Here is a 224,945-nt window from a genome sequence, read left to right as displayed (position 1 = left end):
CAATACTGCTGGAATACAGGCAGCTGGCTCTCAATCTATTTGCTGCTATCTTATAAATGTCTACAAATACATTACGGAGTCTGTGAAACCCCTGATGTTTTTATCTCCTTTTTTTTTTAATTATTATGTCAATATTTCTGAGAATACAGCAGATGAGATCCACTATGTATCTCTGAGAAAACTGCACACCTCTTGCTAATAATGACAGTTTCACATACTGATTGAATAGTAGAGGAAATGTAGTTTTTGCCCTCAAATAGAGTGCCAAGCAGAGAGGTATTTTTATCACAACACCATCACCATCAACTGGTAGTGTGTCATAAGAATTAAGCAAATTATTTGCATTGTTGAAGTATACAGTGTTGACTACTTTGGAGTTAAATGAAATCATCAGTCCTCATGCTTGCCTTGGAACATATCCCAGAATAGGAAGGCTAGCACTTATCTACTAATCTGCTCAGAACAAGCTTAGAAGGCTTTGACACTGCTCAAATGTCAGCTTGAATATCTCCCATTTGTTTATTACATCTAGTTAGTGGGGTCAATGTGGTATGGTCAAAAGAAAGTTATTTAAATTTCCTGCTCAAAAGAAAATCCCAGGAGACTGGAATTTAGATTTCTATTTTCTAATATGATTAGGTTGCTTTCTTCCCTGAACTTGCAATGTTTCTGAAGGAATTCTTAATTACTACTTAATCTTCAACAGTCAGATTCTCCTCTGGCATATAGAATGAAGGACAGCAGCAGAGTAAAACAGGACGGAAATGTTAACACCTTGCTTAGGAATTTTCTGACTAAACTCAATGCAGGTTAATGATTCTGCAGGTTAATTGCAAATGTTCTCTGTCTCTTTGACATCTAGGGCTTTCATGGCATTCATAGTAGCTCTGGCAGTTATTAAAATTACCTGGAATATTAACAGATACATAGATAGGTTAATGCTAAATTTAATTATTTCAGTAAATTCTCCCTACAGTTTCTAACCTTTGTATTCAGTTACAGAAGATGTTAAGGAAAACAGCTGTGCAGCACACATGCCCTGCAGAGGAAAATTCAGCAGCAGTGCAGCTTGCTGATAGCAGCTTGCATAAGGACAGGAGGCAGAGACTCACGCTACTGAAAGCAGACTGATTTGACCTGTACCTTTCCAAAATTAGTGAATTTCTCTCACTCCTTCAGAAGTGAACAAGACTTTGTACTGCAGCAGACCTCCTGTCCTTTTAAGGTCTAGTGTGATCATTTTATTACATAGTTTTGGGGGTTTTTACTGGAGCTAGAAGATACAGAATGTTTTCTAGCTCAGTTCTTTCCATGTAGAGCTGATAGGCATATAGTTAATAAGGGGCAATGGAGTGGCTGAAGGGATATTGGGCTTTGTTTGTTATTTTTACAATTGATTTTGCATCACACTTTTATAAAAAATTTAGAATACTCAAATATGTTCCATTAGTTTAGGTGCTAGCTATGAGATTTTTTGCAAAACTTAAAATGCCATGATAAACCTGAATACAAAACTTAAAATGCCATATTAAGCCTGAATGGCACGTCGGTGTCTGGTAACACGAATACGAGCAGCTATTGCTTCAGTAGCTCAAACACATCACTGTCTTGTTTTCCAGCTGGACCCCCTGAATGGCAGGCAATGACAGTGCAGTAACAGTTTAAGGTACTGGCTTATCTGGAGCTGAGCCACGTGCACTTTTACACTGCAGGTCTTAACCATCACTTCCCTTTTAACCATCAGTCATGTGGCCCCAAGCACTGGCAGCAAATGCACCCAGATTTTGGCATCTCTGTGTTCAAGGTGCAGCACCAAGCACTTGATCAGCAGCTTGGTCTCTAAGTACTCATAAAACACTGCCTAAAGGTACTTAAATTCCATGTCACATTTATTTTCAATAAATTTATTTCAATAAAGGTTGAGATCCTGTGAAAAACAAGAACATATGGCAGGCATAACCAGGAACCAGATCCTAATGCAAACATATTGGGAAAGCAAGGTTAAGATAGAATATTAAAAACTCAGATTAAAATCAACAATTAAGAAGCATCAGAATCAATCTGCCTATGCTCATGTTTTATTTCACTTAGATGAGACTTCTTGTGAGAATTAAAAATGCACTGGTCTGGCTGCCCTTGTTTAAGCAGCTGTCACTGCATTTTAGATCACTCATTTGAAGGCCATTAATTTACTGCAAAGTAAATTGTGAAACATAGTAAGCATTAGCAAAATGATAATGTTTAAGCATAGTGCTCAGAAGACCCAATTAAGGAATCCATTAGGAAGGCAAATAATTATGTATAGCATTGCATAACATGATGTACTTTGCATATCTGTGTTCTCTGATGCATACAAGAGATCAAGCACTAGTCATCTATTTCAGACTGAATTTCTGTCAAAGAGTACCTTTGAGATCTGGAGCATATGCTAAATTACCCAAGATAAGTATCAGTGATAGCAAAAACACTAGAGCCTTTAAGATGCAGAAAATTATTTGCATAGTTCCACACAGGTACGACTGTGCTGAAATTGCCTATTCTGAAAATCAGATGTTAGAAGATATTTATGAAGTTTTTAAAGGCCTTCCTTATCTCTGATAGCTACCCATATTTCTCTGTTTCTCAGATATCCTCATCCTCTTGCTTCACATCCATATTGCAGTGCTATCTGTGTATCTCCACACAGTGCAAAGTTTATTAATCACCTGTGTTTACACTTGGAGGCAAATCTGTGTTTAAGGGAATACCTGATGAGCCACATCATGATGTTATCAGGCCTGTAGCATAACACTGCTAAGAGATTAAAAGAACCAATAAAGCTTTAAGCAGTTCTCATTATCTCATTTGTATTTGAGTTAAGTTTGAACATGAAGGAATAATATTGTCTTTTTTTCACCTAATTACTGAAACCAGAAGTTTGTCTTCGTATAATTTTATTGAAATACAATGATCTCTCAGAAGACCTTGCAAAAGAATAGAGGATATTCATCCCAGCAATATACTTGCACAATATTTGCAATAGAAATACGTACACCTACAGGAAATAAGCACTCCCAGGTTTTCTTTTCTCCTCCATAAATGTTGATAATGGCAAAGTTAGTTGTCAAAAAGCTTTAGCATACAAATGTGTAAAATTTTGCCCAGCTGTGTCCTTTAAATAGCTATCAGAAAACCAAACTGCTTTTCATTATCAGAAAGAACTACTGTAAAAACAATCAGTGTATTCATATATAATGTTTAGGTATAGTAGGGCTATTAAAATCACAGAGAATCTACAGTTTATTACAATTATTCTTGATTCTTTGCTGTAGTCTTTCCAGTGTGGACCATTATCTGTTTGCTGCTACAGACATTGTAATGCTAGGTAGACTTCTAAAACTGAAGATTGGATCTAGTCAGAGACTGAAATATAAAACTCATTAAATGCAAACATTGGCATTCTTGCTGCATAATTGCCTTCTCTGCACATAGGAAGCATTTCTTGCTTTACTTGCTGAACACAATTTAATATACTTAGTACATTTCTAAAATACCTAGAGTGCTTTATAAATTGGGGTACTATAAAATTCTCTGGTTGTGGGGCTAGTTGTAGTAGAAATCACCAACAGTGGCAAAGAAATCTTTCTTGGTATGATGAGTCAGCTGCCGTTCTGGGCTCTTCCTCACCTCACCCAGGAGGTGGGACAGTGTCACTCTCCGGTCAGCTGGCACCACAGTGAGAGCACTTTGCCACTGAACTCCCAGGACAAGCTTGACTGGGGTGTTAAACCAGAGAAACAATTCGTGTCACCACAATTTTCAAAGTAAACCCCAAAATGCCTGGATGATGAAGCTTCCAGGGGACCTTCCCACATGGCCTTCAGCCTGGACAGACCAGCCTGGGCTGCCCTCGCTGCTCCAGGGTGGCTCCTCTAAGCAAATGCAGCTGCACTGAGGAAAAATGAAACAGCAATTGGGAATTCATTGCAAGAGGAGGAACTGGAAGGCCCTATTTGAGGAGTATTTTCCTTGAGTATTTTAATATTTTCTATTTTACATGTGTTGGAGCTCTTGCCACAGACTCCTCTGGGAGCACAGGCAGTGTTGGGTAGCTGGAGCCCAGACATGTCCTCCTGGCTCATATATTGATCTGGCAGTTGTGCTAAAGGTTGAGGCCATTTTTGGCCCTTAAGAAATAGTAATGAAATACTAAATCTGCTCATACTAAAGCTCAAGTTTATTGCTTTGTTCCTACAGTCAACTAAGCTAGCAAACTTTTCAAGTGGGAGAAAAATAAACCAGCAAAGTCAATACACTTCTTTATACATACCAGGCATGCATTCACTGCAGCATTTGCTCCTTAGATATGTATTTGTTCTCTGAGTATTTATACTAATAACTATGTATTTTCCACATAAGTCATGTTACACAGGTGACAAGAAAGGGTTAGTACACATACTTCATGAGTACTGGATGGGACACTGCTGTTGATTAATTTTGTGTGTGAAAGTAAATTGTAAAGAAAGTTTTCTTAGCCATTTTCCTATCATTTTGATTCCAAATTTCACAGCAGTTAGTCTTTCCACAACAGCATGGTTGAAGTCTCAATAAAAATTGATTTGAACTTATTGTGCAGTCAATATGAGTAAGAGCTGATATGTTTGTGTATAAAGGAGAAGCAGCTTTTCAGCTGAATTCAGCATCAATGATTTGGCTGGTGACATGTACATTTGGGGGCAAAAATTAACCATTTGTATCCTAGGCTGCCTCACACAAACCCCAGATATTTTGCTTGCTTGTAAGTTAATTGCTTTCTTCTGAAGGTCCTTGTGTAGCTGGACAACATGCCCAGGAAAAGCACCAATGTGGGGCTTAAGTATCTGCGTTTGATGCAACACTTGAGATGCGTCAGTACATTTTGCTGTAAAACAGGAAAGAAAAAAAAAAAAGGCAACAAAAAAAGAGCATGTCAGCCCCCCAGGTGATTTACGGCCTGATTCACAGTGCCCTGAATTCATCAGCCAGAAGCATGCTATGTTTTCAGCAGACTTTGGCTCAGATGGGTGCACTTTAAACTTGCAAACCGCAGACAGTGCAGCAGCAAGCTGGGGCAGATGGAAAGTGGCCGTCACGGGCGGGATGATTCAGGGAGCAGATGGGCTCTGCCGCGCTCCGCCGTCCTGCCGAGCGGGGAGCGGCGGGACACGGAGCTGGCATCCACCGGGAGGCCGCCTGTGCTCCGCATGGATGGATGGCCGTGGCATGAATGGAGATGCTGAGGCCAGAACAAAAAGAGAGAGAGGAAGGGAGCGGTCCGGGAGGAAGGCTGGGTGGAATGTGCGGAATTAGCACAGGGTGGAGCAAGAGACAGGAGAAAAAAACAGAGGCACGCTTGGGGTTATGCAATTGGGCAGGTCTTAACCCCTGACACAGGCGGAGGAGGAATCCATAAAAAGCTCCGAGGAGGGGAAGTGGTAGGGGGATTGACAGGAAAGGTAACACCAATAGCATGGAGCCCATGGTCTGTGCAGGGTGGCACGATGACTTAAAACAAGAGAAAGAAAAGATGAAAAAGGAAATGAGATAAAGGAAAATACTAAAAGCAACATTACTGAATTATGTTGAAGAACTCTGGTTGCTTTGAATGTGGTATCCACTGTGTCTCCTTCTTTTGTGTGAGTTCATGCAACAAAAGGATTTTCTGAGCTGCACTAACTAGGGTGTTCTGTATTCCGAGTAACTTCATATTCCACATAAGGTACAAAGAAGTGCAAAAAATGCCTTTCCTGTGTAAAATGCAAATATCATAGGACTTTGTGAGCATGGGTGTAGGCAACACCCAGCAAAACCCTCTAAATAATGTGCAGGTAAGTAACTTTTCTTGGAGAGTACTTGCCAATAAATGTTTCATGTGCATGCACACAGAACTACAGTACACACAATCCATAATCTGTGAGCTAAAGTAGGTGCTGGGAGGCTGCAAAAGAGATCAGGGTACTTCTCCAGCAAAAACCCCCACAGTTTAAAAAGTAATTTTGTCTACTGTTGGTACTTCTGTAATAGAAAACACTTAATGAAAACCTGGGCTGATCAGTGACTATGTCATAGTAATGGCACATGCTAAAAAGCCCTATCAGCAGCTTCAGCCTATGAGAATGAGCCCCTCCCTGATATGAGCAGAAAACGGGACAAGATCTCATTGTGGTACATTAGAAAAAAAATCCTAATATAATTTAAAACTCGATTTTATAGACTTTGAACTGAAATTTGATGACTCACTGGTGTTTGATTACTACTAGCGCTCTTAAGGAAGTTTCAAGGTTCTTTGCAAGTAAGAGGCAAATACTTTCTAAATCCAGAGAGCATGAAACTTGGCTTCTCCCTTCTCTGAAAGAAGCACAAGGAAGAAAATCAGTAAGTGGATCACTTAATTCAAGTGACATTGTGCAACCAGCTATGGTAAGAATGTGGGGTGGGGCCTGAGAAACACTATTGACGTGGAAAATTGGAAAAGGTGTGTGTGTCTTTCATCATGTATTAGATTTCTTCATTTTGTCTTGCTGATACAGTAACAACAAAGATGATCTTCTCAGACATAGCCATAATTAAAAAGACATTGGCCTGGATTCAAGATAAGACTGTTTCAGACTTTGAGAACAGAACTGAGATCCAAAGGGGTAGTAGATCAGTCTCTGCAGAATTAAGAACTTCAAGAATTTAATTAGAGTGTGGAGAAAAAATCATATAGACTTTCACAGGGGGTAGAGGTAAAGGTGGAGTATTTTCTCTTTCCTGGATTGTCACATTTAAGAGGTAAGCTGAATTAATGAAAATAACCAGACAACATTGACAAAATCCAGGTTCTAATATTGTCTTGGCTAAACCACAGCAATTGTGGTCCCTCTGTCAGCACCCCGGCTGGCATTCCCACAGATCTGAGGAATGAAAGAGAATTGATTAGATTTACAAATAACAATTTAACCAAGGAAAAAAAAAAGTAAGTATGTTTAAAGGGAACTCTAGATTTTGGCCTATTTGAGAAGATGATTAAACAACAGATGTTCCTGTCTCCTACAAAGCTTTATTGACCAATACCCCTGCCCCCTTAAATCACAGTTTACAAATTAGCGTCTTGGTTTTTATTCACAGTATGATAACAAAATGGGATAGCCTGACTGATAAATCAGTTCTAGGCCTGGGAATCTTTGCCAACAGCTTGCATAATCAAACTGTCTTCAGACCCAACAGGGATTATTTAATCTCTTTCCTGCTGTGACAGTTCTCATAATTTGACTAATTGGTTCTGCATATTCTCACTGCCCAAACATGAGGGAGCAGGCTGCTGATATGGCTGTGTCATAGTTTCTTTGCACAGGTACCTGGTCTTTCAATCAGCAGTGCTGCTCTATGGCAACAGGGAACTCTCATTAAACTGTGTGGGCTTGAAAGAATGAAAATAGAGGTGTGACCTCAGATGCTTATACCACTTTAGCACACATAAATTTATGGGGCTGGATGGGATCCACCCGAGGGCACCGAGGAATTTGCTGGAACTTGTCACCAAGCCATTTTCCACCATTTACCAGCAGCCCTGGCTCACTGGAGAGGTCCTGGTAAACTGAAAGTCAGCAAATGGGATGCCCTAATTACAAAATGTGACACCTACCTGCAAGAAGGGCTGGAAGCAGGAGCTGGGGAGCTACAGGCCTGACCTCAGTGCTGGGGAAGGTCATGGAACAGTTCATCCTGAATGCTGTCATGGGCTATTACATAATTAATATTACTGTTCTCCCTTGCAACCCTGCAGCAGGTTGTTACAGTCTCTCTGGTGATGGCTGCCAGCACCACAGCACAGCTGGTAGAACAAACATGCAGGTTGGCTATTAGGAAAATTTTCTCCACAGAAAGGGTTGTCAGGCATTGGAACAGGCTACCAAGGGAAGTGGCTGAGTCACCATCCCTGGAGGTATTTAAAAGACAGGTAGATGTGGCACTTAGGGATGTGGTTTAGAGGTGGACGTGGCAGTGCTGGGTTAATGATTGGACTCAAGGATCTTAAAGCTTTTATTCAACTTGAACCATTCTATGATTCTATGATTCCATGATTCTATGGTCAATGACTTAAGTGCCAGGGGCCAAATGCCTCATCCACTCTCCTCCCATGTCAAGTGACTTTTTTCCAAGACTTCCTGTGTGGAAACTCTTGTGCAATAGCTATGAGACATAATTAGAGTTTAATTATTATTTAATATCTGCCCTCTGCATAGACTTTCCTATTTTACAAGAAAAGCTGTCTTGAGGTTTAACATAATCTAACACAGAATAACTTTTGCACACAGAACACCAGCAAGAGACTCAGTACTATCACTTGTTGCACTTGTACTAGCATCTTTCTAGCACTTGTTGTTTCAGGTTTTTCCTTCATGTAAACACATTTAAAGAATTTGTCATAACTTGTGCTCACCAACCAAGAAGATGCTGGGAACAAAGCAGTGGTGGTAAAGAGGCTGCTCTCCAGCCCAAGTTTACAAGTGGAAATCAAATGTGGGACTAAAGTGCTCACTCACCCAGTCCATCATGACCTCCATCAATACCACCTCCAAGAGAAGCATCACCCTGCACAGGAGTCAAACACTGTGGTGCTGTCCTGCTCAGCTATTTCATGTCTTACACCACATGATCCATGAATATAGTACTCAGATGGGATTATTTCTGCATCCTGGTTCAACATCTTGGATGGTTACATGAGAATTTCTCCTTGTCTGTTAGCCCCATGACTAGGTTATGTGCTGATTATAGTTCCTTCCTTTTCAGTTTTGGCTGTCCCTTGTGTAGACAAGTACTCAAGGATTAGGCAAAGGTAAAGGTTAAATTCTCCTCTCATGTTAATTTGATTTTAGATTTTGTTTTGATACGTGTATGCATATACACACACACACACACATATATGTATACATATACACATGCATATATTTTGCTCATCGCAGCTTTCAGCCCTGAAGCATAGAAATATTTGTTTGGAGGACATGTAAGAACAAGCTGGTAGCAGAATGTGTTTCAGTACCCGCCTTTGCCATTCTGCCTCAGCACTGCAAAATGGAAAAGCAGCCCAGATGTATTACAGCATCCCTTTATTATGAGATTTAGTACCTTCTGTGATCTTCTTTTATGTGAAATCCAGATATTTTCAGAGAATTCCTGCTTTTATGTTTCCAAAGGAAAGGTTTTTGAGGCCTTGACATTACAAAAGAAAAATTTAAAAAATGTGATTCAAGTTTGGCCGAGAGATTCAGAAAGAAAACACCAAAGCTAATAAAAGGCACTTTATTATCTCTGGAGGCTTACTCATGTGTTTTGGAAAGTGCAATTAGCAGTATTTTGTAGGGTCACCTCCGCCCTACTTCACCTATGCAAACAATTGTACCAAAAATAATAATTATAAAGCATTACTACTCTTATTTTGTAAAAGTAACAATGCTCTCTCACTCAGACCAGCTATGCAAAGCATAGAGCAATGATTCTGTTTTGTTCTATTGAAATTCTTGGGCAAAGTGATAGTGATGTTAAAACATAGCTAACTGACAGCTCTTCTTTGGGGAGATCAGAAGGAGTCAGAAGCAGCAGACCAGAAAATTATTAATTATAAGAAATTAATTGTGTCTGTGTACATTAAAAATAGCCTATGTATGCAAAAACTCTGTGCTCAGACTCTATGTTCAGTACTCTATGTATTTGGGGCAACATCATCTTGCCATTGTGTTGGTGTGCACAGCTGACATCCTGCTTTCTGTGTGCCCCTTCTTAAATGGAGACAGAGAGGCAAGAACTCTCCAGAAACAATGAAGGTCCCCACAGGGGCTGTGCACTTAAGAGCTGAACTCAAGGATCCTTCGGGATCCTTTCCAACTCAGAATATTCTATAATTCTTTCTGCGATTCTGTGAAGCAATTCTGTTTGGATAAAATGTCCAAAGGATGAGATACTTTTAAAACAAACCCACCAGCCTCACAGGACAAAATACTTCATGGCTGGAACAGAGAGCAGAAATGTTCAGTGACATGGAAAATGAAACATAACAACAAATTTAATGAAATTGGCCAACAATTTCTTAGTGTTTAGGCAAGATTTCTTTCAAAGCAGCCATTCTCTCCCCACCTGTCAAAATGAATTTCAGAGTTGAAAGTGTCATATATTTGATGTAGATCATTAGATGGATTTAAAAAATCTAGCTCCATCCATTCATTGCCTTAAACCAAAATCACTTTATTGCAGTTGAGGATTTGCCCTCTCCCTCCTCCAAAACTGAGAAAAGATATAGCTTCCTCTTATCACTTTATACAAAAACCATCTCACTTACAAAATGTGTGAGTTTTTTTAACTGTGTTAAAGTTCATTTTGTTTAGGCATGCAAATCTCTTTCCTAAACAATATGTGCAGCTATAATTTTCCTTGCAACTAATTCACCCTCAGAGTTGTGGGTGATTAAGTGTCTTTACCACATTTGATTGGCAGAGAAATAAGCACTTTCAAATATATTGTAATTGGGCTTTGGTTTTTTTTTTTTTTGTCTAGCCTTGTTAAAAGCGTAGTTACCTCTCTTGGAACTGGCTTCATGCACACACTAACTAAATACTTCTCCAAGTTGTTTTGTGAAGCACAGCTAATTAATGCAGTGAAGTACAATTGAGTTAAGTAGGAGAATCACAGCTCATAAATAAAGATAAGAAAATTATAAGAGGTATGACTGATATGCATGTAATTACCTGCTTGGGAGGCAGCCTGATCTGGAAGAACCTGAAGAGATTTGGGAGGCAGGAAATCCTGTCTCAGCATCCTCATTCCACCCATGACTTGTGCTGCCACAGGCAAGTTGCTCTGCCTCTCCCTCCCCACAGGTTTGTCACTCAGTGACAGTCACGTAAGGGTTCATTAATGAAATAGACAAAGCACCTGAAACCCTCAAAGTGTGATTTTGGTATTTGTGCATACTAGAATCATAGAATAGTTTGGGTTGGAAGTGACCTTAAAGATCATTGAGTTCCAATCCCTTGACAAGAGCAGGGATACATTTTGCTAGACCAGGTTGCTTGGAGTCCCATCCAGTCTGACCCTGAATACTCCCAGGAACAGGGTATCCACAATGTCTCTGGGCAACCTGTTCCAGTGCCTTACCAGCCTCAGAAAGAAGAATTTCATTCTCAAATCTAATCTAAATCTACTCTCCTCCTCCAGTTTAAAGCCATTCACCTTTGTCCTCTAACTATAGGCCCTTGTAAGAAGCCCCTCTCCAGCTCTCTCGCACCCCTTTGAGGTACTGGAAGGCCACTACATGGTCTCTCCAGAGCCTTTTGTCCTCCAGGCTGAGCAGCCCCAACTGTCTCAGCCTGTCTTCATAGAAGAGGTGCTCGAGCCATTTGATCATATTTGTCATACTCCTCTGTCCTTGCTCCAACACCCTTCTTGCCTTGGGGACCCAGAGCTGGATGCAGCATTCCAGCATCACCATCCCTCCTGCTGGCAGCCATGCTGCTTTTGATGCAGCCCAGGATGTGGCTGGCATTCTGGACTACAAGTACACATTGCCCATGTGGAGATTGTCATTCATTAGCACCCCCAAGTCCTTCTTCTCCTGCCTGTTCCATATTAAAGGAGCTGCTCCAAATTTTCTTTCACCATTCTCCATATCTCTCGAAAGGAGGAAACAGAAACTCATAACTTCTCCAGTGGCTGCTCCTTGAATGTCAAACAATTCTGACTTCTATTATTCTAATGAATCATGGATCAGGTTGCAAAAAAGGAATATTGATGGTAAGGTGCATGATCCTGAAGAGAGTGCTGCCAAAGAGCTGTCAATAGCACAGAATCAAGATCTTATATGTCTTTCAACCATGAACAACAAATCAGTGTCAATCCTCAAAAAAAAATTTTTTCATGTCTCAGTTATTGCCAGCTAATAATTAATAAAACTGATTTTAATAATTTTATAATAATTTTATAATGCTATGTTAATCCATAGTTTTACTCAAAGGCAATGTTTATTTTTATATGTCAATGCCTGTTTTGTAACATTTCACTCCTACAATAGACAGAGGAAACAAAATCCGAAGATGGGGAAATCTGAGAGGAAGTAAACTGGAGGTTGAGTCAACACTGTAACCTTGCAGTCAAAGGGAAGGTGTAAAATCCTGAAATGCACACACTGCTTCTATGAACCCTGCTGATCCCAATCCACATGCATTTCGACAGATGAGGGAGATTCCAGTCATTTCTGCAGCACTATTCAGGCCTTGCTGTGTACGAGATGTTTTAAAAACACAGCTGGAACCTCTGTGTTTTCCCATGTTACAAAGCAACTACCAAGTTTTAATACTGTTAATATTGTCTAATTTAGTAACACTTATAGTCTGAAAACATCACCTTTCTAATCTATTAGGGTTTAGTATGGACCTGGTGAGAAAATTCCTGTGTGAGCTCCTTCCAGGAGTCAGTGCACAGGTTTTAGGGCAGAAGAGGAGGAGAAAAACCTTTTTAGGTTCCTGGCAGCACAGTCTGTCTGTAAATTATTTCTCATTTCAGTGTATTTAATTCAGGGAAGATTTTTACTTCCACTCAATTAATCTAATTTATTTAGCTTATGCAAGTCACCTTGCATGTGTGCCAGACTATGGCACAGTGGCTTCTCTTGCCGCTATAACTTCCATTCACAAAGTCTTGAATTTCCTGTTGGGGTGGATAACTGCACCTTTAGGAGGCTGGGAAACAAATAGGTTTACCTCTTTCATAGTTTTCTGTTCTGAGTCATCACTGAGCAAACAAACACTGTAGTGAAGAGAAGAAACCAAGAAAATGACTGAGCAGGACAGGGAAGCTGCATATTGGTCCCTAAATGCTGAAAATATCAGGAAATGTAGAGGATGAGAGGAGAAATCAGAGAGGTATTTGTAAAAAAGTCAGGTTAATGCAAGGTATTTTACCTTTCTTGTTACAAAATTTTTCTCACCCAGGTACTTGAAAGATAATGACTGTAACAATATTACAGATGCAGCAAAATGGAAACCGGCCAGGTCCTGGCTTTGTTTCTGGCAAGAGCTGAAGCACTTTGTACCTTTGATACTGTTCCATGAAACCAAGGGGATGAATCATGAAAGGGAATTACAGAATGTAAAAATGCAGGAGTTAAACATTTTAAAAACCCTCTTTTCATCAGGAGGTAAGTAAAGAGGGTAAAAGATAGGAGAAGGTTGACTGATCTCAGCCTGACTGTTTTGAACAGTTGACTCAAACAAAACAAGGCTATTTGGATCAGGAACATAAGACTGGGAGGCTGGAAGACTTGGGTTAAATGCTAACAAAACAACTAGAATTTGTGAAAGAGAGGAAATTACCTAGCCCAGCTGGAGCATACAAGAGGAAGGACAAGAGCCTTCCACAATGCCAGACACAGAGATTTCAGAGGTCTCCAACAGAAAAACCAAGAACCAGAAAGACAAACAGGGATCAAATTTCAAATCCTTTGGGGGAAAAAAAAATTCAGGAGCCATACACATTGTAACAAACAACAGGAGCCAACACAATATCTGGCATCAGGATGGTGGCGTAAGATCTGCCCAGGATTACATCACTGAGCAAGAGCGTGCCAGCAGTAGCAGGTTGCTCTCAGCAAGCTCTGAGGGATGACAGCAGCCCTGCTGGCTCACAGGAATGCTTTGTGCTGTACAGCATGCCAGGGGAATGAATGAGTGAGCAGAGCAAGGGAGGAAAGAAGGAAGCTTTGTTCAGAGAACAAATGGGATATTTGCACTCAGGTGTGTGAGCCAGGGTGATACCAAAGGCCACTGCTACTCGGGAACATCTCCAGCAGTAAAAGGGAAAAAAAATCTGCTCACACCCTGGCTAGCTGGTCATCAATAGGAGGGATGCACTGCCTTGAGGAGAGTGGCCTGGCAGAGACTCAGCCAGGATTATATCATGGTAGTAGCAAACCCAAGTCCCTCTCCTTGCAACAAGGATTGCAACACTGAAAGGCCTTAAGCAGGAGACTAGTGGTGTGTCTATTGATTTTTGCTGTTTACTCTCTCTTTAGATGAATTGGGAGCCAGGCTAGTTGAACAGAAATGTTCAATAACCGGGGTAAGACTGACCACAGATTCCTGGAGGGAATTTCCCTACATGCTGCTGATGGCTCTGCAAGCATCTTCAAAGCTGGGGGTGGGCAAGAGGGCTGGCATCCAGGGACTGACTCCAAAATTGGAAAACCACAGGATTATTTCTGGCAAAAGGGAAATGCATAAAATGCCTGCCACAAGAAAGGTGCTTTTATCAAGGTTGGTGAGATTACAGTAACATTGGCAGGCCCAAGCCCTCAGTGATATTACTCAGCCAGGGCTAGGAACCCTGCAGACTTCACAGGATCTCTGGCATTTCTCTGTGCAAGATGTGGCATTTCCTGTATTTCATAGCAGCTGGCAGCTCCTGGGGACTGTCAGTAAGCAGCTTCTGCACCTAAGTGGATAAAGTGCACAAGTCATACCTGCAATTCAGCCAGCCATGTGTTGTGCACTGTGTACCTGACCTGTGCAGGCCCTGTAGCCTTGTAGCCATCCAGACTGGCTCTGCATCCCAGGGCACTCAGCTGGCCAGGCTCAGTCTTCATTCATGCTGAGTAGACAATCCACACACATCCTACAAGGCAGAGAGGATAAACATGGCCTTTGTGACTCACTGTGCATCCCAAGAATGGAATCTGTGGAGAGCTTTTCAAAGACTCACAGTTATTGCAAGAAGAGCAAAATAACACTTTTGGATTTTTTTTTTCTGACCTCATCTGGATGTGGATGTGACCAGCCCTGGCTTCTGTCCAATGTTGCCTGAAACAAAACTATTTGTCCCAAGAAGCCCTGTCTAAACTCATGCTATCACAAGTATGACAGCAAACATTACATTCATTTCTTTGACATACCCTTGGACTCTGTTGTATCAACTGCTGACAGAGTCAAGGACCTGACACCTGTCTGGGGGTGGCCTTCCTTGCTTTTTTTTTTCTTTTCTATTTTTACTATTTTAGCCACCTACTAATATCAGAGCTGCTAACCAAAGCAGATGGGATTGTCTCAGCTGTCACTAGGATGGAAGTGGCATTGTAAATAACAGGATCCAGACCACATAGCACTTTAAAGATCCGATTGCAACCAGCCAATATACAAGTGGTGACAAATAGGAAGCCATTGCAGCCCTTTAGGCATCAAAGCAGAGCTTTCACGAGGACTGTCACCATTGTCAGCTGTTTCATTCATACCTCTGAGTACCATCTTACACGGAGTGTGCTGCAACAGCTCCTTCTCAAAGCTGCACATTCAGCTTTAATGAGAAAAGGAAATAGGCAGGCAGAAACAAAGTAATTGAACTGCCACAGTTATGGCAGCCCTAAGAGCAGCTGAATCAATGAGAAGGGGGAAAGTGTATGGAGGGAAATGAAGACTTTCAAAAGGAAGAATGTCACTGAGAAGGAGAAGGTTAGAAAAGCATCATTAAAGCTAAATATAAGGGTATAAGCAAAGGCTTGGTAGGCCTGAAGGAAATTATCTTCACAGAATTAAGCATATATTTAATTTGACTTCTAAACCAACTTACACTTAACCAGTTTTCAATGTACAAATAGTAGCTGTTCTTATCACAGCACATATCTCCTGAAATTTTGTGTCAATGTCCACTGTATGCCAGCCAACTTGTCTACAGAAAACAGTTACTTTAACAAAATCATTATGCTTTTAACATCTAGAGAATTTAAATAGAATATGTATTTTGCATATCTTTATATATTTATTGGTGACTGATGTCAGTGTCAGTGCATCATCTGTTGGTAAGAGAGTGTTTGAACAGCTAATTTATTTTATATTTGGACAAAAAATGTTTACTCAAGTCTGGTTCTGCTAGCAATTTTAATACCCAAACTTTGCAGTTTTTAGGATTCCTACCATATTTTCCTACAAAAATTTTCATTTGAAGAGGGCTTTTCAGAAGCACTATGCTTTTTATGGCAAGTAAAACTGGCAATACTCTTAAGATAGACTTTAACAGTAATCAAATAACTGATTTTTTCTAGATGTCAGTGAACATTATATGACCTTTCATTAATTTATGTAATAACTTACAGTTTATTTTTGCATGTTATGTTAAAACTGTAAATTGAAGTGCTGTAAAGTTTTTTATGTATTAGAATCAGACCCAGTTCTGAGTAAAGTCATTATTTGACACTTGTGTTAAAAGCTTATTGACAACAAACTGTATTATATGAAGTCGTTTCATTTTACCAGTCAAATAATTGAAGTACAAGTAAAATACTTTAGACTCTAATGTTATTGAACTGTACAAAATATGTCAACAATCCACAGCATTCTATTAATTCAAATACTAGCTTGAGTGCATTTTTTTCTTTCCCCTTCCTTTCTAAAAGTGTATGAAATCCAGGCCTGATCTAAGGACTCCCAAAGACTACATGACAAGGGTGTGATGTTCATGTGTATTTCTGCATATAAAACAGAAGTTTATTCCATTGTGCATCTCCAAATTAAATGTACAGAAAAAAAAAGTTTGAAGTACCAAAGGAAATTACTACACAGGAGGAGTTCAGGTCACAATCCTATGTTTGTTTTCTAAGGAGCACGGGTTACATGCACTGTCCTGACTCCATTGGCACAATTTTATTAAGAAAAAGAGCTACCGTGTGATTTTAAAATTAATTTTGGTTTTATGGTGTAAGCACGTCCTATCAGTGTCCCTGACAAGGTTTCAGTTTCACACTTTTGTCCTCCTCAGGCTACAGCTTGGGAGGGAATCTCACATAGGAGAGTGGAGGGGGGGAAAGTTAGGTATCTAAAAGATGGATGTCCATATCTATAGCAGTTGCATTTGGCTTCCTTTAGCACTGATGGTCAGAAAGGGACACCTGCAGAGAGCAGCTCATGTCCAAGGTGCACAGCTGAAGTAGATCCAACAAAGTGCCCTCTGGAAACACTTGTTGCTGCCTTTTAACTACATGGTGGGGTTTAGGCAGCTGTTTAGATGGTGAATTGTATGTACCCCAACTTCAGTGTCTGTGTTGTTTTGAAAACAGAACTATGGCATCTAATCTACTTTTCCCCAATGGAAGTGACATGCAAAGCCTATGGTGGGATCCCAAAGTTGCTGGAAATTTGCAGCTTCCTCAAGAATGCCGATGTAGCTCTCCAGGACTCAGCATAAACCCAAAGAAGCTCACACCCCTTCTAGCATACCCCTGCCTATTGCCATAGTCTCTGACTGTGCTGCTCTCAGGGAACCCTGATGGGGCATGACAAGGGCATTCTGCCAACTCTTTGCCACCTGAAAGCAGTTTTATGACAATAAAAATCACAGCTTTAACAGGCTTTGTTTCCCATTTGTATGAAGACAACTCACCTAGGCCGTGGTAGAAGCCGTGTCTGAAGTTGAGATTTTACAGCATCCAACCACCACAATAGTTTCTCCTTAACATTTTTCACAGTACACCATGTCTGGCACAACCCAGTGCCTTTTCCATGGGGTGCTGCACACCTAACTGACTTCTCCACACTAGAGTTTACCCAGACATTGCCACACCTGAAGATCAGCCTGTGGAAAGGCTGCTGGAGAGCTGTCTGGGAATGACATGCTGTGGTGGCACCTGGGGGCCATGTATTGCAGGGGGGAAGGATGTTGTGGGACTGTCTGGGAGCAATGCTCACATCCCACTAGGTTTCATCAGCTCCTCTGGCTGCTGGAGCAAAATATTCTCCTGTGTGGAAAGGCACAGCCTGTTTTCTAGGACATTCAGTCTGCTCTTTAAATCAAAGTTATTCACTCTTTCCAGTCTAAACCAATAAAGAGTTGTGGACAAGGGAAGAATTAATTTTCAAAGCAGAGGTGATACAGGGCATGAGTACTATAACCATTTGCCTTGATTCACTGGAGCTTTATAATATGCATTGTGATGTGGTATTATAAAAAAATGGACTAAATTCAGATTTCAAGTTCATTTTAACAGCAAGTAAAATGTTTGGCTGGCAAAACTTGCCTCTCCGTAGGCTGAATGTGCTTCCGTGCTAGGAGCTTCCAGGAAACTCTTAGGTTACAATTACAAGAAGTTAAAACTGCAGCAGCAGGATTCTTAACTGGAAGTCAGAATTTCCTTTACACCATTCCTCTTATGCTTAGTCCTACGGCTAGCTTAAATACTTTGTTTCTTTTCCTTTTCTGTTACATTGTTTTGGTCTATTTGCTACTTGGTTATTGTTTCATTTTCTCGATCTGGTCCTAACCTCAGACTGTTCTTTGGACTTTCTTTCACTTTACGCTGGATTATCTACCTAAAGCAGCATTTCCCAACAATCCTTTCAGGTTATGGCACCTTCTCTTTTAAATTTATTGTGAATATGTCCAATTCTGGAAATTGAAATTATTAGGTAAACAAATATTTTGTACTCTCTTCCAGGTTTCCTAATTACATGGCCAGTAATACAAAAAACAAGAATGTAAGCAGGAAAGACAGTGATAAGAACAATAAAAATAGCATTTGTTCTGAGGAATGGAACTGAAATACATTTAATAAACTAAAGGAAGAGAAGAAAATAATGGAGGGATTCAATTGAAAGATACAGGAATTTTTCTTAAAATGGTATTTTAGACAACTAAAAATGATGAGTGAAGATAACTAGAGCATAATATAAAATCTAAAGAAAGTGAGGCATGATGTAAAAAGTCTCCCAAACATGGAATCTAGGGATGATGCTTCAGGACAGATGGTATCCCAAACAGATCTGTGCTCTGCAAACTTACATGACCCCTTTTCTTTAAATTAAGATGCAAGGAGATGACCCTGAGAAAGTAAGAAAGTGAGAAAGTGAGAAAGGGCAGAGTTGGAATGCTGAGTGACTGAGCCACAGGGACAGAGGACAGTTTGCTTGATCCTCTCTGTTTGCTGTTTGAACATAGATCTGAAAGATGATAAGGGCTGAAGACACTGTCCAACACATTAGAGGTTTTTCTGAAAATAAATGCAAAGCTTGTTGAAAGCAGGAGCATTTTTATTTAGTGGAATTTTACTCACTGTTATAGGATTGAGCAACAATGCTGAGAAATGGAGACAAAATTAGTGTCAGAACAAACACAAGGCTTTATGTTTTCTTACTTATTATATATGTAAAATATAAAAATAGCATATTTGTTTATATGGTTGCTTGCATCACAAATGTGAGTTTTACAGATGATTTATCACTGCTGCAGCCCCTGGAACGTGCCAGTAAATCTGTGGCCCTGTGTCTCCTTACAGCTGCTTTTGTATTTGGAATATAAGCCATGTTAACTCCTGAAGGATTTACCAGTTCAGAGGACAGCTGCGAAGTGTTTAGGAGAGAACCTAAGGACAACATGGCCCCAAAATAAATCTGGGTTTGGCTGCTCCATCCTCTGACACGTGAGACTTCCCTACAGAGAAAAAGACTTCCGATGGAGGCGACAGAGCCTTCCAGGGAGCTCCAGCAATTACTTCCCCACTCTGCACCACAGGCTCTGAAGGCTTTTTTCTGTGAATTTCTCTTGTCTAACAAAAGAAAACAACATAGTATATTGGTGGATGAATGGATGGAGTATATGTTATTAAAGAGCCAAAACATTCCAGCAGATGCACATTTTTCCATTAGTAAAAAAAAAAAAAAAACCAAAACCAAACCCAAACAAAAATGTATTACTCACATTGCTTAATAGGTTTCTGGAAGGCTCTTAGGCTTTATGGTTGCTACAGATACTACTACACATAACAAGACAGCTGTAGCTTTCAAACAGACAGTTTGAACCCAGTCACATTTTTGACAATTAATTGTGAACACATGTGATTAAAATTAAATACAAGGCCTGTTTGGTAGTTCTTGGGGTACAGGGAAGTGACATCTAAGTGATGTAAGTCCTATATAGCAAGCAAGATCAGTTTTAAATGTAAATTTCTCTTCTGTTTGTTTGTTTGTTTTCTTGCTTTTTTGAAACAACATAAATACATCTGAAACAGTATGTCAGGAAAATCTAAGAAATCAAACCTAAAATGACCTTTTTTTTTTGTCCTTGCAAAGGAAGGCTGACAAATGTTCATGAGCTTCCATTCATCATGTTTCATAGGAAAATAGGAGACAGTGGAATCTGATTCATTCACTCACAGGGATCCTCCTCCAAGACCAACGTGCTTAACAGCTAAACAAATTTCAACTCTCCTTCTAAGAAATCTGATTTTTATCCTAAGTCACATTGATCACTGGTCACATTTGAAAGGTGTCAAATAAAGATTTGAATTATTATTTTGATTAGGATATGTTGTTCTTAGGTAGTATTGCACCAGGTTATAAATTTAGTCTGTCATATAGTCCAGGATTGATTATGAAGTATTTAACTTCCTTAGTATTTATATTTCTTAGAAAGATGTCTGACTTTTCCCCTTGTGTTCTGTACGAGTCACAAAAATTCCAGCATTCTATTTTACAATTTTCTTATTTACACCACATCCACAAATTCATTCTTGCAGCTGTTCCTCATGTGATTATTTCTAGTAGTGTCATTGTGGTTCCCCATGTGAATAAGGCTTATTGTTGTGGTATACCATCATATACTACAAATATGCAAAAATTATAAAGGAACAGGAAACTTTCAAACCCTTTACATATTTTCTTTTGGTTTTGGATATGTACTGTTTTTCAAGTTTGCTTGTTTTTTTTTTTTTTGTTTAATTTTGTTTTAATTTTGTTTTGTTTAATTTTAAGATTGCCCTGCAGCTATTTAAAAGTTGCTTTAAAAAGTTTAAAAACTGATTCCACAGGGTTACTTTATGTAAGCTAACCAAAGCAAGCAGTTAGCAAGCAGTTTTAAAATCTGCCAAACCAACCCCCTAGCCAATAAAAATTAGCAATTGTGCAGTTGTTTATAATGGTTGTATGTTGTATTAAAATATAAATATTTACAAGAAAATATTCTATAATAATTTTATTTTATGGCAGTGTACTGCATTTGTGACACTTGTGACAGTGTTTTTTATTGTGACTGTGTTTATTATAGATGACAGCCAGAATTGGCAAGGAAGAAAGCACAGGAACCAAATCCTAGCATTTTAGAGTATATATTTATTTTAGAGTATATATTTATACCAGAGAAACAAGCTCCTAAATACACTACTTGAACAGATACTAGACAAGCATGCAATAAACAGAAAAAAAAAAGTTTTCTTTTTCTTGTGAACAACATATGGTGAAAGCTGATCCCTGGTGCCAGCGAGGATCTCTGCTGCATCAGTTCCTGTGCCATGGAGGTAAGAATTGTGAGCTTTAGGACTCACCTATGGTGTAAACAATCACTGCTCAGTCACTTTGCTGAATACAGATCATGCCCTATTACTTATTTCTCAGATCATGTCTTGGAACTGTATCTAAACTGACCTTGAAACAAGGAACACTTACCCAAATTCTTTGAGTAGGAAGAAGTTACCTACTCAGAATGGAAGAAATGTGAGCTATGTCAAACTCAGGGAATGAGCAGGCAAGTCAATAATGGAGGATTTGTGCTCACACAGACTACTTTGAATTACAGCGTCTGCAGGAGGCCTTGCCAGTACTTTTATGTGTTAAGAGGTTATCAGCCATCTCCTCTATGCTGCTCTGAGTTTAAAGTGGGTAGGGAATCCCAAACATTAACACTGCAAGAAATGTATTCCTGATTTATGTAGTAAGGGATGTAGTATCATAATAGTAAATACTGCACGTGAACACTGATGAAGTGTCAGAATTATTCTGCAGTTTTAGTGGAAACATCTTTGACAACATCAAAGAAAGACTGATTACAGATAAGAAATCTGGGAATCAGCATATGGTCTGGCTTAGCTGGAAATCTCCATCCCCACTGAGAAGAGAAATCCTCTTCTAAAGGCTTCAACAATCCTTATGCTGATGATAAAAGAAAGATGTATCCCATGGTAGGCTCTTAAGCAGCTTCTGGTGGTCACGGCATGACACGGAGCATCGCTTAAAAGTACACAGCAATCCTAAACAGCAGTTCACAGAAAACTGTGAAGGTAAATAAACATTTTAAATTGTAGAAGTCAAACTGTAAATAATTTAAAAATATGAGTTTATTGGTACAAAACATGACACATCTATTTTTAGTTTTGTTAAGTGTAGGCTTTTTAAACTTGGTCCAACAAAAACTATCTAAACTGTGTTTAGACAAACCAAAATAAACTAAAACAAAATCAGAGCAGCCACTCAGAAATCTTGCATCGATTTTCTATCAGGTTTAAAATCACACAGTTGTCACCCTCCATTGGATATAGAAGAGAATTATGTGGAACTCAGTTCATCTTGCATGACTAACTCTCCAAAAGATGTCAGCAATACTCATGGGTAGGGTCTTACAACTAATGCTGAAGAAGGAATACTATGCCAGAAGCCTGAATGAAACTGATTGACTGATAAACTGAACATAATTGTCTTAGGAGTCAGTAGGAAAGACAGAAAGTGAATTATTTTGTATCCTTGTGAACTTGCATAGGAATATATTTACATAGAACTACAGTTATCCTGGTTGGAGCACAGCCAGGTCATGGGAGGTAATATCACCTCTGCTTTTCAGAAAAAAAGAAGGTACATTTATGCTGTGCATCAGTGCAGAGAAATTTTGTTTGCTTATATTAATTCTGTAATATCTCTGCTGAACAGGAGAAATACAATTGGAAAAATGAGCTTTTAAAATTGTACATGAATGGGTAGGAAGATCATGTAATACTTACTTGGTCCTTCTTCAAGTTTCTATTGGCAGGGTTACAAGAACTAAGCCTAAAACATAGAGTTTCACTGAAATTAATTACATCATTCTGCAGAGCAGGCAATGGATGTAGTCTTATAAACAGTAACATGCTGGAAATTACAGAGAAATTTCCACTAAATGCTCCTTCCTTTCACCTCATGATATAGCCAGATTTCCAGGTAGGGAATAAGCTAAATTAATTTTTGCATTTCCATTTATGAGCAGCAGAAACATGTGTTTGCTCTTTTTTACTAATATAACTGAAGGAAATAACCTCAAAGTAATTTATGGTGTATCTCCTCAGTGGAAATACATATTTATTCTACCTTACACTAATCAGGTATTTGCGTTTAGGATGAACTTTGTAGACCTGGGGACACTATCTGATACGAAAAAAAAAAGGTGTTCTCTTAAGACATACTATGGATGTCATAGACACTGGGGGAGAAGAGCCCAGTGTTGAATAATCAAAGTAGTTTTTAAATGCTTGTACCTTTCTGTGCACAAATCTTTGGCATGCTCTTTCGTTCCACTGGGGGCGGTGGGGAAGAACTAAATGCTGCTATTCAGAAATATCTGTGTGCACTGCTTGTATAATATTTGGAAGGGTAGATTAGCTGTATCTGGGACAAAGTCAGTCTTAGCCAGATGCAGCAAAAACACTCAATTATTCTTTTCAGGCTTTGGGAGAATTTTAAAAAGGAGCTCAAATGAACCTACTCCAGCACATCATTGAATGGGTTAGTATGTTTGAAGATGCTAAAAAATCTACCTATCAGCAGTATTGTTTTAATTTAACTTTCACAGGTATAGAAAACTAGTAAATATTTTTACATTACTGATAAAATGCTATAAAAATGTAGCTTTTTATGTTGATGCCTTTCAGACCACCCAAACAAAAAAACCCCAAAAAACCACCCAGAAAACTCCTTACATCTTCTCTGGATTTTAAAATTCATTTTTAAGTTGTTTATTATTTGTAAAACCTCCAGACTGTCTGCTTAGCTAACATTTAGTGAGTACACCCTTGCTTCCTCTGATCTTTTAGCACCTACTCTGGCCATATCATAGAATAAGCTGAGCTGGAAGGGACCCACAAGGATCATCCATCCAACTCCTGGCCTTGCACAGGACATCCCAAGAGTCACACCATGTGCCTGAGAGCATTGTCCAAATACTTCTTGAGCTCTGTCAGGCTGGTGCTGTGAGCAGTGCCCTGGGGAGCTGGTCCAGGGCCCAAACACCCTCTGAGTGAAGAAACTTTTCCCTGATATCCAACCTAAACCTCTCCTGGCTGTTTCCTCAGGTCCTGTAACTGGTCACAAGAGTGAAGAGATTGGTACTTTCAGTGACCTTGAGCTCAACAGCTCTTTCCCAACTGGAAGGATTTTCAGACCAGAAAGGTTATGATCATTTTGACCACCACAGCAACAAAAGCCAAGAAATTTTATAATGTGAGCTTTGCTTTGAGTCCGTACCTTGAGGGATGACTTAGATCACAGCTTTTAGAAAAGCCATTGAATCTTAATTTAGAAATTGGGAAATAGAGCTTAGTGGGTCCTTAGGGATAATACCAAATAACGCCTCTTGTGGCTAAAAGAGAAGGATGTTACTCTACATGAGTATAATTTCACCTGCCATTTATTGGTTCTCACTGTCATCTTAGCTGACAGATTAAAGGGACTTTTAATATTTGAAATTCTCTTATAAATCCTAGTATATTATGATCAAGGTTTTGTATAAGCTAGACAGATGCTTCTTCATTCCCTCACTGCAAGGCAGATTTTCCTGGCCTTTCCAGTTTGTCAATCATTTGTGTTAAAGTGCAATAACACTATTTCAGTAAAAATTTGATGAATGCCATATATAACATCATCATTACTTCTTAATTTTCCTTCACTTTTAAATCCAAAGTTTGTACCACAAGCATGAATCTTTTTGAGTTGTTCATAACCACACTATAACACTTCTATAATTTGACTTTTAAATATTCTTTGTACTTAGATGCCTTTCTTTCCTGTAAATATTTATATCTGCATCTACTTTTTTTCTCAGATAAAGCTATGCTGCAAGTTTTGTATAAATACATTTTTGAATAGAATATTAGCATTCAATAGAATATAATTAACACCTTCACAGAAACCCATAATTATACAGTGACCCTTGCCAGGTAAAATACTAATCCCATTAAGGAACAGGCCTAAATTTCAGCAAATCATATTGATATTAGAAACTCGATAATTCTTTAATTCCATGTAATTCTTACTTTTGACTTTCAAGATTTTGCCAAAGAGTGTCATCATGTTATTTTAGCTCCAAAACCTCTTTGCTTTATACTTCTAATGGACACCAAATCAGTTTCTCTTCTTAATTTCTGGAAAAAAACACAGGTCAATTATTACCATGAATGATTTAGAATCCCATAAAATTCTGTGCTATGACTTAGTTGGTCTTGAAAGTTTAAATGTTCTAACCTTTACTGGTTGCTCTTTAGCATCCTTACTAAGTACTGATTGAACAAGCATTTGCAATTACATCCATGAAGTATTACTGCATTACTCAGGTTTCTATTAAAAAACAAATGCTTTTATGCATTGGCATTGTTACTCAAAGTTGTGTATTTCAAAGTAGCAAGGAACCATGCCATTGTCTAGATTTTTTTCTTTCTTTATCCTTATATTTTAAAAAAATTATTCCCCTTGCCCTTTAGGCAATGATCCAAGACTTTTCATTCCTATATTTAGCTACTATTAGTCACTCTCATTGTTTCACAACTGTAATTTACCATTTCTGTTTATCAGCTTTCATATTTTCCTTTTGTTTTATACACAGAATTGTCACTGTCTTTTTCTTTCTTTAACTAAATGGATTTAGTTTTAAAGAAACTCTGATGATTGTCATAACCTAATTTTTTGGGTATCCTGTATGGTTTTCTTAAGTAAACTATCATTTACCAATTTTCCTACATATCTCTTCCTATACAGGTGTCATTCAGAGTTTTTTCAGACTTGGAACACTGTCTTTTTTACCAGGAAAATACATAATATACATGAGAATTATTTATAGAAAACAAACACAGTTAATTATGCAAACACAGTTAATTATGCCATTTTACATTCAAGCAATGGTTAAAATCTCTAGATTAAACTGGTTTTATATTGGTCAGAATTGTTAGAATTTAACCTGAGAACCTGAGAGCTCTGAAAATATCAAATTATTTAATTTTAGAAAATAATCATCTATTATTTATATAAAATCTAGGGCATGTTTACTTGTGGAGGTTGGAGATCTAGACATATCCTACAGATTGGGATACAAAAATTAAAAAGATGATCATAAGATAACTCATTCTAGCTAAATGTTTACATAACTGCTCATTCAGATAATCTCTCTCACCAGTATGCAATTTTCTGATTTATCAGCCTAAACATTGACTCATAAACACACCAGGTCTTGGACTTGTGAAAACAGAAACTCAGTGATCTTCACTGAGCCTGGCAAGTCCCACTCTCTGCACATTATGTCTTTCTTAAGGTATAAACTAGTTGGAACACTCAAGTTGTGACAGACATCCTACTAAAAAATCCCAGTTTGTGCATTTGAATAAATGAGCTTTTGATGCAGGTCTGCAGAGCATCTGTAGGAAAGATCCTTCAAGGACAAGAACTCTGTGTAAGATACACATTTGTGTGTTTGAACATTTTTTATCCTCTGTCTTTCTGAAGGAATTACCTCAATTACTTGGAATCTTATTAGTTACAGATGTATCTCTGAAGCAGCCAAAAAAGTAGGCCCTTTATCCAGCAGTGTGTGCACTCTCATACACAAACACTTTGTGCTATTTTTTGTCCACCTGAAAGCCCCCTTACCCCTTGTCCACAGCACTCAGTCCCTCTGTCCCTCCCTCCCTCAGTGGTGAGCTGTATATTCAGTGTAGAGAAGTGCTGTTAGTTTATATAAAAAGGTGCTTAAGAAGATAAAGGTGCACAAGCTCTAATGCTCTCAAATGCTCCAGGCATTTAAATGTGTCTGATGCCTGCATATCTTCCAGCACTGCTGCCAGCCAGGCTCTCAGCAGGAACTCCTGGTAATTAAACATGCTACAGGCATCCACATTTCTACAGAACCACAGAATCAAATTCTTAGGGGTGGAAAGGACTTGTGGAGATCACCTAATCCAACCCCCCTGCCAAGGCAGGGTCACCGGGAGCAGGTGATCTCCCTTGGCAGCCTGTTCCAGTGATCTGCCACCCTCAATGGAAAGAAGTTCTCCCTCATCTTGAGGTGGAAATTCTTGTCTTTGTGGCCATTGCTCCTCATTCTGTCACTGGGCACCATGAAGTGTCTGGCACTAGCCTTTTGAGACCTGCATTTGAGACATTTATATGCATTAATGCAATTTATATGCAGTCTTCTCTTCAGACCAAGCTCCCTCATTCTCTCCTCCTGAGAAATGCTCCAGAGCCCTCATCACCTTTGCAGCCCTTACTTAAATAAGGACACGTGCAACTTTACCTACAAACAGATACAATTTGTGAGGGCAAAAAAGTAAAAAGGAAAGCCTCAGAGAAAAAGCTGGATTCATGAGCAGCACACATGCTCATACCACAAAATATTTCCCAAAGTTTTGGACTCTTTCACTTATACAGCTCCATGTGCGCATGTGTCTACAGGTACAGAATCACGTAATGGACAAGGTTGGAAGGGACAAGGTTGGAAAGGACCACAGTGGGATGTCTGGTCCAACCTCTCCGCTCAAGCAGGGTCATCCCGAGCACAGGGCTGTGTCCAGGAGGTTCTTGAATCTCCTGTGAATGAGAATCTTTAGTCTCTCAGGGCAACCTTTTCCAGGGCTCGGTCACTCGCACAGTAAAGAAGTTATTCCTTATATTCAGGTGGAATTTCCCGTTGCCTCCTGTGCTGCTGCTCAGCACTACCGAGCACAGCCTGGCTCCATCCTTTGCCACCCTCCCTTCAACACTGATAGACGTTCATGATGTCCCGTCTCAGTCTTCTGTTCTCGCGGCTGAACAGGCCCAGCTCCCTCAGCCTGTTCTCACACGAGAGATGCTCCAGTCCCTCTCATCTTTGCTCCCCTCCGCTGGACCCGCTCCAGGACTCCCCGGCACCGTACTGGACACAGCACTGCACCAGGGCTGAGTAGCGGGCAGGATGCCTCGCTCCCCCGGGCAGGTACAACCAGCAGCAGCGGCGGCGGCAGCGCGGGCAGCAGCCCCGGCCGAGGCACCGCCACAGAGGAGCCGCCACCGCCGCTCCCGCCGGGGCGGGGCCGCTCGCAGGCGGCAACTTCCGGCTCGGCCCGGCCCCGCCCCGCCGCAGCCCCGGCTCCGCGCCGGGCCAATGGGGGCGCGGAGCCGCAGCCGGGCAGGTAACCCGGCGGCCAATCAGAAGGGCGCTGCGGGAACAGGTGGGCACGGCGAGGCCCCGCCCCCCGCCCCGCTGGCGGCCGCGCCAATCGGGGCAGGGAGGGAAGCGGGGAGGGAGGGGCTGCCCGCGGCTCCCGGCGGCGGCGGGGCTGCGCTCCCTGCCCGCCCTGCCCGCCCCCCGACGGCCAGCCCCGGCTGTCCGGCTGCCCGTCCGTCCGTCCGTCCGGCGGCCGCGCCGGGAGGGCTGCGGCGGCCTCGCGCCGAGGGAGGGAGGGAGCGCGGAGGCAGCAGCCATGGCACTCGTGGCTCCGGAGACTCGGAAGTTCACGCGGGCGCTGAGCAAGCCCGGCACGGCGGCCGAGCTGCGGCAGAGCGTCTCCGAGGTGGTGCGCGGCTCCGTCCTCCTGGTGAGTGCGGCGGCGGCCCGGGCGGGGCTCCGGGCCGGGCCTGGCGGGGCTGCGGCGGCGGCCCCCGGGAGCGGACGGGCCCTTTGATCCCCGGCGGGCTGTCACGGCGGCGGGCGGGCTCTGATCCCTCTGCGGCGGGCCGAGGTGCGGGGCGGGCGCTGCCGGCCGCGGGGGATGCGGCTCCCGGCGGGCACGGCCGGGCGCTCCCGCCGCTCCCCGCAAACTTCACCTGTGGAGCGGGCGGCTGGCGCCCGGCCTGACGGGACACGGCCGCTTTCGCGTGTGTCGAAATTGCGGCGCGAAAGTCATCTTTCATCTCGCTGCTCTCTTTACTACTAAGATGCAGCTTTTCGTTGTGTCGTGCGGAATGGAAGATGAGCGCTGGCAAGTGCAGCAGGGATGTTTTGGTGTGTTGTTTATCCCGCTGTCCTGTACCCTGCTCGCACATGGTTGCTGCTCTCTCCAGTGCACAGTTGGGCGCGTTCATTTAATTGAAACTGCTGAAAGTAAATTTGTGTAAATAGTTGTCTAAACCAGGCGTTTTAGTTTAAAGAAGGCTGAGAGGGCATCTCACCTGTGCATATAAATATCTCAAAGGCAGGTGTTAAGAGAATGGTGCCAAACTGTTTTCAGTGGTGCCCAGTAAAAGGACAAGGAGCAATGGCCATAAACACGAGAATTTCCACCTCAAGATGAGGGAGAACTTCTTTCCATTGAGGATGGCAGACCACTGGAACAGGCTTCCCAGGGAGCTCATGGAGTTTCCCTCTCTGGAGACATTTGAAACCCACTTGGGTGTGTTGCTGTGTCACCTCCTGCAGGTGACATGCCTTGGCAGGGGGTTTGGACTAGATGATCTCCAGGAGCCCTTTCCAATCCTAAGAATTTAATTCTGTCCAATGCTGTACTGAGGCTGCAGGTGATGACATCTTAAACAGCCTCAGTAAGACTTTCCAGGGTTTCTCTCCTGGGACTCTTATTCATGGTATGCATTTGTTTTCTTTGCGGTTTTGTTATCTCCAAGGGGAATGTTTCAGTAAGCATTTAACTCTGCGTAAGTGAAGAAGTTTTGGTGCTGGCATTCCTGATACTGGAAGCTGATCTGTCCTTTCTTCTTTGCTCTTGCTAAGTATGATCTTGTCTTTTTTTAAACCTCCTGTTGGGACAGTGTCTTGTCATAGGCGTGTGTTTTGAGAGTAACAAATGCTGTAGCTGTGATTTAAAAAGACAGTGGCTCTAAAACTAAATTGCCCTTTACTCATCTATGCATCACAGAATTTTTAAAACATGCAGGGTTCAGAGTCTTCCTGGATACTGACAGCTTTCCACAAGGTGCTAGCACATCTACATGGAGTGAACATCCAAATATGTTAACACTTCTCCAGGGACCAAGTACTTACAGGGATCTGTGGAAAAAGAGTATACGTATTTTAAAATACTTTTAGTTTTGGGGGAGCACAAAGGAGATTTGGGTATTGTCATGACATAAATGGGTTTTTTGCAGTAGTCTGCAAACCTGCCATTCCCTCCTCTGCCTTTAGAAGGTTTAACCTTCGGTCACTCATGACTATTGTCAGTGAGTTGGAAAATATTTATGTGCATCTTTAATTAATTCAGGTTGACCATAATAATGGCGAACCTGGATTAATTAAATTATTAAGTACGTAATAGGGTGATAGGCACTAATATCCCAGGTGTTTTTATGCTGTCACAGCAGCGTGTTCTGCAGAATTTTATGGAGATTAAAGAATTGATGGTGTGGAGTGATGTGCTGAGCTTATCCTGGATAAGTTCTTCATCAGCATTTTAGAGAGCAGAAGGGGTGACTTGCCATTCATGGTGACTTAACATTCATGTCAGGTTTTTGATCCTTTTATGTTAACTTGATGCATGAAGCTGAATCCCCATCTCCCTCACTTAGTCTTGTGCTGAAGTTCACCTTCTTGTTTCAGCTGTATTTTACCCAGGCTGCTGTGTCTCTCTTACTATCAGTGCTGTTCTTTTTATCACTGAACTCCAATGTTCTTGTGCACACACTGTTTAAATAATGAAATAAAAGGCTAGTAATTGCAAGTTTACATTTGCATTTTCTTCCTCATGTTAATATACTGTAACTCTTTTTGTTGAACATTGACATTTAGAATGAAATAGTACTTTTTTTAAAGGAGAAATTTCGGTGGGATAGTATTGTTTTATAGTCTGCTATAGGAGACTTAACAAAAAATATTTGCATCTCTAAGTTTGACAGGTTAACCTGTTTCTTATCTGTTGGAGGTTCTGGGCTTTGTTATCTGAACAATCTCGTAGGCTGACCTGGTGAAAATACAAGTCTTACCAGTGTTAGAGTAGTTGTGGAATGCTCTGTTCAGATGTCGGACTTTAAAGTAAAGGAGACCCACTTTCCTTCCCAAGCTGCCTCTCACAGCTCTTTGATATAGCACTTTCCCAGGATTTTTTCAACTGAGTTGTCAACAAATTGTCATGCTTAAAACATAGTCCAGCACTGGTTACTAAAGGGATCTTACTGTCATCACTTGCCCATAAGCAAGTGCTGAGGATTTCCAGTACTGAAACACTGCTGTTGGCCATTGACTAGTGGTGCTGTGTAGAATCTGGAGGTAGGAAGGAATTAATTCCAACTAGCAGTTCATGGTGGATGGTCTGTCCAGATCTTTACAACCAGCTATTGCTTTGGACTGTACATCTCTGCAGCAGGATGTACTGAGCAGTGATGCAAAACATGCAGTCATTACTTGCAGTAGCAGATAAATGGGAACTACGAATCTCTCTGAGCTTGAGTAGATTCTGTGAGTTGCTATTGTGGCTACTGTTTAACAGTTCCATCCATTTTTACAATCAACAATGTGTGGCTAGATTAAAAAGGGAAAAGAAAAGCTTTGCCCATATTTAATGAGGTTTATTAGATCACATTACTAAAATATGCTTATTTTTTTCCATTTTATTAATGTCCTTGAGATTATATTGATGAAAGAGAACTGAAAACCACATGTCAGCAGGATAGTGTGGTATATCTTAAATTTTCAGATAGCTCTTCATTGGATCTGAAAGTCAGAGACTTTCAGCCAGTTGACAGACTAAATAACTTGACTGTGTAGTAAAAAACATGAAGCAGATGTGGTTTGCCAAGCTAGTTTTCATCACAGAATGAAGCAAGCTGTCTTGTCAGCATTTGACATCTCATACATTCTCTCTGTTGGATATAGTTTGCTGAACCAACAAGTACAGTTTGGTTGGCTGAAAGGAAATCTTGTTATTTGGCAATCAGCTTTTCACTGTGTTCTAAGGCCCATAATGCATTTCTTGATTATTTGGATTCAGTTTTTATATTTTCTGCTTGACAGTAGCATCCCTGCTGAATATCCTCTTGTGCATTGTTGATGTTGTTTTGACTTCAGACTTGTCATGTGACTTAATTTGATGCCTCTGGCCACCCAAATACATTTATGTCTGAGAGGGAAGATTATGGGAATGACAAGTGTGTCTCTTAAACCAGCAATCTTGCCAAGAGCAGTTTTCAATGCAGTTTTAGTATTATGCATAATTGAAAGTGATGTCTTTAAGTGATGATGAGTTACTCAAAGCATGTTGCATACAGATCAGTGTCTTGTTCAGTAGTATGTTAATGATAACTCATCTCAGTGACAAAATTACTCTACATTAGGGTTATTTGTAATAATATACCTATATTAGAGCTGACATTTAAGGATAATAAGCAATTAAGATAATGTTTGGCCTGTGAAATTTGATCTGCTTTAGCCTAGCTGTAAATAAAATGCCTTTGTTGAATGTGCAGATAATGAAAATGATAAAATATGCCAAATAATGCAGCAAAAGTTGTTTTCCCCATGTCAAAATTAATATTATACAGAAGAAATTTGCGATATGGGAAATAAGATGAAATCTGAGAGATTCCCAAATTGCTCTATACATTTCTTCTTTTTGATTTGGATATGTAAAATATATTTTAATTATTTAAAGGCTAGGACTGTATCTTAAGACAATCTTGGGCTTCATACATTAAGTTCAGATACCTGATGGAGCTCTTGAGTTCTAAAACTCTTTCAGAAATTCAGCTTTTCAGACATGGTAGAAAATCAGTATATCACAAAGGAAATGGTTGCATCTCCTACTAAGCTTTTGATCTCGAATTCATTGGTATTCTTTCTTTTCTTTGTAAGAAGACTTATGTCAACTTGGTCCTTCCAATCCTGATCTCTGCTTCCTGTGAATCTCAACTCCATAAGAAAGGATGGTGAGGTGCACTCTATGCTGTGTTATTGCCAAGTTTTTAATACAATGTTTCCCCAAAAATACTGGGAGGATTATGTAGTATTTATTTTGGGGTTGGCATTTTCCTTTCTGATTCCTGTATCATTTCATATGCTGTGTGCACAGAGTGCTTCTCTCCACAGCAGCTTTTCTGTATGTGATGAGCAGAGTATTTGGATCCTCATTAAGTGCCAGATTTCAGTTGTAGTGTGTCTACAAAAGAGGGTTGACGGCTTCCTTTAGCCAAGTAGGAATTAAAAGTGGTATGTAAAGGGATGAGGAAGGACTGGGATCTTTTAGAGTTGATGGGTACAGAAAAGCAGGAAACAAAGATGAAGCTTGAGCTGTCTGTACATGGAATGTGAAATTGTATACATAAGGAATTTGGAAGCAGCAAATTGTTATGAATGGATGAATAAAAGCAGGGAGATGTGAACTGACACTCAAGATTTTAAAGGAAAAATTGTTGCTGGCAATGAACATCACCATAACATATTTCATCTTGTAGGAACGTGCTAAAAATGGTGATGCTAATTCAGTCACTCTGAACTGCTGAACTTTCTTTACCTGGGGGAAAAAGCTTAGTCCTTGACCCTAAGAAGTTATTTTAGTTTATGGTATGTACTGCTTACCTTTTGTAAAGGAAATAAAAATACTCAGAGAATAAGATATTTTTAATAAAGGTGCTAATTTTATTTCTGCAAAGTGCAATATATAAACCTTTTGGATTTGGTACAAGATGGTAGAACACTTCTGGAAAGTCGATACTGCAAAGAGGACTCACTGGGTGTGATAGATGTTTCTGTGATTGTAAAGATTCAGAGGCTGGACTACAGTACTAAAGTTTCTATTAAGAAATACCATTAAACTTATTTGAATATTAAAATTCTTGCTCAGGAAGGCAATTTTAAAAACAAAATACAGGACAGTTGAGTTTCTATGTGAACAGGTAGACGTTTAAACTTTCAACAACATTAGATCATTCTTGTAAGGTGCAATTTCTTTTTTTATTATTTTCTGGATTTTTTTTTCTTTCCTGCTAAACAAGGATAATTATGTTTAAGATAGAAGAATAAGTACTTTATATAAGTAGTTTTCTATTGCAGCAAATGTCAGATATACCTGATGCTGTTTTGGGTTTTCCATCTTACTCAATATGGGATACCACAGCATACCTTATCTTTCCTCTCTTCCTCCTACTCATGCCCTTTAATCCTCAATCAGGATGTTTCTATCTCATTGGAAGTAGAACTCATTACACCTACATTTAAACTTGGGACTTTCACAACTCAGTGATTATTTTTTAAGACCTTGTGCAATTAACTTAAAAGCATGTATCTGACTTAAAGTCATTGGTTGTGCTACATTATGCTTCAATGCAAATGCTTCCAAAAGGTTTGTAACCACTCATCTTGAAAACTAGTGTAAACTGTCTTTTCTGTTGCATAGATGTGAATGCTCAAGTCATTTTTAAGCCTGTGTGGTCACTGGGCTCTCTTGTGAGTAGTGTGTACCTGAGATTAGATGACCATCAGAGATATCAATGTGTATGCAAGATGAACCATTTGTGAACTAGTTAATTTTGCCAGATATTTGTATTTTTGAGGTAACTTGGAGATTCTGACAAATTCATGTTGGTCTGCTCTAAAAATAATGAGAAGTTATTAATAAGTTATTGAAGCAAACAAGGGGAGGTCAGTTTTCAAGATAGCAAGCAGCTTGATTGTGGCCTCCTGAAAAATGTATGGCCTATATTGCTTTAATTTAAGAATTTTTGTAATTGTTAGAGGTGGTTTGATGCCATGGTTCTTTATGGAGATAAAAGGTGCAGTAACATCTTCTGTGTTGGTGTTCAGGGAGCTTTCATTTAGACCTGAAGTTTCTGATGGTGGCTGAAGACCTTACCATTGCAATGACTATAAAAATAATATGTATTAAAATAATATATATGTAAAACTTCTTTCCTTAGCTCGTGTTTATTTTTTATTTTGAAATTGTACAGTCTCAAGTACTTCATTGAGCTTGGGTACTCCATCATTTTACGAGAGTAAAGACAAATCCATTTTCCCTTGCCCCTCCTTTGATTGTCTGTGTCCATGGAGAGGATTAATTATGCAAGGCAGAAAAGTTGCAGGAGTAGTCCATGAATGACACAACACTTTTCTCATTGAAGTATTTTTGAAATAACTTATTTCTAAAGACAAGAAGATACTCCAATAATTCTGGTCAGGTAGCTTATTCAAGACCTTAATTTAGAAGATGGATGGATAGATGGATAGATTGATTGATTTGTGAAAGGTGGCTTGCATTCTGTCTTAGTCCAGAGGCACTGATGTCTTTGATCTCTTAAATTTAATAATCTATGAGGTAGTGGTAGCTATTGCATCTTGAGAAAGGTACAGGTTTGGTTTTTTAAAATTTTATTTTATTGTAAGTAAAGTTCTTTTTGTGAGAATGAAAGTAAACATGTATTATCTCAAAATAGAGATTTCTTCTGGCACTAAAAGTGCAATAAATTAACACACATTGAAACCTAACCCTTTTAACATTAAGGACTAGATTTCTTATATTAAGCAAGGGCTAGAATTCCATTGGTGGAATTGACTCTGCTTTAGGAAAAAGTGTGCTAGGTTATCTGAAGGGCTTCAGAAAGTTGATCAGAAACTCTGAATGGGGTTTTATGAAGAAAGCTCTTGTGGACCAAAAAGGTTTGGTCAGAGAAATTCAACATGTGTTGCTGGTGTTGTCTTCTAGTTACACTCCCATTGTGACCATTTGGGAGAAATAGCAGCTTTGCTGCAGATACATTAAGAAAATAAAAAGTCTTAATCTGACTGCAAAGAGTGAGGGATGGGATTCCCTGTTAGTGTAAGGATGGATGGCTGCATCTGTTACAGCAGTTTGTCATCTCCCCATCTGTGCCAATGAATCAGGTGTAAGGGGAGGAATGGGGAATCCAGGCACTGTCTTCTGTGTTCTCCTGCTGGGTCCAGAGATTCCTAGCAGTTCAAGTGAGGGGAAAAGTGAGGAAGAAGAAACCAAAAGCCTTTGTTAAAAAGTCTGGATCTGGCACCTCAAGCTGGTGAAACTAACCATTCCATTCTGTGACTAGGCAGTGTTACCTTAGGCCTAGTGGTGAATATCCATAATATTAAAAAAAAAAAAAAAAAAAAAAAAAGCAGCAGATAACTTCTCTCCAAGGGATGCAAAGGAGTGCCGTGGTTCTGTCTCACAGTCCCAGGCTGCCTGAGCCTGGAAGGGACCTTTGGAGGTCAATTGGTCCAACTCTCTCCCTCAAGCAGTGTCACTTAGAGCCAGTTGCCAAGGCTGTGTCCAGGGAGCTTTTGAGGATCTCCAAGGATGGAGACTCCACAACTTCTCTGGGCAGCCTGTGCCAGTGCTTGGTCACCTTCACAGTGAAAAAGTGTTCCCTCATGTTGAGAGGCAGCTCTTGTGTTTCAGGCTGTGCCCGTTGCCTCGAGCCCTGTCACTGAGCATCCCTGAGCTGAGCCTGGCTCTGTCCTCTTTGCACCCTCCTTGCAGGTGTTTATACACATTGAGGGGATCCCCTGAGCCTTCTCCAGGCTGAACAGTGCCAGCAGTGTGATTGTCCTCATGGGAGGGTGCTCCAGTTCCTTAATCACCTTTATGGCCCGTTGCTGTGCTCTCTCCAGTACATCCGTGGCTCAAGCAGACTGCAGGCTCTTTCAGACTGGAGTACTTGTTGGTGGCAATGTTAATGGAGGCTTTTCCTGCAATTCTAGTTTTAAACCTCTCGGTCCAGGCCAAGTTTTGGGTTGGGGCCTCTCTGAATAGAAAGGCCCATTTCACTAGAGAACCAGCTAGAATTTTTCTTCAGCTCAGTAGCTGATGAAAAGAATGCCAGGTACCTTTAGAACAACATTTGTAATTCAACCCCTGCAAGCAACTGTGTCAAAACAACAACAACAAAAAAGAACATGAAAGTTCTAGATCATTTTTCAATCTGGAGACTGGAAAGAGGAAGAAATAAGTCAGCTGAGGCTGCACATTGCCTAAAAAATCAGATTCACAGTATTTCTGTGGAAAAGTTAAATGCAAATGCAGACCTTGTTTTGTGCAACATTCTCAGTAACGATAGTTCAGAAAGAAAGTGTCAACCTTATAATTCTGAGCAAGTCAAGGAAATGTGATTTAGACTGGCTTTTTTTCTCCTAACTGTATTTATTGTACTCATGGAAAATTTCTTCTAGTAACAATTCTAGGAAAGAATACTGAAAAATAAAAAATGTAGGACACCAACTCTACAAAAGTAGTCACTTTTCAAAATGATACCTTCCTCTTCTAAACTTGTTTAAAGTTTTCAGGGAAGAATGAACAGTGTTAGTCCTTACAAGTCAAAATTAAATAGTCTTTCTGAAGTTTGTTCTGCTAAGAACCATATTTTTTTTTCATGCAGTGGAAATATCAAGTGACCTCACATAAAATTAGCTAAGCTACCTAAATACGCTTTAAAACACAACTTTTCCCAAAACCCAAATAAAACAAGAGAAACAATGCCAAACCGCCCAAAATGAAAAAAAAAAACCAAGGGAGATGAACTCATAAATGTAGTCACAACAAACCTGAGAAGGAGTAATGCTGATCCATAGCTGCTAGGGTTCAGAGAAGCCTGTAATATAGATCCATCAGTGTAAATAAATAATCCTTAGCTGCTGCTTTGTGTACTTCTGTGTGTTTTTTGATACTCAGGTGGAGCTATTGACTTAAGAAGAAATGGCACGTTGACAGACACTGATCTGGGTTTGGAAATTTGAAGCATAGATGGAACTGTTTTTAGTACTTCCAGGTTCTCTGTGGGTGGGGAGGAGTTGCTTGTTGAATTCAGAGATAAGACAGGAGCTTATATTTTGACTACTATAAAATTATTCTCCCAACAAAGAGTGGGAGAATTGAAATTAGAATAGATAAAGCTTGCATAAGTTGAAGTAGAGAAAGCATTTAAAGATCAAGTTACATGAGTGCAGGATGTAATACATTTTACTTGTTATAACACCCAAATTGTAAAGTAGTTAATTTCAGGAGCCTGGAATTCGACGTGACTGAGTTTATAGACATAAAATTTGGTTTCAGCCTGCAAATCCAGAGCCTCCACTGCCTTTGGATGCTTTAGTTTTGATATGGAGATACATGATCTTGCTACCTTACTGGTTACCCAATACACAGCTGCCCTTCATGGGCTGGAGGGAGTGCTGAAACATACATGAATGAGAAGGTGGGTGCTCCACAGAAAGAGCTGGGTTTCCCATGGAGAAGTGAATGTCAGTAAGATAGTTCTTGTTCTCATTTTAACAGGTTTGTCAAGAAATCAAAAGTCAAATGGAAATGCTGTGGGTGTCAACATACAGAAAATAGGCTTGAGTTTTAAGGTGATGGAAGGGTTGTCATCCATTTCCTAGTTTGATCACATTGACAATACTATTTGTCAATCACACTCTGTTCTTTAATGTTGCATAATGGTCTTTATATCCTTGGTTTCAGGAGTCTTGTCCTTCACCAGGGTGCTGATTCTGACAGAGAATCTGCTTGCCCTTCACTTCATGCCTTTCTGGGCTTGTTTGTAGCCATGTTGGTAAGGGACTACCAGGCAGCTGAATGATACAGAAGGGAAGCTTTGTGGAAATAAGATAGAAAGTGATCTCACCTAGCCCATGTCTCATTTTTCCCAGTACAGTGATGTTGTCAAGTGGCATTTCAGATGTCTTTCTGCCAGGCATATCTGCACCCACTTGCACTGGCACTTATATGTGCAGTGTCATGTCATCTCATCTGGTAGGTGGTTTACCTGAAAATTGTAGTAGTATGTTTGTCTTTAAGGCATGTTCAAGGAGGCCACACTGTCACTGTTTGCTTATCCAAAAGGGATTTTAAATCTGTGTTGGTCCTCAAACGTCAGTGAGTTTAAAAAGAGCATTCAGGTTAATGAATAGATGACACACATCATAATTATTTGAAGGATGCTATTCTAGTTTCCTGCAGAAATTGTCCTGGGATTCTTGCTTGCCAGGCTTGTTATCACTTTGGAGTTATTTGCCTGGTATTGTATATAGCTTAATGTGGTTGTTATATTAATTTCTTCCCAGCCAGAGCATACAACATGATCCAGTAAGTTTTTCCTCACATTAAATATAAGGTTCCTATTAGGAAAGAAAGATCCACTAATCCTGCTGTATGCAGTCTTGCTGATAAAGTTCAAGGGACAATACACCCAGCATAATATTTTGGCAGCAATTCATCTCCTGTTGGGGAAGTTGGAACTTGTTCCTGGCATAGCTCGGAACAAAGGAAAGGAGAAAGACCTGAACCTGAATGACCTTCTTAGACAAACTGAAAGTAAAAAAAGGATGTTTGAGCCTGAAGTTTCTGCTGCTCTTACCTGAATACAGTAAGCTTGATTAAAAAATGGATTTTTTTTTCCCTAGTCTGCTGTATTGTTGACCATTATTTATTCCATCATAGTTTCATAATAAAATAATATCCTGTAATTACTGTCTTGGTTTGTAGCTCTCTGATGGAAATAATATTCTGTTATGGTTATTGTATCAGCTACTTAAAATCTCAGAATAATCACTTTAAGTTCGGGAAGCTGAAAGTTACGTGACCACTAGATGGAGTCCACTGAGCATATTTCAATATCAGAAATCCTGTGTTATGGCTTGCAGAGTTAAAAGGGGTTGGTGTTTTGTGTCTCATGCTTGGCAATAAATGCTCATTTATTCAGTTTAGATCAGCTTGGTCAACTTCCCAGGGTTCTTTGGGTTGTTCTTGGTATGTCTATCCTCAAGGTATATTTAAGTTTGAACTTAAGGCACAGAACTGGCAGATGCCATTGCTCATCTGTGGATCAAAGTGTACTACTCATGTAAGAATGGACCTGTGAGAAGATTGAGCTTTCTGCAGCTCTCAAATATGGAACTTAAAACTATTAGCTAAGATATTTAGCGATTTGCAGCTAGCAGGGCTATAAATCTGTGTGCATCTCTCCATCAGTGCCTATATAATACCAGTCATATGTGTATGTAAGGTTTGAAATAGCATTTCTGAGATTGCTTCATTTATGCCTCCTCGCTTCTCTAAATATATAAAAGGCATAATAGACACAAAAAATACCTTATACAGGTAGGACAGATTAAATATTCCTCCAATTTTCATAAGCATTTCCATTTACTTTTGATCTTTGACATTTGTGGCATCTTGTATGAATGGTAAACTGCCTCTGGTCTTCAGCCTGGTGCTATACTCAGTATGTCTATTGTCATGGTAGCTTTTTGTTTCTGTTGGATGAAAATCTCTTCTTAGGGTCTTGCTGATTGCTCAGATGCTCAGTCAAAATTACTGGGAATTTAACCATGCTGTTCTCGAGACTACTGCTCGAGTAACTACACTGGCTTTCTTCTGAAGGATGAAATTCTTTTGGAGCTTTTGTCTTTCTGTTTCAGTGGTTATTGTGTGGCTATCCAGTTTACCACCACAGAACCATGGAAATACACTTCCTGAAATGCAGATATCTAGAAGTCACCTAGTGCAATCCCCTGCTCAAAACAGATCTGGTAAGAGCAGGTTGTTCAGAGACTGTGACAACCTGGTTGTAATACCCACAAAGATGGAAATACTTTAACCCCAGTAGCTTCATGGTTAAAGAGAAAGTAAATAAATCCTTTTGTGCAAATGGAATATTCTGTTTCTGTTTCCTCTTGTTCTGTGACTGTATCTTCAAGAAGAATCAGGCTCTTCTCTCTAGCTTCCCATTAGGTTTTGCAACAGCAATAAGATTTCCTTTTAGCCTTCACTTAAGGCTGAACTATGCAAGATCCCTTAGATTTTTCTCATATGTGAAACACTATGATGGCTCTCCATTAGACTCAGTCCAATATATCAATATCTTTCTTGTCCAGAGGAGCCTGCTCAGCATGTTCAACTCCCTGTTCAGCAGGATGTCATCCTTATCCCCTCATCCATCCTTATCCACTCATCCAGACCACATCTGGCTAATTGGGCTACGAGGATGCTATGGGAAACTGCCCAAAGCATTCTTTCACTAACAGTATTCAGTGTCCAATGCTGTCTCCTAGTCCACAGAGCCAACCATCACATCACAGAAGACAAACAGGCTGGTCAGGCATAATTTGTTCTGAGTAAATCCATGTGGTCTGCTTGGAACTGATATACATCTCTTACTCTCTATATGTCAAGAAAAGGCTTCCAGGAGGGTTTGCATCATAATTTTCCTGGAGATTGGAGTCGATCTGACCAGCTTGTAGTTTTCCATATTCTCCTTACCATTTTGGAGAGCAACTATGAGGATAACTAAGGATAATCCATATTGAAACACATCTTCTGCACTAGTTTTGACAAATCAAGTGCTTAAGAATTTTAAGACAAAACTCACTGTTGTGGCCACAAAGAAACTTTCAGCATAGTTTCTTCTCTCTGAAGAAACCTTACTTCTTGAAGATAATTACCTGGTAAAACTCTTCTATGAAATCTCCATGCAGCAGTCATTGCAGAAACAGTATTTGCAAAAGGAACTGACATCTGAACTTTTGGTCCTCTGTGAGCACTCCTATTAAGTATGAAGTGTTTGATATACACTTCTTTTTACTCTTGCAGGGCTATTGGAGCTTCAAGTCTTTTCTGCAGCACAGCTTTTTCAGGCAGAAGTGAGTGTGTTGCCTTTGAAATACTGTCATTGGCTGGTTAAGGCACTCCAAAAATGTCAAGTGATGTTGGTTTTCACCTCTGGACTGAGGAGGCTTTAGGGCCCCATCTCTGATGTTCTGAGCCAGTGTACAGGCAGCTGCCAGATGAGAGGTGGTGCTTCTCCGCCTACAGATGCTGTCATGTTTTGTGAAAAGTGGAATTCAGTCAGAATGTGTAAGATCTCTGAGGAACCAGACGTTCAGTCATGTCAAGATGGCATTAGTTTGGGCATTTAAATTGTCATGGGCAACTTTGTAGGTAAAAATACAAGTACCTGCTGCTAATGTTTCAAGAGGTTAAGGATGTTCTTGTGGCTCTTATGCTGGCATTTAGGTGCTTGAATCCTCCCTGAAGTATGCTCTCTTGCAGATAGGGGGCTGTGTCTCTATGAAGTATTTTCCTTTAGTCGAGGCTTTTCTGAAGACAGAAACATGTTTTGTAGTAACCCAGTCAATTGGAAGATCTCCCTAGTTTGACCTCTACCCTCTTAACTGTTTAATTTCTGTCTAGGAGTCTCCAAGTTCTCATTTTGATACTGAGAACTTTATAGGATGAGCTGAAGATTTTATATCAACCGAGGTTGATTCCCTAACCTTCGTATGCATTAAACTTTGTCAAATGGAAACTTGTAAACATTGTTTAGAACTGATTGCTAACACACATTTAATTTGTACCTGTGTCATTATGCTTTCTTGGAACTCATTTGGTTGGCAAAGGATTGCTTTACATGTTGATTTGAAATCCTCCAGTTCCCAAATGCAAAGTGATTATTAGTAATTTACTGTAATCAGAGGAGTGGTTAGGCCCTTAAAGCAATTTTGGTTTTTGGGTGGAAACTAGAACTTCTTTATTACTTTTCCAAAAGAACGTTTCTCAAAAATACATGATCCTGAACAATCTGGAGCTAACACAGCTAAATAATTTTTTTGTCCTCCTGGTGCAGTCAGTGCAGATTGAATATAGTCTATAGCAGGGAGGAGCTTGTTGTTCCCCATATAAATGAGTGGTTTGGCTTAGGGGTGTAATGTTTGCAATTATACTAACACAAATAGCTCGTAAGTCTGCATGCTTTCTGGTGTAGGCCCTTTTGCATAAACCAGAAGAAAGCAGGCATTAGTGTTGTCTCCTCTCTGTAGCCTTGCATTCCTCCCCTCCACTCCCTGCCTTATGGAAAAAAAACCTTTCCGTAACCCAGGCTCAGCTAAAGGCAGTTTGCAATGTGTAGTTTGCTGCTCATATGTACAGTCCAGGCTTGTTCATATATTGATTTGTTCTGCTTTGGTATTTTTACCATTGGATTAAGACTTTTACCTACCTTGAGCTGTCTTTTAGCTCTTTTCAGTGGGCAAAGTGTAAGAATTTTTCCAGCCTCCTGTTTGTCCTGGTTCTGGCCAGGACAGGGTTAATATTTGCAGTAACCAGGAGGGGCATGGCTTTTTCCCAGAGGTTACTCTCTACCACCTTACCTCATTTTCTGGGGACAGGGGAAGGGGTCTGTTGCAGTGGGGATAGTGTGATGATGGTTCTGGTGTAACCAGGGGCGTGTGGTGATCAATTTGTGAACCATTCACCTCATTCTTGTACACTCTTACTAGTATTGCTGCTGTTGCTGTGTTTTCTTATTTAATTGCTGTTTCCAGCAAATTGTTCCTATCTCAGCCTGTGATCTTTGTGCCTCCAGTTCTCCAGCCACCCACATTGTGGAAGAGCAGGGGACAATGAATGAGGAGTGTTTCAATGGCAATGGTTTGGAATGTTTCAGTGGGGACACTAAATTGGGGAATATCTTTACTGAGCCATGACACCATTTCACTTTGAGATGTGAAACTGAAGTGAATAATATTGCATTGTGTCACATTGCTGCCTGGATGTTTGTGCAGTGTGGTTGCTGATTACAATTCAAGGAATCTCCTTAATGAAGGTGGAAACTTCAACTTTGCACCAAATGAATAAAAAATCTGCTTGTTGGCCGACTTCTTTGCATTGTATACTATTCAGGTTTCTCCCACTCCCTGTGGTTTCTTCCTACCCCACATCCCCATAATTATTTCCCTTTCAAGCTCTATTTGGAATCACAGAATCTAAGCTGAGTTGAATGGGACCCACAAGGATCATTGAGTCTGACTCCTGGCCCTGCCCTGGACCATTCCCAAGGATCACACCATGTGCCTGAGAGCATTGTCCAAAAGCTTCTTGAGCTCTGTCAGGCTGGTGCTGTGAGCACTGCCCTGGGGAGCTGTTCCAGGGCCCAAACACCCTCTGGGGGCAGAACCTTTTTCTAATACCCAACCCAAACCTCCCCTGACACAGCTCCAGGCCATTCCCTCACTCCTGTCACTGGTCACCACAGAGAAGAGATCAGTGTCTGCCCCTCCTCTTCCCCTCATGAGGAAGTTCTAGACTGATGAGGATGCTTTTCATGGTGGTGTTACCATTGTGTTGATCCATGTCAGTGTCAGTTGCTGTTTCTAAAATACTGTAGAAACCTGATGCTAAATTTATTCAAGATATAGTTGGAATTAAATTTTCTCCTAATTGGTTTTGAATTAGAACACTTCCCAGGGTCATTTCCAACCTGAGTTAGATTATGGTGTTTGTATTTTCAAATTACATTTTTTGTCTTCTCCATAACCTAGCTAGTATTTTACAAGTAAGGTAATTTTCTAGACATGTGGAAGAACTGTCTAGTGCATGATAACTTGTTGTTAACTGACCTGTTTTTCTCATACTCTCTTAAGGTGTTAGCTACTTTTTCCTTTCTTTTTTTTTTTTTTTTGCTAGAGGCATTTGCTATTACAAAGTCTTTGAAATTGCATGGAAAACCCTCTAATCAGTGCTTCCTTTTAATGATCTCTTAACTTTTGATACCATGTTTGTAACCTGAACTTTGTCAGGTCTCTGTAATCCTACATTTCAGATGGGAACAAAGTGGGCTTCTGCACTAGAAACAGTTAACTTGAATGTATTTTTGGGGAATGCCTTCGGTGGTAATTCCCATGGCTGTTTTCCCTTTCATGTTTGTAAGGATGTCGTTATCTAGCCTTAGTGAATGGAGCACTGCATTTCCCTCACTGACCTACTTCTTCTTTTCAAAGAGGGTAAGATAGGTAGGGAGATGTTGCTGTGCAAGCTTCTTGGTTATGTATGAAGTATCTCTGTCCTTCATAGTAGAATTTATGCCAAATTCTTCACCATGACCTTCTTTGTTCTCCCTTATGGTAAAGCTGCTCATTATCAGCAGAACTGCCTTAAAACAATTGGTATTTCTCCCAGTATGAGAAGTGGTCTAACTTCTGCCTTTCTGAATATGGGACTGACAGGAACTACTTGGATCACTATCTAGTATTGTTGGGTTTTTGGGGTTTTTTATTGATGTGTCTGCATGTTACTGTGTTTTATCTAGATTAGAAATGTAATGAGAAGCATATTGACATGTATTAGCTAGGCAGATGTTAGGGAAAAATGGTATTAAGTCTGAAATATTTATTGAGAAGTATTATTATAGCTTGCAAATATTTCCTTGAGAAGAAAATTTCATGGGGACAAATCTGTAGCTGACATCTTGAATCTGTTTATTCCCTCCCTCCCTCCCTGCTTTTAGTTTAGCTTGTTTTAACTGCACTGCAACAATTGTGGTGCTGTAAGTTCACTTTTTCCAATTTGGTAAGTAAATAAGTGCTTTCAGTTTAGCAGAAATATAAAACTCACCAGCACTCTCTGACAGGGTGACACAGCACTCTTTGTGATGTGGATTGGAACAGTTATTTTTTGCAAATTGTTTACCTTTAAAAGTACTTTTAAAAATTTGACATTTCTTCTCAATGTCAGTTAAAGATATTTATGTGCTTCTACAACAGATACTGTTGCAGCATGTGAACTAGTAGCCTGTAGTGATAAATTCAGTCAGTACAGGTGTGAGTCACTATAAAACCAAGAAATATATGATTTTAATTTTCATTCTATATTTTTGTTTTAGAGGTGGATGTTGATCTGAACTGAAAAACAAACTATCTGTTTGTTTTTCCTTTTCTTTTGTGGTTAAGAAAATTGCAATTATTGCAATTGCAACTGATTATTTGCAGTCAAGGACTGGTAAATTCAGCTTTTGGCAGGTGGGAACTGACAGATCACTTTGCACGTAAGAAAGAAAGGGGAAAGTGAAGACAGTCTTCAGCTCCCTTGTGGTTTGCCTGAACTGATAATAGCATGCTCGGATGTACAGGTTTGATTGAAAGAAGTGTACATAGCATGCTGTTTTCTTTGCAAAGCAGCAGTGATTTAGTATTTCCCCCTCATATTTCCAGTGTTTTATATTGAAGCTTTTTGTTTCAGACATTAAAAAGCACATGTAGGTCAAGTAAAGAAGTGTTTGCCAGTACGAACTCTGTGCTAAGCATTCTGGGAGCCTGCTTTCTTGCAGCAGATGAGGATTCTTTGTGGCTGGCAGCAGAAACTGCAGCAGTATCTTTGCAGTTTCCTTTCATCTTTGATTATGTTCTGAGGATCTCTGAATACAGGAGCTCTTTCCATAACCCCTTGGAATATCTTTTCATCTCTCTGGTGGAGTGCAGCACATGCTGAAAGCCTCCTGTCTTCTGCAGCTGAGGTATCCTCTGCTTTTCGTCGCCCTCTGATTTTTTGTCTTCAGCTGCTGGATTTTTGGCAGTATTTGGCTTAAGCAAATAGGATTACATTTCAGTAGCTGATGGTTTCTAGTCGAGGAACATACTAAATGTGGGACATAATGAGGATTGTACAAAGAAATATTTCTGCAAAGCACAGGAAAATTACTCGAGTCGAGCAACGGAAGAAGACATTCTGCAAAGGCAATCAGGGCTGCTAGAAATGCAAAATTCAACAGATTGGGAATGGGTTGCACGACAAGTGTGATTCTGTTTAAAGGCATTCGTACAGTTTTTGAGAGAAACTGTGGTTATATATGCAAACAGCAAGGGGAAAACAATGCCCTTGAATACACAGCATTCAGCTTGCCAGATGAAGATTCAGAAATATTGATTCATTCATTCCTGGTAAATAAAAACTTGTTTCATTAATAATTTTATCTGCTAATTGAAAGCTAAACTAAAACCAGAATAGCATGTTTATTTAACATCTGCTATGTACAGACATGGATATGTATCTTGTCCTGATATTGTAGGATGTTAGTGCATGTATGTGGCATGTTATGTATGTGTGCATGCAGCTGTAATGTTAAAGCTTAAGATTCATATTCCTTGTATCATTTAGGTACAAGGAATATGAATCTTAAGCTTTAAAGAGTTTCCACTCTGTAATTGTTGTAGAAGACTGTCTGCTCTTAGGTCTTTCTAAACATACTCTTGGAATGTATTTGGCACTTGGACTGAGGAACAACTGCTGGTTATGTTATTTGAAAAAACTGAGGAAGGCATTGTTGCGGAAACAATAACCCAGCATTTAAGGTTTATTTTTTTCTTATGGATTTGAGTGTATTTTTTTTCTCTGAAATGGTTTAACTGTTCTATTTCTGTTTAACTTCCTGAAAGGGATACAGGAGCATTCTAGAAGGAAAAAAAATGGTTAAAGGTAGCAATAACTGTTTCCTGAACCTGCTTTGCTCTGAAAGGCTTTCTAGGTGTTTCCTGATGTAAAGAAACCAGGCTTTAAAGTGAGACTGTGGTCTTTGTACCCCCCAGGTTTGTGACGTGGTCCTGCGTCAGGTGTATTACATTTAGCAAGAGCTAACTAATGTGCATAACTTGCTTCACAATTGGGCTAGTTAAGGATTTTAATATTAATTCAAACCAATTTGAGTTTACTTGCTAATTGCTTTGTCACTGGCTCGGTAGTTGGGATGAGAGGGGCGTGGTACACTGAAATAGCTGGACAGATTTTGAGCTTGTTATCTTGCTGGCATAACCATGCTGTGCAACTGCAGCTATGGAAAGTCTTTTGAAATTTCATAAAGCTTTTGTTGCCTTTGTGCTGTTCAGGTCCTTTTTTTTTTTTCTGCACTGAAATTTAAGGGAAAAAACAGGTGTGTGGTTGCACATATGTGTGAATCTGTCTACTTACACATATGTATATGTATGCACACATGTATATTTATATTCATGGATACACACACAAGCTTCTAGGAAAGAACACAGAATAATCTGAGCTGTCTTCAGATGCTTTAAATAACTTATAGTATGTGTATTACCCTTCATGATAGCATTGCATTTGCTTAATATAGTTTGATATTACAAATAAAATGGCTTCCTCTGGGTATTAGAAGCCTTTTTACACTGTTAGCCATTTTTAAGTTAGCCTCATACAGAATATTGTTAGAAATTTGTTAAATTCTATGTAATGAGTACTTTCAATTACTTTGGTAACCCATTGAATTTAAGACCTAACACCCTTACTGGCCTGGAATTCTACATATAGTTAGGTGAGTGAATGAAGAAATACTTCTTTTTTTTTTAATGTAATATGACTTACTGCAACTTGGAGTATGCAGTGAAATGTTTTTGTATATATTTTTTCTTTGTTTCACATGGTACTGTTCCAGCAATTATTTTTCTTTTATTTTGTCCTTCAGAATTGATACAAACTGGCAAGATATGCTTAAGCTGCCATTTGCAACTGAAGTTCTACATCTGTCTCTGGAGGAGTTGGATTTTTTCCAATTCCAAAATGTCTAGATGCTTTTAAATAATTACATTATTTTTTTGAATTTTCCTTTATGGCTTTGGTAGCTTGGTTTAACTGGAAGTAGTGGATTAAGATAAGATATTTTCCGGGGAAAATACCTGAATGTTAGTGTGGAGGAGTGTGCGGAATCAAGGAGTCAGAATGACTTCCTGCTCATTGTAATGGACCAGCGTAGTCCAGACAAATAAAAGTCAAGGTTTTACAAGAAAAAAACAGGAGTTTGTGTAAAGGTCATGCTCTTGATAATCAGAACTGGCACTGACTATTGCTCTCTTAGGTGTTGTCTGAGTCTGGGGAGCAATTCCTACAGATTTAGCCCTGAAGACTGGGAAGTGGGATTCTCTGAAGAATGGGGAGGAGGGGGAAGATACTGCGATCCTGGCAACAGTGACAAGTGATTTTATGGAACTTGTCGAAGTATATAAGACTTGTATCTCTTAAATTACTCATTTATCTCATTACATAATGTCTGTAGGCTTTGCTATGAAAGCTAGCTCGTCTAGCTCTTTCCCTTCCAAAGTGGTGGCTTTCAGGGGGACAAATTGTGTTACTTCTCATCAAGAAGCTGTGCATGGAGGTGGAGGCTCCAGGAATCTCATTTCTGAAGAAAACCTGTATGGCCAAGACCAAGAATGACACCAAAAGCAGTGTCACTTGCTTGTGTTGTTTTTTATTTTGGTGATTGTTGCAACAAATGCAAGTGGGTGTGTGGTTTCACCTCTTTGTCTGTGCTGTAACATATCTGAGCTACAATGCCTTAGCTTAGCCTGTTTGGCTGTACCTCCTATTATGTCGGTGTAGCCACTTTGGATCAAATATCTCCTGATACAGAGCTACTGTCAAAACACCAGTGAATTTCAGGGACTCCTTTCAGTTAACAACACATTGATCCTCTTGTAAAATCCATGTTGAAAACCTGAAAATTTCCAGTGAAAAGGAAACTCTCAGGAAGTAGCTCCACTTGAAGAAAAAATCACCTCCTCTGAGAAGAAAGTAAGGAGGCAGAGGCAGTTGATTTAGCATATGTTTTTCTTATTTACCCTTTAACCCAGATGTCAGGAGGTTAAATCTAAAGTCTAGTTAAATCTAATTAAAGTTTTATCTTAAGAGGACCTGCTCTTTTGATTGCTTGAAGGAAAGATAAAATGAAGGCCCATGTGAGAATGTGTTCTTAGGAGTACAGTTTATTCCTGTCCATCTCATGTCATTCAAACTTGCAATGAAAATGGTATAGCTTAGCTTCAGGCATATTTCTAACCTGTCACTTTGTATTGCTAGAACATGGGGTCTTGTAGGGTCTTTAGGTCCACGTGTATAAGGATCTTTATTTTAATTAAAGATTATAAATTTAGTTTGAGATACTGTTAAAAGTTGCACCAAAATTAATGAAATTATATTTTCCCCAAATGCCCATCTTGGGCATATTTATGTTTGGCAAGTGTTGAGAAAACATTTCAATGGGCTTAATTTTGTAGTAAGTTGAAGGATATAGTTTCAGAATACTAGCTTGAATGTTTATTTACTTTACTTAATTTTTCTCAATTTTCCTGTGATTAAAAAAAAATTAATCTGCAGAACAATATTGCATGTTATTTCTTTTTATATTCATATTCTGGTTTTGTTTAGGTTTTTTATTTTTGGTTTTGGGGTTTTTTTTTGTTATCACTGTATAAGCAAACATTATCTCAGAGTCAAATGTCAGTGTACAAGTCAGGTCATAAACAGCTGTTTTGGGTGGTTGATAAAGGTGGAAAATGAGCAAGAGTAAATAATGTGGTGATAGCAGAACTAGCAAAATTTTAAAAGTTTGAGGCTTGCTAACAAGCCCCTTGAAGTATTCAGTGATGGAAGAAGCTGGGAAGAGCTTCTATGGAAGAGCTGGAAAATTCTGCAGTGAGACAGACTGCACTGAAGGACATTCACTTATTTTTTACATATTTGTCTGAAAATTGCAGAAAACAACTCCTTTTTTTCCCCATGCTTGCAATGCTTTCTGCTCAGTTTGCTTTTAATGGCCTATCCAGTGCTGGCATTTCTCTCATTAAGCTTTAGAACCTTGTGGTTTGGTAAACCTACTTAAGTTACTGTGATGGCTGTAGCTTGTGCAAGATGGGGCCTGATAATTTTAAGTAGTCTTTAAATTTGTTATGTCTGATGTTGAAAATATCTGTTATTTAAATTGCTCTTACACAATTTCTGAAAATAAATGTGAGGCATTTTGAAACAGCATGTGCACAGCTTTTAATAGAGTAGATTTAGGTGTTGGCTGGAAACAGAACCTGCTACATTTTAGTAGCTGCACTGTCTTAGTCTGTGTCACCAGTTGACAGACAGCAGCATCATCATTAGGTGTTCCTGAGTTTTTTGGTGACTGCTTTTCCTGTGCTGCTCATGAGTCATCTGGTTTATTTATAAGCTGTGACATCTTTTAAGATATAGCAAAGTCTGGGCATGTGGGAAGATTGACTAATGACAGCAGTGAGCTACATCATTCTGGAAATAACTCCACAGGAGACACTCAAGTTGAAGATATTTTGGTTTCAAAATGAACTATAGATGTATAATTTTTAAGAAAGATTCTTCTTAATTTAATGTGTTGTATTTTAAATAAACCCTAAAGCCTTCATTTACTGAACAGCTGATATTAAGGTGTGTTCTTGCTGTCTGAATTTGCAAATTGAAATATCAACTTGTTTGTATGAGGTAGAAAGGTTTAGTAGAAATATATAAAAGGAGAGAGTTCTGAGGAAGTAATTGTGCTGAGTAAGTGGAAGTTGTTTTATTTTAATATGCTCAAACAGCTTATGCAGCAATTCTGTAATGGTGTGCAGACAATTTGTACGAGTTAGTCTGTTGTTGCACTCTCATAACTTGCTTCAACTTGTAACTGTATTACCAGTGGCTTTTATTCATCAGCAAGGGGAGCATTAGGCTTCATTAGGCCTCTTAATGAGGAGGAAACAGATATGTATGAGTACAGCATCTAACTGTGGCATGGGGTTTTTCATGGGTCACTTGAATTAGAGCACTTCTTTTATCTCCTTTCATCTTACTGCTCTGCCTGAATAAAAACCTGGCGGCTGATGTGCTGACTTGTAGTTTTGGCTAAATCTCCTGATGGTTTCTGTAGTCTTCTTTTGTTTTGACCTTTCATTAGATTCCTTTGGGAAGAATGCTCGAATGTCCATCTCCTCATATCCCTCTGCCCTCTCAGCAGGGGAAATTGCAGCACACATTCACCAAGTGCATAGTACCTACATCAAATACACATCTTTGAAAGATGCATGAGAGGACTATCGGAAACAGGCTGGCAAGCACTCAGTGCCCTGGCATGCAGAAGATAAGGTTAAGCATTTTATCTCCAGGAAAAAAGTCTTCAGGCCTGGGGGTAAAATCAGGATAGTTGGTCAAGTCTGCATGCATAATCCATTGTTCATCAATGACAAAATGTGTTGGACTAGCACAGAAAGATATGTGCTACCCAACCCAAAAATGTGACCCCAGTTTACATCCAGGTGGAAAACATGTTCCCTTTGAATGTAGCAGAAGGGTATCTTGTGCTGAAAGAAGTCAAAATGTGTGGAGCTTAAAAAACTCCAAAGAGCAACACAACCCATCAAACAAAACAAAAAACCCAAACAAAACCATCCAACCAAAAAAACCCCTAAACCACCCTAAAAAACCCATACAAAAAACTCCTGAAACCCCCCTGTAAAGTTTTATATGGATTTAAGGAATGAGAAGAAGACTCCTGTGGTGGAGAAGCTGCACAGGTGGGACTTATAAGACTAGAGTGTAGACTTCATGAGCATATGGAAAGGAGTTCACACCTCTGCTCCTCTTTCTTGATTAATACTTCTATCCACTTGCTTTAGGAACAGCCTGAATGCTCATTTGACTCATCTATAGATGTAGGTACCCTATTTTGTAATGAAATTAAATGCAACTAAAGTAAATCATAGGATCATGGGATCCTTTGGTTTGAAAGGAACACCTTCCCCTAGCAGGTTGTTTGGAGCCCCATCCAACCTGGGCCTGAACACCTCCAGGCACCTTCCCACACCTCCCCTTCCTCCCCCATCCTCAAGCTTGTTTGGCACAGAACTACTTCCATTTGAGAGATTGTCAGACTTGGGGGTTTGATCCACTTTTTGTGTGTCTGTTCTGCACTGTTAGTCTCTGATAGTCATAAGGTCCTGTCCAGTTAGGAAAAAGCCATCTTTAATCCAGTACTGTTCCCACAGTCAGTCTGCTGGTGTATGTCCTGTCTGTAAGGACATATGTCAGGACCACAGTTTATTCAGAAGTGCAGTTTTGATCTTGACATCTCCTATTTGTTTGATTTGTTTTCTTTTATTTTTCCCCATGGACCTTAAGGAAGTCTGGTTTTGCCCAAAAACATTCCTACTAAGATGGTATGAAATTAATTGCATCACAAGTTGATACTTCATAGATAATGTTATGCAGATATGTGACATGGACAAATGTTAATCCGTATTTTTTTTAGCTTTGCTGTGATTTTACATTTGTTTTGGTTTTTATTTGTCACTGTGTAAGAGTGCCCCAACTAAGCTACTATATAATGAGATATGCCATGTCTGTGTTGACAACTTTAGCCAAATTCTTATTCTGTGAAATAAAGCTTTTAAAAACTGCATTGTGCAGAATCACTGTGGGTCCAATAGAGGTGCTCACTGCAAGAATCCCTTAACTTTATACTGCTGCTAAAAGAAAGGCTTTTTTAGTTCAGCTTCTTGAGTGGTAATACAGACCTCTACATTGGTGTCACATTTTTTTCATTGATGCAACCTACTCATGATTGAGATCTCTTCTGTGTAGTATCTCAGCATTTCTGTCCTATCCAGGCTACTTAACTCTCTCCCTAAAAGTAGTGTTTTGAGAGTAATTTTCCCTTCAATGCAAAATTTAAGATTTTATCATTCATACTGATTTAGAGATACCTCTACAAAGAGTGGTTGTTGTTCTCCCTCTTGTGAAATAGGCTTATTTCTTGCTTTGCCAAAGAAAGTGAACATGAGAAGTTGCATAATGTGCAGCACACTCCTGTCTGTGTCTTAGACATTTTCTTTTCTCATCCCTGTTTCCAAATGAGAATGTTCATATTGGTGGGACTGCAAATTACACATTTGCAGTGTTTACCATAGAAGGAGTCTTCCTGAGTTTTGTGTGACTTTTTCTGTTTCATCTCAGTGTAGCATGGGTGGCAGGGATCTGCCAGGTGAATTGCCAGGTGAATTGCATGCTGCATTCCATCTGCTATCAGCCTTTTTCTTGAACTTGTGCATATGTTCTTCCAGGGAAACCCTTATCTGTTGGTCACTTATGAAACTTGGCAGCATTGAGATATGTATAGCTGCAATACTGAATCTTCCACTGACTTGTGAAATGTTAGCCTTGAATGCAGCTGCAGGGCAAGCTGCCAGGTGTGGGAGGGCAGTGCTGGAATATCCTGTACTAATACAGAGGAGAGCAAGAAGTACTGGCTTTTAATGGTTCTTGTCACACTGCTAAGGTGGGTCCATATTTTCAGATGAGCTATTGCCTTAGAAATCCAGCCCAAACCAAAAACCAACCGACCAAAGAAACCCAACTCCCAAAGCCCTAGCAAAACAAAGCATCAACCCCCTCCAGTTACCTATCCTTCTCATTTTTGAATTATTTTTTAAGAGATGCTGTGAGTTGCCAGGGAATTTAGAGACACAAAGTAGAGAGTGTAGCCACAGAGCAGAGAAGATGTGTAGGGTTTTAGCAAATAATATAAAATCCTTCTGTTTTTCCAGATACAGGACATGCAAACCTACAGTAATATTATTCCTTCTCTTGTTCTAACTCCTCTTCCTCTGACTGCTATAGGTTAGGGACAGTTCTTTCCCTAGGACAGCTTAGAGAGGCAAGTTTGGTGCCTGTAATTATAGCTAGTAGGTTTAGTGACCTTGATGCAGACTTTAAGTCGGACTTGAAGCAAAAGAAGGGCCATCAAACCAAACTACTCAGATTTTAGGCTGCTCCTACACAGAGGCTGGGTAGTCATCTTTTCTTCCATTAAAGTTCAGAGGAAGTTTTCATAGGCTGCCTGTTCTCTTATCATCACTCACTTTTTATGTGATGTGCATTAGCTAAGTAAGTTCTTGAAGTGAAAAGTGATTTGAAGGAATCAAATCTTTTGTCTTTTGGGCAGCAGATTGGCTGGATGAATCACTGGGGTACGCTAGAACTACTGAGAAGTTTGTTACCTATGTAATTTTGTAATTAATTAGGCTGTTCCTTAGGACTGTATGATGCAAGAAGAGAGCCAAATATTTGGTTGTTGGAAGTGGTGTGAAAACTATGGTTGCTAAAAGTACCATGTGAAGTCCTTCAAGCCACAATGTTTGTAAAAAGATGAATTGCATTGTTTTCATAATAATGTGAGTTATTTTGCAAATAGGTCTCTAGCCAGTAATTTCCTGCAGTTTTGAAAGCCATGTTGGAAATGCAGTCAGTTTTTGCACATTTTTTGTGTGACTTTTTTTGTGTGTGCACTATATTCCTGGATTTTCTGTTGATCATTATTGAGGTAACTAACTGACTGATGCAACAAACTGAGTATTTTTTTTGTTACTTTTTAAAAATTGCAGTTAAGGAGGTTAAAACTACAGGTCATGTAACAATATTATAAAAGTTTCATCATATCCTAAAGTTCTGGTTTTCATCTTTCACTTTTTGAATTTAACGGTATTATTGGTAAATTGTTTCAATACACTACTTTATTAAAGTAGCTTAAATATTTTGACAATGTGATGCCTGAATAGACAATATCTCTTGGGATTTTGTTTGTTTGGTTTGCTTTGATATTTTTGCTGTGGTTTTTTGTTTGTTTGTTTTTCCCCCTAAATATTTTTAAATTAATTAAATCCTTGAGGTAATCACTAAATCCTCAACAGAAAATGAATGTTGGAAGTACACATCAATTTGGCAGTTAAGGTCTGTTTCATGCAGGATACAGTTCCAGAGGTACTGCCTCACACTTCTGTTTTTGTTACATGAAAGAACCTCTTCTACTGGTGTATCTGTGAGTGAAATGCAAGCTAGAAATTACACGAGTCATTCATAAAGAAAAATAGCTTCTATATCTTTAAACTGATGTTATAAAAATGTTAACCTGTTGGCTTTCTTCTTGTCCCTCATCACATTTGGAGAAGAGTAGGAAGAATGGCAGGGAAAGAAAATCACATTTATACTGAATTAAAGTAATCCAGATGCATTCAGGAGAAGTACCTGACCAGGGTAAAATAATGTTGCCATTTAGAAGAAGAATGCATTGTTAAATTAAGCAGAAATACTACTTGCAATGTATATAATTTTAAAGCCTTTATTAGTATGAGTGTTCACAAATGCCTTTTGCATAATAAGGTTGTGCATTTCTGGTTGCAGTTAAGTATAATTGCAGACCATCTCAATGAAACAAATTCCTGTTTGGCAGCTGCATCCTCAAGTAATGGTGTAATTTAGTCTAAGCTGTTCTGTGCTTCCGTTCTCTAGAAACAAAGGGGGCTGGTGCAAAATTAAAAGTGTAACTAAATGTTCTTGAACCATTGTGTACCTTGCTTTACACAGGAAGATCTGTTTTGTAAATTTGACTGAACTGCTGCTTTCCTTCTTAACTCTTAATGAAGCTTCATAAAGTACTGCTTTCTGGCGTTTAGTTTCTCAGTATGAGAGAGGCAGCTTAAAAAGTACATGAATTGAACTTGTATTTCCTAGAGAAAAAGTCAGAAACATAATCAATCATTATTGTCTGGGCAATAAATAAATGTTATTTTTTCTTTCTGTCCACTCTTTAGAAATGTAGTTGCATTGTGGACACAATTTCAGACTTGTTCAGACTCAGTTTCATGAGTGCAGGCTGAAATAGGAATATGTTACACAAGTGTGAGAGTGGAAAGAAGAGGAAGGGAGATCAACATCTTATGTTAGGTCTGAAGAATAAGAAACCTGTGCCTCAAGTTGTGCCTTCTTAAGAATACTAGCAATAAAGTAGGATAGTTGTGCTTCTCCACAACTTCATCTGCCTTCTGCAGTTTAAGGTGACTTTCTCTTCTACTAGAGAATAGATAAAAGTCTATGCCAAGTTAAATTTAGGATGTGAGTTATATTGAATTGAGATAACTAACTGTCCCAAGAGAACTGAGAACTGAATGAAGGTGGTGGCTTAGTTTCCACAGCTGTCTGGTTCCTTAGTAGACAGAGTCTAAAATAAGGATGTGTTTCTCTGGGGAGTTGAATTTTCTCTCAGATGTATTTTTGCTTGGTAAATACAGCTACTGAGGTTTGTGAACTTGGAGGCTGCAACTCATTAGTGTTGAAAAGAAACAAAGGGAAAACCAAAATATTCCTCTCAAAACCTGGAGAAAACTGCTCATCACCATTCACTTTTTTTTTCCCTAGGAGAATTTAGCTAAAACTACTGTGTGGGGAAGTTGGAGTATTCAAACCTTAAAAATGTCAGCTAGGTTGCTTACAAAATTCCTTTGCAATTGCACAGAAATTATTCCAATAAAAATGCTGCTTCTTATTTTGCCACTGCATTTGTGTGCTGAACAGTGACTATAAGTAGTGCTGTGGTAAGAGAATAGATTGGGTTAAAAAAAGAAAAGTTGAAGCATGACTTGTCACCTGCCCAGGGAGGTGGTAGAATCACCATCCCTGGATATGTTCAAAAATGGACTGGATGTGGCACTTGGTGCCATGGTTTAGTTGAGGTATTGGGGTTTGGATTGGACTGGATGATCTTGAAGGTCTCTTCCAACCTTGTGATTCTGTGAATTCTGAGATTAAGTTTATGTTGTAATTAAAGACTGGAAGGAAGAGAGCAGCCACGGAGCACCGTTGTAGCCTGGATATCCTGAGGCCAGGAGACATTTCTGCAAGCTGTTCACAAGGCAGGGCTGACACCCTGCAGGGTTTGGTACTGGCCAAAGGCAGCGAGCGATGGCTGGCTGGTCTTCATGGCTGCACAAGTGTCTTCTTCCCAACTGCCTTCTCTCAAAATGAAGATTTTTTTTGCATTGTCTTCTCTGTGGTTTTGGATGTTGATCTGTCATGGACACCTACAGTGTTGAAGGGCTGTGAGGAATGAGGAATGAGCACAAATAATGTGCAATACAGGAGTGAGGTAACTGGCTGAAGAGAGGAAAGAGACAGAGGGATACTGGTAGTTGAAGAGTTAAGTTTTTTGAATTTTATTTTGAGTTAGTATCTTTGTAGAGTATGTAAGGTTTTTACTGTGAAGGCAATTTGGTGTTAAGTGAAACTTTTAATACAGATTTAGCACTAAGATCAAAAAGGTCATGCCCACTCTACCCCCAAAAAAGAGTAGAGTATCTGCTCAGGGAGAATGTCCTTGCTTAGTGGCAGATTGTTGATAGCACCCGAGTAAGTGACGTTATTGCAAAAAATTTTAAAAAGCACAATAGTTAGGGTTTCATGGTTCTAAAAAGACACAGTTGTCTATAAGTGACTAATTCTTACACTTAACACATTTTTGAATTATTGAAGCCTTGATTTTTATACATGCTGTAAAATACTCAGCCTGTTTTACATAGTAATTTTAGATATGCACATTCTCTTTTGTGTTTGGCTCATAACCTTAAGGCGTTAAAATGGATCCACCTTTTTTTTTTTTTCCTTCCTCAGAGGAGTACAACATGTTTAGGGGCTGGCCTTTGTCTGTCATGCATTCCCACCATAACAGATTTAGCAAACTGCAGCTGAGAAGTTAGACTAGTTTGTGCTTTGTGCTGCTTGTGCCAGGGAAAAAGCTTTTGTTTTCACTGAATCACTGGCATGTGGATTACTTTGATGCCAAAAAACATACAGTTTTGCTGCTGTCTGTATTTTCAATGAAAGAATGCAGGCAAGAACAAACAGAAATCCTAAGAAAGAGCTTTCTGTAGAATCTCCACAGAAAGGCAAGGATGCAGGTCCTTGCGAAGTGCAAGGAGAGAGTCCTGTGCTTGTGCTGGTAAGAATTCTTTAAACAAGCTGTCTCTTCCCTTTAATAATTCCTGTCCTTTCTGTCAATGAAAAACTTCCTAATCTGATGCAGTTGAGAAGTTCCAGCATTCTTACTTGTGAATAATTTGCATTTAGGATTTAGGTTTGATTCTCTGTGGGTTGTCTGCCTTTTTAATTGATTTTTACTGTTCAAGTTTATCAGATATTTGGTTCTCTTTGAGTGTGACTTTGGAATTTGGCTTTCAGACTAGCTGCTTTTCAGTCTCTTCTGTCTGGCACATTTGTACAGCTCTTTGAACCTAGCATGAAAACTACATATGCTTAATACTCTTTCTAGCACCTCTGTTTTTCAATTGCCCAGGACATCTTCTAATTAATGTATCTTTGAACTTCCTGAACTGTGTGTGTAACAGTTAAATTTTACTTAAATGATCAAAGAACTATCTAAATAATTAATGACTACTACTGTTAAAGTATCTATCTATCTGTTAAAGGACTTATTTTTCAATTCTTTCAATGCAAATTATTTAGGAATTTAAAGTTCTAAAATAGCTTCCAGTGAAGGAAAAGGAACATTTTCTGTCTGTGGGGGAAATAATCAAATAAGAACTATTTTATCTGAAACACTGCTAGACACTTAGTTGTGTTGGGACTTTATTAGTACAGCAAGAGAACATAATAAGTGAGCTGCAACAAATCTGCCAACTCTGTTCAAATGAGAATTGGTAAACTAGCACTTGTATATCAGTAGAAAGAAGTACTTTGACAGTTCTTACTAAAATTTCAACTTAATTTGGTATTATTTCATTCTTAATTGCTGCTGCTGATGGTCCTCTCTATTTGTCTGCCTGCAGTTGAAGTTAGTGGGGTGATCCTCAAATTATAGTGTCTCCCCTCCCTCTTATTTGAGCTTCACGCTATGTATTTAAGAATTGAACTAAAACATTTTGGCCATTTGTATTTAGTAATACTCATCTGTAACTTTTGGGAAATTGTTACTGTATATAACTGAAAGCTTACATGTGTGCTAGTAAGACAAACTTTCTTTTCCTTGTCACTGGTTTTTTTTTTGGTTTTGTTCTATTCAGAGAGTTGTTAGTAGACTGTGGGATTTTTTTGGATGGGTGTGTTCTGATTTCTGGTCCAGATTTTCATCAGTACAATATGAGCTAATCTTCTGTGTGCTTTCCTGCCTTTGGAATGTTTAACTTTATTTAGAATTGTTTTTATTCCCCCATGAATACTCAGAGAGGATATTAGTGTTTCTGCAGATACTTGGAGTACTGCAGCCAATCAGCAAGGCTCATGTACTTATTTAAGAAGGAAAAAAAAGTATAACACAATACTGTGTTTAATTATTGCCATTTATTAAGTACCTCTTTATAATAGTATACCTCAAATACTACTTTATTTAATGTTCATGGAATAATACATCTCCAGTGTTTTCTCTAATTTTTTAATTTTTTGGATTAACTGCATGCATTCAACACAAAGGTCAATATTTAAAGGGAAGAACATTTAGGTTTTGGATAGGTCGCATTAAAAATCTCTTCACAGTCATTTCAGTTACTATTTTGTTCTTAATGTGTTTACATCTATATACACAAATGTATATATAACATAATTATAGATCCCTTTTGTCTAGTTATTGGGCAAAGCTAGAAGTGGTGCAAGTAACCTGCAGCAAGTGTGTTGCCAGGCTCAAAGCAAAAAGTAAGGTGATATGTTTCATTTGACATTGACATTTGCGTCCATTTTTATTTCATTGGGCTGTGATGTTGCAGTAAATTGTTACAGTAAATTTTTACTGGCACAGTGAAGGTAGGTACCTTGTCATTGGTGCAGGGTGCAGTGGGGAAATAACTGAGACTGACAAAGTTGCTAGCTGCTGTGACAAATTCTAAACAGCAGAACTTCTTGTTTCCCGGGTTAAAAACCTGGGAATTATATTAGATAAAAACCTGGGAATTACATTAGATAGCAATCCTCAAAAGCATATGAAACAGTAGGCTTCTGGTTTACTCTAGTAATACTTCTCATTTAATATTGCCTAAAATATTTTTTCAAGTGTGGATGTATTTCTTTTGTGCAAATATGATGTGATTTGCCTAGCACTCAATTTAAGTATTCTTTATAAAGATGGGATAGGATCAGCTGTCAAAAAGCAACAGGTTTTTTGTCAATTTATGTCATATTAATTTAATTTTTTTCAACTGTAGTTCACTGAGAGTCTGTTGGAGTACTGAGGGAGCTGGGTATCTATAACTGTAAGACTCGCATGTTTTATTGAAACAATGTTATTTGATTGAGTGCTGTGCCAGAATTAACTTTTCCTGATTAGGTGGGTGGGTTCACAGACAGAGTCATCTGCTGCTTTCAGTGCCAGTGTGTCAGTATGTGTGTGCTCCTTTGTGTTCCTGTGATTTGAATTACATTGTGTCATAACTTTGCCCTTGAGGTTAACAAGCGAGAAGAGCCCATGGAAAAAACATTTAAATTTTCCAGGTGGTGCCTCAAAACCCTACTTGGGATGAGCTGCTGTTGTGCTAGCTCTTGTAGAAGTTACTGGATGAGTGTTCCTGCTGTCCAGCTGCATTTTGATAGTCACAAGTAGTAACTGCTTATCAAAACAGATAATGTTTCTGGGAAGTTGGATCTTTTGGAGGTCATCTTTCTGCTTGGAAACTTGCTGGCAGAATAAAATGTAATAGTTAAAAGTAAGCTCTGGGATACAAATAAATTCTTGAATTAATTTTTAAAGCCTCAACCTGGGCAATTTATTTTCTGTTTATTATGGGACAGTAAGATACATGGAGCTGTTACCCATGTTTAGTATTAAATAATCTTACTGCATGTCCACAGTGGCTTTCCCCAGGCCACTATTAAGAAATACATAACACCTATTCATCTATTTATATGCTGCTTCCTGCTAGTGCCTGTAGCTCCATTTTACTCCTTATGGGAACTTGTTAATTTGCAGATGTATAAGCCAAGCAGGTTTTTATAAGGTAAATTATGTTTTGTAGCAGGAGGCTAACAATATTCAGTGTGGTTAGCCTTACCATCTTTTGTTTTCTGAGAAGAGAATTGGACAATAACAATTGTCTCAATTTAAGCATGCAAGGAAAACATGTCCTGTGGTTTTTTTTCTATAATGTGTAATGTAGGTAATCACTGAACTCTTAGCTTAAAATGTATTTTATCTGATGAATTTTGACACTGTTTGTCCAAATATATATACTGTATTCTGACAGATTAAAATGCTTGCTGTGTGGGTGTCATACTTCTGTTTTGAAATATTTCCTATTTCTGATAAGTTTCCATGCTTATAATACTCAGACAATCCCCAAAGTGTTATGGCAGAAAATTTGCTCTGTTATCTTTCAAAATTAGAGCATTGGCTGGCTCAGGACCAGCCATGAACGCCTATGGTCTTAGCATTTTCCTAGATTACAGAAATAAAAATGTTGTTGGCTGCAGATTAATAGGAAAAGTTAAGCCTTATTGTAAAGACTGACTTTTAGTGCCTATAAATTTGATGTTGCCATTTTAACTGGGCACATTTAATCTGTGTCTGCTGGTCCATAAATCGTATTTAACAATCGTGTAACTACCCACCATATTTTCTTTTATATTGCATGAAGTAATAGACCAGATTTTTTTTTTTAAGTGTAGAAGAGCCTGAGAGAGAATCTGCTTCCTTGTGCTGTTTTATGTCTGGCTAAATGCCAGTATCAGTGTGTTGTTTATTGTTTTCTTTTTTCATATCTGGTCCAAACTGATAAAACATCCTCTTCCTTTTGAATCTGAAAAATGACTAAGAAAGAAATGAGTAACATTTAGGAGAAACCCAAGGAAACAAATTCCTCATTAATTTTTACATAAATGATATTTCTGCAAATCAAATACCTCACTGATTAAATAGAAGTCTGTATTTAAGACCTCAGCTCCAGTGAGCTTTAGATTTTTTAAAAACTTCTCATGAGGGAGGATTTTTCTTTTTAATCTTGCGTTTACAGCATGCAAACAAAATGTAAGGAAAGCTTATATTCTTTAAAGATTCCTTTTCATGAATTTGATGGTTGCAGTAAACCAGTTCTGTGACTACAGGGCGAAGAGAGGCATTTGCAATTAATTGGATGATTTTTAAAGCTGTATTTTTGGGTTTTGAATTAGCTGTGCTAGACAAGTGTGTGTGTGTGTGTTTGCATGCCCATGAAATAATTTTAGTTGCATGTTTTTTTAAAGTAATCCCTTTCCTCTGGTTTTGCTGGTAAAATGAGAGAAGCCAGAGCTAGCTTTCTCGTAGTCTTCACCTCTCACCTTCCCAAGAGTATTAACAGGAGGATGGGCACAGCTCTTTAGCACCAGGGAGAAGTGGATGAGAGTGCTGAACGTGGGTAGCACCATGTCAAAATCCATTACCTGTTGTCATTATATTGCAAAGGTTCCATATTGCAAGAGTTTTATATCTCCTTGGTGTTTCTTGTAGGCAGCTCCTCAGAGCACTGACTCAGGTCCATTTTCAACCAGCCACCCCACTCTTTTATAGCACTCTTCTTCTTATTGGCTACAGCTGTGGCCTGTTAAAGTCAGGCCTGCTCCTAATCTTTAATAATTGTCTCAGCTGCAACTCCTTAAGGAATAAGATTACTTTCTAGTCTACCTTAGTTTTCTTGTATTCTATCCCCCTACAATTACCCATTTGAGATGACAGCTTTCCCTTGCTACTGGGCTGTGGAATTGGGGCTGTGATCTATCCACTTGCTAGTTCAGATAGTAGCAGTCCTGCTTTGTGAGTTTGCTGACAATATTGATCAAGCACGTGTTTATTCTTTCCTTTGAGAAGCTCCCCAGATTGCCACAAGTGGTCACGCAGCACCTGAGCAGCATTTCAGACACAATCTGATGGGAAGGCCCCTGGTTGGAAGGAATTCTCCCCAGCCAGATCACCTCCTAAGCTGTCACAAAAGCTCTGCCTCAGTTGCTGGTCTTTGTGTGAGAAGGCCACTTCTCAGAAATGTGCCACGAGAGAGGGGAAGGGTCCTTCTGGTGTCAGCCCTGCTTTTAATTGCTTTTGTGAAGCCAAGCCTTTTCAGCCCACTGCAGAGACTGTCTCCACAAATCAAATGGTTTTTCTCTGCACAGTTTAATTTGCAGTATTTATTTTTGCTTCTCCTAAAGGTCAGTCATCCTGCACCACTCTCAAACCAACCTGTCACCATAGCATGTTGTGTGTAATTTCTCATGACAAACTCTTGAGAAGGAGTGGTCACATGGGAAGGGCAAACTTGGCCAAAAGGAGTGACTGGGCCACATTGCTGTAGTAGTCTCTAAACCTTGCTTTAATGTAAGAAAGAATGTAATCCATAGGAGCTCAAGATCAGTGGTTGGCAGGTGGGCATCTTGCTTGCCTGGATGGCTGGAGAGAGACCTGTTACACTGAAAGTGAGAGAAAGGTGAGCAAAGGGTGTTTTGTTTTCTGGCTGATGTGTTGCCTTGTACTTCACTTATAGACCAGTAAAGTTTGAAATGCTCTCTGTATTCTGTTATCTCTCTGTGTTTAAGGAAGAAAATTTGTAAAGGACAGTTATTGCCTTAGTGAAGAGTTGGAAGAGGTGAAGTTACTGTAGTTTATTTGGAATCAGAGCTGGTTATGACAGTCTGTTGGAGTGGGGCTGCTCAATCTGAAATTTTGTGAAGGGGTAATTTTGCAGTGTGTAGGTAATGTAGTATGTAGGAAATGTTTCAAATAGTTGGGTGGACAAGGTGTTAAGGAAGTGTGGAGCGCATCATTTCATTAGCTTGGGATTCACTGCAGCAATCTGAGCACTCAAATGCAAACTTGCAAACAAAACATTTTGTGTAAATTAGTACATTAGAGGAAACATAATCTTTTCTTAGGTTGTGTGTGCATTATGCTTTTCTGAGCTAAACTGTCCAACCATTTAAGCTGCAGAAGGGTGCATGGACATAAACTTAAGCCTTTTCTGATGGACACTGACATTAGTTCTTGGCTTTGTGATAACTCATGTTCATGAATGACAGGAGAAGATGAGGCAGGAGCTGGGGTTCAGGTGAGAAGCTCTCCAAAGGTGTCAGAGTGCAATATGGAGTGTAGTGAGCAGCCTTTCTCCATCTCATCTGAGCAGAAAGATGTCAAACACAGCATAATAATCATGTCTCTTGGAAATATTGGTCTGTGCTGAGTATGTTGTTATATAGCGAATGAACTTCTAGTAAATGCTTCCTGTGTGACTGTAAATGGTAGCTGTTTTTCTTAACAAAGCCATATTTTGTTCATATTTTTTGGTAGATTTTTCCAGACTTTGCTTTTTTTTGCCTCTTCAGCTGTTATGCTTTGTTATGCTTCCACATTTTTCTTGCCAATAAAACTACTGTGTGGTACATATGGGGGAATCTCAAATAGCTTTTAAATAGCCTGTGAACTAATCCTGAAAACTTTGGTAACTTTCTCTGACCAAAGCTTTCCTAATTCCTTGACAAACAAATTTATTTGATTTGCTTTTGGATGAGAAAACACCTGTAGGGTTTCTCAGGAATATTATTAATATATTAGTGATTAACAGCAGTTACTGATAAAGATATTTGTTCTGTGTAGGACAATTAGAATTTGGAAGGTTATTGTCATGAGTTATATAAAACAATACGTAAAGTTTATCTTGTCATTTTACCTATAATGATGACAGAAGCTGGTCTTGCTGCTACAATTATCTTTAATTTACCTTGCCTATAAATTAGTACCAGTGATCTTGAGAAAGTATAATTTGTAAAGTCTCTTGTAGTTGTTGCTTGAAAAAAAAATGTAATTTTCTGTCAGTTACTGTGATGCTGAATTTTAGTTCAAGCTGGATTATAACCCCATTTTTGCATTAGTTTGCACACTCCAAGGCAGAGCTGCCTTGTTCAGAGCTCTGTCTAAACCTGCTTTGCCATCTGATCACTTAACAGAATGCTTGGCAGGGTGAAGGTTTTTCTCTCTCTGATTGTGCAGGGGCAGCTGTAATGCCTCATTTGTGGAAAGAGGTTTTAATGTGGAATCAATGCACACTTACTGAGGAAAGCTACATGTGCAATTAGGAGGGAAGTAGATGGCCTATGGGAATTTTGAAAAAAAAAGAGAAAGAAGGAGGAATGTCAATTAGCCTGCCCCTGCTGCAGGTTACTGCTGAATTAAAATACAGCTCAGTCTTTGAGCCAAGGTTGTTTTCATTCCTCTTAAACCCAAATCAGAGCTTTCTGGGCTGTATCAAGCAAAGGCAACAATCAACATAAGAGACTAGTAATTTTTTTATAATTTTTTTGCAGTGAGAATACATATGTGATTATGATAATAAGCTCTGGTTTACTGGATTTTGTGAAATAGTTCTGAGGCAATCAGCATGCTTGTCTCTAATTGTCACTTGTGCTTCCCCATATGGTGTAACATGACAAAGTCTGCATTTTGAATACTGTATGTTTTTTATGTATATGCAATATAATCCTGCCAATCTTTTAAAGAGTAACTTCTAGAATAAGTCAATAATTGTAATTTTCCCTCAATATACCTGAATTTATTTTGATTTTTTTCTTTTTTCCTGTAGGCAAAGCCAAAACTTATAGAACCGATAGACTATGAAAATGTCATTGTTCAGAGGAAAACACAGATTTTGAATGATCCTCTACGTGAGATGTTACTGTTCCCTTATGATGACTTCCAGGTAATTTAATCCACCCTGGTTTTGTTGTGGGGTTTTTTGTTTGTTTGGGGTTGGTTTCATTTTTTACCACAGGTTTTTAGTAGTAGGAGCCATGAGGTGATAACTTCCTATTTCTTTTTTTCTTAACTCTCTTTAGCTCCAAAAATCTGCACAAAATCTTTGCTGTGGGTCCCATTACCCTGCTTGATTAACTCTTTTGGGTACAGAAGAAATAACACAATTTCCTTATCTGACCATAAGATCTACTTATTGCAACTCAACAATTTTGCTGCCTTTTGAAGTAAATGATCAGTCACTTGTAGATATTCCCCTTCCCTTTCCAATGTAGGAAATGACGTGATGGCCGGTTAAAAAAAAATCAGCTTTCTTTAATTCTTAAACTGATTTTTTCCCCCCATTCTTAATAGTGAAAGACATGAACCTCTTCAAATGCAGTCTGCTACTCTTAGCTCCATCATCCCAGCCTAAACTGTGCTCTAGTAAAATACCCCTTACATAACAGAGTTTCTGACTTGATTAAGCCAGACTGAACCAAGCTTTGGGATAATCTTGTTATATTTTTTTAATGATGATGTTTATAGAAATATATAGTTTATTTCAGTACACTTCTTAAAAAATCTTCTTGTAGATCTTGTTAGGATAACTACCAAGCATCTTAGACACTGGGGTTGGAGTAAATAGTGAGGAAAGTCTCTTGTCCACATGCCCATACCTGTAATCAAAATGTCTATTTGAAAAGTATACAGACATCTGAACAATCTGTAAACTAATTTTATTTAACCAAGTAGTTGAAGCTAAGTTTGTTTAATGTGGGGAAAGTTGATGATGAGTTGGTATATTTCTACAGAAGGCCATCTGAAATCCTATAAATTACATCTTGAATTTGTAATTAATTTTCTCTGGCCTAATAGAGTGTTTACCTGAATGCAGCTGGACTCTTTTTTAATACAGTCTGGGGACTTCTTTGATTCTGACACGAATAACTCTACTTGTAGTCTTCCCACTCTCAGCTAAAAAATTTGAGTTTTGGGAAGCTACAGTTATTTAGAGAGGAGTTTGGGCTTCATGTGTTCCCAGCCACACATGGAAGTTTATAGAGTAAAACTTCTTGAAAAGGATGTTGTACTGAGACAAGTTTTGAATATGGAATCTCTCAGTATGATACCCTACACCTGGTGTTGGCTCTGGGACTGAAAAACACGAGTAGGCTACACCACCAAAATTCCCTTCTGCAGTGTGCCTCTTCAGTATCACAGATGAAAAGGAATCCAGGCTAGTTCTGCTAAGTGTGCCCTTATCTGATTGACTGGTTCACTTACCAGGGTCATTCCAGTGAGCAGCTCTGAATTATCAATGGAGAGGAAACAAAGCCATCAAGAATATCCTCAGGCATTTTGTCTGAGCAGTCTGGGGCTATGGCTGAAGTGTTTAACTGCTATTTCTAGTGACCTCCTGCAATTCTTATCCTCAGGCCTGTATGAATGAAGCTAGTCCATAGCTCAGTCTCATCCTTCAGAAGGAAAGACTGAATTTTGTCATAAATTATGATAGCTTTTGTTTGGATTCTGTGGTCAGATTTTCATCAAGGCAGGCATTAAAGTGTGTGTTACATCAGAAGATTTCCTTCAAGTAGTCACAGTTTTGGAATATAGTCAGTTTTCCTGTTTGTTTATCCCTCATGAGTATAATATCTGAACAAATTTTCTGGGCTTCCCCAGTTTTGGCAGTCTCATTTTATATGTGATTTACATGAAGACAGGTTTGTGCTATCAAACTGTATTATCAAACTTTTATTTCTTTCAAAGACTTGCTGGCACAAACTAACTCCAAATATTTTTGTTGTACACATGACTCTTCTGCACTACTTTGATCTATCTAGCTTGTTTTCAACAACACAAAACATTTAAATCTGTCATTCAATATATTAAGCAAATATTTCCAAGTCAAAGAACAGAAAACTCTTAAGTGCTTATTATTTTTATTTGAAAGCTAAACCTTTTAACCCTGTTCAGTTTTCCATAGCCATATTTACAGGTTTGAAATCACTAGTCATTACACAGTCACCAGTATCATTTGAATAATTTAAAAAAAAATTAAGTCATATTTTCTATATTTACCATTCAGCTTCACATGTATTTTTTAATTCCTCTATCTTAACTTGTGGCTGTCACTCAGTGTATGAGCAGCTCTTGGGTAAGCCATGGCTCAAATGTTTGATACTGGCTTCATCCCCTTCAAGAAAGATTTTAAATAGTGAACTAGAGCATTTAGAACTATCTGTAAACACACTTAAGACTGTTTATAGGTGGAAATGCCTGCCATTGTCTAGAAACCTGTTCAAGCTATTTCCTTTCAGAGCATTCAGTTTTTATCTTTGCAAAGTTCTTCCTTACACTTAGGTTAAATTGATTACAATGTAAAAACCCTTGCCTGGAAAGGAAGCTCAGCAGTGTTAATTTATAATAACATTAAAAGTGAGGCTATTTTTTTTCAGCATGGCCCTAAAACTAGCACTTAAATGGCATGGGAAATACAAAGCTTGCAGTACTAGATATGACTTTCAGAATTTTTGGAAGATTACAGAAGAAGATGCATGTTTTCAAAACAGCACCATTCATGATACCACCATTGAATTTATGTTAAAGTTTAAATTATTTAGGGAGAAATAGGAAAGAAATATTTGTGCTTGATTTGGATTTTTTCAGGTAATGCAGTTAGATAACTGAAAGTTAATTTATTAGAGGTGAGAAGCTTGTATTAAAGGAACACCCATATTAAGTTTTAGTCCATATCAGAAGTGAAAAAGCACAGCAACTGGCTTTTTTGGGATCACATATAGCTTTCCTCTCTTCCTCTGTTTTTCTCTTCCTCAGATTAAAATTGTCGAGTGAGAGAAGGGGGGGAAAAAACAACACAAAAGGGGAAAATAGCTCTTTTTCTGTCAGGTACGACTGTTCTCTGAACATGTTGTCAGAAGCAGCTCTAAGCTCAAATCACTACCAAAGAAACATTTGAGCATGGATGCTCAAAATGCTCAGAAAATGCTCCAGTCTTGGAAAACTGGTAAAGTTTGAAGGATTGTTCCTCAGACAGCTATCTAGTTACAGGAATCTGTCCAGATTTCCACTTAACTGCATTTGCTGTTGTCCCAAATGTGGTTAGCTGAGGTTATGAGACCTGTTTTCTCTCTTTTTATTTATGTTTGATAGCAGTTCATTTACTTTTCATAAGAACATGATTTCTATTCTGGTTTGTGCAGAGCTTCAAATCCAAAATTTGGCTTGTAATGTTTTTTCTTTCAAGTTTTTTTTTTTTCCTTCATGCTATTATATCTAAATAATAGAAAGATTTGCTTTTTTGTAGTTACCAGAAGAGCTCTTAATCAGCAACTTCATCTCCATATATTGAGTCTTTTTAAATTTACCCCTTGAAGATTGTTTCAGCTGCTTTTCACAAGCTCAAGCTCTGAGTTTTCTGCACTGAATTCACTTATCAGGTTACTCCCTACCTTGTTCTCAACAAATTTATAGGGGCAGACATGTTGTGTTTGGAGACATGTTTTGCTGTTGGCATCCCTGAATTTGCTTTCATTCTTAGTAAGTGAGGTGTCTAAATTTTGTTCATGCTTTGCAGTCTGTTTATTTTTAGCAGCATTTTTATCCTCTTTTTCATTTTGTTGCCTATACAATGTGTTTGTTAGTTATGATGGTAGGACCACTTTTCTGCCACTCGTTGGAACATCTCTATTAATGTTCTTGCTACTCCCAGTCACAACAATGCTGCCAGATATTCAAGGCTATCCCTCTTCTATCCTGTTAGTGGGAGCAGCCATCTCCTTTGTAACAGTAAATTATCCATTGGATACTCTTGTGTCCAAGCTTGTGCCTCTTCATGGCTGCCTGTGAATTTCTCACCTGAATTTCAGTAATTTGCTCAATAATGAAATGGCTTCATAACAAAATAGCATTAGTTTAAAACAGGCCACCTCCATGGTGGTGGTCACATTGAAGTCGTATGCTCAATGACTGCAAAATTGGGGATGTTTATCTTAATTGCACAGTGAGTAAAGAAACCTTAACCCTAACAGTACTAGCAATAAGTCACCCTTTATCTAAATACTGTGCTTTTTTTCCTTTCAAAATACATAAGTTTTGCATACTACCTCAATTTTTAAAGGAAGTCATAAAACCATAGAAAGATTTGGGTGGGAAGCAACCTTAAAGATCATCTGGTTCTAACTCCCTGGCATGGGCAAGAACACCTTCCATTAGATCAGGTTGCTCAGACTCTTGTCCAACCTGGCCTTGAACATCTCTAGGGATGGAGCATCCACAGCTTCTCTGGGCAGCCTGTTCCAGTACCTCACCACCCTCACAGTACAGAACTTTATCCTAATATCTCATCTGAACTGCTTTCTTTCAGTTTGAATCCATTCCCCTTCGTCCTGTCAAATGATGCAAATTCAGGCTAAATTTGCTTGTAGCAAATAAAATGTGAGTGTATTCCTACCCATATTAAATTTGTCTTTGCAGAGTTATCACAGTGTTATTTTGAAGGCAGCTTGGTGCTTTAGCTTAGACATCATTTCACCTTTGTTATTTCTGGGTTTGAGCCATTTGGATTTTACACACTTTCACTTAAAGCTCTCAGCTTTTATTTAATGCGAGTTAAGTACTTCTGAAAATAGATCTTGTGCCGACTTTGCAGAAGTAAAACTAAATCCAGGTCATTCTATGAGAAGGCACATCTTCAGTAGAGGAAAAGCAAAAAAAAAAATCCAACTAATGTCCTTATTTTAGAGAGCACAAATTAAACTCCTCAAATAACTAATTTTAAAATGTTCCAAGTAATTTCTCTATTACTTTTTCCCATTCAAATCTCTTTGGTGTTTTTCCTTAAGACTTTAGCCAACTGTTCTAAATCAATTTAGTTTGGAAATTACTTTATAATACAGGTTCTGACACCTCCCATACAAAGGATCTGACACTTCCCATGCAAAGGTGAAGTCACTTCTGACATATGGTTATTTTAAGGCCAGGATCTCACAGCTTGCCATCTTTTCCATTGAGTCTTTTAAAACAGTTTCTGTCTCTGCATCTGGAGCATGAGCTTCTGCGGTAACAGTCTCACTGGCAAACACAACCTTGGGGCAGAAAGAGCATCCATTGCAGTCTGCTCTCCTTGTGGACACGTTCACTATCCACATTCCATCAGGTTTTGGGTAGTGAGGACTCCTTGGTTGACTTGGGGAAATGTTCTTGCTGCTGTTCTCTATTCTGAGACCTCAACATATCCTAAATCCCTGGGACTCAGTCAGGAAGTTGTGTCACTAAAAATCTGTTCACTGTGTGCCTCAGTAAGTGCATGTGAGTCCTGGCTCGTGTTAGAAGTGGCCTTCCTTAGTTTTGACAGCTGACTAATTGAAAGGGTTTTTAAATTTTCTTTGAGAGCATGAGACAAACACTTTATGGTTCCTGAGGCTACCATAAATCAAATGATCACTCATACCCAGAGAGTTGAAAAGTTTCATTTCTACAGAACAGTTCAGCCAATGTAGTTGTGAAGAGAGTTTGTTGAGAAAACAATCCTTCCTTCTCTAATTTTTATTTTGGAATATAATGTGTATTTATGTGCATGCTTTCTTTTAGAATACTGTGGTGCTGCTTAAGTAATTATTTTTAGGAGTTTGCTCTAAATCAGAGTACCTCACTCATTGCATTTCCTGGCTCTTTGACACACTACTGCAGCTGATGGATGTGCTGAGAAGGAGACAAATGCATTAAGACAATTACTAATATGAACAAATTGACAAGTCAGATTCTTCTGGTTTGCCACTGATATCGAGACAGTACTAAGACAAAAATCTTATTATGTGAGAACAACTAGAAAAAAAGCCCCTAATATTGTATTGATAGTTGTCTACCAGCGTAACTGCAGCAGACATTTTAAAAGTATGTTCAGCAACTTCAAATTTACCAAATTATGCTACGGTGTTAATTTGATTGATGAGTTCATGAGTTTCCCGTGAAAAGTGCCTGGTAAGATACCACCTCAGTCTCTGTTTTTTCTTAAAATAATATTTTTTTAGGAAAGCACAATATAACTGTATGCTTGTAGAATATATATAAATACTGCATGTAATATTTATACATTATACAAAGTATAAATAATTTCTCATAAAATATCAGACTATTTCATTGGAATAGTTTCTAGAAATTCTGGTCTTAAGGAAGTTTCTATTCTTAATAGAAGTTTTTATTTCCATAGCTTGTGAAAATGAATACTTAATATGATTTGAAGATATTTCTAGAATTAAGAAAACTCCATTTTTAAAAGCTGTTAGCATATAAATGTGTATCTTCTTGCAGTTTGGTTTTTTTGTCTTTTAACTGTAGTTTGCCAGGTTTATTGGTCCCATGAAATATTTTGGGGTTTGTGGTGTTTGTTTTTAATATCTCCCCACCTCTCCCACCCAAGAAATCAGCACTGTCACTTTTAGTGCTCTAGACTAGATGAATGAATTGACCATGACTATGGGATTTTTTTTCCCTTTCAATCTTTACTGTAATTGAATGTTCTTACTTAAATGCCCTCCCCAGTTAATGGAGTGAGCCTTTGGTAATGACCAAGATAATCAATCACCTTATGGATCAGACTCTCAACAGAGATCAGTTAAGCTAATGTACTTATGCACCCTTTGTTTTTCAATATAACATGGGGAGCTTTTTCTTGTCACATTTTTATCTGATCCTTCCTGGATGTGTGGAGTCCTGTAACTAACAGGTGAGGGACCACAAGCCCCTTCCAGGCCCTGGCTGTGTAAAACTCTGTTGCTCAGCTTTGATGGCCTAAGCTGTGAGATTCCTTTCCACATAGTGCAAAAACAACTTCTATTGCTATGTGGTTATTTTCATTTGTGATCCAGAAGATTTTGTTAAGTTTTCATCTTTTTCACTTTACAAATGTAAAGTATCCTAAGGCTTACTTCAGCACAGGTCTGAGAAGCAGAATTTCATGGTCACAGAGGTATTTCCTGCTCTCTGGCAGCCTTCCTGTGCCTCTCTGAGTTCTGACATAGGATAGGAATAAGTTCTGACTTGGTAGGCTGAAATATGTATATACTTCAGTGATCCACACCTTCTGTCTAAACCTGCAGTTAAACAGTGCTAGTCTCATTTTCTATCACTTGAGATCTGCAGTTCAATTATTCTTTTATTTTGGTGTGGTTTTCTTACCTTCCTTGAATAAAAGTATTTATGTGCAGTAATAACACTACTTAACGTTTGTCTTCAGAATGTTTGAGTCATGTTGTCATGGTGGAATTATTTTTTTCTAGTATTTTCTTCCGCACGTTGGCAATGTAGTGGAAAAAACTGTCCTATGGCATCTATTCCTCACTGATTCCAGTCTTACTCTTATTGTGAGAGAAGGAACATGTCACTTGAATGAAAGCAAATTCTCACTAATTGGCTATTCTGAAACATCATATTCATAGGATGTTTTCTGCTGAGCTTTTCTTCATTGTAGTGGTGTAACTGAGTGTGGCCATAGTGTGTCATCTCCCCTTTAATTGCAATTTTCATTAACTGCTTTTGTTGTTTATCAGACAGCATTATTGCAGCGGCAGAGTCGATACATTCGGTCAACAGTTCCTGAAAATGCAGAGAAAGAAGCTCAGAGCCTGTTTGTAACTGAGGTAATACTGCAGTTGCATGTGACTGTGTGCAATAACAATATTATACCTGACTTGCTTTTCTTCTTCTTCTTCATTTACCATTTAAAACAAACACAAAAATAAGCCCTGGAAAAAGAACTAAAGATTTATTGCCACTTGTCAATTATTTCAAGGCAGAATTTCCAGGAAAACCCAGTATTAAAACCCAGTATTTTTTTCCATTGGTGGCTGGAAAAGAAGTTTTACGGGATAGATTTTAATTCTTTTGTTTGCGTCGTTGGCTTTTGCAGATGGTTCTCCTCCACTTCATTATGCTTTTGGCTTTTCCGGATGAACATGGGTGATTTCAATGCATAATATTGGATCTACAATAAATCTGGAATGAATCACTGGGACTTGTTTTTTCTGATAAAGTCTCTCACACTAACTATTCTTACTTTGTTTCAAATAATCTTGTACAGATTGCTGGAACAGAACTGTACAAGATACAATAGTATCCAGAACTGTAACACTTGTGGAGGCCAAAATTCATTATGACTGTTCAACTTGTATGCTATATGTAGAAAAAATGTCCTCAACCCTAAAGTTTCTCAGAACTGTTTGCTTAGGTTGGCATTCCTTTGGTTTTGTGAGGCTGTTCTTCATTTATTGTCTTGTTGAGGCCTTTAAGGAATTAAAGGTTCAATTGTTTTTCCTTTTTTTTCTGTGTGTTTTCTACTGATATGTTTTAAGCTGATATTTTAACATCTGAAACAAGTAAATGTCTGTTGTAACTCTAATAAAACTGAAGGAGTCCACATAGCTGAATGTACTTCAAAGTGTTTTATCCACACTGATAAATACCCTTAATACCTAACCTAAACATTTCTGAGATAAATTTGAAGAGGATAGACAAGAGGAGGGAGGAGTGTTAGAGGTAATTCCTAGAGTTTAATGAGTTTCTGCTGAAACAATTGCTTGGCAAGTATTAAACTGGTGTTTTGAAATACAAAGAAAATATTTACAATTTATTGGATGTTGTATTTGTGTATGTGTAGGTTTATTGTGTTACATAAAATTTTGTATGGAATGGTTTCTGTCAACAGATTTTGTCAATTTTATGTTACTTTGTTCAAAGCCAAGATAAATCAGTACTTTTATGTTGTAACAATATGGGTGGAGTAAAGTGGTATTTCCTGTGATCTAGATCAGAACTTAATGACATAATTGCTTTTCAACCACTGCAAGTATGCAGTCTAAATTTAAGTATTAATTAAATTGCACTGGAAGTATAAATTCAGGAAAATATGTTTTTGGCTTTCTGTATCACTATGTGCACAATTGAACATTCTGTTTTAATAAGGTATCTGTTTTTGTGCTGGGCTGTCTTTGGGCTCAGTCATGTTTTCAGCTTCAGCTGAGTTTTCTAAAGACTTGGCCATGTTTTCAGCTTCAGCAAAATGCTGGTTTAACTTTCTGGACAACTGAAGATGGTTAATCCAGATGCTGAGTGCATTCATCATTTTCTGCTTTTATTAAATACATGTCTAGCATGGATCATAACATTCCATTGAAACATATAACTTGTTCCAAAAACCTATATTGCATTAGACTATTGCAAAAGAAAGGAAGTGTATGGAATTTTCAGAGATTGATATGTAACCATAATAGTTCATAAACAGACATATCTTAAGAGATTTTCTTGTCCTGTGCCTATTGAATGCCTTTAATCCTCTTCCAGTTAATATTGATACTTGGTTTTCATTTAAACAGTGCATCAAAACCTACAATTCAGACTGGCATATTGTTAACTATAGATATGAAGATTACTCAGGAGAGTTTCGACAGCTTCCAAAGTAAGTATGTTATGTAGTTTGTTTAGTGGTATGATAAATTGAAATTGTGGAGGAATTTTGCATTTAATATAGACTTATTTATTTGAGAAGTATGATATGTATAATATCTAAACTGAAATATGCTGTATCCATGTTTAATGGTCAGAGATGATAAAGACTTGTTGGATGGAATTGATGAACTTGAATGTGTAATATCATGCTAAACCATTTGCTGGGAAGGTACTGTCATAACATTGGGTTGTTAACAGGGAAGTGAAAACAAGACATTGTATTATTGACAATGTGACTTTAAGTATGATAACTGAACAGGCTAATGTTTAGATGAACCTAAAATGGTAATATCCTGTTTTCATTGTTTCAAAGGCAGCTTTTGGAACTCCTTTAGGAGCTTGGGGAATAGAACCTAACTGAGATGTTTGAAGCAGGTTTTCACAAGGATGATTCAAAGTACAAGCCTAGCCAACATCTGCTACAAACTTTCTAAACCATCTGCTAGAGAAATGTTTTCCCACTTTTTCAAAATTTTGTAGGAAGAGTATAGAGATTAGAACCTTAATTCAGAATGTCTAAGAGTAGCTAAATACCCTGAATACCCCAGCTCTGGAAGATCTGTGTCTTCCCTGATTGCTCTCCTGCATCTATCAGCTAAGAAATAGTTGCCTTGCCCTCTGGAGAGTTCTGATCTTCTCGCAGGTTTTGTACAAGGCAGGACCTGGTTTTCACTTGCCCTGAACAGAAACCACAATAGGAATTTTAAAAAATGCATTGTCCTGCAAGGAGCCAGTAGTTGCAGGTATGAATTCTTACTGATAAGATATTAGGAGTGCGGTGAATGAGAAGGCATCTGTTCTCTTCAGTTACACTTTAGCACAGTAACAAGCAGAACAAAAAGGACATGGCTGCCAGATGTACAAATGAGGAAAATAGCTTTCTAAGAAGTAGAATTAATGAAAAATACATGCTTTTACCTAGTCATTCTTGTGCTTTTTCCTCTTAAGTAGGAAAAGAACATCTAAATTTTCGCATCAATAAAATATGTAATTAATCACAAAGTTCCTAGTACTTCAGAAGCTTTTTCTTTCTCTTGTAGTAAAGGGACAAAGCCAGACAAGCTTCCTGTTCATTTATATGAAGTGGATGAAGAAGCAGATAAAGATGAGGTGAGATAATAGCAATTCCTTACTTTCTCTGGTTTTCATTAAGGAATTTTGGGTGTGTAGTGGTTGTGAGTTTGGTTAAGTGTTGATGTCAGTACATGAAAACAGAGATTAGCTTGAACCACCTTATTGGGAAACAAATCAGTTATTTTTCTTGTCTCCTTTCAAATAACCTTGTTCTCTGGAGATCTGTCAGGGGAGCCAGAAAAAGTTTTGACAGATAATAAAATTGAAGTTTTAGTACTTGGTGACATATAATCCTTCAGCTGTCATAAAATCTGTTTTATACTGTGTCTATGTAGGCAGGTTCCCAGAGGGAAGTGTTTCCTGCAGTTTAATCATGGAATTGAATAAAATCATAGGTGAATCTGTTCCAGCACAGCAACAGCACACACACTTCAGCATGCATGACAGATAGCATACAGTGTGAGCTAAAATCAATTCATCACAAATATGAGCACAGGATAAGACTTGAGGAGCTGTCATGGAAACAAAGGCTTTAAAAATTGACTAAAACTCCTAGATACGTTCTCTGGTGTTGTTGGCTTAGGGAAAGGAGAGATGTATAGCATCAGGCAATTTTCAAGTATATTTAGAATGCCAAAGACTTTTTTTTTTCAGCAACTGCCTCTGTTATTTTTGTGATTTATTTATTTTTTACCACACCCTGTTCCAAAATATGTTTTGAAATGCCACTGTTACCTTTTCTTACAGTTACTTGAACTCTTCCATCTCAAACAAGAATGAAAATAAAATAATTTTTCTTTTTTGTTTTTTTTTTTACCTCTTGGCAATTACTTTGCTTCTAAATTCCTCAGAATTGCTCAGAACTGCTGCATATGACATGAAAGGATTAAATGTGAAGAAGTTGTTTGGGGAATTCATCTGAGTAGATAGATTCCCAAGCAGAGAGTCCCAGGCTGATATTTATCCAGCACTGCTATTAATCTGCACTGTGATATTTGGACAAATGACTTTATGCATCTATATCCAAAACCTCCTATTTGTAGGATGGGAATAATTATGATTACTATTATACTGACATTTAAAAGACTTAGCATTATTTACTGTGATAATATTTCTGACAACAGAAGTGTATTAGAAAACAGTGAGTTAAACACTAAAAATTAAATGGGTGTATAATTTACTATAATTCTTACCAGGAAATACATTATGGGTTGAGTTAGTTAAACACTGAAAAACTATTATTTGGCTATTAGCAGGTAGTATGTGTTTCATTAGGAAATATAGGTAGAGAGGAGAGCCTGTGTCCTGCAAGAGCAGGCAGGAACAGGGTATCTCTTTTAGAAGTACAGTCACTAGAGGAGAGCTCTGCTGCTCTTTGAGGAACTTAGAAAATAAACACAAGAAAAGGACATGCTGGGAGGAAAAGGGAAGTTAGCGGTGCAATAGAGTGGGGGAACATAAATTCTTTCATCAAGGGAAGAATTAATGCCAGAGGTGTTTGTTTCAGACATGAATATCTTTCTATGCCAAAAAGCACAGATGCAAACCTTAGATTGAAAGTTGTTTGGTCCTTTTGTTTTGCTTTTGTTTGTGTTTGAAGAAAGCTGATTTATTAAGAGAATCATAGAAAACAAAAAGCTAAAAGTGATTAAAAATTGCAGGAAAATCAGATAAATATTAGTTTAATCACACATCATTAAAAAGGAGAAAATTACCTTTGCAAAATTAATTCAGGCTATCAAGCCATCAGGTTGATGTTTGCAAATGGAATTTTTCAATCCGGTATGGGATCAAGATATGGGATTGTTTTTGTTGAAACAGTTGCTGTTGAAGTAAACTTTGGAGCCAAGTTTGTGGGAAAGATCACTTTAAAAAGTGCAGCACAGTGTGCAGCAGCAATGATAAAAGTGAGGAAATTACCTTACCAGTTGGAAACAGGAAGCATGTTTTCAGTGTGAGAGTGGTGTGTTAACCACTGGGTCCTGGGTTCCTTTGTATGAACAGATGGTCAGCTGGAAAGATTCAGCAGCCTTTTGGCTCTCCAGGCAGGAATTCTGCCTGACAGAAGAAATGCTGCAACTAGAGGGGCCCAAATGACGCTCAGTTCTATTGCTAGAGAGCAGCATGCAGCTCAACAGAGCTGGGAAATGTGCACCTCAGAGACTGGGAACTGGAGTCTTAATAGAGCTAAATCTTTATTTTTGTTAACTCAGGTAATCAATGAATTTTAGTAATTTGAGGTGACCCTATGCATGGTTTGTGCAATTACAGAAAAGCATTTGCTGTTTTGTGCCAGGTTTTGGCAATAACTCATCATCTACTCATGGCCTTACACTTGTAAAGGTGATTTAAACCCACCCTTTCCTTGGGGATAACTCATGCCAGGGGAGGTGAAGAGTCATATAGAGTCATATTTGGAAACCCAGTGTTTTAAGTTGTGTCTGTATCTTTATTCTTTTAGAAGAAAAATAATAGAAGAGCAGTGGAGGCTAATGACTTGAAAATATGGAAAAATGATAACTGTGTTGCTTGGACTGTGAGACCAAAATTTACTGAGTATTTCTGGTCTATGCCTTTGGGCCATTATATCAGATGCTCTGATAGTTGATGACCATGTCATCTTTACTGGGCCTAACTTCAATAGTCCCAAGCTGACAGTAAATTTTAAAAGGTCAGATTGATGCATCTTTTGCTTTCTGCTCACAGTTTTTTGAAGTTCACATGTGCATATGCTTATGAATATGCAAGCTAGACAGACTAAATAATCTGTAAATAAATTACCTAGTAACATTTTACAGAATGTTCCTTGATTCAGTTCCAGAAAGAAATTAATGTTATTCCAAGATTTGGTTAAATGTTCAGTTGTTGAACTAGTGACTCTCTCCCCCTTATATAATCAGGTTTTGTTGCATGTTTTCTTTAACAGCCAAAAAAAGGAATTAGAAAAATACTTGAGGTAGTCGAGGATGTTTTGTGATTTTGTTTTCAGCTGGATGCTCAGCTAATTCTGAATATTTCAGTAAAAAAAAATTACCAGGAGTATTTCTCCTTTATATGGATGAAAATCCTCCTACATGTCTAATTCATTAGTAGTTTTGTTTCAAAATTGCCTGTACCATCTGGGAACCATGGTAACACCAGCTTCGTAGTACTCTAAAAGATTACTTGGAACTGGTGATTTAATATTTATTCTGTGGCAGTTATAAATCTGTCTTTTTGATCTGTTTTGATTGCAGAGGGCTGCATTTTGGTAGTTGTTAACATCCTAAGGTTTTAGATGCAGTCATTCAGTTCCCTCCCCTGGCAGATGGATGTGGGATACAGGCAGTGGGTGTGATGTGTGATGCTTGCATTGGATCTGCTGTTTGTGAACTTGCCATCACTGCCAAGTTCAGTCTTGTTCTCTCTGCAAGGCTTTGATTCTGATCTGTAAAAGGGCAGACCCAATTCTAGAATTAATTCTCTAAATTTTTAAGAAAGTAATATCTTTGAAGTACTGTATGTAAAGCAAAATGGTTTGAAAATCTTGATTGAAGTTTTAGATAAGCTTGTGTTTGCATTGTTCTTTTTGGCAATAGAAATTGGTGAAAATTCTTGCACTCTGTGGAAAAGGTTACAAGGTAAATGTAAGCAAATGTTTTAAGTTTTGACTCGTTAAGTTTGCTCGTTCCCCTGTTTCATTGGGATTTGTCTTGACTAACATGTAGCTATCTATAGGCTGGATCAGCTGTAGATAAAGCCTGTAGAAGTGGCCAGATTACATAGTAAAAGTTAGATGAGGTCAATCTCATGCCAGGTCTTTAAATAAAATAATGGAAAAGCTATAGAATTTCTTCAGGGACTCATGGTACGTTATTATCATTATGTTATGGCCATAGTTATTCCAACTTCTAAAATTACTTCTGAAATTACTGAAAAATACTACGTGGACTGTGATGCAAACACTTACCTTTTCTTTTTTCTTCTTTTTTTCTTTCTTCATTTCCCTGTATTACTTTCTTCATGTCCAGGATGCAGCATCTCTTGGGTCTCAGAAGGGTGGAATAACAAAACAAGGATGGTTGTACAAAGGCAACATGAACAGTGCAATCAGTGTGACAATGAGAGTAAGTTTAAGAATATCTTACATATAACAAAAACCTGAGCACTGATGTTCAATATCCCTGGGCCTTGGAGAGGTCAATCTGTGGTTTAGTTCTAAAAAACATCGTATGAAAAGAAAGAGGAAAGCTTGTATGTACTTCATGTATATGAAACCTTGCTTTTATCTTATGTAGATCAGAAGAAAAAAAGACCTGAAAAATCTAGTATGTGGGAGGAGTTACATTTTCCTAACTGTACCCTGGTGTGATTTTAGTGGAAAAGGGACTGTGTAATATTGATGAGGGTTTACTTGTTTGTATTTTATGTAAAACTATGATTTTTTTAATATGCCTCTTATGTATATTATAGAGTCAGTTTTAAATACCTTTCAATAGGTCAAAAATACTGTCAAATGGTATTGTACAGTCTTGCTGCAGATATCACAACTTATTTATTTTAATTAATGGTTTCTGTTTTCTTTTCTGCAGATACTGATTATGTTATCTATAAATAAAAACTTATTTTCTATTACCTACTATGTAAATAGCACTTTTGAGTATACAATGTGAAGCTAATTGATACTTGTGTTGTCATTGTTCTTCCCTCCTTTCTTTTCACTAGTCATTTAAAAGAAGATTTTTCCACTTAATCCAGCTTGGTGATGGATCCTATAATCTCAATTTCTACAAAGATGAAAAAATATCAAAAGAACCTAAAGGATCAATATTTCTAGATTCATGCATGGGAGTGGTTCAGGTAATTATTCTCCTGTTTGCCAATTAATTTGATATTTATTAGCAAGTGAAATTTTATTTAAAATATAGATTAGTGTTGTTGAATGTAGATAAGTACCTATTATGCAGAGAAACAAGTAGGCAGGCTGCATCTTGCCAAAGCAGTGAACAAGATTTCAAAGGGCAGGAGGCTGAATTTTTGAAATCTTTCTGAAAAGAACATAAATTACTGGTTGATGTCAAGTATTTAGCAAACCAAATTCTAAGGCAAATGCACAAAGAACCCCAAACTTGGCAAAGTAATGACGGCATAAAATTGAATTTTATTTGAGTTAGATTTTGTGCTTGCATGAGCTGTAAAATGTTTTTCATAGCTTCTTGTGTGGGATTTTTGTTGCGGGAGTTGTATTGAATTCAAACACCCTTCCAGATGCTTTTGTTTGACCTTTCTAATGTTACTTTTTTGTGCTTTTCTTTATTTTGAAAAGTTAAGGGCTTGGTAAAATGTTTGTCAGTAGCAAGTGCCAAAGAAAAGATTGTTTTTCATTTTTTTTGTGATTCTGTTATATATTTATAGTACAGCATGTAACTGTTCCGTTAGGCACAGCATACCTGGAAAAACCCCATGGCTCTTAGGGTTTTTTTAAACTTGTACAATAAATAAAGAAATAGGCAAAGTTTAATGAAAATATGTTGCTTAAATAATATTTTTGTAACATAAAGTTGTTTGGAGATTTACACAAAGAGATAAAACAGCTTTACAGAGGAGTTTATCCACCCAAATATTGCAATATTGTCTTTTGGATACACATTTAATAGGTAACTTCTATTAAAATCTTATAACTGTAATAAATTTTATCATATTGCAAGTTATATATATAATTTTACAGGAAATATTTTGCCTTAGAAATACAATTCTGGCCAGCTCCACTGAAGTGAATTTAATTTGTGTTTTTAAAACAAGCCAACAAACACCAAAGTGGTTCCTAAACCACTCAATAGGTCTCATCAATAAATACAAATACCGATGGAGGGTGCAAAGAGGACAGAGCCAGGCTCTGCTCAGTGCTGCCCAGTGACAGGGCTGGAGGCAATGGGCACAACCTGAACCACTGGAGGATCCCTCTGAACATCAGGGGACACTTTTTCACTGTGGGGGTGACCAAGCACTGGCACAGGTTGCCCAGAAAGGTTTGGAGTCTCCATCCTTGGAGATGTTCAAAAGCTCCCTGGCCCACGATCCTGTGCTAAATGGCTCTAATTGCTGTGCTTGAGGAGGGAGTGTTGGATGAAATGACGACCAGAGGCCCCTTCTAACATCTAACTGTTCTCTCATTATGGGATTTAAAACCTGAAAATCTCTTTTCCTCACACATGCTTTCATGCTGTTCCATACTTTCTGTTCTGGTAGTTCAATCCAATTAACCTCAAGTTTCCTCAGACTCTGCCAGAAGCTTGCTTTTTAAAACAAACAACGTATTACTGTTTCTTTTGTTCTTCTGCAAGTAGGGCTGATACAGTCATCTCTAAGTAAAAGTGTACTTTGGATGCTTTAAAATTTATAGTTGGCTAAGTCTCTAGTGCTGTACTGTATTGTACAGTACCCTCGGTGATCATCTTGGTACCTGGTCTTCAAAACTGCGTGTAAAAATTTGAGACTAGTTATGAATTAGCATCATGTGCAAAGTCAAAACCAGTTAATGCTCACTTCCAAGAAGCCAAGTAGTTATTCAGTGGCTGGAATAAAGGGGTTTGGAAATAACTCTTTTCTTCACTTGAATTTTTGGTGAGGAGCAAGTAAAAAAAGCAGATTTAAACTATCAAATATTGTCCCAATTTCAGACATGTAGTTTTATTGTCTTATATTATGTCTTGTATCCTTTCTGGCAAACCTTATTGTTTTACTGTTGGTGTTGAATTAGCATTTAAAAACTCATATGGGAAAAAATGGTATCTACACAGTAGAAATTGCACTTCCATTTAACAGAAGAGGAAAACAAAGGAAAAAAAGACCCAGCCATCTTACTTTGAAGTAGTCTGATGTGGAATTCATAGGAATGGTTTTTCTCAGGTAGTTATGCTTACAAGATTTTGTTCTTGGAATGAGACTCCTTGTTTCAGAGTCAGTCTTTTCAGTGAGGGGAGGTTAGTTCCTATTGCATTGCTATAACACTCCCCTGGTCTGAGTTCATTCAGTGCATTTGCTTACTTACTTTTTCAAAGATTGTAGATGCCTGAGAGAAAAATACTGACTTCACTTACAGGCATGAAGTTAGACCAGAATATGCTGCTTCATCAGAACTTGTATCAAGAGGAATGCTAAATTTGTGCAATAGCAGGGTTTTTATTTGGTTGGGGTATTTGTTTTGGGTGGATTTCTTTTTTCCCCCAAACTTTAATGAAGAAACTGGAATTCCTGGAATTCTGTTTGGTGTTTTCAGATTTGGTTTTGTTTTGTTGGGGTTTTTGTTTTAATACTAAATTCTATAGATACTTTTCTGATCAGAGATGAGGAACACATAATATATGCAGTGTATCTATTCACACATTCAGCCACATGTGTAGGTATGGCTGCTCTAATTCAGTGTTTTGTGAAATCTGAGATCTGTGACATCTACTGCCTGTGTCAAGCTTTTATACTATCAAACATAGAGGTTACTTTTCTCAGAGTTTTTCATTTATTTCAGCACTGACTTCAACTGGTAAGATTGCCTTAGGGCTGTCTGAAGTCTACACTTTTGTTTGTATGCTTGACAGAAACTCAGCTTTGGTAGAAAGCTGACTGTTTTGTCAACATGTAGTTAATTGAAGAATCAGAGATACAATGAAACTAATATGTAATTTGGCATTTCATTTAACTTAAACAAAAAATCCCCCAACCATTAATTCTGCCTTACTGTTTATTTTAGTGTTTTTCTAGTGCATTATCAATTTGTAAAACTAAGTTGATGATAATATAGAATTTTCATTTAAGACTTCTGAATTCATTCCCAGAAACATGAGTCAGGCTAAGTAGCATTTGAAACCCTGGTTTAAATTGTGTGGAGAAGGATGACAGAAATGGTTGAGGAAAAAAGGAGGAACTGATTCACAACTTTATGTATATCTATATGACTAACAATATTGGGGCATTTGGGGTTATGTTGGTTATAATTTTACCTCCAGTATAAAATCCCAGTCTGCAAACAGTTGTCACTCAACTATAATAGTCTTTCATGCTTTTTGTTTTCTTTTGTTTTTTCAGTAGACCTTAATTAGCTTCATTTCTAGGTGATCTGAAGTACATAAAGATTTGGAAATGGGATCTTTTGGGTTTTTATAAAATGATTGCAAGCAGAATGATGACTGGAAACTGGAATACAGGCTGTTCTCCTTCCTACTTGCACTTGTTGCAGTGCTGTGGATAACTTCAAAAGGTCAAATGTCAGAGAGCAAAAAAGTGTCATTATGACACATTTTTTCAAAATATCAAACTGTATTTTTGTATAGAGTATCTGAAATATATGTAACTTCCTTTGATAGTGGTTAGACAGCATGTGAAGTGCTACACAGGTCTTTTATTTTCTTATAGAACAATAAAGTCAGACGTTTCGCCTTTGAGCTCAAGATGCAAGACAAGAGTAGTTTCCTTTTAGCTGCAGACAGTGAACTTGAAATGGAAGAGTGGATAAACACTCTGAACAAAATCCTTCAGCTTAACTTTGAGGCTGCAATGCAAGAAAAAAGAAATGGCGAGTCCCACGAAGGTAAGCAGGGTTTCCAGCAAGGCTGAAGTTATGTGACCATGTCTCCTTACATGCATTTTGGAAACAAGGGCTTTCATGTGGCAAAAATTTTTTGTTTGTTTTCTTTGGGCATAAAAATTGCAGGCATTTTTACTGTCCAATTCAACTGATGAGCATTTTAACCTTTTGGGCATTAAAACAGTACTGTTCTGTATTGATTCCAGTTGAGTCAAGTCCACAAGATAATTCTGAGACTGATTAAGTCTAGAAAAGTAGAACCCACAATGTAGAATCAGGACTGAGGCAGCTTAAGAAAAAAAACTTAGGATGGACTTGTTTTGGAATGTGTAAAATGCTGCTGAAAATGAAATAATCTGTTCTGTGGTCACTGTAGGTAGAAATGGTGGTTACAGTGTGGGGCTTGAATTTAAATATAATTCCCTTGACCACAGATATTTCCTGCAAGTATTGAAATAGACTGCTTGGGTGTAGAATCCTTTCTGTTGGAGCCCTTTAAGAATGGGTCAGGCAGGTATCTGTAAGGAATGCAGTGTATGGCACCAGTATTTCAGTGACAAAAGGAAAATCTGAATGTCCTCTCCTTCACTTTTCCTCTTGAGGGTGGATGGGGAGAGAAACTGGTGTGAACCCAACTGTATGCATATCCAAAAGAGCCCGGAGGATATTACAGAAGGATGGTTTTTTATAGATAGTACAAAGTACCAAAAGGGATCATTAGAGTTTAAAATGAGATATCACAGTCTTCAAAGACTGTCAGAATTTAGTGTGATGTTTGCAACAAAAGCAGATTTGAAAAGGAGAAGCATCTTGCTCTGGGAAAGACATTTTAGTCTGTGGTCCTTAGTTGACCTTAGCACTGCAAGATGTTTATAGCTGCCTGAATGGCTGCTTTGTAAATCCAGTAACTGTTGGTGAGTAGAGCTGGGAACCTAATGAACTTGTTTTGAAATCAAGTTACAATGCATTGTGGAAAGAGTAATGTAAGTTTGTGCACTGAGTATCTGCTTACCTCATGCAGATATTAAAACTAAAGATGTGTTCTTTTAAGATTAGAAGTAACTGGTATTTTAATGACTTTTTGTAACTAGTTAAATCTTTCAAGAATCACTGCATCAAAATGATGCAGTTGTCCACAAACTATTTATGCTAATGGTTGTCATTTTTGAGGGGGCAGGAGATTAAAAAAGATGAAATTCTTTTGCTATGGAGTTTTGTGAGCACGTTGGAATTTTTATATTTATTTTAAAATGAGTTTTATAATTTCAGATGATGAACAAAGCAAACTGGAAAGCTCATCAAGTAGTTTTGATAACTACTATCCTGAAATTGCCAAGGTAATATATATTGTAAATGTCAACTTGGGATATAAAGTATTAAACATAAGTTAGCCACATGAACTTTCTGTAGAGGTAAGGCATTGGCTTGTAGCTTGTGGTGCTTGGAAAGCTTAGGAGCTCTTTTATGAGGTGTGGTTATTGAGCTTCATTATTTTCTGCTTTTGGAAGGAAACAAGATACTGTCTTGAAGTTTCCTATATAAATCTTAATATGCTGTTTAAATTCAGCATGTCTTATTTCATTAATTCATTCTATTTTGTGTTGGTTTATTGCATTCAGGTAAGTGTTAAAATGTTTCTATAGAAATCTAGCTATACTAAAGTCAAGTTTTATTTTTAGACTTAAAAATCTAGGGCAGCTTAATAGCAGTGATAAAGTGAATGTATTTTAAGATGTTTGTGTTTATAATGAACTGGCAGGTTCATGGATGTTTCCTGTGTTGCCATGGTTCTTGCTTTTCCATTTTTTTTCTTAGTGAAGTGTGATATAAACAAGCATGAAATAAAATGGAACCAAATAGAAAATAACAGTAACTCTTCCTCAGCCCATTTGCAGACTTTCAGATAAATCAGTGGATTCTGTGTTGCAGTTTGTTTTGTGAATTTTGTAAAAGAGAAATTTTTGTTAAATCACCCAAGAACTTTAATTGGTGACCTTTTTTATTGAAGCTGCAGAATCCAAACTCCTTCCTGTGACTTCCTTAGTCTTTCTTCTGTGTGGTACTGCCTGGAGTATTGAAACTTTTCTGCTTGACCATTCTCTGGAATGCTCTTCCTTTTTTTCCTGAGGATCTGTCTGACCTAGTAACTCTTCCTGAAAGTAGTGCAGCTTATGAACTGAGAATAAGCAAACCAAATTCTATTTACTACAGTAGCTAACATATCAAAGGATCCAGTCAGAATACATTAACAAGCTTTTAGCACCCAAATTGGTTGGCTGACTTAATTCTTTCTGTTACTGCTTTGTAATCAATTTAGCACATGTACACAAAAAGCTCTTATGTGATAATCTAGCTCCAGCTATGGCTGTAATTGGAAGTTAATTTGGATTGTGGTGCATATAATCAAAGCTTCCTAGGAATAGCTGTAAGCATCAAATAGCATATTTGCATAATGCCATGAAAATTTGTTTCAGAAATAAATACAAAATTAGATGCTGTTATTCTGTGGAAGATTTTTCTTTCTTCCCAGTCAGTTATTATACTGCTAATGGTCCATATTCCTTACAGAGGGGACTTTACTTCAAGACTGCATATAGTTTTGGTACTCCAGTTTCCATAACTTTTGAATCAGAAGCATGCAGCTCTTAAAGATCATCATCTTCTAGAATATTATTTTTGCTCAGTTCTTTAAGCACTCCATGTTTTATCATTATTATTTATTCCATTGTTATAACTCATTTACATTTCTGTTTCCTTCAATTTTTTTTAATTTCCCCTTCCCTTCTAATTCGCCTTTCCTAAACACTGCCTTTCAAAATAATTTCCTCTAATGTATTTTCCTAGCCCTTTTTTTCCTGAGGAAAATTACAGGGAAAACTCTGCCCATTTTCATTACTCTTTGTGTCTTAACTTGATTGTTATATATAAATGGTGTTGTTTGGAGGATTTTTTTGTCCTTTATTCTATCTTGCCTTGTCTTTTCAGCTGTTGTTTGGATTTGGTTCTTTTTTCCCCAGTGGAAGCCTTGCAAGGCATTGGGCTTTCTTTTAGAATAGTTTATAGCTGCTCTATTATTTTTGTTAGTTCTAGGAGGAAAATTTCACAATAGCTGACCTCATATCCTTATGAGGAGAGAGAAATTCCTTCAGGGGTGATTGTAGTGCACCTGACAGTAGGGGAAAAAACAGATTTCCTGGGAAGGGTTTAACCCTTGTGAGTATATACATCTCCAAGCTTTCGTTTTTCTATCAACAGCTGTTTGTTCATAACATAAACTAAGTAAGATTGTACTTTGTACTTCAGTGCATAGATACACACACATCTGTCTCAATCTGTCTTTCCTACCTATTTCATGTTCCATTTATCTGCAATTTAACTACCAGGAGTGAATGCAGGGGTTTTGTAGTAGATTTTTTTTTTTTTGTGGTTGGTTGGGGTTGTTTGTTTTTGTTGCATTTATTAATCTTAAAATAAATTAGACCTCTGAAGTAGCTGTGACTGTCATGATCAATGATCCCAAGCACCTCCTTAACCATTATTGGTCCCAGAATACCTTGAGGTGGGAAAATACTGTCTCAGTTTTACAGATGAGGAAATAAAATCACAGAGCCACTGATGTGCTGTAGACGGGGTTCGTGGTAACAGGTTCCTGCATTTTCAGTTCTTGAGTTCTGACAACTGCCCCTGTTCTGTCAGTCAAACATGCATATAATCATCTGGTCTTCCTGCACAAAACACTAAAGAATCTAAAACTATTCAAGATGCTTTAGCTGAAGCAATTTCTGTCTGGCTCCTATGGCTGGGCAATCTTCCTCCTCAGTTCTTGCCACTAAATGTTACCTTTGCAAAACATGCACAGAACTTTCTTGCCATCCTTAAACTTTTTCGCATTTCCTGTACTTCCTAATTATACCAGTTGTTCAACAAGCTAATTCTGCCAGTACTCTGCTGGTATTGAATATCTGGGTCGTCTCTTTCACAGCAACTCTCCTCTTTTCTTCTTTTTATGTTAAAGTTAGCAATGTAAAGTAAATGAAAACCATTGGAGCATTTATATTCAAAATAGTACCTCAGAATTTTCTCTTCTGTAATACATCCTCTGAGCCAAATTATTTTTTTAAATTCCTGTTATCAACCTAAAAATATGGTTATGAGCTCTTAGAGATTGTTCTTTTGTTTTGTTTTGTTTTTTCTTTCTCTTGAGACACACTCTTTCTCTTGAGTAGAAGTTGCTTCAGTCTCCAGCAAAGCAGATGTAGACAGTAGATCACTTCCTGCTTCTGGCCAGTGATGAGCATTTTGGGTTGTAGTTTCTTTTAACCCATACAGGCTGATCCAAAAAGAACACCTGCCTGTAATGTAATATTTTGTATCCTTGTTTAGCCAGCTGCTACTTTAAGGATGGCATTTCTCCTGCATGGGTAATTTTGGTACATGCATCTGTTCATTTGTCATGTTTTAAAAATCATAGAATGCTCTTTAAATAATTCCTTTTTCAAACAAAGGTAACCTATGTATACCATCAGTCTTCACATTCTATTTTGTTCCATTTCACTTTTGTTTTACTGTTTAAAGATAGGTGTCCACAAATCCCAGTGAACTCTGCAAAGTAATTTTTAAATGTGAGGGGTTTATCTTTTGGAAGTTTTTGGGTTTTCTCCAGCTGCCCACAGGAAAACCACTTCTTTGACTGTAGAGCTCAAGAAAAGTTAAAAAAAAGCAACCAACAAAAAGAAAAAACAGAAAGCAAGCTATGATGGTGTTTCTTAATTTAGGTGATCTGTTGTTTCCTCAGCAATCTTATGGTCTCAGGATAGCTCTGAGCTTTAACCTGCAGTCATACTATGTGTTTTTATTTAAATAAAATAGAATTATGGAAGTTATTTTTTGAGGAGGCAGATATATAAATAACACTGAAGTGTACTTCTCTTGAGCATGGAAGGTTATATGTTGCTGATGTAAGGTTTTGTACTTCCAGGCTGGAAAGAAGCATTAGGAGAAGAGGCTCTCACTTTGTGCTTAGTCATGTTTGATCAGTGTAAACTCAGGAGGTACAAAGCTCAGCAAGGGAGAAATGAATGCATGAATCAAAAGTGTGTGGAGCTTTGAACATCACAGAAAAAAGCATGAAATTAAAGCTCACTTTAATGGTGTGATATCAAGACCTATTTTCTTATTTTGAACAGAGCACCAGAGAAGCAGAAATCAAGCTGAAAACTGAAAGCAGAGTTAAACTTTTTGCCTTGGATCCAGATGCACAGGTTAGATTTCTTACAAGGAAGCAGGGGTATTTTATGTTGATCCTTTTGAGATGAAAGCAAGCTTACCTTAATTTTTCTTTTCTCTTTTTATAGAAACTTGACTTTTCTAGTATTGAACCAGAAGTGAAGCCATTTGAAGAGAAATTTGGAAAAAAAATTCTTGTAAGGTGTAATGATTTATCTTTTAATTTGCAATGCTGCGTTGCAGAAAATGAAGAAGGACCAACAACAAATGTAAATAATTAATCTAATTACTTTCAGTTAATTTGGAAATAAACATCCTGATGTTTGGTTGGCACTATCCTTAATGACAGGGATTCATTGTCATTGAGAAATTTATATTATGGGGATTTTTGCTCTTTTAAATCACAATGAAGGCCTAAATCCTACATAAATTAACTTTGCTGCTAATATTTTTGTTGGGTGGTGGAGAGAAAAAAAATTTTCTTTCAGTGTCTTCTACACGTTGTCAGTAATACGTAGGGTGATGGCCATATGTGTTCCTGAAAATATTACTTATCTTTTTTTCCTACACCCAGCACTGACACTTGATTTTTAATTCTTTTTAATGTCTAGGTAGAACCTTTCTTTGTCACACTGTCACTATTTGATATTAAAAACAACAGGAAGATTTCAGCAGATTTCCACGTTGATTTGAACCATGCCTCAGTAAGGCACATGCTGTCCAGTGCTTCTCAACAAATGATGAATGGCAGTGGTGACAGCTTACACAGAATTCAGGACATTCATGAAACAGTCTTGCAATATCCAAAGCAGGTAAGAGCTAGGAACCTGAACTAGTAGGATTTTGGATGCAAGTTTCCTGCATGATTTCATTTGCTTTCTATTATGTGATGTAAAATGTGCATTTTCCTTCTTTATTTATCTCTTGTTTTGTCTCTAGGGTATATTCTCAGTCACATGTCCTCATACAGACATTTTCCTTGTGGCTAGAATAGAAAAGGTGTTACAGGGAAGTATTACACATTGTGCTGAGCCATACATGAAAAGTTCAGATTCATCAAAGGTATGTTATTTTCTTCTGTGGCATGAAAAAAATGCTGAGGCAAACCAGATTGATTTCAAATTAATATAAATCAAAAGTTTAGTTGTTTTATAGTAAATTCATGTAACTGGATAATTTGATTTAGTAAGTTGTAGTTATTTCATGTAACTATTATTACATTCTAGATAAAGGAACATTTTATTGGAAACATTTATTTCACTTTTTATAATTGTGAAAATGTAATTTTTAGAATGCCTTTAAGTAAACTGTTTTGACAAAAGAATATTGGACTTCAGTGTGAAAGCTGAGTTGAAAATTGTTGAACAGTGAAATGTTAAATGTAGATCATAACTGTGTCTTCCTTCTTTAATGCATCTTACTTAGTGTAACACAGTTGATGTTTTGTTGTCTTACTTTTTGGTGACAATAGTTTACTGTAACTTTGTCTGCACTCTTGCTGGTTTTTTCCTCCAGAACAATTGAGATCATTAAGCTTCTGGGTTTATGTATAAAATTCTTTGCAGATTTGATAAATCACTTCTGGAATCACTCAAATCACTTCTGGAAATTATCCACTGGAACATCTTAAGTTTCCAGGAATCTAGGATGGCATAACATTTTGATGTTCTCTGAAACAGCTACAAAAAGTTTTGTTAGTTGCTACTTCTTGTTTGTCAGTGAAGGGGCAGAAGTTCAATGTTTCTGATTTACAGTTATGCTTAAATAGCCAGACCAGCATACCAGAAAAAGTAAGAAAAGTGTTTTTGTAGGCAGTGTCAGCTACTGTTGACATTTTGCCTGTTTTCAGCTAAGAAGAAACAGTTAACTTTCAGTCTCTGCAGGGCAACAGTGTTCTTTCCTACAAATTTGATGCTGGCTGAGCTGCATGTAAAAAACCATGTATTTTTCACTTGGTCTTAATATAGATCAGCCTACTGATTTGTTTTTCCAGGATTGTGTGAGTTATTTTTTTCCCCCCCAGCTATTGTTGGAAAAACAGCAGCTTTATATTTTAGGAGTCTGGTTTTGATGTTGACTGTTTCTGAGTTAAAATAAAACCTGAACTGAGTGTGGGTGATTTTAGTGTGCTTGGGCCTGAGCCATGTGGGGAGGTTAAAAAAGCCCAGGTGTTCCCACATTGATGCTGAGTTCTGGACTTGTAGTTGTCCTGTACAATGGGAGTGGACAATGAGAATGCTCATGGTTATATTAACTTATGCTTTCTAGCATTCAATCACTTACAATTTTATACAATGAATGCTTAGTTTGAATTTTTCTTCTATTCTTGTTCTCAGGGACTACACTGTATTAATCTGAAACAAATTAGAACAGTACCAGCTATATAGGCATCCATGTGGGTCAGTGTAGGGAGAGAGTTCCAGTTCCCTGCAAAATTACTAGTCTGGACAAGAAAAAGGGAAAATGGAAGCAGCAAATTCTACAGCCAAAAAAACCAAATCACCTTTTCTCCCCTTTAATGTTGAATACAGTGGTTTAATGGTCATTGCTTACTAAGGTTTTATGCTTCCGAGTGCTATTTCCCCTTTTTTTACAGGAAAGGTTAATGGAGAGTTCTTTCAAACACACTGGTAGAATCACCTCTTTACAATATCAACAACACAGATCAGGGATAATATTCAGGAAGTTTTAGTCTGTACTTGGTTTTGCTCTGTATGAACACATGGGAAAAGCTGATTTCTGGAAAAGAGAAGCCCAAGTGGTTCAGCTCAGTGTTGAACATCTCAGACCCATGGGTTTCTAGCTTCTGATTGTTGTAGTTGTTGGTTCTGTATGATGGAGTTTTTTGTTCATTTAAAAGTTAACAAAATCAAGAATTTAAATTTTTAATGAGAACAGTGTTGCAGTGTCCATACACAGGGTTGTCCATGTCACCTTCATACAATTCTTTCCAATAGTCTGTGGGGAAGAGACTTTGTAGGGGAAGATTTTGTAGTACAAGTCTTGCAGGATATTGTACTACTTATTCTGCAGGAATGTGTTCTGGTACATAGGGTGAGTGCTGGATATAGGTGGGGGAGCAAGTGAGAGGGGAAATGTTGGGGTTTTTTTTAAGTTGGAGTTTTATTTTTAAAAGCAGTTTAATTTTGCTCTAGCTTTCAGTCTATATTCTGTGTATAATAATGTTTCTCATGCTTAATTAAGTATTTCGTACCAGAAATGTAGATGGGTCTGTTTTCACCCATGAAGTGCTGTGAAATCAGCAGGCTGTGCTTAACCTCAAATAAATAGTTAAGAGGCATTATCAATTGTCTTTTCCTTCACATACTTAGGATTAATCTACAGTCTTCTAAAGAAGATTTTCTAATTCATATCAGTGTCAATGTGTGGGGTTTTTCTTGAGTACTAATGGTTCAGAAAAACGTGGCTTTTCAAATATGGCTATTTCTTGTGTCCCTTGTAGGTTGCACAGAAAGTTTTGAAGAATGCTAAGCAGGCATGCCAGAGATTAGGTCAATATAGAATGCCTTTTGCCTGGGCAGCTAGGTGAGGACAAATCTTGTCAATCTATATTTTTTTTCTCTCTATAACTTTTCTCTAACATGGTTTTTTTGCATCTCCCTTCTTGTAAAATTTCATGTGCTATTTAAATTATTTCCTCTTTTGCTTTCAATTAACCCAAGATTTCCAACAACCTTGTACTTCAGCTCTGTAGTAGGAAAACAGTTATAAACATACATGATTATTCAAACTGTAGATATTACCAGCTGTTTTCTGTTGTCAATATTTTTTACATTATTAAGGATGAAATGGCTCACAGTTATTTGTTAGACTGAGCTATTTATATGTTAAACTCACCTACAATAAGTAAAATATTAAATTAGTGAATATTAATGAAGGATGGTGCAGGATATTCTGATTTGTAATTAAAAAAATTCCTGAAATGAATTTCAACACTTTCATAAACTCAGCTAAAAGCAGGATTTTTACTTTCAGGACGTTGTTTAAAGACGCCTCAGGAACCCTGGACAAAAGTGCAAGATTTTCTGCACTCTTCAGACAAGACAGTAATAAACTCTCAAATGAAGACATGTTGAAATTGTTAGCAGATTTCAGGAAGTAAGTCGGATTTTCCCACTTGAAAAAACAGAAACAAACCAACCTAAAACCTCCCACTCCTAACCCACACAATATTATCTTATGGTCTTGAACTGGAGCATCTAATATTTTGATATATGTATTTATAAATGTCTTTCACATCAAATATAGAATCTATGTAAATATAATTAAGGCCTTCAAACAAGCTACAGATCTTTCTCTTACATGGTTTGGGGCTGTAAACAGGACTGAGGTATAATCCCACATGTAACATTCTGTCATATCCTGAAGTATCTCTGTGCTAGGAGTTATGTTTGAACAATATGCTCATCTGTTTCTCAAAGGAAAACAAGTATGAGCAGAAATCATCTGTTCCCTGACCTTGGACAGGGGATGCTGGCTCTCAGGAAAAGGGATTCAAGCAAGTGTCCAGTCCACCTTCCTTGGGAATGTGTCTCAGGATACCTAAAAACCAGAACATTTTTACCAACTATTCCTAAAGATTTTATTGGTTTGTGTGCAAGGCTTATAAGTATTAACTTGAACAATCACTAAGCACAAAATGAGCTACAGTTTCTTTCTTCTTGCTTAGCAAATCTGATGAGGAGATAAGGTTTGCAATAGATATTTTAGGTCACTTTTAGCAAGGGGCTAAAAGTTTTGTTGAACTTCATGTAGCAGTGGAGTATGCTGGTACTCTGTTGGAACTTTAGTTGTTGAGAATTTTAGATTTTTTGTGTTGTTAAGTATTGATTTTTTAAGAGAATATTATATTTAACTTGAGATTGTGGAGAAAGTTTTTTAAATTAAATAGTAGAACTGAGATTATAAGTATGTAGTTTAATTAAAAGCGTGTGATATTACAACAGACAATAATAGTACTCCTTGCCATAAACACTATTACTGGAATTGAAACAAACAGTAAATTAGCCTGCCACACTACTCTGTGAGTTAAGGGAGTGCTTTTGGTTATTGCAGCATCCTGTTTGTGGAACCATGTACAGTATTTCACAGGAAATACAGGAGGAAAGGAGTTCTAATGTCTAAGGCATATCTATTGGAATTAGAATCCCAAATCCTACCAGAAGTTTGCTTCACAGCATGGGATTGCTTTTTGGGAAAACCTGGCGTCCACTTGCTGTGCAATACTTTTTAAAAATTATGCTGCTGACTGTCTTTAATAAAGGGTTCTGCATGGTTTTGGCATGGAAAATACTTGTACTTCATGTTTCTGAAGCAGCTATATCATAACATCTATACTTGGGTTTTGCAAGGTGAATTGTTAGTCTGGATAAAGCAGGAGATAGAAACTTGCTGATTTCTCTTGTCCCAGGTTTATCCTACTGCCATGAACCCTTATCACTGACCACTGAGATTTAAAACTTACAGATTCCCTCTTGGCTGCAAATGATAGTTGCCATGAGTTACTACATGGCAAAACTTAATTTTGAAAAGGTGTTTCATTTAAATTTAAAGAAAGAAAAAGTCATGCTTTTCTGTGACCTTTGACACACTTGTGTCTTTTTTTTTTCTTTTCCTGAGGGTTTAAAGGAAAACTGTGCATCTAGGCAAAAAGGAAGACCAGATCAGTCATGCACCCTCAAACCACCTTTCCTCTCATACTCCTGTTTCAGGATATTACATTTGCCTCTGTTTCCTATTATCTTTTTTTACTGGCATCTGATTTGCATTTAGCCTGACTTTGAGAGCTTGTTTTTTTTTTCCCTTCCTACAGACCTGAAAAGATGGCCAAACTTCCTGTTATTTTAGGAAATCTGGATGTTACAATTGACAATGTGTCACCAGATTTTCCAAGTAAGTATTAACAAACACTGTTAAATGGACATTTGGGCTTTTTCCTCTTCAGTTCTTTATTTGTTTTTTTTCAATGTATTTTCAGATTATGTTAACTCATCATACATTCCCATGAAACAGTTTGAAAACAGTACCAAGACACTCACAGCATTTGAAATAGAGGAGTTTGTTCCCTGTATACCAAAATGCACTCAGCCTTTTACCATCTACAACAATCATCTTTATGTTTATCCAAAGCACTTAAAATATGACAGTCAAAAGTCTTTTGCAAAGGTGAGTAGAGGGAACCTGCACCAGTTTCTTTCTCAGGTTTAGTTAAGATTGTTTACATATTTATTTCTGTGATGATTAATTGCTTGGGTTTATGTTTTTTAACTACTGCTTTAGGCTAGAAATATTGCAGTGTGTGTTGAGTTCAAGGATTCTGATGAAGAGGATTCTTTGCCTTTGAAGGTCAGTCTTTTCATTTTTGTGGCTGATAGAAGGAAGTAGTGAGCAGTTAGCCAAATAACAGTAGTACTTTAATTGATCTAGTTTGGGATGGTGGCTTGAGAGTAATTTCTGGATTGCTTGCTTGTTTCTGATAAAAGAGATTCTAAAGAGTCCTCAGAGCATTTAATGTCTTTAAAATTTTTTTACTAAAATTCTAGGAATAAACTTATTGCAAGCAAGGGTAGCTTATACCTGCTCCCCAGTAAGTTAAAACATTAAAGATATATTTCAAACGCAGAGCCAAACTCTATTTTCTGAGCTATCACAGTGTATAAAAGATGCCTGGAAGACCAGAAGTAGAGAAATGTCAAGACATCCTGAAGTGAGATCGCAGTGTCAGCTCTACTGCACAGCAGGCAGACTTAACATCATGTAAAGAAACCAAGTTAAACACATTTAAAGTTAAAATATTTCAAATTCTGGGTGAGACATCCTAAGCTGAGAGTAAAAAAAGGATCACAGGGTCTTTTTGTTCTTTTTTCCTTTTCTATATTCTTAGTGTATCTATGGTAGGCCTGGTGGACCAGTATTTACAAGAAGTGCATTTGCTGCTGTTCTGCATCACCATCAAAATCCAGAGTTCTATGATGAGGTAAGCTGCCTTTCTGAGGAAACTACCAGGTCAGCTACAATGTAAATTTCAAATTACAAGAAAATATTAGAGGATTGCAAAATTCTCAGTTAAATCAGGTCCCCTTTCTAAGGACCTTTTATAATTTTTGTATGTTTGATTTGTGGTCTAGCTTCAAATAACATGTAATCTGGAATTACTCTTTAAATGTAGAACCAGTAACACATGTCAGTGCTCTGGCTGCAAACTTCTACAGAGATTTCTTTGCCTTTCAGATTAAAATAGAGCTCCCCACTCAGTTACATGAAAAGCACCATTTGTTGTTCACTTTCTACCATGTCAGCTGTGATAATTCAAGCAAAGGGAGTACAAAGAAGAAAGATGTTGTTGAAACACAAGGTTTGTACACTAATGCCTTACTTTCAGTCATTGCTAGTGAATTTTTTTGAAGTATGCTTATCTGGTAACCCATAATTCTTGTGATCTATATAATGCTTTCTAATTACATAGGACTGACTGAAAGGTTTAATAAAATATTTCTTCTAATTTAAATGTTTCAAATTTTGGTTTAGAGTGTCCTTTGAATGTACAGTGTTTTTCAAAATCAGTGACAGTTACTTTGTGCTTTCAATGTTTTGTAGTTGTTTGAGTTCAAATCATTTGGCCTTTACAGTGACATTTTCTATTTTATGAATTACATGAATTATTTGTTAAGACTTTTGTTGTAAGCGTATATGTGGAGTTTCATAATATTTAAAATTACTTGCCTTTCATATTCTGTAGTTGGGTATTCTTGGCTTCCTTTGATAAAAGATGGAAGAGTGGTCACCAATGAGCAGCAAATCCCAGTGTCAGCAAATCTTCCCTCGGGCTACCTTAGCTATCAAGAAGTGGGTATTGGAAAGGTATGTTATAGAAAATGGCTCTAATCATAAAAAAGAACCCAAACTTAGTGGAGAGAAAGATTGGTTGTAATCAGTCAGCTGATAAGATTTAAGTAATTTTCCAATAGAATTTGTTTCATTTTATAGTTGAAATGGAATGCTTAGCAAAAGTCAAAGTTAGTCCAACTTAGAGAACACAGAAAAACCCAAAGAGAGATGGGAGACAGAAAAAAATGTATTAGGACAGGTTGAGTCAAATTCTTGTAAAAGTCAGAAAGTTGTTACATACTTACTTCTGTTGTTATTTAGCTGATACAATTAAAATATGCTTATGTTTCATTTTTCTGTAGTAATAATTAACTAGAAGTTACAGTGATTTTTAAACATTTAAAATTATTTTGAGTTTATGAAGGTATGCAAATAATCTGAAGTCCTTTACTAAATTTTTTTTAGCATTTCATGCTGTCTCCTTTCAGTAAGTCCTTTATTCCTGAACAAGTCTTATTCTCACATCTTGATTTTTGTGATCTCTATACTTCACAAGTAAAATTTATGGTTGTATTTTTCAAAGCAGAAAGCTTGCATAATTGTAGTCATAAAAATCATACCAAGGAGGATACAAAATGAAAATGTGATAGGGAATTTGACAAAGTTTGAATGCAGAGACAAAATTGACTAATTTTGGAGGAAGAGACCTAAAATCAACAGTGAGAGCTGCTGCTCTCCTCCTGTTCTACCAGCTGCTCTTTTTTAAACTCTGCTGTAAGCTTTCCAGCCATTGTCTCCTTCACATCTTTCATCCTCTCACGTTGTAGGTGTATTCTTTATGCCTCTGCTGTCTGTCTCTGCTCATGCCCATGGGTAGAATATCAGGACCAATATGACTAGTGGTAGATTTAGCAATAAAATCTCTCCCTAACTGGAAATCAGGGTCAGCATTCTCAGTTCTTTGGAAATGGGATGAGAAGGAAGGACTGGCAGTGTCACTACCTGTCAGTGACATATGTTAAGATTTAAACCTTGTGAGTACCTGTGGAAATCCTTGTGTTATTTTTCTGAGAAAACTAGTAAATATTTCTCTTTAGTCAGAAGTTTCTTTGCAGCGTTTAGGAGAAACACAAAATCTGTGACTTGCACAGAATCAATTTTGTTAGCCACCGAGGAAAATACTGTGGGACTTGTAAAGTACATTTTAAGCTTCATAAATGCTTTTGGAAATATTGCCTGCATAATTTTGCTTTATTTATGACTTTATTCATTGCACACTGCATTTCTTCAACCTGTTTTTTTTCTTTTTGAAAGAAGTGTTGTTAATGGTACTGCTACTTGTTTTATTTTAATATACTACTACATTATTTTACTTTTCCCCCTCATGTATGTGTGCAGCATTCTGGTCCTGAAATTAAATGGGTAGATGGAGGCAAACAACTGCTAAAAATATCCACTCATCTGGTGTCAACTGTGTATACACAGGTAAGTTATGAAGCAAACTTAATTAGAGAATTTTTAGAAATTATATATGTTCATAGTATGTATGTACAATATATGGGAAGATTCTTAAACTCAGTGTGCTCATTTCTTTTTTGTCTCTTGGGCTTTTCTCATGGTCTGTTTCTTTTACATCAGATGTGAAAAACAGATCTTAAACTGAAGTTATTCAAAACATGAGCCTTTTGTCTCCTGTCATCCATTCCAGTCTGAATTTTCCAGTTAGATGAGAGGTCATAGTTGTCTAAAAGCTGTTTCCTGGCATGTCTGCAGAGCAATGAATTCTGTTAGACCTTTTCATAGAAAACATATTATGATTGGTTGGGATAATTAAGTATGCTGTTTTCTGTCAGTAGGAAGCAAATATAGGGGGCATTTTGTATAGTTGGTATTCAAAAAACACTTGAAATTTCATTTAAAAAAAAAAGACTTAATAAGTCTTTAGAATAGTGCACTTCAGCTATTATTTTTGAAAATTGAATCTATGGACAAAGATATGTATTTATGCATATAAATAATTTTAATAGATTATAGATTGTAATGTTAGATATTGTTTAATTTGTTGTTCTTTTTGTCTTTGACAGGACCAGCACTTGCATAATTTTTTTCAGTACTGTCAGAAAACAGAGTCTGGAGCTCGTGCACTAGGAACTGATCTTGTGAAATATCTGAAGGTATAAAATGGCAGTGAATAACAGATTGTATAATTCATTTATGCTTTTGCAAAGCCTTGGAGCTTCAGACATTTTATAGGTCTCATTTTTCAGTGTGAGGATTAGTACTGTGACTATGACTCATATTAATGGAATATGCTGTGGAAAAAACCCACAAAGGTACTTTCTGCCTTAAATAAATTGACAATTTGCAATGTAAGAGGAAACCACAAAGAAATAATGAGACAGTATTGGTCAGCTTTATGAGTGGTAATTTCAAAACACTAATGGGCTTACTTTGTCAAAATAATCAAATTGAACTGTGTATGGAAATTGTAAGGAATCACAACTCTTGATTTTTCTAAAATTTTGCTTAGAAGGTCATAATTGTTGGGTCTTCAGTTCTCTTTTGTGATTAGATCAATAATGGTTTCCACTTCAATTTTTTCTGACACAGATCACATAGGATGAAAGACCATTTTGTCTCCTGAATAGTGTGGATGTGCAGGCAAACAGTCAGAGACAAGACAGCTGCCTAACACCCAACACTAAATGGAACATTTGATATTTGTTATCTGCATGCACGTTCAGCAAATACATTCTTTTTGTCAGATCCTCTTTAATTCCAGGGAATTTTCTGGCATAATACTTTGTAGGATGAGCTTCATGCACTGCCTTTTCTGTTAGGGTGATTATGTCTGTAGGACCTTTTGCATGTGATGGAATGCAAAGGCATATCAGGAAGAAATTGTCAATAATTCACTGTCTCCAATTTCCATTAAGTAGTTAGGGATTTTAGTTCATCCTCAGTTTTAACATAGTTGTTAGTTTATTGCTTAGCAGTAACTAGTGTAATTAGTATTGCACTTAGCTCAGGCAAGAAATCTGCATGTTTTTGTGGAACTTCTGTTTGCTAGATGTTTGCATTGGTGGATGAAATACCAAAATATACCAATATCAGTCTCAGTGTGCTGTTGGGCACATGGACAGACTTTTCACTGAATCATTACCTAGAGTGCATTTCAATGGAGAAACACAAATAAGTACTTCTAAAATGCTGTTAATAACACCTATTTTGTATCCCTAATTTACTTTCCTGTAGAAAGCATTTACTAAATATTTATATTGGAAAATATCCTCAATTGCTTTCTACGCCGTATTTTTGGTAGCAAACACCAAGTGGTGCAAGCAGCTTGTATTTTTGGAAGAAGACTTGCAATAAATTTTTTGGTTTCAGAATTTGAATCAACAGCACTTAAATCACACAGGAGTTAAGTATTGCCACTCTCTTTTAGAGCCTTCATGCAATGGAGGGCCATGTGATGATAGCTTTCCTGCCAACTGTTCTAAACCAGTTGTTCAGAGTTCTCACCAGAGCAACTCAAGAGGAAGTTGCAGTCAATGTGACAAGGTAAAGAATTTTAAGTGGGTCATAGAGTCTGCATGATGATTTGGTTATCACATAAATCTGTAATTGAGTGGCACTTTTGCTGTTGCAATCACAGATTTCTTTATAGGTTTACTTGTTTTCTGACTTCTGTTTAGGGTTATTATCCATATTGTTGCTCAGTGTCATGAAGAAGGTTTGGATAGCTACCTGAGATCTTATGTGAAGGTAGGTAAAAGTAAATTGAATATTTCCTTTTTTTTATTTCCCTAATAAACATATTTAAATTCAGTTGCACCTATTTAATTTCAATTCTTTTGTATTATGCCATAATTTTGTATTTAATTCTGTTTTTCCTCCCCAAGTATGCATATAAAGCAGAACCCTATGTTGCTTCTGAATATAAGACAGTACATGAAGAGCTGACAAAGTCAATGACAACAATTTTAAAGCCATCTGCTGACTTTCTTACAAGCAACAAATTGCTTAAGGTATGTGTTGAACTGTACTTTTTACTGTATGTTCTTACCTAGTCATAACTGAAGAACAGGAACTAAGTGTACTGAAATAATTGTTGAACACATGTGGCAATCTTACTGAATTTTCCTTTCCTCTGCAGTATTCGTGGTTTTTCTTTGAAGTTCTGATAAAGTCAATGGCTCAACATTTGATAGAAAACTCTAAAGTGAAGGTATGTCAACTTTTGCAAAAAAATATTTAAAGGAATATCTGTATGGTCTCTTCTTTCTCCAGTCACATGTTTCTTACTGCATATTAGAAAGAAAGGGAGAGAAAGAGGCAGCAGGAGAAATCAGTTTAAATATTAGATGGAAAAAACTACAGGTCTGGATTTAACATTAATATAAAGAATAGAAACCCTTAAAGTCCATAGAGTAGAGCAGTCTTTGAAAATCACCAGACTTTCTATTATGAATTTGTTATTCTTGTGGCACAAAGAAGTTGGGAGCAGTAGATAACCCTTTGATGTAAGCAGTATCCAAAAAACGTGGGCTTTTTCCCGAGCAGTACTGTAGCTCTGATATTAAATGACCCTGAGAACAGTGAGTCATGAAATTTACAGTCCTCTGGATGTAGTAAAAAGTGTCAATATTTAATTTTGTGTTATTTCCTGCGCTGGAAGGAGAATGCTAAAACTTCAGAAATGCATTTGTCTACAAGCTTAGCCTGTGAGCAGTGTTTTTTGCATTGGTGACAGCTTTTTAGTGTATTTACTTCTGGATTGAAACAAATCTTGAAAGTTTCAAGTATACAACATAGTTTCACATGAGTAACATAATGGGTTGTTGTGATATTGTTATCACTATTTTCACTGTATATTTAGAATATATCTGGAAGTCTGAAGTATGTGAGGGAAAAATAATTGTACAATGATCAGGAAAAAAACCTTTATAGTGCTACAGTTAAAACTCTGTGGTATCATCAGTAGAGTTTGAGTCTCAGTTCAAGGAGCCTCATTGTCACCTTCTCTGTAATGTGAAAGAGAGAGAAGAACTTTCTACAGTTCGCAAGTATTCTCACCCCTGAATATTGCTTCTTGATTTACAAGCCCCTTAAACATAAATTACTTAGCTAGATTTTTTCTGCCTTACTAGATAATGTAATAAATGCAACATACACTCAGATGTTTCCTGCTTATGATATCTGATAAAAAGATGCATTTCTTGCGTAACAAAATTATTTCTATAGCAAGGGTTATGTTTCATTACTGTCCAACAAAGACAGAGCTACAAGGGTGTTGTAGGACACTGGCATACCCACCAACACAGTCTTTATTTCTTATTTGTTACTTCTTGCATGAGTACTGTTTATATTTGTAAAGGGATCTTTTTCAGCCTTAATATCTATTTTAAATTTTTTTAAACTAAAGCTAGAGGTTTTGGACCACAATTCAAACACAAAGGAAGCAAACTAGATAATCATTGATTTATGTGGGACCTTGACAATTACTTGTTCTGTTTAGCAATGTTGCGTTTAATGTAGCTCAAAAAACTATTTAAATAAAAGTACTTGGACATGGGTGTTTTGCTTTCAGTTTTCAAAAATTAAAGAGATAATGACTGTACAATTGAAACAATTTTTGTCAATGTCATCAGCCTCATACCATATGCCATTTAGTCTCTTTACACAAAAGACAGAATCTGTAGTAAAGGTTGTAAGATGTAGAGAAATAAAAGAGACCCTGCAGGGCCAAAAAGCTGGAGAGCACTTACTGACCAATATTTGTCAGTGTGTACAAAATCATTGATGAAGATAATGTAGATGGTGAGTGGAAAGTAAGAAATTATGAATGAAGAGGAAATCTTTTAAGCTAATTGGCAAACTACCAAAAAGTAAGAGAAAGAAGTTCTGATTGTGAAAACTTAAAAACACAGAGAGTAAGGTTCTGATGCCTGGAGAGCTGAGATTTTGAAGTTGCTGAGGAGTAAGAGAAAGAAAGAAAGAAGCATGGATGACAATTTCCTCACTGGTGAAAGCAGTTATTACCATGATAGTTACAGAACAGCAAAAAAGGGGTTTTTTCCAAGACAGGAAAGACTGATAATGTAATTAGTATATGTGAACCAGCTGGTGTCTGCTTTGGAGAGGAAGATGGGTGAAATTAAAATATTCCCTCTTAAGCTTGTGTTGTTTATTGCAGTATATAAAAATATTAATGCATTACACTTAGGAGCTTTTATACATGTGGTTTATGCCATCAAAGACTGCCTTGCTTGAATTTCACTAATAGATGCTAGTGCATGTTATAATATTTTCTTTTAAACAAATGATCCCTCACTCTAGAAAATGAGAAAATTCGAAAACTGTTTCCTCTCTCCCTGTCAGGTTATCTATATGTTATCTAAAGTAAATTTTCTGATATATCCTAGTGTTATAAACCATATTTAATATTGTATCTGAATTAATTTCTAGCTGTTGAGAAACCAGAGATTTTCTGCCTCCTTTCATCATGCAGTGGAAACAGTTGTTAATATGCTAATGCCACACATCACTCAGAAGTACAGAGACAATCCAGAGGCTTCAAAAAATGCAAACCACAGCCTGGCTGCCTTTATAAAAGTAGGTACACAAGAGATTTGGACTCTGTGGTTATTCTTTCAATAATAGTGCTTCTGTATGGATGTTATGAAATCTTAAAGCCAACTCATATAAAGCTGAACATGCATAAAGCCTTTTAAATATAGTTTTATGTCCATGTTAAAATGCTTTGAAGTATGATTTACATCTTCTGTAAACAAGATGACATCCATTCAGAAATTTGGTAATTTAAGAAATGAATATGTATTTTATTCAAAATGTATTTTGCTTTTTCTTTTTTGTTCCTTTAAAAATATCATCTGGGTTGCCTTCAGATCCTGCAAAAGTTTTCAGCAGTGCTTTGTTTGAATGCATTTTATTTCACTGTCTTTCATTTTTCAGCCAATAATATCTACAAGGGATAAAAAAGGATGGGAACTGAAATGGCAGATAAAACTTCTAGCAGCATGACATTTTCATTTCTGTCAAGATTCTTTTCAAACTGCTTTTTATATGTGATTTATGATCAGCACTCCTAAGGGAAAATTTGATATTCATATATAATATATATACATTGTATATATGTATACATGTATTTAGTTTGCTTGTTTTATTGTTTTTTATATTCAAACTGAAATGTCAATAATGTGTTTCAAAAATAAACTTGTTAAATACAGAAATATAATTACTGAATGCAGAGACAGTAGTAAATCAATTCTATTTTGGTTTTGCTTGTTCTCCCCAGAGGTGTTTCACTTTTATGGATAGAGGCTTTGTTTTCAAGCAGATCAATAACTACATCAGCTGCTTTGCCCCAGGAGATCCAAAGGTACTCAGTGTTTTTAAGCAAGCTATTTTTAAGTGTTGTCTCTTCTTGATGCATGGGGATAAAGTCCTGCATGAAGTCTTTTCCCAGTTACATTAGAAATCCCTGCTCTGTGCCTACAGCATTTTTTTTCCATCAAAGCAGTGTTTCCTATTTTGATTCCCATCTTCAGGTGCAATTTTGCCCCACTAGAGTGTGTGAATCTCAGAAGTAGTGGGGTGTGGGGTGCCACACTAAGCAGAAATTTTAAGCATGAGTGCAAGAAGTCTGAAGTTGGAAGAGTTGATACTGAATATTGTAAGCTACATGTACTGGAGTGGGGAAAGCACATATCAGATGCCCAAAGAGATTCTGCTGTGTGTCCAAACTTTTCTTACATCAATACATAATAGGGTTGTAAACTTTGGACAATGAGAATAGTAAATAGGAACAGTTGTTAAGTATGAGTTATTCTGGATTTATTTTGTGCTGACATGTGGAACTTTGACAGGTATCTATATCTAACATAGTGCAAGACTGAAATGAATCAGCCTTTTGTGTTAGAAATTTGTTTTTAATATGTTATTCAAATCACTGCATCAGTTGTTTAACTTATACTTTCTTTTTGCAGGCTCTTTTTGAATTCAAATTTGAATTTCTTCGTGTAGTCTGTAATCATGAGCACTATATACCACTGAATCTACCAATGCCATTTGGAAAAGGCAGAGTTCAGAGATACCAAGGTAAATTCTTCCAAAGTACTGTATGGCATGTTTCTTGTATGTCAACTTTTTCTTATTAGATGTGTACACGGTGTAACTTCAGGTCTGTGAGATGATGGAAAGCTTGAAATTGTTAAATACAGTCTAAAGTCTATTTGTTAATAAGTCTAATTGCTAATAAGTCTAAAGTTTCAATCCTTTCATTGAAAGTTAAAGGAAGTGCTTAGGTAGCAGAGTAGTCTTTACAAAGAGAGACACGGTAAACTTTTTTTCATATATTCATTCAGATTTAAAGGGACTTGAGTATGTCTGTAGCCCAGTTTTCTGCTTTGACCATGTCAGGCCTTCCTTTCTCGAGAAATGCTAGTCCTTCCACAGCTGGTGTCATTGCAGGAATTTTTTCAATCCCAGGTGCAGAATTTTGCATTATTCCTTATGGATTTTGATTGCCATTTCTGTAGAATCTAGATTCTTCTGAAATGCAGCTCTGCCCTTTGAGCAAATGGACTGTACCTATCCACAAGCTTCATGAGGATGTGCTCCATCTCCTCTTTCAGGTTGTTGATGAAGTAGTAATAAGTAGGATAGTCCTTGGGAAACTCCTCTTGCAGCTGTCTCCAAACAGGGTACAAACCATTAACCTCCACCTATTGAGTGATCCACATAATTATTTTTCAAATTTGGGTGTCTCTTCACCTAGACTGAAATGTCCCAGCTTGGATACAATGACCACGTCAACATCTGCTATTCTCCCCTTACAACAGTTCAGTCTTAAAACATGATTTAAAATTTAAAAATTTATTTTGGCCATTCCCAGTCACATTTTTCTCCTTCACTTGCTGAAAGGTGACTTCACCATGGCTTAACAAAGGTAATAGTGAGCAATCTGACCTGATCCTTATCCACTGGCACTAATTGTCTTTCTTGAAGATAATTTCTGGAATGTTAAGGCCTGAGTCTCATGTCAGAGAAGGATAAAGTGACAAAGCTATGGAGTACTTCAGCCTTACCCAAGCCCACTGTCTTTAAATCACAATCCCCATTTAGCAAATATCCCATGTTTCCCTTATTCAGGGGCTTAATGCTCATGTAGTGGTAAAAGCTTTTCTTGTTTTTATTTATGTCCATTACCAGTGTCAGCTGTAGCTGAGCTTTGGCTTTCCTGGCACTCTCCCTGAATACTTCTGTATCTCTCTTTTGCAGCTCATTCTTGCTTCCACTTTGTGGGGTGGGGTTTTTTTGTGGGTTGTTTTTTTTTTTTTTTAGTGTGGGTAGGAGCTCAGTCATGAAAGTTCTGTGCAGCCCAGCTGGGTTCCTGGTACATCCAGTCTTGTGCCAAAACAAGTCATATGTTTGCTATTGCTTCTGTGGCTGTGAAGACACATTAATTTCTTCCAGGCACTGAACTACAGCAGAAATCGCTAAACAGAAGCAAGGAAGGTGCTTTTACAAGGAACAAGTAAACCTGCCTAACATATTTTTGTAGAATAGGCTATTTTTCCTGAAATATTGGTTCAGTACACTCTGCTAGTTAGTTAAGTTGTATATCACTAATTAACACTTTCCTCAAGGTTGAGCAAGATAAAGCAAGATTTGAGACCACAAGCTGAAGAGCTGCTTAGAACTTCTTTCTGTCTTTGGCCTTTTCAGCCTTTGGGAGGGTCTTGGATAATAACACTGCATAAATATTTTCATAGAAAAGAGAGACTATGAGCTGCTGGCTTAGGGAACCTTAAAAAATAGCAAAACCAGAGAAGACAGTGTTTCTGATTGCACAATAAAGAAGAGTATAAATTGCTCCCTGGGAGCTAGGAGTTCAGCCAGGAAAGAAGACCTTTATAAGAAGTGTTTCTGGCTCTGTTTTGGTGTGTTGAGCAAAAGATGTCTCAGGTGATGTGACTGGCTCTTAAGTGTGTTACAGGAATGCCTGTAGAGTGTCTGTATAATGGCTGTGCTGTCTCAGATCTGCTTCTCTCTGACTTAAGGGATTGCCTTACTGAGAGGGTTCTTTGGAAAATGAAAGTGCTTTGAGATTAGCATCTCGTTTTTGATCACTATATTGAGCAATGACAGGGAACATGAGAAACTCTTCTTCACCTCCTCAGCTGATATTGTAAACATATATATGTTCTAATAAATGAGCCCTTCAAGCTGAAGTTTCTCTAAAGATGTCATATACTCAGTACATAAATAAACTGGATTCTTTTATTACACAAAAGGTACTTTATAGAGGGAGCAGTTTGCTGTGTCTGATGTGCTGGGTTTTACTTCAGCCTTAAGTTGATTGGTAAATTGATTTAAATAAAACCATTCCTTATGTGAAATTTGTATTTTACTTCCAGACCTTCAGCTGGACTATTCATTAACTGATGAATTCTGTAAAAATCACTTCTTGGTTGGACTGCTTCTAAGGGAGGTGGGCAATGCCTTACAAGAATTCAGAGATGTGAGGCAGATTGCCATTAGTGTGCTCAAGAATTTGATGATAAAGCACTCTTTTGATGATAGATATGCTACCAGGGTAAGTCTATTGCTATGCTAGTAGTACAAAATAATAAACTTTAGGTGTGCACACCTATAAAGATTTTTCTTTCATAGAAGAAACCCTTGTTAATTTTCAGCAAAATTATCTCTGCCCAGACTGTAATGAAAACTGTATTGAGACCAATCTGCAAATTCCATCTTTTTACCAAATTAAATGACAAAGCACCTTTTAATATAATTATGTGTGGATTTGCATTTTAGCACAGTGTACTTTAACTGCTGTGCTTAAAGTAATCAGAATTTCACAAGTGTGTTTCAAGATCTTAATTTCATAAAATATTAGCTCTTAGTATTTTGAAGCTGTCCTTCCATCATCTATTATTTATGAAATGGGTATAAGAAAACTACAAGCCATGGTGGTAATTTGAGTGATTTTTAATTTTCTGACTCTTTTTAACATCAGCAGTACTGTGGGGAAGCCAAAAAAATTTTAATGAAAGGTATCATTAACTCATCGAGCTAACATAACATTAATTTACTTGGTTAGTCTTAGCTGAAATGACATTAAGTTTTGGAGTTTTTCTGCATTTTATTCAGACAGCAAATAAAATTTGCTGATCTTTTGTAAATTAGAATGAAATACAGTGAAGATCCCTGTTTTTGCCATTTATTAATGTGAGCTCTGGCTTGGCAAATATTTATTAAGTGCTTTTTTTTTGCAATTAAGGAGTGAATAGATTAAAACTAGTTGGTGATGAAAAATTAAAACTGTAGTTTTTTAATGAACTGTTAAACTCTATTTAGGGCCATCAAGCAAGAATAGCCACTATGTATTTGCCACTCTTTGGTCTGCTCATAGAAAATGTTCAGCGGATCAATGTGAAAGATGTGTCTCCATTTCCTGTTAATCCTTCCAGCAATGTGAGTGACAATTTCTATTTGGTATTCTCAATTGTTTTTATCATAATTTGTTGGTAACCTGTAGATGAAACACTGGCAAAAAAAGGAGCTTCAGAAGCTTCAGAATTCTGCAATTTTTCAGCGCAGTCCAGCAGTGAAACAAATGGACCACAGAAAGATTGTTAATTTTCTAGAAATTAGAGAAGAACTTAACCCTAAAGGAGTGTGATTCTGAACGAGCTGTAGTGCAAGAGGGCTACAGGAGAATTAATTAAAATGCAGTTTGTGAAGGGTATATATTGATATGGCTGCATACAGCTATGGAATCTGAGATTTAATTATTCATGTATTTTACTTCTGTCCTTATCTTCTTGTGTTCCATTTAGTATTAAGAAAAAAATCTCCTAAACTCTTCCAACATTTGCATCTTCCAAATATTTGCATGTTTGAAATAAAATTAATGTGAGCCTTTTTGAAATATCTGTTTTATAGTGTTTCAAATTCAACAGAATACTCATTTCTTCAATGTTTCCTGAGGTATCTTAAGTTTTAAGGTATCCCAAGCTTATGCAAATGTGAACATCTCCATTATTTAATATTATTAAATATTTCTATTATTTAATAGAAATTAAAATTTAAGGAAGAAATACTTAACAAACATTTCCCTAGAAGACATGTCATATTCACTAAGTCCTTAATATAGGAAAATAATCACATTTTCCTCTCTTTACCAAACAGAGCACAAAGGATGATGCGCCAAGTTTGCCAACTGCAAGTCAGTTAGTAACACCACAAAAATCAGGAAACTCATTGGATAACAACCTTCCTAAAGATCTGTTTGGTGTTATCTCTGGCATTGGTAAGCACTTTAAAAAAGTAAAATGAAATAATTAAAGAGGAACTGTTTTATTTTTTCAGTCTGTACATAAAATCTGTCTTTTGGGATCTTTTGGGGTTTCCTCTTTTACATGAAACTAAAGCTATTTTCTGGAGCAGGGCTGCTTTTTTTCCCTGTCCAAGGTGACAGTTAAATAGATATAAAAAATGGGAATAGTTTGTTGATTTTTTTTTTTTAATTAAATAGACATGCTTCTTCATGGAAGTGTGTATGTATTGCTACATGTGTTTTTTATGTATGTATCTACATAGTTGTACATAAGTCTGTGGGTATGTGCTTAGTCACCCTAAGACACATCTATACTTTGCTGAAATTCTGGAATAAGTTTGTCTTCATTAAAAATAAGTAAATGGAATTAATTATTTGCTTTCTTAAAAATATATGGTGATTTTAAAAGTCTGACTGAACTATGGAGGGAGTTGTGTGTATTGTTTGAGATTTTTATGTTGTTTGAGGTTGTGGTTTTATTTTTTTTAGCTTCCCCATACACCACATCAACTCCAAATATTAATAGTGTGAGGAATGCTGACTCAAGAGGCTCTCTTATAAGCACAGACTCAGGAAACAGTCTACCAGAAAGACACAGTGACAAGAGCAATTCTCTTGACAAGGTAACAAAAAACAAACCAAGATGAATCCTAAAAGTGTATTTTAAAATTTTATCCTAAGTGTCATAGAAGTTTACTTCTCTGATCTCCATTGTGAATGGGCTTTCTAGAATAACTTCAAAGCAGTATTTTATATAATTTTTTTGTGAAATAATTATCCTGTGAACTCCTTTTGCATTGTGCTTACCGAGTTGTTTCACAAAAAATGCAAACAGATTTTCAATGTAGGGACAAAAGCAAGCAGTTGTTGTTTCCTTTGCTAGTGAAAGGCACTAGATGAAGTGTATTGAATTTTGCTTGAGAGGATTGAATTCCAGTTAGAACAGCTTCCTTGATTTTTTGGAAACCATCACTCCATCCTTTTCTATGTTCAATATACTTGACATTTTTAAAACGTTGAAAAAACCAGTTTTTGTGCTTTCTCTGGGTGATTTCTTTTATCTTAGTTTGACTTTTCCAAACCATTTCTTTAAAGCTGTTACAACTTAGGAGCTCTGGCTGCGGTAGCTATGAGTTATTCAGTCCTGTCTTTCTAGAGGTTGTGTCAATGCTGATCACATTTCATTTCCTTAGCTCTGGTTGTGCAAGTCACATCATGTTGACTTTTTCCCCTTGACCCTGACATGCCTTCGTGGGGCAGAGAGAGAAGCTTCTCAGAAGGCACTCTGCTCATGCTTTGCGCCCAGGTGGAGAAGAAGAGGAGAATTGTCACCCTCCAAAGAAAAACCGTGTCACTATGGATTTTTCACTTCTGACAATCCCAGCTTTGCCAGAGAACATTTTGCATACTGCTTTCTCTCTTCAGTTACAAGAAGTATCTGGTTTTTGTGCTTGGTATAGTTAAGCTTCTGAGTGAAGTGTGTGGTCAGTAGTTTTGCCGCTTCTTTGCAACAGTTGAATCTCAAACCCAATATATGCAATTTGACCATGTGAAATATGTTCAAATGTTAAAGCTGGGATACATGCACATGATCTAGTTCAAGCATAAAAAATCCAATCAGTTTCAATAACTGCAGAATTTGAGTCTTGGAGTCTTTGATAGAACTGAAAGTTCTTTGGTATTGACCAAGGTAATAAAGAAATACCTTGGTATACACTGTTGCTAAATGGCAATGCTGTCATCTATTACTTAGTTGTCATGTTGTTGATTACTAATGTGTAGTGTTTTCACCAAGTAAAAGGGTTTTCAAAGGAGTCAACAGCCTTTGAAAATTCTACTCTGGTCTGCCAACTTAGGTAACAGAGGATTTATGTTTTGCATGCTGTTGATATTTTCCCCAAATAATACTTAATCCTGGCTTCTTATTTGTTGCTTTCTGAACTTTCTTTCTAGTAGATCAGTTGTTCAATGCATGTTATTTCAAAGCTTTTGCTCATTGCTTGATATCATTATAGTGAAGAGCCATATTTTTGTTCTAATTTTCTTTCAGAATAATCTGTAGTATTATGCTTGTGGAATCAGAATAGACTGGAAGTATATAAATTCCTATTTCAATATGTGTATACTTTATTTATTTAGGTTATTGACATGATTCTAAATGAAGTAGCTATAGTCCTATTTTATCTGTATGTATCTTAAACAGTCTTAGTGGGATTATTATCTAGTGCTCTGGGCAGTTTCTTAAAGTGTAGGAAACACAATTCTGTTTCTGCTCTGTCACCCATTGATTGCCTGCCATGGCATCCAAAAAACTGTAGAGTAGCACCTCCTTGTGCACCAGAGATATTTCAAAATAAACAGTTTTTGAGGTCTTTTTGAGGTCTTTAGAATCTGCAATAATTGAGCTCACAGAAGTGTCCACCTCCTCCTAAATTATAGTAACTTCTGGCTATTCATCATAGTTTCACATTCACTTTCACTGTGCATCCATTCAATGACTAGTATGTGATTTACACATTTACTGGTATCAGATTCACAGATTGGTTTAGGACAGGAATTCTTTAATGCAACAGAATGCATAAAAAGGGCTCAGCAGTGAATGGTTGCTGTGAAATAGTCCTTCATGGTTAGTGTGTCTCCTGCTTTCAGGTAGGAGTATGCCAGGAAGGGTTGTTCTAATGTCACTTCTTGCTTTGTTTGTGAAACCAAGTGCTTTTCTCCGTTGAGTCTACCTTTGTATTTGTAAATTTTTTTATAGTAAGAGTTGTACAGATCAATTATACCAGACTGTTGACTTTATAGAAAACTTATGTCTGGTTCATTTTCCATTTACATAAGTGCCATATTGGATGTGAGAATTAGGCACTATGAAGGGCATAATTTATACTTTAAACAGAAGTTTATGCAGTATATCTATAAAAGCTTCAGACTGAGGATTTTGTAACACTAGACTGTGTGGAAATTATTCTTTTACAAGTCTCTGCCCAAAGTTCAATTTATATATTTTTACAATTTTTAGTTTTCCATTTTGTTTGGTGGTATACATTTTGCAAGACCAATTATAGAGCTTTTATCTTTTTGCACAGATGATGGTATTGTGGGTTGCTGATAAACTTCCCACAAGTGCAGGAATTACATTAAAAAATGAAACAGGGAAAGGGTTTTGCTTTTGTTTGGGTTTGTTTGTTTGTTTGTATGTTGGGAGAGGAGGGGAGGGGAAGAGCAAGTTACTTAGTAGCAGTTAGTCTTCCAGAATGCATATTATTGCCCTTCATGTATCTTTTTCTTGAGGTGCTTATATCTTTAAATGGAACAAATTTTGTAGAGGCAGTCCTGTCTACAGTTCAGCAGAAGGTCTCTTGAAAAGCAAAGGAGCATAGATGTATCACCTAACAGTAGCTTTTGGTTTTCAAGTATTCGATCTAAGCAGAAGGGGCAGGCTTGATTTCTATAATGTGAATACCTAGGTATAATTAACTTGTTCAATAATCACTCCTAGGTGACTTTTCCTTTTGCTCCTAGGGGAAAAAACTTATACCTAGAAGGAATTAAAAACAAGCAAAGCAAAGAGGCTTAATTTGGTATACTTGGTGTGTGTAATGTGTGTTTTAGTGGCCTGTCTCTACATGAAACATTTTTGTCTTCATTCTGAGATCCTTTTTCTGCTGCAGGAATTATTACAGCAATTGAAAACAATTTAATTTGTTTTCAGTTTAAGAACTCTTCAGCCAAAATGCATCTGTTTGCTTTTCAGAACCAGCAGAGCAGCACTTTAGGAAGTTCTGTTGTTCGATATGACAAACTTGACCAAGCAGAGATCAAAAGTCTGCTCATGTGTTTCCTTCATATTTTAAGAAGCATGTCAGATGGTAGGTAATTCCTCCTGCTTTTTATAAATTCGAAGTCATTTGCTGGATTTATGCCTGTTATTTCAATAACTTCTCAAAATCAGCAGAATATTTTAGGTGTAGGTACCATGATGTGCTGCATTTTACAAATATGTGTGATTACTCAAATTAAACTCTGACTGAAACCTTGTAAGCATTAAGTACTCATTATTTATTTAAAGTGTGAGGTCAACGAAAGGACTTTTTAAGAAAGTGAACATTTGTGTCTGATGGTGCAGTTTGGTTTGTAAAACAGAGGTGAAGAATAATTCATTGTTCTGTAAAAGTGTCTTGGGCTCTGTTCTGCAGAACTTGCTGTATTACAAGGAACCAAATTATTTGATTGTTGTATTTATTTCCATTTCTGGAATATGGAGATGTTAGTGCTTCTTCATTCTCCTGGGATGTTTGTGAGATGATCCATTGAATTTTTGAAAGAGTCATGTTATCCTGAAGAAGGTTTCAGAGGTATAGAAATAAGGCATGAATGGCACATCTTACTTGTTTGTTAGGATCATACATCTTGGAATCATCCCTGTCTTTGGTCAAAAAAAAAATTAATTTTAATTTTAAAAAAAAGTTGGGACCCATCTGTAAAGAAGCAGGTTATAGGACTAACAGTCTGAAATATTTTGAAGTCTTGCGTTGTTATAGGGCTGTAGGCACTAGAGGCTACACAAATACTACTGTGTAAAATATGAACTAGGATGGGAATATTATGGGTTATTAATTAATATCATATTGCAGAAGCTCATTTGGAGAATTGATAGGAGCATTTGTATAATCAGTTTTAAGGAAAACTTCAAATAGTAATTGTTATCTTTTATATTGTTAATAATTTTCCTAGATGCATTGTTTACATATTGGAACAAGGCTACAAAATCTGAACTCATGGACTTTTTCACCATTACAGAGTAAGTTTTTTTGTGCTTGTCATGCAGCTATATATTTTGCTGTTCTGTGAACAACATGAGTGTGGATATAAGCACGTGTAAATGCTTTTTTGGTTGTTGTTGTTTTGGGGTTTTTTTTAAATAATATTGTCCTGATCTGTTTGGAAGTCCTTAACTTGATGTCCCCTATTGCATGTCTGTCCAAGTCCATGATAGTCTCTGGAATCAGACTATCCAGAAGGGATCTCAGGAGGTTCCTGAACAAGAAGCATGCTCAGAGTATTGCAGTGCTCATGGAGGAGGAACCAACTGTCTTGCTCCCCTTCTGCATTAAACTGTGTCTTGTAACATCAGCTGTTCAATAGCAAATACATGGTTGTGTAGCAAAACTGATTGAATTGCATAACTTCAGAACCGTGCTCCTAGCATTCCTCATGTGTCCTCTGCTATTCCCTAAGGGAGTAGGTGCAGGATGAGTCCAGTATTCCAGTATGAGTCCACTAGTCTAAAAGACAAGAAGATCTCAGAAGGGGGAGTTGAGGTTATTTTGTGCTCAGAATGACAAGTCTGGGGAAGGCAAACACCATTGTGCCCAGGCAGGTTGGAGGCAGCTGAGCTACTCCAGGTCTCAGTAAAAAATGAAGCTGAGTTGAAGAGGCAGTAAGGCAGTCTGTACTCTCATTCTCAGCTGGCACATGGAAGACAGAGCCTGAAACTGGCTTTCATTTTGGCTTTACACTTTAAAGAAGAACTGTCAGGACATCTTACTGAAGGAACAAGGGATGTTGTGTTGTTTTCTGTATTATTGGAATAAATGTTTACAGTGTGAAAAAAGTAAAATAAAATCAGGATTACAGCCTCCACCCACAAAACTTCTCTTGATTTGAAAATATGACTTCTAGTTAATTAGTCATTAATGTTGTGCACTTACCAGTAATATAGATTACTTTTTTAATTAAAATTTCTTGTTGTTAATTTGTCTTTGTCATCATCTTGTTTTAAAAGCAGATTCCCTTTTGAAAATAGTTCTTCCAGGAACCCTGTTGTTATCCTGGAATTTGGAGACCTTAAATAAAACCCAACAAAACAAAAAAGCCAATTTGTAGCTAAGTGAGTTTAGGCTGGGGTGGGGGGAAGCAAAATGTTTTGCCCCTATTTTGAACACTTGCACACAATTTACAAAATTGGTGTAAATAGGCAATGTCTGGTTATCTCTTTGCTTCTCTCTTCCACGTTAGTTGTCCTGTCTTGTTGTCCATTTGTAGATACTGACACATTTACCTTTCTTTGGCTTGGGGTCTGGAAGGGAATTTTAAGGCTGGTAGAAATAAAGAACTTTTATGATGCAAGAGTCTAAAGTTAACAGTAATTGTTGAATAATTCCAGTGTACATAAATCTAGAAAAGGTTTTTTTAAGTGTGGCTTCTCTGACTTGTGTTCTCTGCAGAGTGTGCTTACATCAGTTCCAGTACATGGGGAAACGATACATAGCCAGGTACTGTGTGGAATTTAAATTTCACTGTCTTGTTTGTTAATAATTGCACTGTGTAAGATATGCCTTGAACCTCTGTAACAAGCAAATTGCACAAATAGAAGAGTTATTGTGGAATGATGCATAAGATTTTGAAGTAAGTAGCTGGTTACAATATTAACAAATCTGTATCCTGTCTGGAAATCTGGTATTTGTTTAAGAATGTTCTGTGAGCTGTTTTTTAATGATGACTTTAGAATCCATCCCTTAAATGCTATCTTTTACAGCATTTTTTCCTTGAAATAATGTCATTGGGAAAGAAATTTGATAATGTTTTGTTTATTCAGTTGGCCATAAAACCACGTAAATTGAAATGTTTCAGAAATTTTGTATATTTAGTGTTTTTACTTGAAGGTAAGTAGTGAACATTCCAACACTGCTGTTTTTAAATTTGGAGTATGAAGAAAATCTGGGAGTCAGAAACTTGTATTAATTTAATATCTTTGCATTATTTTTTTTTTAATACAAAGTGTTTTTAATGGAGTAAAAGATAACAACTTCTATAGACCTTACACTGTGGTTGACATGGTAGTGTTATAATTAAACTGATGCGGTTAAAATACTGGCCCTTTTGAACTCAGTGAGAAATTTGTTGCTGACTTTGGATGGTAATACATTCTAACTATGATGTTAGCTTTTTTTGGTTTTAATTTAGATAATGTGAATCTTCTTCTACAGAATTGACTCTCTCCTTGGAGATTTTTCTGGGGGAAAAAAAGGTTCACATAATATAAAAGCCTCAAAAATAAATCTGGCTTTCTTAAGGTTTTGATTGTCATCTTTGTGTTCAAATGTACATCAAACTTTAGATGTACAGGAGTCTATAATTCTCAGGCTTTTTATAAAAGTTCTTCCAACTGCTTTGTTTGATGAGTTTGTAGAGGACACTACTACTCTTCTTTTTTGTTTACTCATCACCTGGTCTGTGTGCTGCATGTTAATGTTGAAAATGCTGAGCTATGGAAAGCATCTGGTGTTGTGAATTGTAAATGTAACTTTCATGTCTTTCACATTGTCACTACACTGAAGTATATCACAGTCAATGCACGTGCTGTTAAAATACACAAATGACAGAGAACAAGAGGGAACAGGGAATTCTGCAGGTCAAGCACTGGTTTTCATTTTTCATCAGCTCTGGTGGTGGTACACAGTAGGAAGTTAGCCTGTACTGATTGCTAACACAGATCACTTTTCTGTTTTCTTCATTTGATTGCTGCAAATTTAACAAAGTCTATGGCTCTTCTCCCTTCCTGCTTGGGTAAGAAGTATATGATACTATCTCAGTTAATTCCTGCTCTCCTGTTGCATGCATGCTTTCTAATTTTACGGCCGTGTGTCCTAACTTTTTTGCTGATTTTTTTGCAGTCAAAATAGAGGATTCAGTTTTGGGTTCTGAATATTTTCAGAATATTTATGTTTGCAAATACCTTTTTTTTTTTGAAAGCTCGGAAGTAAATTTAGCACTTCAAGAGTGACTGCTTGTGTGCTTTTGCTTTCATGCTTTGAAGTTTTAAGGAAGAGTTTGCTGTGGAGCTTTTTTTGAGCTACCTATTTTTGTTTTATAAAGAAAACAGTGAATAGGTTGCATTATAATTCTTTCTATAAAACTTCTTGTGCTTAACTAACAGCACTTCCTGTCTTGCTGCAGTTTGACATGTCTAACTTTTGCTTCTATCCCATTTCACCCATCTTGCAGGAACCAGGAGGGGTTAGGATCCATAGTTCATGATCGAAAATCTCAGACATTGCCTGTTTCCCGTAACAGAACAGGAATGATGCATGCCAGATTGCAGCAGCTGAGCAGCCTGGATAACTCTCTCACTTTTAACCACAGTAAGTCTCATGACATGATAACATCTGTCATCCTCAACCAGTACCACAACACCAGAGACAGGTCCCAGAGCCACACCAGTGCATCCCAATGACTTTTACTGTTCCAGGTCAAACGAATAGCTGGAAGCAGTCCATGGTCTGTTCTCTGCTTTGTGATAGAGCAATCACTGCTGGGTGCTGCCATAACATGGAGCGTGGTTAGCTATAGTCTATCTTAAAACTGTATTTTAATCTTTTCTTTTAGTTATGTACGCATCACACTTGTGCTGCGCATAGTTACAAAATTGACTTTTTTTTTCTATTTGTTTTATTGAGCTTCAATTTTTTTCTTCTCCTATGTGGTCTTATAAATTACTAGTCTCAAATTAAATATATGTATTCTGACCATATCTCCATGTTTTGACATCCCCTGAAGAGAAATAAGTTTCTTAAAATTTCTACAAAGATTGCGAGCCCATGATTTAGTTTGTCTGGAAGTGAAAAAGCGTCCAATAATGAAGTGATTTTTCTGTTTTCAGTGTGAGAAAGATATCAAGTATTCTTGGAATTTCTGTAGACAATGGTAAGATTTAATCAGGTTGAAGTCAGCTTGTATAGACTGCTGTATTGAAAACTAAATCTGCTTGTGGCCTGTCTTTTTAAACATTCTGCTTCTAAATTGCAATATACTGTATGTAAAGTATTCTAAAGCACCATTTCTCAAATTTCAGCTTCAAAAAACAATGAAACTTGTTGACTAATTCAGTAAAATACAACACTGGTATTGAAGAGTTGTGTGCAGTAAAACTTGAGTTAACTGTATTTTCAGTGTGTTCATTCTTTGATTTCTCAAAGCATATCTAACTGTCCCTTAAAATCTTTTAGCTCTTTTGCTGTAATATAAAGCAAAATTTAGCCTAATTGCACAAGATTTATCACATTGTCTTGTGTAAAAGTGAAAAAAAAATCCCACAAAACCTCTCTATTCAGAAATGCATTATCACATCTGTTAAAATGTAAGAAATGCAATTGCCTGCTTTTAAAATGTCAGACAGTGTGTGGAAATTACTTTTTTTTCCCCTTGCAATCAGTCCGCTACTGCTGTATTGTAATAGTTTCTACATGGTTGTTGATACAGAAAAGAAAGCCTTTACACTACGTAGCTACACATTTGGTACATTATAATAATTTGCAGATAAAGACTGGTTTAAAAAAAAAACCCTCTGAGAAACAGATAACATCTCTCTGTGCAAAGAGTTTCATGCTTTCAGAACTTGGCAATTTTTACTGATTTTTTAGGAAACAATGAGCTGAAAGATTTTAAAAAATGCATGCTTATGTAAAAAGAAACTTTCCATTCTTTTCCAACTGAAGGAAATTATGAAGGAAGGTGTCTTATTCAGATAACTTTGTCTAAACTGATAATAGGTGGGTTTTTTTAATGGACAGTTAATAAATATCAGGATATTACACATTGTATTGACCAAGGTTTTACAAATTGAAGATATGTTGCTGTAAAAACCACATGAAGTATGAAATTGATTTTTATATCTTTGTTCTGTTGTTGTTAACTTACAGTTTTGTTTAGTTGTCAGTCTGCCTCTGTCATGTATCCAAAATAGCATTCAGAGCTTGAATAATCTTGCACATATTTTGTGTGGGATACATAAAGAAAGGAAGTGTCTGGTGGAAATAGTTGTTTTACTTGTTTCTAAAATCAAGATTCTTTGGCAAGATAGTTGTCTATTAGTGTAAATTATAAACTTATTTTCTCCCTTTCTAACCACCTAAGCTAGAAATGAAACTGAAATACCTTTCCATATATACCTTTTCAATACCTATCATACCTGGAAGGTATGATACCTTTCATCTCTGAGAAATTGCAGTATAGTTTTGTGCTTAAAGAAAGAATGCATAAATGTAAAGAAACTGGTGGTTATGGGTATATGTGTGTAGTTCGGAGAGGGAAGCAAGAAGGTGCAGAAAGAAGTGGCCAGGTGTCATTACAAAAGAGTTTGGCATTGCTTCTGTTCTTTACTTGATCTCAACAAGTTTGTCATCCTTGTGATTGATTTAGTGATGCTAAGTTGTTTGTAAATCTGACATATAAACATGACCCAGACCAAATGTTTATAAAGCAGCCCAGTCACGTTTGTCAATCTGGTGCTTCATGACCAGTGTTAGGGAACAGAAGTGACACATTATTATCAGTGCTGAGGCAAGATATGTTTTTAAAATTATTTAAGTTCACTGTGGAGCTAGAAGTGGTAGAATGTTTTTATTAAATATGGAGATATTGCAATGTATTGCTGCAAGAGCAGAATTCATTACTGGGGTGGTAAATTGCATATAAGTACGGGATTGTATTCCTTCAACTCTTACTATTTTGTATTTATATCCTGGTTGACTTGTGATTAACTTTGAGACCATTGTAACATCACTAAATTGCCAAAACTTCATATTTTCAGCTGTAACTTCATCCTACTGCAGTACTTACCACAATATATGTGTGTATATATGTGTATATATATATATATATAACTGTGTAGCTTTATATATATATATATACACATTTGTGTCTACATGCACATATATATGAAATATCACATAGTTTTTAACTGCTGTTTAATGCTTCTGTTGTTGAAATTCTTACTTAATATATTTTATAGTCCTGTGCAAATTATGTTAGAATAATTGTCTGACCATATTTGAAACTATTTAAATGCATATGAATTTTTTTCCTGTATTGAATACTAACTTCTGTCAGGCTTTTTACTTGTTAATCTTTTCCTAGTTCAGCAAGTCTTTTGGAAATAAGAAACATTTAAATGAGTGTATCCAGCACTTACACTTCATTTGGAATTTCTGTAGGCTATGGCCATTCAGATGCAGATGTCCTTCACCAGTCTTTACTTGAAGCAAATGTTGCCACCGAAGTTTGCATTACAATTCTGGACACTCTATCATTATTCACAATGGCTTTTAAGGTTTGTTCATGCCTTGGTGTTAACTTTTTCCCATAAGTATCTTTGAGAATAAATACTTATTAAAACTCGTTTTTTAAGTTATATTTTTATAGTCTAGTTAAATAGCATTGCTATTTTTAGCTTCTCTGGCATTGTATTTTATTATTTTCATGAAAAAATGATAATATCTCACAGAAAAATGCTTTAGCTTCAGCTACACATCATACACCAGCAGTAATCTATGGGAAAAGCTCCTTCCTCAGCCTAACTTAAAAATAGTTCTAGGAGCTTTAGTGTCTACCTAATATTAGTGGTAAAAGTGGCTTTTAAAGGCCATGTGAGGTGAAAGATCTATGGCAAAACCATAATTGGATACTCTCAGACTTTCATGTTGAACTTGGCTGCTTATTATAGTAATGCACTCCTTAATAGTGATTTGTGTGTTCCTCTTCTGTAAGTTTTTTCCATTTGTCCACTAATAAGTCTTCTTTTAGTTGTATCAGTTGCTGTCGCTCTCCTGTGGAATCTTTATATAGCAGACCATTTACTTACCCCTCTTGGCTGTTTTTCTGAGGTCTTCCAGACTTTAAAATCGAAGCCATAAAAAGGACAGATGATAACTCTAGGTTGTTTCTCCTTAACTGGGGCAGTGTATCCAGATTCTTGCTTGAAGATTCAAATTTAGTGTCTTATCTTTAATCTAGTTATGAAAACATGAGCTTATTTACAATAAGCTTCCTTTTTTCCTGGTAATTAATTTAGTAGAGTTGAGAGCCAGTTCTGTCCAGAGATCTGGTTACAGAATTGAAAATTAATAAACTAGCTAAAAACGTTTAAAAAGGAATGAACACTATTCCTTCGTTTATCAACCCATCATGCTTGGAGTGACAATCCTTCAAGGTTATCTCTGTGTTGTATATTGAGAAGGTAGGCAAGAGTATGCCAGACTAGTCTTAAAGATCCAAATAAAACAGGACAATCAGGAGCTTCTATTCAATAAACTGCACTAAAATATATAAAATCAGAGTCAAATGATGGTTTGGGTAGTAAGGGACTTCCAGAGATCATCTAGTTCAATCCTTCTGCAGGGGCAGAGACAACTTCCACTATGCCAGGTTGCTCAAAGCACTATCCAACTTGGCCTTGAAAAAACCTTTCAAGGAATTGGGCATCCTCTACTTCCCAAGGCAACCTGTCCCATTACCTCAACACCCTCTCTGTAGAAAAGGTTCTGCTATGTCCAGTCTGAACCCAGCCTCTTCCACTCCTTTATATATGCCTGTATTTATGCAGTGATGACAAGAAAGAGTGGAGTGCACCCAGGGGAGTTGCAGAAGGGGCAGAATCACCTTGTAGTAGGAGATACTGCTATGAGAAAATTCGCCTGTGTGGGCTGCTAAAGCCAGTGTAAGCAAAGTCTGTTAATACTTTGAGTGTGCCCCTCAAAAAGCTATTAATAGTAATGGATTTAATTAACAGCTGATAAAAACAATCATGTTCTATAAGCCTATTCAGAAGGCAACACTTCTTTTATAAGCAAAATTAATGAAGCGTTAGAAATACCTAGTTAGAATTCAGGTATGTGTGTGTTATTAAACATCCTGTTGTATTTTTTAAATGTCTTGCTTTTTGACGATCTGTATATGATCTTATAGTATAAATGTATTGCTGTACAAAACTCCTGAATCCTTGCTATTGTTTTAAAGAATCAGCTACTGACTGATCATGGACATAATCCACTGATGAAGAAAGTATTTGATGTATACCTCTGCTTCCTTCAAAAGAATCAGTCTGAAACAGCATTGAAAAACGTATTCAGTGCTTTAAGGGCACTTATTTACAAGGTAAGAAGTTCTAAAAAATTCATCTTCAAGTACTTGTCCAGTTCTTTAGTTAACAATATACTATATAAGAATTTAAGAACTAACGTACCAAAATAAAATAGGTGATTATGGACTGATCTGATCTCAACAGTGTGGAATGCTTGTCCTTTGATTTGCTGTAAAAATTGTTTTGTGTCATGACCTACTCTAACTCTTGCTCTTTCCACAGTTTGAGGATATGAATATATTTGTGTTTTTCTTGACACGCTTAATTTATCAAGATCTGACCCTAGTTTTAATGAATAAATTCTTTGTTTTCTTCTTTTTCCTCAGTTTCCTTCTACATTTTATGAAGGTAGAGCTGATATGTGTTCTGCACTGTGCTACGAAATTCTGAAGTACTGTAATTCCAAGCTGAGTTCAATTCGAAATGAAGCTTCACAGTTACTGTACTTTTTGATGAGAAATAATTTTGACTACACAGGGAAGAAGTCTTTTGTTCGAACACATCTGCAAGTTAGTATATTTTCTTTTTCTTTTAATATTGTACATACACAATTGCATACCAGTGTGCAAAGCCCTGTCAGATGGACTTAAAATAATTTATTTGGGGTTCAAGCAAGGCTGGTATTCAGAGTAAGAAGATGGCCATAAAAATATATTCAGTACAAGGAAATACTTAGAAACAGTTGGATGACCCTGTGTTTTGTAGGAAATGAGTTTTATTTGTCAGTGCAAACATTCTGGTTTTTAGATGTTATTTAGTTTGTTAAATGGTGTATCCTGTTGATCTGAAGAAGGAAAAGAATGCAGCAACAAGCACACAGAAGTCTAAAATAGTGCAAATAATTTGAAAATTGTGTGTCTTGACAAAGCTGGGAACAGTAGTTTGCCAGTTCAATGACCTCTGGCTAGTTCACCTAGCAGTCAGTCATGTGTCTTGAATTTACACAAGCCTGTTTTATCCTATGTTATTGTACAAGTAATTGGAAAAGAACCCCCAAACATTATTTTATTTAGGAGAATGATTTTTCAATTAAAAAGAACAAAACTTCCTTTGTAATTGCCTCAGAGGTACATATCAAGGGTATTTAATGAAATATGCACTAACAAGATGTTTGTTTCTGTCAAGGTTATTATTTCGGTAAGCCAGTTAATTGCTGATGTGGTTGGAATTGGAGGAACTAGATTTCAGCAGTCTCTTTCCATCATCAACAATTGTGCCAATAACGACAGGATTATTAAGGTCTGTTTTTATTCCTATTTCCATACTGTGGAAGGATGCTTGAAGACTCTCACAGCATCTTTTCCAGTTATGTTTTATCATTTTGTTGTGCAATGACTACGAAAACACAGTAGTTAACCTGACTTTTGCATGTTTTAGCACACTACATTCCCTTCTGATGTTAAGGATTTAACCAAACGGATTCGTACCGTGCTGATGGCTACAGCTCAGATGAAGGAACATGAGAATGATCCAGAAATGCTTGTAGACCTCCAGTACAGCTTGGCAAAGTCCTATGCAAGTACACCTGAACTGAGGAAGACATGGTTAGACAGCATGGCAAGGATCCATGTTAAAAATGGAGATCTTTCAGAGGTAACAGAAAAAAAAAACAAATTAGTTTTAGCTCTGTAATAAGCTTAAGCTTCTCTTTATAGAAAGGGAATGTACTATATGTAGTTGCTAGCATGTAACATAATAAGTCTTTTAAACAATTTTTGAATTGTTGCTGGATTGGTTTCAATAGCTGATAAGTTTTTGTCCTGCCCAAGTACATCTGTAAGTAATTTCTGGTTATTAATGTAAGGAACATGTTTAACTGCTATAACTGACACACTACTAAGAATGGAATGCACAATGCAAGCCATGGAAGAGAGGCCTTTTACTTAAAAATATCTTTGTTATTACTTGTTTAAACATTTAAAGCCACTCCTTGAATTCTCCTCCAGTTGTCTTTACAGAATTAGCTTGACTTTATTCCAAATTGCTTACTAAAAAAACTACTAATGTTCTTAAAACTGACAAATAATTTTTTGTGTCATTTGAAAAAAAGGAAAGGTTTCTGTTTTTACTGTGCTCTTAAAATAGTTAGTTCTAGCAAAAAGCAGAATTGGGGATTGTTATATGTCTTAATGAGACATTACACTTTAACTGGATACAGATTAATTTTGTCTCTTTCTAGAAGGTTTTTCCATCTGAAAGTAAATTGCTTTGTGTGAAATCACTGCATTTCATAAACATCTGTTAAAATGAGCATCATGTGAGCAAGTAAAGATCTCCAAGAAATAGAAGATGCCATCTTCCAAACTCAGTTCTTTGTACTAGAATTCTCTTCTTCTACATGGTAGCAACACAGAAGAAATACACATTACTCTGTTATTAGCTTGTCTCTTGAACTGAACAGCTTCACCTATCTGAGAAGACAAGGTCTTTTAGTCCTTTTCAGTTATGTTTTTCATTTTTTTTGTTAAAACCTTAGAATCTTTGACTGTGCAATTAGATGAAGATGTCTGCAAATCATCAAGTTCAACTCAATACAAAGTAGGCAAAGGAGTTAGAATTTCTGGCAGATTTTTACCTTTTTCCTTCACTTCCATTGTTTGAGGATGTGCAGCCTCCATATTTGAGCTGTTCAACTGATAGTTACTTTGCTGAAAGCCTAAGCCTTTTTAATAAAACAAGGATGTGAAATTTTTTTTTTTTTTTTGGAGAAAAGTGGTCAGTGTCAAATCCATAAAAAATCCCAGATATCTGAAAATTATTCTGTCCCTCTTTTTTTTTTCTGTTTTTCAAACTGCATCAATTCCTTCAAATTCCATTCATTGGTTATGTCTCTCGTGCTGCTCTCAAATGGCCTGTCACCACCAGTTTCTTCTGCATTTTTCTTGGTCAGGAGCCAAAAAGCCGACAAAACACGTTAGCAGAAGGGCTACCAAATGCTGAGTAGAATCATTAATAGCTTAACACTTAAAATACCTCCCCCCAAAAGAGAGATTCACTTGTTTTTGTCACAGCATGATGTTCCTACCTTGTGATTTGTGACCCAGGGTCACTCTTAGGTTGTGAGCTGCTGTCCATGCCACTCAGGGCTCTGGTTAAGAAGGAGTAAGTGCACTTGCAGAGTTACAGCTTTACATAAATGAGGTGGAGAACTCTTGCAGTAGTCACAGAATATCTCCTGCAAAGCAGCAAAAAGGAAAACTGAAGAACTTGTCTCATACTGCTGCTCTCCATATATACCTTATTTTTAATATTCCCATTTTAATTGTATTTTAAAAGACTGTTACTGTTTCTGTTTTAGGCAGCAATGTGCTATGTCCATGTAGCAGCACTGGTTGCAGAGTATCTGACACGAAAAGGTATGATTTCAGAACATTATTTTAATGTACTCAAATATATTTTATTATTATAATTTGGGAAAATAAATAATTTCCTTGAGGAAGTTGTAGGTATTTCAGTGTTCACTAGGGAAAAAAATTCTGAACTAACCAGGTAGCAAACTCACATACTTAAGAGTAAACTTGCATATCTAAGGGGCAGCATTTCAGGTGAAGGCAAAGTAAAATTTTTGGAAAGTAAAAATTTTAATTTTACCCCAGAGCTGCTATTATTTCAAATCAGATCCTTTCTAAAGCAAAGTTATCTGTGAATATTCTTGTTTCTACAAGCAGTCAGTCTCTCACTGCCTCTAGGGAAACCTGGCATTGCCAGAGGAGTCAAAATAAATTTGTACAAATTTTCAGACGTTCAATCAATGATAATAGGGCTCAGGCTGTTTCACCTTGTTGTGGTATATTTTGTGCCAGCAGCTTTTGTAAAAGTGGATTCTGATGACCCTTGAGATAGGGTAGAAAACCACCTTTCATCTACAGGATCAGAAGAGTTCTCAGTCAGGGATTTGAGATTCAAGTTAAATTAATAAAAAGAGCTCTCTTGAGGAAAAATTTCAGGAACCTGTTAAAACTGATTATGATGTTGAGATAGTGTTTTGGATTTGTGGGCAAATTCATGTTTGCATCTTTTTAGCTTTGCCTTTGAATGGCAGTTCAAAATGAAGTAAAATCATGAGTCTAAAAGATGATTTATCTCTATTCTTGTTGTGCTTCTCACCAAATGCTTTTGCAGTGTATAGTCTATTTTCTTTACCCCAGTGATTTCAGAACCTTCTCTGAGACAAATCTGAAATAAGCTGCTTATTCAAATTACTGTGTCCAGTTGGAAGCCTGATGATACCTGAGAACTAGTGATAGTCTCTATTTATTTGTGAGTTCCTTTGGGTGTTCTGCTATTTTTGTATACTGTCATATAAAATTTATTTCCTCTCAGTAATACAGAGAGTCAAACTCCTACCTGTGGTATTTCTAAGAACAGAAAAGCCCCTTGCATTTGAGGCAATCATTCAGTAAAACCTCTGATGGTCAGAAGTCCTCACTGAGCAGCAAGAATTTTTGGAGGAATGAGTTGTAAAATAAATATGTTCAAATCCTTAAGCTTCCATAATATTTACTGATTGCCCTTGAGGTTTTAATTGATACAGAAAATCCTGTTTTCTTAATTCATCAGTCCAATGTAATCAAAAATATCTAAACAGCATGAGTGAAAGACATGGGTTTCATGTTGGAACATTCTATACTCCATTTTTGTTAAGGTTTTTTTTTTTAGTAAAGGAAGTTAGATTGGTATTTTGTTAGTTTTTCCTGGTTTTCTTTGTTTGAATAATCTGGTTTGCCATCCCCTGCTCATATTTTTATGGCTAATGTCATTCATATTGTTCAGACTGGAAAAAAGTATGTGTCAGGTCCTGCCCCTGTACTCAAGTCCAGTTCAGTAAGTAAACTTGATGGCAGTTCAATTAAATACTGTAAAAGTTACCTTGAGTACCTTAGACTTAGGATGGGGTAGATTAGACACAAATTTAAAATAAAGTAGGAAGATTCAGACATTACTTAGTTTGGTAGGTAAGGGTCCAGACATCGATGTGTTTGGGTTTTTTGAAACCCATTTCTACATTCACAGTAATGTAAGGTCTTGTATTTTAACCATGCAGTGGGAAGCTGATCTATTCCTTTATTTGGTGATAGGTATATTTAAACATGACTTCTGCTTTATCCAGAATCACAGAATGACCCAATGTTATCCTGCTGGAGAAAGTGAAATATGTCTCTATTTCTTTTTCAATGACAGGGATGTTTAGGCAAGGCTGTACTGCTTTCAGAGTAATCACACCAAATATAGATGAAGAGGCTTCAATGATGGAGGATGTTGGAATGCAAGACGTTCACTTCAATGAAGTAAGTAAACATAAAAATGTTAAAATTTACATACATGGAAAGGCTGGGGTTTTTTCCAAATTTTATGTTTCAGTCTGGAGAATTTCTGATATAAGGGATACAACAATTGTTTTCTGATCAGATATTTGTACCCTAAAGCTGAAATAAAAAAATTCTCTGAGATGGCCCAGATTTAGAGAATTTACCATATGCATGTATTTTAAATACAGTGCTAGCACATCAACTCACCTTTTATTGCACTTCTGGAATAAAAGCAAATTGGGGGTTTATTCTAGTTGACAGGATGAACACTAATGTGGGTTACTTATTAGAGTTAGCAAAATCTGTTTTTTTCTAAAACTGACTTGGATTTAGAGTATTACTCCACCAGAAATCATGAAAACGTGTTCACTGGTTTTCTGCTGTTTACAATTTCCCAATGCAAATATGCCATAACAATGAAAGTAGTTTTACTGACACCAGACTTGTGTCCATGTGTTTCTTCTGGCTTAAGTTTCACTCCTTGTGTGTTTGCTGATCCATCTGTGCAAACTCTACAGTAAATTTTACTAGTGAGCAGTAGTATATGAAAATGTTAATAATCTTGCTCATGAAAAGCTGTCTGCACTTGTATTTGCTGGTATAGTTGTGGCAGAGAGGGGCAGACCACAATTGGCAGCAGTCATGTTGGAAAACCCTCTGGTTTGTAAGTGTAGTTGTACCAAAAAAAATATTTTCTTTTGTGTTTTAATTAGTGTATGGTAAAGCTGTATGACAATATTACTTGAGTGTGCAAATTGGTTTTTGGTTGTATTTTTTTTTCAGTTTTTGTGCTGTCTTTTTAAAATCATTGATTCTTCTGATCCAGCATGAATTTTAGCATGCTACTCAAAGCAAAATGCAAGCTGCTCTAAGTTATTGAAGATCAGGAATTCTAGTGACTACTGCTGATGGAAAGTTTTGTTGGAAATTTCTGTCACTGTTTTCCTGCCAGACCATTTGTCAGAGTTAAATTATTATGCATTTTTTTAAAAATTGGAATGTCTTTATTCTTGTTTTCATTAGTCACTCCCTGCAAAAAGAATATACTGATTTTTCTGTGTCATTGAACCCTACACAAATTTATTTCCATCTCTCAGTATTTCCGTGGAACGGAAGTAAGCCAAGAGTGAAAATATAAGCCTGTACAGCTTGCAGAAGGATCAAACCAAGCCAATTTTCATTTTTCCCTGCATGCAACCCTGTCTAAACTTAACCATGTAGTACTCTAACTGATGAAATATTGAAAAAAATATTATTTTTCAGATAAATTCTGAAAGTTAGCTGAAACATGGGAAAAGGAATAATAGGGGAGAAATAGTAATAATAATAAGAGTAACAATAGGGAAGAACTGTTTGGCTTTAGCAGACTAAAAATAATTTCAGAAGTGCTTCAGAACAGGTAGGCCTGTTCCTTCATGAACATACTCATAAGTGGAGTGTTTCCTCAGTGTGTTCATAAGTAAGCAGAACTGTATTGTCTGAGAAAAAAATGAGATCAATTTGGTACAGAAGTGAAAAAGCAGAAACATCGTTTCAAGTTGTATTTTACTACTACTTAGCAAAATGATGCTCTGATGAGAATTTTTCCTATACATGGTAACAAGCCATATGGAATTTCTTCCCTTAAAACTTGATATTTCCCTTTTTGCTAGTTATTTTAATTTCTAAAGGACCATTTACAAGTATTGGAGGATCAGAGAGAATCCCTTCAAGTTTCTAAAGGGATTAAAATATCTTTCATACTCTCCAGTTTATAAAACCTCTTCCTAGTTAAAATCTGAAGACTTCCATAGATTCTCATTTTTAAAAATTTGAAATTTTGGGATTCTCGATTTAGTTCTCATTTTAAAAGAGTTCTGTGTGAGGTCAGGGTTACCTAAGCTAGCCAAAAAGTTCATTTGGGATTTTGCTTTTTAACAAGGCTACTGTGTGCATTTCACCAAAACAGTTGTTTGCCTGTGACATTCCATGAGAGGCATTGTCCTGATTTGCAGATGGGTAAATAAAGGAGCCCTGCAGGAACACAGTGTCCTCTCAAGGATGTACAAAGACAAGTGCAAAGCCCTGCACCTTTAAAAAAAAAGAGCACAAAAAATCTCAGTACAGGCCAAGCAGCAGCTCTGCAGAAAGACCTAGAAGTTTCTAGTGGAGTGCCTGTTGAATGGGAATCATCAGTGTGGCTTTGTGGAAACAAAAGCCAATGCAGGCTGTGATGTGTTTCAGAGGATTGACTCAAGAAGCAGAGGGAAGGGAGTTCTTTTCCCTTTTATGCTGGCATTTGTGGAACCCCATCTCTAACCTTGTGCCCAGCACTGACCCCCAAAAGTCAAGACAGGTGTCAAGAAACTCAAGAAAGTCCAGCTCCTAAAGTGGTTAGTCGAAGAATCAGACTTTTCCAAGAAAAGCACCACCAAGAGCAAGAGGCTGTGCTCACAGGTGTCAAGGGAAACTGACTGCATATATGGAACTTTTCCCATGAGAATGGATAAATATTGAGACATGGCTCAAAAAATGTTGTGTTCTTTTGCTCCTTCCTATCAGCTCTCCTGCTTGAAGCTTGTGCTCTTCATGTTCTTTTCCTTTTGTAAACAAAATTTTACTTTGCCCTCTGGTGTCTGAATTAAGACTTGTGTCATAAACCAGTGTTTGTGGACAGCCCTTGTGGTCCAGCAGTGACACTGGTCTGTCACTTGTCACCACTTGGCTGCTGAGAATGGAGGTACTGAGGAGTCTGTACAGCCTCAAAATGACTGGGGGAAAGGAGGAAGTATTTTAAGGTCTGTTACAGGATAAGGGATAAGGGTACCATTCTTTAGTCTGTGCTCGCAATGTTAAAAATTGATTTTCTTAGTGATGTCTTTAAGCTGACTTAGTCCCCTTCCAAAGGGAAGAAGGAGGTGGAATAGAGTAGCTTCTAAGCATGAAAGGAGCTTTTCCAGCTTCTGGCTTCACCACTGTGATGCAAGAGTGGTAGAAGAAGGTCCAAAGAAGTTTCAAAAATATCCAAAATATACATGCTGTTTCTAAATAGGAGGAGTATGTGTGTAACCTCAGACCATTCTGTATTGTTTTGTTTCCTTTTAGCATTTTTTGATGGCCACAATAACTTAAATTACAAAGTGTACATAATTCTGTTTTGAGGCAAGATTTCCCTTTTCACTGGGAAGAATTTTGGTATAATTATTTGCTGTGCTTTTGATGAGTACTGACTTGTTCTAAATGTGTATCCAAATCTAGGATGTGCTGATGGAATTGTTGGAGCAGTGTGCTGATGGACTCTGGAAGGCAGAACGCTATGAACTCATTGCTGATATATATAAGCTTATAATTCCCATTTATGAAAAACGGAGAGATTTTGAGGTACTTAATTCATCAAATGTAAATTTGAGCAAGAAAAAAATCCTGAATTTTCAAGTCTAACTGCATGGCACATTGTACATCACATAATAAGAGTATTGAAATTGTAACTGAAGTTTGAATGTGTTGAAATGTTTGTTTTCATTTTAAATAATTATTTTTTCTTTAAATATAATTAGTCTTACATATTGTCATCCTGATACAAATGCTAAACCTAATACAACCATTCAATAAAAGAATGTTTTTGGTTGTACTGGCTACAATGACATAATTTATTATTTTAAGATAGGAAAGTTGTGCTTTGTTCTTCTCCCTCATTATTGTTTTCTTTTACTTTTAGAGGCTTGCTCACTTATATGACACCCTTCATCGAGCATACAGCAAAGTTACTGAAGTTATGCATACAGGCAAGAGGCTGCTGGGAACTTATTTCAGGGTAGCATTCTTTGGACAAGTGAGTGTTCCTTTCACTGGCCTGCTCTATGCAGTGAAAAAAACCTGAATTTATTTTGCAAGGTTTACTCTTTCATCATCTGTATTGATACAGTGATATAAAAAGCACAAGGAATGTGTTCTATATGAAATAAAGAAACACCATCAGTAACTTATTTTTAAAACATTTATCAATTCCAGCAAAATTCTTATCATTTTCCTCAGTAAATTTTTTTGCCTTTTTTCCTTTTTTCTTCTTTTGTTTACTACCTTAAGGCAGCGGTAAGTTTTCTGTAATGTCAGTTTTTAGCAATGCATTGACTTAATGTCTGTAGTGCTACGGTGTGGTTTGCAAGGCTGCTTCTTAGACTGGTATGCATTAATAGCCATTGCAAGTCCAAAAGTAACATCAAGCTCCATTTAGAGAACAGATCACTCTTTTCTATGCATCAGTATTGCATGCTTCAAACCAAACTTCTGGCTGTGTATTGGGCAGCTTCACATCCTCTGGTCCGTGTCTAGAATGCCTCTGTATCCCTATGGTATCACGCAGTATCCAGTAAAACACTCTCTACATGCATAGCCCAGTTGCTTAATTGTCCAGCTGAGCATGGAGAATTGTAAAATACTCTGAGCAGTATAATTTTACATGTATTCTGTTGTCTTTTATGACTTTATAGCAATACCAGTTTACAGACAGTGAGACAGATGTTGAGGTAATTACAGTAACTGCTTACAAAGCAAGCAATGCAGTACCAACTACTGCATTTCACCTTAGTTTGGTGTGGGTATTTTTGTCAATCTAGCCTGTGTTTATACATGATATGTTGTGCTTTTCTATTTTGTCTGTTTCATTTATGACAAAAATATTTATTTTCTGGTTTTAAACATGAACTCAACATGGCTTGTTGTTTTAAACCAACAAACTGTTTCACTTTCCATGTATTGTGCATTTAGGTGAGGTTTTAAAAACAGTACTGTGTGTAATAAAATAAAGAAGTATATACCAATAGTACATCATAAAATTAAGATCTTGCATAATTATATTTCATCTTGTGTAATTTTTTATAACTACCTAAGGAAAATATTCAGATTATTTTAATGTAAACTTCTGCCAAAATAGTCACTTGTGAAACAGATAGTCCTGTTGGGCAAGACTACCAATTTTGGCAAGTGAAACAGTGCTGCAAGTTCACTTTTAAGTAAAAGTGAAAGAAACTTATCTCAAAGGCTTGTCACACCATAGAATTGCTACGAACTTTTAAAATTCAAACTCTGTGTTTCCATTATCTTTTGCTCATGTTGTACTAGAGAATTACATTTTTCTGTTGTTTTTTTTTATTCTCTTAGAAAATCTTTTTACTTAGATTTTAATTTCTGTCTATTTATGTTTGCTTGAATACTAATGTTAAATGTTTATATTTCCTTTGAACCACACACATTATATCCATCTTAGTAATTTCCCTTATGTTTTATTCCCCAAGATTTTTATTACTTTATTTTTTACAGGGTTTCTTTGAGGATGAAGATGGAAAGGAATATATCTATAAAGAGCCTAAACTCACACCTCTCTCAGAAATTTCCCAAAGACTCCAGAAACTCTACTCTGACAAATTTGGAGCTGAAAATGTCAAAATGATTCAGGATTCTGGCAAAGTATGATCTTTATTCTCTCTAAAAAATTATAATATACTGCTTTCCCTAGTTTACTTGAAATATTGTGGACTCACTGGCTGTTTCTCATTTGGCACACAAACACCTGCATCTAAAAGCTCTGCTGTTGGAAAGGCACAAGAGGAATGTTATCTCCTACTAAGTATGCCTTTTAGAGCAACCAAAAAGCTTAATTTCTGTAGTGTTACCTCTCAAAACAGTAATTGTATCTTAGAACAAATTCGGATTATGATCTTATTCTGGGTTAACTTTAGCTATATTTCTTGCCCATTCATGCACAGTCATTGTTTGGAAGTTCTTCCCTTTTCCACACCTCACCCTTAGACTTTATGGTGACTTCCTCTTAGTATAATTTCATGGCTCTTTTTGTTCCTTGATAAGGATCCTTTTGAATCCTCGATTCAAAAATTTCTATGCATTTTGGCCTTTAAATGCAGAAATGGTGGGCATTTCAATATTGGAACTTTAAAAGGAGAGGAGGACTTGATGAAAGGGCTGGGTTTCATAATTATGAGCGGTTAAAAACCTCCAAAAACCAAACAAACCAAAAAATCCACAGTGCACTGTGATGCATCTGGCTTTCTTCCTAATAGTGAAAAACTAAATACAGAAAACTCCTGTGAAAGCATGAACATTTCCCACGTTTTCAATAATTTAGAGGTTAAGAGACCAAATTTAATTTCTGGAAGTTATGTGACTACTGTTAGATCCACTTTATTCACAATGTAGCTATTTGATTTTTTTTGTCCTGTTTTTAAGGTAAATCCTAAGGATTTAGATTCAAAATATGCATATATTCAAGTTACACATGTAGTTCCATACTTTGAAGAAAAGGAGCTGCAGGAGAGAAAAACAGACTTTGAAAGGACTCATAACATTCGTCGCTTCATGTTTGAGATGCCTTTTACTCAAGGTGGTAAAAGACAAGGAGGGGTAGAAGAGCAGTGTAAGCGAAGGACTATTTTGACAGGTACTGATGGAATGGAATGCTTTCACTGGAAGCATTAGTTCAAATGGTCTTATTTTGTTCTGTATGGGTTTTTTCATTTCACTTAACTAACTCCTTTATAGCTATCAGCTAAAATCCTTTTCATATTTTTGGCCACAACTAGGTTTTCCAGGTTGATTTCTTCAGTGAGGAATCCTCAAAATAATTATCTCCTTTTCCTTAAGCTTTCAGAATTCTGAATCTGGACTCTGGCTTTCCTTTTTCTTAGAAAAAGACTATCTTGTGTTTTGTCTCTGTTAAGTATGAGTTTCTGTATTAATATAGTTGTAAAAAAAAATAAGTGACTTTGTAATAATAAAGTGACTTTATAATAAAAAGTGACTTTATAGCTGTCCATAGCCAGTACTTGTGAGGAAATAGAAAATAAAGCTTCACTATTTTTGATTCTTCTCTTCTTTGAGATTTGTGAATGTTAAGCAATTCTTTTCAGAGTTCTCCTATAAATTAAGTTCCAGTGGTTTATTTCTGGTGGTTATTAGTAGCAGTAATGACAGTGATCTTTCTTTGCTGTAATGCATGTAACACTGTGCATATTTACATTTCAGTGTCTTGCCTCCCGGTCCATTTGGCAATATTTTTAATTATATAAGTTATTAAATTGGGCAGCTGATTACATCAAAATGAGACTTAGCGTAAGATTCTCTCAAAGCACACCTAATTAAAAAATCTTTTCCTGACTGTGTTAAACTTGTTTCTGTCCACAGCCATACATTGCTTCCCATATGTGAAAAAGCGCATTCCAGTGATGTACCAGCACCACACTGATTTAAACCCCATTGAAGTAGCCATTGATGAAATGAGTAAAAAAGTTGCAGAACTTAGGCAGCTTTGCTCTTCAGCTGAAGTTGATATGATCAAATTGCAGCTGAAGCTACAGGGAAGTGTCAGTGTTCAGGTAAGAGCTTTGCCATAAAGTTTCATTTGCTTCTGTCCTTGAAAAATTATATTAGTAGCATTTTATAGTTGGTTTCTATTCTGCACATTCAACAGTGTCCTAAATTAGAAATATGCTCACTATCTGCAGTTATTCTATGAATAGGAAAAGAAATAAAAGTATTTAATATAAACAACTGATCAGAGACAGTTGCACAAAAGAATTAAGATTCATCTCTGGAATATGTTGCATTCCAAGCCCCACCAGATTTTGGTGAAAAACTGAACCTGAAGATAAATTAGCATATTTTGTCTAGCTGTAGGTCTGCCCACAGTAGGTCTAGGACATTTTTGTAAGAGCCTTATGGAGATAAAGAATGAGTGATAACATATAGGAAAAAAATAACCATAGAAAATCTCATTGTGTGTGCCTTTTTGCCTGAGGCAAGCAGGAAGTGGAATGTATAAAGAAGCCATCAGATTCACTAGAATGGGTACCTGAAGCAGGTGTAACATGTACAAGTCAGTATGGAAAGGATCTTCAAAAAATGCAGTGACAAATGTGCTGCTCTATTATTTTAAATTGATTGGAAACAAAGAAACTGTTCAGTCATCTCTTATGACCAGCTGTCTCATTCAGCAGAAAAGGGAAAAAAACCAAACCAAGGTTCCAGAATCAGTAAGTTGTAAGCTGGTATTATGGGATGAGAAGGGAGAGGCTCTTGTTGATAATATGAAGGAATAATAAGGATGAGTCATAAGTCACTGAAACCACTTCTCCTGTAGCTGCCCTAAGAGCACAATTAAACTTCTGCAGGTTTTTGCAGAATTCTCAGCTTGCAAATCTGTTTTCAATAGATACACAGACCAAACAGTAGTAGGTTATCTCATTTTCCCACCCTCATTTCATAGCAGAGATGACAGATTGGCAATGTCTGCAGTTACTTTGCCACATCATTGAAGTGGTTTCTTTGTGCCAGGACAGGTTTATAGCACTGGAGAGACCTTTCCTGTTTTAATGCTCCATCTTGAGTAGTTTTCTTGTTTTCTAAGTCCAGCTTTTTTGAAATCAATGTATTCTCATAGGAAAATCAAACGCAATAAATGCCTGTAGGGCCTGTTATTGCTAAGACAGTATGTCTGATATCTGACTGTTTTTAAATTCTTGTTCTTTTTAGGTTAATGCTGGTCCATTAGCATATGCAAGAGCTTTCTTAGATGACACTAACACCAAAAGATATCCAGACAATAAAGTAAAGCTCCTAAAAGAAGTTTTTAGGTATGGCATGGAAGGTTTGGGAATTCTTGGGGATGGGATAGAGGGAAAAAAAATGGACCTTTTTCCCAAAACTCATAAAAATTCCTTTTGAAACTTGCAACTTTTAAAGTGTTCTGATTCATTAATAACGTACTTTAAGCTGACATTTCAAATCAATCATTTGGATTTCTATTTGAGAACTTTCTTATTTTCTCCAAATCAGGCAATTTGTTGAAGCCTGTGGGCATGCTCTGGGTGTAAATGAACGACTGATAAAGGAAGATCAGTTGGAATATCAAGAAGAAATGAAGGCAAACTACAGAGAAATGGCAAAAGAGCTTTCTGAAATAATGCATGAACAAGTATGTGCTGAAATGAAATTATGCATGCTATCATTCAGAATGTCACTATAATGTGGAAAGAGTAGGGGAAATGTATGGGATGCTTTACACAAAAGGATTGTTTCTTTTTTTTCTTTCTGTGGGAGTATAAGCCTGTCATGGACCTTCATTTTTCTGGCTTGTGTTTTTCTCAGTCTGGTTTTATTTATATTTGCTTGTGTATTCCCAGCCTGGTTTTTTGTAAGCAAGAAAGACTGCAGTAAAGATAAAACAAATGTAATTAAGTTAATATATACCATCCGCAAGTTTAGCCTTTTCTTCATTGATTTTGGAGGTGTAAATAATTGCTTTTGCAACAAAGAGTTAAATGTCTTTCAAGGGATATTCCAATACATTTTCTTGAGGGAAGTCCAATACTGGCAAGCTAGAAATATGTGGGGAAGGAAACCCAGAACTTTTGTGGAGTGAGATGAACCTTTGCATCTGGGTTCCATGGTAGAAATGTCTCATGAGTTCAAAGGAAAAGATATTATTTCCAGGAGGACAGGAAGAGCTGAAGTTCAGTGCTTGATCCCTGCATGCTTGACATTTTTATTCATCATATTCATCACTTCAGCCCTGTTTTCTTTCATGCACTGTTACTTTTAAAACCTTTTTCCAGAAACATAGAATGGTTTATAATTCTTAAGAGAGGTTTGCCTTTATTCGACCTTTGCTTAGATGGTACCCAAAACTTTTATGGGGAACTTTTTTCTGTTCAAAAACATGCCACTTGTCTAAAGCTCACTTCATATGCTTTCTTGCTTTCCATTATTTCCCAATGTGGTTTCTCAGGTACTGTGTTCTGAGTAGCTCTGTGATATTATATAACTATGATGTGTGATATTATATAATTATGATGAAGCACATTGGCTTTATTTTCCTTCACCTATTTTGATATCCTGTCACAGAGAAGGGCTTATGACATAACTCTTTAATTACCATCAATAAAAGACATTGCGAAACAAAATTTATAGGAAGTGATAGTGATACCATTCCAGAATTATGTGGTTGGGTTTGTTTTTTTAATAAAAAACAGTAGTAGAGGAAAACAGTTTTGAAAGATTTGTGGAACAGAAAAAGAATTTGCTTAGCTAGCAGAAGTTGGACTATATTTCAATGTGATTTATTGATAAGCAGAGGAGGATTTGGAATGGAGGATAACTGATTGGAAAGCTGATTGAGATGAACAAGGTACATGAGAGAATTAGACAGCAGTACATAATACCCTTTTGGAAAGGACCGGCAAGTGTTTTGGTCAAAGAATTTAATGATAAATGCAAGATTATCATTTCCCTGGCACAGGAAAAGAATATAATGAAAATTTGTACAGAAGAAAAAGTACATTGAACTCAGTGGAAGATGTAGACGTTTAAAAAATGGTAACATGTGTGAGTTTCCAAAGATTGGTGATAAGAAAAAGCATGTCCTGGAACTTCAGGTGTAAATCACATTGCCCCTACTTCTCTTGGTTTACATTTAGACAAACAACTGATATCCTTAAGATACTGTGAACAGAATATGAAAGAACCGCACTGACTGCAGTAATATGTATTATAAGCCTACTACTGTGTTCTTATGCAAATGTAATTAGTTGTGCATAATTAAAACATGCCATGTTGTTGGTGGTTTTGCTTTAGGGTTTTGGGTTTTTGTCAGTTAGACTGATAATTCCCCTGAAGGCTTAGAAACATGAAGGTCTTCACTTAAATCTTTTTAAATGTCTCCTTTATGTATCTGCCTATTGCTGTTTTGGGAAAAAGAGCTTTGCATCACTGAATAAACTATTAGCTGTAATGTAACCATACAAGGTCTTAAGAACTGCAAAAAAATTGTTATAAAAATGCATAAAAGAATCTTAACAGATTTTTTTTTTCTCCTCTGCTGCTTGCCAATATGATCAGATGGGATGGTAATTAGTTTTCTCTACTTCTGTTCTATTAGTTTGTCTAATCTGTATATAATTCCTTTTTTTGTGGTATTTCTAATTTTAGCATCAATTTGTTTATAGCTGTTAAGAATGAAATCTTTGCAGTGTTTTGATAGTTTTTGTGAGAAATGCTCAAATCATACCTCTAAGTCAAAAAAAGGAAAACCAAAAAAGGGCAAAAAGTTAGCTTGTTGTCACTTTGAAACTCCTTTTGAAAGTTAACAGAAGGAATGATAGAAACTGTCCAAGCATCCTCTGCAGAGGACAGTGAGTTAGGAGAACTGATATTGGAGAAGTAACTTCTCCTAAATCCAGGACATGGCTGAAAAGAGTAACCGTTTCCAAAAAGTTTTGTGCAGTTGAAAAAGTCCTGGGAGGCTGAGTCAATGAGCAGCACATCAAGAAATTGGTTAGCTGTTTTAGACATGCCTGTGCCATTTTGAAACATAAAAATAAATACATAAATAATACATTTTGAAACATTTTGGTAAATACCTGTCTTTCATTTTAAGATTACTCCAGTGGAAGAAAAGGCCAGTGTCATGCCCAACTCACTGCACATTTTCAACGCCATAAGTGGGACTCCGACAAGCACAACAGTTCACGGGATGCCCAGTTCTTCTTCAGTTGCATGATTGTTTTGTAAAGGAAAGTATGTTTGTTTCTTTTGAAGTTTGTGGATTTGCTTCATTGTGTGCAAACTCAGGATGACCTCGAAGCTAAATGTTGGGCACATGCAAACTGCGTAGTTCATACGAATGTCTGAGCACACTTAGCAAATAGCAGTTACTGGTAATAGTCTTTTAGAGTAAGGGAGGCACACATATATATTTTTTAATCTTGCTGGTAAAATTTAAAAGTGTTCACAATGTCATTGCAGAAGTGCGTGTTGGAAAATTATGAAGTTAGCTTCTGTTTTTCGTTAGAAAGTATTATTAAGATGAATTGCACATTACAAAAAAAGTGTTGTGGGATGTAATTTTGCAGATATGTAACATTCAGGTGTTCTTTTTGTGTATGGCACATAGAGATTCCAAGTACAAGAACTATTTTGGGGCTAGACAGAGACACTAGTTTTTGGGGTTTAATGGAACTGACAATAGTAGTTTTTGTACCATTTGGCAAATTGTTGTGCTTTATTTTATACCTTGTTGCATTTTGGAGGTATGCGAGCTTAGGTCTTACTGAACAACTAAATACAACCAAAGGTCTGTATTAATGAACATTGAGTTATACTAAAATATCAATAGTAGTAAATTGTTATGTACATATGGTTTGTTAATACAGTCCGTACAGTCTGTACATAAATGTATTACATTTCTAAACATTTTTTAATATTCATACCTGCTCTTACCATTCTGCTTTCAGTTTCTTTTGAAAATTTGCTCATTCCAAGTATATGCAGACTACAGTTCATTTATCCCTGTATATAAATAAGTGCAATATAAAGATGTATACAGTCTTTGCTATGTTAGGTTTATATGCAGTTATTAAAAAAAAACCTTTTTTGCCAAAGCAATGGAGTATGTAATTGGTAATCATGGTTACTGTGGTAAATGGTGGTATAATTTAAAGCTTTTTCCATATTCTTATTCTTTTAAGACATTAATTTAGTAATTTTATATTTGGGGAAAATAAAGGTTTTTAATTTTATTTAACTGGAAGCACTGTCCTGCTGTAATTAAACATTCTGTACTACATCTATATTAAAAGAAAAAAGGTAGTTACTTTTCTCACTGTGTGCTGCGTTTTTTTGTTTTAGATTCACTCCTGACATTTGGGGAAAATGAAAGCTTGAATTTAAAAAATGTCTTTTTGCATCCTGTGTATGAGATGCAGACACTTGTCGGTCTTATTTCATATTCCTTGTCAGTAAAGGCAACTAAATTATTAGTTGAGACATCAGTTTTGAGTCCCTTGCATTTGACTCTAGTACCATGTTACTGTAACTACAGGTTGTTATTCACCAGAACAGTTAATATTAGGAAGTCTTCAAAACTTTTCATCACATGACAGTAGAAAACATCTTTTATTTATGACATAAGGTTTGCTGTCATTTTTCTGTAGCACAGTGTGAAACACATATGTTGCCATTACTCATCAAAGGTTTTTTCTAAAGCAGCTCATCTTGGCAGTGAAATGCTGCATATACTCTGCTTTCTCTATGTTTCTGAAGCAAAATTTCTCATTGTTTAAAATTCTTTCCCTCAAGAGGAAAAAAATCATACACTTCTAGACAGTGAACTCAACAATGCTGTAAGAGGCATTTTCTTCTCCTCTGCCCTAAATGCTTCACACTTCTGTTCATCTGTGGAAATAGGTGTAGGAACACCTACCTCAAAAGGTGTTTCATTATTGGGAGAATATAGAATATATCCTGTAAAGCTGTTTTGCCACTCAGGAAGACTTCTGTATCCATGTATTAAAAGCTGTTGTGTGTATCACGATGGATTCTTTTAATTGCCTCATTTTTTGTGACTTTTTCTGCTTTGCCTTGGGAGCAGAACTGACAGTTTCCCTTTTGCACTGAGACCTCACTTGGGTTAAGATGCATCTGACAACTAACCTGTAAATGTAGTATGTATTCAGAAGTGAATATGTTTCTGTGTATGTATAGATATATATATGCATATATATGCACACACAGAGGCACACATACATCTAAATATATGTGTAACTGCTTTGCTGAACCTTGGCCTATGAAAACCAGCAAACTGTAGTTGACATTGCTGTAGGTTTACACAGGCTTAAATCATTTAAATCATTAATGATTAACACATAAATGACATGTCTATAGACTTAATCTCTTGTGATGTGTTTCTATGAGGGAACACACCCTCTACTGTTTAAGCTTTATACATTAGTAATAAATGGGGGCATTTCCCTCCTGAATAATTCCTTCTGTACCACCTGTACCCTTCTCTGTTGTTACTTCTGTAGCATGTAAATTAATTATCCAGTGTGGGTTAATTTATTTATAAAGACTTGGGCTCTGTGCAGGTTTTTGATTAATTTTCTTCACAGTAGCTGGTATGGGGCTGTGTTTTGGATTTGTGATGCAAACAGCATTGATAACTCAGGGATGTTTCAGCTGTTGCTGAGCAGTGCTTGCACAGAGTCAAGGCTTTTTCTGCCTCTCACCCCACCAATGATCACACTGCGGGTGCACAAGGAGGGAGGAGGGGACACAGGCAGGACAGGTGACCCCAACTGAGCACAGGATTGTCCTGTACCATATAGGTGTCATGTGCAGCAATAAAAACTGCAGAAAAAGTTTGCCAGAACAGCACTTGCTCAGGGAGTGGCTGGGCATTGGTCAGCTGCTGGCAAGCAATTGAGGGTTTTTTGCATAATTTCTTCATCTTGGTTTTGTTTTGGTTTTTTTATGTATTAAACTGTCTTTATGTGGACCCACAAATGTTCTCACTTTTATCTTTCTGATTGTGTCCCCTATCCTGCTGCAGAGGATTGAGGGAGCAGCTGGATGAAGTTGAATCACAACAGTCCTGTTTTGGCACCCAGTGTCAGGCTTGAAGTGTTTGAGATAACAGATTTGACCACAGTGTGTTATAGAAGGAACTGATAATTATTTTCAGTTTGACAGTTGTTGGTCATAGTGTTGATTTACTTGTTCACAGTATTAGTTTATCTAATCACTGCCATGCTCCCTATTTTTTCTTTTTTTTTTTTTTTTTCTTTTTTGTTTTGTTTTTTTTGCTATACATCAAATTTGAGAGCTTGTTAAAGGCTGAATTTGCAGAGTATCATTTAGTTGTGTTTTGCTTTGGAGAACTATGATAAGAGTTGGCCTTGAACCTAAACTGGTATTTGGGCCCTGCACTGTTGCCCTCCCTGCACTTTGGGAACCATCTCATGAGGACAATGAAGTTAGACATTTTCCCTTTTCCAAGAACCACTTGGCGGATGAAAGAAAGAATGGCGCCTTCCCCTTCTTTTCTTGTGGGGTAGATGTTTTCTCTCTTTCTACAATGACTCTTCCGTATCTTGGATACCCTTTGGTAACTAAGATATTCCTACTGGCATGTTTCAAGTATATTTTTCCAGCTTTTCCTAAGTTTAATTCAAGAATATCACACAGGGGTATGTCCCGAGGCAGTATGGTCATGGGTAGCAAGGCATGTGGGAGAAGACGGGCAGGTGACAAGGACTGTCCCCTCTGGCAGTCTGGGACTTCACCACAGAACAAGTGCAGGATCCTGAGGTGATCAAATATTTGATAAAAAAGGATGTCCTGGCTATGGCAGAAACACAGCTTAGCACTCTGCCAGGGCTGACAGTTGGCTGCCAAGCCCTGCTTGGGAACCTTGAGGGGAGAAAAGGATCTGTGGCTCTGGGGACATACAGACAGACACTGGCCAAAGGATCTGTGGCTCTGGGGACATACAGACACACACTGGCCAAAGGATCTGTGGCTCTGGGGGACATACAGACAGACACTGGCCAAAGGATCTGTGGCTCTGGGGACATACAGACAGACACTGGCCAAAGCAGAGACCCCTCCACTCGACTGCATCACTCTGTGCTGACCACTCTGTCATGCCCTGCAGGGAGCAGGAAGCCAAGCCATAGGAATGAGGGGGCTTAAGGACTGTAAAGTTGAGGAGGTGTAGGGACAAAAGAAACTGGACCTTTCCAATTCATACTCTTCAAAAATCTTTTTTCAAGTTGCTGAGTGGGCTCTGGTTTACTGTTGCCAGAGTTAGATACACAACAGCAACTTGTAATAGGTCATTGGGGTCTTTGCAACTGGGTCTGAGGATGGACATGGTAAGCAGTAAATTAATGTTATAAATATTGTTTTAAATAGTATTTAAGTAGAAATGAAATAAGTATTAAGAATAAGTATTTCAATTGAAATTAATTATTTCAAATAAAACTGTGTCTTTGGATGGACCTGGCTCTTAATGAAAGCACTTAGTCTAGGTGCTAAGGCAGGCAAGGTTTTTTCTTATATCCAGTTTCTATTATCTTTGATTTCTTTATGAAAAAACTTCAGTACAAAGGAGACATCTGAGTCACTGTCTGTCATGAAGGTTAGCCATTAAAATTTATGAAGACTGCTGTTCTGTGGTTTTTCATTAACTAAAAAATTCTGTATTTAATTGTATTCAGACTGGGAGTCCTGGAGCTTCCTGCAGGAAGAAAAAAAAGAAAGCTTTGGCAGATAATGAAAAAATTCAATTGTTTTTATGATATTTTGAAAGTTTTAATTTTCAAAATATCAAAATATTTTAATATCTTTAAAATATTTTGATGGTGGGTTTTTTTCCTTTTCTAAGTGGTATAGTGAATATATGAGTTATTTAGAATCTTTTAGACTCTAAATATGTTTTGGTCTCAACACAAATAAACAATTAAAATTATATCTAGAGAATAGGCAGTATATCCTTTTCAAGTTAACTGTAGTAGATATTAGGGCTTTTTTTGCTGGTGTTTTCTGCTTAGGAAGGAGTTTTGTAATTTCTTCTCTCAATGCAAAACTTGAAACTTGTTTTTTTTTCCTGCAAAGCAAGGTGTGATTGATATTAGTAAAATACCTTGGAAATGCTACACCTTGTTTTATTACTACATGATGTAAATGATGAAAAAACACTGAGAGTTTTCTAGCTGCGTGGTTCTGTTTTGCTGTTTGGGTTGTGCTATGAAGGATTAGCTGGAAGGACAAAAAAAGGAGGCTGAAGGGAATTAGGTAAATAACCTTTCACTATGAATCCTTAGAATAACTTTGTGTGTTTCTCTCTGTCCTGTAAGATTCATTGACACCAGGAGCTGAACAGCAAGTGGAGCTTCTTGGGATAGTGATTTTTGTAGCTAGTGCTGTATAATCTGTTCATGTTTATCACTGTGATATCTGACTCCCAAAAATGTAGAAGTTTGATGTGACAAACTCAGATGGGGAACATGAAAATTGTGACCATAATTGGCAGAACTGCAGCTGAGGCCTTCAAAACACACTCATCTTTCAAAATAAAAATTCTTTTACATTAGTTTTGTTTCAATTTAATATTTTAAGAATTGGTATAAGGTTTAAGCAGCTTTATACAAATATAGCTTTCAAATTAATTGAAGTAACACATCAGATTTTTTCCAAGTGTATGAGCGAAACCAGATGCCTACCAGCCTAGAACTTAGACAATATAAGAAAATGCTGATAGCCACTGAATAAATAACTTTGAGTTAACGTTTATTGTTTGGGGGAAAAAAAAAAAAGAAGAGGATTCTGAAGCCTGGAAGAAGTCTGAAAAGAAAGTGACTGCATGATTTTCTTCCAGTCAGCATTATCAGTACCAAGATAGAAGTGAAACTTCTCATAGAGCTGGTAAGTACCCTTTTATCAGTGTTTGATCAGGGCTTTTATCAGTGGTGTGGACTGTAAAAGGAAGAAACAAGAAGTTCCCAAGGATGCACAGATAACTGCAAGGAAAGAACCTTAGTTCAGCAAAACTGTCCAATTCATTGTTCATTCCATAACTCTTAGAACTCCATCATGGAATACTGACTATTTCATGATGAGCTGCACACCCCTGCAAATTCTTCATACTTATTACAATTCTTCCAATCTAAAAAAAAAAGAGTCAAAACCATAAAATAATATTTATAAATAACACATAATCTGAACAGATAGTAATATGCCCTCACTTTTTTTAAAATACTTCAATCTCAATTCAGGTTGTTCCTGAATGAATAATAATGAATAGTTGTTATAAATTATTCCATGTTACGGACTCACCTCACCAGCCCCTCTGAAATGATTGTATTCTTCCTTCCTAGGAGATGCAAGGAAACAATCTTACAGACCAAGGTACAACCTTTAACTGAGCAATATGTGGAACCATCCCTCCAGTGGAAGGATCATTACAGCAGGAACACACACAGCCTGGGAAGTTCCTGCAGAGCACTGATGGTAACTTTTGAACACGAGTGGTGGAAGAGTCATTAAGGACCTGTGCTGTGGACCTTGAACTAAGAAAGTAGGACAGGTTTGAGATATGAGAGCTGGGAGTAGTCTTGGTTATGGTGACCATGAGATGGTGGAGTGTAGGATCTTGTGTGGAAGAAGCAGGACAGTATTCTATTACACCTTGAAAATATGCTTCTGTGACTTCAGATTTTTGCAGAAAAAAAGCAGAAATGCATTTCTGCATTTTTGTTTGCTGAGTATTTAACAGCCCTGCTGTGCACTGAGTACTCCTTAAAAGAGAGCCTGAGGGGGAAACTTTAATCCTCTGAGAATAAATTCTGTCCCTACAACAAGTACAACCATAAAATAGCTCCACAGTGGTCAACCCTGTGGCATCTGCTTACTAAAGGACAGCAGAAGCCAATCCACCTCAGAAACAGCTGTGAAACCACTGTGTGTCCTTTTATCTCTCCCTGTGGGACAAATTAAAGTGTGTACTCAGCAGGGTGAACACTTTAACAGAGACCTTAAATATAGAAAGATAACCTGAGTGAAAGCCAGGGTGATCAAACTAACTCATTTATCCCGAATTTTTGAAAAACGTGATGTTTTTCTTTAGCATCTGAATTCCTGTTGGATGTTGATTTCTAGGAAGAAACATCAAAGGTCTACTCTTTGTTTTCACTAAATGCATGGGTCTATATAAGATGTGCCTGGAAACGAACCTTTTACCAACACTGGTCATGCAATGGGAAGTTTCCCATTGTTCAGGAAAGAAATGGCATCTTTAATTCCATACTTTAACAGAAAATGGTGTTCATATCTCAATTATTTCTGTAGATGAATGAGCCATTGGAGGTTCCAGCATTCTTTGCTGCATTACAGATTGCTTGTTTTGCTGGAGTAACCATAATAGAGAAACACAACACTGCCTGTGCTGTGTGGCCATATATGTATATCCCACTGAGAAGTGATACATGACTAGCATCAGCTGTGTCAGTGGAGCTTATACAGCAAGATTTATGTTTCTTACTGGAGAACTTGCTATAAATATAGCTATAACCACCTACTCATGTTTTATCTGAAGAATTTATTCACAAATTTTTACATTCAAGGGTACAGGTAACAGCTAAGGGGTTAGAGCTCCTTTGAGTAGATTATCCCCATACAGATACAATTGAAGAAATCCAGGATCAGCTGTAGCTCTGGACCACAAATCAGAGCAGCCTTTAGCAGCTGAAGTGCTGACTGTAGATATTCCAAATTGCAATGCATTGCAATGCTTGTTTGATTTGTACCCAAGACAAAATGAACCTGTTCAGCAGCCAGGTAATTATTAAGTGCATGCCATAGAGAATGCTATTGGATTGGTTGCATAAACTAGAGTGTACCACTGTATCTTCAAGCCTCAAAGAAGGAGCTCATTCTTCTTTCAGAAAATTCAGTTTTGATAATGTCAGTTGATGTTTTACTGTTTCTGCATGCTGAGTTCATTCAAGCCTTGGTAACATGTAGCTTCCCCTAGCTGTTCTTCTGCTCAGCCTTGCACTCTGGCTCTCCTGCTCCTGCTAAACTTCTCATCCATTTATTCCATGTACGTGGCTCAGTAAGGTGTGTGCATGAAACATACATCATGGTGTACTGATGTGCATTCTCCCAGCTTTCCCTATGGCTTGTGGCACAAATGGCACATGGGACAGATGTCTGCTGTGGACTGACCAAGAGATGAGCAAAGTAGTCATAGAAACACAGACTCACAGGATGGTTTGGATTAGAAGAACTTAAAGTTCTTCTAGTTCCCATGCCGTGCTTTGGGCTGGGACACTTTCCACTAGACCAGGTTGCTCAAAGCCCCATTGAGCCTGGCCTTGAACACTTCCAGGGAGGCATCCACATCTTCTCCAGGCAGCTTCTCAGAAGCATCTGTCCACTGGAGCCACAGGTCAGAGAACATTAGAAACCGGTGGCAGCTGCAGCAGTCTAGGAGATCTGTTTCCTTGGCTCGAGAGAAGGGAACGAGGCAGAAAGCTGCTCTCCACACAGCGTATAATTTCCCTTACTTGCTTGCTAAGTTTTCCCTCACGCCGTTGGCAGCAGAGGGACAAGGTGGAGCTGGCAGCAGTGCAGGGCGCTCGGTTCAGCTGGTGGCTCTGTTTCGGTGCTTGCTGGCGGCCGGAGGGCGAAGCGAGCCCCGGGCACAGGTGAGAGCCCTGGTTTGGCAGCCGTGAGGGGAGCGGCGGCGGGAGGAGCGCCGGGGCTCCCGGAGCGCTCCCGGGGCAGCCGGGGCCGCTGGCGGCGGCTCAGGGCCAGGTGAGCCCCGGGACGGCTCCCGGCCAGCGCGACCCGCTCCGCTCCCGCCCCGACACCTGCGCGGCGCCGCCCCGCAGCACCCGGGGCCAGGCGGGGCCGCCCCGCCGCCCTTAAAGCCCGGCCGCCCCCGGCAGCCTCCTTCCCTCTTTCCCTGCCTTCCTGCCGGCTTTCAGCCCCGAGCGCTGCGGCGGGACCGCGCCGGCGACATGGGTAGGTGTGGCGGGGCGGGATGGGGCAGCCCGGAGCGGGTGGCGGTGGCCGGCCCGCGGGAGGGATGCCGGCCCGGGATGAGCATCCCTCCCGCCGCTTCCCTCCGAGCCGGCTCATCGTGCCGTGACCGAGCTGACAGCGTGGCCAAGGGTCTCGCCCGCCCAGGGCTGCCTCTGCTGCTCGGTGTCGGTCTGAGGAAGTCCCCGGCTACTCCTGGCTCTCTACTCTCCCTCCGGGGCAGCTCTCCCTCAGCAAACGCTGTATCCTGGTTTATACGAGCCTGCCTTGAAACCCGAGTGAGAGCCGAGAGCTGGTGCCTCGGTCTCTGTAAGCTCTGAGAGCTGAGCCGGTAAGGTTTATCCTACACTACACTTGTAAGGCATGTGGAGCTTGAGATTTGAGCACAAGTTAAAGGTGGTGTTCCTTGTAGATGTTATAGAATGCTTTTTCATTGAGAGTGTTTGCCTAGGGTTGACTTAGTGGTTCTTAAATACATAGATAAATAGCTGGAAGATTCAGATAAGGGCAGAACCCATCTATCTAATTAATCCTGAAGATTTTTTCCTGTCTAAACTGGAACACTGAGTAATAGAGGTGCAAACCCAACTTTTTTGTGATGTATGTCTCCATTGCCTTTTGTTGGTCTTTTGGTCCCGCAGTGCCTGAGTCCATGGGTGTCTCTCACAGCAAGCAGCTCGTGGGCTGGAGAAACCTTGTCTCACACAGGGAAGGAACCTGAAATGCCCACTCTCCACCCCACAAGAAAATGAACCCAAGAAAGTGCCATTGCATCTTCAGCAAGCAAATCTTGTGGGACAAGCAGCCATAGTAATGAGCAGGCAGGACGTGACCATTGTGCTGCCAGGGGTCTTGCTGGCTTGGGCAGACAACCAGAAAAATGGAAAGAGTTCTCTGAAGAGAAAGAAATGGGATGCAGCTGTGTCTGCCCATTTAATATCAGGCTTGTTGCTTTATAGATTTGCTTGGATAGTTTCTGTGTGAGTGTTTTTCTGGAGTAGCAAGGTGTGAAGCAGGGACTCCTGGAGGGGGATGTCCTGTTGGGAGCAGCATCCTTGTGCAGGTGCTGTAGGGCTGCTCCAGGGAGCAGAGGCACTAGGCTTGTCTGCGCCCCAGGTCAGGTGTAGGACTGTGGGCTTGCTCTGGAGGCAGGAACATCCTAGGTGACAGTGTGGGTGTGTACAGATTTATTGTGGCCACGGACAGGAAGCATTTCATCCGGGCAGAGTTGCTGTGATGGCTGCATGGAGCAAGGCAGTGCGCTCCCATCTCGTGCCACAGACTGTGAGCTGCAAGGGCTGCAGCATCCACTGCATCTCTGTGACTGCAGGGAAGGAACCACCCTGGTGGGAGGGGGCTGAAGCTGTAAGGCTGCCCCACCTGACCTGCAAGGTTGGGATGCAGAGAATGGCACACTGATAATCGTTTGGATGTGGTGCTGAAGGCAAGAACTGGGTGGTTGTTGACTTTACATGTCTTAAAAAAAACTTAAACGTCTTAAGGGAATACAAATTGAACAATTGATTCAAGCTTTGTCATGAAAAATGTGGAGCTCTTTGGTATTTTTGTATCATGAAAATGAGCAGTTCTGTGGGTCATTCTTTGTGGGGAAAAAATAAGAGGGGCTGAAGGTTGCCCCAAAGAGGGACTGCTCCAACATGCCACTAGCAAGCTTCAGATTTATCATGCAAGATGGTGGGTGCTCTGTGCTTTGTAGGTCAGACCCTGAAGCTGCCTGACAGTGGAGTCCTCAGTTTAGGTGCCTGTGCTGAAAGGTTTGCTTTAATGCTGTCTGGAGTATCCCCAACCCTCTCTGCAAAACAAGAATAGAGAATAGAGGGGTGAAGTCAAAATGTTTAGAAATAGTTGTGTCTCTTAAACATTGAAGTCAGATGATGTTGTCTGAAAAAAAATTGCCTCTTTGATTTCCTCTAGTAAGGTTTCTTGCAGAGATGATACTTTTGCTATTAGGAAAGCAGAAGAAACCCCAAACCAAAGCAACAACCAGATCCTAAATATTTTTTCCCAAGGCTTAGCTAAGAGACAGAAGGGAGCTGCCCAAACTGTTTTTCTCTGTGCATGTTATTAAAAACTGGCAGTGGGATGCACCTGTGCTGGAAAGGCCAACAGGTGGAAATAACCAAGGAGCTGCTATGAAGATGGGCTATTGCTGACACCTTGGTATCTTCAGTGTATCTTCTCTGGTGGCTTGTGGAAGGGACATTGCCAATAACTTCAATAACTCATGTATCCGTTTCTCTGGGTCTGGATTGAAGGCACTGGAGACAGTTGTTCATGTTCAGACTCAGGTGTTTATTATTTCTTATCAGTAAAACCGTCTCACAACCATGAGTTCAGCAACCTGTCGTTAGCAAGGCACAAATGGCTAGCAGTCTCTTGTTACAAGGCCTTTTAAGCCTGAAGTATCAAGTTAAGAAAGGACACCTAGATTATTTTCCCTATTAACCGAATAACTGATCTCTCGAAGCCCACTATGCGGACTTTTCTGCCCAATTAAAAAACACCAGACAAACCCATAAAGAAGAAGGAAGATGAAGGTAAAGACAAACAACCTGCCTCCATCCTAAAACCTCCATCTTGCTTCATATTTATTTCTGTATTCTAAAACCCCAAACTCTATGTTTTCCACCCTGTGAAATTACACACTTCTAAACAACTACACACCTGTAATCCCAGTGTTATCAATCAATTTTGGAATCCTTCTCCAAAGCCTCAGGTCAAATGCAGCGTTCTCTTGTGGGTCTATGCCTTTAAGCACAGAAAGTTTAATATTATCAGCATCCAGGATTGCAACACTCATGTACCTGCATGTGCCCTGAACTGGGTGTGTTAGCACTTTCAGAATGTTGCTTGCTCCCTAAGAAAATATATTCTTGAATCACCTGCATAGCTGAATCACTTGCAACTATCTCTGTTGTGAAGGTACTTCTCCACAGCAGTGTAGGAAAGAATTGGAATAATCTCTTTCAGTGATTTCTGAAGATTTACTTGATTTAATATTGTGTCAAAAACAATAGTATTTTCCTGTTTTCATCTGTTGTGGATTGTGGACTAAATAATGATTTTCACAAATATACCTTTCTTATAGAGATGTATTACAGCCAGGCTTGATTAACAAGCAAGGATTTCAAAGTTAATTTCTTGTACTTGGTCTTATCTTAACGAGCTTGCTCATGTGTTTTATGTAAAATGTTTATGGAACTCCTATGTGGGCACATAGCCTTTATCTGACAGAGTGAAAACTCAGCCTTCAAGCCTGTCTCCTGAGCTGGGGAAGCCCTGCAGGGCTCTGCTTGGAGTGCTACCAGGGGTAGGATGTTGCAGACATTTTTTCACAGAAATACTTTCTTTCAGATTTCTGCATTTTCTGGGAAGCAGAAGCCTCAGAGGAGAATGTAAACAATTGTTATCAGCTGCTGTGAAATGCAATAGGATGCACCGGTGATTGGTTCATGTTCCCATGTTTATGATTAAAGGCCAATCACAGGAGCAAGCTGGGGACAGAGTCCCTGGACACAACTTTGTTAGATATTCTTTCTTTCTATTCTTAGCTTAGCTAGCAGCTCTGCAACTTCTCTCTTTATTTCTATTTAGTATAGTTATAATTATTATATATCATATATCAGTAAATCCAGCCTTCTGATCAAGAAACAAGATTCTCGTCTCTCTCACCTCCAGTGACCCCATGCAGGGTGCTGTAATAGTAGGAGGCCTGCCAAGAGCAGCTGGAAGTGACTTCAGGGCTGCAAGCAGCTGTCTGCTCTTGCTGCCCTCAGTGGGACCCCTCTGCTCTTTCCGGTCTTCCCAGGTTAAGGGTTCAGGTTATGGGAGTGCTTGCTAAAGTAGATCACTCACTTGGGGCTTTATATTCAATTCTCTGTAAGTCCCTTTTCAGGTCTTGACCTCCATCCCTGGCAGGGCATCTTGAACCTCTTCTTTAATCTTGACTTGCCTTGAAGGTAACATCCCCAAGTGTGAGTTGTTACAGGACTCATCATCTGTGGGTGGCTGCTTTACCACCCTCTTGAATGATGTGTGGTGAGCAGCCATGGGATGCTTTGCCTCCTCAGTCCTTTTGAGGCTCTCCTGGCAGTGTGGGAGTTTATGCACACTCTGAAGAACCAAAGGCTGTCGAGTGAAGTTTTGCCTAATAACTGAGAAAAGTCTCCCTTTAATAAACTGAAATTTATTAACCAGTTTTAAATTTAAATTTAAATTTATTGACCAGTACTGTGTTTACATTTCATTCTTTATTTAGAGTTGAACTTTTTTTGAATCTTCCATTGGTTTCAAGGCAGTATTATTAGTTGCAATTGACTTGTATTTTGGTTTTTTCCCTCCACAGGAGGAAGAATTTCCCGCCAGTCGGTAAGTATTATTTTCCCACATAAAAAGTTGCCCTTCTGATTCTCTTTGGGTTACATTGTTTTGGTAATGTTAGCAGTACCCAAAATAAAAATAAGCCTATAAACATACATTAAATGTATGCAATAAAGACTTACTGGCAAATGTGCAAAAGCAGCCTAGTAACTTATTAAATTCTAGCTAAGCATTAATTTGCTCACCACCCTGATAAAATGTTTGTGGAGCCATTGCTGACTGAGCAGATGTTGGTAAGGTGGAGATCAGTCCCTGGAGCCCATCCTTCTTGCAGCTGAGTTGAATCTTTGAACTGCAGCTGCTCTTGAATCTTTGAACTGTTAAGCACATGTGTCTCAGCAGCCCTAGCTCTGCCTTTGTATTTCTTATCTTGCAAGGTTTTACTACACAGACTTTCCCTCAGCAGACAAAGTCAGAGCTCTGCAGCAGGGTGGTGGCATCCCCAGGGCAGGCTGAGGTTACAGAGGGGATTATAAAACATATAAAACCTTCAGGTTACCTTTTGGTGGTGGATCTGGTGCTTCCTGACCAATGAGGGTAACAACAGAAAAGGTTTTGGTAGATGTGTGTATGGGCACATGAATACTGTAACAGAGGACAGTACGGTGCAAAACAAGGACAAGAACGCCTTATATATTAGCAAGGATTAATTGTATAGTCTCTTGTCTGTAGCAACTTGGAAAAACAGAAGGCCTGTCACCTGGGAACGACCCAGTAGCTTTCTCTTGCATGGCCTTGTCCATGCTCAGCTCTGGCTGTTACATGCAGACCCCCTCCAGTTTGGGGGCAGCCACTAAAACCAACCACTGGCTGCTGTGCCAGCATGGGAGTGCAGCACAGCTCCACCAGGCACAGAAGCAGTGGTGGCTTGAAACAAAAATCTAGCCTTGCTGCATTGTGACCTCCCCAGACCAGCATGTAACACCATCCTAAAGAATAAGGTCGTGTGTAGGGTGATGGCAAAACACTGGAGAGGTTTGTGAGAACCCCAAGCGTTCAAAAGATTTTAGTGAGGTTTTGTGAAATTCAGGTGGAGATGGGTCCCACCAGTTCCTGGGCCAGGACTGCTTTGTCTTTCCCTCTGTAGGCAAGAAAAGACATGGGGAGGTCTTTGTTCTGCTTCAGGAACAGACATTGCCTCCTCTCCACCTGGGCTATTCCCAATTACAAGTCACACAGCCTGGGTTTCAGTAACCAACTTAACCTGTGCTGAACCAAAACTTCAGTGTGTGACTCTCCATCCCGTGGCCATTTGCATGCCTTAGGGGAATGCTGTGTGGATGGGGCACAAGGCATTCTTCTGGGTGAGCTCCAGCCCTGCAGCACTTGTATCCAAGCTGGGAGTAGTTGTCCAAACCTCCTGCTGCCTTCAGCTGAAGGAAATGTGCAAGCTCAAATGAATTTTACCTACTTTTGGGATACGTGTGAATAGTCTTCCTTTGGAGACACCTCTTTCAGCCCATGGAGGATGTGATAAATCAAGAGTCACAAGTTTCTATTTAGGGCTCAAAATTTTTGTTCTCTGAAGTTAGAGTAGTCCCACCCGGCACTGGCTTCAGCTGAGATGGGGTTCTTGCTGTGAAGCCTGCTTATCAAACCATGGGTAGGATATGCAGTATGTACTTGGTTCTGCAAACAGCGAAGGTCAGTGCTGCTCAGGCATCCTCACGACTGAGTTTAGTCAACAGTGCTCCTGCCACTCTCTTATTTTCATTTCTCTTGCAGGATTCCCAAAAAAAGCCTGTTGTAGCACCCAGGTCTCCAAATGTTGCGTTGTTTGTTGAGACTTTGCTGGCGACAGTGGCTTGCAATTTACTTGTGTCAGGCATGATTTCCCTGTCTCAGGTTTTTTTCCTTTCAATCCGCAGAGTTAACTTCTTCCTGTTTCACACAAAATAAAGATTAATTGAATTCCTAAGCTTTTGCAATTCAAACAATGCCATTTTTAATTAAACTTGAGCACTGAGAACTCTTTTGCCTCTGGAAATGTCTTTAAAATTTGATTCTTTGCTATGGAGAAGGGTTAAACCCATAAAAAATGTTAAAAGGTAGGATTATGTTTAAATTGCATCCCCAATAACTTTTTTAAAAATTATATATTCATCCACTCCATGAAGCTAAGTAGGTGATCAGAAATGAAGCTACAGTTCTAGTGACCATGTCAGATTTGTACCTGATGTGTGCTCTTAAACCATTGTCTCAATGGCAAGAACTGCATGATGATGACCATGGACATGCCTGTTGCAGCAGGTGAAGGCTCATTGAACCTGGCAGCCAAAGCCATGTCAGCACAGGTTAGGAATAAAGTCTGTTTTGTTATCAGGTCTGAAGAAATGAAGGATTCTTCATCAGGCATTTTTAAGGACAAGTAATTTTCCTCAGGGATTTGCCTGAATGAAAAGTTTAAATGTGTATTTGTTTTAATTACAGGTGCTTAAAAATAGCCCTGAGCTTTTAACTGGTGTACTGCAGGGGCTTGGTGCATTTTTGATTGGTCTTGGATTTTGATTTTTGTTTTTCTAAAACATTGGGTTTTGCATATTTTTAGATATCAGTCAAGATTGCTGCAAGGGTTAGGTGCTGAAGACCTCAAATGTGCATAGTACAACACTTGTAGGTCACTTCTAGCATTGCTGAAGGTCTCTTGCAAAATGAGAGGTGTGCAGACCTCTGGGGACCAAGAGAGGAAAGTGACAACTGACTCTTGGTTCAGATAAACTCCTGTCATCCCTCAGAAGCCTGTGCAGTGTACAGACCCTGCGTACCTTCCCACTCCCACTGAGTCCATGTTGAGCTTGCTTGAGCTGTGGGTTGCAGTGAAGAGTGTTAGTCTGGGTTGCACAGCTCTGAGCTCACATTCTCTCTTGCCTCCAGAGGCCCCGCTCTCGCTTCCCCTTGGGAGCTACCTTCATCATCAACAGTGACTTCTTCGAGCGGTTCTCCTTCTTTGTCACAGCAGGTATGTCCCTCGTCTCCTTGTGCTGAGCATTACCCAGGCCTGACTTGGGTTTTTAACCTGTTGTTTTGGTGTTTTTCCTGCAGGTGCACTCATTATATATTGCATAAATTTCCTGCGCTGGGACGTCAGGGTCACTGCTGCCATCTACCACACATTTGTTGCTCTGTGTTATTTGACGCCGATTCTTGGAGCCATCATTGCAGACTCTTGGCTGGGAAAGTTTAAGTGAGTGCTTCCTCAGAAAGCAGCCAAAGATCTTGAAAGCTCACCTGAAACTGGTATTACTTAAATCATCACCTAAAACTGCAGCTGTGAACATCAGCTTCAGAGCTGGTGTTGCCTGCTCCAGGATAGTTTGTTTTATTTCACCAAAGCTTGAGGTTTTCACTGATTCAGCTCAGACTTGAAACTGCACTGTGAGTTAACAAATGTTCCAGATCTGCTAGTTGGTTAAGGGTAATAACATGCTTTCCCAGCGTGCTGCATGTTTTTTCTCTCACCTGGGCAAAAAGTAAGCAAAACTAAGGAGAGTATTCACCAAACTGTGAAAATAGATACTGGGATTTATAATTACATAGGGCAGTCTATCTACCTGTTGCAAGTGGCCAATGAAATACTGAATTACTGTGTTGTCTGGTGTTAACTGGGCCTTAAAATAAGTTTTAAAACACTATGTGATTTCAGAATTGACAGATCAGTGAGGGGGTCTTGCTGAGTAGGAATTCTTTCTCCAAATGATGTCGTTAGTGACTTTAGCTGCAGGTTGTTGGTCAGGGTAGTACCACTGCAGTGCTTAGTAATGTGACCAGTTTATTTCCAAGAGCTTTGTCTCCCTCTCTTTTCCTGATGTTTTGATTCTAAAAGTGTTTACTTTGCCTGAGAAAAAGCACAGTAAAGATTTTATGGAGGGTTATGAGCCATGAGTGTAAGACCTTGCCAAAGGTCTCCCAGTGATTAGAGATGTGCTGTGTAGTCAGCTGCACTGTCTTCTTCCGCTGTAGGGACAGCCCCTGGGAGGCCAGGGCTGCAACCACAACCCTGTGAGCTCTGTGCAGCTGCTCTGAGCAGTGCAAACTTACTGCAACTAGCTGGATGTCTTACAGATTGCAGCCTAAACATATTGTGCACTTGCTTGTCTACATGCTATGGTTTATTTTTTAAATTTATTCTGGCTTTTTCATGTTTTATCAAGATGAAACTTTCCAGACCTTGCATCTCCTCCTTTGGTACTTGGATATGCCCGTGCTGCAACTGAAAGGCCCAGACCTTTAACAGGAGCTTGCTAGGATGGCTTAAACAAGAGAAAACATGCTTTAGGATATGCCATTAGGTATTAACACCCAAAAATGCAGCAAGGTGTCATGAGGAAAGCTTAAACAAGAATTTTTAAAAAATATCTATGATGTCAAGTGGAAGAGGAGATAACCTAGGCACTGTTAAGGACCCTTAAAGGAGAGGCTCCAATCTTCCACAATCCATGTACTTGGTGCAATGTTTGTCAAGAAATGTGATGAGACCTGCTCACAGATCATTGGATTGAATTTCTTGGGGAAAATAGTACAGAAACCACAGTTATTGTTTAATTGTGTGCCATCGATGCAGTGCCAATTATGAATGTCTTTGTAGTGGGTTTGTAAGCCTCACAAATAAAACTCCTGATCAGCTCAGATTCAACTTTAATTGGAGACTTTTTCCCAGGTTGCTAGGTAAATAAAGCAACTCTATGGAAGCGCAATTAAAAACCCACCCCATTAAACTCCATCTTTTAAATAACACTAAACAGCCAACTCCACGTTGCCCCACTTCATGTATTTTTTTACTCTGCTGCAGGCAAGGTCAATTTTAAGTCAGCAAAACCTTGTTTTAAAGTGAGGAGAACTTGCTCAATTTCCCTCTTGTGTCAGGGCGCTACTCCAAGCTTGCTGTGAGGATCTCTTGCCTATGTCAAATAGCTGTTCTAGGTCTTTGAGCATTGTCCTTCATTCTCCTACCTTGCACCAGGTTTGGGACCACTCCTAAAAGCTGGGGTTTTAATAATTTCACATCATTGCATTGTATTTCTCCTGCTTTTCCTCCAACCTGGAGACCTGTGTCTGTGTCTATTGAATGGAGGCCCACCCAAGGACACAAGCGAACATGGATTAAACTTCAGCTGTGTACTTAGGGTCCAACAAAGTGAAAATGGAACGTGCTTTTATTTACAGAAAAGAGGACTGGACCCTAAAGCCAGGGTGGGAGACTTGGTAATTATGCAGTACTATTGCCCTAGGCTCCTCCTGGCCAAGGTAGTCAGGCTGAAAGCCTGCAGCCTGCACACTTGAGTGCAGCTCTTACTCAGATCTGAGTGTAAAAATGTTGTTACACTTACAGCGAAGAAGGTGGTGTTATAGAGTTGTTGTTCACAACAGTATTTCAGGGGTATTGCCATGTTTGAAGCAGATTTTTGATTTTTCTCTGTACTCCTGCAACTGAAATATAACACAGAAAAATAAATCAGTGTAAATTGCAGATTTTAGTTTTGCAGAGTAGTCCATTTGATCTTCAGCTTATAAAAAAGATGAAAAGGGAATTCTTGAGTTGATCAGTAAAAAGGCAACCATTGAGGATATGTAAGTATTTTCCTCTGACCTAGTGATACCCATAGAATCCATTTGTTATTATGCCTTGCTTAATTAAATAAAGGCTACGTAGAATAATAATAATAAAAAGAATAGAAATACCGTGGCTGTGGCATGTGACCTGATTTTTATAGTAGCTTCTGGCAAGTTCAGTCCATAACTCATTGTATCTGTTAGTTTTTTTCATTACCAGGAATCTTTAAGGTAAGCAGAAGTCTGCATTAGCTGTGGAATTATTTTTGTGTTAGTGTGTTAACATATCTAAGAAACTCTATCTCTCTTGACAACAGGACCATTCTCTACCTGTCCATTGTCTATATAACTGGGCAGGCAGTCTTGACTGTGAGCTCCATAAATGACCTGACGGATCACAACCAGGATGGCTCTCCTGATAATGTAGCAGTGCACACGTGAGTTGCCTTGTACACGTTTTTTTTTCCCAGGCTGGTCAAGGACAGGAAAACTTAAGTTTATGTTACTTGAATTTCAACTGTCTTTCAACCAGTCTATTATGTATGCTGTGAGAACTAACCCAAAATTGTATATTTTTTTTTCTCCTTTGTTCCAGTGCTCTGTCCATGGTTGGCTTGATCCTTATTGCCTTCGGTACTGGTGGGATCAAACCGTGTGTGTCAGCATTTGGTGCAGATCAGTTTGAAGATGATCAGGTAACAATGTCTTACAGATTTTCAGTTATACAGATTCTCTAACTAATGTTTTATTATAGTACTCTAATATTATACATGTTTAGACAGGTGCATTACTGCAGGGTTTTCCTGAAGAGCTGAAAAAGGAGCTTGTTAATTATTTATCTTGAACTTTGAAAAATGAGGCGCTGATTTTTTGATCTAGGCACATCAATGGGGTTGTGGCTAAGCCTGCAGTAATCCGTGGGTCTCTGGGCTTTGTGTGGGTCCAATCTGGCTAGCTCGAACCCAAGCCCACACGGACTTGCATGGACAGAAAGTAAGAGATGAGAAGCGCTCTTCTCCATGTGGGTACAAGTATCCTGTTTATTGGCTTGGGACAGGACACTCCAGGCAGCAGCATCCACCCAGGTAGAAAGGAGGGTGTGGTACCCTTGCAGTGGAGTTTTATATCCAAGGGGATGGGGGCGGGAAAGAGGACTGCGGCCAATGGGATGGCACTGGGGAGGGGCGAGGGGAGGGGTACCCATGGGACAGACCACCAGGTGTGTAGAAAGGAGGGCATGGCGAGAAACGATGTGATGAGGAAGGGGGAATAACGATCTCTGTGACATAGCACACCCAGTACAAACTTCCCATCACCCAGGGCAAAACAACTACTAAATAAACTATTTAGTGCAATACAACATAAGCCTTTCGAAACATCTTCCTGTTTTTACTGTAGGAAAACCAAAGAAGTAAGTTCTTTTCTTACTTTTATGGGAACACTGCTGTTGCAAGTTTCATATCTGCTATAGTCATCCCACGGCTCATGGGTAAGGTCACATGTTTGTTGACGATTGTTAAGCACCAGAAAAGGTGTGTTGGATTGCAGTCCAGTCCAGTTAAAGTTCGGGTTCTGTTCTCTGACACACTGGACTTATCTAGTTTAATAGTCTTCTTAATAGAAGACTTAATAGTCTTCTATTAAGAACTTAAATAGTCTTCAGTGTGTCATCCAGCTTCTCAGAGATGAGGTGCTCTCAAAAACAAGCCAGTTGAAAACCTTCATTGCCTTTAGGGCCAGAAGTGCTAGATCTGAAAAGACATGCTGGAGCTAGCAGCTTGTATGCCTACTGCACATTGTAATTCCACTAAGGTACAAATGTGTCACATCTTCCAATACCTGTGGAGTATCACACTTGATAGAATTGTATTGCTTCCTGGGAAAGGAAGGGGGGAGAGAGCCTTCTCCTCTGGAAATGTGCCCATGCTAAGTACAGAAGCATCTCTGCATGTAGGAATATATTAATCCATGTGACAAGTAAATAATTTTTCATCTTGTTAAATAAGAAAGTTATGTTCTCTTTTGCTTGTGAAGAAGAGCATGATCCTAAACAAACCCCAGCAATTTGCTAACCTATGTGCATATGGATTTCTGTGGCAAGCTTGCACAGATGGTGCTGTATGGATGCACTTGCCAGCAGTTTCACAAGGCTGCTTTTCCCAAAAGCAAGGAAACAGCATGTGAATTCTGGAATAACCCAAAAGCACTGGGCTGAACTTCTGGCCTTTGGATTTCTTGACTGGAAAAGACTCTGTAGAAGAGTTTTAGATGTTTGCTTAATGCAAATTCTATCCTTTCCCAAAAAAGGAAGTAGATATGCATGAGGCACAGCGTGTAGTTTACTTCCTTGCTGATACAGGGTGAAAAATTCCTTGGAAAAAAAATGACAAATTGAGCTGAGGGAAGTGATAACCTGTTTCAGCCCAGAAAGGTTTGACCAGAAGACTTATACAACTAAATCAAGACATGAATTATCTGAAAGCTACCATTTTTTCCCAACCATATTATCTAAATCTCCTCTTAGAAGAAGTATGGTGAAGAATGTAATGATTTTTCTTTTATTTTATACTGCTGAAGTCAGTGAGAGTCAAATCTGTGACTAATGCCAAGGAGGGGAGGGGGCTGGTGATTGTGATTTTGTTTCAACAAGCTACACTTACGTCACTAAAATCTTTGCTTATGAACTTGGCCCAAAACTTTTGTAATCTAGTTCCTTTCTCACTAAGGACACGCTTTTGACCCTTCTAGTGTAATTCTTCATGTCTCAGTGTAAAACTAGATGCAAATTTCCTGTGAGGAGGTCCTGAGAGGCATTAGGCTGTTTGGCCTGGAGAAGAGAAGGCAAAGGGGGCATTTTAACCAAGTAGAAATATCCCTGATGGGGAATGAAGAGGACAGAGCCAGGCTTTCCTCAGTGGTACCCACTGTCAGATCAAGAGGCAATGGGCACAAGCTGAAATAGAAGAGGTTCCCTCTGAACATCAGGAAATGCTTTTTCACTCTCAGGGTGATCAGCAATTGGCACAAGCTGCCCAGAGAGGTTGTGGAGTCTCCATCTGTGGAAATACTCAAAAGCCATCTGGACGCATTCCTAGACAATTGCTTCCAGGTAGCCCTAGCTGAGCAGGGCACTTGGCCTGGATGATGCCCTGAGGTCCCTTGCCACTTGAACTGTTCTGTGATACATAAATCCCCTTTCCAATATTGAGAGATAAGTTGGATACTGATCCTTCACTCTGAGGTTGTTGGTAGACTGATTTGTTGCTCCCCCAAGAGTTTTCAGTGAATGCAAAGACCAGAAACCATTTGGAAAACATCAGCAGTGCTGACTGGGACTTTTATTTGATGTTATTTTTACTTCAGCTTCAGAGTGCGGCATTCACAGCAAACAGCAATGTTACCCACTTGCTTTTGGAGTTCCTGCTGCCCTCATGGCTGTTTTCTTGGGTAGGTGAATCTCTTGCTATCCTGTTGCCTTGGTAATTAGATGATAATCTCAGAATAATGACAGTGTGATAGAAATTCCCAGGTATTGACCTCTCCCAATATCCGATCATTTCTGTGATTTTTGACTTAATTTTTTTCCTGAGTGGGAAGGTGGGTGGGATTAATCTGATGTACTCACTTTTACTGAAGAGTCTGATTTACCAGGAGAGTTGGATGGGGCAATATATTCTTGAATTCTGTACATTTTGTAATCTACTGGCTATGTTTTTTGGATTACTGGTCTGTACAAATTGATCTTTTGAATGCAGGGTGAGAACTCTCAGAAAATGTGTGTTTTGGATATTGTCTCTAGTCCAGGATTATAAACTGTGTGACTAATTGTCCTTGAGCTGGAGAAATCCCATATTTGATATGTCAGTACTTCTCAAACACCTGCATTTTTACCAGCTGTGCTACAGGTCACACCCCAAGCCTTACTGCTGCCCAAGAAACTGGGGGTGCCATTAGGTGCTTCAGTATCCCTGATGGTTCTTGTCCTTCAGGGTCCTGACTGGGAGCCCACCTGGCTGCCAGTGCCCTCGCCTTGCCCGTGAGCCCAGCCCAGGCTGGATGGTGGCTGTGGGGCTCTGCCTGTGCCTGCCCTGTGTGTGGGATGGTGAGGCTGAGCAACGTGCCTGGGAGCAGAGGACACCTTGGCCAGTCCTGCATTCAGGCAGAGCCTTGTGTGTCCCTGCGTGATGTGAGCTCCTGAAAAGGAGCCCCTACAGCAAGGCCAGAGTCAAGGTCCTAAATGCCCTCGTTTTGACCATCCCTCAGTCAAGCAAACCTCCCACTGTGGGAGTTTCCAGATTTAGTTTTTGTCCTGAATAGAAGCAATCTGCTGGTATTAATTTGATTGGTCTTACTGTATGATAGCATGTGAGTAGGCAATTGCATTGCTTCTTGGGAGGCTTATTCCCACCCTGATTACCTCTTTGGCTTGCAGTTTCCATACCTAATTACTTGCCAGTATTTGAATTTAATCCTGAGTTGCTTTTCTGTTTGCATATTGTAGTTGTGTTTGTAATTGGAAGCAGAATGTACAAGAAAGCTAAACCACAAGGAAATGTAATGCTTGAAGTTTCCAAATGTGTTGGAGTAAGTACTGCTTACATTCCCCAAACCCCTGGCAGCCATTCCTAAAGCTGTTCTGTAAATGTGCCTAAATGAGAAGTCTGTCTTAATATGAGGAAAGTTTCTGAAGGTTTTTGCTTTATTACAGAAGGCTTCATACTGATACATCCACATTTAGGGTGTCTTTTTATGCATACCTTGATTTATATGTGGATTTTAACACATAGGAAACAAAATCAGGTGTCATTGTTATGTAAAACTTTGTCCCAACTTGTGGGAATCATTCCTTCCACATTTGTGCCCCTTTATGTAGAAAGAGACAAACATGCCTTGAGCTGAGTCAAGAGCAGGGCTACTAGTGCATCTTATCGGCAAAAACTTATTACTTATTAAAAGAGTATTATTTACAATGCTTTTATTGATCCCCACTGCATTAAGGAAATTCTGGGGGTTGCACATCATTGTGATCTTGCAAGGAAAGGAGTGGAATCTACATGAATAGCACCTCGTGTCCCAACTTTGCAGAGCCTCAACCTTGAGGTCAAATTTATTCATGCATGAGATACTTCATTCTCCATACAGATCTGCCATCTTTATACAGCTCAGCCTATTGCCTATCTTGTAAGCACTGTGAAAACCAAATCTCTGTAGGTGACTTTGGCCATTACTTAGAGTGCTGCTCCTAAGGCCCAGCTTGGCTGTAAATGTTATTCCGTGCAGAAAATTTTAGGAGTTCCTTGGGACCGTATTTATGTATATTCCATGTCAAGATGTGAGACATACCTACAAGATGGAGCTTGTCATAGGAGCTTCTCTCCTACAGCCATTCAGCCTTGAAAACCTGTGCATATGACACTACTCTATTTACTGCTGTACATAAGTAAGTCTAAGGAAGGCACATCTTCCGCTCCTCACAGCAACCCACATGGAGAGGGACTGCTCTGAGCTGTTTGGTTCACCTGACCCCAAGTGCACGCTCTGCTGGTTATGCAGTGTGAGGCCTTAAAAACAACGTTCCCCTAGATGACTGGAGTGGGTAACAAAAGTTGAGTCACCTTTAGCACCCTCTAAACACAAGAAACCAGGAGCATCATCTCTAATGACAAACCAGTTTTAAGTATTTGTAGTGCCATTAAACATAATTCTGTCTCTCCTCAGTTTGCCATCAAAAACAGGTTTCGTCATCGCAGCAAGGAGTTCCCCAAGAGAAAGCACTGGCTGGACTGGGCAAGTGACAAGTATGATGTAAGTACTGGGGGAGCCTCCTGTGCTGTGACATCTGCTGACCCTCAGCTTCTGTCTGCTCTGATCCATTGTCTCATGCACTGGGCAAATAGTTTTGCACCTCTCCATCATTCAGTAGCTGACCTGGCCAAACCTCAGTGCTCTCCTGTCACTGCAGGTTATCTCCTCAGCTCCTGTGGGAGACAGTAGAGCTGTGTGACTCAATGCTCTGTGTAATCATAGGCTGTCCAGGGAAATTCAAGGGAGACAAAAAAAGTTCTTTCCCTTGCCAAACAAATACAAACATTTAAGTTTTTTGTTAGGGAAATAGCAAGCATTATCTTTCCTTCTCTATTTCCCATATCTCATGGCTGCAGATGGGAAAAGGGAAGTGATGCTGCCTGTCATAGTTCATGCACAGGGCCAAAATACTTTTCCTGGCAGCCACAGGCCCTCAGCTGGGTAATAATTAGCATTGACTCCATGATTGTAGAAGGCTGATCAATCGCTTTATTATCCTATCCTATTCCTATCCTATCCACATCCCCTTACAGACAGTCCAATACTGCTTTGACATAATTAGTCAATCAATCCAAACATCATCCAATGTCCAATTAAGAAATCACCCTTGGGTAAAGAAATCTCTGTAACACATTCCACACTGCACAACAACAGGTGCAGCAAGTGGAGATAAGAATTGCTTCTCATTCTTTCTCTGATCTTCTCACAGCCTTCCCCAGGAAAATGCCTGGGAAAGTCGTCTGTTGCTCTCTGTGGCCAGAAAGCTGCTGCCACCAAACATGAGAATTATGCTTTGGAATTTCGGTTTAAGTGGGTAAACACTGCATTCCCTCCGCGCTCATTACAATTTCTTATCATGACTCTCAAAGCCTTGTATCCTATAGTTCCCAACTTGTCCCTTACTTACTATCCTCTCTGCCCTGTTGCCAATGGCAGCACAAACCTTAACCTGTCACCTTTATTTTCCTTTTGCCTGTATGCTTTGTTCTTATGTGAAATTCCTCAGTTGCCTATTGCTCAAATGCCCACTTCACTAAGTGCTGAATCTCATGCTGCCATCAGTGCACATGCAAAGAGGCCCAAGTCTTTCTGATATCAGTCACCTTTAACCAGCAGTCCTTCCCACACACACAAGCAGACTTTGTACTGTTTTAACAGAAGTCATCAGATATAGCCACAACATGCAAAGTTGAATGTGTGGGTAAACATTACACGATGGGTCTTTACCTGTTGCTGTCATGTCAGTAGCAGTCTGAAACTGTCTCTTTTTTTTTATCCCCTTTCTTTTTGAACCAATTCCTCTTGTGTGATTTTTATTTTCTGCAGAAACGACTGATTGCTCAGATAAAGATGGTGTTGAGGGTGCTTTTCCTTTACATCCCTCTCCCCATGTTCTGGGCAGTTTTTGACCAACAGGTAAGTAGAAATGGTTTGACTTGGTAACTAGAGCTGTACTGTGTCAATCTACATACTCTGAGGTCTCCAGAGAGAAAAGGTGCCCGTGGGAGTATGGAAAAACAAATTCTTTATCCTTGTTTTATTGCAAAGGGTAGTCACTGAGTCATGTCAGTACAGGATGATCTGCAGCCAGGGGCAATCTTGGTTTATCTGAGTACACCCAGGACAGATTCAGTGACTGAGGCCTCTCCAAATCTTGTATCAGCCTGGGACTCAGGGGATGGAACAGTAATTTAGAGCTCTCTTAGCACTAATGTTTCTTCAATTGTCAGTTGTCAGATGAAATTTAGGGTCCTTGTGTTAATGTGCTGGAGAACCAGGGTTTAAATGATCTGGATGCTTAATCACTCACACATTGTTTTAAATACCTTACACCTTCAAGGAGAAGTGTGATCCTGTAAGTCCCATTCACTTGGTGAACTGGGTGCTCAAGACCCACGAAAGCATCAGTTAGAGTGAAGCACTGAAGTAGGAATTTAGGAAGATGCTTGAGAGAGATCCAGGGGTTAAAAGCCTTATCAAGTCAGATGGGAGGAAGCTTGCTGCAGAGTCCCCAGGTCCTACTGCTCCAGTGCAGTGCCTGTGAGCTGTAGCTGCCAGTGTGACCTGTTGCAATTGGAGCTCTGAATTCCTGCTATGAAACTCAGAGCTCAGTCCTCATTCCCAGGGTAATATGTCGGGCAGTGCTGTGTTGTGGCTGGCTGAAGGATCTTGTCACAGACGCAGCAGTAGCGTTCTTGTCCCATCCTGGGCTCAGGCCTGAAGTCTGCCCCGCCTGTCCCAGCCACAGGCACTTTCTGGGGCAGGGGGCTCCAGGCAGGTCAGGCCCTGGCTTGTCCTCTGCCTCTGGGAAGGAAGGAAGGTTGGGTGAGTGGGATGTGGGGGCTGCTGGGGCTCAGGCCAGTGGCACACGGGCCCTGGGCTGGCTCCTGTGCCCAGCACCCAGCAGTGCCCTGCACAGGATGGCCCTGCCCTCTCTCCAGCTGATTTCTGCATCTAAGTTCTTTTCTGCTGTATTTCACTGAACAAGTAAAGGAAGTGGAATGGGCCACTTTGTTCCAAGGTTTGCTTTGCAGACTAACAATACTCCCATAGCAAGCTAGCTTTACTTTTTCTTGTATTGTATGTCTTTTCCAACACTTCACTTACGAAAACAATTCAAAAAGAACTTGAGAACATTGATTTACTGTGATATCTAATTTTTTCTTCTCTTATTAAGGGGTCAAGATGGACACTGCAAGCCACGGCAATGAATGGGGATTTTGTAGGTTACTTTTTATTCATTTTTTCTTTAATTACCACTTTTCAGACCCGTTTTATTTGTTGTCACAATATTAAAAATTATTTCTTTTTTTCTTCACCAGGGTTTTCAAATTCAACCAGAACAAATGCAGGTATGCTAATTTTCTATCTACAAATTTCAAGTACTTCTTAAAGATTGTATACATATTGCCCTCACTTATAAAAAGCACTTTGAAAAATATTTAATTTTTCTCTCATGTTCATCTTCCCCAGATCGTGAAGCCAATCCTGATTTTTATAATTATCCCAGTTGCAGATTATTTGGTTTATCCTTTAATCAAGAAATGCAAGCTGAATTTTACGTAAGTTTATGTTTTTACCTGATTTCAACAGAGGCTCATTTTATTGGTTTCTGTAACTGGCTCTTCCAGCCTTAATGTAAGAAAAGAGCAAGCATTCAGCTAAGGATGAAAGAGAAGTGTATTTAAAATGGTTTAATATTTCAACAAAACATAAAAAAAAACAGAATACTGCAAGTGGTATGTAGAGGCATCACAGATTATAAGAGGAGAATCTAAGAGAAGAGTGACAATGTTTTTCAGTTGAGGACAAAAATCTTTTGATTGCAGGAGAGATGATCTTGATTGCTTTCCATATCCCTTATATCTACCCCTTCTCACTCCTGAAGAACAGAGGTGGTAGAAGTACAACATACATCCTTGGCATTTGTCATGCTTTGGGCTAAAATGCAACTGAGACACGAAACATTTCCTCTTCAGTCTCAGCTGGGAGTCTGACTTACTGAATCCTTCTAGGTGAAGCTTTGGGGGTATTCCACTTTATTTTTCAATGTTGTTAAAGAAGTGTCTGGCAGTTGCAAGAATGCTTGGAGAGGCAGAAGAGAATACAGTTCTTCAGATAATTTTCAAACAGCCAAAGTGCACTGCTGTTTTTCCATATAGCTGTTAAAAATCTAGGGTGTGTGCTATGCTGGGAACACTGTCATTCATTTGTGCAGATTCTGAACTGGATAAATGATGCCACAAATGACACATATACTCTATCCTTACAGCTTAACTGCATGCCAGTAGAGGTCTCCTAATTTGACAAATTTCCCTGACCATTTTTGTTCAATCTTTTTTAAACATAGCAATATGGAGATAAGCTGTTACTCTGTTTTCAAAGGTATATCTTCTTGCCTCTTTCTTGTTTTACAGCTAACAACTGTATTGGATTGGGGTTTTTCTTCCTGCAAAACCAGATTTTTTTCAGGAACCAAATAATCATGGTCAGTCAATGTTTGAGCCCAGCAGATGCAGAGTAACAGGTTGTTAGGATGCTGCAGGAAAGATGTATTTCCTGATAGTGTGACTATGAATTGAGAGGTTCCCAGCTTAGCAGAACACTTTCTGTAATAATATCAGCCCTCCAAAATGTGATAATGTGCTAGTTGTGGCCATTTGAGTTTCCCAGAGTGGAAAGAAAAAACCAAGTAGCTGAAGCTTTGAATTGTCACTTGTCTTGAATCTCTTGTGTCTTTTGTTGTGCCAGGCCCCTGAAGAAGATGACTGTGGGGATGTTCCTCGGCTCCATGGCTTTTGTTGCTGCTGCCCTCGTGCAAGTGCAAATAGATGTAAGTTCAGCCACATGCAAGTATTTACTATTAATATTTAGCTGTTAATTCAGGGAAAAAAAGGTGTGTTTAAGGGGGAAATGTACCAAGGCTAAATTTGGAGCCAGTCATATAAGCATAGAAGTAGAGGGAGGGGAAATAGATTGCAATCCTGTTGTTAGCATAGTAAAATTAACAAGCAACAAACATTGCAGTTAGTACAAATCATGCATTAAAGGCAACCTCAATCTCTAAACTGAGACTAAAAGCTGGAAACCAGACACTTGGTTGGCCCACCAGAGGGCAGCTTTTTATGTTTGACCTCTTCTGAGATTTAGAGTGGAGGTGAAGTGTGACAGTCTGGGAAGCATCATCACAGCAGGTGCAAAGATGACACTTGTGGAAGGAAGGATTTGTCTCCCCTAAGCTTCCTTGCCCCAAAGGGAGCTGCCATGCCTGAGCCCAATGAATTTTCCCCTGTAGCTGGGATGTTGGCAACACCTCTGGGTGCTGATCCATTGCATCCCAAGTTCTGAGCAGCTGTCTAGAGGTGTCTCTTGAGGATGAGAGACATCTTTCCTTAGGCAACTTATGAGACTAGTAACAAAACCTGATTCCAGTCTCCTCTGTCAGACAGTCACAGAGCAGTGGGCATATGCTCATCTTGAACATGAAATATTAAAGATTACAGTAATTATAGTAATTTTTCCAAGTGACCTTGAGCACTGATTTTACCTTTTTCCTGTCCTATAGAAAACCTATCAAGTTTCCCCTGCAGCTGGACAAACTCAAATTAAATTAATAAATCTGGGTGCTGTTCCTGCAACAGTTCGGTTCCAGCCTCAACTTCAGAGTGTGGAGGTAGCACCTAATGAGGCGGTAAGTAAGGGCAGATGAGAAACATTCTAATAAATAAGAAAAATTAATTAAAACTTTAAAAATCTAAGGGAGTTTTTTAGGTTACGATGTAAGATGTAACTGAAAGTCTGTCTTCTATTAACATCTTCATAAGCTGTCAAAACAGGTGGGGAGGTGTTCTTTATCTTCTCCTCAAGTGAGACCTGATAACTCCCTCCAGAGGCTATCTCTGCTAATGGGCCATCGAGTCTCACTGCATGACTCATAAAATTACATCACACCATTGTGAAATGCAAGCATTGTGAACCAAGCATTTCCACCTGGGTGTAATCAGAGGCTCAGAACACCACAAGAATCACTGGATTCCCTGAGGACAAGAGCTTGCTAACTACCACAGGACCTCTAGAAAGATCAGACTTTCTACAGGATCACTGCTTAGATAGAATCCCATCCATCACTCCGAAAATTACTGTAGCTACCATTTCATCAGACTGCTACCACCAACCTGGCTGACAGGGTGTCAGATCCAATTCTGGTTCTGTCAGTTTTAGCCAATGCTTTTGTAGTATTACCTTTATTTTATTCTATTATTTATTCTACGACATTTTTACTCCAATAATTTGAATGAGTTCTCTTTTTTTTCGTACTGTGGAATGAGTTGTTACTGAAAACACAGTGAATGAAGAAATGGTAACTATGTCAATGTTTGAAGTATTACCAGTTTTTTTTACAGGTTTTCCCAAGAAACTTCCATAAACTTAAGAAACTTGGAACTAGATGAAAATTTCACTCTTGTTAAAAAGGTTCCATTTCCTAAAAGTAGCCCCTTCCTGCAGTTAATGTCCATTCAGCTCTAGTGAGTTGCTGCTATTACTGTGAGGAATGACACTGTGATGACTTACCTGAACAGGGAACTTCTGTGGCTTCATGTTTTGCTGCCAAAGAACTATTCAGGTTCCAATACAGCACAGCATTGGTAGTTCTATTGACAGCAAAATGTGGTGGCTCTGATGGATGTTTTGGATAAGGAAACTTAGAATGTGTGTTCTCTGATAGCCTGCAGCTCTGTTTCTCTCGAAGAGGAGAGCTCTTATTCCAACCTCCTCCAAATTTGCCTCACACAGGAACAGAGTTGTGAGGAGAAGATAAGGGCACCCACACTATATACAGACAGGGAATTGATGTACCATGGTACACACACGAAAACTAAAGGTATAGAGTGCTCTATTCCCGATTATGGACACTTTATCATCCAGATGTGGATTATAAAGTGCTTTTGATAATCCCATAAAACAAAGAGCCTATTTTAGTGTAGCACTAACATGTTTATTAACGGTTTAAGTATTTTATGTTGAATAAATGTGTTTTGAATATTTAAAACATGGCATTACTGCTTTTTTGGAAAATACTGCATCACATGCTAGTGCTTCTGCAGCTGAACAGAATTTTACTGGGTGTTTATGGTAAGCCTGATTTATCTGGAGCAAGAAATAGGAAAATAGAGCAGCTATTCCATAATGCTTGTGGGAAGCTCATGTAACTGTGAAGCTTGTGTAACAAATTAAACTAATAAAAAATCATGATCAAATGGAATTAATGCTTGATGTAGAAAACAAATCAAAAATGAAAATGAGGGGATGTTCATGATCTCTGGCACTTCAGAAGTAACATGTGTAAACTTCTGACCCTCCCAGAGCCCGTAACATTCCCTCAACAGACAAGTACGCAGTTGCACAGAAATCCATTGCAATTTGTCTTTGTAGACTGGCTACTTGACATTTGAGACTTCTAAACTGCAATCATTAGACATAATTTCTGCAACTCTAAATAAAACTGAGCATTTGGAGCTGCTAGAGAGACAACGCTTCACTTTGGCATTTAAACAGCGTCCAACAGACATCAGTTCTACTTGGGTAAGTCTGCTTATTTCTTAAGATATGAATCAATGTTCTGACAACGATCTACGTGGAGTGTGTGAGGCTGAGAGGACAAGCTCTGGATAAATTTTTTCCACTGTCTTGTTTTCTGTCTCTCCTTGTCTCTGCTGGACCAGTAAGACTGGTAAGCTGCAGAGAGTACACCTTTAGAAAAAAAATTACCAATTTCTTATGTACCTTGACAACTACACTTTCACCAAGACTTAGGTGTGTGGTCATACAGTGTTTGCTAGTAGATGTGTGTGCTAGTAGGGACCTAAAGAGGAAGGTCTGGAGTCTTGCTCTGAAGCCTCTGTTAAGTCCCACTGCTGTGTAATAGTGCATGTTTAAGCTGTTCTCTGATGCCAGGAACATATTTTGATAATGGCCTCTTCCACTAGGTAGAGGACAACATCACATCAAAACCAGCAAACAGAGAAAGTCTCGTGAGGTAGAGTTTTTAATGTTACCTAAATTTTGACAGTAGTGTGACTCTCTCTTCAATCTGTCTTTGGGTAGCCTCTTCTTGTTGAAATAAAGTTTTCTATACTTTAGGAACTCACATCTTGCTGGACACTTCCCTTGATGTTTTAGGGGATGGGATAATGTCTGAGTCATCATTCACTTCAGTTATTTTGCATACCTGCTTGGGTATAGTTTAACTAAAAATGGAAGTGTATGCTTCATTCCATTGCCTAGATTTTTTTTATTGAACAAATGGCATGGATTACATAGCTATACCTCATTTATAATCCTGCATAAGAGGTATCCAAGATTACCTTTCCCCTCTCTGCTTTTCTTCTGCATCTCCCACTTGCAGATGCATTTCCTAGTGGTTGTAGTAGTGACTCACTTTGGATGTTCTCCTGAGGCAGTGGGCTGATGGGGATCTAACTGGCTTTTTGTATTAGCTACATTTCTAGGAGATTTAGAGTTTATTCCAAAATGTTAATTGATTAAAAAAAAAAAAAGAATTTCAATGGGAAGACTCGATACTTGTTGTGCTGCCAATATGTAATTGAAAGTAAAACTTGTATTCTTTGACTTCTGTAGGTTTTTTGTTGTATTTAATCACTCCTTCATTTTAAAGGTTCATAAACAATTTGCCTTTAACTGCCAATGTTGTAATGGACAACATCAGATTTGGAAAACTGTATCCTCTTTCTGTCAGTAATTACAGCATTCTTCCAAATCCAAGCTGGTAAGCATTTCCTTTATCCTAATCTAATCTCCTACACATACTTGTCCTTGGGAAAAGGGCACAGAGCTTTTTTAAAATATATGATGCACACAATTGACAACACCTATGGTCTGAACTGTGGGGTTTGGGTTTTTCTTTTTCAGGCCATATATCATTAGCGCTTCAACGGCTCTGACCTATTGTGTAGTTTCTTCCAAGATACTTGAATATGGAGTTGCCTATACCATTTCACTTGATGATGTGAGTTGACACTGTTACTGGATGGACAATATAGATAGAATTCCTTTCCATGTTGATACTTTCCTTTAATTAAAAAAACACTTGTAGAATTATTCCTCTTGTCTTTAATCCTTTAATTTCCTCTTGTTTTTAAGTATAGATAATAGAATTCTGGTATCCTAAACAGGACACAAAGCCATTGTTAACTATAAAAATAAGGATGGTTACAGTAATAACAGAATGCAAGAATTCATGATCACCACTAATGGCCTTAATGGCCTGTTAGACACTACAGATTTGCATGAAGTCTGCTGTAAAAAAGCTATTTTTTATAACTAGGTATGCAGTGCTTCATGTGCAATATTTGTTATTTACTCTGAATTTTCTATATGATTAGAGAACTGCTTAGAATGCCTTAATTGTGCACACTCATTATTACTGTTCCTAACATGCTTTTTGCAACTTCTAGTGTTTTGCTAGCATACTTAAAGTTACGTACTTTGAAGATATTTTACCAAGTAAAGTCCATATGGCTTGGCAGATCCCTCAGTATTTTCTTCTTACATGTGCAGAAGTTCTCTTCTCTGTCACTGGGCTGGAGTTTTCATACTCACAGGTAGGTATTCCTCTTCCTGAGTTAAGAATCTTGGTGCAAGTTAAGATCTTCCACGTTGTATTGTTTTTAAGTGGTGGCTCTGTGCTGCTGCCTTGACCCCTATGTCCCTCACAGCTCCTAGAAGGACTGTATAGACTGATGCAAGTTGGCCCTGTTTAGCCAAGGATTTGGTGTTTTCCATGAACCTATGCTGAGTTATATCATTTGAAGACTTGACAGTACTCAAATTTCCTTCTCCCATGTAAATTTCTATTGAAACTAAGTGCAACTGTACTGCTGCAATAAAACCAAACTGGAGAGCTCTCAAATATAAAATGAGGAAGCAGTGACACTTCATCTCCCCACCAGTTTACTCCATAAAGCCTTTTTGTTAGCTTTTATTAGTGTTTAGTTATACACTTTGAATTCCTTTGTCTCTCGAGTCCACTTTAGTAGCTGTGTGTATTTCTTCTCTTCATTCTGAATCTAGAAACTGCAGTGATGGACATGTTGTAAGGTGTGATTTGCTAGGTGATGCACTCAATTTCTTCATGTCATGGGTACCACATGTTCCTGAGATGTAAAATTACACCTGTGCACCTGCTACTTGCTTGGTGTGTGTAAGTAAAAGGTGTTACAGTTAGTGTGCTAGTGGCCTCTTGCTCCTCAAAGCCTTCTCTGGACCTGTTTTGCTCTCTAGCAATGTTTAATGTCAAAAAATAAATTAAAAAAAAAGCTCCAACCACCACCAAAACCTAGCAAACCATGAAATCCTGTTTTCCCACAGAGAAACAGTGTTTATTGTAAGGTCAAGATGACAGTAAATGCATCAGAAAATAAATGATACCACCAAAACTTAAATGTCTGTCCCTACAGGCCCCATCTAACATGAAGTCAGTGCTGCAGGCTGGATGGCTGCTGACTGTGGCTGTTGGTAACATAATTGTCCTTATCGTGGCTGGGGTATCTGCAATCCAACAGCAGGTAAGCTTGCAAGCAGTAGGTGTGCTGTTAGATTGCACTGGGTAAAAGCAGCTATTAGTGGTGCTCTGTAATGAATTAAAATGGCTTTCTGAGTGCAATTCTGTGTCACTCAATGTCTCTGAAACAGCTCTGGCAGTCCCCAGTTGAAGCTAAATTAAATCGGAAAGAGCTGAAACAGAGACGTTGAGGCTTTTCAGATAGAGGCTTTTCTGATCTCTGCCCACATTTGTGGTTACTAGATCAGCTGTAAAAATTTTTAAGTGGAAGCAGAATCAGTACCAGCCTGGTTTTAGAGATCTGACCAAAAGGAAGGAGCTGAGTTTCCTTCCCAGTCTTTCACTCAATTCCCATTTCCTCCAGGAAAAGGTGTTGCAGAGTTTTTCAGCATTTACAGAATTTTTGTTCTTTTCAGTAAAGATAGAAATGCTGAAAGAGCCTCAATTCTGAGTTGCTTTAATATGCATTATATGTTTAATTCATACTGTACGCCATATGATACTTGTTATGTGTGCTCAGTTTCACATTCTGAGTTTCCTTCCTGAAAATACTAAAAGGGTGTAATACTCTTGACAAATGAATATTGGTGGATAAATTCTGGATTGTGTTTTGCTGTTTTTTTTTTTCTTTGCAGTGGGCAGAGTATGTGCTGTTTGCTGCCCTGCTATTGGTAGTTTGCATCATTTTTGCTATCATGGCTTCTTTTTATACCTATATTGATCCAAATGAGATTGAAGCCCAGTTCAGCAAGGAAGAAAAGGAAGAAGACAAGAAGGATCAAGACACCAATGAAAAGGAAGCTGAAGCTCATTCTCAACTGTAAAAGCTGTATTCAAGGAGTGTCTGTAAATCATGGAATCATGGAAATCCCACTCACTCTCCTGCAGTCAGAGGAACCCAGGGTATCAGTAATAACACTCTGGATTACATGTACAATGGGAGACATTAAGCAAAACAGTTCTAACCTAAAGTGCAGCCTTTCTAGGGAAGCAACAGGAAAATATTAGTCTCTCTCTTGTACTGAATGTGGTATCCTGAAGAAACTCCAGCAGAAGTTGCACTCTTAATGTACTTCAATCTTAAATATTATAGCATTATAATATTGAAATTTGACTTGGAACTACTGGACCCTTTGAAAAGATGTATTTTTATACTGTATTTCAATTTTATATTGTGAAGGAAACAAGACTTGTCAAGGAACAGCAATTGAAGCCAAGCTCTCTGCATGATCTCTCTAGCATCACTGTTACTTGAAGACAGCAGGTCACACGTGCCTTAAATTCTTTTGTACTTCCTTGTAGATAATGGGAGCAAAGCTCTGGCAGTGATCAGATTTAAAATGTTGTCTGTGTTCCAAGTGGCAGGAACTTGGATGTGCACTGTAACATAATGCTTTATCTGCCTGTTAACTACCCATTTAACTCCTGTTATGTCTTTAGTTAATATTAGAAGTGCCCACTCAGGTGAAATGATAACAGCAAATGACCTTTGGAACAAGCAAGAGCAATAAAACTTACATAATAACAAAATAAGGAAAGTGTTTTAAGAACATGGCTTACAGTTGCATGGTAACAAAACTCTATACCACCTCTGTGGTGCCTTTATCTACACACTCCATCACTTAAAGCTAACGGCTCAGGGCTGGTCTATATATCATAACACCAAATTTATGCTAGGGGAGATGAAATTTTGCTGCTTAACAGGACCTGCTCCTGTAGTCCTGAGCTCCATGTTATGGAGTGCCAGGGGTCTGTGTGTTGTTTTGGTAATTCTTGTTCTTTAGGGTCTACATCATACACTTTTCCGGCAGCTTGGACTCACTGGCCCCTCCAGTAGCCTGGCCAGACTGTCAGCTGCTTTCACACCTGTCTTCCAATACTATCATCCTATTTTACAGCAATTCCATTTTGGTATTTGCAAGTGATGACACAGACATCCGTATTCAAGCCATGAGTGTTCTGCTCACACTGCAGCTCCATGGGCCACTGCAGCTGCTGGCACCTGGGCCTCCATGTGCCCTGGGAATAGAGTCCCTCACCCATGAAGACAGTTTCAAATGGAGTTGGAAAAGGCAGGTCCAAGGCCCTCTTTGCTTGTGTTAGAGATAGTCCTGTTACTCCAGAGGCAGTAATCCCCTCTTGGTCTCTCAGGTCATCTGGGGAGAGCCTTCCCCATGGATTTGTGATACTGCATGTCCTCCAGCCAATGGAACTGAGGGTCTCCTGTAACAGCCACAGGAGCTGTTGGCTCCCTGCCATCCTCTGAGGACTTAAGGGAATTTTATACCAGCTTTATTTTTGGCAGACTAACACCAGGCAGCTTTTCCTAGTCCTGAGTCAAAGCTCTGCATAAACCACATTAACCCCAGAGGTGGGCTTTAGTCCACAGCCCAGGGAGTGTAACAGCTGCTCTGACTGTATAGGAGGGAGAGGACTGGAAGATGAGCAAAACAGGACTTGTGCTTTTCAGAGAGTAGCTGTGTGTTTACATAAATGACAGAATCATTAAGGTTGGAAAAGACCTGCAAGATCATCAAGTCCATCCTTAGATCTAACACCACCCTGCCCACTGAACCATACTGTGAAGTGCCACATTCAACCATTTTTGAATGCTTCCAGGGATGGTGACTCCACCTCCCTGGTGGCAGGGCACCCATTCTAATGCTTAACCACTCTTTCAGTGAGGGAATTTCTCCTCACATCCAATCTCAACCTCCTCTGGCCCAACCTGAGGTTGTTTCCTCTCATCCTTTGCCTGGGAGAACAGACTGATGCCCACCTGGTTACACACTCTCCTTTCAGGCAGTTGTAGAGAGGGACAGGTCTCCCCTGAGCCTCCTTTTCTCCAGGCTGAACACCTCAGGCCCTTCAGCTGTTCCTCACAGGATTTGTGCTCCAGACTCTTCCCCAGTTCCACTGCCCTTCTCTGGACTTGCTCCATCACTTCAATGTGATGTGGGACCGCTTCTTGTAATGTGGGACCCAGAACTGAGCACACTTGGGCTGTGGCCTCCCCAGTGCTGATGCAGGAGGGCAATCACTGCTTTGGTCCTGCTGGCCATGCTACTGCTGAATCAATAAGCAACGAGCCAGGGTGCCACTGGTCCTCTTGGCCACCTGGGCTCACTGCTGGCTCATGTTCAGCTGGCTGTTGACCAGCAAGCACCCCGAGGTCCTTTTGTGCTGGCAACTTTTCCAGCTACTTGTCCCCAGCCTGTAGCACTACAGGTGCTTGTGACCCAAGGGTAGGACCAGGCACTTGGTCTTTTTGAACCTCATACCACTGGCCACTGCCCATGGATCCCTGCTATCCAGACCCCTCTGCAGAGCCTTCCTACCCTACAGCAGATCAAGACTCCCATCCGGCTTGGTGTTCTGATGCCTTTTTCAACCTAGAAATGAATCAACACGCTTTCAAGATAAAATGAGCAGAGGAAATAATGTAAAAGTGGATCCTTATTTGAAGGCCTCCAGAAGCAGCTGGAAAAATGTCCACAAAATCCCAGTCCCACAGGGATGAATACAGTTTTATAGGTTTTAGGAAATTAGCATAATTGACAAAAATCATGATGAAAATTAGGAGGACAAGTGGTGATGCAATTCCCCCTCCGGTAAAGCCCCTTTTCTGGAGACCTCCCTTGGTACTTGTTGTACTTTGTTTATGAAAATGTGTCTCAAAGAGCTGTTTTCAACTTTAGTAGTCAGGGAGACCTAAGGTAGCATAGGGATCCTGAATTTTGTTTTTTCTTCCTGCCTAGAAAAATGCTAAAACTAAGTTACAATAAGAAGTTATACTGTACACCTTACATGCATAAGGAATACAGTGAATATAGAGGAGGTATTAAAGGTAAAAAAAACCCCAGCATAATTTCTCCCTTTCTTGGACAGTAACAAGACTCTCCTTTGTCTAGTCTCTACTCCATATTTAATCACACCATCGTTATCATACAGATGCCAACTATAACTACAGCTACTATCAATACTTCTTTTATCCAGTTTGGTAACGATAAAGTGACTGTACTAAAGACATATTCAAGATTTAGTGAGCTCCTTTGGGGTTCACCTGGTGTAGAATTTGAGTTGCTTTCAAATTTCAACCAAATCCTTATTAATTTTGTCACTCTGATTTACATAAGGTCAATAACAGTGTTAACAATTTTGCAGCTAGTAGGAAATTAACAGTCATTAATAGTTTCACAGAATAAACTTACAGTGAGTTGGATACGACTGTTGGATGCAGTAATTCTTGGCTTCTAGCTGGATGCTGCAATTCTTAACTGCTGCCTTCTCCAGCTTGTGCCAGCTGATTTCTGAATAGAACTGGGCTGTTATTTAAACCCTCAGGTGTTATAAATAAAAAATCTGCCAATTTTTTTTGGAAAAAAAAAAGGGTTGCAGAACCAGTTAAACCAGATGCTGCCAAGGTGAAGTTCTACCTGTCTGTTATTGTAATCACCGGCAGTTCTCGTTAATTGCTCCTTTTGTATCGCTATGGCCCTGCCTGGGGCTAAGTTGTCCTTCTCCCGGGAAGGTGAGAGGAGGAGATATAGGGGGGGGGTGGGGGGTGCATCAGAGAGAATGCCGAATAGCCTCGAGACCAGCATGCCGTGGGAAGCAACCCCACTAAACTTACGGAAAAGACCCCAAAAACAACGAGCACGAGCCAATACAGAATTAAGAGATTAGAGTGATGTCTGGACGTGAGGAACAAAGTACTGAATCTGCAGAGATGCTGAAAACCTTTGTTACCTCTTGCCCTGAGCATAGACCTCAGCTGGAACCAAGACTCGAGCCTGGAAAACTACGAAGTTGGGAAACGCAGGGCTACACACACTGTTCTCTGGGGCACGGACCCCCAGCTCTGCCCCTAGTGGACAAAGCTGCTCTATTCCTCCTCCGAGTCACCCTGGGAGTGTTGACAGAGAAGCTGCGGACCCGTCGAGCTTCTCAGCCTTGAGCTGATCACTTTTAATAAAGGCATTAAAAGGAGAAAAAGTCTCCTGCCCTGTTTATTTCATCAGGCAGGATGGTCTTGGTGAGCTGGCTCTTTTCCCCTGTTTTAGAATTCTTCCACTTCATAGCAGAGAGTCCTTGGCTTTTCCTTATTTGCAGGAGTGCAGGAGAAGGTGTTTTAGAATTTAATACAGTAAACCATCTTAAACTATCTGCTATTCTTCTCTTTTTGCAAAATTCCAATAGACCCTTATTGGAAGAACAGAGAAACTGATAAATCACGTGGCGTTGTCCTAATTCATATTTTAAAGTTTGGAAGAAAGGTCTCATTTCTCTTACTCCTGTGGCACTAACAATACTTACAGTACCTCGACTTAGTTTCCCTTCTAAGGGGGTTTATAAAAACAGGACTCTGTTTACTGACCTGAGCGGTGTGTCGGGAGCGGCTGCTCCGAGCAGAGCCTCGCAGCGCAGATGAGACCTGCCCGCTGCCCGTGGCTCCCTGCGGACACAGCGCCTCCTAGCGCAGGTGCGGGGACACGGCGCGGGGACGGTCCCGCGGTGGGGACACGCCCGGCACGAGGGGCGCCGGGCTCCCTCCCGCCGCCGCGTTCGGTTTCCGTCTGAAACCGTCCTAGGGTGACGTTTTGATGCTTGTATCCCCATTCGTGTGTTCTGCTTATGCTGGGTATTATGTTCTGTGCCTTCAAGACTGGCCCTGATCCGAATTTTCCCCTGGACTCTTTTTTCCTTACCCTTTTTGGAGCCACTCGAACTTGCTCGGGACTGGGACCTGGGAAACACCGAGAGTTTGCACCTTGTGGCTGCAGCAGCTGCCCCAGGACCGGAGGGATTGATAACAGAGCGACCACCCCCAAGAGAGACTTTCTGAATCTGTCATCTCCTCCAGAGCAGTGAAAGAGTGGTGTCATCCAGTGTTGTTCATTTTGTGTGCTCGGGGTGCTGTGCCTGTTAAATAGACGGGTTCTTTCCACTTCTCTCCGAGGAATCTTTCCCGAACCGGTTGCGCGGAGGGGCCGTGTAGATTTGCTTCCTGGAGGGGCCCCTTTTGGAGGCTTTCTCCCAAATTTGCCTTAAACCAGGACAGAAACAAAGCTCGTTACTCCGGAAACCGCCATGGAGCCGTTCTCGCCTACAAACAAGACTTCAGCTGCCCCGACCGGCTCGGCTAACTCTGCCCCTGCCCCGCCGCAGCAGAAGCGGCGCCACCCCCGGGGAGCGCGTCCCCGCCCACACCTCTCACATTCCTGGCCCCTCTGGGCCGCATGGGCGGGCCCAGGGGCGGCGGGCAGGCCGGGCCGCGGTCCCGAGCTCCACCCTCGCCAGACCAGGAGAAAAGCGGCGGCACAGCGGTGGCTCCGGGCTGGGCTCACTACCTGGCCTATCTGCTGGCCGTTACCGGGCTAACAGCCGGGGCTGCTCGGCCCCTTTCAGGGCGGCTGCTCCCCCTTCCCTCACGGGCGATGCGGTCTCCCCGCTCGCGGTACTGCCGCGTGACTTTGGGCCGTTCTTTCGCGCCTGCCTCAGAACCCAGGGAAAAACTCCGCAAAATTTCTGCCTCTCACAGCAGAAGCTGAGCCCCTCTTCGGACTGGCCCGCTTCAGTCTGCCAAGGTGTAGGACCTCCCTTTCCACAGATGGAGCAGAGGCGGTGGAGCCGCTCCCCGCCTTCCGCCATGGCGTTGGCCGAGCCCCCCGGCCGCTCCGAGGAACCTGTCCCGTTTGTGTCCCAGCGAGCCCCGCATTCAAAACCCGCGCATGTTAAACACGAAATAAACTAGCACAGTCATCTTTCTCTTCACCAATAAACAATCTCAGCCTGCGGCACATTCACGCACTCACGCCCCGCTTTCCCCCCAGTTGAGCTAGGGCGGGTTGGAAAATCGGCGAAGAAACAGAGCTTTGAGAAAGCATTCCAGAAGCAGGTGCCCTCCACACCTGGATTTTCCTGATATGCTGGCAATTACTGATCTTACACAGGTACACAGTAAACGCACAGATTTACAATACACACATCAGCTTTTGAGTTAGCATTTAATGTTTGGGAAAAAAAAAAAAAAAAAAAAGTATTCTGAAGCCTGGAAGAAGTCTGAAAAGAAAGTGACTCTACCATTTTGCTCCAGTCAACATTATTAGTACCAAGATAGAAGTGAAACTTCTGACAGAGCTGGTAAGTACCCTGGATTTTTATCACTGGTGTGGACTGTAAAAGGAAGAGATAAGAAGTTCCCAAGGATGCACAGATAACTGCAAGGAAAGGACCTTAGTTCAGCAAAACTGTTGAATTCATTGTTCATTTCAAAGCTCAGAACTCCATGAACGTTGCCTGGGGAGGGTCAAGGCCAGAGCTATGTTCCATTTAGTGAAGCTTTAGTAGCCATGTTACCCATAGTAATCAATAACAAGGCACTAGGGGAACCAACCCTTTTTATAATTGGTGTAATGAGATGGAAAAATTGTCAACATCACTACTTAGACTTTTTAAAGGCCTGTGACAGAAAAGAAAAAATCTCTTCATCAGCAAGAGCCTGTTGAAGGGGTTTTTTTAGATTGCTTAAAGCTTTTTTCTTTCATTGTCAGCAGTGTTGGATCCTTATTCTGCATCCATAATTTGAAACAGCTGAATATTTTCTCATCACAGTGTGCTAGGAGGCTTAAAAAACACATACACAATAGACAATAGAGCCTTGAAAAAAATTATTGGAATGTACCTAGACAAATTCTGGTTTTTTTTTTCTTCTTCTTTCTTAGTTGAGAAAGATAAAATAGGGGAGGTGACACACTACACTAAAATTGCTTGTTATCTGTTTTGGAGATCCTGATAATTCCAAAATGCAGGAACTGAAGCAGAACTGAAGGAATGCACCAGCTGGTAAAGCACAAGGCAGCGATGTGTTGGTGAAGAGCTGTGTTGTTAAAATGTGGGCTCAGAACTGGAGGATTAACTTGCCTTGCACATCTGCAGGGGAAAATGGCTCACAGCCAATAGTAAAATATGCTTATAGAAAAAGATGCAGGATGAAATTAATGGGGCAAAATTCAACTCAAGGCCAGAAGGAAAGGGAGCTTGGTATTTATTTTAAACACAATTTCAGTCCCTCATGTTGAATCTGATAGATTTCACCCGGCTGTGTTTTCACACCCATGTGCTCACAAGCACCAAGGAGCCCATGCCAAAGCAGCTACTCCAGGCAGGCTGGGGGTCCCCATGGGACAAAAGGAGTGGTGACCCTTGAGTAAGTGCCATGTGTCTGGGGTTCTTCCTTGGCAGTGGAGAACTTGTTCATTGTGCTGGTTTGGGCAGGCATGGAGTTAATTTTCTTCACAGTGTCTGATATGGGGCTTTGTTTTTGATTTGTGCCTGGCACAGTGTTGATAACTCAGGGATGTTTCAGCTGTTGCTGAGCAGCCCTTGCACAGAATCAAGGCTTTTTCTGCTCTCAGCCCACCAGGGAGCAGGCTGGGGGTGCACAAGGAGTTGGGAGGAGGGGACACAGGGGGGACAGCTGATCCCAAATGGCCATAGGGACATCCCACACCATATGACATTGAGCTCAGGAATTAATCTGTAGGGGAGGGAGGTCAGCCAGAGCAGCATTTGCTTGGGGACTGGCTGGGCATCTGTCACTGATGAGCAATTAGGCTTTTGGCAACACTTTTCTTGATTTAGGGCTTTTTTATCTTTGCTTGCCTTTTTTAGCTTTTTACTTTTTTGTTTGTTTGTTTGTTTGTTTGAAGGTGGGCATAGTGGTGATTTGGGTTTGTTTTTCTTTGTTGTTGTTTTATTTGGCAAATTATGTTTATCTCAACCCCACAAGTTATTGCATTTTTACCCTTCCAGTTCTCTCCCCTATCCCATTAGGAGGGGGATGAACAGGTGCCTGCGTGGGGCTGAGCTGCCTGCCAGGGTTAAATAGCAGATAAAAATACCAGAGCCACCCAGGTATTTGTATCCATCAGCCTGTACAAGGTGATGTTCCAACACAGTCTTGCTTACCTCATCACCCATAAATCATAGGGAGGGTTGTTACCTGTATGTGTTTCCTCATTTCAGTAACTTTTTGGCCTTTTTCCATGCTGGGGTAAGAAGCAGTAGGCACACACTATGCTGGAACCCTGCTGCCATCCTCCTGCTATTAGAGCTTGGGTCATCTGCTGACAAATCATCCTACCATGGCCTTATCAGAGGTCAGTCCTCCTGGTCTTGGTGTAAACAACACATTTCTCAGCATTGACTACTTGAATTGCTCTTAGTCATGTCCTCAGTTATCAACTCATGCTGTTCCTTAAAACTGTGCTGCTGCTTGTGCTTTCACATAAATAATTCTCACTCATAATTCATTGAAACCATTCTTAATGTCTTTGTTTCAGCTCCCTGGAGCAGTGTGGCATGGACAGGTCTTTATAACACACCTATGTCCAAACGTTGAAGTGCAGCCTGGCAAATAGTTTTAGAGATCATTGACAGTCTTTCTACAAGATTTCCCAAACCTCTTGGTGTCATAGTGGTATTATTCAACATTTTCACTGGCATTCCAGAAACAAATGTGACAAAACCCTGCCTATTTAAATTGCATGTAAACAAAAGTCAGTCTCTTCTGTTTTAATTGCACCATACCTCTAAACATAGTATGCTATTGTCTATTGCTAGTGTAATCACCTACAAAGATGTGCTTCTAGGAACAGGAAAAGAACTTAAATATACATGTTATGTCCTGGTAAACAGCACCAATGAAATGGATTTAAGGCATCTTCTGAACATGGAGCTTCCCATAAACAAACATCTAATGTAATTCTGTGGCAAAGAGAACTACTGCAGGAAGTGGATGTAAACAGAATGTGTTGTGGTGGTTTTATCCTTTGACCTGTGAAACCACTGTTAAACCACTCTGTTACTGGGTCAACACCGGGGCTGAGGTTTTGGAATGTTGTACTGAAGAATTGATACAAGGACCTAAAAAATCCGTACTCAAGGAATATGTGGTAGGAGATCTGGGGAACAGCACTTCAACTTACCAAGTAAAAATTTGAGGGGTGAACAACCCAAAATCAGTTTTTTCTAAGTGAATAGAGAATGCTGGAAAGCTTTTATAGTTTGGTTAAGGAAGACATAATAGAGATTGGATACTGAAGCAAGGCAAATTCAGACTAGAAATTCAAATTGGATTCTTAATCCTTGTCAACAACTACATGAAGCACTATCAACTGGGCTGAATACCAAAGGTATTGGTGCAGTGTTGTTTAATTACAATTTTATTTCAGTTATGGTTAACCTGGTTCAGAGCTAGTGGTCTCTCTTATGTCTAAGTGCTAAAACCAAAACTTGAAATCCTGAAATCATTAGCTGTCTTAAGCTAATGTTAGTTACTGTTAACCTATTCTGTTTCATGGCTATTTTATAATAATGTTTTGGAAAAACAGAGGAATGCAATCTGTAGCATGATAATTTTAGAAAGTGGTCTTGTTGACTGGGTTTTAACTCAGGACAGCACATTGATACTTACCACAAGACTTGTGTTCAACAGCCAGATTTCAGCCTGGCATTTATCACAGCAGAAACTTGTATCACAAGTACTGGGGAAGCAGTTTCCAGGCAACTACATCCTAATACTTCTAGTATTTGAAGTGGTTTGAAATTTATAAATGAAGAAATTCCTAGGATGCTTCTTTGAGAGAACACTGTCTTGCATGAATACTCTAGAACTACAATCTTGTTCCTTTTTTCTGCCTCCGCTTTTCAGGTAGCAACGAGAACTCAGTTTCGGGTGGTACTTATCAGCTTCTGCAACACAGTTGTGTCATTTGGTCTGTGCAGCATCAAAGTTGTATTTTGTCTCATCCTGTCAAAAGCAACAAAGTCCTGGGCTGAAGTTCTTAGAAGCTGGAACTCCTTAACAGAATTTCACCCATGATGTGTCTTGTGTCCTGATTTGTCATTTTTAAACTGTTCAGACTTCATATAGCATGTCCTAGGAATGGCTGCAAGTTCTTGTAGCCATTCTTGTTCTGGCTCAAGTACCAGATATCTGAGTGGGGCTGTACTGCAAACTGAGTTCATTTAAATAATAAGTATGTGACAAAATTTGCAGTATACTTTGTTGTCTTCTTTAATTGTAAAAGCTGTTTATTGAGGTGTGGTCCTCCTAAAGCTTGTAAGTCTTTAATTCTGGCTTTTTTTTTGCCTTCTACCAAATTGCAAGTCAAGTACACATGACATTACATCAGAGTTATTTGTCAAACAGTTACATATTTGATAGAAAACATTTCAACCTATTTCAACACCATTTTCTTAATCCATTTATTTTGTATATTTTAATTAATTTTTATTCATTTCATTTAAGACTAATATATATGAGGTTGACTCTATCCTAAGCTCATTATATCACTATATGTAAATTAAGATGTGAACAGATCTCCCTCATTTCCTAGCAGGATATGTTATATTGCCATTGAAGTTTACAAATTCCTGCCCAAAACCTGCACTAAATTGTTGTTTCCCTTTTTTATGTATTGCATGCAATTAATATATACAGTTGTCATTAGAACCATTTTTCAGGTCCTATATTTAAGAATAATTGATAAATTTTTAATTTCTCTGTTGGCAGTATTAGCATCTTACTATCATGGAATATTCTGAGTTGGAAGAGACCCACAAGGATCATAAGAGGGATCATCCTGCTTCCTGACCTGCCTCAGGCCTGGCTTCTTCCTTACTGAAACCTTAATTCTTTAAAAACTCCTTGCTAGGAGAACTGAATCACTACATGAAAGATTGGCTGTGTTTCATCATCTCTGTTCCATCTGTTTGTTCTGGTTACCAGATATGTCAAACTGCTGTTAAAAAAAACCCAAAATAGTGAGGCACTACAGTGAAAGTTAAATGCCACCTCTGTATCCCAAGTAATTTCAAACACAATTAAGATGACTCCAGCTTCACCCCGATACAAAATGTGGCAGCACCTGTTAGGGGGATGTGGCAATGGTTTCATACTGTAAAACTGCATTGCATAACACCAGGAGTGAAAAATACATATTTAATAAGGAGAAGGGAAAAGATAAGTCAGGTGCAGCGTGTCCCTTCTGCCTGGACTGACCTTTCCACTTTTGAGTCAGCTCACTTTCGGCAGCCTGGCTGCTGAAATGTTTTTCGTTCTGTCTGTATCATTACTTCCTTTAGATAAAGTCCACTGGTCTTTCTCCTCACCAATCCCTCTGCAAGACCCACTCCTGAACACTCTTTTTTGGTCATCTGCATTCTTTTCAGATCTGGGGGCATTCCAGGGGGAAACAAAAGGTAGTTTTCTTCCCTGTGGATAAGCCATTTAGCCAAAGTTCCTCTCTGTGTTCAGCTGCTCTTTCAAAGCACATGTCAGCAGCATTGATCTTCAAAAAATAGCCATGGTCAGCACCAGACAGAACATCTTCTTGATATGGCATGGTTCAGCTCATCGTGTTAAAGGTGAGCTAGACACAAATATGTTGAACTTGTACTAGAATGGTGTCCTAAATCTCACCTCAGTCCATTCTGACCATGGGCATCTTGCACCAGAGATGTGCCTTCCTTCTTGTTAATAACCCCATGCAGCAAATGGGGGTGTTAGTGAGGATCCTTGGTGGGACAGTATCCATCTCTGCACAAGATTTCTGAACATACTGGGATTTTTTTCTGTAGTAGGCAATATTTGCCCTATGAAAAACCTCTGGGGTCTCAGCTGAGTTCAGTTGAACACTAACACTTTTTTTTCTGGAAAGGTTGGTTGGCCTTCAGAGGAACTCCTCAAGGGTTATTGGATGGAGTATTTCAAGCCCCAGGCAGATACCCAGCATCAGCTGTTACCAAGTGAACCATAAAGGAAAAGGTCAGTGTGAATATTAACAAAACCACCTATGGCTGAGAGACAGTGTTAGAAGTTCGGGTTATCTGATAACAGAAAGAATAGGAAGTCATTTTAGTAGAATGCAGGAACTGCTCCTTGTCTCCAGGAACTGTAAATGAATGGATATGGGAGCAAGAGGATGATACTTTGTTCTTTAACCATATTTTCGCATCCCCTTTTAAGAATGTTCTCAAAACCCAAATAAAATCTATCTGTTTCAATATGAGGCTTAATGTATCTGGGGGTGCTTCTTTTTGGCACCCACCAATAAGTATACAGAGGTGGTAACAGACAAGCAATGTGATTTTATCAGAAAGGAAATTTCAAAGTACAAAACAATTCAGGATGTACGCTGTAATGAAAAAGGCATTTCTGTTTCTTATGGAGAGAATGCAGATAAACCACTTCTGCTTGGATATACTTGATTTTTTACCATAAGCAAAAGAGAGGTTTTGCTGCAGCAGGACTTGGTTAAGAAAGCACTTCTGACCAATACTATGTTAGTTAAAAAGAATTTTTAAATATCCTAGAGACTGCTATTAATAAAGCACTGTTTCTTGTAACAATATACAAGGTTAAATATGGAGCTTAAGAGTTTTTAACTCCAGTATTGAAACAGATACATGTGGGCCCTATTCTAGTACTTGCTTCATCTGAAGCTTCGACAGTTTTGGATGGATAAGCCTGGATTAACTTCTGATACACAAAGCATCAGTTCTCAGCCACTCCAGTTCAAGCAGTTTCAGAAGCTGATGCTACATTTGTTCTCTGGAAGATGATTTTTCAGCCTGTTATTAAAATGTTCAAGGGTCTTAAGGGCTTTCCACAATAACAAGCATTTATTATCATTTTCCATAATAATATCCATTTTAGGCTACTTTTTTTCTGAGCTTTTACCCATAGCTAGCTAGGAGTGTTTTAAATAGCTTTGCTTTGACCAAATGGAATTGCTTGTTTATGGAAGAAAGCACTACATGCAAGCTAATCTGTTCTGCATCAGTTTCCAAACAAACAAAAAAATAGAGCAATTAATTCTGCTTGCATGCCCTTTCCATCTTTTTTTTTTTTCCTTTTGCTCTTCATTATAGATTATAGGGAAATCTTGCTCTGCTTTTGCACTGTGAAGGAACTGCTTCTGTTATAGAAAATATTTCCTGCATGTGTAGTGTATCCGTTGGCTAGGTTGAGCAATTTGAAATCTTTCTTTTACAAGGTTTTCATGTAGCATGTGTGTGGGATCACTGGATTTACAATGTTCTAACTGATGATCTCCTTATAAGCAGACTTGATGTTTTAGAATGATATTGTAAAGAATTTTAGAATGATACATGTTTTGACTTGATATTTTATCGTCATGTTATATAGCTTTTTTGGGGTAAAGGAGTACAAATTTTAAGTGTGAAAATCTGATTGATATCTGCAAAGATTCATAGCTGTTCTGTTTTTAGAGATGGAAAAGTTTAGATGATTCACTGAAGTGTCAGTGTGTCAATAGCAAAGAAAGAAATAGCAAAGCTGTGAGTTTTGGACCCTGTTTTCAACCCATTAGGCCTGTTACTGACTGAGTAATAACAGCTTTTTCTGTAAAACTTGTTCATTTATAAAACTGCACAGTCAAAAAATAACTACACACTCTGCAAACTTTGACAGCTCAGAAAGCAGTGAAAATTAAGTCTTGCTTAATATACAAAATATAACCTTTGATTAGGCAGCATATTGTCTTTAAACATTTAAACTACTATAAAAATTTTGGTGGGTTTTGTGATCATTACCATCTTCATACCTAGCAGTCATGCTTACCAGAAGAACCTTGAGCTTTTGTGTCCTTTGCTACAGTAAAGATATTGAGGTGCTGGAGTGCCTCCAGAGAAGGGCAACAGAGCTGCTCAAAGGTCTGAAAGCTACATCCCATGAGGACTGGAGGAGGGTTGTGGGATTATTTATCCTGGAGAAAAGGGGGCTCAGGGGAAACCTTCTCACTTCCTACAACTGCCTGAGAAGAGGTTACAGCAAGGTGGGGGAGGTCTCTTTTCCAAGGTAACAGGTGACAGGAGGAAATAGTTTCAAGTTGTGACAAGGAAGATTTAGACTGGATATTAGGAAAAATTTCTTCACTGAAAGGACTGTAACATGTTGGAACAGGCTCCCCAGGGAAGTGGTTGAGTCATCATCCCTGGAGGTATTTAAAAGATGGGTAGATTCCGTGATTCTAAGAAGTAGAGACTGCAAGACCTCAATCATGTAACATGTTTTATTCTCCTTCCCATTGCAACCTTCCCTCAGCAAAGAGATTTTAGGCAAAAAGTGAGAGATGGCAATTTGGTTTCCAGTCTTATGAGAGGAAGATAAAAAGACACACTGATGGAAAGGAACCCATCTGCCAGGATTATGGTTCTTTAAAACATCTGAAAATAGATGTTTGCAGCCTCAGCTGCCAGAAAGGGAGTCTCTGTTCACTCTTTTCAGGATAGCTTTCAGCACCAGAACTGCAGTCATTTTCATTACAGAACTAAAATTTCTATGTTGCTGATGCTACTTTTTTGATGAGGAATGTGCTACAAGGCCACAGACAAACATTTGTTTGTTGGTATCTCCAGGAGACGTTTCTGACAAAGGGAATATGTTTCAACACATATGAATAAACATGTGCTTAAAGAAAGAAATGGCTGGGTGTATTCCAACAACGAGTCTAGCCTGAGCAGGAACATGGCCAGCCATTCTGAGGAGCAGTCAATAAGCTCTCAGGCTTTGCTTTTGTCCTGACATGAAAATATTCTTGCGGGATATGTTCAAGTATCTGTGGGATTTCCTCTGAAATTCACACTCCAAAGTTTTCAGCCTAAGAAGTGGATTAATCTGACTGTATTTACAAAGTTATTTGTAGGTAGAGGCTGAAAAACCTGTTGGTACTCTTTGCCCCTTACAACTTCTTCCCAAAGAAAAAATGCAATTGCTGAAATACCTAAAATGAACACAATTCACTTCATCTTTAGAAAAAGTATTAACCTTCATGGTAAACTTCTTGATGATTTCCTAAAAAATTATTTCTGTGTCATTAGGTATGCTCCCTGTAATTCTGCGTAACAGCATTGCTCAATGTGAACATGCTGCTTCTCTTTCTCTCTGACTCCTCTTGGAAGACAGTTTCCTGTTCCTTGGAAAAGTTTTTTATAGTGAGGGAAGCAGCAAGTGACCCAGAAACATATTATGCTGACAAGTAGATTATTTATGTGCTGCAGTTTCAGTTTATGAAATATATTATGTAATTTCAGGTGGTTTATGTGCTGCCATATTGTAACCTTTGTATTGAATGCATTTTACCCAGCTGCCTTTGCAAGAAGGAAAAAGCTGTCATTGGTTGGATTTCTGTTGTTGTGGTTTGGGGTTCCTTTTTTTTTCTTTCTTTCTTTTCAAAATCTCCCACTCTCGGAAGAGGAAAATGGGTTGACCTATTGGATTTGTTTACACTTCCTGCAAAGTAACAGCAGATCCTGGGCTTTTTAAGCATGAGAAAGTAAGAGGACCTCCCTTTTCTAGAAGCTGACAGAACAAAATAATTGGATTGTGTTGTGGTGCATATTGGGAATCAGTTGCTCCAGAGTGTCAAGAACAAAGAAACTGAGAATGCAACTACGTAGATCAATAACATCCTAACACATCTTTTTGCTAATTTGGACAAATATCACAACAATAATAAGGAGACTACTTAGAGAATGTTAGAGGTGGTACTGGAAAAGGCCAAAGAGAGGTAAAGAGTCAGGGAAGCGCTCAAGGGCACTGCAGTGCACAGGTGAATGATTCCATTTGAGCCCTGGATGCTGCGATCTTTCAACAGCAACAGAACTGACCAAGACTTCTAAGATGAAATACAAAAATTGGCTTAATAGAGAATTCATGAGAGAGCAGCAAGATAAGTGAATCTGTTAAAATCCAATTGCACATTAAATTCTGTCAGGTACTGCAGTGGAAGTTTTCATTTAAATCTGAACAATACACAGGACAGCTCTGGGTACTGAAAAAAAGGAAGCTTTGTAACCTGTGGTGAAATATGAATGTGGAAATAACATGAAAATCCACTTCAGGAGGAATGAATCCATCTGCAAACTTCTAACAGGGCTTTAATAGGTAGACAGTGTCACTCTTGGTCTCCAGCTGCAGAATTTCCACACTGGAAAATTTGTCTTTAGAAAATTAAATTATGTTGTCCTGTTATCTGAACTCAGATAAAAATGTGTTATTTCCACTGTGGACATTGATGTCATCTGTAGTCAGGTACGCTTTGTACATCAATGCTGCCTCACCCACTTCAAAAATTATGTATAATGTCAAAGGATGTTAAGATGCTTTCCCTTGAAAATGTGAGTATCCAATCTTGTACGATAATTTATTTGAGGGTGGTGTGCAGATGTGGGGGGGTGGGGGGGTGGTGTGTGTTGGGTGCATCCCTTAAAAATAATCCCTTAAGTATCTTCACAAGTTTAAAATCTCACATCAGTTCCTAAATATTGTGTCAGTTTAACTCCAGTCTTTTAACATCTGCTTGGGTCAAAACACAGATTGGTCAAGAGATGACACTTGTACTTGCATGGTCCAGTCAACAACATGATTCATGTTGTAGGGCTGGTTGCATAAATTGACAAGATAATCCAGCCAGCTCTACCTAGCAGCTGCTGTGTTGCTGACACTCTCATGTGCTTTCCTTATTAAAAAAAAGCTGAACACAACTTGGCTAAAAACATGCTAGAACTGAAACTTCAGCAGACACAATGCAATGAGAAGATAAAAAGTTCACTCAAAAATGTCAGGTCTCATCCCACAGATCTGAAGTTTCAGAAGAATAGCAATGCAGCTTTACAAATTAAAAAGACTATTGAAGAGATGTTTGGATGGTTTCAAGGTGCTCTGAACAACATTCAGCATCCTTGCACTGCCTTAGGTGAGAGAGGGTGATGCTGTGTGTCAGGAAATTCAAATTTAATATGAAGAAAAGCAGAGGTACATAATTAAAAAAAAAAAAAAAAAACAAAAACTTTCAGCGCCCATTGAAAGGCTTGAATCCTAGCTTGGGTGAAGGATACTCATACACTTGTTTTGTTTGTTTTTTTCTTGAATACAGTCACATACTTCAAGGGTAGAAATAGGTGTTTATCTGCAGTAGAAAGGAGTATGTAAACCAGGAGCTCTTTTGTTCTGCCCTACTTCCCTTGCCAGCTGCTCTTAATACTTACGCTAACACTCCTATTTGTCTACCCCACATACCTGCTGGGAGTGCCCTCCCTTGGCAGGGAGAATCTCCCGGCCTCAGAGATGGGTTGCCCAACACCTGACCATAAATCAGCATCAATCTGGGATTACTGTGTGTGTTTCTGTTCTCCTTGTCTCATGCCTCATGCATTGCAAAGGTACAAGGCAATGACTGCTCACATTTGGCTGTGGCTGTGTGCAAAGACCCAGGCTGAAGGCTGGATCCACAAAGGCCTTTCAGGGCTGGAAGGAATGGTCACATCTCTAAGTCCAAAGTGAAGATTTTGAATGCCTCCTTGCAACTGCCACCTAAAGCTGGTTTCCCTGCAGACCTACATTTCCAGAACTAAGGTTCCCTATTAAATCCAGGCTTTGCACAAAAGTTCCCCTTCAGATTCCCCAAGGGGAAAACCCATGGAGGGAAACAGCAGCAAAGGTGTTATCAGGATGCAGATAGATATAAAAAGAACTGGACACAGGGTAAATCTGGCACTACCAAGGAAACAATGTTATCAGTGTAAATGAAAGGGAAACAATCAGAGTTATCAACCTCAAGTTATGTTTTGACAAAAACAAAAGGAACAAACTCACATCTTGGCAGGAGTGACTTCACAATGTATTGTTTACCATGAACTCATTAGGTCTGCATCTGCCATATTAGTTAACTCTGCATGTTGTCACAGGCACTGGTAATGAGCCAAAGACTATTGCCATTGCTTTTGCCTGGCAGCTCCAGATAAGTAGAATTCACTCATTTACTTTATTTAGATACAAGTCTGGGCTCTAGTTCCTGCTCCCCTGCTTTACTCTCTACCCACATCCAGCGTGTGTACATAAAGATGTGCCAGAAAAGCCAAGTTCCTTGTGGGCCACAGCACATGAACTCTTTTCCTTTTTGTGGAGATGATTACTTTGAATGCTGCTGAGCTGGGTTGGCAGGCTGGGCTGGTAGAAACCTCTTTCTCTGCATGTCCCTGCTCTGGTTTAGAAAACTCCTGAAGAAGCAAGTGCATATGTTTTAGGGCCAGAGTTGCTCCTTGCACAAAAGTTGAGTGAGCATCTCAAATACCAACCCATGTCACTATGCATGCACGGTGCCCAGTAGCTGGACTGCTGCTGCTTGCAAGCACCTGAACTGCTGCAGAGACCCCTGGTGCCCTCCTTCCCAGCAGTCCACTTTTCCTCCAGACCGTCCCACCTATTATTTGCTCTGCTTGCAAAACAGGACACAGTGTATGAGAAAAGTCAGAGCAAAAAAATCACTTTTCCCCCTGACATTCCCTATCTGGAAAGCTTGAATAAACTTTTCTTGGAAGGATGTATTATCTTGGGAGGAGTAGTTACTGGGAAGTGACAAGTGCTAGTGTTTGCATACTACCATCATGAAAGCCCAGTGGATTGTGGCTGTAGAACAAGATCCACTAGCCTTTGTTTAGAATGAATGAATGTACAACCTCACTCGGTTTGCAATATTGACCATCCCATGATGAGCTGCACACCCCTGCAAATTCTTTATTACAGTTCTTTCAATCTAAAAAAAAGAATCAAAAACATCTATTAATATTTATAAATAACATGTAATCTGAGCAGATAGTAATATGCCCTCATTTTCTTTAAAATACTTCAGTCTCAAGTCAGGTTGTTCATCCTTAAATAATGAATAGTTGTTATAAATTATTCCATGTTATGGACTCACCTCACCAGCCCCTCTGAAATGATTGTATTCTTCCTTCCTAGGAGATGCAAGGAAACAATCTTACAGACCAAGGTACAACCTTTAACTGAGCAATATGTGGAACCATCCCTCCAGTGGAAGGATCATTACAGCAGGAACACACACAGCCTGGGAAGTTCCTGCAGAGCACTGATGGTAACTTTTGAACACGAGTGGTGGAAGAGTCATTAAGGACCTGTGCTGTGGACCTTGAACTAAGAAAGTAGGACAGGTTTGAGATATGAGAGCTGGGAGTAGTCTTGGTTATGGTGACCATGAGATGGTGGAGTGTAGGATCTTGTGTGGAAGAAGCAGGACAGTATTCTATTACACCTTGAAAATATGCTTCTGTGACTTCAGATTTTTGCAGAAAAAAAGCAGAAATGCATTTCTGCATTTTTGTTTGCTGAGTATTTAACAGCCCTGCTGTGCACTGAGTACTCCTTAAAAGAGAGCCTGAGGGAGAAACTTTAATCCTCTGAGAATAAATTCTGTCCCTACAACAAGTACAACCATAAAATAGCTCCACAGTGGTCAACCCTGTGGCATCTGCTTACTAAAGCGCAGCAGAAGCCAATCCACCTCAGAAACAGCTGTGAAACCACTGTGTGTCCTTTTATCTCTCCTTGTGGGACAAATTAAAGTGTGTACTCAGCAGGGTGAATACTTTAACAGAGACCTTAAATATAGAAAGATAACCTGAGTGAAAGCCAGGGTGATCAAATTAACTCATTTATCCCGAATTTTTGAGAAACGTGATGTTTTTCTTTAACATCTGAATTCCTGTTGGATGTTGATTTCTAGGAAGAAACATCAAAGGCCTACTCTTTGTTTTCACTAAATGCATGGGTCTATATAAGATGTGCCTGGAAACGAACCTTTTACCAACACTGGTCATGCAATGGGAAGTTTCCCATTGTTCAGGAAAGAAATGGCATCTTTAATTCCATACTTTAACAGAAAATGGTGTTCATATCTCAATTATTTCTGTAGATGAATGAGCCATTGGAGGTTCCAGCATTCTTTGCTGCATTACAGATTGCTTGTTTTGCTGGAGTAACCATAATAGAGAAACACAACACTGCCTGTGCTGTGTGGCCATATATGTATATCCCACTGAGAAGTGATACATGACTAGCATCATCAGCTGTGTCAGTGGAGCTTATACAGCAAGATTTATGTTTCTTACTGGAGAACTTGCTATAAATATAGCTATAACCACCTACTCATGTTTTATCTGAAGAATTTATTCACAAATTTTTACATTCAAGGGTACAGGTAACAGCTAAGGGGTTAGAGCTCCTTTGAGTAGATTATCCCCGTACAGATACAATTGAAGAAATCCAGGATCAGCTGTAGCTCTGGACCACAAATCAGAGCAGCCTTTAGCAGCTGAAGTGCTGACTGTAGATATTCCAAATTGCAATGCATTGCAATGCTTGTTTGATTTGTACCCAAGACAAAATGAACCTGTTCAGCAGCCAGGTAATTATTAAGTGCATGCCATAGAGAATGCTATTGGATTGGTTGCATAAACTAGAGTGTACCACTGTATCTTCAAGCCTCAAAGAAGGAGCTCATTCTTCTTTCAGAAAATTCAGTTTTGATAATGTCAGTTGATGTTTTACTGTTTCTGCATGCTGAGTTCATTCAAGCCTTGGTAACATGTAGCTTCCCCTAGCTGTTCTTCTGCTCAGCCTTGCACTCTGGCTCTCCTGCTCCTGCTAAACTTCTCATCCATTTATTCCATGTACGTGGCTCAGTAAGGTGTGTGCATGAAACATACATCATGGTGTACTGATGTGCATTCTCCCAGCTTTCCCTATGGCTTGTGGCACAAATGGCACATGGGACAGATGTCTGCTGTGGACTGACCAAGAGATGAGCAAAGTAGTCATAGAAACACAGACTCACAGGATGGTTTGGATTAGAAGAACTTAAAGTTCTTCTAGTTCCCATGCCGTGCTTTGGGCTGGGACACTTTCCACTAGACCAGGTTGCTCAAAGCCCCATTGAGCCTGGCCTTGAACACTTCCAGGGAGGCATCCACATCTTCTCCAGGCAGCTTCTCAGAAGCATCTGTCCACTGGAGCCACAGGTCAGAGAACATTAGAAACCGGTGGCAGCTGCAGCAGTCTAGGAGATCTGTTTCCTTGGCTCGAGAGAAGGGAACGAGGCAGAAAGCTGCTCTCCACACAGCGTATAATTTCCCTTACTTGCTTGCTAAGTTTTCCCTCACGCCGTTGGCAGCAGAGGGACAAGGTGGAGCTGGCAGCAGTGCAGGGCGCTCGGTTCAGCTGGTGGCTCTGTTTCGGTGCTTGCTGGCGGCCGGAGGGCGAAGCGAGCCCCGGGCACAGGTGAGAGCCCTGGTTTGGCAGCCGTGAGGGGAGCGGCGGCGGGAGGAGCGCAGGGGCTCCCGGAGCGCTCCCGGGGCAGCCGGGGCCGCTGGCGGCGGCTCAGGGCCAGGTGAGCCCCGGGACGGCTCCCGGCCAGCGCGACCCGCTCCGCTCCCGCCCCGACACCTGCGCGGCGCCGCCCCGCAGCACCCGGGGCCAGGCGGGGCCGCCCCGCCGCCCTTAAAGCCCGGCCGCCCCCGGCAGCCTCCTTCCCTCTTTCCCTGCCTTCCTGCCGGCTTTCAGCCCCGAGCGCTGCGGCGGGACCGCGCCGGCGACATGGGTAGGTGTGGCGGGGCGGGATGGGGCAGCCCGGAGCGGGTGGCGGTGGCCGGCCCGCGGGAGGGATGCCGGCCCGGGATGAGCATCCCTCCCGCCGCTTCCCTCCGAGCCGGCTCATCGTGCCGTGACCGAGCTGACAGCGTGGCCAAGGGTCTCGCCCGCCCAGGGCTGCCTCTGCTGCTCGGTGTCGGTCTGAGGAAGTCCCCGGCTACTCCTGGCTCTCTCTCTACTCTCCCTCCGGGGCAGCTCTCCCTCAGCAAACGCTGTATCCTGGTTTATACGAGCCTGCCTTGAAACCCGAGTGAGAGCCGAGAGCTGGTGCCTCGGTCTCTGTAAGCTCTGAGAGCTGAGCCGGTAAGGTTTATCCTACACTACACTTGTAAGGCATGTGGAGCTTGAGATTTGAGCACAAGTTAAAGGTGGTGTTCCTTGCAGATGTTATAGAATGCTTTTTCATTGAGAGTGTTTGCCTAGGGTTGACTTAGTGGTTCTTAAATACATAGATAAATAGCTGGAAGATTCAGATAAGGGCAGAACCCATCTATCTAATTAATCCTGAAGATTTTTTCCTGTCTAAACTGGAACACTGAGTAATAGAGGTGCAAACCCAACTTTTTTGTGATGTATGTCTCCATTGCCTTTTGTTGGTCTTTTGGTCCCGCAGTGCCTGAGTCCATGGGTGTCTCTCACAGCAAGCAGCTCGTGGGCTGGAGAAACCTTGTCTCACACAGGGAAGGAACCTGAAATGCCCACTCTCCACCCCACAAGAAAATGAACCCAAGAAAGTGCCATTGCATCTTCAGCAAGCAAATCTTGTGGGACAAGCAGCCATAGTAATGAGCAGGCAGGACGTGACCATTGTGCTGCCAGGGGTCTTGCTGGCTTGGGCAGACAACCAGAAAAATGGAAAGAGTTCTCTGAAGAGAAAGAAATGGGATGCAGCTGTGTCTGCCCATTTAATATCAGGCTTGTTGCTTTATAGATTTACTTGGATAGTTTCTGTGTGAGTGTTTTTCTGGAGTAGCAAGGTGTGAAGCAGGGACTCCTGGAGGGGGATGTCCTGTTGGGAGCAGCATCCTTGTGCAGGTGCTGTAGGGCTGCTCCAGGGAGCAGAGGCACTAGGCTTGTCTGCGCCCCAGGTCAGGTGTAGGACTGTGGGCTTGCTCTGGAGGCAGGAACATCCTAGGTGACAGTGTGGGTGTGTACAGATTTATTGTGGCCACGGACAGGAAGCATTTCATCCGGGCAGAGTTGCTGTGATGGCTGCATGGAGCAAGGCAGTGCGCTCCCATCTCGTGCCACAGACTGTGAGCTGCAAGGGCTGCAGCATCCACTGCATCTCTGTGACTGCAGGGAAGGAACCACCCTGGTGGGAGGGGGCTGAAGCTGTAAGGCTGCTCCACCTGACCTGCAAGGTTGGGATGCAGAGAATGGCACACTGATAATCGTTTGGATGTGGTGCTGAAGGCAAGAACTGAGTGGTTGTTGACTTTACATGTCTTAAAAAAAACTTAAATGTCTGAAGGGAATACAAATTGAACAATTGATTCAAGCTTTGTCATGAAAAATGTGGAGCTCTTTGGTATTTTTGTATCATGAAAATGAGCAGTTCTGTGGGTCATTCTTTGTGGGGAAAAAATAAGAGGGGCTGAAGGTTGCCCCAAAGAGGGACTGCTCCAACATGCCACTAGCAAGCTTCAGATTTGTCATGCAAGATGGTGGGTGCTCTGTGCTTTGTAGGTCAGACCCTGAAGCTGCCTGACAGTGGAGTCCTCAGTTTAGGTGCCTGTGCTGAAAGGTTTGCTTTAATGCTGTCTGGAGTATCCCCAACCCTCTCTGCAAAACAAGAATAGAGAATAGAGGGGTGAAGTTAAAATGTTTAGAAATAGTTGTGTCTCTTAAACATTGAAGTCAGATGATGTTGTCTGAAAAAAAATTGCCTCTTTGATTTCCTCTAGTAAGGTTTCTTGCAGAGGTGATACTTTTGCTATCAGGAAAGCAGAAGAAACCCCAAACCAAAGCAACAACCAGATCCTAAATATTTTTTCCCAAGGCTTAGCTAAGAGACAGAAGGGAGCTGCCCAAACTGTTTTTCTCTGTGCATGTTATTAAAAACTGGCAGTGGGATGCACATTGTGTTGGAAAGGCCAACAAGTGGAAATAACCAAGGAGCTGCTATGAAGATGGGCTATTGCTGACAATTTGGTATCTTCAGTGTATCTTCTCTGGTGGCTTGTGGAAGGGACATTGCCAATAACTTCAATAACTCGTGTAGCCACATGTGCCCTGAACTGGGTCTGTTAGCACTTTCAGAATGTTGCTTGCTCCCTAAGAAAATATATTGTTGAATCACCTGCATAGTACTACTGTCTCTGTTGTGAAGGTACTTGTCCACAGCAGTGAAGGAAAGAATTGGAATAATCTCTTTCAGTGATTTCTGAAGATTTACTTCATTTAATATTGTGTCAAAACCTACAGTGTTGCTGTCAGCTGTTTTCATCTGTTGTGGACTATGGACTAAATAATGATTTTCACAGACATACTTTTCTTAGGCATTATAAGATGTATTATGGCCTTATAGATGTATTATGACCTGACGTTTAACAAGCAAGGATTTCAAAGTTCACATCTTGTACTTGGTCTTATCTTAACGATAATGAGCTTGCTCGTGTGGTTTTATATAAAATATTGGCGTCCACTATGTGGGCATGGGGCCTTTATCTGACACAGTGAAAGCTCAGCCTTCAAGCCTGTCTCCTGAGCTGGGGAAGCCCTGCAGGGCTCTGCTTGGAGTGCTGCCAGGGGTAGGAGGCCTGCCAAGAGCAGCTGGAAGTGACTTCAGGGCTGCAAGCAGCTGTCTGCTCTTGCTGCCCTCAGTGGGACCCCTCTGCTCTTTCCGGTCTTCCCAGGTTAAGGGTTCAGGTTATGGGAGTGCTTGCTAAAGTGGATCACTCACTTGGGGCTTTATATTCAATTCTCTGTAAGTCCCTTTTCAGGTCTTGACCTCCATCCCTGGCAGGGCATCTTGAACCTCTTCTTTAATCTTGACTTGCCTTGAAGGTAACATCCCCAAGTGTGAGTTGTTACAGGACTCATCATCTGTGGGTGGCTGCTTTACCACCCTCTTGAATGATGTGTGGTGAGCAGCCATGGGATGCTTTGCCTCCTCAGTCCTTTTGAGGCTCTCCTGGCAGTGTAGGAGTTTATGCACACTCTGAAGAACCAAAGGCTGTCGAGTGAAGTTTTGCCTAATAACTGAGAAAAGTCTCCCTTTAATAAACTGAAAATTTACTCACCCTGACCAGTACTGTGTTTACATTTCATTCTTTATTTAGAGTTGAACCTTTTTTGAATCTTCCATTGGTTTCAAGGCAGTATTAATTATTAGTTGCAATTGACTTGTATTTTGGTTTTTTCCTTCCACAGGTGGAAAAACTACCGGCAAGTCGGTAAGTATTATTTTCCCACATAAAAAGTTGCCCTTCTGATTCTCTTTGGGTTACATTGTTTTGGTAATGTTAGCAGTACCCAAAATAAAAATAAGCCTATAAACATACATTAAATGTATGCAATAAAGACTTACTGGCAAATGTGCAAAAGCAGCCTAGTAACTTATTAAATTCTAGCTAAGCATTAATTTGCTCACCACCCTGATAAAATGTTTGTGGAGCCATTGCTGACTGAGCGGATGTTGGTAAGGTGGAGATCGGTCCCTGGAGCCCATCCTTCTTGCAGCTGAGTTGAATCTTTGAACTGCAGCTGCTCTTGAATCTTTGAACTGTTAAGCACATGTGTCTCAGCAGCCCTAGCTCTGCCTTTGTATTTCTTATCTTGCAAGATTTTACTCCCCAGACTTTCCCTCAGCAGACAAAGTCAGAGCTCTGCAGCAGGGTGGTGGCATCCCCAGGGCAGGGTGAGGTTACAGAGGGGATTATAAAACATCTAAAACCTTCAGGTTACCTTTTGGTGGTGGATCTGGTGCTTCCTGACCAATGAGGGTAACAACAGAAAAGGTTTTGGTAGATGTGTGTATGGGCACATGAATACTGTAACAGAGGACAGTACGGTGCAAAACAAGGACAAGAACGCCTTATATATTAGCAGGGATTAATTGTATAGTCTCTTGTCTGTAGCAACTTGGAAAAACAGAAGGCCTGTCACCTGGGAACGACCCAGTAGCTTTCTCTTGCATGGCCTTGTCCATGCTCAGCTCTGGCTGTTACATGCAGACCCCCTCCAGTTTGGGGGCAGCCACTAAAACCAACCACTGGCTGCTGTGCCAGCATGGGAGTGCAGCACAGCTCCACCAGGCACAGAAGCAGTGGTGGCTTGAAACAAAAATCTAGCCTTGCTGCATTGTGACCTCCCCAGACCAGCATGTAACACCATCCTAAAGAATAAGGTCGTGTGTAGGGTGATGGCAAAACACTGGAGAGGTTTGTGAGAACCCCAAGTGGTCAAAAGATTTTAGTGAGGTTTTGTGAAATTCAGGTGGAGATGGATCCCACCAGTTCCTGGGCCAGGACTGCTTTGTCTTTCCCTCTGTAGGCAAGAAAAGACATGGGGAGGTCTTTGTTCTGCTTCAGGAACAGACATTGCCTCCTCTCCACCTGGGCTATTCCCAATTACAAGTCACACAGCCTGGGTTTCAGTAACCAACTTAACCTGTGCTGAACCAAAACTTCAGTGTGTGACTCTCCATCCCGTGGCCATTTGCATGCCTTAGGGGAATGCTGTGTGGATGGGGCACAAGGCATTCTTCTGGGTGAGCTCCAGCCCTGCAGCACTTGTATCCAAGCTGGGAGTAGTTGTCCAAACCTCCTGCTGCCTTCAGCTGAAGGAAATGTGCAAGCTCAAATGAATTTTACCTACTTTTGGGATACGTGTGAATAGTCTTCCTTTGGAGACACCTCTTTCAGCCCATGGAGGATGTGATAAATCAAGAGTCACAAGTTTCTATTTAGGGCTCAAAATTTTTTGTTCTCTGAAGCTAGAGGAGTCCCACCTGGCACTGGCTTCAGCTGAGATGGGGTTCTTGCTGTGAAGCCTGCTTATCAAACCATGGGTAGGATATGCAGTATGTACTTGGTTCTGCAAACAGCGAAGGTCAGTGCTGCTCAGGCATCCTCACGACTGAGTTTAGTCAACAGTGCTCCTGCCACTCTCTTATTTCTTTTGTAGGATTCCCAAAAAAAGCCTGTTGTAGCACCCAGGTCTCCAAGTGTTGCGTTGTTTGTTGAGACTTTGCTGGAGACAGTGGCTTGCAATTTGCTTGTGTCAGGCATGATTTCCGTGTATGTTTTTTCCTTTTGATCTGCAAAGTTAACTTCTTCCTGTTTCACACAAAATAAAGATTAATTGAATTCCTAAGCTTTTGCAATTCAAACAATGCCATTTTTAATAAACTTGAGCACTGAGAACTCTTTTGCCTCTGGAAATGTCTTTAAAATTTGACTCTTTGCTACGGAGAAGGGTTAAACCCATAAAAAACTTTAAAAGGTAGGATTATGTTTAAATTGCATCCCCAATAACTTTTTTTAAAATTATATATTCATCCACTCCATGAAGCTAAGTAGGTGATCAGAAATGAAGCTACAGTTCTAGTGACCATGTCAGATTTGTACCTGATGTGTGCTCTTAAACCATTGTCTCAATGGCAAGAACTGCATGATGATGACCATGGACATGCCTGTTGCAGCAGGTGAAGGCTCATTGAACCTGGCAGCCAAAGCCATGTCAGCACAGGTTAGGAATAAAGTCTGTTTTGTTATCAGGTCTGAAGAAATGAAGGATTCTTCATCAGGCAGAATATTTTTAAGGATAAGTAGTTTTCCTCAGGGATTTGCCTGAATGAAAAGTTTTAATTACAGGTGCTTAAAAGTAGCCCTGAGCTTCTAACAGGTGTACTGCAGGGGCTTGGTGCATTTTTGATTGGTCTTGGATTTTGATTTTTGTTTTTCCAGAAACATTTTGGCTTTTTGCATATTTTTAGATATCAGTCAAGATTGCTGCAAGGGTTAGGTGCTGGAGACCTCAAATGTGCATAGTACAACACTTGTAGGTCATTTCTAGCATTGCTGAAGGTCTCTTGCAAAATGAGAGGTGTGCAGACCTCTGGGGACCAAGAGAGGAAAGTGACAACTGACTCTTGGTTCAGATAAACTCCTGTCATCCCTCAGAAGCCTGTGCAGTGTACAGACCCTGCGTACCTTCCCACTCCCACTGAGTCCATGTTGAGCTTGCTTGAGCTGTGGGTTGCAGTGAAGAGTGTTAGTCTGGGTTGCACAGCTCTGAGCTCACATTCTGTCTTGCCTCCAGGTGCTCTGCTTTGGCTTCCCTTTGAGCATTTTCTTCATTGTCATCAATGAGTTCTGCGAACGGTTCTCCTACTATGGCATGAAAGGTATGTCCCTCGTCTCCTTGTGCTAAGTGTTGCCCAGGCCTGACTTGGGTTTTTAACCTGTTGTTTTGTTGTTCTTCCTACAGCTGTGCTCACTTTGTATTTCACACGTTTCCTACACTGGGATGACAACTTTGCCACTGCCATCTACCACACATTTGTTGCTCTGTGTTATTTGACGCCGATTCTTGGAGCCATCATTGCAGACTCTTGGCTGGGAAAGTTTAAGTGAGTGCTTCCTCAGAAAGCAGCCAAAGATCTTGAAAGCTCACCTGAAACTGGTATTACTTAAATCATCACCTAAAACTGCAGCTGTGAACATCAGCTTCAGAGCTGGTGTTGCCTGCTCCAGGGTAGTTTATTTCACCAAAGCTTGAGGTTTTCACTGATTCAGCTCAGACTTGAAACTGCACTGTGAGTTAACAAATGTTCCAGATCTGCAAGTTGGTTAAGGGTGGTAACATTTTGCTTTCTGAGCATGCTGCATGTTTTTCCTCTCATCTGGGCAAAACGTAAGCAAAATTAAGGAGAGTATTCACCAAGCTGTGAAAATAGATACTGGTCAGGATAGTACCACTGCAGTGCTTAGTAATGTGACCAGTTTATTTCCAAGAGCTTTATCTCTCTCTCCTTTCCTGATGTTTTGATTCTGAAAGTGTTTACTTTGCCTGAAAAAAAGCACAGTAAAGATTTTATGGAGGGTTATGAGCCATGAGTGTAAGACCTTGCCAAAGGTCTCCCAGAGATTAGAGATGTGCTGTGTAGTCAGCTGCACTGTCTTCTTCCGCTGTAGGGACAGCCCCTGGGAGGCCAGGGCTGCAACCACAGCCCTGTGAGCTCTGTGCAGCTGCTCTGAGCAGTGCAAACTTACTGCAACTAGCTGGATGTCTTACAGATTGCAGCCTAAATATATTGTGCACTTGCTTGTCTACATGCTATGGTTTATTTTTTAAATTTATTCTGGCTTTTTCATGTTTTATCAAGATGAAACTTTCCAGACCTTGCATCTCCTCCTTTGGTATTTGGATATGCCCGTGCTGCAACTGAAAGGCCCAGACCTTTAACAGGAGCTTGCTAGGATGGCTTAAACAAGAGAAAACATGCTTTAGGATATGCCATTAGGTATTAACACCCAAAAATGCAGCAAGGTGTCATGAGGAAAGCTTAAACAAGAATTTTTAAAAAGTATCTATGATGTCAAGTGGAAGAGGAGATAACCTAGGCACTGTTAAGGACCCTTAAAGGAGAGGCTCCAATCTTCCATATTCCATATACTTGGTGCAATGCCTGTCAAGAAGTGTGACGGGACCTGCTCAGAGATCATGGGGTGTGAATTTCTCGGGGAAAATAGTACAGAAACCAGTTATTTTTTTAATTGTGTGCCATCAATGCAGTGTCAATTATGTAAGTCTTTGCAGTGGGTTTATAAGCCTCACAAATAAAACCCTGAAGTTTCACTCCTGATTAGCTCAGTTTCAACTTTAATTGGAGACTTTTCACCAGGTTGCTAGGTAAATAAAGTAACTCTGTGGCAGTGCTATAAAAAAGCGCACCCCATTAAGCTGTGTCTATTAAATACCACTAAAGAGCAGACTCCATGTTGCCCCACTTTATAGATTTTGTTTTTACTACACTACAGATAGGTCAATTTTAAATCAGAGAAACCTTGTTTAAAGTGAGAGGAACTTGCTTAATTTCCCTCTTGTGTCAGGGCGCTACTCCAAGCTTGCTGTGAGGATCTCTTGCCTATGTCAAATAGCTGTTCTAGGTCTTTGCGCATTGTCCTTCATTCTCCTACCTTGCACTTGATTTGGGATCACTCCTGAAAGCTGGGGTTTTAATAATTTCACATCGTTGCATTGTGTTTCTCCTGCTTTTCCTCCAACCTGGAGACCTGTGTCTGTGTCTATTGAATGGAGGCCCACCCAAGGACACAAGCGAACATGGATTAAACTTCAGCTGTGTACTTAGGGTCCAACAAAGTGAAAATGGAACGTGCTTTTACTTACAGAAAAGAGGACTGGACCCTAAAGCTAGGGTGGGAGACTTGGTAATTATGCAGTACTATTGCCCTAGGCTCCTCCTGGCCAAGGTAGTCAGGCTGAAAGCCTGCAGCCTGCACACTTGAGTGCAGGTCTTACTCAGATCTGAGTGTAAAAGTGTTGTTACACTTACAGCGAAGAAGGTGGTGTTATAGAGTTGTTGTTCACAACAGTATTTCAGGGGTATTGCCATGTTTGAAGGAGATATTTGATTTTTCTTTTTTTTTTTTGTAGTCCTGCAACTGAAATCTAAAATAGCATAGGGAATGCTTAATGCTACTTAAATCAGTGTTAATTGCAGATTTTAGTTTTGCAGAGTAGTCTATTTGAACTTCAGCATATAAAAATATGAAAATAGCATTCTTGAGTTGGTCATTAAAAAGGCAACCACTTAAGATACTGTGACCTACTGATACCTATAGAATCCATTTTTTATCATGCCTTTATTAATTAAAGGCTACCTTATTAAATAAAGGCTACATAGAATAATAATAATAAAAAGAATAGAAATACCGTGCCTGTGGCATGTGACCTGATTTTTATAGTGGCTTCTGACAAGTTCAGTCCATAACTCATTGTATCTGTTAGTTTTTTTCATTACCAGGAATCTTTAAAGTAAGCAAAAAGTCTGCACTAGCTGTGGAATTATCTTTGTGTTAGTGTGTTAACATATCTAATAAAATGTATCTCTTGTCTTGACAACAGGACCATTCTCTACCTGTCCATTGTCTATGCCATTGGGCAGACAGTGCTGTCCGTGGGCTCCATAAATGACCTGACGGATCACAACCAGGATGGCTCTCCTGATGCTATCGCAGTGAACGTGTGAGTTGCCTTGTACATATTTTTTGTCCCAGGCAAGCGAATGATGGGACAACTTAAGTTTATGTTACTTGAATTTCAACTGTCGTTCAACCAGTCTATTATGTATGCTGTAAGAACTAACACAAAATGATGGGTTTTTTTTCTTTTCTCCTTTGTTCCAGTGCTCTGTCCATGGTTGGCTTGATCCTTATTGCCTTCGGTACTGGTGGGATCAAACCGTGTGTGTCAGCATTTGGTGGAGATCAGTTTGAAGATGATCAGGTAACAATGTCTTACAGATTTTCAGTTATACAGATTGTCCAACTAATGTTTGACTATTATAGTACTCTTATATTATACATGTTTGAATAGATGCATGGTTTTCCCTGAGGAGCTGAAGAAGGAGCATGTAAATTATTTGTCTTGAATTGTCTTGAATGGCACTGATTTTTGATCTAGGCACATCAAGGTGGTTGTGGCTAAGCATTTCTAAACATCTTCCTGTTTTTACTGTAGGAAAAGCAAAGAAGTACCTTCTTCTCTCTCTTTTATTTGTCCATTAATGCTGGAAGTCTTTTATCTACTTTAATCACTCCAACTATCAGAGGTAAGGTCACATGTTTGTTTACGATTGTTAAGCACCAGAAAAGGTGTGTTGGATTGCAGTCCAGTCCAGTTAAAGTTCAGGTTCTGTTCTCTGACACACTGGACTTATCTAGCAAATAGTCTTCAGTGTGTCATCCAGCTTCTCAGAGATGAGGTGCTCTCAAAAACAAGCCAGTTGAAAACCTTCATTGCCTTTAGGGCCAGAAGTGCTAGATCTGAAAAGACATGCTGGAGCTAGCAGCTTGTATGCCTACTGCACATTGTAATTCCACTAAGGTACAAATGTGTCACATCTTCCAATACCTGTGGAGTATCACACTTGATAGAATTGTATTGCTTCCTGGGAAAGGAAGGGGGGAGAGAGCCTTGTCCTCTGGAAATGTGCCCATGCTAAGTACAGAAGCATCTCTGCATGTAGGAATATATTAATCCATGTGACAAGTAAATAATTTTTCATCTTGTTAAATAAGAAAGTTATGTTCTCTTTTGCTTGTGAAGAAGAGCATGATCCTAAACAAACCCCAGCAATTTGCTAACCTATGTGCATATGGATTTCTGTGGCAAGCTTGCACAGATGGTGCTGTATGGATGCACTTGCCAGCAGTTTCACAAGGCTGCTTTTCCCAAAAGCAAGGAAACAGCATGTGAATTCTGGAATAACCCAAAAGCACTGGGCTGAACTTCTGGCCTTTGGATTTCTTGACTGGAAAAGACTCTGTAGAAGAGTTTTAGATGTTTGCTTAATGCAAATTCTATCCTTTCCCAAAAAAGGAAGTAGATATGCATGAGGCACAGCATGTAGTTTACTTCCTTGCTGATACAGGGTGAAAAATTCCTTGGAAAAAAAATGACAAATTGAGCTGAGGGAAGTGATAACCTGTTTCAGTCCAGAAAGGTTTGACCAGAAGACTTATACAACTAAATCAAGACATGAATTATCTGAAAGCTACCATTTTTTTCCCAACCATATTATCTAAATCTCCTCTTAGAAGAAGTATGGTGAAGAATGTAATGATTTTTCTTTTATTTTATACTGCTGAAGTCCGTGAGAGTCAAATCTGTGACTAATGCCAAGGAGGGGAGGGGGCTGGTGATTGTGATTTTGTTTCAACAAGCTACACTTACGTCACTAAAATCTTTGCTTATGAACTTGGCCCAAAACTTTTGTAATCTAGTTCCTTTCTCACTAAGGACACGCTTTTGACCCTTCTAGTGTAATTCTTCATGTCTCAGTGTAAAACTAGATGCAAATTTCCTGTGAGGAGGTCCTGAGAGGCATTAGGCTGTTTGGCCTGGAGAAGAGAAGGCAAAGGGGGGCATTTTAACCAAGTAGAAATATCCCTGATGGGGAATGAAGAGGACAGAGCCAGGCTTTCCTCAGTGGTACCCACTGTCAGATCAAGAGGCAATGGGCACAAGCTGAAATAGAAGAGGTTCCCTCTGAACATCAGGAAATGCTTTTTCACTCTCAGGGTGATCAGCAATTGGCACAAGCTGCCCAGAGAGGTTGTGGAGTCTCCATCTGTGGAAATACTCAAAAGCCATCTGGACGCATTCCTAGACAATTGCTTCCAGGTAGCCCTAGCTGAGCAGGGCACTTGGCCTGGATGATGCCCTGAGGTCCCTTGCCACTTGAACTGTTCTGTGATACATAAATCCCCTTTCCAATATTGAGAGATAAGTTGGATACTGATCCTTCACTCTGAGGTCGTTGGTAGACTGATTTGTTGTTCCCCCAAGAGTTTTCAGTGAATGCAAAGACCAGAAACCATTTGGAAAACATCAGCAGTGCTGACTGGGACTTTTATTTGATGTTATTTTTACTTCAGCTTCAGAGTGTGGCATTCATAGCAAACAGGAATGTTACCCCCTCGCTTTTGGAGTTCCTGCTATCCTCATGGCTGTTGCCTTGGGTAGGTGAATCTCTTGCTATCCTGTTGCCTTGGTAATTAGATGATAATCTCAGAATAATGAAAGTGTGATAGAAATTCTCAGGTATTGACCTCTCCCAATATCCGATCATTTCTGTGGTTTTTGACTTAAATTTTTTCCTAGGTGGGAAGGTGGGTGGGATTAATCTGATGTACTCACTTTTACTGAAGAGTCTGATTTACCAGGAGAGTTGGATGGGGCTAGGCTGGATGGGGCAATATATTCTTGAATTCTGTACATTTTGTAATCTACTGGCTATGTTTTTTGGATTACTGGTCTGTACAAATTGATCTTTTGAATGCAGGGTGAGAACTCTCAGAAAATGTGTGTTTTGGATATTGTCTCTAGTCCAGGATTATAAACTGTGTGACTAATTGTCCTTGAGCTGGAGAAATCCCATATTTGATATGTCAGTACTTCTCAAACACCTGCATTTTTACCAGCTGTGCTACAGGTCACACCCCAAGCCTTACTGCTGCCCAAGAAACTGGGGGTGCCATTAGGTGCTTCAGTATCCCTGATGGTTCTTGTCCTTCAGGGTCCTGACTGGGAGCCCACCTGGCTGCCAGTGCCCTCGCCTTGCCCGTGAGCCCAGCCCAGGCTGGATGGTGGCTGTGGGGCTCTGCCTGTGCCTGCCCTGTGTGTGGGATGGTGAGGCTGAGCAACGTGCCTGGGAGCAGAGGACACCTTGGCCAGTCCTGCATTCAGGCAGAGCCTTGTGTGTCCCTGCGTGATGTGAGCTCCTGAAAAGGAGCCCCTACAGCAAGGCCAGAGTCAAGGTCCTAAATGCCCTCGTTTTGACCATCCCTCAGTCAAGCAAACCTCCCACTGTGGGAGTTTCCAGATTTAGTTTTTGTCCTGAATAGAAGCAATCTGCTGGTATTAATTTGATTGGTCTTACTGTATGATAGCATGTGAGTAGGCAATTGCATTGCTTCTTGGGAGGCTTATTCCCACCCTAATTACCTCTTTGGCTTGCAGTTTCCATACCTAATTACTTGCCAGTATTTGAATTTAATCCTGAGTTGCTTTTCTGTTTGCATATTGTAGTTGTGTTTGTAATTGGAAGCAGAATGTACAAGAAAGCTAAACCACAAGGAAATGTAATGCTTGAAGTTTCCAAATGTGTTGGAGTAAGTACTGCTTACATTCCCCAAACCCCTGGCAGCCATTCCTAAAGCTGTTCTGTAAATGTGCCTAAATGAGAAGTCTGTCTTAATATGAGGAAAGTTTCTGAAGGTTTTTGCTTTATTACAGAAGGCTTCATACTGATACATCCACATTTAGGGTGTCTTTTTATGCATATCTTGATTTATATGTGAATTTATGCACAGAGGAAACAAAATCAGGTGTCATTGTTAAGTAAAACCTTGTCCCAACTTGTGGGAATCATTCCTTTCACATTTGTGCCCCTTTATGTAGAAAGAGACAAACATGCCTTGAGCTGAGTCAAGAGCAGAGCTACTAGTGTATCTTATCAGCAAAAACTTATTACTTATTAAAAGAGTATTATTTACAATGCTTTTATTGATCCCCACTGCATTAAGGAAATTCTGGGGGTTGCACATCATTGTGATCCTGCAAGGGAAGGAGTGGAATCTACATGAATAGCACCTCATATCCCAACTTTGCAGAGCCTCAACCTTGAGGTCAAATTTATTCATGTAAGAGTTTCTTCATTTTCCATTTTTGTGATTTGACATTGGCCAAATGCCAGGCACCCATGACAATAGTTTGCTTAGCTTTTTTTGCTACAGCTGGGCAAAGGAGAGGGAAAAAGATCAAAGAAGGGCTCTTGAATTGAGACACGGACTGGGGGGAAAAAAGCCACTCAGGGGCAAAACAAGTTCAAATCTAAAGGTGTAAAATATATTTACTATCAACAGAGTCAGAAGAGGACAATAAGAAGCAAAAATAAGCTTTTAAAACACCTCTTTGCCCCCCAGCCCCTCCCTCCTTCTCACTGACAGCACAGTTAGACAGAGCGTGGGAGTCTTGGTCACTTTATTATTTGAGATCTTTTTCTGTTTGCTCGGAGAGAGGAGTCTCTTTTCTGCTTTGTCATGGGGTCTCTCCCACAGGCAAACAGTCATCCCAAATTGGTTGTGGCATGGGTCACTCATCCACAGGGTGCAGTCTTTTAAGGATAGGCTGCTCTAGTTTGGAAGCAAGGACTCTTTTTATCTCTGGGAGCAGGGGCCCTCTCTCTCTTTTCAGTTTTTCCACTAGACCACAGCTTTCTCTAACTTTCACCTGCTCCCGTGTAAGCACTTTACCCATGGGCTGCAAGTGGATCTCTGCATCCATCGTGGACTTTATGCATTACAAGAGGACAGTTTGTTTTACCATAGTCCTCACCACAGCTTGCAGAGGAACCTCAGCTCTGATGCTTGAAGCACTTCCTCCCCATCTTTCTTCTCCACTGACCCTCGTGCTGCCATGTTGTTTTGCCTCATGTCCTCACTGCCTTCTCTTTTCTGACTAGAAGAAAAACTGTTGCTTGTAGGTACCATTGTCAACAAGTTGCAGTGATTCAAGGATTGTTGCAGGATCCTGAAGCACAGAGAAGTTTATCTTATCTAGGTTCCACTTCGGGGAATTGCTTGTGGGACAATCTGCCGTATGGTCCCACTACTGTTGTATGTGTACTGGCAGCCATGGCAGCACTGGGACAATTTAATGTCTCTCTTCATGTGGGGTGCTGGGAAGGTGAAGCTGCTTCACCACTCCTGCCTTTTCCGCTGGCAATGCAGTTAGTTAGGACTGGTTAGGCAGGGTCCACACCGAGCTGGTGTACTGCTGTGGGCAGTGCCAACATGGTGCTTCCCCACTTGTGGGGAAAAAACTGCATGTGACCTGTTCTTTCTTCTTAAATATGTCATCACAGAGGCATTACCAACCTCTCAAATTGGGCCAGCAGTGTGTCTATCTTCAGAGCCATCACAGATTGGCTCTGTCAGGCATGGTGGAAGCTATGGCAAGCCCCCACTACTAAAAGTCAGGCTGTGCCAAATCAACACATGCCTACATATCTGCTGTCTTTATACAGCTCAGCCTATTGCCTATCTTGTAAGCACTGTCAAAACCAAATCTCTGTAGGTGACTTTGGCCATTACTTAGAGTGCTGCTTCGAAGGCCCAGCTTGGCTGTAAATGTTATTCCATGCAGAAAATTTTAGGAGTTCCTTGGGACCATATTTATGTATATTCCATGTCAAGATGTGAGACATACCTACAAGATGGAGCTTGTCATAGGAGCTTCTCTCCTACAGCCATTCAGCCTTGAAAACCTGTGCATATGACACTACTCTATTTACTGCTGTACATAAGTAAGTCTGAGGAAGGCACATCTTCCAGCTCCTCACAGCAACCCACATGGAGAGGGACTGCTCTGAGCTGTTTGGTTCACCTGACCACAAGTGCACGCTCTGCTGGTTATGCAGTGTGAGGCCTTAAAAACAACGTTCCCCTAGATGACTGGAGTGGGTAACAAAAGTTGAGTCACCTTTAGCACCCTCTAAACACAAGAAGCCAGGAGCATCATCTCTAATGACAAACCAGTTTGTAGTTTTAAGTATTTGTAGTGCCATTAAACATAATTCTGTCTCTCCTCAGTTTGCCATCAAAAACAGGTTTCGTCATCGCAGCAAGGAGTTCCCCAAGAGAGAGCACTGGCTGGACTGGGCAAGTGACAAGTATGATGTAAGTACTGGGGGAGCCTCCTGTGCTGTGACATCTGCTGACCCTCAGCTTCTGTCTGCTCTGATCCATTGTCTCATGCACTGGGCAAATAGTTTTGCACCTCTCCATCATTCAGTAGCTGACCTGGCCAAACCTCAGTGCTCTCCTGTCACTGCAGGTTATCTCCTCAGCTCCTGTGGGAGAAAGTAGAGCTGTGTGACTCAATGCTCTGTGTAATCATAGGCTGTCCAGGGAAATTCAAGGGAGACAAAAAAGTTCTTTCCCTTGCCAAACAAATACAAACATTTAAGTTTTTTTTGTTAGGGAAATAGCAAGCATTATCTTTCCTTCTCTATTTCCCATATCTCATAGCTGCAGAAAAGGAAGAGGGAAGTGATGCTGCCTGTCATTATTAATGCACAGGTTAGGGCCATAATACTTTTCTTGGTATGAAACATTAGAGTTATGCTTTGGAATTTCAGTTTAAGTGAGTAAACACTTAGACTGCATCCCCTCCAAACTCAGTACAATTTCTTATCATGACTCTCAAAGCCTTGTATCCCATAGTTCCCAACTTGTCCCTTGCCTACTATCCTCTCCAATGGCAGCACAAACCTTAACCTGTCACCTTTATTTTCCTTTTGCCTGTATGCTTTGTTCTTATGTGAAATTCCTCAGTTGCCTATTGCTCAAATGCCCACTTCACTAAGTGCTGAATCTCATGCTGCCATCAGTGCACATGCAAAGAGGCCCAAGTCTTTCTGATATCAGTCACCTTTAACCAGCAGTCCTTCCCACACACACAAGCAGACTTTGTACTGTTTTAACAGAAGTCATCAGATATAGCCACAACATGCAAAGTTGAATGTGTGGGTAAACATTACACGATGGGTCTTTACCTGTTGCTGTCATGTCAGTAGCAGTCTGAAACTGTCTCTTTTTTTTATCCCCTTTCTTTTTGAACCAATTCCTCTTGTGTGATTTTTATTTTCTGCAGAAACGACTGATTGCTCAGATAAAGATGGTGTTGAGGGTGCTTTTCCTTTACATCCCTCTCCCCATGTTCTGGGCAGTTTTTGACCAACAGGTAAGTAGAAATGGTTTGACTTGGTAACTAGAGCTGTACTGTGTCAATCTACATACTCTGAGGTCTCCAGAGAGAAAAGATGCCCCTGGGAGTATGGAAAAACAAATTCTTTATCCTTGTTTTATTGCAAAGGGTAGTCACTGAGTCATGTCAGTACAGGATGATCTGCAGCCAGGGGCAATCTTGGTTTATCTGAGTACACCCAGGACAGATTCAGTGACTGAGGCCTCTCCAAATCTTGTATCAGCCTGGGACTCAGGGGATGGAACAGTAATTTAAAGCTCTCTTAGCACTAATGTTTCTTCAATTGTCAGTTGTCAGATGAAATTTAGGGTCCTTGTGTTAATGTGCTGGAGAACCAGGGTTTAAATGATCTGGATGCTTAATCACTCACACATTGTTTTAAATACCTTACACCTTCAAGGAGAAGTGTGATCCTGTAAGTCCCATTCACTTGGTGAACTGGGTGCTCAAGACCCACGAAAGCATCAGTTAGAGTGAAGCACTGAAGTAGGAATTTAGGAAGATGCTTGAGAGAGATCCAGGGGTTAAAAGCTTTATCCAAGTCAGATGGGAGGAAGCTTGCTGCAGAGTCCCCAGGTCCTACTGCTCCAGTGCAGTGCCTGTGAGCTGTAGCTGCCAGTGTGACCTGTTGCAATTGGAGCTCTGAATTCCTGCTATGAAACTCAGAGCTCAGTCCTCATTCCCAGGGTAATATGTCGGGCAGTGCTGTGTTGTGGCTGGCTGAAGGATCTTGTCCCAGACGCAGCAGTAGCGTTCTTGTCCCATCCTGGGCTCAGGCCTGAAGTCTGCCCCGCCTGTCCCAGCCACAGGCACTTTCTGGGGCAGGGGGCTCCAGGCAGGTCAGGCCCTGGCTTGTCCTCTGCCTCTGGGAAGGAAGGAAGGTTGGGTGAGTGGGATGTGGGGGCTGCTGGGGCTCAGGCCAGTGGCACACGGGCCCTGGGCTGGCTCCTGTGCCCAGCACCCAGCAGTGCCCTGCACAGGATGGCCCTGCCCTCTCTCCAGCTGATTTCTGCATCTAAGTTCTTTTCTGCTGTATTTCACTGAACAAGTAAAGGAAGTGGAATGGGCCACTTTGTTCCAAGGTTTGCTTTGCAGACTAACAATACTCCCATAGCAAGCTAGCTTTACTTTTTCTTGTATTGTATGTCTTTTCCAACACTTCACTTACGAAAACAATTCAAAAAGAACTTGAGAACATTGATTTACTGTGATATCTAATTTTTTCTTCTCTTATTAAGGGGTCAAGATGGACACTGCAAGCCACGGCAATGAATGGGGATTTTGTAGGTTACTTTTTATTCATTTTTTCTTTAATTACCACTTTTCAGACCCATTTTATTTGTTGTCACAATATTAAAAGTTATTTCTTTTTTCTTCACCAGGGTTTTAAAATTCAACCAGACCAAATGCAGGTATGCTAATTTTCTATCTACGAATTTCAAGTACTTCTTAAAGATTGTATACATAATTGCCCTTACTTACAAGATGCACTTTGAAAAATACTTAATTTTTTTCTCATGTTCATCTTCCCCAGATTGTGAATCCAATCCTGATTGTTATAATGGTCCCAGTTGCAGATTCGTTGATTTATCCTTTAATCAAGAAATGCAAGCTGAATTTTACGTAAGTTTATGTTTTTACCTGATTTCAACAGAGGCTCATTTTATTGGTTTCTGTAACTGGCTCTTCCAGCCTTAATGTAAGAAAAGAGCAAGCATTCAGCTAAGGATGAAAGAGAAGTGTATTTAAAATGGTTTAATATTTCAACAAAATATAAAAAAACCCCAGAATACTGCAAGTGGTATGTAGAGGCATCACAGATTATAAGAGAATCTAAGAGAAGAGTGACAATGTTTTTCAGCTGAGGACAAAAATCTTTTGATTGCAGGAGAGATGATCTTGATTGCTTTCCATATCCCTTATATCTACCCCTTCTCCCTCCTGAAGAACAGAGGTGGTAGAAGTACAACATACATCCTTGGCATTTGTCATGCTTTGGGCTAAAAAGCAACTGAGACACGAAACATTTCCTCTTCAGTCTCAGCTGGGAGTCTAACTTACTGAATCCTTCTAGGTGAAGCTTTGGGGGTATTCCACTTTATTTTTCAATGTTGTTAAAGAAGTGTCTGGCAGTTGCAAGAATGCTTGGAGAGGCAGAAGAGAATACAGTTCTTCAGATAATTTTCAAACAGCCAAAGTGCACTGCTGTTTTTCCATATAGCTGTTAAAAATCTAGGGTGTGTGCTATGCTGGGAACACTGTCATTCATTTGTGCAGATTCTGAACTGGATAAATGATGCCACAAATGACACATATACTCTATCCTTACAGCTTAACTGCATGCCAGTAGAGGTCTCCTAATTTGACAAATTTCCCTGACCATTTTTGTTCAATCTTTTTTAAACATAGCAATATGGAGATAAGCTGTTACTCTGTTTTCAAAGGTATATCTTCTTGCCTCTTTCTTGTTTTACAGCTAACAACTGTATTGGATTGGGGTTTTTCTTCCTGCAAAACCAGATTTTTTTCAGGAACCTAATAATCATGGTCAGTCAATGTTTGAGCCCAGCAGATGCAGAGTAACAGGTTGTTAGGATGCTGCAGGAAAGATGTATTTCCTGATAGTGTGACTATGAATTGAGAGGTTCCCAGCTTAGCAGAACACTTTCTGTAATAATATCAGCCCTCCAAAATGTGATAATGTGCTAGTTGTGGCCATTTGAGTTTCCCAGAGTGGAAAGAAAAAACCAAGTAGCTGAAGCTTTGAATTGTCACTTGTCTTGAATCTCTTGTGTCTTTTGTTGTGCCAGGCCCCTGAAGAAGATGACTGTGGGGATGTTCCTCGGCTCCATGGCTTTTGTTGCTGCTGCCCTCGTGCAAGTGCAAATAGATGTAAGTTCAGCCACATGCAAGTATTTACTATTAATATTTAGCTGTTAATTCAGGGAAAAAAAGGTGTGTTTAAGGGGGAAATGTACCAAGGCTAAATTTGGAGCCAATCATATAAGCATAGAAGTAGAGGGAGGGGAAATAGATTGCAATCCTGTTGTTAGCATAGTAAAATTAACAAGCAACAAACACCATCCTGCAAAACACCACATTGCAGTTAGTACAAATCATGCATTAAAGGCAACCTCAATCTCTAAACTGAGACTAAAAGCTGGAAACCAGACACGTGGTTGGCCCACCAGAGGGCAGCTTTTTATGTTTGACCTCTTCTGAGATTTAGACTGGAGGTGAAGTGTGACAGTCTGGGAAGCATCATCACAGCAGGTGCAAAGATGACACTTGTGGAAGGAAGGATTTGTCTCCCCTAAGCTTCCTTGCCCCAAAGGGAGCTGCCATGCCTGAGCCCAATGAATTTTCCCCTGTAGCTGGGATGTTGGCAACACCTCTGGGTGCTGATCCATTGCATCCCAAGTTCTGAGCAGCTGTCTAGAGGTGTCTCTTGAGGATGAGAGACATCTTTCCTTAGGCAACTTATGAGACTAGTAACAAAACCTGATTCCAGTCTCCTCTGTCAGACAGTCACAGAGCAGTGGGCATATGCTCATCTTGAACATGAAATATTAAAGATTACAGTAATTATAGTAATTTTTCCAAGTGACCTTGAGCACTGATTTTACTTATTTTTTCTGTCCTATAGAACCACAATCCAGTTTTCCCTGCAGCTGGACAAACTCAAATTAAATTAATAAATCTGGGTGCTGTTCCTGCAACAGTTCAATTCCAGCCTCAACTTCAGAGTGTGGAGGTAGAACCTAATAAGGAAGTAAGTAAGGGCAGGTGTGGAATATTAAAAAATAATTAAAATTAATTAGGCTGAAAACAATGAATGGAGTAAGTCAGAGTAATTCTTAACGAATGGTTGAAAATTGATTATTTTCTAGGACATGTTTACTCTAATAATTTTAATGTTTTCTTTTATTTTTTTTCATTGTGTAATGAACTGTTAATGAAAACACAGCGATTGAACAAATAGTAACTATGTTAATATTTGAAGTATTACTACTTAGTTCTGACAATAAACTTAAGTAACTTGGAACTAAATGAAAATTTCACTCTTGGTAAAAAGGTTCCATTTCCTAAAAGTAGCCCCTTCCTGCAGTTAATGTCCATTCAGCTCTAATGAGTTGCTGCTATTACTGTGAGGAATGACTTACCTGAACAGGGAATTTCTTCTGTGGCCACATCACAGATTAGGCTTCATGTTTTGCTGCCAAAGAACTATTCAGGTTCCAATACAGCACAGCATTGGTAGTTCTATTGACAGCAAAATGTGGTGGCTCTGATGGATGTTTTGGATAAGGAAACTTAGAATGTGTGTTCTCTGATAGCCTGCAGCTCTGTTTCTCTCGAAGAGGAGAGCTCTTATTCCAACCTCCTCCAAATTTGCCTCACACAGGAACAGAGTTGTGAGGAGAAGATAAGGGCACCCACACTATATACAGACAGGGAATTGATGTACCATGGTACACACATGAAAACTAAAGGTATAGAGTGCTCTATTCCCGATTATGGACACTTTATCATCCAGATGTGGATTATAAAGTGCTTTTGATAATCCCATAAAACAAAGAGCCTATTTTAGTGTAGCACTAACATGTTTATTAATGGTTTAAGTATTTTATGTTGAATAAATGTGTTTTGAATATTTAAAACATGGCATTACTGCTTTTTTGGAAAATACTGCATCACATCTTATGCTAGTTCTACCTCTGTGGCTGAACAGAATTTTACTGGGTGTTTATGGTAAGCCTGATTTATCTGGAGCAAGAAATAGGAAAATAGAGCAGCTATTCCATAATGCTTGTGGGAAGCTCATGTAACTGTGAAGCTTGTGTAACAAATTAAACTAATAAAAAATCATGATCAAATGGAATTAATGCTTGATGTAGAAAACAAATCAAAAATGAAAATGAGGGGATGTTCATGATCTCTGGCACTTCAGAAGTAACATGTGTAAACTTCTGACCCTCCCAGAGCCTGTAACATTCCCTCAATAGACAAGTACGCAATTGCACAGAAATCCATTGCAATTTGTCTTTGTAGACTGGCTACTTGACATTTGAGACTTCTAAACTGCTATCACTAAATGTAATTTCTGCAAATGAAAATAAAACTAGGCACTTGGAGCTGCAAGAGGAACAACGCTACACTTTGGCATTTAAATGGGTTCCAACGGACATCAATTTTACTTGGGTAAGTCTGCTTATTTCTTAAGATATGAATCAATGTTCTGACAACGATCTACGTGGAGTGTGTGAGGCTGAGAGGACAAGCTCTGGATAAATTTTTTCCACTGTCTTGTTTTCTGTCTCTCCTTGTCTCTGCTGGACCAGTAAGACTGGTAAGCTGCAGAGAGTACACCAGGATGTCCTTTAGAAAAAAAATTACCAATTTCTTATGTACCTTGACAACTACACTTTCACCAAGACTTAGGTGTGTGGTCATACAGTGTTTGCTAGTAGATGTGTGTGCTAGTAGGGACCTAAAGAGGAAGGTCTGGAGTCTTGCTCTGAAGCCTCTGTTAAGTCCCACTGCTGTGTAATAGTGCATGTTTAAGCTGTTCTCTGATGCCAGGAACATATTTTGATAATGGTCTCTTCCACTAGGTAGAGGACAATGTCACATCAAAACCAGAAGATGGAAAAAGCCTCGTCAGGTACAGCTTTTTTTGTTGTCTAAATTTTGACGGTAGTGTGACTCTCTTCAATCTGTCTTTGGGTAGCCTCTTCTTGTTGAAATAAAGTTTTCTATACTTTAGGAACTCACATCTTGCTGGACACTTCCCTTGACGTTTTAGGGGATGGGATAATGTTTGAGTCATCATTCACTTAAGTTATCTTGCACACCTGCTTGGGTGTAATTTTGTTAAAATTGGAAGTGTATGCTTCATTCCATTGCCTAGATTTTTTATTGAACAAATGGCATGGATTACATAGCTATACCTCATTTATAATCCTGCATAAGAGGTATCCAAGATTACCTTTCCCCTCTCTGCTTTTCTTCTGCATCTCCCACTTGCAGATGCATTTCCTAGTGGTTGTAGTAGTGACTCACTTTTGATGTTCTCCTGAGGCAGTGGGCTGATGGGGATCTAACTGGCTTTTTGTATTAGCTACATTTCTAGGAGATTTAGAGTTTTTTCCAAAATGTTAATTGATTAAAAAAAGAAAAATTTCAATGGGAAGACTCGATACTTGTTGTGCTGCCAATATATGATTGAAAGTAAAACCTGGATTCTTTGACTTCTGTATGTTTTGTGTAGTATTTATTCACACTTTTGATCACTCTTCCATTTTAAAGGTTCATAAACAATTTCAGTTTTCCTGTCAATGTTACTATGGGTGACATGGATTTTGGCGTACTGGAACCTTTTTCTGTCAGTAATTACAGCATCATTCCACATGCAGGCTGGTAAGCATTTCCTTTATCCTAATTTAATCTCCTACACATTCTTGTCCTTGGGAAAAGGGCACAGAGCTTTTGTAAATTATGTGCTGCACACAATTGACAGCACCTATGGTCTGAACTGTGGGGTTTGGGTTTTTTCTTTTTCAGGTCATATACCATTAAGGCTACAATGCCTCAGGACACTTGTACAGTTGATTCAATGCAATTTGGATATGGTGCTGCCTATACCATTTCACTTGATGATGTGAGTTACCACTTGTTGCATGGACAATATAGAATTCCTTTCCATGTTGATACTTTCTTTTAATTAAAAAACACTTGTAGAATTATTTCTCTTGTCTTTAATCCTTTAATTTCCTCTTGTCTTTAAGTACAGAGGGTAGAATTCTGGTATCCTTAACAGGACACAAAGCCATTGTTAACTATAAAAATAAGGATGGTTACAGTAATAACAGAATGCAAGAATTCATGATCACCACTAATGGCCTTAAATCTTTAGCCCTGTTAGACACTACAGATTTGCATGAAGTCTGCTGTAAAAAAGCTATTTTTTATAACTAGGTATGCAGTGCTTCATGTGCAATATTTGTTATTTACTCTGAACTTTCTATATGATTATAGAATGGCTTAGAATGCCTTAACTGTGCACACTCATTATTACTGTTCCTAACATGCTATTTTTAATTTTAGTGTGTTGAAAAAAACCTTTTCATTACACACTTTGAAGATATTGCACCAAATACAGTCCATATGGCTTGGCAGATCCCTCAGTATTTTCTTCTTACATGTGCAGAAGTTCTCTTCTCTGTCACTGGGCTGGAGTTTTCATACTCACAGGTAGGTATTCCTCTTCCTGAGTTAAGAATCTTGGTGCAAGTTAAGATCTTCCACGTTGTATTGTTTTTAAGTGGTGGCTCTGTGCTGCTGCCTTGACCCCTATGTCCCTCACAGCTCCTAGAAGGACTGTATAGACTGATGCAAGTTGGCCCTGTTTAGCCAAGGATTTGGTGTTTTCCATGAACCTATGCTGAGTTATATCATTTGAAGACTTGACAGTACTCAAATTTCCTCCTCCCATGTAAATTTCTATTGAAACTAAGTGCAACTGTACTGCTGCAATAAAACCAAACTGGAGAGCTCTCAAATATAAAATGAGGAAGCAGTGACACTTCATCTCCCCACCAGTTTACTCCATAAAGCCTTTTTGTTAGCTTTTATTAGTGTTTAGTTATACACTTTGAATTCCTTTGTCTCTTGAGTCCACTTTAGTAGCTGTGTGTATTTCTTCTCTTCATTCTGAATCTAGAAACTGCAGTGATGGACATGTTGTAAGGTGTGATTTGCTAGGTGATGCACTCAATTTCTTCATGTCATGGGTACCACATGTTCCTGAGATGTAAAATTACACCTGTGCACCTGCTACTTGCTTGGTGTGTGTAAGTAAAAGGTGTTACAGTTAGTGTGCTAGTGGCCTCTTGCTCCTCAAAGCCTTCTCTGGACCTGTTTTGCTCTCTAGCAATGTTTAATGTCAAAAAATAAATTAAAAAAAAAGCTCCAACCACCACCAAAACCTAGCAAACCATGAAATCCTGTTTTCCCACAGAGAAACAGTGTTTATTGTAAGGTCAAGACGACATTAAATGCATCAGAAAATAAATGATACCACCAAAACTTAAATGTCTGTCCCTACAGGCCCCATCTAACATGAAGTCAGTGCTGCAGGCTGGATGGCTGCTGACTGTGGCTGTTGGTAACATAATTGTCCTTATCGTGGCTGGGGTATCTGCAATCCAACAGCAGGTAAGCGTGCAAGCAGTAGGTGTGCTGTTAGATTGCACTGGGTAAAAGCAGTTCTAATCCAGTGGGAAATGATGGCAGATAAAAAAAATTGTTTTTCTGTAAAGGTTTCTACTTGCCTATTACTTGCCATCCTTAATTCTTGTTGCCAGGCCCCTTTGCTTACAAGGAGCAGTTTCTAGCATCTCTGAAGTAAATTTTTTCTCATGGTATAGAAAGTCTGTGAACTTTTGAGCTGAAGTTCTGCATGAATGGAAAAAAACCTACCAAGGTTCTGTTAATTGCTAATGAGCCTTCACCTGCATACCAGAGCCTTGCCACATCCCTTCTTCTGGCTTCATTGGTTTAAAATCTCATTATTTGGGGCATAAAAACGATGTCTGTCCTGGTGAAGAGCAGTTGTACAAGATTTTCTATTTATTTGTGGTGCTCTGTAATGAATTCAAATGGCTATCTGAGAGAGGGAAAGCTTGTTTCTGAAACAGCTCTGGCAGTCCCCAGTTTAAGCTAAATTAAATCAGAAAGAGCATGAAACAGAGACATTGAGGCTTTTCAGATAGAGGCTTTTCTGATCTCTGCCCACATTTGTGGTTACTAGATCAGCTGTAAGCAGAAGCATTGCCAGCCTGGTTTAGAGATCTGACCAAAAGGAAGGAGCTGAGTTTCCTTCCCAGTCTTTCACTCAATTCCCATTTCCTCCAGGAAAAGGATGTTGCAGAGTTTTTCAGCATTTACAGAATTTTTGTTCTTTTCAGTAAAGATAGAAATGCTGAAAGAGCCTCAATTCTGAGTTGCTTTAATATGCATTATATGTTTAATTCATACTTAGTCCTGTAAGCCATATGATACTTGTTATGTGTGCTCAGTTTCACATTCTGAGTTTCCTTCCTGAAAATACTAAAAGGGTGTAATACTCAAGTGAATATTGGTGGATAAATTCTGCATTATTTTTTTTCTTTGCAGTGGGCAGAGTATGTGCTGTTTGCTGCCCTGCTATTGGTAGTTTGTGTCATTTTTGCTATCATGGCTTCTTTTTATACCTATATTGATCCAAATGAGATTGAAGCCCAGTTCAGCAAGGAAGAAAAGGAAGAAGACAAGAAGGATCAAGACACCAATGAAAAGGAAGCTGAAGCTCATTCTCAACTGTAAAAGCTGTATTCAAGGAGTGTCTGTAAATCATGGAATCATGGAAATCCCACTCACTCTCCTGCAGTCAGAGGAACCCAGGGTATCAGTAATAACACTCTGGATTACATGTACAATGGGAGACATTAAGCAAAACAGTTCTAACCTAAAGTGCAGCCTCTCTAGGAAAGCAACAGGAAAATATTAGTCTCTCTCTTGTACTGAATGTGGTATCCTGAAGAAACTCCAGCAGAAGTTGCACTCTTAATGTACCTCAATCTTAAATATTATAGCATTATAATATTGAAATTTGACTTGGAACTACTGGACCCTTTGAAAAGATGTATTTTTATACTGTATTTCAATTTTGTATTGTGAAGGAAACAAGACTTGTCAAGGAACAGCAATTGAAGCCAAGCTCTCCGCATGATCTCTCTAGCATCACTGTTACTTGAAGACAGCAGGTCACACGTGCCTTAAATTCTTTTGTACTTCCTTGTAGATAATGGGAGCAAAGCTCTGGCAGTGATCAGATTTAAAATGTTGTCTGTGTTCCAAGTGGCAGGAACTTGGATGTGTACTGTAACATAATGCTTTATCTGCCTGTTAACTACCCATTTAACTCCTGTTATGTCTTTAGTTAATATTAGAAGTGCCCACTCAGGTGAAATGATAACAGCAAATGACCTTTGGAACAAGCAAGAGCAATAAAACTTACATAATAACAAAATAAGGAAAGTGTTTTAAGAACATGGCTTACAGTTGCATGGTAACAAAACTCTATACCACCTCTGTGGTGCCTTTATCTACACACTCCATCACTTAAAGCTAACGGCTCAGGGCTGGTCTATATATCATAACACCAAATTTATGCTAGGGGAGATGAAATTTTGCTGCTTAACAGGACCTGCTCCTGTAGTCCTGAGCTCCATGTTATGGAGTGCCAGGGGTCTGTGTGTTGTTTTGGTAATTCTTGTTCTTTAGGGTCTACATCATACACTTTTCCGGCAGCTTGGACTCACTGGCCCCTCCAGTAGCCTGGCCAGACTGTCAGCTGCTTTCACACCTGTCTTCCAATACTCTCATCCTATTTTACAGCAATTCCATTTTGGTATTTGCAAGTGATGACACAGACATCCGTATTCAAGCCATGAGTGTTCTGCTCACACTGCAGCTCCATGGGCCACTGCAGCTGCTGGCACCTGGGCCTCCATGTGCTCTGGGAATAGAGTCCCTCACCCATGAAGACAGTTTCAAATGGAGTTGGAAAAGGCAGGTCCAAGGCCCTCTTTGCTTGTGTTAGAGATAGTCCTGTTACTCCAGAGGCAGTAATCCCCTCTTGGTCTCTCAGGTCATCTGGGGAGAGCCTTCCCCATGGATTTGTGATACTGCATGTCCTCCAGCCAATGGAACTGAGGGTC

General features: G+C 39.1%; 2 protein-coding genes across 13 annotated transcripts; both read left to right on the top strand.

Moving 5' to 3' along the window:
• The first annotated feature begins 28,422 nt into the window (after window positions 1–28,422).
• Window positions 28,423–141,559, top strand: DOCK9 (dedicator of cytokinesis 9). Of its 11 annotated transcripts, none has more exons than XM_059466410.1 (54): window positions 28,423–28,603; window positions 65,929–66,045; window positions 73,652–73,741; window positions 75,473–75,555; window positions 76,646–76,715; window positions 80,690–80,785; window positions 81,384–81,518; window positions 85,068–85,242; window positions 86,509–86,576; window positions 90,426–90,500; window positions 90,594–90,734; window positions 91,077–91,277; window positions 91,405–91,527; window positions 93,929–94,011; window positions 94,462–94,584; window positions 96,299–96,378; window positions 96,464–96,651; window positions 96,766–96,831; window positions 97,370–97,462; window positions 97,717–97,840; window positions 98,225–98,346; window positions 99,712–99,798; window positions 100,398–100,487; window positions 101,762–101,877; window positions 102,012–102,081; window positions 102,219–102,344; window positions 102,473–102,544; window positions 104,785–104,931; window positions 105,635–105,718; window positions 106,326–106,437; window positions 108,759–108,937; window positions 109,705–109,821; window positions 110,539–110,659; window positions 111,176–111,309; window positions 114,441–114,555; window positions 115,421–115,487; window positions 116,914–116,961; window positions 118,694–118,830; window positions 121,681–121,796; window positions 123,482–123,619; window positions 123,932–124,114; window positions 124,731–124,844; window positions 124,983–125,198; window positions 126,904–126,961; window positions 128,787–128,893; window positions 132,152–132,274; window positions 132,612–132,731; window positions 133,384–133,419; window positions 134,213–134,359; window positions 135,137–135,347; window positions 136,091–136,281; window positions 137,438–137,538; window positions 137,741–137,879; window positions 140,340–141,559. In XM_059466410.1, exons 1-54 carry the CDS (start codon window positions 28,490–28,492, stop codon window positions 140,460–140,462), a joined length of 6,312 nt encoding a protein of 2,103 aa, XP_059322393.1. In that variant the 5' UTR covers window positions 28,423–28,489; the 3' UTR covers window positions 140,463–141,559. The 11 variants fall into 11 exon arrangements, with proteins under 11 accessions (XP_059322393.1, XP_059322400.1, XP_059322396.1 ...); XM_059466411.1 differs by lacking the exon at window positions 28,423–28,603 and adding an exon at window positions 46,302–46,662 and having other exon boundaries at window positions 118,763–118,830; XM_059466408.1 differs by lacking the exon at window positions 28,423–28,603 and adding an exon at window positions 46,302–46,662.
• A 7,663-nt stretch (window positions 141,560–149,222) lies between these two features.
• Window positions 149,223–224,262, top strand: SLC15A1 (solute carrier family 15 member 1). Of its 2 annotated transcripts, XM_059493588.1 has the most exons (23): window positions 149,223–149,269; window positions 153,654–153,676; window positions 156,563–156,647; window positions 156,731–156,872; window positions 159,556–159,675; window positions 159,834–159,933; window positions 160,637–160,727; window positions 209,289–209,372; window positions 210,442–210,524; window positions 213,006–213,092; window positions 214,069–214,158; window positions 215,421–215,465; window positions 215,565–215,594; window positions 215,717–215,805; window positions 216,993–217,074; window positions 217,829–217,954; window positions 219,235–219,384; window positions 219,798–219,847; window positions 220,492–220,602; window positions 220,747–220,843; window positions 221,290–221,436; window positions 222,292–222,399; window positions 223,360–224,262. In XM_059493588.1, exons 1-23 carry the CDS (start codon window positions 149,266–149,268, stop codon window positions 223,546–223,548), a joined length of 2,133 nt encoding a protein of 710 aa, XP_059349571.1. In that variant the 5' UTR covers window positions 149,223–149,265; the 3' UTR covers window positions 223,549–224,262. The 2 variants fall into 2 exon arrangements, with proteins under 2 accessions (XP_059349571.1, XP_059349572.1); XM_059493589.1 differs by lacking the exons at window positions 160,637–160,727; window positions 209,289–209,372; window positions 210,442–210,524; ... (12 more) ...; window positions 222,292–222,399; window positions 223,360–224,262 and adding exons at window positions 164,957–165,043; window positions 166,370–166,459; window positions 167,721–167,765; ... (9 more) ...; window positions 175,021–175,128; window positions 175,760–176,248.
• The last annotated feature ends 683 nt before the right edge of the window (window positions 224,263–224,945 follow it).

Source organism: Ammospiza nelsoni, chromosome 2, assembly GCF_027579445.1.
Source record: "Ammospiza nelsoni isolate bAmmNel1 chromosome 2, bAmmNel1.pri, whole genome shotgun sequence".
NCBI classification, from domain to species: Eukaryota; Metazoa; Chordata; class Aves; order Passeriformes; family Passerellidae; genus Ammospiza; species Ammospiza nelsoni.
The sequence above is the reverse complement of the archived record's forward strand: the minus strand, read 5'-3'. Positions and strand labels throughout refer to the sequence as shown.

Coding starts and splice junctions, on each gene's coding strand:
- DOCK9 (XM_059466408.1), top strand. CDS start 46,501: ATGGGTTGCACGACAAGTGTGATTCTGTTTAAAGGCATTCGTACAGTT. Junction 73,742..75,472: donor AGAGCCTGTTTGTAACTGAG/GTAATACTGCAG, acceptor TCATTTAAACAG/TGCATCAAAACCTACAATTC. Junction 105,719..106,325: donor TTGCCCCAGGAGATCCAAAG/GTACTCAGTGTT, acceptor TTCTTTTTGCAG/GCTCTTTTTGAATTCAAATT.
- SLC15A1 (XM_059493588.1), top strand. Junction 156,873..159,555: donor TCTTGGCTGGGAAAGTTTAA/GTGAGTGCTTCC, acceptor TCTTGACAACAG/GACCATTCTCTACCTGTCCA. Junction 159,934..160,636: donor ATCAGTTTGAAGATGATCAG/GTAACAATGTCT, acceptor TTTTTACTGTAG/GAAAACCAAAGAAGTAAGTT.